The sequence below is a fragment of the Meles meles genome, chromosome X (assembly GCF_922984935.1).
Source record: "Meles meles chromosome X, mMelMel3.1 paternal haplotype, whole genome shotgun sequence".
NCBI classification, from domain to species: domain Eukaryota; kingdom Metazoa; phylum Chordata; class Mammalia; order Carnivora; family Mustelidae; genus Meles; species Meles meles.
In genome coordinates, this window is record NC_060087.1 from 46646391 (window position 1) to 46934748 (window position 288358).

At 39.6% G+C, this 288358-nt stretch overlaps 1 protein-coding gene across 11 annotated transcripts; it reads right to left on the minus strand.

Annotated features, from left to right (window-relative positions):
- Positions 1-46397: 46397 nt before the first annotated feature.
- HUWE1 (HECT, UBA and WWE domain containing E3 ubiquitin protein ligase 1) lies at positions 46398-216276 on the minus strand. 11 transcript variants are annotated; one of them, XM_045994667.1, is made up of 85 exons: positions 216168-216276; positions 215861-215968; positions 209979-210112; positions 184948-185016; positions 178763-178861; positions 177899-178105; positions 176538-176690; positions 152116-152178; positions 149969-150046; positions 148916-148963; positions 148766-148834; positions 148180-148279; positions 146532-146653; positions 145881-146031; positions 145618-145745; positions 144830-144970; positions 144516-144621; positions 142254-142388; positions 141637-141738; positions 141083-141163; positions 124703-124809; positions 124344-124521; positions 122874-122965; positions 122050-122261; positions 116122-116179; positions 114925-115101; positions 111361-111606; positions 109936-110069; positions 109079-109173; positions 99920-100111; positions 98349-98565; positions 97814-97936; positions 96634-96871; positions 96014-96244; positions 94390-94512; positions 93789-93884; positions 92943-93212; positions 91288-91440; positions 89632-89759; positions 89331-89412; positions 88357-88533; positions 87751-87910; positions 87104-87462; positions 85679-85874; positions 84070-84237; positions 82803-82948; positions 82316-82382; positions 81230-81444; positions 77623-77834; positions 76994-77176; positions 73895-74067; positions 73393-73541; positions 72564-72639; positions 71630-71728; positions 70910-71043; positions 70554-70722; positions 68990-69218; positions 68178-68356; positions 67807-67896; positions 67502-67656; positions 65942-65987; positions 64148-64435; positions 62785-63076; positions 62457-62587; positions 61730-61944; positions 61365-61653; positions 61132-61234; positions 59820-60366; positions 58354-58957; positions 57537-57658; positions 57273-57429; positions 55922-56054; positions 55419-55621; positions 54679-54806; positions 53258-53354; positions 52172-52327; positions 51459-51704; positions 51041-51158; positions 50248-50388; positions 49001-49288; positions 48780-48885; positions 48133-48250; positions 47661-47842; positions 47205-47395; positions 46398-46625 (listed from the first exon to the last, which is right to left on the minus strand). In XM_045994667.1, the coding sequence occupies exons 4-85, from the start codon at positions 184990-184992 to the stop codon at positions 46523-46525; spliced, it is 13320 nt and encodes a 4439-aa protein (XP_045850623.1). In that variant the 5' UTR covers positions 184993-185016; positions 209979-210112; positions 215861-215968; positions 216168-216276; the 3' UTR covers positions 46398-46522. The 11 variants fall into 11 exon arrangements, with proteins under 11 accessions (XP_045850623.1, XP_045850626.1, XP_045850633.1 ...); XM_045994670.1 differs by lacking the exon at positions 216168-216276 and having other exon boundaries at positions 215755-215865; XM_045994677.1 differs by lacking the exons at positions 215861-215968; positions 216168-216276 and adding an exon at positions 213521-213716 and having other exon boundaries at positions 62785-63040; positions 146532-146632.
- Between the last annotated feature and the right edge of the window lie 72082 nt (positions 216277-288358).

The window sequence follows — 288358 nt, forward strand, 5'->3', positions numbered from 1 at the left end:
TCAATAAAGCTGGAAAAGGGGTGCCTGGGTGACTCGGTTTCAGCTCAGATTGTGATCTCAGGGTCCGGAGATCCAGTCCTGTGTCAGCTCCCTGCTCTGTATGGAGTCTGCTTGAGTTTCTCTCCCCTCCATTTCTCCCCCTGCACTCATTCTCTCTCTCTCTCTCTCTCTCTCTCTCTCTCTCTCTCTCTCTCAAATGAACAAATAAACCTTTAAAAAAATAAAGCTGGAAAAAAATGTCTGAAGGAAAACCCACTCTCCCAGGCCCCACCAGAGTGTTGGATCCAACCCCCATCCTTCCCTTTCTTCTTCTTTTTCTCCTCTTCCTTCTTCCTTTTTGCTTTTTTTAAAGTTTGTAATAAAATTATCATAAAGTGAGCAACTCAGGGGCAATTAGTACCTGATATTGTATAGTCACTACCTCTATCTAGCTCCAAAACATTTCCTTCACCCCCAAAAGTAAATTCTGTACCCATTAAGCAGTTTCTCCCTTTTCCATCCCCTTACTACTCCCAGACTCTGATAACCACCCATCTGTGTTCTATCTCGATGGATTTACCTGTTCTAGATTTCTATACAGTATGTGACCTTTGTGTCAGGCTTCTTTCACATAATAAAAAGTTTTCAAGATTCATCCCCATTGTAGCATGTATCATGTACTTCATACCTTCTTATGACTGAATCATATTCCATTGTCTATTTGTACCACATTTTGTTTATCCATTTATCTGTTGATGGACATCTGGGCTGTTTCCACCTTTTGGCGATTGTCAATAGTAATGCCGTGAACGTGTGTGTACATCTATTTGTTGAGTACCAGTTTTCAGTCCTTTTTTGGGTGTCTACCTGGGAGTGAAATTGCTGGTATTGTGGTAATTCTGTTTAGCTTTTGAGGAACTTCCACATGGTTTCCACAGTGGTTGAACCATTTTTTATTTCTGTCAGCAGTGCACAAGGGTTCCAATTTCTCCACATCCTTGCCTACACTTATTTTGCTTGTTTGTATTATAGCCGTCCTAGTGGGGATTGTACCTCACTGTGGGTTTGACTTGTATTTCCCCAATGATGAATGCTGTTAAGGATCTTTTCATGTGCTTCCTGGCCATTTGTATACCTTTGGAGGAATATTTATTTAAGGTCTTTGCCCATTTTAACCAACTGAGCCACCCAGGCGTCCCTCTCTTTGCCCATTTAAAAAATCAGATTGTATTTGTTTTTGAGTTTTAAGAGTTCTTTACATCTTCTGAGTATATATTAGATATATGGTTAACAAATACTTTGCCCTGTTCTGTAGGTTGTCTTTTCATTGTCTTGATAATGTCCTTTGATGCACTCAGGGTTTTAATTTTGATGAAATACAATTTATCTATTTTGTCTTTTGTTTTCTGTACTTTTGGTGTCATACCTAACACTTCTTTGTCAAACCTGAGATCATAAAAATTTCTAGAGCCTCTTGGGGTGAGGCTTGACTCATGGCTCTTAGGACCTAGAAAAGCTCGACTTTGAGATGGACCTTGCTCTCCCTTATCTTCACTTTCTGACTCCTGCCTTACCCCAGCTCTGGGCCCCATGGGAGGAAGCCACTCTGCTGCCTGGGATCCTTGCCTGTATGCCCAACTGCCAACTGAACAAGACAACTCATGCCTGGGGACAACTTTCCACTGCCAAGATTTGGTTTGTGATCATCAATGCTGCTGCCTCTGGCTGAAGAACAGCTTCAGCGAATTGACCTAGATTTGGTTGAAGGTATTTGCCTGGTAACACCCAGGACTAGCGTGAAACTCAAATTTTCCCAAATTCTCAAGAGTTCAGCACATTGGTTTTTCAGTAAATTGGTTTTCATCAGTTTGGTTCTAAGAGACTTGATGGTTTGGTGAATTGCCCACTTCATCTATTCAGTTTTGTTTTGTTTTGTTTTTTAATTAAGTGTTGGGACACCTGGGTGACTCAGTCAGTTAAGTGTCTGCCTTCGGCTCAGGTCCCCATCTCAGGGTCCTGTGATGGAGCCTCTTGTTAGGCTCCCTGCTCAGCAGGGAGTCTGCTGCTGCTTCTCCCTCTGCACCACCCCCATGCTTGCGCATGCGTGCGCTCTCTCTCTCTCTCTCTCTCAAATAAATAAATAAAAATCTTTAAAAAAAATAAAAATAAGGACACTTGGGTGGATCAGTCAGTTAAGCATCCGACTTCGGCTCAGGTCATGATCCCAGGGCCCTGGGATCAAGTCCCACACTGGGCTCCTTGCAGGGAGCCTGCTTCTCCCTCTGCCTGCCACTCACTCTGCTCGTGCTCTCTCTCTGACAAATAAATAAATAAAGTCTTTAAAAAATAAAATTAGGGGCGCCTGGGTGGCTCAGTGGGTTAAGCCGCTGCCTTCGGCTCAGGTCATGATCTCAGGGTCCTGGGATCGAGCCCCGCATCGGGCTCTTTGCTCAGCGGGGAGCCTGCTTCCTCCTCTCTCTCTGCCTGCTTCTCTGCCTACTTGTGATCCCTGTCTGTCAAATAAATAAATAAAATCTTTAAAAAGAAATTAAAATAAAGTGTTATCTTTTGATAATAAAGAAGAAATAAGAATATAGACATGTATCGGGGCACCTGGTTGGCTCAGCTGGTTAAGTAACTGACTCTTGGTTTCCTCTTAGCTCATGATCTCAGGGTTTTGAGATTGAGTCCCTTGTTGGGCTCCATGGTCAGTGTGGAGTTTGCTTGAGATTCTCTCCCTCTCCCCTGCTCACATTCTGTCTCTCAAATAAATAAATAAAATCTTTTTTAAAAAGAAGGGAATATAGACATGTATCTGCTTATTTTTGCAAAGAAGAAACCCAGGAAGGGCAAACCATAAATGAATGCAATTGTTCATCCCAGAGCCAGGGTGGGCATCTGGGCACTCTGAGAGGCCCTCCATTTTGGCCATTTTCAGGGCCAGGGGGAAGGAGAGATTGCAGAGCGACCCTCCCTAGAGGGATTCTGGGCCTGCCCCCCACCCCAGGCCACCAGAGCTTTCTCAGCTGGACACTACCTCCATGTTGCTGATCTGAGCTGGCATGGTTACGGCACCAGCTCCCCAGGTGTGAGGTCCCTAGGAACCAAGGCTGGGTGCAGGGAGTGCATCCAGCATGGAACTGCCAGGTACAGGCTGGCCTGGTGCCCTGGACCTAACTGGTTCTGCGACTTCACCTTCATCCAGCTCTGTCTTGCCCTCTGTTAGGGCCATTAGCAGTGAGGCCCACAGTTGGGGACTGGGGGAGATTAGGGCCCACATCTAACACCAGGAGATCTTTTAATTCATCCAGTCAATTCCTTATTGAACACCTTTATGTTCTAAGTGCTGGGGAAACCATGGGGAACAAAATAGGCCTAAACCTTTGCCCCAGGGAAGCTGCCATTCTGGCAGAGACAGCAAACAGTAAACAAACAAGTCAGTACATTATGTCAGGTGGTGATGAATGCCCTGGAGGAAATGAAGCAGGGAGGGTACTTATCAGTGGTGATCAGAGAAGGCCTGAGGTGACCCATGAACTTAGACTGAAATGGTGACCTGAAGGAACCAGTTGTGCACTGATCTGGGGGAATGGGTATTCTAGGCACAGGGCAATGTAAAGGTTTTGAGTTGGAACTAAGCTTGGCTAGTGACTAGGATCCAGTAAGGGCAGAAATGCTTGGGGCTCAGGTTTTTGCCCAGGCAGGCACACATTCCAGCTTGGTTCAATCGGTAGCACAGAGGGAGAGGGAGAGGAGAAGCTCTCCTGAAGCCGGGCAGGTACAGATGGTGGTGGGAAGGGTCATGTGCATAGGAAGTAGGTATGGGTGTATGGCATTTCAGTGACTCTGCTGGGGATGGGGTCAGCATAGAATTAAGACTGAGGGTAAATCAGGATTAGAATGGGGGGGTCAGGTAGGGAATGTAGACAGGGAGGTGGAGTATTCCTAGACCCTTTGGGGGATACCTCACCTTCCTCACCCTTTCTTTTCTTCTTTCCTTCCCTGGGAGAAAGCCACCCCCTGCATCTGGGGAGAGCCTTGGGTACAGATGGCAGGTGCTTCTTACCCAGTGGATCCCCTGTCTCCTGTAGTAAGTCCTGAGGCTGCAAGATGGTGGCCTCGGCCTGTGAGAGTGGGACTGGAAAAAATTCTCGATCAGAGTCTTTTTGCTTTCTCTCTCCCTCTCTCCCTACCTCTCTTTTCAATCAGAGGCACAGACACACAGAAAGGGGACAGCACAGGCACAGCCCCTGAATCACCCAGAGACATCAACCTAGAGTGACCATGCATTACTCATACACAAACATACACACAGCATGAACACAAATATAAGCACACATACTCTGACATATAGCAACTGTAAAAACAGAGACACACGCAGACACAGTCACCCAGAGACACTGAGTATAGCAACTGTCAGTCACTCACAAAGAGACACAAGTCACATAGAGACGCACATGCCATGCATAGACACAACCCATGAACACAGACATGAGCAGAACCTACACAGGCTAATGTTAGCCTGTGTAGGTTCTGCTCATGTGGTGATACCAAACCCGCCCTGTACAGACAGTCACACAGGTACACACTCACAAACAAAGGTACTGAGAAACAGAGGAGCATGCAGACTGAGGTCATACATACTGAGCCAGCCATAGAAATTCTCTTAAAACACACTGTCAGACACGGGCACACAGAAGAGGACATCATCATGCATAACCAATCATATCCAGTGTGTTTCTTCCTGGGATATAGCAACCATCAGTGATTATTGCTTGGGTCCGTGATTTCATTAGGAGCTGGGCTGGAATGGATTAAATGAAGTAAGAGAGGGACACAGTTATGGAGCATAGAATTTATGGGTAAGTTGGGAAGTGAGGACATGAGAGAGGTATGGAACAGTGAAAAGTTAACAGATAGAGGCAATAAATTCAAGGTGCTAATGGGGTTGAAGGGTGTTATGGTTAATTTTATACGTCAGTTTGACTGGGCCACTGGTTGCTTCCTATTCCCATAACCTTATGCTCTGAAGGCCTAGAGGTCTTATTTCCAAAAGGCAGAATGCTTCCACCAGGAGACACAATAATGAGTCCATTGAATCAGAAGTTGAGTCTGCCACCTGGACACTTTGGACTTCTCATGCCTCTGAATCAACTGATAAATAAGGGAGTTACTGTGCTGGCTGGGATAACTGATCCTGACTACTTAGGGGAAATTGGACTGCTACTCCATGACAGAGATAAGGAAGACTATGTCTGCAATATAGAGATCTCTTAGGGCAGCTCTTAGTGTTACAGAGCCCTGATGATTAAGGTCAATGGAATAACTGCAACAACCCAAACCAGCTAGGACTACTAATGGCCCAGACCCTTCAGGAATGAAGGTTTGGGCCACCCCACCAGCAAAGGAGCACAACCAGCTGAGGTGCTTGCTGAGGGCAAGGGGAGGGAATATGGAATATGTAGGTGAAGAAGGCGATTATAAATACCAGCTACAAACATGGACTGAATTTCTGTGTCCCCTCAAAACACATATGTTGAAGTCTGTGAGATAGTAGAAAATATATACTGGTTTTTGTCCCTGGCTCCTGACACAGGCCTCCTGAAACCCTTGTAATTTCCTGGGTGATAGGAGGAGTGTCTTTATTTTTATTTTTTTTTTGTAAACATATAATGTATTTTTAGCCCCGGGGTACAGATCTGTGAATCGCCAGGTTTACATACTTCACAGCACTCACCATAGCACATTCCTTCCCCAGTGTCCATAACCCCACTCCCCTCTCCCCCCCCCAGCAACCCTCAGTTTGTTTTGTGAGATTAAGAGTCACTTATGGTTTGTCTCCCTCCCAATCCCATCTTGTTTCATTTATTCTTCTCCTACCCCCTTAACCCCCCCATGTTTCATCTCCACTTCCTCATATCAGGGAGATCATATGATAGTTGTCTTTCTCCAACAGACTTATTTCGCTAAGCATGATACCCTCTAGTTCCATCCACATTGTCACAAATGGCAAGAATGCATTTCTTTTGATGGCTGCATAGTATTCCATCGTGTATATATACCACATCTTCTTTATCCATTCATCTGTTGATGGACATCTAGGTTCTTTCCATAGTTTGGCTATTGTAGACATTGCTGCTATAAACATTCGGGTGCACGTGCCCCTTCAGATCACTACGTTTGTATCTTTAGGGTAAATACCCAGTAGTGCAATTGCTGGGTCATAGGGTAGTTCTATTTTCAACATTTTGAGTGTTTATCAACATTTTCCAGAGTGGTTGCACCAGCTTGCATTCCCACCAACAGTGTAGGAGGGTTCCCCTTTCTCCGCATCCTCACCAGCATCTGTCATTTCCTGACTTGTTAATTTTAGTCATTCTGACTGGTATGAGGTGATAGCTCATTGTGGTTTTGATTGTATTTCCCTGATGCCAAGTGATGTGGAGCACTTTTTCATGTGTCTGTTGGCCATCTGGATGTCTTCTTTGCAGAAATGTCTGTTCACTCTGCCCATTTCTTGATTGGATTATTTGTTCTTTGGGTGTTGAGTTTGCTAAGTTCTTTATAGATTTTGGACACTAGCCCTTTATCTGATATGTCGTTGCAAATATCTTCTCCCATTCTGTCAGTTGTCTTTCGGTTTTGTTAACTGTTTCCTTTGCTTTGCAAAAGCTTTTGATCTTGATGAAATCCCAATAGTTCATTTTTGCCCTTGTTTCCCTTGCCTTTGGCGATGTTCCCAGGAAGAAGTTGCTGCAGCTGAAGTCAAAGAGGTTGGTGCCTGTGTTCTCCTCAAGGATTTTGATGGATTCCTTTCTCACATTGAGGTCCTTCATCCCTTTTGAGTCTATTTTTGTGTGTGGTGTAAGGAAATGGTCCAGTTTCATTTTTCTGCATGTGGCTGTCCAATTTTCCCAGCACCATTTGTTGAAGAGGCTGTCTTTTTTCCATTGGACATTCTTTCCTGCTTTGTCGAAGATTAGTTGACCATAGAGTTGAGGGTCTATTTCTGGGCTCTCTATTCTATTCCATTGATCTATGTGTCTGTTTTTGTGCCAGTACCATGCTGTCTTGATGATGACAGCTTTGTAATAGAGCTTGAAGTCCGGAATTGTGATGCCACCAACTTTGGCTTTCTTTTTCAATATTCCTTTGGCCATTCGAGGTCTTTTCTGGTTCCATATAAATTTTAGGATTATTTGTTCCATTTCTTTGGAAAAATGGATGGTATTTTTTTATTTTATTGTTTATTTATTATTATTATTATTAATTTATTTTCAGTGTAACAGTATTCATTGTTTTTGCACCACACCCAGTGCTCCATGCAATATGTGCCCTCCCTATTACCCACCACCTGGTTCCCCAACCTCCCACTCCCCGCCCCTTCAAAACTCTCAGGTTGTTTTTCAGAGTCCATAGTCTCTCATGGTTCACCCCCCCCTTCCAATTTCCCTCAACTCCCTTCTCCTCTCCATCTCCCCATGTCCTCCATGTTCTTTGTTATGCTCCGCAAATAAGTGAAACCATATGATACTTGACTCTCTCTGCTTGACTTATTTCACTCAGCATAATCTCTTCCAGTCCTGTCCATGTTGCTACAAAAGTTGGGTATTCATCCTTTCTGATGGAGGCATAATACTCCATCGTGTATATGGACCACATCTTCCTTATCCATTAGTCCTTTGAAGGGCATCTTGGTTCTTTCCACAGTTTGGCGACCGTGGCCATTGCTGCAATAAACATTGGGGTACAGATGGTTCTTCTTTTCACTACATCTGTATCTTTGGGGTAAATACCCAGCAGTGCAATTGCAGGATCATAGGGAAGCTCTATTTTTAATTTCTTGAGGAATCTCCACACTGCCCTCCAAAGTGGTTGCACCAACACCAACAGTGTAAGAGGGTTCCCCTTTCTCCACATCCTCTCCAACACAAGTTGTTTCCTGTCTTGCTAATTTTGGCCATTCTAACTGGTGTAAGGTGATACCTCAATGTGGTTTTAATTTGAATCTCCCTGATGGCTAGTGATGATGAGCATTTTTTCATGTGTCTGATAGCCATTTGTATGTCTTCATTGGAGAAGTGTCTGTTCATATCTCCTGCCCCTTTTTTGATATGATTAAAAAATGGATGGTATTTTGATAGAGATTGCATTAAATGTGTAGATTGCTTTAGGTAGCATAGACATTTTCACAATATTTGTTCTTCCAATCCAGGAGCATGGAACATTTTTCCATTTCTTTGTTTCTTCCTCAATTTCTTTCATGAGTACTTTATAGTTTTCTGAGTATAGATTCTTAGCCTCTTTGATTAGGTTTATTCCTAGGTATCTTATAGTTTTGGGTGCAATTGTAAATGGGATTGACTCCTTAATTTCTCTTTCTTCTGTCTTGTTGTTGGTGTAGAGAAATGCAACTGATTTCTGTGCATTGATTTTATATCCTGACACTTTACTAAATTCCTGTACAAGTTCTAGCAGTTTTGGAGTGGAGTCTTTTGGGTTTTCCACATATAGTATCATATCATCTGCAGAGTGATAGTTTGACTTCTTCTTTGCCGATTTGGATGCCTTTAATTTCCTTTTGTTGTCTGATTGCTGAGGCTAGGACTTCTAGTACTATGTTGAATAGCAGTGGTGATAATGGACATCCCTGCCGTGTTCCTGACCTTAGCGGAAAAGCTTTCAGTTTTTCTCCATTGAGAATGATATTTGCAGTGGGTTTTTCATAGATGGCTTTGATAATATTGAGGTATGTGCCCTCTATCCCTACGCTTTGAAGAGTTTTGATGAGGAAGGGATGCTGTACTTTGTCAAATGCTTTTTCAGCATCTATTGAGAGTATCATATGGTTCTTGTTCTTTCTTTTATTAATGTGTACTATCACATTGATTGATTTGCGGATGTTGAACCAACCTTGCAGCCCTGGAATAAATCCCACTTGGTCGTGGTGAATAATTCTTTTAATGTACTGTTGAATCCTATTGACTAGTATTTTGGTGAGAATTTTCGCATCTGTGTTCATCAAGGATATTGGCCTGTAGTTTTGTTTTTTGGTGGGATCCTTGTCTGGTTTTGGGATCAAGGTGATGCTGGCCTCATAAAATGAGTTTGGAAGTTTTCCTTCCATTTCTATTTTTTGGAACAGTTTCAGGAGAATAGGAATTAGTTCTTCTTTAAATGTTTGGTAGAATTCCCCTGGGAAGCCGTCTGGCCCTGGGCTTTTGTTTGTTTGGAGATTTTTGATGACTATTTCAATCTCCTTACTGGTATGGGTCTGTTCAGGTTTTCTATTTCTTCCTGGTTCAGTTGTGGTAGTTTATATGTCTCTAGGAATGCATCCATTTCTTCCAGATTGTCAAATTTGTTGGTGTAGAGTTGCTCATAGTATGTTCTTATAATTGTCTGTATTTCTTTGGTGTTAGTTGTGATCTCTCCTCTTTCATTCATGATTTTATTTATTTGGGTCCTTTCTCTTTTCTTTTTGATAAGTCTGGCCAGGGGTTTATCAATCTTATTAATTCTTTCAAAGAACCAGCTCCTAGTTTCATTGATTTGTTCTATTTTTTTTTGTTTCTATTTCATTGATTTCTGCTCTGATCTTATGATTTCTCTTCTCCTGCTGGCTTTAGGTTTCTTTCTTGTTCTTTCTCCAGCTCCTTTAAGTGTAGGCTTAGGTTGTATACTTGAGACCATTCTTGTTTCTTGAGAAAGGCTTGTACTACTATATATTTTCCTCTCAGGACTGCCTTTGCTGTGTCCCACAGATTTTGAACCGTTGTGTTTTCATTATCATTTGTTTCCATGAATTTTTTCAATTCTTCTTTAATTTCCTGGTTGACCCAGAGGAGTGTCTTTTATTCCAGTGAAGTGACTGTGGGTGGGCTCCTGGATGGCTCCTGGATGAGGGCTGGTCACGAGAAAAGCCAAACCATGATTAGAAACTTGGAATTTTCAGCCCCACCCCTTCGTTCACTTGAGAAGGGAAAAGGGATGAAAATGGAGTTAATGACCAACTGTGCCTACATGATGAAGCCCCCATAAAATCCCCAAAGTACAAGGTCTGGAGAGCTTCTGGATTGATGGACAAGGTGTGGAAGTATTGAGAGAGCAGCATATCTGGAGAGGACATGGAAGGTCAGTGCCTCTTCCCACCTACATTGCTCTGCACATCTCATCCATCTGGTAAATATAAGTAAATATTTCCCTGAGTTCTCTGAGCTACTCTGGCAATTAATCAAACCCAAGGAGGGTGTCATTAGACTTTCACAGCTACATCCTATTGGTCAGAAATACAGATGACAACTTGGACTTGCAACTAGCATTTGAATGGGGGAGGGCCAGTCTTATAGGACTCAGCCCTTAACCTGTGGGATCTAACACTATCTGCAGGCAAATAGCAAAGTGTGTTAGAATTGAGTTTAATTGTAGGACATCCAGGTGATGTCACAGGAAGCTGTTGGGTGGTTGGAATGTGTATTTTGAATCCACCATTGATTTGGATTCTGAAATCACCAATATTCTGGGCAAGAGAGGCATTGGAGAGAGTCACAGTGGGCCAGGAAAAAGTCCTCAAAACCCAACGGGGAGTGCTGAAGGGCTTGGTAGATGACTGTAACAAAGATGCATAGAGGGCCATATAACCTGATGTTTGTGCCTCAGAGGAGCACTATGCCTCCTGAGTCACTGGTATGAGAGCTATGGGAGAGAATTCACTGCTTGAGAGAACTACAGTATTGTTTAGGAAGATTCAGGTTCCCATTGGTGCAAGAAGGTGAATTCAACCTTCATCGAGCAGGTTGAGGATGTAGGGATTCTGGTGATGACCAAATGTGAGTTGCAGAAGGCAATGTCTCAGATGGGTCAGAAAAGAAAGTTTGGGGACCTCTGTTTCAGCCATGGTAAAGTAACCGGGATTAAATTTACTCTCCTGCCTTAAACAACTGAAAAACCAGATAAGTTGTATGGAGCAATAGTCTCTAGACATTAGACAACAGGACACATGGGACCATGATCCCTAAGAGAAGATAAACAATGAGTGAACCATATGACTGCCTGGAGAGAATTTCCAGGTGTTGTGTGTGGCATGGTGGGGGGAACTCAAAGGAGTCTGGTGGTCTCTTTTAGTTTAGAAGACCTAGTAAGAGTTTGTGGAGATCACAACAGCTAGAATTCTCAGAACAAGGCTGAGTACTATGGAGAAGGAAGCTTCACAGAGAGAGAAAGCTCTGGAGATCTACAGAGGGTTCCCTTCAAGTCGTCAACCAAGTACTGATCAGCAAACATATGTGAGGAAACTTCCTGAGGCCAGGAAAAGTCCACTGAAAAGGATCAGGAGGAATAATCCTCAGAGGTGGTAGTTCATCACCACACCAGTCTGAGTGGAAAAACCTATGAGGCACTGAATAGAGAACTTAGAAGGGTATTGCCTCAGTAGCAGATTAGCTCTAGACTATCAAATTAGCTCTGAAATGAAGACCATTCAGGTCTAGCTTTAAAAACTTAAAAGCAAACCTCAAAAGGATCACATTGATTAACTGTGCCCCAGAACACCCCCCTACGATCCCCCACACAGTGTTTTAAGTACCCTCCCAAAAAAGTCAGCACTCAACAAAGTAAAATTTACAATGTCTGGCATCCAATAAAAGATTATCAGGCATGCAAAGAAGCCAGAAAATACAACCCCTAATGAGAAGAAAAATAATCCCTAAAAAATGACCCAGATGATAGAACCAATAGACAAATAACATTAAAACATCCATTATAAATACAATCCATATGTTCAAGAAGGTAGCAGAAAGCATGAACATGGCCAAAATACCACACCCAAGGAAGATCCTCCCCCAATCCCCAAAACTCAGAGCTGAGATCCGGTCCTTGTTGGAGAGAATATGGTTGTGGCTCATTGAGTGGTGGAAATTGCTCAAAATCTACTTTTTGGAACTTGCCAGAAATCCACCCTCTAGGATGCCAAAGAAAGCTGTTCATGGGGAGCTGTATCATCAGAGGCACACTGCCACAAAACTACCTGAGGGAAGGTGCCAGGGGATGTCGTTGGCCACTGGGCACTGCTGGCTGCTGTGCATTGCACGAACTGGAAAAAATGAGGAAGTTGTGAGTGCTTCAGAAGCCAGAAGCAAACTGCTGCTAACCCATCTGATGGTGGGTTTAAGATAGAAGCTGCTGGCCACTGGGTGCTTATGATCACCATGCACTGCAGGAGCCAGGCACTGGAGAATCTAGGGGTACCCTGGTGCTGGAGAAAGCTGTGTATCCTGCAGGAACCTGCTGAGTGGGCACAACAGAGTCAGGAAGCAGAACCATTTTCCTTCTTGCAATGTCTCCAGTGCCCTCTACTGGCAGAACTTCAGTGCTAGCTGGCAAAGGAAAAATACTTAAACAGGCCAGATCCATTTTCACAGAACAGGCCTAGAGTGAAATTGAAGCCAAGAGGAACAATCAGTAAGTGGCAATCAGGGATGGATTAACAGTCCACCCCTTTGACTACTCAGCTTACATGTGTACCCCTCTATACATATTTGAATTCTGATACAACAAAGCAATTTTATTTCTACCTATATATGGCTATCCTTCTCTTAAAGAGGAAGTTACCATTCTTTCCCCAAAATGAGACATACAGTCCCAAGGGTCACTGTATCCATTGTTGCCTATATTAATTATCCCTCAAATTTGGTCACAGTCCCACTGCTATTCTAATATTGGTAGACTAAATTGTAAGATTAACTTCCAACAACTATTTGTATGTAAAATAAAAATGGGAAGGAGAGAGAAAAAGAAAATAGCTAGCATATAGAGATAAACACATAAATATAACAAGCAAAAAGAAAATAGGCAAAGCTAAAATAGCACTCATTTCTATAACTGATCATGAAGCTGTAATTCCCATCTGTGGCTTTCCTCTTCTGCTATCAATTCCATATTTCCTCTGCCTTCTTCTAGCACCTCAGGTGATTTTTTTTAATCTGATGGAGTGACCCAAACTTTCATTTCTAAAGGGTCTGCATTCTCCATCATCCTGTCTATTGTGAGTTGCTTTACTTCTCCATGAACTTTTACTATTGGGCATGGTAGTACTAAGAGGCACCCCAGATAATCCTTTGAGTTGCAAGTATAGTCTTCCTTGCCTCCATTGTATAAGCAACCTGATTTCCCCTTGGTAATGAAAATCAATCATTCCAGCCAATGAATTAACTCTACCCCCCTCCATGTTTATTTGCCTGTAGTTTCACTGGCATAGGAGTCCAAAATATCTCAGCTTCCAATTCAGTAGAACTATTGTTGTGCCCCCTGGTAGAGGCTTCTTTCATTGGCAAAGAATCATCAAAATTTAGGAGACAGTGTCTCCAGCTTCATTAGGGTCTTCCCACATGTACGCATACCAATTTACAGAACCTTAGTCCTTTCCCATCAATGCCCTCTCTTTAACAGTAGACACCCTGCAAGGCTGCAATTTCAATTTGCATTGTAATTTGGCCAATTGCATGAGACTCTGCTGTTGATTTTCAGTAATCTCACCTCTCTGGCTACAGAAGATTAGGGTCTCTCTTAGGACACACCTAGATCTTAGGTCATTTATGTGGTGCTTGAGCTGGGAATTCAAATCTCTGAGCTCATCCTTTTCTTTCTCTACTTTGTTCAGCAACATTAGGAGCAACTGGTCAATACCATTGTATTTGTTTGTTCTCTAAAAATGTTTGAATGTATCATATACACTGTCACTGAGCTCTTTCTTATAAGAAGTTGATTAGAAGTATCCAATGGATATATTTTCTGTATCTCTATTGCCAGATCAGGCCATGTTCTATCAGTACTCTCTTTACACTGGAAATGGAGCCATTAACATCTTTAAATTTAATCAGATTAGAGAGCCAACTCCAGAAACTCCAGAACCAATTTAGAAAACCCATCCTTAACATTCTGTTCATCTAACTCCAGTCCTGGCACCAAAATAGGTATTAGTCAGTGTTCTTCAGAGAGAACCAATAAGATATTCTTATATACAAAGAGATTTATTACAAGGAGTTGGCTCATGAGATTACGGAGGGTGAGAAGTCCCAAGATCTGCAGCCAGCAGAGATGGTGTAGCATATAGTATACAGTAGTATACTGTATACTGGTGTAGTATATCGTATATAGTATATAGTAACAGTACATACTATAGAGAGTGAATGGTATAGTTCCAGTCCCAGTCCAAAGGCCTGAGAACCAGGAGAGCAAATGGTGTAGTTCAAGTCCGAGTCTGAGTCTGAGTCTGAGGCTGAGGCTGAAGCAGGAGAAGACTGATGTCCTGGTTTAAAGACTGCCAGTCAGGCAGAGGAAGAGTGAATTCTCTTTTACTTGGCCTTTTTGTTCTATTCAGGCCTTTAAAGGACTGGATGAAGCCCACTCACACTGGGGAGGCAATCTACTTTACTCAGTCTACCAAATCAAATCTTTTTTTAAAAAAGATTTTATTTATTTATTTTACAGACAGAGATCACAAGTAGGCAGAGAGGCAGGCGGAGGGGGGGAGGCAAGCTCCCCACTGAGCAGAGAGCCCGATGTGGGGCTCGATCCCAGGATCCTGGGATCATGACCTGAGCCGAAGGCAGAGGCTTTAATCCACTGAGCCACCCAGGTGCCCCTACCAATTCAAATCTTAATCTCATCCAGAAATACTTTCACAGGCACACCCAGAATAATATTTAGTCAAATATCTGGGCATACCATGCCTCAGTCAGGTTGACACATAAAATTAACCATCACAGAGACACAGATTTCCAAACTAGCAGAACTCAAAATTGCCATGATGGGAAGCAAAAATTCTGTGAGTGGGTTATTTGGTGTAATAGTGAGAGGTGCATTCCTACTCCTCCTCCTTGATTTCAGGACCCATTTATACTGTTTATGGGAGAAGATAGCAGCATATAATGGTCTCTGATTCAAAGTATATGCTCTATCCTATAAAACAGAATCTCACCTTTTCAGGGTGTTGTTTCTTAACTAGCATCATAACTGAGTCTTCAAAGCCATTCCACCTTTCAATTAGGCCAGCTGTTTCCAGATGAAGTGGTATGTGGTAAGACCAGTTAATTCCATAGCCATGAACATCTGGCCACACCTCCTTTGCTGTGAAATGAGTTTCTGGATCAGATGCAATGCAATGCAAAAAGAGTCCACTGATGGTGGTGTTGGCACAAGCATTATGGATGGGAAAGGGAAACCATATCTAGAAAATGTGTCTATTCCTATGCAGATGAATCTCTGTCCCCCTTCATAATGGAAGAGGTCCAATATAATCAACCTGCCATCAGTTTGGTCCCCACAAGGAACAGTGCCTTATCAGGGACTCGATTTTCATTTCTGTTTGGTGGCAGTTAGGCACTCAGAAACATCACTAGCTACACCATCCTCATTAAAGGAAAGTCCACATTGTTGAGCCCAGGCATAGTTTCCATCTCCACCTTTTTGTTCTGGGCTGCTATGGACTGAATTGTGTCCCTCAAAATTTATAGGTTGAAACCCTAACCTGCAGTTGTGATGGTATTCAGAGACGGAGCCTTTGGAAGGTGATTAGGTCATGAGGGTGGAACCCTCATATAGGATTAGTGTCCTTATAAAAAGAGACATGAAAGAACCTTCTCTCTCTGCTACGCGTGGACACAGCAAGAAGATGGCTGTGTGCAAGGCATGGAGAGAGATCTCAGCAGGAACGAAATCTGCCCACACTCAGATTTTGGAACTTCTCCAGCCCCCAGAAGTGTGAGAAATAAATTTCTGTTGTTTAAGCTACCCAGTCTATGATGTTTTGTTATTATAGCCTGAGAAGACAAGTACACAGGCCCATTGTTTCTTTTACCAAACAATGGAGTGGCTGGTAAAAGAAGTTGAATGATGTGCACAGAGCAAGTCTCTTCTGCAGTAAATGCCTTTTGGTGGGTATTCACATGGGATACACATATCCTCACTGTGTCCATTCAGATGTTCATCCACCTCTCTCATTCCTCAACTTCTTGGTCACTAATATTACAGTACTATTCATTCCAACTTCCTGATCACATGCATCAATGTAGATCCATACTTTTGGTTCTTTCTTGCTCCAGACACAGTAGACAATGAAATATATTGCTCTGTGTTCGGCTCACTAGAGAGGATTTTCCTTCACCACTGACATTCACAGTCACCTCTGAGTAGAGCTTTAATGTACATCTCCACTTTCAAATGGTATCAGCATATCATGCAGGCCCATATATAAACCAGGCTTGATTGAGTCTTGTCTTTTTCAGTCAACTCATCAACTCATCATAAGGAATGTCCTGTGATACCATAGACATGGATTGAAGGAGAGGAGGCAGTATTACAGGATTTGGTGTCAAAAGAGTCTGAGCCACTTGCTCATACAGGTTTTTTGGACCTTCCGGACTTGCTCAAGTTTGTTTGTTTGTTTGTTTGTTTGTTTTTTCGTGTGATAATAAATTGCTGCTATGCATGTCTAATCATATGACTATGTGGGTCAGACAAAACATCCACGTGGGAATCTCGGGATGTATGGCCACCTGATATCTAATAACCAGTTAGGTGTTTGGTCTATGCCAAGGTCCAGTAGTATGCCAGAAGCTGCTTCTCAAAAGGAGAATAGTTATCTGCAAAAGAGGGTACAGACTTGCTCTAAAATCCTAGCGGCTTACACTGTGATTCTCTCATTGGTGCTTGCCAGAACCTTTATACAGCATTCTTATTTGTCAAGTGCCAGTGGATCTGCTGGATCATAAGGTCCCAGCTGAAGAGTAGCTTGTACTGAAGTCTGAATATGCCTAGCTTTAGCTAGTTCTGCTCCTATTGGAAACTGGAAACCTTGTCGGTTCAAAGTCACACACTCAAATGTTGCTTCCAAAATCCAAAGAAGCCTACCAAGGTGTCTAACTCTGCTTGGGCTACTATCACAAAACATCACAGACTGCATGATTTCTTTTTTTTTTTAAATTTTATTTATTTGACAGAGAGAGAGATCACAAGTAGGCAGAGAGGCAGGCAGAGAGAGGAGGAAGCAGGCTCCCTGCGGAGCAGAGAGCCTGACGCGGGGCTCGATCCCAGGACCCTGAGATCATGACCCGAGCCAAAGGCAGCGGCTTAATCCACTGAGCCACCCAGGCGCCCCTGACTGCATGATTTCGAAACAACATTTATTTCTCACACTTCTGAAGCCTGGAAGTCCAAGATCACAGCACTGGCAGATCTGATGTGTGGTAAGAACCTCCTTCCCCACTGACAGCTCTCTTCTCCCTGTAACCTCACGTAGTAGAAGGTGGGATGGACCTCTGGTGGGGTCATTCTTAGCAACGCATCTAAGATACTTGATACTTCCTTTTCACCAGATCTAATCAGCCTTTCATCAATATTGAAGCCCAATGTGATGTTTTATTGAGTGTCAAGATGATCAGGATCTCTGCAGACTATACTATGGCAGAGACCAGGGGATTTGGTGTATCCCTGAGGCAACACTTTCAAGTTATTCTGTTGATCTTTTTTTCTTTAAGTAGCCTCTACTCCCAACCTGGGGTTTGAACTCACAACCTTGAGATCAAGAGTTACATGCTCTACCAACTGAGCCAGCCAGGTGCTCCCAAATTGTATTAGTGTTCTTGGCAGTTAAAGCAAATGGCATCTGGTAGTCCTCGAAATTTTTTAGAGAAAAGGCCATTAGCAAGGCCAATACCTGCATACCAATTTCCAGGAATTGTAGTGAATTGTCCCAGTAAATATACTGTATCTGGAACAGCATCTACAACTGGAATCACCACCTGACTGAATTCATGATAGTCTGCAGTCATTATCCAAGATTCAGCTGACTTCTGCATAGGCCATACTGGCAAGTTAAAGGGAAACATGGTAAGTATCACTCATTTTTTTTTTTTTTGTCTTTTATGGTGACACTAATCTCTGCATTCTCCTGGCGATGTATTATCATTGGTTACTAGCTTTGAAGCTAGAAGAAGTTCACTTTCACTTAGCCCCCTTCTTAACATAATGGCCCTCATTATTATCAGTAAACTGATGTGGGGATTGTGCCAGTTTCTAAGTATATTTATTCCAATAATAAACTTAGGAACTGGGGAAATGACCACAAGATGGGTTACTAGACCAACCGGGCTCAATGGGACTCAGATCTGAGGTAACATTTTAAAATTTGGCCACCACTTTGTAAAGCAAAAGTAGAGCCCCCACTTTGACTATTGGGCCACAGTGGCATTTTGGGTCCCCAGGAATTACTGTCAATTCAGAGCCAGTACTTAGGAATCCTCATAAAGTCTCAGTACTTCCTTTTCCTCAACGAGCACTCGCTCTATTTAAAGGGCCACAGGTCCCTTTGGGGAAGGCTTGGAGGAAGATTTGCAGTATGTTTTTGCAGCAATGATGCATGCTCCTTCCTCAAGGGAACTTGGCTTCCCCTTTAATCAAAGGTCTGTAGGTCTACAAATTGACCTCAGACTAGAAACAGCAAGAGGCTGACTCTCCACTATGATAACTTGAGTCAGATTTCTGGTTACTAGATCTAGAAATTTTCTTATCATATAGATTAGCAATATTGCAGTAGATTATTTATTTTATTTCATCCCTAGGGATGTCGTGATTAGTTTGCTTATACATTCATACTACCCTTTATGGTAGATGTTCCCACCTTGTCTTTTGCAGTTAAGTGTTGCCACTTGGCTTCAGCTTCTCTGGGAATCCATCATCCCCATTGAAAACAGGGAGCCTTTTGTTTCCCTTGCCTTTGGAGACGTGTCTTTTTTTTTTTTTTTAAAGATTTTATTTATTTATTTGACAGACAGAGAGATCACAAGTAGGCAGAGAGGCAGGCAGAGAGAGAGGAGGAAGCAGGCTCCCTGCAGAGCAGAGAGCCCGATGCGGGGCTTGATCCCATTACCCTGAGATCATGACCTGAGCCGAAGGCAGCGGCTTAATCCACGGAGCCACCCAGGTGCTCCCAAGGAGACGTGTCTTGAAAGAAGTTGCTGTGGTTGATGTCGAAGCGGTTACTGCCTATGTTCTCCTCTAGGATTTTGATGGATTCCTGCTTCACACTGAGGTCTTTCATCCAGTTAGAGTTGATCTTTGTGTATGGTGTAAGAGAATGGTCCAGTTTCATTCTTCTATATATAGTTGTCCAATTTTCCCAGCACCATTTATTGAAGAGACTGTCTTTCTTCCATTGGATATCCTCTTCTGCTTTGTTGAAGATTAGTCGACCATAGAGTTGAGAGTCCATATTTGGGCTCTTTATTCTGTTCCATTGGTCTATGTGTCTGGTTTTGTGCCAGTACCATGCTGTCTTGGAGATCACAACTTTGTAATACAGCTTGAAATCAGGCAATGTGATGCCCCAGCTTTGTTTTTCTTTTTCTACATTTCCTTGGTGATTCGGGGTCTTTTCTGGTTCCATACAAATTTTAGGATTGTTTATTTCAGCACTTTGAAAAATGCCATTGATATTTTGATCAGGATGGCATTAAAAGTATAGATTGCTCTGGGCAGCATAGACATTTTAATGATGTTTATTCTTCCAATCCATGAGCATGGAATGTTTTTCCATCATTTTTGTCTTCTGTTGATGGGTGTTAAGGAGGGCACAGATTGCATGGAGCACTGAGTGTTATACACAAACAATGAATCATGGAACACCACATCAAAAACTAATGATGTACTGTATGGTGACTAAGATAATACAATAAAAAAATGTGTTCAACCATTGTTTGATGAACAGTATGTTTCCTGGTAGAAGATACTCCAGAACAGACCCATGTCTTAACTCTTTTCTGTAAATGCTCATAGAGGGACAGTGTTTCACACAATAGATGTATTGCTGCAAACTTATATCTGTAAATAAAATTTGAATAGTATTTAGCAAAGAAAAAGAAAAGAAAACAGGGAGCCTGTCTTAGTGTGTTCAGGCAGCCCTAACAGAGTATAATAGACTGAGTGGTTTATAAAAAACAAATATTTACTTCTCTCAGTTCCAGAGACTGGGAAGTCCAAGATCGAGGCACTTGCAGATTTGGTGTCTGTTGAGACCTGCTTCCTCATTCATAGATGGCTGTCTTCTTACTGTGTCCTCACATAGTGGAAGGGGCAGAGCCTTTATCATAAGGGCACCGATTCCATCCTTGAGGGCTCCATCCTTGTGACCTAATCACCTCCCAAAGGCCCCACCTCCAAATACCATCACACTGGGGGTTAGGGTTCAACATATGAACTGGGGGGACACATTCAGGATATAGCATCTAGCCCTGGCCCCCCAAAACTCATGTCCTTCTCACATGCAAAATATACTCATTCCAGCCCAACAATCCCCAAAGTCTTGATTTGTTCCAGCATCATCTCTAAAATCTAAAATCTTTTTTTTAAAGATTTTACTTATCTATTTGCCAGAGAGAGGCACAGTGAGAGAGGGAACACAAGCAGGGGGACTAGGAGAGGGAAAGCAGGCTTCCCACTGAGCAGGGAGCCCAATGCAGGGCTTGATCCCAGGACCCTGGGATCATGACATGAGCTTAAGGCAGACACTTAATGACTGAGCCACACAGGCACCCCTAAAATCTAAAATCTTATCTAAGTATTATCTAAATCAGATATCAACCACGAGAGACTATGGACTCTGGGAAACAAACTGAGGGTTTCGAGGGGAAGGGATGGGGTGGCCGGGTGATGAGTTTTGAGGAGGGCACATGTTGTGATAAGCACTGGATGTTATATGCAACTAATGAATCATTGAACACTACATCAAAAGCTAATGATGTACTATATACTGGCTACCTGAACATAATTTTAAAAATAAGCTATGAGTGAGATTCAATATATGATTCATCCTAAGGCAAATTGCTCTCCAGCTGTGAACCCAACAAGTCATGTACTTTCAAATATAATGTCAGCACAGGCATAAGGCAGGCATTCCCATTCCAAAAGGGAGAAATTGGAGAGAAGGAAAAAGTGATAGGGCCCAGGCAAGTCCAAAACCCAAGGGGGCAAATTCCATTAGAACATAAGGCTCTTTGGCTGGACATTTTACCCCGCAGGTCCGCTGGGGTGGATGTCTCACCTTCCAGACACACTGGAGAGAGGCACGTGGTGGCAGGATTACTCCACAGTTTTGCTGTCATGGATTGGGCCCCTTAGGCTTTGGGTAGCTGGCCCCCAAGCAGTGTCCCCAGGGTTCTTTTACTCTGGCTCTATCATCAGAGAAGCAGGGCTGATGATCTCTGGATTGCCATCAGTGTCATTCTTCCCCTGAAGTCATACCTGGCCTGCAAAGGGAAACAACCACAGAGGTTCCAAGGTGCAGGTGCTCCTCTCATTTATGGATTTCTTAATGTCTTAATGTGAAGGAGGTGTCTTCTGAGCCTTTTCATGGAACATGGTTGGGGATTGTGTACAGGTCATACATTATAAATTCTGTCCAGCATCCCTATCATCCTAAGCTTTTGTATTCCTATTCCATATCGTGCCAGGGCATCTCTGGCATCTCAGCTTCATTAATGCAGGCCACAAATAAGTTCCAGTTTCAGTCAACAAAGAAAGCTCTTAGAGCCATTTTCAGCTACATGTACTGACACATTAAATCCAGAATTTCTAGTAAGTGTACCCATATCAATGAATTTTGCCCTCCTTCACCTAACACCCTTAGAATCTGCTTCTGCACAGATTTCCCAGGTTTCTGCCAATATATATTAGCAAAGTCTTACAATTCTTTTGGTATATAAGCTGTTTCTTCCTTGGTCATAGTGTGTACTTGTTCCCCTGGAACATGCTGAGATCTGACTTAAGTCACAGTTCTATCAGCAGTAGGGGGTGGTTATGTTTGGTATTGAGGAGAATAATCATCTGCTTTCAAGGCATTTGGGCCAGGTGAGTTTATTACAGTGTTTTCAAGAAGAGAAAGGCTAGACTCAGACACTGAGGGGCAAGGTACTTCCATTAGTAAGGGAGGATCAGAGTGACTTTGTAGTTTAAGACTGTCAATTTCATCTGGAGCCAAATTGATTATCCCATTTCAAGTTTGAGGATCCCATTCTTTTTTTTTTAATTTTTTAAAGATTTTATTTATTTATTTATTTATTTGACACACAGAGAGAGAGACCACAAGTAGGCAGAGAGGCAGGCAGAGAGAGGGGGAAGCAGGCTCCCCGCTGAGCAGAGAGCTGGATGTAGGCCTCGATCCCAGGACCCTGAGATCATGACCTGAGCTGAAGGCAGAGGCTTTAACCCACTGAGCCACCCAGGCGCCCTGAGGATCCCATTCTTTACCAGACTTTTACCAACTTTCACATGAGAAACTTGTCAAGACTGTGAATTCAACTGTCATTATAATTCAACAACCCATACGATTAAGTATTGTACTTGATTTTCAGCAACATTAGCCCTATAGCTACAATAAATAAGAACATCTTTTACGCATCATGAAAGCTCTCTGGTTCTTAGACTGTGGCTTGAGCTGAGAAATTAATAGACATAAGCTTGTCATTTTCTCTTTGTAAGTGTTCAGTACACTCAAAATAATCCATCTCACATCACAGTCTTTATAGCCATGATTATTGCCACAATGGTCAAGTGCAACAGCCTTTTAAGCTTCCAAGGACATGCTTCAGTTGGTATTTCAACACAGTCAACCATAGGTTGATTAATTGTGATGCCACCATATGCCATGGATTATAAGCATCCATTTCTCATTGGCAAGGACTGTGCTCAAGTGCAGGGGTGTGAACAAATCAAACCAAAAGTCTCATTTCTGTAGGTCTATTTCCTGGGACCACTCTTTTTTTGTTTTAAAGGTTTTATTTATTTATTTGACAGAGATCACAAGTAGGCAGAGAGGCAGGCAGAGAGAGGAAGGGAAGCAGGCTCCCTGCTGTGCAGAGAGCCCGATGTGGGGCTCGATCCCAGGACCCTGGGACCATGACCTGAGCTGAAGGCAGAGGTTTTAACCCACTGAGCCACCCAGGTGCCCCTCCTGGGACCACTCTTGGTGACAATTCTGTATCAGCCTGAGTCCTATCTGGAGAGAGGAATGACACAGTAATTTGAACAGAGAAGGTTAATATAAGGTATTACGTATGAGAGGGGAGTGGAATAATGAGAGGTTGGCTAGGAAGATGTAAAGAGAAATCCAAAGAACATAGAAATAACAGATATAAGAAGTAATCACTATCTCCAGGCTGAGATACAGATTTTGTTGGAGAAGCATGACCGTAGCTCATTGAATAGCAGAGAAATCACTGTGGTGCTACGCTGGTGGAACTTTCTGGAAATCTTTTCTCTGGAACTTGCCAGAAATCTGCCTGCTGTGGGATTCACTGAGCACTATTGACCTCTATGCTCTGAAGGAGCCAGGCCCTGGGGAGGCTGCAGGATCCAGAAGCACTCAGCTTGCCACCAAAGTGCCTGAGGGTGAGTGCTAGGTGGAGGGAAAAGCTACTAATCACCGGGTGCTACTGGCTGCCATGCACTGCAAGAACCAGGCCCTGGAAAAGTTGTGAGCACTGCAGGAGTCTGATACCAGAAAAAGCCATGCAGAAGGAGCCTGCCAAGCAAGCACACAGGAATCAGGAAGGAAGCCTCTTTTCCTCTTGCAGTATCTCTCCAGCTCCCTCTACTGAAAAAGCTTCAGTGCCAGCTGGCAAAGGAAAAATAGTTAAAATATGCTCCATTATCACAGAGCAGGCAGAAAGGGTGAATTTGAAGTTGAGAAGCAATAAATTGACAACCAGCATACCAGGGACCAAAGAAGAAATCATAATGAAAATTAGAAAGTATTTTGAATGGAATTGAAAGTATAATTTATCAAAATTTATAAGGGAATGCAGCAAAATCAGTGCTTAACAAGAAATTTATAGTGTTAAATGCTTATATTAAAAAAGAATGGGTCTCAAACCAATGACCCCAGCTTAAGAAATTATGATAAAAAGAGGAAAGTAAACTCAAAATAAGTAGAAGAAAGGAAATAACAAAGATAAGAGCAGGAATCACTGAAGCAGAAAACAGAAAAACAATAGAGAAAATCAAAGAAACCAATAGCTGGCTCTTTGGGAAGATCAATAAAACTGATAAAACTCTAGCCAGAATGAGGAGGGAAAAGAGAGAGAAGACCCAGATGATTAATAGCAGGAATAAGATATGGGAGAATGCTATAAATCCTACAGAAACTTACATAATAATAAAGGGATGTTATAAAGAGTTTTATGCCCACAAATTTGGCAATTTAGATAAAATCAACACATTCCTTAAACGATGCAAGCTATCAAACTCACTCCAAAAGAAATACAACCTGAATAACTATATATCTTTAAATAAATTTATTTCATAGTTAAAAACATTTCCGTAAGGAAAATTCAATGCCCCAATAGCTTCACTGGGCATTCCATTTGACCAAACAGGGAAGAAATAATAGCAATTGTACACAAACTTTCCAGGAGATAGAAGTGGCATGTATTAATTTTCTATTGTTACATACAAAACTACTATAAACTTAATGGCTTCAATCAATATTTATTTATTATTTCAGTTTCTGTAGGTCAGAAGTCCAGCATGACATGACTGGGCTCTCTGCTCAAGGTGTAACAAAGCTGTAATCAAGATGCTTGCCATGCTAAGTTCTTATCTGGAGGAACTTATCTGGGGAAAAACATTTCCAAGCTCATTCTTGTTGTTGGCAAAATTGAGTTCCTTGCAGTTGTGGGACTGAGGATCCCACTTTCTTGTGGGCAATCAGCTGAGGCTGCTTTTGTCTCCTAGAGGTCACCCTGTCTTTTGCCATGTGCCCCCCCACCCCGGTGTTTGAGCCACAGTGTATCAAATGCTTCTAGTGCTTTGGATTTTGGACAGCTACATTTTCAAAATCCCTTCACAATAGTAACTGGATTCATGTTTAATTAAGTAAGTAGGAGAAGGTATGTGTATAACAGGGGCTGAGAATCTTGGGGACCATCTTAGAATTCTACCTACCACAAGGAGGAAACACTTCTTAACATATCCCATGAGTTCAGCATTACTCTGACCCTGATATCTAAACCAGACAAAGAAATCTCAGCAAGTTATTTCATGGATATCAACAAACTGATTGTAAAATGCATAATGGAGAGGCAAAAGACCCAGAGTAGCCAACACAATATTGAAGGAGAACAGAGTAGGAAGGCTGATATAACCCAATTTCAAGACTTACTCTAAAACTACAATATTTAAGACAGTGTGGTATTGCCAAAAGTATAGACACTGATTAATGGAACAGAAGAGAGAGCTCAGAAATATACCCACATAAATATAGCCAACTGATTTTTTTAGCAGGAGGGGCAGAGGGAGAGAGAGAGAGAGAGAATCATAAGCAGGCTCCATGCCCAGCGTGTAGCCCAACATGAGGGTTGAACCCACAATCTTGAGAGCATGACCTGAGCTAAAGTCAAGAGTTGGACACTTACATGACTGAGCCACCCAGGCACCCCAAGTCAACTGATCTTTGACAAAGGAGCAAATGTAATACAATGGGACAAAGATAATCTTTTCAACAAGTGCTGCCACCTGTCAGGATAGCTACTATTAAAAAAAAAAAAAGGTGGGGGAAAACCTGTCTGGCTCAGTTGGTGCAGCATGCAACTCTTGGTTTCAGGGTCATGGGTTCAAGCCCCACATTGGGTGTAGAGATAACTTAAAAAACAAACAAACAAAAGTGTTGGTGAGGATATAGAGAAATTAGAACACTGGCACACTGGTGGTGGGAATGCAAAATGGTGCATCCACTATGGAAAACACTATTGGGAGTCCTCAAAAAATTCTAAAAATAGAATTATCATATGATCCAGCAATTCCACTTTTGGTTATATATAAAAAAAATTGAAGTCAGGATTTCAAATCAGATCTCAAAAGCACTCCTATGTTCATTGTAGCAATATTCACAATAGCCAAGATATGTAAATGACTAAACATCCATTAATTAATGAACAGATAAAGAAAATGTGGTATATACATATTTTGGACAACTATTTAACCTTTAAAAAGAAGGGAATTCTGCAGTATGAGACAATGTGGTTAAAACTTGATGACAAAACGTTAAGTGAGATAATTCAGTCACAGAAAGACAAATATTGCACGATTCCACCCATATGAAGTATCCAAAATAGTCAAATTCATAGAATCAAAGAATATGATGGTGGTTGTCAGGGGCTGGAGTAAGAGGGTAATGGGGAGTTACAAATCAATGGGCATAAAGCCTCAGTCAAATAAGATGAATAAACTCTAGAGAACTGCTGTACAATACTGTACCTATGTAGTCAACAATAATGCATTGTATATTTAAAAAGTTGTTAACAGGGTAGATCTCATGTAAGTGTTCGTATCTCTCTCTCTCTCTCTCTCACACACACACACACACACACACACACACACAAATGGTGCTGAAACAACTGGACACCCACATGCCAAAAAAAAAAATGAATCTAGACACCAACTTTGTGACCTTCACAAAAATTAATTCAGAATGGGTCACAGTCCCAAATGTAAAATGCAAAACTATAAAACTAGAAGATACCATAGGAGAAAATCAAGATGATCTTGGAATTGGCAATGACCTTTTAAATACAACACCAAAGGCATGATTGGTGAAAGAAAGAATTGATTAGCTGGACTTTGTTAAAATTTTAAAAATTCTGCTCTGTGAAAGATACTGTCAGGAGAATGAAAAGACCCACCACAAACTGAGAGAAAATATTTGAAAATGACATATTTGATTGGGAACTTTTATCCAAAATATATAAAGAATTCTTAAAACTCAATAGTAAGAAAATTAACATCCAATATAAATATGGGCCAAAAGTGACAATGGACAGATATATAGGTGGAAAATAAGCATATGAAAAGATGTTCCACATGCTGTGTCATTAGAGAAATGCAAATGTAAACAACAAGGAGATACTACTGCATATCTATCAGAATCACCAAAATTCAGAATGCTGACACCACTAAATGCTGATTAGGCTCTGGAGCAAAAGGAACTCTCATGCATTGCTGGTGGGGATGCCAAGTGGTACAGCCACTTTGGAAGATAGTTTGACAGTTTCTTATAAAACTAAACACATTTCTTACCATACCATCCATCAATCATGCTCCTTGGAATTTACCCAAAAGAATTTGAAAACTGTGTCCACACAAAAATCTGCACATGGATATTTATAGCAGCTTTATTTATAATTGCCAAAACTTGAAAGCAACCAAGATGTCCTTCAGTAGGTGAATGGATAAATAAACCATGGTGTATCCAGACAATGGAATATAATTCAGTGCTAAGTAGAAAGGAGTTATCAATTCATGAAAAGGAATGGAATAACCTTAAGTGAACCTGATTTGAAAAGGCTATATATTATATGGTTCCAACTATATGACAGTCTGGAAAAGGCAAAACTATGGAGACAGTAAAAAGATCACTGGTTGCCTGGGGTTGGGGGGACGGAGGAAGGGATGAAGAGGCAGAGCACAGAGGATTTTTAGGGTACTAAAACTACTCTTTATGATTTATGTAATGGATAAATGTCCTTACACATTTGTTCAAACCTATAGAATGTACAACACCACAAGTAAACTCTAAAGTAAACTATGGGCTTTGGGTGATTATGATGTGTTAATGTAGGTTCATCAGTTGTAACAAATGTACCACTCTGGTGCAAGATTTTGATAATGGGGGAGTGTATGTATGTGTAGGGGCAGGGGACATAGGGGAAGTATCTGTACCTTCTGCTCAATTTTACTATGAATCTAAAACTGCTGTAAAAATAAAGTCTTTGTAAAAACACAAAGATATGAGAAAAGCAAACTACAGATCAGATATCCCTCATAAACATAGATACACAAGTTTTAAACAAAATTTGAGAAAAATCCATTACAATATATAAAAAGGATAAAACATCATGACCAAGTGGGGTTTTATCCTAAGAATACAAGTGTTGGTTTAACACTTGAAAACCAATCAATGTAATTCATCATATTAATGGACTAATAAAGAAAAACCATATGATCACTCAATCAACACTAGTAAAACATTTGACAAGACCCAACATCCATTTGTGATTTTAAAAAAGAAAAAACAAAATATAATTTCTTTGAAAATTAGGAATTTGGGGGCTTCTTCAACCTGATAAAAAGCATCTACATAAAAACTACATCTAATTTCATTCTTTTTTTAATCTAATTTCATTCTTTTTTTAAATCTAATTTCATTCTTTTTTTTTACATGAGTTCTTTTTTAAAAGATTTTTATTTATTTGAGAGAGAGAGCAAAAGAGTGACAGAGTGGGAGGGAGAAGCAGACTCCCCAAGGAGCAGGGAGCTGAGGGGCTTGATCCCAGGACCCTGGGATCATGACCTGAGCTGAAGGCAGACGCTTAACCGAATGATCCACCCAGGGACCCCATCTAATTTCATCCTTAAAGGTAAAAGACAAAGGTGCCTGGGTGGCTCAGTTGGTTGGGTGTCCGACTCTTTATTTTAGTTCAGGTCATGGTCTCAGGGTCGTGAGATTGAGCGACTTGGGCTCTGCATTCATCGGGGGCTTAAGATTCTCTCTGTCCCTCTCTGCTCTCTTCTGTCTCAAGTAAATAAATCTTTTGAAAAAACCTGTTTTTATTTGCACACAACATGACTACCTATGTAGAAAATCCTATGGAATTTACAAAAAAAAAAAAACCCATACTAGAACTAATAAATAAGTTTAGCTAGATTGTAGGACACATCTTTAACAGAAAAAAATCAATTATATTTCTATATATCAATGAATAGTCAGCAACTGAAGTAAAAAACATAATACCACAAAAAGTGAAATATTGGGGGGTGGATTTAGCAAAATATTTGCAAGAGCTTTACACTGAAAAGACTAAATATCACGGAGAGAAATTAAAGAAGACCAACATAAATGGAGAGATATATCATGTTAATGGACTGAAATACTCAATATTGCTGTGATATCAGTTCTCATCAAATTAATCTATAGATGCAATGAAATCCTAATCAAAATACCAGGAAGGTTTTTTTCTGGAGTAGGGAGGGTAAAAATTGACAAGCTTATTATAAATTCATATGGAATGTTAAGTATCTAGAAAAGCCAAAATAATGTTATAAGAGGAGAACAAAGTTGGAGGGCCTAACACTACCTGATTTCAAGGCTTATCAGAAAACTACAGTAATCAAAACAGCATGGTATTGGAATCAAGATAGACAAATAGATCTCTGGAACAGAGTATAGAGTTTAGGAATAGAAGAAGTCTAAATGGCATAATGAAGGTGGATTACAACATGTATATCTAATCACCCACTGATTTAAATAGTCTTTGTTCCTTTCCTGCAATATATTTGTGCCCATGCAATTCTGTACATTGGCAAGTATGTCTGTAGTGTTAAAATGGTCAGTGTGGTCAGATCCTGGAGGTGGTGTTTGATTGAATGTAGGGGCTTTTGGCCAGTTTGTTTTTTTCATAACTGCATATGCAGTGTCTTGTGCAGTGCCTGTTATCTAGGAGGTGCCTAATTAATTTTTCGTAAACTAATGAAGCCCACGAGAGTCATACCTAGAGGCATGATCTCTAAAATGTTGGCAGAATCACAGCTGCGCACTCTTGAAGATACAGCCCCATTAAAAATATATTTATTTATATATAAATTTATTTATATATAAAATATATATTTAATGTAAATATATATTTTAAGATTCTCTCTGTCCCTCTCTGCTCTCTTCTGTCTCAAGTAAATAAATCTTTTTAGATTTATATATAGATAAATATATATTTAATGTAAATATATATTTTATATATTTATACTTATAAATATATATTATTTATATAAAATATATATTTTATTCATTTGGGGGAGAGAGAGGGAGAGGGAGAGGGAGAAGCAGACTCCCTGCTGAGCAGGGATCCTCATGCAGGGTTTGATCCCAGGATCCTGGGATCATGACCTGAGCCAAAGACAGAAGCTCAACTGAATGAGCCACCCAGGCTCCCTGAATGAACTGATGTTTAGCCAGTGCTTCCTATGGGCCAGGTGCTGTGCCAAGCCCCAGCTAAGTATTGCTTTATTTTATGCTCCACCAAATAGAAATGATTAGGATTTGTGTTTTGCAGATGAGGAAACTGAGAAAGAGGGAGGTTCGGTACTTTGTTCAAGGTTACCTAGCCAGTAAGTGCCAGAATTTGCACCCAGGCCAGTTTGTCTAATTTCAGAACCTATAGACCTGACTACTATGCAAGAGTCACACACAAGTCCAGAGAGACCCAGGGATACACACGGACAATTTTTGGCCATAGGAAAGCTAGTTCCAAACTCAGAGACAATCCCATGCAGTCATGTGTTCACACAGTTACACACACACACACACTCACACACATTCTCCCAGAAATACAGACACACTCAGTGATGGCCCCTCTTCCATGTCAAATATGGACATTCCCACTGTTAAAAAAAGGAAACCACAGGCCCAAAATGGAGTCACTTATGCTAGGCCAAGTCACCCAACTGGGGCTTAATCCCTAACCTAATTGTAGTTTCAACCTCCCCTCAGACATGTAGTCTTAACCAGCCAGTCAGGAATTTTCTGGTCAGCACCAATAAGATAATCTGTCACATAGGCCCTCTCTAACTTCAAGAGGAAAATGAGGTAATCCACTTAATAAGACCCCTTTTCCCACAAAGGATGTCACCTCACCCCAAATAATCCCTTTTATTCTTTATGACCTCCTTTTCCTGCTTTTAAAAACTTTCACTTTTCTGTAGCCTTCTGGAGCTCCTCTCTACTTGCTAGATGGGATGCTGCCTAATTCATGAATGGATTAATAAGGCCAATTAGATCTTTAAAATGTACCGGTTGAACTTTTATTTAACAGAAATGGTGGCAGAATCAGGATCCAAAGAGAACTTCTGACGACATTTGGGGACAATGAAAAACACACGTGTGGTGCCTGTGAACCCTTGAGTTCTCTGTGATTCTCCCTGTTTCCAAGGGCCATTGGTAAGTTTCTTTCAGTTCTGAGCCCCCCTTTCTTAGTGTTGAGCTCCCAATATTAATTGGCTTTCCACAGTTCCCTATTTTGATTGAAAAAACCTTAATCCTTTCCCTAATCCCCAGATTCCACTTTCGGAACTGTTGTTGATTACTGGGTTGAACTGCACAGGGTCTGGCTTAAAAACTAGACTAGGGTCCAGGATCGGACTGGGTCTAATTTAAGCTGAAAGGTCCGGAATGAGGCCTCAGGTCAGTAGAATTTTATTTTATTTAAAATTTTATTTAAAATAAAATTTATTTAAAATAAAATTTATTTTAAATAAATACAATTTATTTTAAATAAATAAAATTTATTTTAAATAAAGCCTAGGGGCACCTGGGTGGCTCGGTCAGTTAAGCGTCTGACTTCGGCTGAGCTCAGGGTCCTGTCGAGCCCCATGTCACGCTCTGGACTTGGCAGGAAGTCTGCTTCTCCCTCTGCCCCTACCTCCGCTTGTTTTTTTCTCTGATAAATAAAATCTTTTTAAAAAACAAACACAAATGTTGACGGGCATGGGTCAAACATTTAAAGACTGTTGGAGCACTTGCCACTCAAGAAAATTGCCAGAACAGGACAGAGTGACATTTGCCAACCTTAAGAAAACTTCTGTGCAGCAAGGTACCCTGTAAAACAGCCCACAATTCCCAATCCCATGGCGTGTCCCTCTTAGGTATTGGTTTGGTTCCGAGAAGCCCAAGGTCTAGCTAAAAGAAATAAGAACCTTTAAATTCAAAAAGTTGAGTGCTCCACCTTCAGGAATACCTGCTTAAGTCTAAAAATTATAATCCCTGAGGTTGCAAATAGATACCTAGTAAAAGGGCAAAATCTTCCTAAAAGCTCCCTAGAATTACAACAGCCATTATGGGGAATGTTCCAATTAGACAAGATTGTTCATTTATGATGTGCCCTTGAAGGCAAGTAATCCCAAATTAAACACAGAGAATGAGATACCTATTTTAATTGTAGGCAGAAGGTTCCAAAAGACTTTAAGATTCCAAAAGAGCTTCATTAAGAGATTCATCACAGAAGGCTAATGAAAAATTAAGGGCACAAGAGGATATGTAAAACAAAGCATGGTCAGACTGATGTGACCCCTTTCTGCTCCCCTCTGTCCTTCTTTACTTGAGCACTCACATTTTATTAATTCACTGTCTGAACTGCCTGTCCACTCTGTAGAGACTATTAAATACTTATCCTTTAAAATAAAACTACCTGAGGTTGCAGATGGACATCCTCAGTTATCTTTTACCTTGGTCAAAGACTGCACTAAGGACCATAGTTAAAGAATTTCCTAAACCTAGGGAGGAAACCCCAAAGTTTTTTGAAGAATATTTAGTCATTATTGGAGCCTGTGACTCCAGGCTGCCAGATCTCATCAGCTTGGACACACGTTGGCAGGACCTGGTAAAGCCCCAACATGGACGCAGGAAGCAAGATGGCAAAATCCCGAGGATGACGTTCAAGATCCTCGACCTTCAACATCTCAGGGACCAGAAGAAGCTTACAAAAAACACCTGAACCCTTACAAACCACTCCTAGGGTCTTCCTCACCCACACTGATTGGTCTATTATACAAACTTGCAAACAAAACAAAACAAAAAAACCCCAAGATGAATCTGTGGCAGACTCTAAATCCTGCTTAGAAGCCCTCCTTCTGCAGCATTTGGGGTTCTGTACAATAAATAAGGTCACCCAACCTGCTCTAGCTGCTCTATTTGTAAACGGATTATCTCCTGAAATTGGTGGATTGACAAAAAGATAGAAAACAGGATGGGAGGCCACTGGACTGATCGAATTCATGACCATAGCTGAGCATTCTGGAAGAACCCTGGAATGACACCACAAACAATAAGTTGCCAAGGTATTAGCCTTACAGTTACAACAGCTCCAAGGCCAGAGACCTAAAATAGCACCTGGGCCTTGCAAATGGCACCCTCCTAGGGGTTCAGCATCAACACACTGGCTCAAGGATTGATGTCTCAGCTGTAATCACCTGGGACGCTGGAAAAGAGATTGTCCTCAAAGGTTCTATGAAAAATTTTCTTGAAATGTTCTTGTATGTACCTCCCAAGGAGGGTCCCCATATGTGCTCCTCCCACAGTTGATGGGACATTGAGGGGTTCTCTGGTAAATTATTACCAGTAATCTTCTTATACAGCCAAGGGGGAACTAAAATTAAAAGTGGCGCCTGGGTGGCCCAGTGGGTTAAAGCCTCTGCCTTCTGCTTAGGTCATGATCTCAGGGTCCTGAGATCGAGTCCCACATCCGGCTCTCTGCTCAGCAGGAAGCCTGCTTCCTCCTCTCTCTGCCTCAGCCTCTCTGCCTACTTCCGATCTGTCTCTGTCAAAGAAATAAATAAAATCTTCAAAAAAAAAAAGTGATGTAAGATCTTGACAAATTCGAGTTGATACCAGAGCTATGCTTTCTTTTTTTCTTTTTCTTTTCTTTTCTTTTTTTTCCCCCAGAGCTACATTTTCTACCTTAAGCCGCACTGTCACAAGGACAAATCCCTTGGAGTAATAAGGAGGTTTCCATAGTGAGGGTATCTAATAAAATTCAGAGTTCATATTTCAACCAGTACAAATGACTCTGGGACCTTTCACTGAAAAAGATTCCTTTTTGGTATGATATACAGCCTTAGTCAACCTACTAGGTAGAGATCTAAGTTAAAAAGGCTAATACATTTTTGCCTCCAGTGGAGACATCACCTTGGAATTTCCTGACCAACTCCAACCTGATCTTTTATATTCCTTACAATCTGTCCTTGATGTAGAAGAGGAAGAAGTCTAACAAAAGTCCCCTAATTTAATCGAGGTACCCCCAAATCTGTGGGCTACTTCTAATACTGACACTGGGAGAATAGAAAGTGCAGAGCCTATAATAACTCAAATACAGGGGTGCCTGGGTGGCTCAATCAGTTAAGCATCTGCCTTCAGCTCAGGTCATGGTCCCAGGGTCTTGGGATTGAGTCTTGCATCAGGCTCCCTGCTCCACGGAGAGCCTGCTTCTCCCTCTCCCTCCGCCACTCCCCCTGCTTGTGCTTTCTCTCTCTCAAATAAATAAATGAAATCTTAAAAAAAAAAAAACTCAAATAGACAAAACTAAGCCTCTTCCTAAATCGCCTCAATATCCACTAAAGTCTGAGGCCAAACAAAGCTTTGCACCCACAGTATAAGACCTACTCACTCAGGGGCTAATCATTCCCTGTACCAGCCTCTGTAACACACCCACGGGGCGCTAAACCTAGTGGTTGGGGATGGTGATTTGTCCAGGATTTGAGAGCTATTAATAAGATAGTTATTCCCCAGCTTCATTCTTCTGCATGTGGCTTTCCAATTTTCCCAACACCGTTTGTTGAAGAGACTGTCTTTTTCCCTTCGGACATTCTTTCCTGCTTTGTCAAAGATTAGTTGACCATAGAGTTGAGCGTCCATTTCTGGGCTGTTCCATTCATCTATGTTTCTGTATTTGTGCCAGTATTTCCCAGTTTTCCCAACCTGAACACCTTTCTGTCATAAGTCCCACCAGACTCAAAAGCTCACTGCTGTAGACCTGCGTTCTTTTAGCAACCCTGTAGACCCCAAAAGCCACTATCTATTTGCCTTTACTTGGAAGAGTTGACAATATATGTGGACAGTTATGCCTTAAGGGCTCACTGAGGCTCCTTCTTATTTCTCCCCGGTGCTCCACCAGGATTTAAGGACCTTCCAATCCCCTAGGAAATTGAGCCTTTTACGATATGTAGATGATTTCTTGCTGTGCTCAATTACCAAAGAGACACCCATAAAAGATTGCATTTATTATGCTACAACAGTTAGCTGCAAAGGGACATAAAGTCTCTAAGGAAAAATGGCAATTGTCTTTAAATTCTGTTCATTACCTAGGTCATAATCTAAGCTCTGGGGGAACTCAGCTATTTCCAAAAAGAATTAAACTAACCTGGGGATTTCCTAAGCCTACAGGCAACAGCTTCATGGGTTTCTGGGCTTGACTGGCAATTACAGACTGTGGGCTCCTAATTTTTCTCTGTTAGCTTCTCCACTGTACGAACTTACGAACATTTCAGTCCCGGAGCCCGTTCCTTGGGAAGAGAAATGTGAGCAGGCCTTCAAAAGCCTAAAGTAAGTACAACAAGAACTGCCTGCCTTGGGGATACCTGACTACTCAAAAGTTTTCTCCTTATTTGTACAAGAAAGGGGTGGATAATCAAGCCCTGGGAATGCCCACGCAAGAACGTGGTAATGAACATATGCCTATTGCTTATTATAGCACATAACTTGGTTCACTTGCTTGTGCCTATTCCAGCAGTCTCTTTTTTGTTTCTTTCAAGATTTTTATTTAAATTCCAATTAGTTTACTATCCCAGTCTTAAGGCTATAGCCGCAGATGCAAAGTTAATAGAAGCCTCCGCAGATCTAACTCTAGAAAATAGTGTCTGTTTACAAACTCCTCATTGTGTCCAAAGTTTTCTTAACTCTGAATTGACTAAACCATCTTCTCTGCCAGCGGACAAACCTTCTGCTTTCACTACCTCATCTACAGCTTAAAACACCGAAACATCCTTAATCCTGCAACATTACCACCCCTGCACAATGAAGGTGAGCCCCATGGCGATGAGGAGGTAACATCCCATTTCACGACACTGCGCCCTGACTCATGAGGCACCCCTTTAACTCATCCTGTTTTAATCTTGTTTGTGACAGGTCATACTGTAGACATGAACAAGGCAATCTCCAGGCTGGTTATACTATTGCTATCCAATATGAACTACTCAAAATGGGAAGGCTTCCACAAGCGAAATCAGCCCAACGGGCAGAGCTCTGTGCCCTTGCCAGAGCTTGCCAGTCATCAGGACAAACTGTTAGTATTTGTACTGATGGCCAGAAATTTCCTTGGGGTTGTCCATGATTTGGGAATGCTATGGAAACAAAGGAGTTCTCTTATATCCTCTGGGACCCCAATCAAAAACAGATAGCAAGTAAATGAACTTCTTACTGATATTTGCTACTTTCTGAAATTGCTGTCGTTAAAATGGAGGCTCACACTAAAAGGACTGAACCTGAGTATCAGGGGAATGCCCTGGCTGACTCCCATGCAAAGGCAATTTCAGTCCATGCTGCTTCTGCCAGACTCTTACCAGGCGTGCCCTCCATGCCAGACTTTTTTTGTCATCCTGATTTCCTTACAACATGGCAGCAGTCAGAAGCAAAGAATTTAAGATGGGCAAACAATGGTTGTAAATGAAATGAACAGTCAGATCTATGGGAAACCCCAGATGGCTACATGGTTCTTCCTGGCTCCCTGGCAAACCCCATTTTTCAGTTTTTACATTCCTTCACCTACTGTGGTGCATTTGAGATGATTCAAATCATAAATAGACACCAGCGGGGAGATTTCTGTGAAATTGCAAAAACAGTTTACTACCAATGTCTGATTTGTCAGGTTCATAATCTTGGAAAAAGTATTTTTGTTCCCTTCCTCTGGACCCTTTGAACACCTGCAGCTGGATGTCATTCAACAGTCACTTAGTATGAGGTATCAATATGTTCTTGTTACTGTATGTATGTTTTCCAAATGGACTGAAGTGTTCCCTGGCCACAGGGCTGATATCCTCACAGTGGCAAAGAAACTGTTAAATGCACTTTCCACTTGGGTTATACTTTCCATGATCTCCAGTGATGGAGGTCCCCACTTTGTTGGGCCAACCATAAAGCTTTAACACAGAACCCCACAAACCTCTTGGAATTATCACTGTCCTATCGCCCTCAATCATCAGGCAAGGTCGGGAGAACTAATGAGATCCTCAAACTTAAAATCTCTAAACTTGCTGGAACTAGCAGACTCCCTTGGCCTTACGTATACCATCTTTGGTCTTGCTGACTCTTTGTAGCACCCCCTTTGGAAATCATAAACTCACTCCATATGAGCTAGTCACCAGTAGACCAATGTCTGTTGACACAAACCTTCTGCTGGTCCCTTAGCTCAAATGAGTATGATCAGCTACTGTAAGTTCTTAATGTCTTATGTTCAAGCCTATCAACAGGTTCAGGAAGCTTTCTCATATTCCAATTCAAAGGATCCTATTAGTCACAGTCTACAGCATTGTGACTGGGTAATCTGGAACTGTCATCAGACTAAGACCTCAGAGTAAGACAGCTGCTCAGCCTCACTGGAAAGGCCCTTACTAAGTGCTCCTGACCACTGGCACTGCTGCAGAACTAGAAGGCATTGAGCTTTGGGTACACATCTCACAGCTCCACCTGACAGCTAATCCTGGGCAGACACTGGAGGCCTCCAGTTCAAACGGACAAGAAAGAGAAGCAGCTGACATTGGGGTAGACTGCTCCTGCTCAAGATATCAAATCGAAAAATAAGGAAAAACAAGCAAACAAACAAGCAAAAAAAGAAAAATAAGAGAGAGAGAGACATCAGATCAAGACTTCATCCTTAAAACATGAAGCCCTTTCTCCTTTATTCCCTTTCCTTTCCTTTCCTTTATTCCCTTTCCTTTATTAGCATTGGCCTGGACACATAATGCCTTTCCCTGTATCTCCTAGGTCATTGCTAAGAGGAGGGAAGCCTTTCAGATTGCTGTATTTGTCATCCAACATAGCAATCTACCCATGATGTTAGAGACCCCCTCATCCTCCCTGTGACCAATTTCTCCTCCTAATGTCCCTTCAACTACAATCGACCGCTCTCCACCCTTAGAAGTCTCTTACTGAGCTCAGCTCTTATGGCCAGAACACCCAGTGCCTTGTTTTTACATCTCTCTAATTATAACTGTACATACCCAATTCAACAAAACTACCTACATAAATCTTAGTCCATTTGCACTCCCACAGTCCCATGATTATCTAGATCAGATCTGCCCCCTACTCAGTGAGATCTCCCCAGCAGTGCCCATCTTTGCTAAGCATTTAGAAGGACTATTTCAGGCTCAGGGATTCTGTTCCCATATGCCCTGAAAACCTGACTGACCACTGGCTTGAATGAATAAGTGCAGCAATCCCTGTGTATTAACAGGACCAACCTAATGGAATGGTCTGTGTCCTGACAGGGTTTGTCTTTGTCTGTTTCATTCTCTATAGGTCTGTGAATGCCTAGATGGCCCGCACATAACCTGGCAATGCTTTTTAGGTTATCTACAGGTGCTCCTAATTTTCCCCAAAGGAACTAAGACACCTCATTGGTCTCCCCTGTATTTACATCATTGAGTTAGAAAGGACTTCCCAGGAGCCTCTCATGACTCAGAATTCACTGAACCAGGGCCCCACTTCCCTGGCTAGGAATAAATGTAAATGAAGATATGATCACAAACCCCTCCTTAAGTCTTGAAGGTATTGCAAATTCTGTTGCTAAGACAATTGTCACCCCCGAAAGATCTGTAGACTCTCTGGCCAAAGTAGTTCTTAATAATAAGGATAGGCCTTGAATATCTTTTAGCTGAGTAAGGAGATGATTGTGCTATGGCCAACACCACCTGCTGAACTTGGATTAACACTTCTGGGGAAGTTGAAACAATTAACTAAGATTGCTGAGCAAGGCACTCAGCTTATATAGGAGACTCCTTCAGCAGGATCTTTTTTGACTTCTTTGATTTTGATTGGTTTGCAGCTTGGGGACCATCGCTCCAAAGTGCATTCCAAACACTGGAAATTATTCTGGTCATTATAATCACCATAATCTCCCTGTTGCATTGTATTCTTTCAAGAGCTGTAAATGTGTGTTAGTAGCTGCTCACCACCAAGCAAACGATCTCCCTAGGACTGGAGTGTCAGAAAAGGAACTAAGAGAATGAGCAACTTAAAGATTGTGACCCTGAAACCATGACTTGTGAATATCACAAAGGTTAAGACCTGTGGATACCACACAAAAAGAGCAAGAAAAATGGCGAGACCTTTAGAGTGGTAGCTGGGAGTAGTGCTAATGCCTTAAATTTTGATCACATCTCTAAATTAAGACAAGAGTCTGATCAAAAGGGGGGGAATTATTAAAAAGAAAATCACAGGGGCGCCTGGGTGGCTCAGTGGATTAAGCCGCTGCCTTCGGCTCAGGTCATGATCTCAGGGTCCTGGAATCGAGCCCCGCATCGGGCTCTCTGCTCCGCAGGAAGCCTGCTTCCTCCTCTCTCTCTGCCTCTCTCTCTGCCTGCCTCCCTGCCTACTTGTGATCTCTCTCTGTCAAATGAATAAATAAAATCTTTAAAAAAAAAAGAAAAAAAAAAAAAAGAAAATCACAGGTCCCACATGGGTCAGTTATGTGAGATCAAGTCTCCAAGCTTGGGTTTAATCCCAAACCTGATTGTAGTTTCAGCCTCCTCCAGACATGTACTCTTAACCAGCCAGTCAGGAATTTTCTGGTCAGCACTAATAAATTAATCTGTCACATTTGGGTCCTTCCTCTCTATCCGCAAGAGGAAAATGAGGTAATCCACTTAATAAGACCCCTTTTCCCACAAAGGATGTCACCTCACCCCAGATAATCCCTTTTTCTCTTTATGACCTTCTTGTCCTGATTTCAAAGAACCTTTCCCTTTCTGTAGCCCTTTAGAGCCCCCTTCTAATTGCAAGATGGGATGCTGTCCGATTCATGAATGGATTAATAAGGCCAATAAGATCTTTAAAATTTATTCAGTTAGTTTTCGTTATTTAACAACACAATCACCATAACTCAAGGCAGCAGATCCGGGCCACACGGCGTGACACAGTCACACACCCACTTCTGGAACCACAGACGCACAGACAACCCCCACAAACCCATTCGGTTATGCACAGTCAGCAATGCACATAGTCATCTGATCACTTGCAGTAGGACTGCACACAATCTCCCCCAAAGAGAACAATGCCTCCTGCCCTAGCTTGTCCAGTGACACAAACCCAGAGTCAAAACCACTGATTTTCCGGGAAGGGGAGCGGGGAGGCCGTTCTGGGGTGGGGCCTCAGGCTGAGCCGTTTCAGGGAGGCCCGGGGTTGCCGGGAAGAGCAAGCCCGGGCTCCACGTCCCGTTCTGCCATTGGCTGGAGACCCAGCGCGGGGGCGGGGCTTGCCCCCCAGCCTTCTCCCTCAGCGGCTGAGGAGCCAGTCGGCTTGGGGAGGGTGACCAACCCGGGGACGGTGCCCAACCTTTCTAGTTTGCCGGGGAGGTGGGACTTTCAGCACTAAAACCCGGGAAGTTCCCGACAAACCAAGAGGAGCTTGGCGAGGCTTCTCTGCAGTGGGCGTGCCAGGCGGGACTGGATGCCTCTAGCTCCTAAGGCTTGCGTCTGGGAGGGGAGGGAGCAGGGCGTGCCCACTAGAAATAGGATATTTATTTTCAGTTGTAGAAATACTCGCCCAGGGTGAAAAACAGACAAGGAAATCATCATCACCATCATCATCATCATCATCATCATCCAGAGGAGGCTCTGGCTCATCTTAGGCCCTCAGTCCCCCTTTCCCTTTAACAATGCTTTGTTTCACCCAAGCCTACAGTAAATCTATTAAGGACTCTTTTCAAAGTGCCCGCTGGTAACTTATGAACTGCCTGAAAAGAGGGCCTCGGCAGCCTCCTTAGGCTTCCTGGGACTCCCTGCTGGCCCCTCCCACCTACTCTTCACAAGCAGTAGAGAGGTCTGTGTCCCATCTCTTCTGTGCAATGCCCTTTGGTAGTTCCTACCTTACTCAGAGTAAAAGCCCGAGATCTGACTCCTGTTTATCTCTCTGACCTCAACAACCAAGGACGCTTCCCATCACCTACCTCTCTAGAACCACACTAGTCCTCCTTCTGGATGCCATGCGAATTCCCACTTTGGAGCCTTTACACTAGCTGTTCCTTCTGCCTGGGACACTATTCCTTAAGATCCTCTGATGGCTTATACCGTCACTTCTTCCAAGCCCATCTTCTAAGCTTAAATATGATCTTTTCAGAGAGGCCTTCCTTTGACCACCCCCAGTTAAAATAACCTCCCCTTCAAATCTCTTTTTCTGTGTATTCTTCTTCAGAAAAGAAAATATGTCACTCACTCCCTGACATATTTATTGTCTGCCTTCCCCCAGGAAAATGTCAGCTTCATGGTGGCAGGAATTTATGTCTGATGTGTTCACCCGTGCCTTCCTAGCCTGACACAGTACATGTTCAACAAATGTTCATTCAATGAACAAAGCCGGACGATATGAGTGTAATAAGGAGTGGTAGAGACTGTGGGACCTGTGAAAATATGTCCACCTCAGACCATTCATATTAACACACACCCACACACATCCTCATACATATACCAGGTTGTTGTCTGCAAGCCAAAGAGTTTGGGCTGCCAGTTTCCATCCATCTGAATTTATAAATAGTAAAAAGCATTAACAGGAATATAGGATTCAGGCCAGTTGGCACCTTACTGTGTATAGTTCCTCATAGTGTCAGTGTCCCAGCAACCAAAGATCAGGAGCATGAACCTGCCCTGAGTCGAGAAAGTTGGCAGTGAGGGGGAACACACAGCATGGGGGACTGTGGGGTATTGCAGTAAAAGAAAAGTTGTATCATAGGATTTGGGCTTGTTAAGTGATTTGGGGACAATTCAAAGTGAAGTTTTACTCTAGATTGAATACTATCAAGAAGTGGGGGTAATTTTATGACGGGGTATGCTAACACATCCTCCCTATAGCGAGAACAGATTAGAAAGAGGCTAAAGCTATAACTGGTTTAAAAAAAAAGCAGCCACTCATTAATCAGGATAGGGGATGTTCAGTTAATTTCTGTGGTTTAGACAGTGTCCTGATGTTTTGTCTGTGTTCAGACATGATTTTGAGGTGGTCTCAATTTTGTCTTAATCCACCACAGTTACAGAATGACCTTCTCTGATGTTGATATTCTGTGAAATTGCTTATGTTCAACAGAACACCAAAGCCTAACTGAATGCTAGGCTAACTCCCAGAAGTCAGCGTCTGCTTTTCTCTTTCTCGATAGACGTTACAAAACTACACATCAGAAAAGTGGTGCCAATTTCTCAGCAGTGGCTATTTCTTCACATTCTCTGATACCTGTGTTCACACACATGTGAACTTAAAATGTATATTTTAAGTTTTTATATTAATCCCAGTTAGTTGTATTAGTTTTAGGTGTTATATTAGTTATATTATATTTAGGTGTTATATTAATTTTAGGTGTACAGTATAGTGATTCAAAATTCCGTACATCACCTGGTTCTCATCACAAGTGCACTCCTTAATCCCCATCACCTGTTTAAACTATCCCCACACCTTCCCTCTGGTAACCATCATATATTTCAATTCGGTAAGTGGTTTCCACTGGGCTTTTTTTTTTTTAAAGATTTATTTATTTATTTGACAGAGATCACAAGTAGGCAGAGAGGCAGGCAGAGAGAGGGGGAAGCGGGATCCCCGTTGAGCAGAGACCCCGATGCGGGGCTCGATCCGAGGACCCTGAGACCATGACCTGAGCTGAAAGCAGAGACTTTAACCCACTGAGCCAGCCAGGCGCCCCTTCACTGGGCTTTAATGGATTTTTGATTATTACAGAGGTAATAATTATCACAGAGGTAAGCATTTTTATATACTTATTGTTCATTTATATTTCTTCTTTTGTGAATCATCTTTTCATATCCTTGCATGTTTTTCTGTTGGGGAGCTTGTTTCTTAGTGATTCATAAATTTAAAAAATATATATATTTAAAAAATATATGTATATACATATAAAGTATTAACCCATTGCCTGCTAGAGACATTTTTCCCCCTGGAATTGTCATTGTTTTTTAATTATGTTCACGGTGTTGCCAACATTTTAGTAGTCAAATGTATCATTATGATATATATTCCATTATGATGTCTGTGTAGATTTTAGCCTTAGGTTTTCTATATCCCAGATCAGTTATTATTTGCCCATATCTTCATTTTGTGTTTTAAAACATCAGTTCATGTTTTCACTCTTGAATTTATTTCGTGTGAAGTGCAGGGCAAAATTTATATTTATATTTTGTAAATTTAAAATTTTATAAATTCATGTTTTTTAACCCTCCCAATACTCAGGCAAGTTTCCTAACCTTAACATTGACAAAACTATTCTTTCCACAACTAACTCTTGGTGCCTCATTTTTTCTTTACAGACCACAACATGTTGAATATTCACCGCTAAGGCCATTCTGTCAGGTCTATTTCAACTCCCATCTTGTTTAGCATGTCAGTTTGTCCCCCACAGTCTCAAAGCCAGCTATACTTGCATTTTTATGCAAATGTACATCTCATTTATTTGTCTCTTTTATGCTTCTCATGAGTTTTGTCATTTTTCTTTCACGAGTCCTAAACACTCCTTCTTACAGCTATTCTTTGGTATTTTGTTACTGTTGTGAAGAGAATCTATTTCCTGTTCATTTTCTAACTGGTTATTGCTTGTATTTGAGAACACGTTTAATCTTGCTACCCCTGCCTGCTAAGTCTCTGTGTACCCATTGCCCCCGTAGTTTCCTAACACCCGCCTCCTTCCCTTCACACAGAGCCTTCTCAGTATTGTCAGTCCATGGTAAGTGCTCAATGGAATTTTGATTAGGGGTGATAATTGTTTCTCCAGCCTAGACAGACACATATCCTAAAGAACCATACATTCCAGTTTATTCAGTTTGCCCCTATGGCCCAGCATGATTATTAATAGTACCCTTTTTCTTAAATTTTCCAACTTTGGATGATGAATTACATGGTCACTCTAATAAGAAAAAAAGGACTATTTTAATAAGGAGGTAACCCATGGTAATCATTAACTCACAGACAGATCAGTGGAGGGAATTACTTGAGGGCAAAAAGAGACATGTTCAATCATGTCATGCAAGCAGCCTTCATGTAGAATTAGGCCTGTTATTGATTCCCTTGCTACCTACCTCAAATTCATTGTGAAATTTAGTAAGTCATGTATCTCAAAGATTTATAATGAAATGTCATGTTATAAAGTATCATAGTATACAGCATTATAAGAAACACCCATGTGTCTAGCACCACCCAACCTAAGAAATAAACATTACCAAGGTAGTTGAAGCTCTGTGTGGTTACTTCTTCCAAACTGCATCTGCTTGTCTCCCACAGCTTATCCTGAACATTGTGCAGTACTCTGTCATACTCATGCATGGATTTTCACTCTTCATACATATGGACAGTTTTTCATACGATTGGTACATACATGCTATATAGTACTGTTTTGTGACTTTTAAGCAGGTCTCATACTTATCTTTGAGATTATGCATGTTGATACACATTTTTACTGCTACACAGGATTCCATTGTAATATTTATTCACACTTGTTGGGACAATGTCTGCATGTTTTTTGTTTTTTTTTTTTCATTATAACCAGTCCTCTTGCTGGCCTGTTTTAAGTGCTAGTAACTTTTGGTTCTCTCTGGCTAGCAGTTTCTCCTCAGTAGTTGTACCTTATTTTCTGCTTTACTGAAGTGATTAGAACAGACATATGAGTGTCACTAGCAGTAATTGGCCACCTTATGCTTCCTGTGTGATGTTGGCTGTTGGTCTGAGCCAACCTTACCAAGCAAGGTAGTGTCTTTAAGTTACCAGTAATAATTGTTAGCAAATACCTTGCATCAATTGACAGGATTTTTCTTATTTGACTGACATTGAGGTGATTAATATTACACCATACACACATCCCAAAGGCAAGTCATGCTTAGACACGTTAAATATTTGTAGTATGCCACTGAATTAGATTCAGTTTTCTTCAGGGTTATTCCATCTGTGCTCCCAGCTTCCACACGCAACTCCTAAACCCTATGCCTCCCGAACTTCGTTAGAGGTTTGTTTTTTCGAGGAATCCATTCTTAAGCTTATCAATGCCACTGTATTTCTGCTTATTCATTTCAAAGCTCTGCTGGACTCCCAGCCTCATCTCAGGCCACCAACCTTTGCTCAAGCTGTACCATCAGCTGGACTCCTACTACCTTGATCTAGATTACCCTCCCCTCCTTAACTCCCAGCCAGGATTCAACTCATGAGTGCCTGACAATGGAAAGCCTTCCACAACCTTCCAGGTTAGGTCAAGGACTTCTGCTCTGGGAAGCTAGGGACACCTTCCCTCCATCTGTCACGGAACTACTCAGTTTCCTTCCCCCTTGACTAGAAATTCAATAGCAGGGACAGAGTTAGATCATCTGTTTTCTCAGTTTTCAGCAGAATGAGGCACAGGCAAGTGTGGATATTTTAAAAAAGGGAGAAAATGTCCAGCAGCCATTTGCATCAGGACCAAGGAGGGAAGGGGTTAGGTTAAGGAGAAAATCTTTACAAAACAGAGCCTCAGAAAATGAGAAAAAACACACAAAGCAAGCATCACTTGGGGTTATTTTTCTAACTAAACCTTTATTATTTTCTTTGAAAGCTGGAACCATCAAAGTCCTTGGATCAGCTTTAACTGCTGGATGGAGTTAAAAACCAAGAGACTACTGGGTGATCTGTGAACAGATTGGCAGATGACGAAACAAAACCAAAATGGATGGGAAGATTGTTCTGGAGAGCTAGTCCAATTACTTGATTGCTTACTGAAATTTGTTAGAAAACCTAAAACATTAAATGAAATAAATATTCTAAACTGAGCCCTACACTTGAGGCTGTTATAAAGGCTCATCAAATAGAATTGTCGGTTGGGTTGAGTTCTCAGAATGTTTCTTACAACTTGCTGGTTTGTTCCCCTTAAGCAAGGTGATGCTTTGTCCTTGGCTGCAAATTGTAACACCATCACTGCCCTCAAGTGCAGATCCCATTCTAAAAAACAGGCTCCCCTCAATTCCTGGCGGTTGCTGATCTCTCCTGACAATGGGGAAACCGACTTTGAAGAAGGAAGATGCAATAGTGGTGGTGGCAAAGATGGTTTTCTGGAGAGTCCATTTGCATCTTTTCTCTAGATGTCTAGCACGTGTTCAAGAGTTGTTTCTTTTAAATTTGAAAAAAACTCCGTTGTGAAAAGTGAGTTATGAAGAGTGCTCTTTATTTGAAACCTCCACAACACAGACGCCAATCTTGTCTTGCATTGAATCATTAGCTGTGCACATCAACACATTCCAAGCACAAATTAAGAAATGCAAACAGAACAAAAAAATATATATATATATAATTTTTCCCCTATCCAAAGGTTTCAAGTCTCAATGCAGCAAATCCTTCTGAACACAGAATCTGAGGAGCACACTGTTCAAACAGTTGGGACAAATAGGTCCCTGCAAAGGCTAGTGCCTTTTTAACACATGGGCTGGGGATCATGGACGGCATGGAACAGGGAGGAGGAGGTGAGGAAGAGGGAGAGAGGGAGAGAGAATGAGCAGGAGAGGGGGAATGGGTATGTGCTGGGGAAGATGGGGAAGCTGGGACACACACATGGTGAGTTGGTGGATTTCATTTATTGGTTTTTGACATTTTCTTTCTGGTTCTTTTTTGTTTTTCTTTCCCCCCAATTCCCAGGTCCAACAATGGTAGAAAAACCCCACAGTGGTGGGTGGGGCCTTATTAGGCCAGCCCAAAGCCTTCAGAGCACTCCTGGATGGCCAATAGTAGCATGTGGCGAAGCTTCTCAAAGCTCTCATACGCAGGTAGGTCCAGCTGATTAAAACTAGAGAAAGAAAAAATATCAGTTTGTGACAAAAGACAGCCAAATCCCTATGTTCCCATGGTGCTCACTGACCTCTCCTCCCTGATAGAAACTTCCTCTCTTGTAAACTTGAAATCTTGTCCTAGGCCTCTTGTCTTCCCTCCTCTAATCTGGCCCCACTACTGCCCCCATCAGGCTCCTAAAACATAAACCTGACCCTGTCCTTAAACACCATAGTCTCACTTATGGGTTAATGTGCAAGCTCCAAAGAGGCATTTGGGGTCACTGGTGATCCAACCTCTGCTAATCAACATCTTTAAGCATTCTGTTCCCTCCAACTCCTTGCTCCAGCTGAGCCCTGGAGTACACTGTGCTCTCATGTGGCAGTGCTCACCCACAATGTCTCCCCAGCCTCAATGTGAATCTGGGCTAGCTTCTTATCTCAAACGTCACCTTTTCCACAAAACTACCAAATTATGCACTACCCCAGGTCTAGCATAGCTGGGGCCAGATTGGGGTTCCTGCCCTTGGTTAGGGGTCTAGAAGCAACAAATAGGCAAGCTCAGTCTGAATGCTAAAAGAACAACCCCTTCCTCTTACCATGTGTGAGCTGAAGGCAGGCGATCTGTGGACCTGTCATCTCGATGGATCTGAAACTTCTGAATGCCATTCATGCCTTCAAGGGCAGCAAAGCCTTGCAAGGGCACCTTGGAAGTACCCGTGACAAACTGAAGGAACTTGGCACGGTCAGCTTGGTCGAAAGAACGCAATGCTCTCCAGAACCACTGGATCTGTGGGAAAGGACACAAGAAGCCAGTGTGAGGGGGGTGGAATCTTAAATCTTAGGCAAGTCCATTCTGTGAAATGGGCTTCAGTTCTTTCATTCCCTAAGATGGGCAAGAACAGCCTCTGAAAACACGTATTGGAAGGATGAAGAGTTAGGTATAAGTAAGTTGTCACCTATATCCCCTTGCCCCCTAACAGTGCTGAATTGTGTGGTGTCATACCAACTAGCACTGCTTAGGGACATGGGAAAGGATGCCAGCAGCAGCTCACCTGAATAGAGTTGGACTGGTACTTGTGGTATTCAGTGTTGGATTTCAAATCATCAATGTCAATTGTGGGCAGTCCTGATATGAGGAGCTCTAACTCCTGCTCAGTGAAGATAGAAATGAGGCGCTTTGGAATGATTTCATAGAAGCCTTCTAAGAAAGCTGCCAGCTGTTTACGGATGGCTCCTGGGGAGAGAACCAACAAGCCATGACGCGTCTAAACCCACCCAACTGTTAAGAGGTCAGAGATCCTCAGTCTGGCTCTACTGTAACTAGGATGCTGAATGGTTTGCCTGTTTCACCTAACACTGCTTCTGGCCCTTGAATGGAGGTGGATGAAGGGAAGTATTTTTTGGTCAGATGTTTGTAGACTCTTTGTGCCAGGCAGGGCAAGAGAAAAAATAGTATCTGTGAAATGACTAAGGCCTGACCTCTTCCATATGAACAATAAGGAGTCTAAGGGACATTTCCCCTACCTGTCATCCTCATCTGGCACACCAGGTGTACATATTCCTTCTTATTCTCTTCTGTTACCAAGATGTTGGCCCCATTGGGTTTGAGGTCACGAACTTCACAGACTCCAAACTCTTGGACCTAGAACACCCAAAATACCAATCATTCATGTCAGGCTTGGTCTAGGATGGGATTTTTATAGATACCTAGGATTACTTGAACTCTTTGACATGTCCTGGGCAGAAAGACGAAGCTAGGTCATAAAAAAGTGTCCTTTATCATGAGCGCATAACTTTGTAATAGGGAAAAGCCATGGTTAACATGCATTAACGACACAGCACGATCTTTACGAAAAACAATTTGGAGGAAGAGTAACCTTAAAAATTACTGTTTTTCACTTAAATCTGTTATAACGAACTACTTTTGGGAATGAAGAATACTGTACTGAACAGTTCTTTTTTTTAAAAAATAAAAAGGAAACTAGGAAACACCTTGGATTGTTTTACAAAATCCTGGTTTTTCTGTTTGTGATGTCTCATGCAAATACCCACTGCTCACTGCTAGATGGGGAATGGGGCGTGAGACTTTATCCAGTGCCAGTTCAAGGGTGGTCCCCCAGTGGGTTTCCTGGATAGATAGGATGTGCTGTGGTCAAGATTTCTTGACCTACCTCAGTGCTGAAGGTGAGGTCATAACCTAGTGTGGAGACATCATTTTCCAGCAGATAAACCAGGCCCTGGTAGAAGTGGTAATCTTCACTCTCCATATCTGTGTATCTAGAAAAATACAATTAAGAGTCATAGGTTAGGGTGGAGGAGAGGAAGTACAGGGGTGGGACACAAGAAAAGGACCTGGCAAGTGAGAATGTGGATCCTGTGCCACATTCCTCACCTGACAGACTTGCCCAAGATGTGTTTGTAGAAGGACCGAGTAAAATAGCACTCCAGGAGGCGGTTGTCATATACAGCTTTGGCCACAATGCGTCCAACAAACTTGAAGTAGCTGAGGTGGTTGGGGTTGCAGTGGGAAGATGGGTTGATGGTGTAGGTGACCCGATCACCGGGTGAGGTACGGAACAAGGCATACATAGGGTTAAACATCTCCCGAGAGATGATCATATACCACTCCCGCAGGAGCCCTCCAGCATCCTGCCCTTCTTCTCCTTCAAACACTATATACCTGCATAAGAGACCAGAAACAGATGTGCAGAAAGCCCAGCACAAATCCATTCATTTATGTAGCATGACCCGAGTGAGTGAGTGAGTGAGTGAAGCAGTGGCTGGGGAGTACAGGATCAGAGAACAGAGGTGAATGCAGAGTGCCAGGAAAGCCCAGAGGAAGGGTGGGGATCTGGGACAAAATATAGAAAAGATATCCTGAATTATCAATAAAAGCTTATCAATATTCCAGAAAACAGCAACAGGAAAGGTGCAGAGGCTTAAATGAGGGCCTCACTTAGGGAAAGCAGGGAGAGTTGTCGTCAAGTGGTGTCAGAGAGGCCTGAGCTCAGTCTGATGTCTGTAAGGATTTGGTGGTGGAGGAGCTGGGCCCAGTCTGTCTCAGAAGCCTGACTTCCTATGTGGTAACATGGATGGTGAGCCCATGCCGCGAGGGAGAGGAGGAATCAGGTTCCTGAGCTCAGGAGCATTAAACTACGCCAACAGGTCTATCATCTCACTGGCTTCCATGACATGTATCATTATTATAAACTGCTGATCTCCTCTAGGCAGCTTCAGAGTTACCAGTGAGTGATTACCAATTTGGTGAGGGGCCACTCATGCAAGTGTGGTCTCCCCCAAGCCTGGATAGCATTTGCTCAGCAGGCTTCCCATTTCTAGTATAATAGAAAACTCTCTGCGAAGTCATCAGGTCTATTTGGCATTTGTAAATGCCAAAGACTCTTCTCTCTGGGAATTGGTGGGTAGCTCAGCCCAAGGTCCAGCTAGCTAGTAGAAGGCCAGTCTCATGAGACCAGGCTGAGGTGAGAGGAGACAGCTCAGTGAGATTTTCTATACCAGGTTCCTATCTGGAATTCCTCTGGAGTTCCCCTGCACATCTGGCACTGGAGTAAGCCTTCACTACCACGTGGGAAGATCCTCCACCCTCCCATCCTGTCTTTTCTCATTCTTGGCTCTTACAATCGATTCTTCATTTCTTCAGGGGATTTCCGGTGCAGTTCACGATAGGAGTCTTCAAACACATGATCACGGCGGACATGCACGGCCATGTCTTCTTTCCGGAGTCCCTCATCCAAACGTTCCAGCTCTTGGCGAAAATATCTTGGGAGGTAGGGAAGGAAGGAATACAGGATTGGGTGTGGCAGACCAAGTTTCTGTTTGCTTGATTAGAATGAAGACCTATAATGATGCTTCTCCCATCTTCCAAACATCTCTTCCCCAGGGGAAGGTGAAAAGTACCCAGTAGTTGGGAGAGGTGGGTCATTCATTACCAACACCAAATTTTCCCATCTCTACTGCATAAAGTCCCACAGAAATTGTGTCACAGAGTATCTGCAACAAGCAGGTAGCACATGTAGGTGCCAGAAAAGAAGAGAAGGGTAAGGATGACGGGAGTGCTGTGGAGCCCCCGCTGCCCCTGAGCCCTGCTGTAAGTGTACTGTGGTTACCCACACCTCCTGTATGACCCCAAAGACTGGAATGGAACTTTAGAAGTCATGTGATTAAACAAAGGACTGCATTTCTCTGATGAAGAATGGAGACAGAAATGGAGAAGGCGAGGGAATATTTAGGTATGATGATGGTCAGTGGCATAGATGAACGTCCTCCCTCCTGCCTAGAACCATTCCAAGGGCTGCCACCAAGGGAAACTTCTTTTCCCTGAAAACACTCCTTCAGGAGGAATTTTGGCCCCTTTCTGGGAAGGGAGATACCATTTGAAAAGTTTCCATCCCACAGGCTCCAGGACACATACTTGCGCTTGACATCAAAGTCGAGGACACGAATGTAGTCTACCAGGACAGCAAAAGGCCCATCAGCAAGGTGGGTGGTGGACTGCCGTAGGATCTGGTTTAACACAGTGCGGTGAGTCTCTGAGGGGAGGAAGGACACCAAGAATCAGCGCATCTTGACTCCCAGAAGACTACATTACTGCCAACTAGACAGCAACTCTGTGTTTCAGGGAAAAAGACCATGCGGCATAAAAGGGCTTTCAAACTCAGGCCCTACATCACTAGCTTCATTCTCTCCCTCTCTCTCCTCCCCCCACCACACACTTATTCACACATGCACTCTCACCACCTCTCCCCTACGAAAACAGCTAAGAATAAAGTGTATGAAGTGACCCTGTAAAAAATGAAGCCTTCTTTTATGGGCCTAAGAGTTCCCTGTACCTGCAAAGCGAAGGAACTTCTGCGTGTCAGGGGGCAGGCTTGAGGAGATGTGCATAGACGAGGGCTCCCTGGAGAAGAATGGGTCAAGGGAGGAAGGAGTAGCTGGGGTTAGGGGGGCAGGGGAGAGTGGAGGCGGCTCGTCCTTGATGTGTGCCAGCTGGCTCTCACGGGTGTCTCTAACAGGAGGCTTGCTCTCCCGCTCTGTGGCATGGACCAGAAAGAAGGCCTCGACGGCAGGCTGTAACACTGGGGATAGGAATGATAGGGAAATGACATTTCACTTTAGAAACTTCAACATACAAACCTCTTTTTCTTCATAATCAAATTACAGAGGCACAATATAAGAAAAAATAATGAGAACTTATAGGAGAAATACAATGGTAGCAAAGAAAAATGAAGCCATAGAGGAAGTCTGAGCTTCCCTGAAACTTAAAAAAAAAAAAAAAAAGAAAAAAGAAAAAAAAGAAAAAAAGTCAACTAGTTACAAAGATTCCCCTGGTCTAAAAAGTGAAAAGATACAGCGATACAGCTACTAAGAGCAAATCTTTTTTCCGGATACTGAAGTGAGAGAAAAAACACCTCTCCTTTGAATTCTCATTACAGAGACATTGAGAGAGAGAGAGAGAATGAGGGGTGATATGGAAGGGAGAAAATTAAGCGGGCAGAAAGGGCCCGAGAGCAGATCAGCAGGTTGGGACCAGGCCACAACTCACCTAGCACCGCATGCTGGTCATGGGATTCCTCCAGTTCCTTTAAACATTCTCCCAGCATGTCCCACAGCTCATCCAAGCTCAGCTGCTCACTGAGCAGGGGTAACTCAGGTGGCCTCTCTTCCTTTTCCTTCTCCCCTTGTGGGGTTCCATCTGAGCCTACAGGCCACAGAAAGGAGAGACAGAAAGCTTTGAGGTTTTTCCTTCATTTAGCTTTTTCCCAGACCAAATGTGCATTTTCCCAGACCAAATGTGCAGGCCATTAATCCAGATATCCAATGCCCGATCAAACAGACTGGCCCACTGGTTACTAAGTAATACTGAGCAACATCTGAAAGCAAGCTCCAGTCCTACACTGGATGACATTTAAATTTAAATCAAATACAATTAATACAATAAAAACTTTGGTTCCACAGCTGCAGAAGCCACATTTTAAGTGCTCAACAGGCACATGTGGCCAGTGACTACTATAGACAGAGCTGTTATACTCACTGCCTCATTAGCTCTCAAACAATCTATGGATTATTAAATGATTTAATGAATTTCAAAAACGGATGTCCTGTGACAACCCTATCCCACAGAAATGTGTTAAGAGGGCATCGGAAAGTATTCTACGTACAAAGTTAATTAACTTTGAGAAATGCTGCTACTAATAGCACCCACCATGTGCCAGGTTCTGTTTTAAGTGCTATATATATGGGTGTGTGTTAACTTGTTCAATTTTAACTATGAACATCCCTATTTTAAACAAGGAAACTGAAGTTAAGAGAGGTTTGCTTCATGTCCCAGAGCTAGTAAATGGCAGAGCCACAACTCAAACATATGCTGTCTCCATGTCTAACATTATCACATCACAGTTTCTTTACTACAGGAATTATAGTGTATCCTATGAATCTCTAGAAAGGGTGCGGTGGTGACAGTTAGTGATCTTGGTTGGTAAATGCCTATTAACATTTACAAAAGCCAGCGTTCACTGGAACAAACTGGAAAACACTGAGCTTATGTATACAGAGAACAGGGGATGCAGTGGACATTCCATGAAGACTGGCTTTCTCTTCTGCTGTACTGGAAACAGGAAGTAGTACTGACCAATGGACTGAGTATCCTGAGCACTGGGAGATGGCTGGTCCACATCCATGGGTGACTCCTCCCTCCGGACAGAGGCCTCCGACTGGCTTGACTCCGACTGGATAAAAGGGAGACAAAGTCACATAAAAGGGTGCAACTCTGCTTTCCTCAGGGAGAGGCTAGAGGCTGGCTCTACCCATTCTCATACATCATAAGTTTGGAAAGCTTAGAAGATAAAGCTTCCTTTATCTGGTCAAAAAACTCTGTAGCTTTCTAGAACAAAAGAATGGCCTTCCCACCTCTTTTGCTCCTCCACCCTGAGCTAGCAAACTTTTCCAAAAAGCTCCCTGGATGCTTGCACTGCCTCCACTGTACTCCAGACCTATGTCCAGTTAGTTATGTCTAGTTAGACACCAGACCTGAAGACTTCTTCTGAGAACAGATTACATATATATACATATATATATGTATATATATATAAAAACTCAGGTGAGCACACTGTAGGTTTGGCTCTCTGTTTCTGTTTGCTCAGAAAAGGAGAAATAAGGGACAACCTTTGATGGGTGGGAGTATTCATAAAGCCAACATCTGTCCTCTTGGGTATGGGAAAGATGGTGCAGAAAATACTCCAGAATAATAGTTGTTTTCCCTTTCTACTGTGTTGGGAGTCACAGCCCTCAAATTCTACGATGTTCTCAGCATGCTCAATGAAATCATACTGTGTTAATAGTAGTAATATGCAAAGAAAAACCAGGCCTCAGGATACCTTTATTTCCCGGATCTTGGGAAGGTGACTTGCATGTTGCAAGGACAGGAAAACAATGAGAGTGCCACAGCATACAGACATGATGCTAGGCTTTTCCCATAGCCACTCTGTGCTGGGATCCCAACAATGAGTTGGCTATCTAGGAACCTGAAGGTTTCTTCCTAAAAGTGCCTAAGTGCCTAGGGGCCATGGTACCAAGAGAGTATGGATAACAGAAGCAGAGGCCAGGGTAGATGGACCAGCCATAGCCTAGAGGAGGCTGCATGGGATATATACCAAGCCTGGGGGCATTTCAAGGGCAGGATTCCTGATGTACTTGTATTATTCCATGAGACTGAAAAACCTTTATCCCACACCCCCTCAGAACCCTGAAAAACCTTTATCCCACACCCCCTCAGAACCCAGACACTAAGCATTATGCAGTTTGCAAAAGCGCCACTGTTGACTGGATAGCTGGGAGTGGGGTATGATGGCCAAGCTTTAAATCACATCAATCCAAAACAATGAACAAACAGTAGAGAAAACACCAACAGAAAGTAACCCTGTTGTCCAGAAGCATTCATACAGCAAACTTAATGCGAAAGCATACAAGGTAAGGGCAGTGAAACCCCACTGATAATGTGGTGGGGAAGGGGAGAGAGACAAATGAATGAGGGGCCACAGGCATCATGCTAACCGTTGCTGCTTGTTGCTGTCTCCGCGCCCTTTGACCCTCACGTACCATTTGTATAATGGCATCAGCCTCAGCCTCCAGCTGCCGAACAGCTGCCTGGATGCTGCTAGCTGAGCCTAAACCGGAAGAACCTGGGAGAAAGAAAAAAAAAAAAAAAGGCAAGATATAAAAAGTAGAAAAGAGGGAATGCCCAATATTCTCTTTCCCATCTCCTGGGCTGCCACAGGGCATCTTGCTGAAGTCTTTGAGCTTCAGCTCAGGCAGCTTCAGAGTGCTCTTCACCAGGCACTAAGAACTACCATTACAAGTAAGGGCAGGGGACATGGTGCTAGGCAGATGGATAGTGGCAGGTGGAGAGGGTTCTGTGGGACAGGAGGAAAAGAGGTAGGATTTGGCAGGCCACAGCTGAGGCAAAATGGCTGCAATGTTTTAGTCAGGAGTGATCAAAGAAGCAGAAAGGAGACACACTCAGTGCCTTAAATCTTGCTCAACAAAAGAGCTGCCCCCAGTTTCTTTGCCGGACTTCCACTCTCCCTTAATTCTCACTTGCCCTAATGAATTTCCTATGCAGACAGCTTGAGTGACATATAGAACGCAGCCATCAACAGCCTAGGAAAGGATCATCACTTCCTTTTTTGAAAAGGTTAAGCAGGATGGAAACATGACATTAAGTCCTGCCCTCCAGGGACTCTGAGTTTGCCACCACCAACCCTGCCCCTCAACTGGACACTCCAGTTTCATACCTAGCCTGCCTGTCTGCTTGGCTTTCTTGTTAGCTCGGCGTGTGTCGTCCCGGAGCTGGATGATGACCTGCAGTACCCTCAAGAAGAACTTCTGGGTAGACGTCTTGGATGTCAACATGGACATAGAAGGCAGCTGGAGCTCCCGGCCACCCAGAGGTCGCTTCTGAGATGCCACAATTACCACATTCTCAGCCATGTCAAACCTGGATGGTGTAGAGGTGGCTTGCGTATACTGACAGCATCAAAGCATAAACATCCAGAGCAAGCAGGGCTTTTTGGTGTCAACCAGAGGGTTAAAGAATCTCAGAAGGAAATCCCAGAAGTGGGAAAAAATAAGGTAAAGCATGTATAGGACGGATAAGAAAATCTGCCCAAAGAGGGGAAACAACAACAACAACAACAACAACAACAACAACAACACCAACACCAGGAAACCAGCAAGAGCCACCTTTTAGAATACCCCAGATTCCAGCCCCACAGCCAAATGGGTGGCAACCACCCACCTGCTCTGCATTTTGCCTTTTAGCTTGGTGGTCTGTGGCTGCTCCTCAGGCAGGCCATCAGGAGAGAGGGTCTCACACTGGGCTCGTCGCTGCTGTTCTAGGTTGTATTCCCGTAACTCAGCCAGAAGGGTACCTGGTCAGGCAGAGGAGCCAGCAAGTGTTCAGAGACTCCCCTAGTGAAGCAGCTGAAAGCCAAACTTTTCCAAGAAACCTGCCCAGGCTATCTTCTTTGCTCAGCTGCAGAGAATCTGGAGTGAACAGGAATTCTGCTATTCACCTTACTATGTATGTTCATGGATCAGCCATTCGGAGACTACCAACATACTCTGCCTCAGGAATCTGTTCAATCTACGCAAAATGCAGCTCAGTGCAGAGGGGAAAAAGTATCGGTTTCTGAGGTGATCTCAAGCAAATTGCTTAAACTCCTCTCCAAGTTCACTAATCTATCTTGATAACGAGACTAACACTGACTAACCTCACAAGGCAGTTTTGAATATTAGGAGATAATGGCAGTAGAGTAGGTGGGACACTGCCTGGCCCATGGGTATTGAATGGTAGGACTCAAGGAAAGTCAGAGACTGGCCAAATTCCTTCTAGAAGAACCTTATAGTTCTCATGTAACAAATACTCTGGGTCATACAGTTTAACCAATACCCATTATCACCTCAGCTCCAGGCACACTTGTGAGAAGGAGATAACTAAGTAGGTAGCTGAGATCTAGGGAGATCCATGATTGGGTTGGGGGTGGGAGAGAGCAAAAAGACTCTCTATGCTTAAAGAAAATCTGGCTTTACTCCTCAGTTCAATCGGTTTATCACCCTGGGTTTTAGTTTTCTTCTTGATTTAACACCAGGAAGGGAGACTGAAACTAGACAATTTACAAGTGTTTTTAGAACTTCTGTACCCTCACAACTGCACAAAGGCAGAGGATATCTACCACTTGGACTCTCAATTCTTGAGCCCAAGTGAAGTGCAGGTGTATCTCTGAGGTGGGAAGCTGCCTTAGCAGGCTCATCATAGGGCTCTTATAAGTACCCAGAATGGAGAAGCAAAAGAGCACTGCTGGTCCTACACGTACTCATTTTCCTTTACTAAGCACTGATTACAGCGCATGTGCCAGGCACTGGGAATGTAGCGAGAAGCCCAGCCCTGTTCTCCCTGAACAAATAAGTAGAGGGTAACAGATGACAACCCAGTATTATCAGTGCTGCAACAGAGGAGAGGACGGGGCTGTGCTACAGAAGCACAGAGGAGTTTGATTCAACCTGGAGATTCAGGGAAGGCTTCCATAAAGAGGTGACCCCTCAGTGGAAAGCTTCAGAAAGACAAGATGCCTTACTCCAGTTATTACCTATCTGTTTACAAAGAGTATAACCCAGATGGCGAGCTCCATTCAGTAGCAGCTTGAGAACAGTGTCCCGGGTCGCAGGGTCCCCCCGAGAGAGTTGCAGTAACACATTTGCTGCATCCTCTAGACCTTCTTCAGAACACGAGTGGGATGTCAACACCTGGGGGAAAGAAAAAGGGTAAGCCTCAACTTGAGTACCAAAACTTTATCTATTCCCATCCACCTTTTTTCCCTCAATCTTAGGAATTCAGAAGAGCTTGGACTCACCTCCACAGAGAGCTGTAGCTGGTTTTCAGTGAGGCCAGAGGATACGATCTTAAAGTCTGCACTGCTGCTGCCCCCATCACCCATCTTTGCTGGAGATTTGCTGACCTTAGTAGTTGTAGAAGCTTTGAGGAATCAGATGGAACACTGTAAGCCTCTAATAAAACTCACATGACAGAACCAAACAATCACTAAACTGTCCAGGGCTTCACTATGGTAAAGTAGTACAAATGAAAAACCACCCACCAAAGCCAAATCCAAATGACCTGGGATGTCAAAGACTCTCATGACTGTATCTTTTAAAGTGACAAAGAATCTCAAACATTACTCAATTGTTTCCCTACCATCAGAGTCTCCTCTTCAAAACTTTTTTTCCAGTAATTCTTAACTAGTCTGCTGTAGGGCTCATTCCTTTTACTTCCTAGGATAGCCTGGCTATTCTACCCTATTCACCCGGTATCCTGCTGGTTCTTAAACTTTTTCCTAAGACTGGTTCCCTCAACCAGGATGGAAAAGGCTGAGAGTTCTTTGAAGATAGGGACTTTCTCTCTCTCTCCTCCTTTTGGTGCTTAGCCTAGGGAAGCCACATTCAGTGAATGCCCGCTGGTCTTCAGGAGTGTCTGTGTGGGTGGGTGGATGAGTGTGGGGAAGAGAACGATGGAGAGAGAAAACTGGGACTAAGGAGGGCAAAAATGAACACATTTGGCTCTCGCAAACACAAACCAAGCTGACTGCTATCATTACGGAGGAATACCTGGATGGGGGAGTGGGTCAGGTGGGTGCCCATACCCCAAAGCTCCCAGCCTACATCCACACTTACTTGAAACAGTAGTGGTAGCAGTCGTGGGGGTAGTCACCGTGGTCGAAGCAGCTACGGCAATGGTGGATATAGCCGTGGCAGCAACCAGAGCTGGAGCAGAAGTGACAGGGGTGGTTGCAGCAGGGGGAGTGGGCGTGCTGGAGGCAGCAGTGGTAGTAGTGGTAGATGTGGTTGAGGTGGCAACAGTGGTGGAGGAAGCACTGCTGCCAGAATTAGCCTGTGTTTCCGACACTTTGTTTTCTGGGAGAGCGATTGAGATGAGAGAAAGGAGTCTGAGGAGTTTCTCAGTTAAGAGAGAGCTCCGGCGGATGACTGGGTGTGACAACATGTTCATGAGCTGCCCCAGTGGAGAGGCCTCGAGGCTATATGGGGAGGTTTCCCCCTCACCACCAGCGCTCACTGGCACTGACTTCACGGAGTTCTTGCCTTTCCGGCTGACATTCATGTTGTCCAGTTTTACCAGTAAGTCCCAGAAGTCTGTGCAAATGCCACTGCTGGTGGACTGTGAAGAGCATGGGCTGCAGGCCTGCTTACTGCCCCTCTCCCGATCGCTCTCACAGTTTGTTTCTTTGGTCCGCTGCTGTGTAAAGTGGCTGGGAAATACCTGCCAGCAAAAGAAGGACAGGCTTGGTCTAAGGGTCTACACAGAAAATACGTCTTCCTGACAAGGAAAGACAACTGGTTCCTAGACACACCATTCTTCTGAATAGCTTTGGTGACATGAGAGAAAGATCATATAGGAGTTCTATCTAACTGATGGTGAAGTGGCCTACAGAAACAAACAAGGGGTTTGTAGGGAGATGATTAGCTAACCTCTGAGCATCCGTCTCTGTACTTAAGAAATGGGGAGCACAATTATGCTCTATCAAAAAACTGCTGAGATTAAAGGAGATAATGTATTTTTGCATAGTGCCTGGTACAAGGTGGGCCCTCAAAAATGGCAGCAATGATTATTAAAAAGAAGACTGAACAGGGGCACCTGGGTGGCTCAGTTGGTTAAGTGACTGCCTTCGGCTGAGGTCATGATCCTAGGGTCCTGGGAGCGAGCCCCACATCAGCCTCCCTGCTCAGTGGGGCGTCTGCTTCTCCCTGTCCCCTCCCCCACTCGTTCTCTCTCTCTAATAAATAAAAACATCTTTTTTTAAAAAAGCAGGTTCTAGGTCCAGGTCCATCACTTACTAGCCACATGACAAAGCCATTAAAAATTTCTGTACCCTAGCTTCTTCATTTGTGGAATGGGGGTCATACAGACCACTGAGAGTTTTGATAACCAAATGCACAAAAATTATAAAAAGTGCAAGGAAGAACCCCACAAAATTATTTACTGGGTAACTCCCAGAAGCAATACGGGCCTCAGGATTAATAGTGCAGAAAGACCTGCTAGCTTTCTCAGAGTTCAGATTTCATCTAGGTTGTGGCTGTGACCCCTCTCTTCCAACCTGAAGGGTTGGGTTCAAGCTCCTCACCTTGGCCAACTGAATGAGTGTGTCCAGAACATGTCTGCAGACAACAGGAGCAGCCTGGGGGTGGATGTGGACGGTGGAGCCACTGCTTGCATGCTTCTCGGTGTGTTTGCGACCCCCTGAACGTTGGATCTGGAATATATTAGTCCTGCAGCCTAGAGCTGCATCCATGGATACTGAGAGCCAGGAAAGCTGGTTGGAACTCTTAGACTCCATCTTGTGTAGCAGGTCCAGGGGTCGGTTCTCATGGCTGCTTGACCCACAGCTTTTGCTTGACTTTTTGCCCTTCTCCTCACTTGAGGAGAGCTTCGGTGTTTCAATGCATAGCTCACTCTCACTGCTGCGCTGCAAAATGGAGAGCAGACTGCGGATGACCCAGTGGCGGGTCTGGGCATGGTAGCAGAGATTTCTCAGTACTCGGTGTAGACGGCTAGTATTAAGCTTTGGCTCATCCACGAAAAGCAGGACCAGGAGACAGGATAGGGCTTCATGGTCCAGGAGGAGCCGTCCTCGGAGGCGGAGGAGAGTGTCCACATTACTGCCAGAGGGCCTGGAACAGAGAGCATGGTTTCTAGGTAACACTTCAGCTAGAGCTCGGGGATTAGGTATAGGCCAAGGGAAGGGGAATGAGCTGCATATTCCCAAGGAGGCATAAGGGAAGACTGTCTAGTCTAAGTGTTCTTAACAGTAAGAAGAGCTGCCCTCTTGTGTATCTACTGGGTACCAAGTACTCTATAATTCATACCAGCTGGTATGGGGCCGCCATAAAGACCAAAGAACTGCCCATTTTTGAGATGATGAACAAGTGGCTCAAACAGGTTAAGTGACTTGCCCTACATCACAGTGCCCATATTATCAATTGGTGAAATCAGACTGCACTTAAGGTCTTAAAAAACAAACCAATAATGCTTATTTCCTACCTTCTCTAGCCTATCAGGGATTTGCCCGCCTCATTGGGACTGATCACTCCCTTTATAATTTGGCATGTTGGGTGCAGTCTGCTTCAGCCTGGGTAGTAATGAACTCTTCTTCTTCCACAGCCTAGATGTTACACGCTCTAGGCAAGTGGCTTTCCTTACTATAACCACAGCTAGCACCTGCTGCCAGTCTGCCTTACTTTGTGATTATGGTCTATGATAGCTACACCACCCCAAAACTGTGGCCTTCTGAAGGGGGAGTCCAAAGATCTGGCTCCCCTACTCATTCAAGGCAATATCCTAGAGAGATCATCCAGTCTTTCCACCTATAAATTAAGGAAGTTGGACTAGCAACAGAAATGAGAGGTGGTATGGCAATGTAAAAAAAAATAAGGTACCTGTTATGGCTGCTGCTACCCCCCATCTGGAAGGTGCCACCTCTCTGCACAGCAAGGCGAGTGTACTGGACTCCACGGTTGCCACTGAGGCGACTGGTGAAAGCTGGAAGGAAAGAAAAAGGAAACTGAAAGGGGAGGTGGTTGGTGAACTGGGTCCAATAACAGAAAAGGGGAACAACAGAGCCTCATGTGGCTAAACATTTCAGAGCCCTCCCACTTGCCTCCCTCTGTACCGGGGCTTCGGAGGATGGCAGAGAGTGCAGAGGTGCTGCTGTGGCCAAAGAGCCGCTCATGCATGAGTTGTCGCTGCCGGGCTTCCTGCTCTCGCCTTAGGGCTTGAGCCTCAGCAGCAATGTCAGGTGGCATCACAGCCAACACACTGTCCTCCATGTCCTCCAGGACACTACGGCGCAGGTCTGAGGGCAGGGTCTGGATGAAGGTCACAGGGTCCATGGGGGTGTCCGAACTGGCATTCTGTGCCAGTTCCCGTCGCTGCTGCTCAGCTCTCTGCTGTGCCAGCACCTACGGAGCAGAAGTAGTCAATGGGGGCATACCCATAGCTAGGCAGCCTAGCCCCACCAGCTCCCTGCTCACATACTTCCTCCTGGATGGCTGGAGGCAGGGCAGCCAGGAACTCAGGGCTCACTTCAGTCACACCAGGATTCCCCACCACTGCAGAAGCTGAGCTATTTGCTGAAGGGGCAGTCCGAGTTGGTGGACGGATACCCAGCTGGTTCTGCAGAACTTCCCGGCGGATGTCATCAGGCAGAGCAGCCAGAAAAGAGGGGTCCACACCTTCGGGTAGACTGATACCTGAGGGGAGGCACAAAATGTGAAGGGACTCCCATCTCTACCAACGCTTAAAATGTACTCGGAGTAAAGAGACCCATGGCCTTATTTAACCTCAATGCATGCAAAGGACAGAGGACACAAAGAGGGCCCATTCACCTTCCCTAGGCTCAGAAAAGCTCTTATTATGTGCCACAGTCTTCGTGTATGCTGTCACTTAATCTTTATCAAGACCCTACCACGTAGCTATTATCAACCCCCCTTAGTACTGATAAGGATCAGAGAAGTTAAGCAATGGTTCCAAGTTCTGAAGGTAGGTGACTACAGAGGGGTTAACCTGAGCTAAGATCTGTTTGACTCCAAAGCCTGGGCTCATCCCATCATGAAGCACCAGCACCCCCTTACTGCTGGTCCTCCTCCCGTAGGTATGCCACCTTCCATGTGGATGGAACCATTTAATTGGCAGGCATTTCCATACCACAGGCTCCTAGAAGCCTACATAACCCTAGGATGGCCTAAGCACACATGGAGCTCACCTGCAAGGGGATCTTCTTCTTCACTGCTTGTTGAAGGGAGTGGCTCTTCTAGGATTCCCCGGGAATCTGCTCCAGAAATGGCCACAGCAGAATCTCTGGTGGAAGAACTCTCAGAAGATGCAGGGGGAGAGCTAAAAAAAATAATTTTCAGGTTGTTCTTGGTATTAATGTTTCACCATTTATAAAATACCCCCATAATACCCCACTCTCATAGAAGCCAGGATGATTTCCCCAGTGCACCAAGCATGTGCAAGAGTTAGCAAGTATGCATGTGGCTTGAAATACCCACCAGCATATTCTGCTTTCCTCTTGCTCTCACAATGCTTACCTGTCCTCAGGGGGCTGGGTAGGTTCCCCTGACCCATCGCCCCTGCCTTGCACTTCTGTCACAACAGGTGGGGCATCCCCAGGAGTGGAGCTGCCTGCTGTGGGTTGCTCAGAACTGCCAGCTGCTGAGGTGTCACCCACAGCCTCCTCCAGGGTACAGGAAGCCAGGCTACTGGTGTCCATAGGAGAGCCTTCCAGCTGACTGCTGACAGCTGTCAGCGCATCAGAATCTTCAGCTCTCTCTGGGGAAAGAGAGGCTAGGAGGAAGTCACATGGAGAGGTTAGATCTCTGCCTAGAAGAGGGGGCCGAATTAAGATGCAGCCAGATTAGACTTCTCTACTGTCTTGCTGGCCTGACATTCCCCCTCAGTCTCATATGCTTTATAAAGCTCAGCTCAATTCCTCATGATGTTCCTGGTATGCCTGTGAAACACCTTTCCCTAGGCACCCCAGGTAAGGAAGGGAGTCTATCACTTTCAGATTCCATGCAGGCATCATTTGTACATGCATGCTGATTTTGTTTATCCAAAGAAGGGTCCTTGAAATAAAAAACTCCTATGCCTTAAGGTTTTTCCAGAGCCTATCACAGGCAGCATGGTGCAGAGCAGGAATAGCAAACAGGTTTCAATTTACCCTGTTGGAACACTGCTGTGAAGAATTTTGAGGCCCCACTGCAAACCAGTGGGAAACAGTGCCATGAGATAAATAGTGTTTGCCAGGATGGGAGAGATGTGTGTGTGTGGGGGGGTGGGATGGGTGGGGTGGGTGGGTGATGTGCTTGCCATCCCTAAAGGATGCTGAAGGAGAGCAAGCTTTAAAGTCATACAACAGATCTGGATTTTTCTCAGCTCAATCACTTATTAAATGGTCTTGGGCTAATAATCTCATGTGGGTTTCAGTTTATTCACGGAGATAATACTACCTACTTTGGAGGGTTTTGTTTTGGATGTTTATTTACAATCATTTAAAAGTAACTCCTACCCCCAATGTGGGGCTCAAACTCACAACCACAAGATCAAGAGTTGTTGCATGCTCTTCTGACTGAGCCAGTCGGGAGCCCCAGAAAGGTTGCTTTTAAAGAAGCAACAGGCTTGCCATGATAGCCCAGGAAAAGTGATCACCTCAATAAACTGTTTGCATTATCACCTGTATCATTTGACACTCAGATATATGATCACTTGAGTCCATAGAGAAGAAACCTCAACTTCAGCTAAGAAAGAAAATATGCAAGCTAAGATCCTACTCTCTGAGGACCCGAACTTCTACTATTTCTTTAAGGACAGTAAAAAACTCCAAAGATGTCCATTTTCCTTCCTGTTATTATCACCCTTCACCCCTCACCCAAACCTTGAAATTCTACTCACTTATAGTAGGAGCTGGGGACAACTCCATCTGAGTTGTTTCTGCTTCTCCACTTGGCCTTGTGGGACCCAATTCCTCTGACTCTACAGGCATCAATAGCTGTGTAGAGCTACCCCCTTCTCCAGCAGGGGACTGCAGCTCTTGAGCAATCTCTCCCAGGGCTGGTGTGGGTGGGAGTGTTTGTTGCTGTTGTGAAGGCTGCAGAGTGACAAGGGTATCCTTGGACTCAGATGTAGCTGCATCAGTTGAAGATGGGGTTGTTGGGTAGCTGTCAGGCATAGGAGTCCCATCTTTCTCGGAAAGAATAACAATGCAGGTGTTAAGGGACAATCAGCCAAGAAACCAGGGAGCCACTCAATCAGCACATGTGGCCTGACAAGTATCTCACCCAGTCAGTAATGTAGGAGTATCCTCCCACCTGCCCCCAAGTGTTCCTAGGAACAGCTTGTGGCTCATCTGGTATACCCAGGATGAGGGCTAAGGCACAGTGTTATCTTAGTCTCAAGAACTGAAGATCTGAATCTTTACAGATCCTAAGAATTAAATCTTTTCTATGCCCTGGGTGGAAGGGGAAAGAGTTCAAAGTCACTTTATGATGACACTTGCCTCACCCTAAATATCACCTATCCCCTTTGACCTCCCTTTCCTTAAGAGTCCTGATTATCCCAGGAACATCTGTATCTCTGATGGAGGCAACAGTGCCAAGACTAAGTGTGAATATGCCCACACCAGGGAAAGTAGTAAGTTGTATAGTTATCTTCTAATTGGGGCCTAAAATCCCTACCCCACAACAATACAACTTACTACCTCACCCCAGCATAAGCAGAATCCTCTAGCAAGGGCAGCAGACAAAAGGCCATTTTACCTGGTAACAGACCTTTTCAAAGACCTAGATTAAAGGCACCAGGACACCTACCACCCACTTTCACTGCTTAGAAAAAAAAACAAAACTGTGTAGGCTTTAGTATCTCATTTTGCAATTCAAATGCCAAAGGAGATAGAAGGCATAGGGAAGCAGAAGAAAGTTCTGAGGAAATAGGGGTGGGGGAGACATAATACCACCTGGACAAGTTATCAGAACCATGAAATAGCTGCTGACATTAAGATTAGAAGGAGGAATACAAAACATATAGTAGTAATACCAGTTAGCCCACAGATGCCAAAAACAGATTGCTCAGGATAACATCCCTAGACTTTTAGATTCCAAAGACTCACAACGTTTATATAAAAAGGAAAAAAACAGAAAGAGACTAACACAGGGTTACCAAAACCTAGGTTAGTTTAGCCAAATAAGAAAGAATCCCGTCAATAACACCTAATAAAAATATTTTGATACCAAAGAACTAGGAAGGGCATAATCTCCATAAAAACCAGTTCTTTAAATTGAATAAATTCAGCTTTCTGAAAAACTCATTAAACCCTCTTTATTTTGTTCATCTCCACAGAGGGCTGGCATTTGGGAACCACCACCATCAGAAAGTCTCGCAGCACCACACCACGGTGGTCACCAAAGGCAATAGGACACATGGCCTTGCTACACATGCCAGAATGCAGCACAGCATGATCAGAGAGAGACCCTGAACAGAGCACGTCGGAGGGGAAGTGTACCACCGTGGGAAAGACAGTAGACTGTATAGTTATCTCCAAGATGGGGTATGACCCTAAAACTATACAATCTACTACCTCATCCCACAGAGCACCAGTGTTCATCTTCAGCCCACTTGGGCCAGCTACTTGAAAGGGTCAAGAAAAAGAACCAACCAATTAGCAGGAACGTGAAAAAGGGGAAGAGTTACCTGAGAGGGTCTGTTCAGTGGAGTCATTTGTCTTAGATGCAGTACACTGGAAAGAGAGGGGACAGACCAATGTGGGACTTCCGCAAGCATGAAAGACAGTGGAAAATTGTAATAGCTACCCCTGCCCACATAAGCCACCTAGGAGTTCAAGAACCTGGATGAAAGCTGAGCATTTTAATGTGCAATATATCTCTAATACGTACTTGTGCTGAAAGATGGCTTGGGAACAAGGGGAAACAGCCCAGAGGCTGACTGAATAATGAGCTGGGCCGGGCACAGGACATGACCTAAATACAACCATGAGACCAGCAAGAATTCCTTAAAGTTACATCACTATGTATTTCCCTTCTGTAGGCTCGTTTTGTTCACTCCAGCTTTGATTGTTTTTAAAAATTTTATTCATTCATCTACTTGAGAACGGAGAGAGAGCGTGTGAGTGGGGATTGGGGAGGAAGGGGCACAGAAGTGGGAGGGAGAGGAACAAGCAGACTCCACCCTGAACCTTCCATCCTATGATCCTGAAACTAAGACCTGAGCCAAAACCAAGAGCTGGATGCTCAACTGACTGAGCCACCCAGGCACCCCAACTGTCCACTCCAGCTTTTAAAATCATATGTCAGGCTTGCTTATTTTCTATCCATTTGTTGTATCAAGTTTGTTGTCCTAAATGAACATTTTAAAAATCCTTAATCTGATATCCTAACTGCTGAGTGGGATATAATAGTCTTTCAGGTCTTTTAATTTCTTCTTATTTATATATATGTCATATATTTTAAAACCAGTATTATTCAACATTCCAGAAATTTCAAAATAGGTATTTTTTTTTAAAGATTTTATTTATTTGAGAGAGAGACAGTGAGAGAGAACATGAGAGGGGAGAAAGTCAGAGGGAGAAGCAGACTCTCCAAGGAGCGGGGAGCCCGATGCGGGACTCGATCCCAGGACTCTGGGATCATGACCTGAGCTGAAGGCAGTCGCTTAACCAACTGAGCCACCCAGGCGCCCCAGGTAGCTTCTTTCTAAATCAGTCATGCTAGAGATTTTGCAAATTGAAAATCAAGCCTCAGAAAATGACATGTGGTGCTGGGGTTTAGGGCGTGAGTATTTCCTGACTGAAGCCTAAGCCTAACTTATCCAAATGATGGAATGGGGTCATCTTGGTAAGTAGGATCTCCCCACACTTGCTTAGTCAATCCACTGAGTGAACTGCAACTGAGTCACCAAGAGCATGGGCATAATCGAAATCATTCTTCTTGTCTAGCTGCAGTCCCTGAAGGTAGAGACTACACAGTGTCACTGGTAAGTTAGGAGCCACTGTGGTTCTTGCTCCAGTTTTCCCCAGCAAGAGATACTGGAGAAAGTTTTCCCTCAGGGTTTGAAATTCTTTCCCCTAAAAAAAAACATGTGAATGTAGGGTGCATATGGAAGGAATCATTTCTCAGGTTCAATGTGAACATCTATTAGGATTCTTTAATCACTGGTGCTATGTATATGCCAAAACCATATGAAAGTAAAGGATGACAGAGCCAAAGATGAATCCTTCCGGCCCTTGAAAATCACCTGTGCACTCTGATCCCTGTTTTCCTTATCTTCTTTGCCTTTGTCAGTTATCTTTGTTTCTTCCTCAGCCAGTTGTTTTCTGCGTTTTTCCCGCCTCTCTTCCAGCTCCTCATCCCTCAGGAATTCCAGGTGATTGACAATGGGCACTTTAACAACTGGATCAAAGAAGCAAAGGTCAGAAGTTGCTCAGTGGAGGTAGCCAAGAGGCAGAGCTTGTAGCCAGACAATGAGGGCAACAATTCCCACACACTCATTCCCAGCTGTGGAAGGCTCACCTCTGCCCAGATAACCAAGCTATCACATACCTGAAACACAGTCATGCATGCTCTCAGCATCAAGAACTTTGCATTCCTCTGTCCAGCGGGTCAGGGCTGTGGGGATGCTGGATAGGGTCCCTGTAGGGGCAAAAGAGTGAGATTCCTGGCCTAGTCCTATGTCATCTGATTCCAAAATTGCCATATTTCTCTAACAGGACCCAAAGCCCATCACAACATTTGGCACATCATAAGTGTCCAGAGATAGTAAAGGTTTTGTTGACCTTGGCTAAATTATCAAGTGGTTCTGGATCCGGTAAAATGTGGTTACTTTAGGCAGGGCAGATATTGCTCTGCCTTCCCTCAGCAAGAAAAAGCAGAATGTGAAAAACTGTCCTCTTCCTTTCACCACACAAACTTGCCTGCTTGGCTGGTAGCTGTGCTCTGGTCATGGAAGAAGTCATCCAGCAGTTCATCATCAGATCTGGCAATGATGTGGACATCATCATTGCCTACCAGGAGGCGGGCTCGGCCACGGCTTTGTAGGGGAAGGCTGCTGCTCAGCTGAAGGATGTCGGCAGCAGCAGAAGGACCAAGCAACCTGTAGGGTGATGGTGGGGTACCACAGTCACTGTAATTCATAGGGGTCCTGCAATCTGTTACTGTGAGATCCTTTCTGTACCCTCTTGGAAATGCTTAGCACTATTATGGACCTGATCACATTAAGCATGAATCTTTTTTTTTTAAAGTTTTATTTAAGTAATCTCTACACCCAACATGGGGCTCTAACTCATGACCCCAAGATCAAGAACTGCCTGTTCCTCTGGGTGAGCCAGTCAGGTGCCCGACTAAGCATAAATCTTAAGTTACTTTTCTAACTACCAGTTTGCCAACTTTATTTGGGCTGAGGTTGGGTATTAGTTCCTGGAAGAGTGTATGTCATTGATAATGCCGTGCATCGCACCCTCTCTCTCTTGTGTACCCGCTGTAGCCTGTACATTGTACATATGTCCTTTTCTCTCACTCTGATGTTTCTTCCACTAAACTCTAAGACTGAGGGCAGAAATCTTGTCCTGTCTATATTTAACGTGTTAAGTGCTTGGCATATGAGATGCTTCATTGATTGCTGAATGTATGCATAGGAGGACACTTAAGCAAAAAGACTGTTACATAATTTATTACTCCCCAAAAAGCTGCGCATACAATCCTAAGAAATGGGACAAATGTAACTTACCTCTGGAGTATAAGAGGAGGGTTGGGCTGGCGATTCCCAGGGTAATGAACGTGAATGGTATGGCCTGTATTGGCCGTCAGCTGCCTGAGGGTCCTCTGACTGCGCCCGATGCCCTGGGTGAGGCGCGTTGTGGAAGAGCCACTGCCCAGCGTCAGAGAACTGTGGTCTGCATGGCGTACCATCAGTGGGTGAGTGGTAGGGATATTTCCTGGGGATGGGGGGATGTCTGCTGCAAGGACAATATGTAAAGGGGTCAGTGCCAAAAAAAATCTCTTCCATGGTTGTTCCAACAGAACCATGTCTCCTGGGCCTTACTTCCTCACACGGAAACCTGAGCTTTGTCCTTTCTCCCTCATTCCCACACCTCATTTATAATCACTGACACTACCATAGCTTATGCCACAATCTCTTATCTAGATATATCAACAGCCTCCTAAATAGTACCTTCTCCCAATCCATTCTTCACACTATAGCCACAGTGATGCTTCTAGGCCCCTGAGAAACATGCTACTCCCTTCACCTAGAGGACTCCTATCTCCCTTCTTCACTTGCTCTTTTGTTCTTGGCCCAGATGTCACTTCCTCTGATTCTACAGATTGGCTTAATAATCCTGTTCTCTGGGCTTTCTTACCATACTACAATGTAACGCCTCCTAACTTATAATTCCTAACAGACCATAAGCTCCTTTCATGGAAAAGGACTGCTTTATTTTCCACTGTTGTATCCTGAGTATCTAAGAAACAGTAGGCACTTCTCAAATATTTAATTTGCTAAATGAAGGGAGGTTCAACAAAAGGAAGACTGATGGAAATCACAAAAATGCAAAGAAAATCACAGAATAGAAGGCACCTTGAAAATTATGTAATACAACCCATTTTTTTTTTTTTAGAATTTTTCATTTACAGGTGACAAACTGAGGCTCAAAGAGGTAAGAGACTACTTGGCCAAGACAATAGACCAGAACAGTTCAGTATTTTCTGCTATATCATGCTTGTGATTTGGGGTTAAGACCTGTCTTCTTAGGACAGCTTGATTCTAAGAACTAGATGCTAAAAGCGAACTTTGCTGTTGATGGGGGAGAAGGGAAGAGATTCACTCTCTCCTCCGAAAAGATGCATCCTTGATGACCAGTGAATGTGCTCAAATATACTCCCCAATGCCAAGCTCAAAGATGTTCATCCAAACTCTCAAGATCCAGTGTTACAGACATAAGGATTATTGATTGCCCTGTCACTGTAGCATGCACATGGGTGCCTGATGCAGTCAGCCTTGGTCTCACTTAAAAAAAAAAATTTTTTTTCAAGCAAATCATCAAGTTGTCCAGGCTCTAAAATGGCTGCCTGTTTACTGAGGTGGAGAGAACAAAAGCAGCCTCTCACAATTCCTTCTTCTAAGTACACATTTATTCAGAGAGATGGATTCAGATATCCCTTGCCCCAGGAAGTCAGCATAGGAAAAGAAGTGCTGTATCAGATTGATAGCTGCTCTGGTTCACTGCTTGGCTTACCCTAGAGAAGGGTATACGAATCAAGAGGTAAAACCCAGCTGAGCCCCTGTATCTTACTAGCACTGGAGAACATGTTGTCAAACTCAATGATGAGATCATCCTCCCGGTCAAAGCGCTCAAATCGGACCAAGGGAGAAGCGTTCATATCAGGGTAATCCTCATCCAATTCCATTTCAGAGCCATCGTCGTCATCGTCTTCATCTCCCTCTTCACCTTCATCATCCTCCTTAAGGGGAAAATAGGAGATGGAGAATTGCTGGAGGTAAGGGTTTTCTGAAGTCTGGTGTCATGGCCACATTTGCACATGAGGGAGGGAGGCGCTGAGGCTAGCAACCCAGACTGTTGGTTTTCTCCAGCTCTGTGTTCCCATGGAAGAGGTTGTCTGAACCAGCCCAAACACAGTCCCCCCTCACCTGATCATCTTCCTCATCTTCCTCCTCCTCCTCCTCTTCATCCTGACTATCATCCTCATCCTCGTTACTGCCACTGCTGTCCTCTTCCTGAGTGTGCTCCTCCTCATCCTCAGGGTCCAGGATATTCATGGAATCTAAAACAAAGGGAGCACATTGGAGGACTATACTGAGTAGCTAGCAAACAGGCTACTGTGCAGGCCGGCAGACTGAGTGGGAAGGCGATGGGGTATCTGACTCTAGGAGAGGAAGAACCAGATCTGGGGTGATGTACAGACTTAGTGAGCCAGCCCTGATTTCCTGAGAGTGCCAATCAATGCATCAACACGTTGAGCAGGGTGGCTGAATGTGGAGGCTGGCTATAGGGTGGTACTTCAGGAGCCATGGTCTAGGACTTGGCCAAGTCTGCTGGTGCCCCTTTGCCTTTCCAGTCCTACTTTGCTACTGACTGCATCCTGTTGGTAAGAGGGATCTGGAGCGATGATAGCAGGTGGGTGAGAAGAAAGCGAACCAAGTAAGAAGTGACAAACTTTTGGGCAAGCAGTAGTAACATGTTATTTGAAAAACTGGCTGAGGATAAAGTGGATGGTGTATGTCAGCGCATGCAGACAGATGCTTCCTTATTCTGCACATGTGGGCAGCTGCCTCCAGGAAAACCCTAGTGTAGTGTCTGGCAGACGTGCAGGGCAAGAAGGGAGGCCTTTCTGGCCTCGGCACTCTCACCTTCTCGGTTGGCCTGCAAGGTGGAAGCTTGGCTGAGGTTGGAAGGAGCTTCATCCATCAGCACGTCCTCTTGTGATTCATCCTCTCCACTTCTGCTCACTGAAGGTTACAGAGCAGAGCCTTCACTGAACAACAGAGGACTTCCCTTTCCAGATTGGGTGCGCCTAAAGTAGCTATGTACACCCAGCAGATATCCATTTTTTTTTTTTTTTTTGGATGAGGGAGAAGACCTAGGTTCTCTGCTGTTGACTAGCTAGGTGAGCTTGGCCAGTCACTTTACCTGTCTGAGTCTCAGTTTCCTCATCTGTAAAATGGGATGATCACATCTGCCCTGCCAATCCCACTAACTGTGAAACCACAGAGATAATGGGTGTGAAAAAGTCTTGTCAAATTTAAAAATACAGGTCTACTTCCATTTATCCTTTGATTTCCTTTATCAGTAAAATAAAAACAAGTAACACATAGACCCTTGGAGCCAGGTGACAGTAGGGTACTTTTGCCATTTTCCCTTTGAGTTGTAAAAAGGGCCACCCTTAGGGAATGATCACTCTTTTTACGCTACTGAGACTCAGAGGCGGAAAGCCCCTGGATTTTGCTGAAGAACTGAAAGGAAAGCACTTTCTCACCCTACAGCCTCTAAAGCCTCCTCTAGGCTTCCATGAATAAACACTCTTGATGTGCCTCATGTATCATCTATACTGATGGCCACCCCCTCCACCTCCCCCACACAGGCAACGCTTCAGACCTGCCACCACAGGTCTGTAGATGGTTTGTGAATTTCTCATCTGTAAGACCATCAACATCAAGACAAGCAGCAATCTAGGCTGGCTATGAGCCCTTAGGCAGAGCTGAGCAAGCAGATGATGAGAAAAAGGGTCCTCCCAAGAGAGACTGAGGCAAAGGAAGAGGCTATACTCAGTTCTGGGGCTCTCACCTATAATTGTACTGTTCCCAGATCCGCCATCCCTCTCAAGCAACTCATCTATCAGGTCCTCCAGCTCATTCTCAACCTGGAGAGAAATAGAACATATATATGGATGCACACAAGTCTATCATTGCGCTAGCATGGAAACCCTAAAAAAAAGCCAGCAAAGGAGTATATATTTCTAGGATAACATGTGACAGAGCATGTTGCATAAACACCACACATTTGGTGCTAAGAGCACAGAAACTACCATGTGCTGCCAATTCACACTCAGACTGTCCTTCAAATGGATTCATCCCAGTTATCTCAGATCTGGTTAGTTGTTTTACTATCCAGAAATACATGCAGATCTCCTCAGAGCTAGCAGCTTAGGACTGTAGGCCCCATTTCTTACCACTGCTTCTAGCTCCAGAAATTACAATGCCTTCTTTAGGGTCTTTAGAAAATAGCTGGTTTGAATGCTCCAGTGAGACCAGGTGCTATAGGCACAACAGTGATGTTGAGGAGTTTCTATTAATGACCAGAGCCAAATAAATCAAATACCTTCGGCCCAAGAGGCTCAGGCCAGTTTTCTGCATCCACATTTCATCTGTGCTTAAGTTTTCCTCTTGGGATCTATTCTGTTTCATAGTACATGGATGGCATCCTGGCCCTGCCCCCACCCCTCATTTAATACTATTCAAAAACATTTACTGATCTACTACTAAGAGTATCATCTGTGTTCCTCTGCAAAACAGACAGCATTGAGGCAAAGATCTAAAGTACTCACCCACCCACACCGCTTGGGGGTTTGGTTCAGCGCCGCAATAGGGGTATGCTGGGTGATCTGCCTCCCTACCTGCATCTCTTGTGAACTGAGCACCTCAGGCTGCCCAGCAATCACCACTGAGTCGGTTTCAGCCTCCCCATCCATGATATCCCCATCTGCCACCTCTGTCTGAGTGACATCATGATCCTCCTCCTGCACTTCTGCTTCCCCAGGCTCGCCTGAAACAATCAACCAACCAGCAAAATAATCAAAGGGTGCCTATGTGCAGGGCACCAGAGGCAAGCATGAAGACAATAAGGTCCCTTCCCTGGGCAAGTTTGTAAGTTCTCAGAGAATAAATGAATGGGTGACAAAGGAAAAGACAAGGCTACGTGTGAGGAGAGCCAAATAAGGCTGCAATTTGAAGGAATTCTTTGTGGGGCGGATTCCCACACCACTATGACAGATCTCTGGAAGGCCAGCAAGTTCCCACGGAAACAACACCAAGCCAGAACAGTTGTGATGCAATGCACCCATAAAATAGCTATGCCCACCCAGCCAGCTCTTCAGTCCATTGGCTCTGATTCCCTACCTGGGTCCTGCTGGTTGCTATTGGAGTCCTGAGCAGCTCCTTGGGCATCCTGCTCAGACTTGCTCTTGCTAGAAGCACTCTTGCTGCCAAAAAGGCTACTGGGCTGGTTAACAATCCGGGAAAGTGTTTCCAAAGGCTTCAAAGCAGCATTGACTGTGTTGGCCATGTTTGGACTGAGATAAAGGAAGATATAGAGATGGACTTAGCACAGAAACCCACACTAAGGAGAAACCAAGGCTCATCAGAATAACAGCTGATTCCAGGGATGAGGCATGGAGGGTATGAGGGGAGTCTGGGACATCTTGTTGTGCCAGAGGCTTTAAAAAATTAATGGGGTCGGGCGCCTGGGTGGCCCAGTGGGTTAAGCCACTGCCTTCGGCTCAGGTCATGGTCTCAGTGTCCTGAGATCGAGTCCCGCATCGGGCTCTCTGCTCAGCAGGGAGCCTGCTTCCCTCTCTCTCTGCCTGCTTCTCTGTCTACTTGTGATCTCTCTCTGTCAAATAACTAAATAAAATCTTTAAAAAAAATTAATGGGGTCATCATTACCACAGGTCAAATTTGAAACACTGAAGTATCAACAATGATGGTAATGGCATTACATTAAATGTAAAAAGAATCTGCAGCCATAGGGATACAAACAGGCAGAAGGAAATCTTCACTATAAAAGAATGCCTGCTAATAAACAGGCATGATAAAGTCAGAAATCATCACTTTTCAGACAACAATGTAAGTGATCCAGGCAAAGATCACCAATAAATGCTAAAACTATGGAGTTAAAAATCCTCAGGGCATAGGATATTCATATAATCTTCATGTGAATTCAAAACATCACCCCACAGAAAACTTATTAAATACAAAGGGGAAAGCTAACCTTTAACTGTGATCAAACTTAGCATTACCAATAATGGACAAATTAGTATTATGTATCTCCTGGTGTGATGCACCAATAAAGGGCAAACATCACCTATATACTATTCATGCTGGAAAGTTTAACCTAAACCTGAATATAAGGAAGCAATTAGACAAATCCAGATTATTGAATATTCTACATTTGTCTTTCTGGATCCTTCAAAACAGTCAAATGTCCTAACAAGAGATACGGGATAATCAAATGCAATTAGTGATGGTCATTGGATCCTGGACAAAAACCACTCTCCCCTCAAGGTGTAATACTTGGAATAATTGGGGATATCTGAATATGAAATACATATCGAGTACTATTACATCAATGGTAAAATTTCTTAGATGTGATGATATTCTAGCCATGTAAAAGAATATTTATTTTTAGGAGAAACATGCTGAAGCATTCAGAGGTTAAACATCATGTTGTTTGCAATGAACTTCAAATGATTCAGCTTCTAAATGGGGGAACTCAAACAGGACAGAAATGATAACCACTGGTTAATCTAGATGAGATATACGGTGCTCATTACATTCCTGAGTTTGAAATTTTTAAATGTTTTAAGAAAACTGATGAGGGGCACCTGGGTGGCTCAGTGGGTTAGGCCTCTGCCTTCATCTCAGGTCGTGATCTCAGGGTCCTGGGACTGAGCCCCACATTGGGCTCTCTGCTTGGTGGGGAGCCTGCTTCCCCCTCTCTCTCTGCCTGCCTCTCTGCCTACTTGTGATCTCTGTCTGTCAAATAAATAAATAAAATCTTTAAAAAAAGCTGATGAATTTGTATCAAAAGGACAAAGAAGTCGGTCTGAGGAGGCCCCATGGGCCAAAGATATAATTAGAAAGAATGACTGCAGTGGTCCAAATAATTCAATTACTGATTTAAAAAAATCAGTGAAAACAGAAAATTGAAAGCCAGAGAAAAGTTGCATCTGGGATGGTGACTAAGTCTACTGATTACTCTAAAAGTTGGTGACTTAAAGGAAAAAAACCCAAAGTTTTTATCCTGCCTTTTCAGTAGGAACTATATTTCAGGGTAACCAGACCCACCCCCTTGAATAGGGCTTTGTCACACAAAAATGCCAGCTAACAGTGTAGAAGGAATGACAGAATTGAGAAAGTTATCACTGATAATCCCCAAAGAAATTAGGACAGGAGAGGATTAACAGTTACTGTTAAGATCATTCATTAGGTATATGGCTGACAGGAAACCAAACATTTATACAATGCCAAAATACTAACATAGATTACTTTATAGTAAGAAGGGGGAAAATATAACAGTACAATGACCATTATCACTCTAGTAGTCAGTTTTATCATGATTTTTGATAGTTCAAAGAGATGTGTCACCCCATGACAGAATATGAGATGTATATCACTTATGATATATCCTAACCAATAACTTTAAATTGCTCCATTAAGCTTCTAGCTCTAATTAGAAGTTTACAGAAAACAGAGAGTAAAGGAACTGCAGTGGACCAAATTCAGAAGGCAAGACATTCTGCAGGATGGCAGGCCTGACCATCTCAACAAGTTAGTGTCACTAATAGAAATAAAATGAAGATTAAAAAAATCAAGGTTCTTTGTTAGAATAACAGAGATTCAGAGGACATAACCAGAAGTAATGCAAAGTCTGTAACTAGATTCTGGTTTGCACAAATATGAATATGGATTTAGGCATTATATAAAAAGTATGAAAATTTACTTACACTGAAAGGTAAACATAGTAACTGAAAAAAACAAACAAAAAAACCCCCTAACCCAACCCAGGTTACACAACAACATATATAACATCATTTTAGTAAAAAACACATTTTGTATGTATGTAAAGAAAACCACTGAGAGATACGTGGCAGTGATATCTATTTTTGCTCATCTACAGTTCTCATGATACACATATATCTTACAATAATAGGTTATTTTTAATTAAGGGGGGAAGCTTGGGAAAAAAATTATTTATACACTCTAACACTTGAGTTTGCAGGAAATGAGAAAACTAAGGCCTAAAGAAAGGCAAAGTGTCTTGCTTTACCACGATACTAAGAACTCAGGTTCCCACCTATATCCAAATCTTTCCTATAACATTGGTGGCTCACTACTCATCTGACGAGGATACAGGAAATAAAAGCAAATGAAGAAACAAAAGCAGCATGACTAAAGAGAGAGCAAAAGCCTGCAGCTGGAGTTCAGGAATAACTTTACCTAGACAGGTCCAGGCTGTGAGGCACTCTTGCCAGGTCATTAACCAGTCCCTTCTTTAGGAAGAGTCGAATGATGTTGTTCATGCCATTGTGCTGGGTCTTGGCTGTGGCACTGCTGTAGAAGCTGGAGGTGGAGGGGCAGGACTCCATGATAGTACTGATGATACACATCACTGCCTGAAGCCTGGGAGAGAAGTGTGACACCTCTATCATATGAATACTGCCTGTTCTTTGGTGTCTTCACTAACTCACCTCAGGTAACCCTCCTGTGCCCTCAGTATTTCCTTGTGGAAGTAACATCGAGAAAGAGGTGAGAGCCCACTCCGAGTGGTAGCACTCTTAGTTTTCTTTACACATAATTTAAAAAGTGAGACTGAATAGCCTGTTGAACTTCAAGACCTCAGAAATATAATGAAAACATCCCTTTATTTTCTTCTCTAAGCTGTATCCTCCTCTAAATGTTATCAATACTCTAGGTATCTGGAAGCACTAGAACTATTTGAGAGGACCAGAGAATACACAGTGCCAGTGGGACCAGAACTCTTGTTCAAGTGCAAGGAATCCCATGGACAAGGAATGCAGTAAGGGGATGCTATTGGTTACTAGCACTACGTCAGGCATGGATTTTACCTGGCATGTTTCTCTGTACTCTCAGCCATAGCCAGTGCCCGTCCCAGGGCTGCTTTTACTTCATTCACAAGGGCCACTTGGGCATCTGTGCCACTCCCTGCAGCAGCCAGGCTTGCGAGGAATAGGCGGGCCAGGGCAGGTGTGTCCTTGTCTTCTGCATTCTGGGTATGTGGGAGGAGGTGGTCCAGAACAAAAGCTAGCACACTGCAGTCCTGAAAAGTCATTAACCATGACGTTTACTCACAAGCATAATTATGCCATATTATTTGCATATCAACAAGGTACACATACAGAGATTTGATCCTTCAAGTCATCCCATCAATTATCAGGTCACTTTATAGATGAGAAGACCAAGGGTTGAAGGTACATGCTAAGTGAGTAGCAAATCCAGATTTTATGCTTTTAAATCTCATTCATTTCTCATTGCACAGTTTAAGCACCTTTATTTACATATCACTTGGCATTTCTCAAACATTTTTACGTGTGATATTTGATAGAACGGTTCACAGTAAACCTATATTACAGTTAAGCCAAGTTCAGTATTTTCCCCGTCTGACAGATGGGTAATCTGAGGCCCAAAGAAACATGGCCTGCACAAAAAGCTTAGCCAATGGAAAGGATTCAAATCCTGATTCATAATTGAGTGCTACAATTCCTTCAGTATTCTATTAAATTGTAATATTTACCAATACCTACAATATGCTAAGGAATGTGGGCTAAAAAGAGGCAGGAGTTCAAACAGTAGTCACAGATATGGATATGCAAACATATTTAATGAAGAGTTACATAAAATAGCAAAAAAGGTCCAACAAGGGAAGGAAATTGAGACTTGTTCCTTCTAACAATCATTTCTGCCCTGGTAATTCCCTATATTAGAAAGGAACTTTAAAGTTCTGTTGTCATTCAAGCAGATTTTGGAGCAAAATACATCAATGATTTCAGAATTAGAAAGATGATGGTTGCACAACACTTAATACCAAATGCAACTCAACTATACATTTAAATGCTTAATTTTATGTAAAATTTGCCTCAATAAAAAAAAGCACTGAAGAATTCTAAAGTCTGGATAATTAAATAAGGTAGCCTAGTTAAGACGGAACTTATTAGAAATAAAAAATTCCCAGTAGTGAATAAAATACAAAAATGTGTAAATATGTTATGTGACATTATTACTAAAAATTGGGAAAAAAAAGCTTTGCAATTTGGGAAAGCAGTGTAATGCAGTAAAGAGACTTGGATTTGTAATCAGAGACCTGGGTTCCAATTCTAATCCTGCTAACTCTGCAGCTGACCTTGAGCAAGCTAACCTTTCTGAGCCTTCTCTACTTCTCTGTTAAGGGTGGCAATACCAATCACCTTCCAGTCCTGAGGGAAGGATGATCAATAGCATTTATAAAGCACCTAGGAGTACCCAGTACCACAAGGTCACGTGACATGTATTAAACACACACTTAATAAATTTACAAGTAAATGTCTTATTCTACCAGTAACTACAAACTGGCAGAATGATTAAAAACTTTCAAATAAAACACCTAATGTATGTCTAATACACATAAAATTCTTATATCCAGAATATGTGAAGAATTCAATAGAAAACAAGAATACAAGACTTGGGCGCATCACAGAAGAATATCCAAATGGCCAATAAAGACAAGTATATTTTAACCACAATGCAATACCACTACACAAATCCACTAGATCAGCTAAAATGAAAAATGAGAAAAATACCAAGTGTTGGCAAGGAGGTGAAACAACCTGAACTCCCATATGCTATGCTTGGTGATAATATAAACTGACACAACCACTCTGAAAACTTTTGGCACCATTTGCTAAAGCTAAAGAGACTAACAATTCTATTTCTAGGCATATACCACCTAACAGAAACACTTACACAGCATGATCCTTGAACAACATGGGTTTGAACTGTGTGGGTCCACTTACATGTTTTTTTTTTAATAAAGTATCATACTGTAAATATATTTTTCTTACAATTTTCTTAATAATATTTTCTTTTCTCTAATACATATAGCCATACAAAGTATGTGTTAATTAACTGTTTATGATATTGGGTAAGGCTTCTGGTCAACAGCAGGCTACCAGTAAAGTTTCTGAGGAGTCAAAAGTTATATGCAGATTTTCAACTGCACACATGGAGTGGGGGAAGGGTGTGTTGGCACCCTTAACACCCGAGTGTTGTTCAAGGGCCAACTGTGTATGTTCACCAAGACATGTATAAGAATGGACTATAGCAACACTACTTTTAATATCTCTAAATGGAAAACCACCCAATTGTCTCTCAGCACTGGAATGGGTAGATTGTGTTATATTCACACAAGGGGAACTCTATAGCAAATAAACTACAACCACACAGAAAAATCAATTTTGCAAACACATTAAACAAAAAAGAATCCAGACACAAAGGAGTATGTACTATAAGATTCCATTTATACAAAGTTGCAAAACTAACCTGTGGCAACAGAACTCAAGATAATGGTGACCTTATAGAAGCCTAAAGGGGAGGGGGAGATGTACAAAGGATGAAGGGGTAAGCTTTTATGGAATTTGTAACATTTTAATTTGGGTAATGGTCACCCAAGAAAAACCGATGAATTATTCAGGAACTATGTATCTTTGTATGTATTTTAAAAACTTGGATTAAAGCCAAAATAGCTTAAAAAATGGCAGCTGCTTTCTTATTCTTTGCCTGCAACATTAATGTCCCCATTCCACTCTCAAAACCTTATACTACTTACTAACCATAAAGTTACAATATGACAACCCAAAACAAGATCCACTTTATGAAAAAAAAATTCCCTGGGCACCCCTTTTACATATATGGGAACATGTATTAAACTAGGAATCTAGTTTCTTAGAGTACCCTCTCACTTGAAAAATAACTTAAAGATAATTCCATATCAGGACATATAAAACATGACTTCATTTTTTCTCCAAGCTCTGACAGACATTTAGACTTTCCTTATATTCCATATTACCAATACTATTAACCACATCAGGTGTCTTAGCACAGGTGCTGACCATGTCTGGAAGATAAAAACCCATATTCTTGTTTATTTGGCTTATTCTACAGTCCCCTAGACACCCTTATGCAGATAAACCAAAGATACCTTTCTCTTCAAACCTTTTGAATTCTACCTTTTCTCTTCAAACCATTTTCTTCTACTAACATAAAAAGGAATAGAAAACCATAAAACATCAAGTCCTTGATTTTGTTTTCTTCCAATTCTTGTCTAAAATATCTCTTCAACACACCTAATTTTTCCTGCAACTTCACCAAGATGCTGTATTACCTAGATTGCTATCTAGATCAGATTCTTAACTGGTCTGACTCCAAACCTTACCTTTTGTAGCTGCCACACTGCAGACCAAGTAGTTTTCTACAAAACAAGTAACAAATGGCACCAACTTACTCCCTGTAATGAGCCTGATTGTACCACATCACTAGAAAATATCTAACTTCTTCATTGTACCTTAAGAGGCCTCTGCCTTGCAACACTAGGCTAGCATGCATAGGTTCCTAGCAAAGAGTCTGACACATCTGTATCCAAATGATAACAGTATAAAGCCTTAGACATACTGGAAATATTACCTCTTTAATCAGCTCAGACTGGCCCACAGTGTAGCTGTAGTTGGCAATCAGGGTAGCAATACCAACATAGGACCTCACCAGCTCTGCCAGAAGACGAAGAATAGTGGAGGTGGGCATTAAAGGTTTGCTGCCTTTGCCTTTCTGCTTGCCTTCCTCAGAGGCCCGGTCCCCTTCTTTATCTTTCTTCCCATCCCGAGACTCCTCTGGAGTTGATGCTGTTGAGAGAGAGCCAAACTCTGGTTCAATTTCACACTGAAATACGGGCAAACATCAAGTCTTAAGTGCAGGGAGAATACTCCTCCTCCTCCACTTTAGGACAATGGTACAAACTGAAAGTCCCCCTCACAATGCAGCGCAAGGACAGATAGCTAAGATGATAGGTACAGCAGGGAGGCTATTCACATATCTTCTGTCAGTCCCCTTCTTTTGCACATAATTTTATGCTCCAGAAATATTGTATACTCCAAAGATGCCTTATACACCCTTTTACCTTTTCCTTCCTACATGTCTCCCTGGCACACATTTACTTATCTAGCTTAGCTCAAAAGCTGATCTCTATAAATGCTTTCCTGTCTCATCCAGGAATACTGAGATGCTATTATTAATCACATGCCCTCTATATTTTATCCCAGCAGTTATATCAAGTACAATGTCTCCTTGCTTAGATCTCCAAGATCTTCTCTATCCAAGGAGCAGCAGCTCTTGGAAGGCATCCTTAAAACTACTTCCACATGACACTGCTAGAAGGCAAGAATCCACCACATAAACCTTAGAGCTAGAATTGTGTCACTGGCATTAAAGCTCTATAAGCCAGCATGAAAGCCAACAAAAGAAATATATGGGGTGGTTTAAAGAGTAGCTCTAACGGATCGTACCATAGCAACCATTACTTGGTTATGTCAGTTTTATTAATTTTAACATATAGATACCTTTATTTACAGAACACTGAGCTCACCCTTGGGAAAAGTTCACTTAGATAAGTAAATGCGACAATTATGCCTATATTCCCATACCTCCTGCCCAAGACACCCAACCCAACTTCTTTGTCCTCTCTAGAAATAAGAACAAGAGAAAGTAAACCATTACCGTCTCCTTGGGATGTCCCAGATGTGGAAGTCTCAGTGGAGGCACCATCTGCAGCAAAGACCTGACTCTATGGAAGAAGAATATTCATGAGCCATTATTAATTTCAAAGATAATTATCCCTAAATGGTAGGATCCCTTCCCAGGATACTCATTGTAAATGCTACAGATTCTCTTGGCTATCTTTTAACCACCTTCACCTGCTATGTACTATAATCTGTGGGAAGCAATCATTATAAACAGTGACTGGGAGACTGGGGAGCAAGGACAGAGAAAAATGAGAATGAAAAATGAGTTTAAGGAAATGTTTCCAATCCAAACAGGGAAAAATCCCAGGGACACCCTAAATTTATCTTCAGTTTTAGGCAACAGATAATTGACAGGTATATCAAAATCAGTAACTTTGAAATTTCCCTAGCATAACCCTAAATATGGAGAATACACAGGTATTGGAAAGGGAAAAGGAAATAGGAGGTTGGAATTGACTTACATTAATGGAAAAACCTGACTGTGTATCAAAGTCACTGCTCTGACGAGTAAGTGACCGGTACTGCTGGTATACATCATCACCCATGTCTTGTAGGAGTTGGCCAACCTCTTGGGTCATACCCCCAGGTTTAGGGTCAGATTTCTCTGCTAGAAAAGCAAACAAAAACAAAACTCATCTGTAACTGTGCAATTCCAATGCCTATTTGGCAGCTTGGTCAATTTCACTCCAACTTACCATGACTATTTATATGGTGATATTGCCAGGCTTTCACTGAAGAGGAGAAATGTAGTATAACCAAAAGAGCATGGATGAAAGGCTCATTCTTTCACTAACTAGTTTTGTGACCACAGGCAATCTACTTGGTCTGCTCAACTTTCCTCAGCTGTCACTAAGCTTAAATGAACATAGCCAGTTATTATGCCTAATGTAACAGAGGTCAATAACTAGTTGCCCTGGCTATATAGCTAAATTATTTTCTGGGGTGGGGGAAGATATGAGGTGGAGTAAAGGTTCTATGGTTGTAGAAGAAACAAGGAGCTCTTTACAGATCAGAGTGCTGAATGGATGAAAAGCACCAAAGACTCAGATTTTCTTGACCTAGTAAAGACTATCTTCATCAATTTTTGGTAATTCTCTGAGACCTACCAAAGAAATATGTCCCAAATAAAATCCAGAAGGATATGACTGGAATGAAAGCTGAGGTTCCAAGTAATTCATTCATGACTTTCCCAGTACTTATAAGCAGCACCTTAGCTAGGAATAAAGGTGGATTAAGATGGTGCTCTCAAAGGTCAGGAAGCCTAACTACACCTTCTAATACTGATCCCAGTTTTTTGGGAGATAAAGATGTTTTTGTTTCTGAGAATGAAAATATTAGAGACTCCTTGGTATTTATTTTTCTGTCCACAAGATACTATCTCCTCTTTAATCTTTGTTTATTCTTTCCTCTGTATGGGATGGACTCGAATATGTCAGCATTCTCCTCATCTCCTCTTAAATGATAATTTAAGACTCACTTTAGAAACCACCTAAGAAACTTTCCTACAGGCCCCAACCCCCACTAAGTCAGGTGCCTTGCTCTAGGATTCACCACTACTTTGCCATCTGTTGTAACGTATGACCACTAGTTTTTTTCAGAAAAGGACTTCCTATGATTTATTCATCTTGCTTCCCAGTACATGAGCACACAGTGAGTGCTCATTAAGACTAAGTTGGTTGAAATATCCAGGCAAAGTGCCCAGACTTCTGAGGTACGGTAGCTACATACCTTCCTCTGGAGCATGATATGCAGCCAGGGCATTCAGCATATCATAGATCACCTCCTTGATAGTATCAGGAATGACAGGCAGAGGCGAGGGCTTCAAAGGGGTTGTCTTTACCAGCTGTACAGCATTAGGACCTTTAATTCTAAGATTCTCAAATTCATCATCTGAAGCTAAGCCAAAGTGAGACAGAAAAATCAGTCAATAGTGAACCAGTACCTACCCTTGGTTGGGGATAAAGACTCAGAAGGGGGTTTGTATAACCTGTAAGCTTGGGACAGGTGGCCACTTACAAACAACATTCAAGTAGCCTACTAGAAACTCTGGCTTTTACTTTCTCTAAATCCCACAGGATTTATTAGAGCAGTACCAAATAGTAAATAGAATATACACAAAAAAGAGTACGCCTTTTGCCTGGTGCCTGGATGGCTCAGTCGGTTAAGTGTCTGACTCTTCATTTTAGCTCAGGTCATGATCTCAGGGTCATGAGATTGAGCCTCACATAATCAGGCTCCATGTTCAGCTGGCAATATGCTTCTCTGCACCCCCCCGCCCCCACCATGCAAATGAACAAACAAATAAATCTTTAAAGAAAAAAAAAAAAGAATACAGTCTTTGTAATTGGGGAGACTTCATTCTGAAATCTAGTTCTGTTACAGGATAATGGCCAAATTACTTAAACAAACCTTAATTTTCCTATTTTTTTAATTCCTAAAATTTGAGGTTTAAATGAGATCACACATGAGAAATGCTCAGCACATAGAGCCAGGTACGTATCTGAGGCTCCCAAGATAAAAGAGTCCCCTTCCCAACCTACCTTTTATTTTAAAAAGAAAACCCACAACCCTACAGAAAAGTTTAAAGGTTAGAATAAATAACACCCATACTTTCATCTAGAATCAACATTTGTCTACCCATAAATATATTTACCTGCACTTAAGATTGGGGATATTTTCCTACATAACCACAATACCATCATAACACCCAAGACATTTAACAAAGAAATAATTATCTGACTATACATAGTCAGTATTCAAATTTCTCTCAATCTCTTTATTGGGTTCAGAATCACATCAAGGTTGGTAGTTCTTTCTAGTTTCCTTTTATCACCTAGGATAACCTTGCATTTTTTTCCCCTTTAGAACATTAATACTTTGAAGAGTCTAGGTTAGCTGCCTTATAGAATATCTCACAATTTGCATTTAGTTGTTTCCTTGTAATTAAATATAGGTTGAACATTTTGAGCAAGAACACACTGATACTGAGTACTCTCTACTGCATTAGGTGAGTCATCACATGTCTACCTGTCTGTCAATTACCACTCTCTCTGTAAACCATTCACAGTGTATAGAAGCTCTGTTGTCACACCAAGACAAATTCTTTGAAGGCAAGGACTAAATTGAATGAGACCTTGCTTTCTCTGGCAGGGATTACCACAGGGCAAGTAAGAAGCTACTGAAGTACCTCTGAATTGGCCCACATGACCAGTCAATGTCCCAACACTTGCCTACCAAAGAGGCTTTCCAAGTTACAGGTCTCTTCACAGAAAATCTCTGGGGTTATACTAGGCCATAGACTTCAATATCTCAAAGGCTAGGGGAAGGGAAAACTCACCAGTTCCTGACCCTCGAGGGGCTGGAAGGGCAATGCGGATACAGCAGTTGGCTACTTCTGTGAAAATGTCTGGATTGCGGCATGCAGCTGGCCCAAGGACACGAAGGATGTAGTTGATCTCCCGAGAACCAAGGCTGCCAGATACAACACCAGAGGTAGTACTACCAGCTCCACTTGTAGCTGCTGAGCGAACCACCTTGTGAAAAGAAGAAGAAACACTGCTGATAAGACCACTTTCCAAAAATACAATTGCATTCAAGGAAGAGTTACCAAGGATTAAAATACTGTCCAAACTCTGCCTCAAGACAGCAGATGACAGCTTTAGATTTTTGAGAAAAGATGCACTTGGTCTTTTAAGTCCCACTACTTCCTGATTATAAAAAAAGTTACAGTATTCAGCATATCCCAAAACTATCAATTATTACACCAGATGGCATGTGATCTTCATAGAAATTGGGAAATACATCTAGACCACTGATCATCCATATAAATTATAGCTCTCACATGTAAGTGCCAGCTCCTAGCCTTCCCAAATGCTGAATTTGAGATGTATACTCACACACCTGTGGAAGTATAAAGTGGTACCCCTTTTCTGGCAAGTTAAAAAATATTTATACATTTTGACCCGATTTCTAGGAATCCCTAAGAAAAACAAAGCTAAATGCAACAAAGCTATGCAAAAAAATGCATATTGCAGCACTACTTATAAATATGGTAATTGGTGTCCCAAGAGAAAAAAATGGAAGTCCACTAACATTCACATGATGACTGCTGACAAAGAATTAGGAGGAGGAAATAAGACATTTGTCTTCCCTACTCTTCTGCTTTCTTAATGTTGTTGTTAAAAATACTTTCATTTTTTCTAATTGTTTTGTCATTTCTTCAACTGTATACGTTTGCTAAAATGAACATATATGCCTCAGTTTTCTGATTGCACAATGGGTATCTGTAAGGAGCTTATTAAAATGTCTGGTATATCATAAGTATTCCCAAAACTTTACTACTTTTACAACCCCAGAATACAGTGTTTGGAAAATAGGTGAACACAAGAGAAATACTCCTATAATGTAATTAAGACACGAACTTGGCGGAAGGTATCCCATTCCTCATTAATAGTTTTTGGTTTGAAAGACCTGTATGTATTGCCAGAGAGAACTTCATAGGTAAGATTTATTAACTATAGTAAATTTAAGGATAGAAAATGTTATGTTCTACTTTTTAAAAAATGTCATCCAATGGGACAATCTACCATATCTAAGCAAGCACCAGATCACGTATTTGGTAAAGTTTGCCAGACAAAGCATAGTCTATGTATCTAACTATATATATACCTTATGAAGAACCAGAAATATATCTGTTCTGAGACCAAGGAGAACAAAGGTTTGATACAGAGTTAAAACAGCTTCTGCCACCACAAAGACTCACCTTTTCCATGGTATGACGGAGGGTGCAGGGGTCCTCAATGATGTGTCTTAAGAGAAGAGTGACCAGGGGAGTAAACCCATTGAAGCCTGAGCTCTGGGTCAAATTCAAGATCATGCGGGTACTCTTCAGCTCTGCAAACATCATGGCGTATTTGTGGTCTCGGGTGAGCCTCAGACAGAGGCGAAGGGTGGCATGCAAAGTGTCTGGGTCCACAGGGACTCCTAGCATGCTCACGCAGGCCCGGATTAGAACAGTCACCATATCCTCTGTCAGGCCTTGGATTAGGATCTCCCCAATTTTTGTTTCTTCCAGGCTTGTCTCCTTTTCAGTATTTGTACCTTCTAGGGCCAGAGGAGTATCTACAAATAAGAAAGTAAGAGTTCAGAGAGTTTAACTTGACATTTCCTCCTGCATATCTCCCTCAGAGCCAGGTAAAGCACCTGGGTCCTTATTAAGAGAAACATACAAAACACCAATTCCAAGACCAGATGAAGGGGCATATAAAAAGGACTGTTGATCTTCAAGTCATCAAGCAATCTGATGGATAAGAAAATCACTCATGACGAAGCTGGCCAAAATTTAAGCCATAAAGACATGCTAAGCTTTATATAACATATCCTGAAAGACTCAAAACTAAAAGTCCATACCACTGGCTTTATTTTCTTTACGTTTGATATCCATTTCTTTGCTTTCTTCCAGTGTCTTCTCTAGCTCCTGTCCATTGCTATTTTTCGAGTTTTTATTCAGCCGTGGTACTCTCAGGAGAGTCAACATCACAGGGCGCCGGTTCCCTGTTTCTTCATTAACCTAGAATTTCAAGGAGACAAAGAATATCTCTACAAAAAAAAAAAACTATAAGAGGGGTTTTGGAACTCCCAGGCAAAATCCTGTAATAGGAGGGAACCCTGGCAATTTTCCCATCCCTATCATTTATAGAGAAAGCCTAAGGTTCCCAGAAGGAAAGTAGCATAAATAAGGCCATATAACAAACTAGGAACTTTCCAACAGAGCAGATACCATCACTAACACTTAAAATCATTTCTGGATGGAACAGTATCAAACTGCCACAGACTGATTCATGGTCTCACTAATGACTTTAGGAAGACTCCATTCTCTGTAAATTACACCCAATTTAGTAGTGGTAACAGTGCTTCTTAGAACATGTGAGGACTGCTGGAAGAAGCAAGCCAAAAAGCACACCCAGTACCTTCCCCTCATTTCAGTAAAGTTTATAGCACTGAGTGAGCATGTACCTGAACCATTGTAGTGAACTGGACTGTGTATCTTCTTCGGCCTGCAGTGAAACGCACACTTGTCTCTCCAGATTTCCAGGCAGAATCAATTGTGCTGTTGTTGCTTGCACTGTAACTACACCAACGCCCAGAGCGGTCATCAAACCAGCGCCAATTGTTGTTGTTGGACTGTAGATACTAAATATAAGAACACAAAGTTTAACTGTATTTCCTACAAGGTTCATTGTTAGAAGAAATAGTAACTTCATCTGTTCACTACTAAAGCTAACCCAGGAAAAAGAAGTAACACCCAACATTTAATGAAATTTTGAGAGCCAAGAGAGAAATTTTTGTATGCATTAACCCTCAAGTTCCTAAGCCCCTTCAGTGGCACAAAACCCTCTATACCTTTGTCTTGCAATTCTCAGCTTTCCTTTTGTTTCCAATTGTTTTTCTACAAATAGGAAACATTTTGGATAGGCAGGAACAAAAATTTCTGTTTCTGAGAAGGCACTGAGATAACGTGACATATATAATTTTCATATAAAGATCCATGTGCCTTGGGGCATCTGGGTGGTTTAGTCGGTTAAGTGTCTGACTCTTGGTCTACTTAAGAGTCTCTCTCTGCCCCTCTCTCCTCCCTCTCTTAAAAAAAATAATAAATAATAAATAAAATCTCTCTCTCTTTTTTTTTAAGGAGCATTTGGCTTTTGAAGGAATTGCTGTATAAAAGCCACTCTCCCTTTCTTTGGAGATAGCACACTCCTTTAATATTTACTTCCAGAGTAGTTTTGGGCCCTTTTGCAAGCAGCCCCATAGAAAAATAATTCTAACTGACCATGCGGAAGAGAAATCTAGAATTACTCTGATTCCTCAAGAGATTTATATCTTAATCAGGGAGCTTTCTCCTAATTCTTTACCACTCTCCCATATTCTCTCCTGGTCTATTCTTGCCTTGAGAAGCTAAGTAGTTTTACCAACCATGTATTATATACCTTAGTCATTTGGGCTCTTCTTTTAGAGGAGATGGCTGTCTTTTCATAGAAATCTATCAGGAGCAACACTGGGGTGATCCACCTAAAAAAGAAATGATTTACTCTAGGAAAGTCAGAAACTTGCATAATATGGGAAAACTTATTTGATTTCATTAGGGACCTCAACTATTTTCAAACCACAGGAGTATTCAAGATTTGTCCTATACATGCCCTAGGAAAGTGCCTGATTCAGGCCCTTACACTTTAGGGCCCAAGTGTAAGGGGAACAGAAGTGAAATCAGGTGAAATAAAAGTCACTCACTTTGGGGTTTGGACCTCCTTTTGCTCCTTTGCAGCCTGTAGGCAGGGCTGAACGACTTCCAAGAGTTTGATTAGGACATTGAGGATGCCACTTGATTCAACCACCCAGGCACAAGGTAGCTTCAACTCCTAATTGACCAAAGAAAAAACATAAATCCCAACTTCTACTCAGTATTAAGGATTAGTGTAGTACAGGAAGAACATTAAGAGAACTGGATGAATTCAAATTCCACTTCCACCACCAACCAGCTGTGTGATCTGAGAGGAGTTACTTAAATTCTCTAGGCCTTCAGTGTCTAGACTCCCAGGGGTCACCGGAAATAATTATTTCTACCTCCAGTGTTAATTGTGGTGATTAAATGAAGTGTGTGTGTATGTTCGCTCACTCTCTCTAATGCCCAACACGGTGCCTGGTACATCAGCACATACTTAATACAGAAGCTGTTATTAATATCATTGATATCATTAAGGGCTGTCATCTAGGTTACACAGTCTTAATTATGTTGAAGTTAAAAAGCTTCTGTTACAGAGAACCTTTACATTCTTTCCAGGAAGATGGAATAATTAAATACAGCAATGATTAGTACAGATCCCCTATAGGGCCTACACTACAGTAGTTCCTTTATAGGGGGTGCACTAGAAGAAATTTAAATGTCCAACAACAGGCAATTATTTAAGTAAACTAGGGGACACCCAAAAGATGGAATGTATACATGGCTTAGGAAAACATTCATAATATAATACTGAGAATATATGATACAAAAGTTTCTAAACAGTCTAATTGTTTAAATGCACAGGAAAAGGACTAGAAGAAAATATAAGACCAGTCCTTTGATTTTTAAAAGGGAGGGGATTCTTAAGTGATTTCTCTCCATATTATGTTACTGGGGACCCCAACATTGAGTACTTTGCAATCTTTCCCCGAAGTATCCGTTCACAAGTGCCATAGTAAGAATCACAACTTCCATCATAAAGGAAAGTCAAGACTGTAGACACACAATATGACATATATTGGACTTAATCTCCTCAGCAGTTGTAAAGGATTTACTCAATTAAGTTTAGGCTTTACTATTAAACATGAGCTACAAATGAAGAGTCACTTGTTCAAGGTCAGTTGCCTCCTAATTCTTGTATTGGCTGGAAAAAGAACATGTCCTGGCCAAACCACTCTTTTGCCTAAAATAATCTGGTGACTGACCAGGTATGAGGAAGAATCAGATTTTTTCTGATGCCTTTTATCCAATTTCCACACCCGCTCCTACTCTTCGGCTGCCAGTTAGGTTTCTTCAGAGAGGCCCAAATTATTCCATAACTATACTATGATGGTCATTCTAAAAAACTTTTAACTACCGCTCCCCCAAATCCTCTATGACACAATTAATTAATATTTGTTCTGAGAAGCCTTTTCCTCATTATATCCAGAAGTGATGCATTAGCCCTCCTCCTGAACTCAGAGAAAATTCTTTATGTTATTTATGTGGCACAAAACATTGCATTTTGCACTTAATTACATGTCTTACAGCCATTCAGAAACTGTGGGCTCATGAAATGCAGAGATCATGCCTTATATTTCCACCATCTTCAAGGTCTCAAATGGTACATGTGTTATAATTCTTTAATGAATCACAGGAACCAAAAAAAAAAATCTAAATCTTACCTCAAAAAGCAGTGTTAAAAGCAAGATTCTAGTAGCCAAATTGGAGGCCTGGGGCAGGGTGGCCATCTGACTGATCCACTCTGACACAGTTTTTGTGTCACTTGTTGTCAGCGGAAGAGCAGCTTTGATCAATACATCAGCAGCTTCCCATACCTATAAAAGCACGTAAGTGGCCAAGTCAGGTAACTGTAGACAGAGTATAATAAGGTTTGTCAAAACACTCAACCTTGTAAAATACTCCCTCTTTCCCAACACATTTGCTGAAGGAGGGTGAGTAAATAGTAAAACATTTACTATATGGACTTAGTGTCTGTATCAAAAGATGTATGCTACGAAAGGAGCACCTCCAAAAGATGATTTTCTTAGGCTAGATTACAAGAAGCTAAGAAGTTAGTAAGTTAAAGGAAATTAATATTTAAAAAATTTCTAGGGAGAATAAATTTCTGATACACAGTCAACACCACAAAGCTTCTACCAACTTACACTTCCACCAGTAATCTTTTACTACATCTGTCCCAGAATTACCATTAAGAACAAAAATAAACCAGAATGTCAGAAATGCTGGTCTTCCTTTAGTTTGCACATTAAATTTCTTATAAATCTGACATAATTGCTCTTTTCTAAGTTTTAGTTTTCTTGAAATCATTTCTTTAAGATCTTTATATAAAGATAACTAAACCTGGGTCTTATTCTTACGTAGAAAAAAAGGTTTATCCAGTTTGCCTTTTACTTTTGTGATATTTCCATACACTAAAGTTATGCTTCCATACATCACACTTTGATTTTTTCCTCTGCTTCTTGACTTCAAAAAATATGTAAAAGATTTCAATGATTTAAAAACGTGAATTGTAGGGGCACCTGGGTGGCTCAGTCAGTTAAGCATCTGACTTGATTTGGGTCCTGAGACTGAGCCCTGTGTCGGGCTCTGTGCTCAGTGTGGGGTCTGCTTGAGATTCTCTATCTCCCCCTCTCCTTCTGCCTCTCCTCCTCATATGCTTTCTCTCTCTAAATAAACAAAAATCTTTAAAAAAAAACTCCCATGAATAGTAAAAAAAAAAAAAAAAGGTAGTAATGTATACAATTAGTGTATGTTAATTTCATAATGAGGAAAAGTTTAAAAAATAACAAATACCAGAAATACCAGGTCACAGCTATTCATTATGAGAACTTTTTTGTTGATGTGGTTGTTACATACGAGAGGGAAAATGAAACATTTATTCACTGTTAGTCCATGGGACCTAACTCCGCTCAAGAGTAAGAAACACTTGGGACATTTTAGATGAATTTCAGAAGAGATGCCTAGAAAAAGAGAGCCCTGTTTCTTCCTTTCAAAGACATTTTTTATGAAGTAGCTTATTCACTTTTTGCAAGGAACATTCAAGAAAGAGCGAGATTACCAAATCTAAAGAATTCAAAGAGAATATATCTGTACTGGATTAAAACAAACCAAAACAAACAATATACAAAAAAAGTTTCATTTAAAAAAATCAGTTTGATGATGGCAGAAAAACCACTTTACACACTTCAAAAAAAAAAACTTTTAAGCTATATTCAATTAAGCCAGCATGTACTACATCGTTAAGTTTTTGATATAGTGTTCAACGATTCATTAGTTGGATATAACACTTTCCTCTTCTGGCTCCTGGAGAACCTACCTGATTGACTACTTGCTTCAGAATCATGTCTCGATAGTCAGCTCCATTACGTTTGATTGCAGTCATGATCAGATCACAAACCCGGTACACTGTGTCCGGCAGCTCATCAAGAAGGTGAAAGCAACCTGGCAACATGGTATCTGTGAAAGCGTGGAGCTCATCTTGTTCCAATGGATCAGCATCCTGGAATTTCTCTAGACATTTAGCTTCTTCCTCTTCCTGCTTTTCCCGAGCTTTCCGTTCCTCCTCTTCCTTCCGACAAGCAACTTCCTGGAGGCAGGGAAGAAAGAATGATAGCATATGGGAGAGTTTAAGAAAAACAGGGAACACTCCAAGAATGCACTGCCCTACCATACTGAAGACCCACTACCTTTTCCTCAAGCAGGTGATACATTCTTCAGGGTGTGGTAATCATTCATGAGGGCAGCCTCAAAGGCTAAGGCAACACAAGAAAGCAGAGGACGAGGATGTTTCCAACCCTTAAAGTATTGCCAATCTATTTACAGCATCCTATATTGCAGCCTCCCACAAAATCATTTGGAGACACTGTCCTGCATTCTCTGCCAATATAGTAAACTAAAGTAACTGTGACCTAAGTACAGACAGCCAAAACTGGCCTAATGAACACTACCAAGTACATTTTGGGTCTCTTATTTGACAGTAAAGGTTAACAATTCATGGGCCTCGCTTAAAGCTTCAGGTCAATACAGTGTATCGTGATGGCAAAGTTGGGATGAATGAATATCCCCATGTCCTTCTTTAGATATTAATTCCTCCAATTATCTTTCCATAAAAATACTAAGATTAATGTGTCAGACCCTTTTGGATGTCATGTTTCCTAGTTACCTCAGGTGATTCCGCTCTTTGATCCATTGGGATATCCTGTCCCAGAGACATGGCAATTGCTCTCATCATCTGGTCCTCTTCAGACATACTCAGATCCTACAGAGCAACAACAGGAAATCCAGCAACAAAGCACATACCAACTTACAGGGAATCAGACATCCTGTGCTCAAGTTTTAGAGGAGAAGGTGCTCCGTATGTTGCTCTGTTAACAGTCAAACCCAACTAGGCTTATCTGGTCATTATAGTAACAGAGAGGGAAAATCACAATGAAGTTAAGCATAGGAAGGGGGTTTCAATGTGACCACTTATTCTGCAGCTCAGAAAAGGGAGTTTCTTCTATTGCTTTCTGACTGGGTAATTTAACAGTTCTTCTACAAAAAAAAAAAAGTCCAGTAATTTGCATGGCTGGGAGATAGGAAGCTTCTGCTCTGATTACATTCTAGAACCAAGAGTTATCACAAAATGAAAATATTGGCATGCAGAAGTCTGAAAATGAAAAGTAGTTTTCGAAGGGAAGGCCAATGATGGAAGTACAACAGAAGAAAAAACATATCAGCAGCCAAACCAATGCCTACAAAATTAGAGCCCCCAAGCAACTTACCCGAACGACTCCTCCCATGATTGGGGGAGGGTGGGTTAGAAGGTACTCTGTGGCCTGCTCCATGGTGCTGGTGTTCAACAGGGCCTCCATGGCATGTTCCCTTGTGAAGCCCATGTCCATGAGCTACAAAAAGAATGCAGGATCTCAGAAATGGCAGTAAAAGAGAAATCCAAATGCATTTTAAGAAGGCAGAAACCAGGCCCCTGGGTGGCTCAGTTGGTTAAGCGACTGCCATCAGCTCCGGTCATGGTCCCAGAGTCCCAGGATTGAGTCCTGCATCAGTCTCCCAGCTCCACGGGGAGTCTCCCTCTGACCTTCTCCCCTCTCACCCTCTCTTTCAATCTCTCTCTCAAATAAACAAACAAAACCTTCAAAAAAAAAAAAGGGGGAAGAAACCCTTTCAAGATGGAAAGAAGTTTTTCTAACTTAATATGAACTGAGAAATAAGCTCAAACAGGTGAATGAATAATCCTTTCCATCTGGTGCTTCCACAGTATTCAAACATTAGAGCTATACAATGGGGCAGGAAGCCAAGGTGATTTTCAATTCTGTCCTCTAAGAAAATGGAGCTAGATGGTTATTATAATTAATAGGATCACTGTAATCCAAAGACTGAGATTTACACGTAGAAGCAAAAATTGGGCCCCATTTTTCTGGAAAACAAACTGGAAACAGAACAAGAGCCTGAGAAACTGACCTAAGAATTTTATTACTAGGAAATAATTATAAGATGTACAGAAAGATCTGTACAAAAAGAAACTATACATGACAGTTTTACAAAATCAAATAAGAAAATTAACATCCAGTAATAAAATAACAAATTAGAAAAATATTTTTTTAATGATAGCACAATTCTATACTATATGTTAATTATGTAAAAATTAGGCATAAAACTAAGTGATGAAAAACTATCGTGTGTTGTTATAAATGACTTTTAAAATATTTTGTTGTATTTCCAGATTTTCTTAAAGGGAGCATTTATTGGTTATAATAAAAATGTGGCATGTATATGTAGAAGACATATTTGAAGACTACCCTAGATATAAAAAGAACATACATACACACGCATAAATTCCCAGGTTAAATGCTCTGTGAGACCGAAAGGTCAGGATCTTAAGTGCCTCCCCCACCTCCACTTCTAGATTCCGATTTTCAAAATGTGGTTTATATATTTATTCAAAAAAACTAGTAAGTTCTGTAGGTAAGGTTGCAGAGAGCTCTTGTTGGAGATACCCTTAATCCTTTCCTCTACAGAGAAATCAGAAAGTAGCTGAGGACAGTTCGCCTCCAAAGAACAAGATAGCCACAGCCTACTGAGTGGCTACTACACTATACTACTATAAAAGAGTTTTAATACTAAACAACATGCTTGGGAGGACACAAATCTTACACTGGTTAGGAGCACTGAAACCATACCTTGGCTTTTCAGGAGAAAAAAAAAAAAGCTAAGAGGGAACAAATTTAAAGCTATCTCCTGGCTAAGAGGACCAAGCACTTTGTGGCACGTAAATTAGAAAACCCACAACACACTTAGTGGCATGTGAACTTAGAACATACTTGTGGCTTTGTGGGTTTTCTATTGGCAGCAAAGTCTCAGCCCTGGAGTGGGAACCCAGGACCCTACCTGTTGCAGTTGCTGCTGGTTGACTTGAGGTTCCCGGCGGGAGCCACCTTCCTCTTGCCCTGTGTCCTCTTCTCCTCGAGATCCCTCCTTCTCTTTGCTCAGTCTCTCACGAATCACAGGTTCTCCTCGGAGAATGTGGCATAGGATGGCCAACATGGACTCAGCCATTCGCCCGCCATATACCTTTAGGGGTTTCCGGTTCCACAGGTTCTTGATGCAAGTAAAGGCTGCCTAGAAGTCATTTGAAAAGCTGTGTGAAGATCATTTTGTCTCAATTCAAAGCCAGTGGAGGAATAAATCTAAGACTTAGGGGACAGTCTTTCCACAAAAGGTCAATGCCAACAATAAAACCCTAGGTCAGTGCTGTGGAGGGCTAAAGCAGCACAGAGAAGGGGCATTTTAATCCAACCTGAAGTACCAATCTCAAGTTTACAGTTCAAATATTTACACTATAGGAAATTCTCCAGTGGTCTCTATCCCTTTCTGTAAGGCAGTCCTATCTGGGAGTAGGATCTAATGGTTCTCCAAGAATCAAGTTATTTCATTAAGGAGGACAAAAAAGGAGAGCTACCTAGTTAGCATGAGAAATCCCTCTTGGTTTCAGAATGCTCAATACTCACTTTCTGAGTCACCACAAGGAAGCGGAGGGCACTGAATTGTGGGAAGTTCTGGACACCTCCAGGCAATTTGGCAGGCAGTGAGTGTGGAGATTCAAGCACCGTGGTGGGATTCACCATCTTCTCCACTAGCATTAGCCAGGCATCTAGGAATTCTCCTGTGCCATCAGGTAAATCTGAATGTTCTAATCCCTCAGCAACAGGAACTTTGCCTCCCATTGATAGGGCCCAATTGAAAGTTCTAAAATTCAAATAACAGAGAATATGGAGATAAAATATTAGTACTTTAGATGGGGGGAGCATTCAGAAGGTTCCCAGTATCTATACTGCCACTACATATCTCTCCTCTTGCAGTTACAGCTGCTAATCTGTCCATCATTTATTAGCTTTATCTTTTTTGAGGGGAGGATTTATTCCAGATTTATTGGGGTATTACTGACATATAACAGATATAAGTTTAAGGTATACAATGTGATGATTTGATACACATATAGAATGCAAAATGATTACCACTTTTAGCTTTACTTTTTAAAGCCAAAAATGAATAAACAAGCAAAAAAACCCAAAGTGGCTGTTACCAGAGGGGAGCATAGTGGATAGGGGGATGGTTGAAATAGGTAAAGGGGATTAAGAGGTATAAACTTAGTTATAAAATAAACAAGTCATAGAAATGAAAATTATAGCATAGGGAATAGAGATAATAATATTGTAGTAACTTTATATGGTAAAAGATGTAACTACATGTATTGCGATGAGCACTGCATAATGTACAAAACTGTCAAATCACAATGTTGTACACCCGCAACAAGTTTAACACTGTATGTCAACTATACTTCAATGAAATAAGTGAAACTTTGCATAGAATCTTTAGACCAAGAGAAGCAGAAAAATTATCCATTGGAGAAACAATAGAAAAGGGTAAATCTATTAGAAAAATATGTATACCTGGCACTAAAAACCGGATGAAGAAAAGCAGAGACTCTTACAAACATCTCTAGGAAAGGCTGAATCCCACCCTCCAAGGAAGACTGAGACAAATATGGCTAGTTCCCAGAATGTGAAAGGTTACAACTCTTTATGTATCCTGTGGTCACAGGACAGGTGATTTAGAAAGTGGTGTGCTGCTAAGGCACAAAGACCAAACTCTGAGAAATGCTTCTCTGTGAAGCAACTTGATTCTTACTCAAAAAGAGCATTGTGGCCTCCAGAGCAGAGAAATTTCTGCAGCATGAGGTGGTAGGGATACTTCCTCTCATCGAACAGCATTGGGGATGTAAAACCAACTGAACAGATGAAGAATGTCAGCCTGAAAGGGGGAAAAAGCAAAATTTTAGCTTTCTCTGAGGGAGTCACAGAAGCGGTGGGAAATTCATATAGCTGCCTAGAGTAAAATTTAACATTGTACTGAAGTGACTGAGAGACTGACTGAAATTCAGGTGGGTGGCTGGCTAGTCTGGTTATTAAAACTTCTAAGGCAAAAAAGGTGACAGTCCTCACCTACTAAAAAATAAAAGGTTACTGAAATACACTTTGATCATAAATGCTTTAAAAATCTCTATACTCTAGACTACAAAGAACCAATATAAGTACATTAAACTGCGTGCAGGCTACACATCTAGAGTTAACAGGGAACCTTTCAAGTCCTCTAGTTCAGTGGCTCACTCTCCATTTAAGTACAAAAGGAACCAATTAGATTCTGTATCTCAAACGGAACTCACCTGAAGCGAGGAGTAGGTGTATATGGTGGAGGCTGCCAAGATAAGCCCTTTGTGAGGAGCTTAGTTAGGGCCGAGGCTGTGGACCGAGCAGCAGGTGTCGGTGCTGTGGTGGTGCTGGCAGCATGATGGCTCCTCCTCTGTCGGACAGGAGACCCCACACAAAGTTTAACAAGGAGTCCAAATAGTTCAGCGAGCGCTCGGCCTAATCTGGAGGATGCTGGAAACCAAAAGTCAGAATAAGGCATGAGAGTATGCTCAGAATGGTTTCATTATAACTAACCAACAACACCTGGGAAACACTTGGAATTATTTCTACATTTAATAATCCAAAAAGGAAGTTCCACAGAGAATAAACGCCTCTTTTAAAAGCAGGAGACAGAGAAGTATATTGGAACTTGATACATAACAAATGTGAAAGACAAATAAGAAACACACCGTTTAAAGAGGTACTGAGTTAAAATCACCTTTTCAGAAAAAGCAACAGATCAGTATGAACCAGTTAAGCAAATGATACATCTGCTGGGTTATAGAATCACTTAAAATACCCACAATACTTTAAAAATGCAAAACTGTTAACAGAATTATCATATGTATCTTCTGATCACAACATTAAATATATGATCCCCAAAGGAAAAAAAACACTAGGAAAAGCATAAAAATTTTATAAGTGGATTTCTTAACATTAATTAATTTATAGAGAGACTGGGTGAATGCACGAGTGGGAAGGGGCAGAAAGAGATAGAGAAGCCTGATGTAGGGATTGATCTTACAATTCGAGCTGAAATCAAGAGTCAGACCCTCAGTCAACTGAGCCACCCAGGTGCCCCACCAAAGGCCATTTTCTGCTTGCTTTGGGGCAGAGCTCCAGATTCTCAAGAGTTAGGTCTTCACCTTCCTCTACATTAAGGTGTCAGAAAGTGACAAATATTAAGGAACACACAAAACACGTTCTCCAAACACTGATATTACATTAAAGGGCAAAAGAAGACAAGGACAGATCAGTGAACATCCTTAATGCAGTCTTATATCATGTTAATGTCTCCACAGAGCTGCCAAAATGACATTATTAAAACATGAATCAGTCATGTCATGTCATTAATGAATAGAGAAAGGAAAAGCACACTGGGTGTAGTAGCCAAACAGGTAACAGGAAAGCAGGAGAGTTTAACACCACAGAAACCAAGAAGAGTATTTTGAGGTGATGGGCTGACTATCATGCTGCAGACAAGTGCAGACAAGTTAGAAGAGGACTGAAGAGTATCTAATGGACGTAGCAACAGGTCGCTGGTGAGTCATTTCAGTGGAATGGTAAGAGCAGGAATCATTTGTAGTAGTTGAAGAATGAGTAGCAAGGAAGGAATTTTAAAACATGACTTTCAGGAAGTAAGTCTCTTATCCCTGTATCCCTAGCAGTTAGTACAGAGCCTATCATAAGATACCACCTGAAAATGAGCCACCAACGTTTACAAGTTCCTTAAAGGAAACAACAGAGCCATACCAACTGAATTTGTCTCAAACTGGTTAAGGCTCTGAAAGCCAGAAAAGGGAGTAGAATGAGGAAAATCACTCACCTGACAATAAAGGCTTGATTTGTTTGATTCTGGCAGCCATAGCAGGTGTGATTTTAGATTTGCCTTTAGAGTCTGAAGCAGTAGGTTCATCTGTCTCCATGGGAGCCAGTGTGTCACCATCAAGCCCAATGCCTTCTAATAAGCCCTGGGTAGAAGCATCCATACTTGCAGCTGTTCCATCCTGCTCACCATCTGTAGACATAAGAGGCGAGCAATAAGACCATGTTGAGTCATCACTTACCTGGTTCCTTGTCCTGAACAGTCACAAGAAAGAGCTACATATGGTGCTTGTTACTCAATGTCCGTAACTTCCTAAATCTGAAAAGGAAAAATCAAGCCAAAATATAACTACTGATATGCTCCTTTCCTTTGAGACCTTTTAGGTAGCCAATACTAACATCTTCCAGCAAGAACATAAGAACTGTTTTAACCCAGGGCTACCTTGCAAAACTGTAGGCACTGTATGACATAGGGAGCACCATTCACATAGCCTACAGTGTGTGTGGTGTACCCTGCCCCCCCCCAATGCTGTCAAGGTGAATACCCTGTTAATATTTTATGACTTGTCAATAATAAACTCAAATTAAACATCACAGATGGCCACTGGAGAAATATATTTTATGACATTTAAGATTTCTGTATATGAACGTGAGATACATCTTTTTTTTTTGGTGGACATATGCAATGCTTTTATATCTAATAATCAGATTAGACAAACCTTTAATAAAACACACCACCAAGTTGTCTTTGTAATATTCTAAAAAAAACTATGTGGAAATGGAGTCATCTTTGTTAAATTAAATGTGTAAAAGAAACTGCTAGAAAAAATATATCCAGCTTGTTAGTTGAAGCAATTCTTTGACACCGAATCTAATTTTATTCATATTTCTTAGTAAATTATTTCTTTCCTTGATGCAAATTTGTTGCATTTTGACTAAATCTGAGGTTCTAATTTTTGGTTTGGTCCATTTTCTCCAAATTTACATGGGCCAAAGGTTTGTGTTTATTTTACTGATTCTCTCTCCTCTCCCATAATAACTAAATCCTTTCTCTGTTCCTTAAGCATTTCCCCTACGTTTAATAACCTAAGTACAATTTTTAAGCATATCCTATCAGTTTTTATACACAGAATTGTCTTGTTTCCTTAATAGTTTATTAAATTTATTTCTTCCCTGACATAGAATATAAGGGAAAAACTTTTTAGAAAAGTTTTTATTAATTTTAGGTTTGTTGCATTAGAGTCTGAAAATTGTGTACAGTTTTTGCTTACTGCAATTTCCGACTTTACTGTGATATAACATAAAAGCCATTTTCTAAAATACCACTGTACAGGGGTGCCTTGCTGGCTCAGCTGGAAGAGCATGTGATTGTTGAGTTTGAGCCCATGCTGGGGGTAGAAATTACTAAATATATGTGCTGCCGAAGTGAGCACTGGGGGTAGAAATTACTTAAATAAAAAAATACCCATTGTACAAAGAGGAACTTGGGAAGATGACAGAGTAGGAGGACCCTGAGCTCCCCCCGTCCTACATTTACAACTAGACAGCATACACATCCAAGTCATTAAACTGAAGAGCAATCTGAAGGCTGGCAGAACAAACTCCACAACTAAATACAGGGAAGCAACTGCATCTAAAAGTTTAGGAAGGTCAGAAAGGCAGAGGGAGGCTGCCCACTGAAGGGAGGGAGCTGGGTGCACAGCAAGGACAGAGAAATGGGTACTCGCACCAGGAAGCTCACATGGGGAGAGTAATCCCCATTACATCTGGCTTTAAAAACCAGAGTGGCTGAATTCTGGGAGTTTATAAAACCATTGGATCTTGGGAGTCTGGAGCTTTAAAAGTTGGAGGACTCAGCAATGTGCCAACTATCACTGGGTCACCACCCTTAAAGAGACAGCAGTCTGTATCAAGTAGTAACATAAAAACGAAGTTTACATCATGCTGAGGGCACCCAGGAGACAGATCTGTTCATACCGATTTAGGAGCATGTTGGAGGATTTCTCTGAAAAGGAGAGAGCTGGTGGGAGCCATTCCCCACCCCCACCTCAGCACTAACACAGAGCAACCTGCAGGAAGTGAGGCTGTACAGACAACCGCTACATAACTTGCTAGCAGTGCGCCACAGCCAACAGGTGTCCTGAGCACTCACCTACTCCGGGCAAATTCTGTTAAATTTGCACATACCCCACCTAGGCATCTCCCTAGCCACTTCATGCTTTGAGGAACCTGGCAGAGGACTAGTGGTCTAGTGCACAATTTCCTAACACTGCCTTCCAGCTTCCAAGTTCACTAGTGGACACCCCCTTCAAGAGCCAGCCTGCCTAGGTCCCACTAACACCACAGAGACCAAGTACAGCTCACAAAAGGTTGAGAGTGTCAGTGCAAATGGCTGCATGAACAGGAAAGTTAACTTAGACAAAACCCCAAGACAAAAGCACTACATACAGGATAATCTCCTGAAGTACCATGTTCTGGTGAACAGAGCACAATGTAGTCCAGGGCATTCTAGGACTGCTTCTTCATAAAGTCACTACTTTCAAGAGCAGAAGACACAGCTGACTTTCTTAACACAGAGAAATGGACACAGGGAGGCAGACAAAATAGAGAGAAATTTATCCCAAATGAAAGACTAGCATAAAGCCATGACCAAAAATCTAAGTGAAATGGCTATAAGTAACATGTCTGATAGAGAATTTAAGGCAATGATCATAAGGATATTCACTGGACTCGAGAAAAAAGTGGAAGGCACAAATAAGACCCCTGACAGGTAAGAAACAACATAGGAGACATAAAGCATTCAATAAATGCGGTAAGAAACATGCCTGATGGAACAAACAACAGTATGGAAGAAGCAGAGGAACGAACTAGTGACCTAGAAGACAAGAGCAATGGAAAATAATCAAGCTGAAAAAAAAAGAGAAAAGACTTGGGCAATATGAAAATAGATTTAGGGAACTCAGCAAGGCCATCAAACATAACATCTATACTACAGGAGTCCCAGAAGAGAGAGAGAGATAAAGGGGCAGAAAATTTATTTGAAGAAGTAATAGCTAGAAACTTCCTTAATGTGGGGAAGGAAACAGTCATTAAGATCCAGGAGGCACAGAGAACCCCCAACAAAATCAATAAAAGCAGATCAACATCAAGACACACTGTAATTAAAATTGCAGAATATGATAAAAGAAAAAATTTTAGAAGCAGCAAGATGAAGGTCATTAACTTACAAGGGAAAACCCAGAAGGCAAGCAGGAGATTTTTCAGCAGAAACTTGGCAAGCCAGAACGAAGTGGCATGATATATTCAAAGTGCTGAATGGGAAAAATCTGCAGCAGGAATACTTTATCCAGACAGGCTATCATTCAGTTTGAAAAAGAGATGAACAGTTTCCTAAACAAAAACTAAAGGAGTTCATGATCCCTAAACCAGCCCCCTGAAATATTAAAGAGGACTCTATGAATGGAAAGACCAAAAGTGATAGTATCAAGGAACTCGCCAAAAAAGGGATATAAAATATAGTAACACATACCTAAAATGTGGAGAGAAGAGAAGAATGCGTTCAAACTTAACCATCAACTTAATATAAACTGCTATATATAAAAGATGTTATATACAAATAGAATGGTAACCATATGTCAAAAACCACTAGTAAATATGCAAAGAATAAAGAGAAAGAAATCCAAATATATCACTAAAGAAAATCAGCAAACCCGAAAGACAAGAAAGAGATAAGAAAGGATCAGAGAAAATCTCCAGAATCAACCACAAAACAAGTAATAAAATGGCAATACCTACCTCCTACTTACCTATCTATCTATAATTATACATTAACTATAAATGTACTAAACACTCCAATCAAAAGATAGGGTGACAGAATGGATAAAACAGGAAGACCCATCTATATGCTGCCTATAAGAGACTCATTTTAGACCTAAAGACAAAGGCAAATGGAACGTGAGGGGATGGAGAAATATTTATCATGCAAATGGCTATCAAAGGAAAGCTGGAGTAGCAATACTTATATTGGACAAAACAGACTTTAAAGCAAAGACTGTAACAAGAGACAAACACAGACACTATATAGTAATAAAAGGGACAATTCAACAAGAAACTAACAATTGTAAATATGACATTTACATGTAAGAGCACTCAAATACACAGATAATTACAAAAATAAAGGAACTGATCAATGGTAATATAGTAAGTGGGGACTTTAAGACCCCACTTACATTAACAGTTCATCTAAACAGAAAATCAGCAAGGAAACAATGGCTTTGAATGAAACACTGAGTCTGATGGATTTAATGCATAGATTCTGAACATTCCATCCTAAAATGAAACAGAATACACATTCTTTTCAATTACATATGGAACAGTTTATAGAACAGATCACATATTAGTCCAGAAAACTAGCCTGAATAAATTCAAGAAGACTGAAGTCATACCATGTATATCTTTTCAGACCACAATGCTATTGACACTAGACGTCAACCACAGGATAAAATCTGGAAAGATCAAAAATATATGGAGGTTAAAGAACATGCTACTCAATAATGAGTAAGTCAACCAGGAAATCAAAGAAATAAAAAAGTACATGGGAACAAATGACAACACAATGGTCCAAAATCTTTGGGATGCAGCAAAAGTAGTTCTAAGAGGGAAGTATATAGCAATACAAGCCTACCTCAAGAGCAAGAGAAGTCTCAAACAACCTAACCTTACACCAAAAAGAGCTAGAAAATGAACAAACAAGACCTAAAACCAGCAGAAGGAAGGAACTAATAAAGACCAGAGTAGAAATTACTGATACATAACTAAAACAACAGTTCAATGATACCATGAGTTAGTTCTTTAATCCTCTCAGATTTGTTAAAAAAAAAGACTCAATATAAAATCACAAATGAGAGAAGAGAAATAAAACCAAGAAATACAAAAAATCATGAGAATGTTACGAAAAACTATATGCCAACAAACTGGACAACCCAGAAGAAGTGGATGAATTCCTAGAAACATATGAACTACCAAAACTGAAACAGAAGGAAACAGAAAATTTCTGATAACCAGCAAAGACACTGAGTAAGTAATCAAAAAACTCCCAACAAACAGAAGTCCAGGACTGGATGGTTCACAGTTGAATTCTACCAAACTTTTAAAGAAGAGTTAATACCTATTCTCCTTAAACTATTCTAAGATATAGAAAAAAGGGAAAACTTCCCAATTCATTCTATGAGGAGAGCATTACCCTGATTCCAAACTAGACAAAAACTCCACTAAAAAAGAGAACTACAGGCCAAAACCCTTGATGAATAGAGATGCAAAAATTGTCAACAAAATATTAGCAATCCAATTCAACAATACATTAAAAAAAATCATTTGCCAGGATCAAATGGGATTTACTCCTGGGCTGCAAGGGTGGTTCAAGATTCACAAATTCAGTCAGTGTGATACATCAGATCAATAAGAGAAGGTAAGAGCGTATGATCATTTTAATAGATGAAGAAAAAGCACTTGACAAGTACAATATCCATTCATGACAACCTTCAAGGGCACCTGTGTGGCTCAGTTGTTTAACTGTCCGACTCTTGATTTCATCTCAGGTAATGAATTCAGGTCCTGGGAACAAGCCCTGAATTGCGCTGCATGCTGGGGGAAGGGAGGTATGCTTGACGTTCTCTCCCTTTGCCCCACCCTGCAGCTCATGCACTCTCAAAATAAATAAATAAATAATTAAAAAAAAACCCTCAACAAAGTAGGCTTAGAGGGAACATACCTAAAGATAATAAAGGCCATTCCATATACGAGAAACAGAGCTAACATCATCCTTAATGGGGAAAAACTAAGGACTTTTCCTCCCCCTAAGGTAAGGAAGACGAGGATGTCTACTCTCACAACTTTTATTCATCATAATACTCTAAGTCCTAGCCACAGCAATAAGACAACAAAAAGAAATAAAAGGGCATCCAAATCAGTAAGGAAGAAGTAAAACTTTTACTATTTGCAGATGACATAATGCTATATACAGAAAACCCTATAGACTCCACTAAAAAATGCTGGAAATGAAAAAAAAATGCTGGAAATGATGTATGTATCAGTAAAGTCACAGGATACAAAATCAATGCACAGAAATCTGTGGCATTTCTATATACCAATAATGAAGCAGGAGAAAGAGAAATTAAGAAAACAATCCCATTTACAACTACACCAGAAATAACATACCTAGGAATAAACCTAACCGAAAAGGTGAGGGACCTGTACTCTCAAACCTATAAAAACACTGACGAAAGAAATTCAAGATGACACAAAGAAATGGAAAGACAGTCCATGCTCACAGACTGAAGAACAAATAACACTGAAATGTCTATACTACCCAAAACAGTCTACACATTTAATGCAATCCCTATCAAAACACCAACAGCATTTTTTTACAGAACCAGAACAAACAATTGTTAACATTTGTATAGAAACACAAAAAACCCTGAAGAGCCAAAGCAATCTTGAAAAAGAGAAACAAAGCTGGAGGCATCACAATTCCAGATTTCAAGTTATGTTACAAAACTGCGGTAATCAAAAAAGTATGGCAGTGGCACAAAAATCAGACACACAGATCAGTGGAACAGAGAAAGTCCCGAATTAAACACACAACTATATGGTCAGTTAATCTTTGACAAAGCAGGAAAGAATATCCAATGGGAAAAATGCTTTAACAAATGCTAATGGGAAAACTAGACAGCAACATGGAATGAAACCGGACCATTTTCTTACACCATACACAAAAATAAATTCGAAATGGATTAAAGACCTAAATGTGAGACCTGAATATATAAAAATCCTAGAACAGAACACAGGCAGTAACCTCTATGACATTAGCCATAGCAACTTTTTTCCTAGACAGATCTCTGAAGGCAAGGAAAACAAAATAAAAATTGAACTATTGGGACTATATCAAAATAAAAAGCTTCTGCACAGTGAAGGAAATAATCAACAAAACTGAAAGGCAACCTACAGAATGGGTGAAGGTATTTGCAAATGACATGTCTGATAAAGGGTTAATATCCAAAAAAATACAACTCAAAAACACATAATCCAACTACAAAATGGGCAGAAGACACTTCTCCAAAGAAGATATACAGATGGCCAAAAGATATAAGCAAAGATGTTTATCTTTATTTACCATCAAAGAAATGCAAATCAAAACAAATATACAAATAATAAACAAAAGGTGTTGTTGAGGATATGCAGAAAAAGGAACACTCAAGCACTGTTGGTGGGAACACAAACTGGTACAGCCAACTGTGGGGAACAGTATGGAGGTTCCTCAGAAAGTTAAAAAGATATGGACTGATAAATGGATAAAGAAGTGGTAGCACATACATACAATGGAATATCATTCAACCATTAAAAAGAATGAAATGTCATTTTCAAGGACATTGACAGACCTAGAGAGTATAATGCTATGCAAAGTAAGTCAGAGAAAGACAAACACCATGTGATTTTACTCCTATGTGGAATTTAAGAAACAGAACAAACAAGCAGAAGGGGAAAAAGAGAGAGTGATAAACCAAGAAAAAATTCTTAATTATACAGAAAAAAACTGTATATTATTTTTACCAGAGGGAAGGGGGTCAGGGATATGTTATATATATAAGTAATTGGGATTAAGGAGTGCATTTGTCCTTATGAATACTGGATGACGTATGGAACTGTTGAATCACTTTATTGTTCAACTGAAACTAATTAACACTGTATGTTAACTAACTGGAATTTTTTTAAAAAACCTTAAAAAAAACAAAAGAAAATAAAAATTCAGAAAAATATATTAAATATGTAATCAGAAAAAGCAGCACTGTCCAACAGAAATATGTGATCCACTTACATAATTTTAAACTTTCTGGTAGCCATATTAAAAAGTGAAAACAGGTAATTTTTAACATACTGCTTAACACAATATAGTTGAATTTTTATTTCAAGACATAATCATAAATAAAAATCACTGAGTTTTTACATTTTTATACTCATGATTTTTAAAAAAACAAGAATCTATGAAATACAGTACATCTCAATTCAGACGTTAAATTTTCATAAAAACTGACCTACATTTATTTCATACAATTTAGTTGGAAAAAAAACACATTCACAGACAAAAGTTGTTCTAAACATTCTTAAAAGCCTTCTAACAACTGTACAGAATAGTAGTAGTTATATTTATATAAAAATTAAGAATTTAGTTTTTTCCATCCAATCTATCACCCTCCTCTTAACTATATCTTTAACAACCCTATTTCCAAATAAAGTCACATTTTGAGGTGCTGAGGGAGGAGGTTAGTGCTTCAACACAGTATTGTTTTGTGTGGTGGGGAGACACACATACAAGTCAACCCATTATATCCTTCCCTTACAAGAGGAAATAAACAAACAAAAAAAGCATCTGGGAAGACAGAAAAGGAAAGGAGGAGGAGGGAGGGAGAGCAACAGAAGAAGAAAAAAAAAATCCAATTTTTTAAGTTATACTGCCACATTACAAGTGTTCAACAGTCCACATGTGGCTAGTGGCTACCATATTGAACAGCGTGGTTCTAAAGTGTTCCACAGCTACTTAAAACAATCATTTGCCATTTTTAACAGCGAAATTAAACTTCTGAAAAATAAGCATACAAAAATTAGGGTCCCGCCGTAACTTTCAATACAGTAATTTCTAGGATTTAATCTTTCATTTGCATAAAACTATATAAAAATATACTCATATTTCAAAATAGTACATTAGAAAACAATAGGGAATGGTTAATTCACAGACCCTTTACATGGCACTTAATGTTAAGTAAACTAAACTAAAGTAAATAAAATACTATCTCTAAGATAATCACAACTATGCTAATAAAATATATCCCTAGGAGAAAAGATTAGGTATATAGTTCCAAAATACTGTTTATTTGTGGTACAAATGTTAACTGATTCTTTTTACTGCAACTTTTAATTTTTACCATTGTATATACACATTTTACAGAGAAACTGACTGAAAACAATTTAATTTTAAAATAAAAATAAAAGGAAAAAATTGAGGACTAAAGACAATACAGCTAACTTAGTTTCACAATAGACCTATAAAGACATAGAGACAAAACTAAGAGAATTAACGCTAAGATTTTTAGTTTCTTGGAGTTACCTGATCTTTTTCCGCCCTGGGTCGTACCTGCCTTCTCATCCTTTGGAACCAGTTTCTGCATGTCTGCCTGGCCAAATTCACACCCAGATGGTAAGCTGCAATAAGACAAACCATGAGTAAAAAGAACCCTGATAGCTCATTTCTTAAGTTCTGCTTGGTCCCTCATCTGCTTGGCTGACAGGTAAGTGAACCTAACAAAACATGTACAATGATCAAATTTCTGAGGTAGTACTCAACAAGATTTCCAACCCAACTTTAGATTTGGCTAACAAATTTTAAATACCTATCATGCTGACACAGAATAATTAGGATATAAGGTCAAAGATGTAGAAAATGACCCATCTGTAAGCATGTCCCTAGGCTAGTAAATGGGAAGGACGATACTGTGGAGTGAATGTTTGTGTCCCCTCAATATTCATTTGTTGAAATCCTAATGACCAATGTGATAGTATTAGTAGGTAAGGCCTTTGGGCCTTACCTTTGAGGGCAGAACCTTCATGAATGGGACTACTGCCTCATAAAAGATGCTCCAGAAACATTCCTAGTCCCTTCCACTATGTGAGGATACAATGCAAAGTCTGCAACCCAGAAAAGGACCCTCACCCAACCACGCTAGCAACATAGTCTCAGACTTCCAGCTTCCAAAACTATGAGTAATAAATTTCTGTTTATAAGGATCTAGTCTGTGGTACTTTGTGACAGCAGCCTGTGGATGGATTAAGATAGACAAGGAACCCTCTGAACTCTTTACTAACAGCCTTCTGCTCTCGACCAAAGCAATCCTCCAGGATCACTGAACTTAGTTTCTCTATTAAGAAAGACAACAGAGATAATAAAGAGATGACCCCTCCCCTTACCTGTTTGGCGTACACAGGGAGAGAAGGACAGTGCTTTCCCACACCAGGGAACAGTATAACTGGCTCAGCTTGCTCAGAACACTCAGACCCAACTGAGAGCCCCACTGGTTTACGGAGATGGAACGAATTTCACTCTGCAAACAAAGTAAACAGAAGCTATCTTTGGGATGCCTTCTGTAACATTTACAGTCTGTATCTAACATCCCTTCTCAATTTCTTCCATTGCTTTTTGTAAATCAAAAGGCAATGATCATAGGCAACTCTTATTTTAAAGAAACAGTTTTGCAGATTCAATGACAGCTTTCTAATTCTGTTAGGTTGTGTTGTGGGACTTGCTATTTCCCTCTTACTTCTTAACTTCAATTAATATTTGGATTTACCTAATTCCTTGAAGTAAACATTTCACCTTAATTTTATTTAATAAAAAGTCATAAAACTCAATCCCAAACCTTTGTTACATAATTATTTCCTCAATAGTTTATATCCATTTTCAATTGATTTGATACAAAGAATATACTCCTGCTCAACAGCATAAAACAAGGGTGCTAAAACATTACATCATTAATCTTTAGAATCGATTACTTGAGAACTAAAAGTTGAGCACACACAAACCACCCCCTCCTTTCTGGAACCACAGGAGGAACCTCACATGGATTACAGGCATAGAGTTTGATATTCAGTTAATCTTTACTAATCTCTCTCTTAATTACCATTGACTTAAATGTGCTATGGTCAATTTTCCTTCTTGCCATCCCATTATCAGGCCTACATGCATTTGTACAAAGATTAGGAAGTAGTAAGGCCAGATGAGCACCCAATTGAAGCTTGTCCACTAAAAAGGTGACTATAAATCCTAGTTGGCCTATGTGGCTGCTAAGATCTATTAAGGCCTGTTATTTTTTTTAAAAAGATTTTATTTGCTTATTTGAGAGAGTGAGTGAGAGAGAACAGAGGGAGAGTGTGAGAGAGAGAAGTAGACTTCTCTGATGTGGGGCTCGATCCCAGGACCCTGACATCACGACTTGAGCCGAAGGCAGGTGCTTAACCGACTGAGTCACCCAGATGCCCCATTAATGCCTATTATTTATAGTAACTTAATAAAACATGAACAATGATCAAATTCCCGAGATAGCACTCAACAAAGTTTCCAACTCAACTCTCGCTCTCAAGAAAGTCTAATTCACAGAACAAATTATATTTATATGGTCACCCAAATTCTAATAAAAAAAAAAAACCAAAAAACAAAAACAAGGGAAAATAAACTAGACGTCATTTTAAAGCATAAACCTGCATCCCCCACCAAAAAAAAAAAAAAAATCTGTTCTTTTAGTAGCTAGCCCAGGTAGAACTGTTTCTAAGCACAGTAAGATGTCTAGTATGTACTTCGCTGGCTTTAAACTAGCTTGTTCATCCCCCAATTCTCACCTGTCCAACTCTGCAAGTATGAACAAACATCATGATGTAGGCATGGGCAGCAGTGAGCGCATGGAGTAGAGGTGTGGCCTGAGCTGAGAGGGTAGCATCAGCAACATTGCCAGCACAAGCCAGTTCTCGCAACAACACTGAGCCTCCAGGAGATTCAATTGGGCGGTGTAAGGGCTCCAAGGATGAAAGGATGGAGTCCAACTGAAGGAGACCCTCTTGAAGGACTTTGGGTTCATGGGACAGTGTCTGAAACAAGAATAATAATTAATTAAAGTATTAATATACAATGAACTTCATATACACCATGTCTTTAATAGTCACAACGGAAGAAATAGAAGACAAGTGTCACAAATTTTGAACCTGGCCATGGTATCCCACCTGGTGAACGGCAAAATATGAATACAGGTATGACATACCTCAATGCCTCCTTTTAGAGCAACACTTTACTTCTCTCAAATGAGAGGCTTTTCAAATGTGGTAAGTCAATCATATTTAAAAGTCTGTGATGGCCAAACTGAAATACTATTATAGCAATGACTCTATACTGTAAGATTAATTATAAATTTTGCTCAACAAGGAGCAATATTAGGCAAGTTTTCAAAGTATGGAAGTGAACCAGTATTACTACTGTTTTTTTTTTCTTCCTAAAATAAAAAGAGGTGATTCTAGAATAGGAATGAGATAGGTAATTTCCTTTTTTATGAGACAACTCAAGGATTATAGGACATGGCCCTTGTAATTGCTTTTCAAATCTGCCGAAAAATCTCACAGTAAAATACTATCACTTGCCATTCAAAGATAGGATAACTTATGTGCCTTTACTGTGGCTTTAGATAAATCCATGAGTTCTCATATAGTGTCTCAGAGGTAGGATAATGATGGAGCACAGCCTCTTTTCCTCTTATAAACAGCTTAATACTTAAAAAACTTAATATTGCAAAGAGTAAAGCAAAATAAAACATTACAGATATGTCACAACTGCGGACTTTACAAGTCCAAACGCAACTGGATTACTGATTTTTACCAGAAATTTCTTATCACTGCACAATCCAGCTAATGAAGGAGCTTCACAGATTTAATGCAATCCCTATAAAATCATCAATGGCTGGGGAGGGCAGAAATAGAAATATCTCTCTTAAAATTTGTAGAATAACCTCAAGGGACCCCAAATAGATATAACTGCCTTGAAAAAGAACAAAGTTGGAGGTCTCACACTTCCTGATTTCCAAGCTTATCACAAAGATACAATAATAAAAAAAATGTGGTACTGGCATAAAGAAAGACATCAGGATCAACAGAATAAAATAAAGCCCCCAAATAAACCCTCACATCTATGGTCAAAATATTTTTAACAAGGGTGTCAAAACACAAGTGCAGCAGGGAAAGCACAATCTTTTCAACAAATGGTGTTGGGAAAACTGGATATACACATGCAAAAGAATGAAGCTGGACCTTACCTTACATCATATAAAAACAATTATTCCAAACAGATCAAAGACCTAAATATAAGAGTCAAAACTATAAAAGCATGTAGAAGAAGCCATAGGGTAAAAGCTGCAGGACCTTGGATTTGGGAGTAACTTCTTAGATTTGACACCAAAAGCACAGCAACAGCAATAAAAAAAGATAAAATGGGGGCGCCTGGGTGGCTCAGTGGATTAAGCCGCTGCCTTTGGCTCAGGTCATGATCTCAGGGTCCTGGGATCGAGCCCCACATCCGGCTCTCTGCTCCGCAGGGAGCCTGCTTCCTTCTCTCTCTCTCTCTGCCTACTTGTGATCTCTCTCTCTGTGTCAAATAAATAAATAATCTTAAAAAAAAAAAAGATAAAATGGACTTCATCAGAACTAAAACCTTTTGTTCATCAAAGGGCACTATTAACAGAGATAAAGACAAACCAGAGAATAGAGGAAAATATCGCAAATCATGTATCTGATACAAAGAATTAATATCCAAAATATAGAAAGGACCCCATTACTCAACAAAAAACAAACCCTACTAAAAATGGGCAAAGGGCTTGAACAGACATCTCTCCAAAGATACACGAATAGCCAGTAAGCACATAAAAAGATGCTCAACATCATCAATCATTAGAAGATGCAAACGGAGACCATGTGATCTCAATTCACACCTATTAGGTTGGCTACCATCAACAACAACAAAAAAAAAGAAAAAGAAAAAGAAAGTAAGTGTTGGGGAGGATGCAGAGAAATTGGAACCGTTGTACACTGCTGGTTGGAATGATGTGAAATGATGGAGCTGCTATGGAAAACAGTATGGTGGTTCCCTGAAAAATTAAAAATAGCTACCATATAATCCAGCAATCCTACTTCTGAGTATACAACTAAGAGAACTGAAAGGAGTCTTGGGTATGATCATACTTTTATATGGAATCTAAATAAGTCAAATACATAGGACCAGAGAACAGAAAGATGGTTGCCAGGGGCTGGGGGGAAATGCGGAGATGTTGGTCAAAGGGCAAACCTTCAGTTATGAGTAAATTGTGGGGATATAATATATACCTTGGTGTCTATAGTTAATAATATATTGTATACTTGACATCTGCTGACAGTAGATCCTTAAGTGCTTTTACTGTACATACACACACACACAGTAGTCTTGAAGAAGTATTTTCACACCTGTGTTCATAAGCAGCACTATTCAAAAATAATCAAGAGGTGGAAGCAACCCAATGGTCTATCAGTGAATGAATGGATAAACAAAATGTGGTTTATACATACAACAGCATCATAAAAAGGAAGGAAATTCTGACATATGCTACAACATGGGTGAATCTTTAAGACATTATGCTAAGCAAAATAAGCCAATCACAGAAAGACAAATACCTTATGAATTACATTTACATGAGGTACCTGGAATAGTCAAATTCAGAGACAGAAAATAGAACAATGTTTACCAGGGGCTGAGAGTGAGAGAGGAGTGTGGAGTTGTTGTTTATGAGTACAGAATTTCAGTTTTGCAAGGTGAAAAACTTTTGGAGATCAGTTGTACAACAATGTATATGTACTTAAGACTACTGAACTATACACCTAAAAAATGGTTAAAAAGGTAAACATCCTATGATGTGTATTTTACCACTACTTAAAGTAAATAAAGCACTTAATTTTTTGGCAAAATTTGAGCAATAACCTACAGGTCACTTATGGTTAAAATGCATGACTATCAAGCTTGAAAAAGGAAAAAAGCTATATGACTAAACAATACCAGATTGTGTTAAAAAAGCATCCATGAGAAAGGATGACACAATAGTAATAAACCCAGTTCCAAAACTTTCTTCATCTACCATCTCCTCCAATAAACTAAAATATTGGAACTATATATCAAACCTAAGAACAATGAACAGATACTTTAACTTTTCAATGAGAAATAATGTGACACGCTACTTATTAGTCACAAAATTCACTTGACTGACTTGTAATACATAACCACAAATTTCTTATTTTTTAGCTGAAAGTAAAGGGAGACCAAAGTAAAAACAAGTATACAGAAGTATTACAGAATTGATTTCTAAAAACAAATGAAGATATTTGGCCAGAAGCTCTTACCAATATGGATTTGCAGACACCTGCAACAGCCTGACAGGCCGCAGATGTGGGAAAGTCAATGGGCAGATTGGGAAGGCCCAAAATGGTAACCAAAGGCAAGAGTCCTTTCTGATTCACAAACTCCTGGCAGTGGTCATCTGTTGTATTGTTGCTCAGAATAGATTCCACAAATTTCATCTAGGTAATGAAAATTAAAAAAAAACTAAGTTAGAGTCTGACATCTGGAACTAAAAGGTAAGCCTGGAGTAAGGACAGGGGTTGCCTTGCAGTCATAAAATCAGTACTTTCTAGAATAGCAAAACCTCAAATAAATAGGGAGAGATAAGCTATGGACCCTAAACATCCAAAAAACAAAAACAAAACCACCAAAAAATACCATACAGGAATAATTACTTCTTCCCAATCTACCTTTTTGGCCACACCTAAAGTCATGTAATTTGAGAGGATAAATGATTTGCTCAGGGCCACACCCATGAATTAGTGGCAAAATTAGATCTGATCTTTTAATGTGCTTCTTACATGATAGTGTGTTGTCTCTCCCCGTAAATAAAAATGGATACTTTTTCCTCAATGTGTTCATAATGCAAATGAAAACCAGAACTCTAGAAGAGTGACTTGGACCAATCAAAGCATTTTTTTAAGGGAAGAAAGTAAAATGTGGGCAAGAAACACACAGGCACAAGAGGAACCATCTCTGGAAGTCTTGGAAGTGCTTAGTGGGCTAGAACAATTGCTAAGTGGGCCCTTACAGGGAAACAATTCTGGGAAAATTTAAACTCTTCCCTTTTCTCCTGTGAAACACATGGTTAAGTTGAAAGAAATGGTCATACTACTATTTTTTTAATATAAAGGAGAAGTTAACAGGAAAAATATCAAGTAATGGGTAAAATTTATGTTGGACACATTCAAAGAACATAATACTGGATTGTCCTAACAAAGCCCACTCTCCTGTTTGAATTCCAATGGCAAATAGTAACAATGAACAAAAAACTAGGAGTATTTAAAAGAAGGACGAGTGTTGTCCAATTGCTGGCAAACCAGTCTTACAGAACAAGGTTTGCACATCTTTTCCCACTGATCCACACTTTAAGGGCCCCAATGAAAATAAATGTGGAAATCACTAGACTATTTGGTAATCCCACACATTTTCCAGAAAAACACACACCTTTACGCGGTTTACCCTACCATGAATCTTACCACATTAAGGATGTAATCCATGAGGGGAATAGGAATACGTTCCTCTGTACCAACAACCCTGTTAAGGGAGAAAAGAGTGAGTTACACAAATTCACAATACCAGTGCAAGAGAACAAAGTGAGGAAAGGAAATAGCATGAAATTCTAGGTCCTTTCTTTTTCTTTTCTTTTTTTTAAAAATTTATTTATTTCTAGGTCCTTTCTTTAAGTCAGACTTCTAGTCTTCAGTATAGTATAGGAAAAAAAAAAAGAGCTGAAATCAATTCTGAAACTAGCTTTTCTAGCCTGACTAGGTTGAGAGCACAAAAGGAAAAACCAAGTCTTCACAAACTCAGCATATGCACATATCTCAAAAGAAACTATCTTAGGCAAACTATCATGGGAGGAATTCATCAATATGAAAATACCAAAAAAAAAACACCCCAGTTTGATTAAGACTATTGAAACATTTGCTTGAAGACAAGAGCTAGACAAAGAAACAAATACAATAAACATCTTACCATGTTCTTGCATCAGGTTTAAAGTTATAATGGAGAGCAAGAAATGGAATTTAATTTTGTTCAAAATTCCATGCTTAGACTGACAAACCATTCAGAACAAGTTAATCAAAGATGAAGCCAACACCCAAGGCCTCCTTTCTTAGCAATTTATATTTGTATCACAACAGTTCCTGAACTATCCAAAAACTGTGATCAGGTCATTTGCTTCGGATACTTCAATGCTGCAGTTAATGCCACAGCTGCAGAAAATGCAGCACTTAGCTCAATCTTGGCTTTTGCAAGAAATAAACAGAGAGAAAATCCACAAAAATATATTAAAATGAAACAAAATCTACCTCAAGGTAAACCCTAGAAAGGGACAAAACCTGAGTCTAATAGGGAGCATTCTGGATACAGGCCCTTGAAGACATTTGGGGGGAAGAGGCAGAAATAAAAGGGAGAAGTAGGGGAAGAGAGAAAGCAAGAGAATTTGTAAGAAGTTAACAGTCCTAGTCCTTGAGCAAGACAAGATGTAAATACAGATTTGTCAGGCATGAGGACACTGACAGCAAAATGGAGACTAGACCTAGTGGAGAGGCATCGGAAATGGTTTCAGTGATGAAATATCCAGAGCTAGGGTTTGGCAAGGATATTGTGAACACTCTCAATGAAGAATTTAGGGAAGAACTCTGTATAATACAAAGGCAGGACCTATAAGCCACGAGTGGGATGATTCCATGGCAAGACTGCAACCTTTCCTTGACCGTAAAGCTCCTTCTCAGAACCACTGCAGCATTCCCTGCCACTTGTATCAATCATCTACCCCAGCTTCATTGCACCTTCTGGAAAAGAACCAATAAATCCATCTCTATAGCTAAGGAGTACAGGTGTGGCTCTAGCCCAAATTAAATACTTGTCCCTTTGTAGAAACCGAAGGTAATGGCAAAGAGCCAAAGTAGTATCATGAAATGGGACCAAGGTACTTCCTTCATTTGCTTAGGGAAATAGAAGTTAGGGAAAATAAAAGAAAACATATCAACACAGAGGTTCTTAATCCAAATCTAGGAACGAATTTGTTCAATAATCACTTTTTTCATTATCCTCATCTTTTGGCCTCCAGGCTCAGAACATCATATAGGAACAGTACATATGATAAACTCTCCCTAGTAGAAATCCCTCTATCAACTGGTTTTAAGAAGAATTTTAATCTTAACCTCATATGAAACTTTGACCCAGAGCATCTATGAACAGTTAAGTCTGCATTCCTACAATGAATAAAACAATTTACCTTAACTGTCAAATTAAAAACTTCCTGTCTCCCCTTTGAATAAAGCACACATATTCCCAAACTCAATTTTACATGTGTATTTATGGTATTGGAGCCCTTAATCAGGAGTACAGAAAAGGGACGCCTGGGTGGCTCAGTCGGTTAAACTGCTGCCTTTGGCTCAGGTCATGATCCCAGCGTCCTCAGATGGAGTCCTGCATCAGGCTCCTTGCTCAGTGGAGAGCCTGCTTCTCTCTCTGCCTCTGCCTGCTTGTGCGCTCTCTCGCTCTCACAAATAAATAAATAAATAAATAAAATCTTAAAAAAAAAGCACAGGAGATAAATTCCAATTGTGTGTCATATACAGTGTATAGGACAACAGGTCTCAGGGAATTTTTAGGGTGTGGGTGGGGTGAATCATCTCTTTCTTCCAGCTCTTTAGGAGACACAGCTGCCTTTGGCAAAGAAGTCCTCCCAGTGAGCTACAATTAAGGAAACAACTGCTTTTCTAATTGGCTGCCTTTAAAGCCCAGACACTTGCTATTCAAGTTCCAGAGACCACATGGATTTATATGTCTCATTTCTTTCAAGTTGTTCAAGATAGGCAGTTAAGTTAGGCAAAGTAAATGGAATCCACTGCAAAATAAACCATGGTACCTTAACTAAAAGCCCTGGTTACTCATTGGCAAGTACATTCATCCCCAGCAGTTATCAGTTTTACTGACATGAAAACAGTTTAGAAGGCAGAAGAAAGAGGCCAAAACACAAGTATTTAGAATTACTTGTCTTTGGATGTAGAGCAAAATGTCATGTATTTCGGGTAGACTGTAGTGCCTCAATTTCCTTATTCCAGACTGAGCACAAAAACCACATGTCTCAAGATCAAATACAAACAGCATTTTCAAATACAAGCTGCTGATTTTAGAAAAAATAGAGAAAAATATTGTTTTATCCTGGAAAAACCTAGAAACTCAAAAACCCATCCACAGAAGTGGATTCATTCAATGAAACACTACTCAGCAACGAAAAGAAACCGAGAGATGCAACAATGAGATTCCTTTCTCATGAATCTCAAAAACACGCTGAACAACAGAAGCCAGATATAAGAAAGCCAGATACGAGAAAGTACATACCATCAGGTATGATACACATATGAGACTCCATCTCCTGTATTTATAGAATATTCTGGAATATGCAAATTTATTCAACGATGATTAAAATAAGTAGGGGCACCTGGCTGGCACAATAAGTTAAGTGTCCGACTCTTGGTTTTGGCTCAGGTTGTGATTTCAGGGTTGAGATGGAGCCCCATAGTTGGGCTCCACATTCAGTGGGGAATGTACTTGAGGATTCTCTCCCTCTGCCCATGCCCTGGCAACGTGCGCTCTCTCTAAAATAAATAAATCTTCAAAAACAAAAGTAGCTGCCCCACTTTAGGATAGAGAAATAGGAATCTTAAGACCTGTGCAGTTTACAGAAATTAAACCTTAATAAAAAAACACAGGAAAAATTTACTCATGTGTTTATTTAAGGCACTGGACAACAGATGAGGACATGTGAGACTGGAATTTGTTTGAGAGTCCCACTGAAGAATTTTGCGTTGGGGTGAGTTGGGGGATATAAACAAGACTTTTGGAGAGAGGGGATGGCACACACTATAAATTTTTCTAAGCCTCTTCCTATACTGGCAGAAAGTACATAGTAACTCCCGCCATAACAACTACCTGGGATAAGGAGATAAAAGAACTCCCTTTAATATATTGTGGCTTTCGAGATGAAGGTTGAGTTTAGTCAGCTTCTTACTTTTCCTTCCAGCCTTAATAATCCACAGGGTGACCCAACTGAGGCTTCTGAAGGTAGCAGAACTCTTAGATATGTTATGTGAATGAGGTAGTGATGAACACCCAGACCACGCAGAGTATAGGAAAACATCAATACCATGGAATAGCAATTTACTAGAGTCCTCTGTAGCTTTAGAAGCTACATATGACTAACACTATGGTAGACTATTAATGCTGTGCGTGCCTGTATTTTTACTATCTCTTCTCATTCATGTTTCATTAGGACCCACCTCTCTTGGTGTTTAAAATTCAGGAAATCCTTCATCTAATGCTCTAGAGTCATTCCATCAAAGCACCGAATGAACATTTACAGGCCAATTATCTGCTATATACAAAGTAATTAGGATACATTGTAAAATGAGACATTGTCCCTTCCCTGGAGGAGCACACAGATTAATGGGAGAAACCATTAGAATATATGAATAATTCCAACTAAACTTTGGGAAGAACACAAAAGACTGACTTCCCATTCAGAGGTAAAAGGAAAAGCTCCTTTAAGAATGTGGCATTTGAACCGGCTTTGCAGGAATTTAGTAGATAGAAAAGAAGGAGATAAGATAATTTAGGGTTGGGGGGGACAACAGAACACAGTGACACATATCCTAAGAAAAGCATGGAGTGAAAAAATACAAGGGTATGAGAAAACATCAATTTACTATGACAGCTTAAAATGTGGGCATGTTAGATCTAAGGTATCTGTAAGATATTCTGGTAGAGAAAAAGTTCTATGCAGATAAACACTCACAACCTCACTCAAAACCACCCTCCCACTCCTCAAGTTTAAGAAATCCTTCCCTTGTCTTGTAGTCAGGAAAGGAAACCATATCCTAGCAGGGTGGCTGACAAGGGTGTGACAAGTAAGGACAGATTCTGGCTCCTCTGCATATAAAATCTTGTTTTCTCAGGTGTCTTCCCAAAGAGAATGTTTTAATCAAAATTAGAAGATGCTGCTAGAATGAAGGTAGAGTTGCCATCTCAGACAAGGGTAAGACACATTTGCCCAACAAACTTAGTAGTTAATACATCTCCTCCAAAAAACAAAACAAACCCCCAAAACACCAAAACCCAAACAAACCTCAAACCTCATACCAACAGGCTCATCACTTCCTAGAGCTCCAACGGGGCACACCAGTTTCGTTGTCCAGAACTTTCCTCCTTCTGGGTATTCTGCCATAATTTTCTCTTAAGTTCCAAACTGTCCTTCAAGAGCAGCCCAAACCCATTCATATCCATACCTAAAACATTCCCTGTTTTTCTCAGAACTAGTTATCTATAAACCAGATAACTAATTAATTAACATTTAATTATTAAATTATTAATAACATTTAATTATTAAATGGATAAATGCATGACAGCTCAGAGGTATCACACCCTCTTCTGGCATGAATGTGATTAAGAGTTACAGCTATGGGGGCGCCTGCTTCCCTTCCTCTCTCTCTGCCTGCCTCTCTGCCTACTTGTGATCTCTGTCTGTCAAATAAATTAAAAAAAAAAAGTTACAGGGGCGCCTAGGTATCTCAGTGGGTTAAAGCCTCTGCCTTTGGCTCAGGTCATGATCCCAAGGTCCTGGGATCAAGCCCCACATTGGGCTCTGCTCAGCAGTGAGCCTGCTTCCCCCCCTCTCTCTGCTTGCATCTCTGCCTGCTTGTGATCTCTGTCTGACAAATTAATTAATTAATTAATTAAAAAAAAAGTTACAGCTACAAGTTAAATTTCATCCCTTGCACGTGACAATATAAGCTCAAAGAGCCTGGTAGATTATGCACCACCAGTCAGCAAGCAGTCTTTAAGCCCATCCCCATCTCACCATCCAGGTAGTCAATTTTTATGTAAAACAAAACTTGAATAAATAGAAGTAAGAAGGAAAATCTACCCTGCCTGATTATAATAATATCGTATATTCCAAAGACTTATGATTTATCTAGAATAAACAGATAGTAATCAAACAAAAGCAAAGACCAACCAGCAACAAATCCCTGTAATTTTTAAGGACTTAGGAGACAGGCTTCAAAAGTACAATGTTTCATTATGTGCTCACTTATGCAAACAATCAAGCAATGATGCAAATACCAAATCAACAATGGGGGAAAAGTCCTCTGAGAAAAACCCACAAACTTGATATAGTAGATTCAATTCCATGAACAAATTTTAAAGAAAGACACCTTGCTAAGGCAACCAATACAATTAATTATGAAAGCATAAATGATGCACAATGGTCAAGGAGAAAAAACTAGACTCTTAGGGCTGGAAGAACCTTATAATGAACCAATTCCCTCATGTTACGGATGAAAATGACATGCCTAAGATCACAAGGCTAGGGAACCTGTCTTGTGAATACTTACTGCTGATTAGGCTCTGTTTCATTCTGTTGGGTAGAATTAAAGCTCTGCATGGCCTGTACTTCTTCTTCCTCCTCATCTTCACTAGAGGCCTCTTCTGCAGCATGATTAGACCTTGGAGGAGGAGCAGTTGCAGTCCCATCAGCCTTCTGGATTGATGGCTTCTGACAGATGTATTTAGGGTCTCTTCCAAGATTACAGATTTCTTCAAGTAACTGAAAGACACAGGAAATAGGATTATTTATTAGTAAATAAGAAATGGGGGACAACTTACACTTTTGGAGCATTTTCTACGTGTTATACACAGAAGTGCCAAAACATTTTATATGCGTGTATATATGTATGTATGGATAATATATCACTTACGGAATATAGACATCAATCCTATTTTCCAAACAGGGGAACTGAAGTTCTGAAGTTAAATAACTTGTTAACACAGATGTTAAGTGACTGAATGACTAAACTGATTCCCTGTCCTAATTCACAAGAACTAGGAACTCATACACTATACAGGCAACTGGCAGGGATACTAACTGTGAAAAAAATATCAAGAAACAAAGATTAGAAAAAGTAACATGCTTTTACAAACAGAAGTTAAATCCTGGCAACTTGTTAATATCCTATAGAAGAAAGCAATACTTAAGTGACTTTTGGGGGAGGGTCTGGGACAAAGGACCAACCCAAGGACACGGAGAAAATAAGGCAGACATAATCCTCTTCTAGGCCTAGCCCAAGAATCTAAATGACCTCCAGTAGGCCAAGTTTTTTTCTTAAAAATCCCCTTAACTACTCTCTCATGCCCATGGTCAGTCTAAATCACTTCCTACCTTGATGATCGCCGTTGTTGCATCTGTTTTGAGGGTGGGCTGATGTCTCATGAGCTCATCAACGGCACTCCCCAGGTTAGATGCAGTATCCCCTTAAAGCAAAAAATGAACTGTTAGAAAGACTGAAAAAATAGAATTTGAGCTATCTTCTTTGCCAATGAGGAGGAAAGAAGAAACTGAACTGGTGGTTGTTGATTTTCTAATGCCATATTTTCTCAAATGAATTCACACCAACTTCTGAAAGTAAATCATTGGGGAGGAAGAAGAAAACCCTATCAGTCTACTGAGCATATTTAAAAATGACCACGTACATTACATCCTGCCCTCGCAATCTCTACTACCAAGGTCTGAATGAACTAGCAAAGAGAAAGAGAGAAAAGAAAGAAGCATAAAACCATTAATCCTCGGCTGCCCCAAGAGAGAATGACAATGGCAGCTTGAAGGACAAAGTACACTTATAAAAACTGGATTCTTTCTAGAGCCCTACCTTCTCACTATTCCTCAATAATATGGTCTCAAATACACTGGGAAGGAGATCTATTCATTTGTGACTTGTGGAACTTGGATTAGAATAGAAGACTACTAAGATCAACACCTCAGGACTTTGTATCTCCTGTTGCTAGACTAGACAGTGGATCTGGAAATACACTGCCCCTAATACCCGTCTCTCACTAGCACCATGACAGTAGATCTAACAATGAACTTTGATAGTCTGAGGAACACCACCTCTTATTTGCACATCCAAAGGTCACTGGAAGAAGCCCTCAGCCTCTCTCAAGTTCCAGCCACTGAGGCGTCAAAGTGGCACAGAATGATGACAGGTGGAAATTTCCCAAGGACACCCTTTCCCCCTGGTGCCAGACGCCAAGCCCTAGGTGACCTTGCCCAAGATCTCCACTGGATAATTCCTGCTCCTCCGGGTAATCCCACTGAGGTAGCAGTGCAGTGTAGGTCCTGCCTCCTGGTAGTCCACCTGGGAATCCAGGGCTGCCCCTCCCGCCCTAACCCAAGAAGAAGGGGGCAGCCTCTGTGAGTCACTCCACCATTCAGCTTCTGGCCTGCCCAAATGCTACAGCCAACTGGAACATGAGGGCATGGTCTGGAGGTATCTCCTGAAGATCTGGACCATTTGGTGGCCTAGGAAGGGAAAGGTTTTCCCAACACTTGTACAAATTTGGATTAAAACTTTGAACTTCTGAACACACACACACACACACACACAGAGAATTGCTGAGAAACATGAAAATATGAGCAGAACATAAGGGTGAAGTATTCTTTTCTACCTGCAATACAATGTATATAGTGATATAGTAATAACTATACTGATAATTACCATTAAGCTTAGCACACCTAGCCAGAGAAATGTGAGGTCAAAAAAGGGTTTTATTCTCAAACTGGTGGCTCGATAATCACCTAAAATCTTAGCACAACAGCAAACCAATTATTGTAAGATAAATCCTGGTGACTTACCAAGAGGATCAGAACTCCTCCTCCTTCTCATGGCTGGGAGGTAATCTGGAGACAAAAGTACTTTGAAAAGACGTTCAAAAGGCTGACACTGCACAAATGACTGAAGACCTCGGGCATTCAAGCAGAGTGCACTGAATACATTTGGGAGGGAGCCAAGGACTTCACGGGTAGCAGGAACCTAGAGAGAAGATCAAGTGAATTTGAAGACCTTTAAAAGCATTCAGGTGTAGATGCCATGAACCTCTGACCAGGCTATTGAACAGAGAGATAATAGGGGAGGGGTATATTGTGGGAAGGTGCATATCATGGGTAAGGGTATGCAAAGAGCATTCTTTACAGAGAAACAGTAAAGGACTCACATCTTTGATAAGCAGTGCATGAAGCATGACATCTGTTAATCCATTGTCCTGGAGTGAGGAGAGAAGTGATGGTTCTTGAAATACAAACACAGTCACCACTTCAGTAGCTAAAAAAGATGAGAAATAGGAAAAACTCAGATATTCTTCACAGGTATTAACAACAAAACTCCAAAGGCTTAAAAAAACATACCCAATGTACAACAATTTAAATACTTGTACTTACTCTGAAATGAAAGCTCCTAATACTGCTCCATCAGAAGATCACTATTAAGAATTAGGTGACAAACCTTCAAGATTTTTATGGGCAATGTATAGGTATAATGATAATTAAGAATACCATACTGAACACTGAAAAATATACCAAGAAATTTCAGGTGCTTTCCTCACATAAAAAAAGGGTAACTATGTGAGATGATTTGTTAATTAGCTTGATTATAGAAATCATTTCACTACATATACTAGATCATGTTCTACATCTTAAGCATATATAATTCAAGAAATATATATAAATGAAAAAAATATTAAGATTTTTAGGAGCATATTTTTACACCACTGAGGTTACACAGCTATATAACCTGTTTCTTTTAAATTACAATATACACCATATATTCTCCTTTTTCTTTCCATGTCACTACACTACAGTTCATTCAAATGAATGGCTGCATACCACTCCACTAAATACATGAACCACCGTGGTTCCAGACTGCAATTATGAGAACTAATGAATCTAAAAATACAACCTTCGTTTAAAATGCAGGGAAAATATCTAAGATGGGGGGTGGTTTCCTGGATTGACGTAAACAACTGATAGAATGGACAAAATGTCTTCTCAAAAGCCTTTTAACAATTTTAAAATACCATTAGCAATGTTAAGAGTTTTTAGGTATGTAATCCGCCCAACTATTGACAATATTGTATTTAACATGGGCTGTATAGATGGTTATCAGTGCTCAAGAGAAAATTAATGCATTCATTAAAGGGAACCAAAAGTGAAGCTAGAAATAGAAAAAATAGCATTTAGTGAACTGCAAGCCAATAGGATGAATAAAACCTGTAACTAACCCTCTGAAAAGACTAAAAAAGCTTACAAGCTTATGGGAAATCTAAGAAAAGCAGGCAATATATCAGCAGCGAAAAAAGGAGATCTGACCAGATTCAGAACAAATAAAATTCTTTTACAAACTGTATTCTAACAAGTGAAATGTAATGCTTTTGTAAGAAAATGTCATAAAAAAACTGACTCTCAAGAAGTGATAGGAAAGCAGCCTAGTCTATTAACCACAAGAATTTTTAAAATAAAAATACCAAGTAACAGGCACCAACCCAACAGTTTCATTATTTTTAAAAAAGATTTTTTTTCATTTGTCAGATAAAGAAAGAGTGTGCATACAAGCAGGTTGGGGGGAGAGGCAGGCAGAGGGAGAAGCAGCCTCTCTGCTGAACAAGGAGCCAGATGTTGGACTCAATCCCAGGACCCTGGGATCACAACATTAGCTGAAGGCAGACGCTTAACAGACTGAACCACCCAGGTGTCCCTACAGTAACAATTTTAGATGTGAGATTATTAAACCTTCTAGGAGTAATTAAGACAAGGCTTCCCAACTCATTGTACAAGATTTAAAAATTTTGATTTTAAAACCAGACAAAGGGGTGCATCTACTCCAAATGTCACTGAAATGGGCAAATATATGACAATTACTGGGGACCAACAGTTGTTAATGGTCTTTGGGACTTCTGATGGACTACAAGCTTATGGAAACAGTTAAGTCCTTTTTTGGGTTCCTACTGTTATATAATAAAATCTTCTACAGACTTTTTCTTAAAACAAATGTCTAAATTACAAGAAGTTACTAAAATTGAGTATTCATAAACTAAAATTAGTGTTCTACTAGAGGTTACTAAGACATCAAATCTGTTATTTTACCATGGTCTTAACTATAACGCTATGTCATAATGCTACTGTGCAATGGGACAGTTTAAACCCTCTTTTAAAATTAACAGATGACCAAATATTAGAATTTTTTAAAAAGGAAACACAAAAACCAACTGGCTCCATGTGGAACCTAGCAACTGACTCCTAAGTTAACTCTTAAAAAAATTAATGATAGGGGGGCGCCTGGGTGGCTCAGTGGGTTAAGCTGCTGCCTTCGGCTCAGGTCATGAATTCAGGGTCCTGGGATCGAGTCCCACATCGGGCTCTCTGCTCAGCAGGGAGCCTGCTTCCCTCTCTCTCTGTCTTTGCCTGCCTCTCTGCCTACTTGTGGTCTCTCTCTCTGTCAAATAAATAAATCTTTAAAAAAAAAATTAATGATAGGGAGGAGTCAAGATGGCGGAGTAGTAGTAGGCTGAGATGAGATCAGGTAGCAGATTAGCTAGAGTGTTTATCAAACTACTCCAAACACCTACAAATCCAACAGGAGATCGAAGAGAAGAAGAACAGCAATTCTAGAAACAGACACTTTCTGAAAGGTATGACCTGCGGAGAAGTGAATCCAAAGCGACAGGAAGATAGACCGTGGCAGGGAGGGCTGGCTCCCGGCAAGCAGCAGAGCAACAGGGCACAAAATCAGAACTTTTAAAAGTCAGTTCCACTGAGGGACATCCCTCCAGAGGCTAAGCCAGTTGAAGCCCACGTGGGGACAATGTGGTCTCAGGTCCCATGGGGTCACAGAAAGATTGGGGTTGTCTGAGTGTTGCAGAGCTCGCAGGTATTAGAGTGGGGAAGCCGGCTATAGAGATGGAGCCGAGGAGTGAGCTCTCAAATTGGAGTTACCTTAAACTTTGATCCGTGGCACAGTCAAGACACTGTTCTTTGAGCAGGGACCGCACAAGATCTGGGAAGACCCCACCTGGAAGAGCTCAGGGATCTGCTGAGTCTGGAGATTCCAGGTGGGGCTGTGTGCCAGACACAGAGATGCTTGGTCACAGGCTGGGGGCCAGGGAGACGGGAGTGATTGAGTGCTTTTCTCTGAGGGCACACTGAGGAATGGTGTCCCGAGTTCTTGGCTCCTCAGGGCTAGTGACTGGGAGGCCGCCATTTTCATTACCGTCCTCCGGAACTCTACAGAAAGTTTTCAGGGAACAAAAGCTCCCGAAAGTGAACCCAAGTGGATTACATAGCCTGGCCAATGGTAAGGGTGGTGCAATTCCGCCTCAGTCAAAGACACCTGAGAATCACTTCAACAGACCCCTCCTCCAGAAGATCATAAGGAATCCAGCCAAGACCAAGTTCACTTACCAAGGAGAACAGCAGAATTCCAGAGGAGGAGAAAGCAAAGCATGGAATTCATGGATTTTTTCCCATGAATCTTTAGCCTTGCAAAGTTAGTTAATTTTTTTTACATTTATTTTTTTCTTATGCTAAAATTTTGTTAACTTTTACTCTTTCCTCTTTTAACGTTTCTTAACTAGTTCATTTTAACAACACCTTTCACAAAAAAATATTTTTGAACCTTCATTATTATATTTTATACTTCATTGTATCTAACTTTATTTTTTGTGTATACACAGATTTTGTTCTTCTAAAAAAACTGGGGATACAACTTCTACTGTATTAAAATATACCCTAAATCTAGCACAGGGCTTTGTTCCAGTCTCCAGACTAAGCAAATTCTCTTCACTTTCTTTTTCTTTATTCTCCCAACCAATTTATCTTATCAACTCCTTCTTAAGAAATTTTTTAAAAAAATTTTCATCTTTATAGTCATATTTCCATCCATCGTGTTTACCCTTATTGTGTGTATATATATATTTTTTTCATTCTTCAAAATTTAAGGAGGTAGTTTCTTCTAAGAGACCAAAATACTCCCCAAATTAAGTGGGTGACTCTGTTCTATTCACAAGTCTAATATATATATTTTCTCTTTTTAATTTTTTCTTTATTTTTTTTTTCTCTGAACTTCTTTTTACCCCTTTTCTTCCCCCATGATTTGGGGTCTCTTCTGATTTGATTAAAGCACATTTTCCTGGGGTCTTTGCCACCCTCTTAGTATTTTATTTGCTCCATTACATATTCTTATCCGGATAAAATGACAAGGCGGAAAAACTCACCACAAAAAAAGAACAAGAGGCAGTACCGAAGGCTAAGGACCTAATCAATATGGACATTGGTAATATGTCAGATCTAGAGTTCAGAATGACGATTCTCAAGGTGCTAGCTGGGCTCAAAAAAGGCATGGAAGATATTAGAGAAATCCTGTCTGGAGAAATAAAAGCCCTTTCTGGACAAATGAAAGCACTAAAATCTAACCAAGTTGAAATCAAAAAAGCTATTAACGAGGTGCAAAAAAAAATGGAGGCTCTTACTGCTAGGAGGCAGAAGAGAGAATTAGTGATATATAGTGATACGTAATATATATACACATTATATATATTAATAACGTATATGTATATATATTATATATATTAGTGATATATAAGAACAAATGACAGAATAAAGAAGCTGAGCAAAAGGGAGACAACTACTGGATCACGAGGGGTGAATTCAAGAGATAACTGTTAACATAAGACGAAACAACATTAGAATAACTGGGATTCTGAGGAAGAAGAGAGAGAGAAGGGAGCAGAAGGTATATTGGAGAGAATTATTGGAGAGAATGTCCCTAATATGGCAAAGGGAAAAAGCATCAAAATCCAGGAGGTGCAGAGAGCCCCCCCCCTAAAATCAATAAGAATAGGTGCACACCCCATCATCTTGGAGTAAAATTTACAAGTCTTAGCGACAAAGAGAAAATACTGAAAGCAGCCCAGGACAAGAAGTCTGTAACATACAATGGTAAAAATACTAGACTGGCAGCAGACTTATCCAGAGACCTGGCAGGCCAGGAAGAGCTGGCATGATATATTCAGAGCACTAAACGAGAAAAACATGCAGCCAAGAATACTCTATCCAGCTAGGCTATCATTGAAAATAGAAGGAGAGATAAAAAGCTTCCAGGACAAACAAAAACTGAAAGAATTTGCAAACACCAAACCAGCTCTACAGGAAATATTGAAAGGGGTCCTCTAAGCAAAGAGAGAGCCTACAAGTAGTAGACCAGAAAGGAACAGAGACAATATACAGAACAGTCACCTTATAGGCAAAACAATGGCACTAAATTCATATCTCTCAATACTTACCCTGAATGTAAATGGGCTAAATGCCCCAATCAAAAGACACAGGGTATCAGAATGGATAAAAAAACAAAACCCATCAGTATGTTGCCTACAAGAAACTCATTTTAGACCCAAAGACACCTCTAGATTTAAAGTGAGGGGGTAGAAAACAATTTACCATGCTAAAGGGCATCAGAAGAAAGCTGGGGTGGCAATCCTTATATCAGATCAATTAGATTTTAAGCCAAAGACTATAATAAGAGATGAGGAAGGACACTATATCATACTCAAAGGGTCTGACCAACAAGAAGATCTAACAGTTTTAAATATCTATGCCCCTAACATGGGAGGAGCCAACTGTATAAAATTAATAACAAAATCAAAGAAACACATTTACAATAATACAATAATAGTAGGGGACTTTAACAACCCCTTTAGTGAAATGGACAGATCATCCAAGCAAAAGATCAACAAAGAAATAAAGGCCTTAAATGACACACTGGACCAGATGGGCATCACAGATATATTCAGAACATTCCATTCCAAAGCAGCAGAATACACGTTCTTCTCTAGTGCACATGGAACATTCTCCAGAATAGATCACATCCTGGGTTATAGATCAGGTCTCAACCGGTATCAAAAGATTGGGATCATTCTCTGCATATTTTCAGACCACAATGCTCTGAAGCTAGAACTCAATCACAAGAGGAAAGTTGGAAAGAACCCAAATACATGAAGACTAAGGAGCATCCTACTAAAGAATGAATGGGGTCAACCAGAAAATTAAAGAAGAATTGAAAAAATTCATGGAAACAAATGATAATGAAACAATGAACGATGTTTCAAAATCTGTGGGACGCAGCAAAGGCAGTCCTGAGAGGAAATTAGATAGCAATACAAGCCTTTCTCAAGAAACAAGAAAGGTCTCAAATACACAACCTAACCCTACACCTAAAGGAGCTAGAGAAAGAACAACAAAGAAAGCCTAAACCCAGCAGGAGAAGAGAAATAATAAAGATCAGAGCAGAAATCAATGAAATAGAAACCAAAAACAATAGAACAAATCAATGAAACTAGGAGCTGGTTCTTTGAAAGAATTAGTAAGATTGATAACCCCCTGGCCAGACTTATCAAAAAGAAAAGAGAAAGGACCCAAATAAATAAAATCATGAATGAAAGAGAAGAGACCACAAACACCACGAAAGAAATACAAACAATTATAAGAACATATTATGAACAACTATATACTGGCAAATCTGACAATCTGGAAGAAATGGATACATTCCTAGAGACATATAAACTACCACAGCTGAACCAGGAAGAAATAGAAAATCTGAAGAAACCCATAACCAGTAAGGAGATTGAAGCCATCCTCAAAAGTCTCTCAACAAACAGGAGCCCAGGGCCAGACAGCTTCCCAGGGGAATTCTACCAAACATTTAAAGTAGAATTAATTCCTATTCTCCTGAAACTGTTCCAAAAAATAGAAATGGAAGGAAAACTTCCAAACTCATTTTATGAGGCCAGCATTACCTTGATCCCAAAACCAGACAAAGGTCCCACCAAAAAAGAGAATTACAGACCAATATCCTTGATGAACACAGATGTGAAAATTCTCACCAAAATACTAGCCAATAGGATCCAACAGTACATTAAAAGAATTACTCACCACGACCAATTAGGATTTAGTCCAGGGTTGGAAGATTGTTCAACATCCGCAAATCAATCAATGTGAAACATTAATAAAAGAACGAACAAGAACCATATGATACTCTCAATAGATGCTGAAAAAGCATTTGACAAAGTACAGCATCCTTTCTTGATCAAAACTCTTTAAAGTGTAGCAACAGAGAGTACACATCTCAGTATCATCAAAACCATCTATGAAAAACCCACCGTGAATATCATTCTCAATGGAGAAAAACTGAGAGATTTCCACTAAGGTCAGGAACATGGCAGGGATGTCCATTATCACCACTGCTATTCAACACAGTACTAGAAGACCTAGCCTCAGCAATCAGACAACAAAAAGAAATTAAAGGCATCCGAATTGGCAAGGAAGAAGTCAAACTACCACTCTTCGCAGATGATATGATACTGTATGTGGAAAACCCAAAAGACTCCACTCCAAAACTGCTAGAACTTGTGCAGGAATTCAGTAATGTGTCAGGATATAAAATCAATGCACAGAAATCAGTTGCATTTCTATACATCAACAAGAGAGAAGAAAGAGAAATTAAGGAGTCAATCCCATTTATAACTGTACCCAAACCCATAAGATACCTAGGAATAAACCTAACCAAAGAGGCAAAGAATCTATACTCAGAATACTATAAGTACTCAAGAAAGAAACTGAGGAAGACACAAAGAAATGGAAAAATGTTCCATGCTCATGGATTGGAAGAACAAATATTGTGAAAATGTCTATGCTACCTAAAGCAATCTACATGTTTAATGCAATCCCTATCAAAATCCCATCCATTTTTTTTTCAAAGAAATGGAACAAATAATCCTCAAATTTATATGGAACCAGAAAAGACCTTGAATAGCCAGAGGAATATTGGAAAAGAAAGCCAAAGTTGGTGGCATCACAATTCTGGACTTCAAGCTCTATTAGAAAGCTGTCATCATCAAGACAGTATGCTACTGGCATAAAAACAGACACAAAGACCAATGGAACAGAATAGAGAGCCCACAAATAGACCCTCAACTCTACAGTCAACTAATCTTCCACAAAGCAGGAAAGAATGTCTAATGGAAAAAAGGCAGCCTCTTCAACAAATGGTGCTGGGAAAATTGGACGGACACATGCAGAAAAATGAAACTGGACCATTTCCTTATGCCACACATGAAAAAAGACTCAAATGGATGAAGGACCTCAATGTGAGAAAGGAATCCATCAAAATCTTTGAGGAGAACACAGGCAGCAACCTCTTTGACCTCAGCTGCAGCAACGTCTTCCTAGGAATATCGCCAAAGGCAAGGGAAGCAAGGGCAAAAATGAACTATTGGGACTTCATCAAAATCAAAAGCTTTTGCACAGCAAAGGAAACAGTCAACAAAACCAAAACACAACTGAGAGAATGGAAGAAGATATTTGCAAATGACTTATCAGATAAAGGGCTAGTATCTAACCTGTATAAAGATCTTATCAAACTCAACACCCAAAGAGCAATAATCCAATCAAGAAATCGGCAGAAGACATGAACAGACATTCCTGCAAAGAAGACATCCAGATGGCCCACAGACACATAAAGAAGTGCTCCACATCACTCGGAATCAGGGAAATACAAATCAAAACCACAATAAGATACCACCTCACACCAGTCAGAATGGCTAAAATTAACAAGTCAGGAAATGACAGATGCTGGCGAGGATGGGGAGAAAGGGGAGCCCTCCTACACTGTTGGTGGGAATGCAAGCTGGTGCAACCAGTTTGGAAAATAGCATGGAGGTTCCTCAAAAAGTTGAACGTAGAGCTACCATATGACCCAGCAATTGCACTACTGGGTATTTACCCTAAATAAATGTAGTGATCCAAAGGGGCACATGCACCCGAATGTTTATAGCAGCAATGTCCACAATAGCCAAACTATGGAGAGAACCCAGATGTCCATCAACAGATGAATGGATAAAGAAGATGTGGTGTATATATATACAATGCAATACTATGCAGCCATCAAAAGAAATGAAATTTCGACACTTGTGATTACATGGATGAAAATACGGGGTATTATGGTTAGCGAAATAAGTCAATCAATTATCATATGATCTCCCTGATATGAGGAAGTTGAGAGGCAACATGGGGGGGTTTGGGGGCAGGAAAAGAATAAAAGAAACAAGATGGGATTAGGAGGGAGACAAACCGTAAGAGACTCTCGCAAAGCAAAGTGAGGGTTGCCAGGCAGAGGGGAGTAGGGAGAAGGTGGTGGGATATGGACACTGGGGAAGGTATGTGCTATGGTGAGTGCTGTGAAGTGTGTAAACCTGGCGATTCACAGACCTGTATTCCTGGGGCTAATAATACATTATATGTTAATTAAAAAATAAGAAATTGTTTTTAAAAAGTTAATGATAAAAATCACATTCTAGAACCTACAAAATCCATAAAACAGCAATAATGTGTTAAGCCAAAAGGTCCCTTAAGAATAAGGAAATAGTTAGAAATTTATAAAGTTTGTAAAAACTGTTTAAAATTTGATAATGCCATAGGCATCTTGAAAGGTTATACAGAGAAATTCTTTCAGATAGTGACATGAAATTAACATGGCAGGCGTATTAGCTATACAGGAGGATTTCTGAGAGAATATAGAAGTTAAAAGGAACTAAAGGAATTTTCCTCAAGTAAGAAAAATTATCAGATTTTTAAAAAGGCCTAACCAAGTGCTATGAGAGAATACTAAAAAGAACGAGAACTAGGTATGTCCTGGTGAAATTTGTAAATTCCTAGAGTAAAGAGAAAATGAAGTTACCTACAAAAGAACAAGAACCAGTTTAACATCGTGGTTACTGCATAACATTAGAAGACAATAGAGAAATGTCCACAAAATTCTGAAAGAAAAGTATAACACTTTAAAAACTACCCAAGATGTACTCCAACTAAAACATGAATCAAAAAAGGAAAGTCAAAAAAGGACAAAAAAAAGTGATGAGAAAGGGGTGACATAAAGGCAGGTTGAAGACCTTATGTTGTTCCAGTCTGGCAGAAGACAGAGTAAGAAAATTTTTAAGTTTAGATGTCAATAAAATATAAATAACCATTACCAAAAAGGGAGTAAGAAAACTAATGTAAGATTCAGAATATGAAAAAAAATTAACATAAGACACAAGACTTTAGTAGAAAGAAAACACTGATCACAAAAAATACATCGACATAGAAAATTCTTCCTTTTAAGATAAAAAAAGCACAATATTTTAATAAATCATTCTGCTGAAAACAACTAAAAGCTGGATTAAACACCTGATCTATCTTCTTAAATGTGAAGGGCAGACAAAGTAAACTATAGTTAAAGGTCCAAAATAAGTGAAAATGTAGACTCACAGCCTCCGGGACATTGGGGTACAGATGGCCCTTCTTTTCACTACATCTGTATCTTTGGGGTAAATACCCAGCAGTGCAATTGCAGGGTCATAGGGAAGCTCTATTCTTAATTTCTTCAGGAATCTCCACATTGTTCTCCAAAGTGGCTGCACTAACTTGCATTCCCACCAACAGTGTAAGAGGGTTCCCCTTTCTCCACATCCTCTCCAACACAACGGATGAATGGATAAAGAAGATGTGGTACATATACACAATGGAGTATTATTATGCCTCCATCAGAAAGGATGAATACCCAACTTTTGTAGCAACATGGACGGGACTGGAAGAGAGTATGCTGAGCGAAATAAGTCAAGCAGAGAGAGTCAAGTATCATATGGTCTCACTTATTTCTGGAGCATAACAAAGAACATGGAGGACATGGGGAGATGGAGAGGAGAGGGAGTTGAGGGAAACTGGAAGGGGAGATGAACCATGAGAGACTATGGACTCTGAAAAACAACCAGAGGGTTTTGAAGGGGTGGGGGTGGGGGGTGGGAGGTTGAGAAACCAGGTGGTGGGTAATAGGGAGGGCACGTACTGCATGGAGCACTGGGTGTGATGCCAAAACAATGAACACTGTTATGCTGTAAATGAACAAATTAAAAAAAATTAAAAAAAAAAAAAAAAAAAGACAGGGACACAGTGAATAGGAAATCCAGTAGAAAGGGAGTCCATTTATTACAGAAGGCAGTAACACTATTCACATGTGATGGAACCTGCTGGAAAGTTGGTGCTTTCCAAACCATGATTAAGTCACTCCTGATAAAAGATGGGTCAAGAGTCAGTCCAACTAGAGAGCAGACCACAGTCATTCTGGCACTGGAGGACACCGCAATAAAGGTATGACCACTGTTCATATTTTTATAGATTCCCGGATGGTAGCTAACTGGGTAGCTTTAGTGGGTCTTAGGTCGATGGACTCACAACTTACCACATTCAGTATCATGCTGTATTAGGCTTCCTACATTGGGAATATATTGCTGCTCAGATATCATGTATTGCAATTAAAGTCTGATGTCTCAACTCATACCAAGGCGGCCACACAGGAAACTCATTTTTATGCCATAGCTGACTAATTTGTTCACACTTCTCAAATAAGCTCAGATATTACTCCCTGACTGAGCTCAGTAAGACCTCCAGTGACTGCAGTCTCCAGACCCTTAAACCTGGGCTCAGTGCCATAGCATCCAGTGCTACTGGCTGTGGCCCAAACTCTAGCATACCAGTGTGATCTTTGCACTCTGTCTTCCATTAGCATCATGGTCAATGGGAATCCATACAAAGGAGTGAACACGCCCTCTCTGAATGGCAAATTGATTTTACTGAGCCACTGCCCCAATCTGCTGGTATAAGGTACTATTCCCTCACAAAGATTTAATGTTATACAAACAAGTTCTTGGTTTATCCTTCCTGCCATGCTACTGCCGGCAGTTAATATAGGTCTCACTAAATGTTAGTCCCCTATTTTAGCTTCCAAATAACGCTGACTCTCATGGGGGTACACATTTTATTCATTCAGTCTGGGCACTGGCAATAAAAACAAGGCATCATCTGGAACTTTTGATTTGTCTTATCATCTGCAGACAGCAGACCTAACACAAAAACATAATAGCCTACTTAAGGGCATGTTCTTAAATTTAAAAAAATGGACAATGGTTTCCTAAATGCGTCTCTCTTTTAACCACCTTATCTTAGTTATCCTGAACTCTCAACCTTCTAAGTCACATACATGCCATCCTAACAGAATATAACGAGGACCTTCCTATTCTTCTAGTCATGAAACGAATGCCTGCCATGTATGAATCTGTAATACCCAAAAGAGTTTCTTCTCACTTAAAGACACTGCCCACTTTTTGTACTTGGTGCAACCTATGCTAGATTGGTACCTCCATTTAGAGTGGGTTACAGAATGGGATCCACTGAAAATTGAGGTTCTTTGCCTTTTCAGACTATTCTGTACGCCACAAAGGTGGTTTCTGCTAAAGTCTTTTCCCAATATAATAGTTTTTTTTTTCCATTTTATTTATTTTTTCAGCGTAACAGTATTCATTCTTTTTGCACAACACCCAGTGCTCCATGCAAAACGTGCCCTCCCCATTACCCACCACCTGTTCCCCCAACCTTCCACCCCTGACCCTTCAAAACCCTCAGGTTGTTTTTCAGAGTCCATAGTCTCTTATGGTTCGCCTCCCCTCCCCAATGTCCATAGCCCCCTCCCCCTCTCCCAATCCCACCTCCCCCCAGCAACCCCCAGTTTGTTTTGTGAGATTAAGAGTCATTTATGGTTTGTCTCCCTCCCAATCCCATCTTGTAAAGGTTCACTAACTGGAGTTACCTCTTTGTAAGAAATGGAAGTCTTGCCTATTCCCACACCTACAATTTTATGCTTCTTCTAAAAAGGAAAGGAAGATCTTAAATTAGTTCCCAGTACTAACATTCTTAAATATGGATGCTAGCTCTGGATCCACCCTATTACAGCCCTCATTACAGAGCTAATGAATGGGAAGCCACTACAGGATCTGGGATAACAATGCCTGTGACTTCCATAAATAAATGGATACTTCCATCATGCCAAGCCTATAGATCTTAACAGGTCTGAAAATATTATGGAACACTCTGGTTCTGGTTGGCCTAGCAATGCCAGATTTGGCTCATGGCCTGCATCTGGGAGTGTACCATTGCAACTCAGTGCCAAACTCCTTGGACTCCTTTATGTCCATGCTGTGACCTCAACTGTTTGGGGATATTCAATCAGTCCATAGTTCCCTGTAAGAAATTACTCTGCAACTCCTAGAGACAAAGGAATATTGAAAATCACTTCTGTAATTATTTCTCAAATGTATGAAATCTTCCATCAAAGTTTTGGGGTTAGGTCAGGACTCCCACAAGCCCAGTATCCTAGAGGATGATGTTAGCACAATCGGTGGTCCTAGCCTCCGTGGTAACAGCCCCAAATGTTTAACTGCCCCTGTAATGGGTGGCCACATCACTCATCACAATTCCAATGGCCCCATCAGCTGACTTTCCTTAATCTGACAGTCTCACACTTCACTTTCCATTATTCCACCATCATTGCACCAACACTGCCCATCTTCCTCAACCTGAAAGACAGTATTTATATAATGGTAACAGAGAATGTCACCTGAGCACTAAAACTCTAGCAATGTTAGCAGGTGCCCAAGTTCAGGCAATTAGTTATACAAACAACTCTTGTCCTCTGGAAGGTCTTCAACATTAATACATACTATCTGTCACCCCCCGATTAAGCAGTCCGTAACAACCATCATGGTGTTGGCATCAGCTAATCTAGGAATAGAGTACAAGCTCAGGGAACTATGGACTTAAACAGAAGTCAGAGAAGAAAAGGTAGCTGGGGAACTTAGAAAGGAATACAGTTCGGTATAAAAATGGGGTAGAAGAGTCAGAGGTTGAATTTGGGAAGAGTCAGAATCCTTATTTGGTTCGTTTTAGCACAGAATTGTTGTAGCAGGACAGCACGAACTCACCAGATGTTTCCTTACTGACTTCTTCATGCCCTTCCTAGCCTTCCCCACCAATCCAGAGTCTAGACAATGATGCCCTTCTTGTTGAGACTATTTTGCCCTCGCATGTCTGCCCTGATATAATTTGGCCACCAGAAACTCCACTGTCCAGCCCCCTTGGGCTACTGGATCTCCTAGGACACAATTCCTATTCAGCAAGGTCATACACTCTACTCCACCAACTGCTCCCTTCTAGTCCATACACCCAGACCTGTGTCCTATGGGTATTTAGTATCCAGGTACCCTAGATCAAACCAGAATGTCTAGCTGGTTGATCAAGTCTTGCCACAAAAGGGAGCACTGGGCCATCTTTTTATCTTTTATACTGGGCTACATTACCATCTTTGGTATAATGGGCACAAGATTAGGTGTTTTTAATTCTGTGACATAGACGCATCTTACAGAGGCTACCCAAACAATGGCACAACTCCTAGCAAATCATATAAACCAAAGAGCTCAAGCCTTAGAAGCCCTTAATGAGGGGCAAAGCAGTCTAGCTGCTATAATTAGTAAAAAGATTGGGGGTGCCTGAGTGGCTCAGTTGGTTAAGCGTCCAACTCTTGGTTTCGGCTCAGGTCATGATCTTGGGAGCCATGGGATCAAGCCTTGCATTGGGCTCCACACCCAGTGCAGAGTCAGCTTTAGATTTGTTCCCCCTTCCCTCCCCATTCCAGCTCGCACTTGAGCAAGAGTGTGTATGCTCTCTCTCTCTAAAATAAATAAACTCTTAAAACAGATCAGTATTAAACTACTGTCACTTTAAGGTAGCGTTTGTGCCTTAGGGGACTTCCTGCTGCAGGTGGGTTAAAAATACAAGTAAGGTATCCAGAAGAGTTAAAATAAAAGAACAAGGGGCGCCTGGGTGGCTCAGTGGATTAAAGCCTCTGCCTTCGGCTCAGGTCATAATCCCAGGGGGGCTCTCTGCTCAGCAGGGAGCCTGCTTCCTCCTCTCTCTCTGCCTGCTTCTCTGCCTACTTGTGATCTCTGTCAAATAAATAAATAAAATCTTAAATAACAACAACAAAATAAATAGCCGACTACATTAAAAAAATGTGCCAGGAGATTCTCAGACCCCCATTAATTTCTTTTCCTGGCTGTCTCCTTCTGGCTAGGGTGAAAGGCTCTACACTATCATTTATGGATCTATAATAATTATTGTTGGCCTAACTGAGTTGGCTTTGCAAATTTGGTCCCGCTCAAATACAAGTTATTTACAGGAAACCAGAAAGGTTATTATGCTAATTTAAATAGCAGGGATAAAGTACAAGACTCTAGAGAAGAATTCTGACCTCCACTATGTTTTCTTTAGTGCTCTAGGTCTCATTTCTGGCTTCCTGTGTCATTCTGAAGGTTTACCTGCTCCCTGCCTCCACCCCATAAGCATACATGTCCTCTTGCTGCCTCCTTTAAACTTTCCCTTTGTAAGATGCCTGTGTACTTGCTTTTCTCTGTTTTGGGGCTTTCTCCCAGAGAGAGAGCCATCCTTCTTCCCTGCACCGTAACTTGGGACTTCTCCACCTGTATAAGAATCTTTGATTTTACTAAAGAACTGCTTCCATGAGTTCTGCCATATGAACCTAACCTTGGGAGGGTGTCTCTCCATGTCAAGATGGAGTTGCTATAGTATAAGGGAATACTTCCTTACCCTGATAAAGAGGAACAAAACCTTCTGCTAACCTCAGATTTAATGGTGAAATACTAAATGCTTTCCCCTAAGTTCAGGAATAAAGCGAAAAGGCCCATTCTCACCACTTCTATTTGGTGTTGTATTGGAAATCTTTGCCAATGCAGTAAGACATAAAAAGCAAATTGATGATTAAAAAAAAGAATTACTTGAAGATGAGAAACCTATATAGAGTATCTTAGGAAATTAACAAAGCAATTATGAACTACTAAGTGAATTTAGCAAGGTCACAGGATACAAACTTAAAATATAAAACCCCAAATTTATTTTAGCAAGGGACCAAGTACCTAAATTGTAGTAGCCAGAACTACTACCTCCAGATACCCCAAAGTATTAAAAAACATATGCTACTGGTACAAGGAGGTTTTGTCTGTTTCTACACTTCCCACTACATTCCTTTAGTTTTAAGGAGAATTCTAGAAACTGACGTATCTCACTGTCCTGAATATGTATGGTACCCAATAAATGAAAAAAAAAAATGAAGTTTTAAGAACAGCAACACACTGCCAAAATAAAATTGCACAGGCATTTTTACAAATAATTACAAAGGAACCACAGCTTCCCAAACTGCATTTTCTACAGTGAGAAACTATTTTCTATACTATAGTTTATGGGGGGTCTGCCATTCAATTCTAAGAATGGAAACCATTCTAATTGAATTTTCCAGACCAAGATGAGGGACTAACTATTGAATTAAGACATGCTTCTTTTCATATTTGCAATGTTAAGTAGAGCATAAATGTACAATATTACTTATCACAAATGATTTATAATATACTTCTTATAGAAAGTATATTTGATATTCAAAAAATGGATTATTTGAAACTGAATTCTGACCTTTCTCTATTTCATCATCAACTAGAAAGATACATAACACAGTGGACAAATGTGGACAGTAAAATCCTATATAAGGATATAAAATACAGAGAACTCTCCCAGGTTATTCCAGCTTGGTATAACCAACTATCAATACCACTTACCGAGGAGGAAGAGTGATGGGCCATAGTATTCTGCATTACTGATGATGTGCTTCAGGGAGGTAGGGAGAGAACCATCCATCACTAAGAGAAGAGAAAAGAAAAGTGAACATCAAAGAGAATATGATCAGCCCAGAAGTAGTTTCATAGGTAGAGATGATGGAACAATGTATTATATATACCACCACTGTGGTAAACATCCTGTGTTGATTCCAGTCTAATGGTTTCTACTTATCTCCTCCTATTTTATTATTTATTCCTTGTCCATGAAATAGCCTCTTAACAATGGGTCAAAGAACAAAAGAATACAGACACAGACAAAGTGGAGTAGGCTGGAAGTGAGCAGAGTCAAAAGCTGAAAAAGGAAAAAAATAGGTGAATCATTATGAAAATAGTTAGAGAATCCTGAGGTCTAGGAAAAGTGACACTAAAAGACTAAAAGCATGGCATGCCTTTTCTTAAGCCTGTCTTATAAAACAAGAGTAGCATCAGTATCCAAAGAACTAATCTTTGGAGACAGTCAAACATCCTTCAACAAAGAATCTAAAATCAAATACCATGTCGTATGCCATCTGAGAAAGCTGGGTCTTGAATGGCCTTCTTGAGGAAATTCAACATGGATTTGAGAAGTGCTGCTCTTTGTGGAATACACTGAACCCCTGGCAAGAGAGAAAGATGGAGGATTATACTGAGTTCACCACCAGACCACAATGAGCAGGCACATAAAACAAATTTTTAAGAGAAGCATATACGCTATATCAATACCAACAGACATTCGAAACAAGATCTCTGGATGTTGGGAAGAGTACTTACTTACTAAGCTTTAAAAATGGGGAAAATAAATCACCAAGGGCTACACAAAACTAATACTAAAAGAAAAAGACTAAAGTAAAAGTGCAAGTAAAAAGATTAACTCTGGGATCCTCAGTTTCTGTTTTCGATATTATCTGCTGACATGGGTGCTTTGATAAAATCAACATGTAAACAGTTGGAAAACGATGAAATGCTAGGAAATAAATGTTAATATGAGAAAATGGATACCAGAATGGCAAAGTAACATGCATAGTCCTAAGAAGCAAACCTCCAAATGCATCACTAAAGCTGTTCTCAAAGTACCTCCTTGACTAGTTTAGTAATTCATTGTGAAAGACTGTGTGTCTACTTGTCTACCCACCAGGACGGGGGCCAGGGCCAGAGCCAGAGGAGATGCTAGTGCTGCTGCTAGAACTTGATGCCCTTAATTCAACATCTAGCCGGTGCTCCACAGAGATGGATGAGCCTGGACTACTTTCCATAGTCACATCTGTAACTAAAGTAAAAGTTATGATAAAGAAACTTGTTAGAATAAAAGCACCGCCAAAAGAATGAAAAATTTTTTCCCATTAAGGTGAGATAAATGATAAAAAAATGGTGACAGATGATATGGAAACTCAAAATAAAAATGTAAGCTTTCCACAAACAGAAAAGTATTTAACAGCACTAGTTATTTAAGAAATGCAAGTTAAAAACAATCCTTCAAAAGAAATCCCCTTCAATGTTTCTCACCCACCAAATGTGGGAGGAGAAACAATGGTAAGTAAAACATGCAATTTTACACACTATTGGTGGGTAGCAGACTATGGCTAAAGCTTTTTCTAATTTTAATGACGTACAAAATACATAATTACTTTTTATAATTTATAAAATATAATGTAGTTCCTACAATATTAAACCACTGTTTACACTGGAAATACTTTCTTCCAACCTTTTTATACATACACAAACATACATACTTGTGCCTACCTATATAAAGGCAGCACAAACTCATAGTTTTGTAACCCTTTTATAGAATATAAAGTTTCCTCTACAAATACATCAGAATCACCAGGATTAGTTATTAAAAATGTGGATTTCCTGGGATGCCTGAGTGGCTCAGTTGTTTAAGAGTCCAACTCTTGTTTTCAGCTCAGGTCACGATCTTCAGAATTATGGGGTCATGCCCCAAGTAGGGCTCTACACTCTGCAGGGAGCCTGCTTGAGATTCTCTCTCTCCCTCTCCTGTCCCCACCCACCAACTTATACATACTCTAAATAAATAAAATCCTCAAAAAATTTTTTTAAAGTGTGGATCTTCCTGGTCTTCACTTGTACACTTCTGAATCAAACACTGCAGATGAGGTCTATAACTTTTTTAAAATTTTATTTGAGAGAGAGACCATGAGTGCACAAGGGGGTGGGGGGGAGGGAGAGAGAATCTCAAGCAGACTCCACAAAGAGCACAGAACCTGATGTGGGCCTCAATCTCAGGATCCTGAAATCATGACCTGAACTGAAATTAAGAGCTGGACACTTAACCAACTGAGCCACCCAGGTGTCCCTGAGATCTACATCTTCAGCAAGCACTTTAATTTATTCTTATGCATATTCAAGTTTGACAACACCTGATTTATAATAAATAATGAGGCTTTTAAATAGTCTCCTATTTAGTAGATGTCACATTTCAATCAACACTCTGGGATCTCGCCCATTAGCTCAAATGCCAGCTTGCCCACAATAAACCAGAGACACAAACTGGGTAAAGGAGTTTCTAGGGGCAACAATGCATGTAAATAACTGTGTTCAGGAAAGACAACAGAGAAAAAGGAACTATGGGTACTGAGTGTTAAGAATGAAACCATTATAAATTCTAGTACCTTTATCATAAGCATGATAACAGATTCATGTAATGACATCCTGGGTCATCAAGATAAGAATCTGAATTCTAAGAAAGCTGTTTTGGGGAATGGTTTTTGCTTTTATTACTATTATCATGAATTATGCATGGGGGGCAGGGAGACTGTTAAAAAAAAGAAGAACACACATGATGATGCACCCAAAGATTAAGAATATCTGGTTATCTAGCTTTTTGACTTTATGATTTAAAATATATTCCCTATTCAACAACTTCTTCACCTCTCCTCTTCCTTCTCAAAATAGCCTGATAGTTTCCATTTTAGAGTCTACATTCTCCTTATCTTTCTCAAACACATTATTTAAACACCTACGATATATCAGGCACTGCTGAAGATAGAGCAGTGAACAAAACAGTACCCTGATCTCATGGAGCTTACATTTTAGTGGGATAGGAAGATAATGAGCCAATACTTAGAAAACAGCTATTAAGTCTTGAAATAAAACAGATTAACATCCCATAGAGTGACTGTAGCGCTCTACTACAGCTCTACCATCTGTTTCACTTTCCACTGCTATTCCCAACAACTTGTGCCTCCTCCTTTTATAATTATCCTCATGAAAAATATACAAATTACTTATGTAGAAAAATACTGTTTTGTTGCTGAAAATAGACACTCAAGTCACTTGTGCACTTTGGAATTTATGAGGAGGAAGAATGAAAATTGGGGCTGGATGATAAGAAAATGCCAAGCACAAAAATACTGACTTAGTAACTGTTAATTACCATCCATATCAGTTTCCATTTCTTCTCCTTCTTGTGTAGTACTGGGTCTCTGGATCTTTGGCTTGATCACAAATGGACATTCTTTCCGACACAAATCTACTTCATGCTACAATCAAGGGAAAAGTAGTAAGAAAATCCTACATATATACCAGGAGTTAAAAATAATTATAATGAAAGAATGTCACAGGCAGATTATAAAACTGGTTTCTAAAAACAGAAACGGGCTAAGATGGCTCTTTAGCGTTATTAGGATACTTCCTAGGTTCATCTCTTACTGGCTATGTCTATGCCAAGTACTCCTTGTATAATAATACCTCAAGTCGATAAATGAAGATAGAAAGTCCACTATGGGATTGAAAAGCTGCCATGTCCAGGTTGGTGATGAGGTCAACCACTCTAACAGCTCTGGTAACAAATGTTATCTGGTCTTGTTCATCGCCAAGAAACTTTATAACCTATTGAGGGGAGAAAAAAAAGACAAAGCCAATCAAAAGAAGAGACACAAAACTGTTAATAATATATTCTTTTTGAAACATGCAGTTTAGGGTCTCAAGGAGGCAAGTACTGTGTGAGAGAAAAAAAATAGATGTTTGTCAAATGATAGCTCTATTACTTCTGGGACTCAACCTCCTGAGATAATGGGGACATAAAATTACTTTTCAGGTTTAAATAAAATATTCAGGGAGAAAAAAAGCTGGTGTCCAGTGCCAAGCACAAAGTAAAACCAATGTACCTTAATAGCACAATTTACAAAGTACCTTTACATATTTTTTCTTTGGGGTAACAGCCTAAGGTCATGGTAAGATATGGCTAGTCTTGACTAGTACCTGGAGAGAGTACCTGGAGCCTCCTGACTCTCAGACCATGCTACACTATGATCAATTCTTAATAATTAAGCTGCGCTTAAAAGTTGTTAATGAGATAGATGACTAGGATACCAAACTAGAAAAATTAATAGTAACATTTTCTGGGTAAGCTTCTTTATGCTATTTGCTCTCACTGTTAACCATTCCAAACCTGTAACTCTACACCTGCTCTTAGTTGATTTCCCCACAGATGTATTTTTAACCCCCCCCCAAAAACAAACAAAAAAACAAGGCACCTTCAATAAGGCTTCCATCATTCCACAGGAGACCAAAGCTTCACCACCAGCATCGTAGCTAGCCAGATGGTATAAAAAAGAGAAGAGAGCAGTGGCAAACTGGTGAGGGTATGGATCCATGGAAGGATCTACATGGGAAGTTGGGAGAGACAGAAAAAAAGCAAGCTCAAAATTTGATTTTAAGAGGGCAAGATGTTAAACAAAGACTGATAAAAGCAAGGGCGAAGTTCCTGCTAGCTAAAATAATAATCATCAAAACTTACCAATCATGGCTTGGATACAGTTCCGCACAAGTACAGGCAAAAATCCATGGTAAGAGGCAGTTCCAGTACAGTCAATAATACTGCTAAGTTTGGGAGTTCTCTCCAAATGGACAATTGATGTTAATGTTCGTAAAGAAGCAGCTTTAATCTCCTACGAAAACAGAAGGTAAACATGTGATATATTAAATAAGTTGATGACTGGGGGCACCTGGGTGGCTCAGTTAGGTAAGCATCCAACTCTTGATTTCCACTCGGGGCATGATCTCATGGCTGTGAGATTGAGTCCTGTGCTCAGTACAGAGCCAGGTTGAGATCCTCTCCCTCTGCCCCTTCCCTCACGCACTCTAAAATAAATAAATAAAATAAATCTTAAAAAAAAAAAAAAAAGGTAGATGATTGAACCATGTTGCTAATATCCAGAACTCAAAATTAAGGTCATTCTACCGATAATGGTTTGGGGTAGATGGAGCTCTGTTGAGAATAACACTGAAAATCCAGCCCTTAACTCTGTAGCTAAATAACCAAAGAGGAAGACGTAAAAGAATTAAACTCCCCTCTTGGAGCTCATTCTAAACCCCTGGGAGAAACTGAAAGGAAAATAAAACAAAATACACAGGAGCCTGACATACACATTAGAATATTAATACTTACCATAAGCTGCTTATCTGTTATCTGAAGGACATCTACCAACTCCTCTATCAACCCATTATATAAGATACTATTTGCTGACTCCTGCAAGGCATTGGAATACACTGCAAAAGGAGAAATAAACACTTTAGGCAAGAAGGCAGTGGTCAAGCCACTGCCCAATGACAAACCTTTGGCACCTACTGATTCTGGGAAAAGATTCCCTTTCAACCAACACTGGAGGGCAGAATCACTGAATTTTGGAAGACTGATCAAATAGGGTGATAAGCCTTAAATGTCCTCCAAATTGATAGATTCTCCTATTATTAGTACTGGTAGTCATGAGCAAGGATTTTTGGGAATGGAAGTATGAAGAGAAAGTGAAGAGCTAATTTTTTATAGTATCACTATTTGATAGAGTAACTATTATGCCTTCCTATAGTCTTCACATGAAGACTAGTCTCTTCATGTGATACTTCTGTTTTTCATTGGAAACACTTATACAGGCTGTAAAGAACAGAATTCTGGACTACTGTAGACTAAGTCAGAAACTTGTAAATGACACTGTGGAGTAAAAGTTGAGAATGTGTATAATCCACTTTCAATGAATCCCACACAGACTTAATAGTAGACATAGTCTCCTGAAGTGCAACTAATGGATTTGAGCACATTCATTTAGTTGAACAAACATGTATCCATTAATGTGCCAGAAGTTATGCAAGGTGTGAGTACAAAAAGAAGAGTATGAATTTCACTTCAAGAACTCATGGTTTAGGGGCGCCTGGGTGGCTCAGTGGTTTAAGCTGTTGCCTTCAGCTCAGGTCATGATCTCAGGGTCCTGGGATCGAGTCCCGCATCGGGCTCTCTGCTTGGCAGGGAGCCTGCTTCCTCCTCTCTCTCTCTCTCTGCCTGCCTCTCTCCCTACTTGTGATCTCTATCTGTCAAATGAATAAATAAATAAAATCTTAAAAAAAAAAAAAAAAAAGAACTCATGGTTTAAAAGAGGAGAAAAACAAGTAATAATACAACGAAAGCTGGTAATATTAACAGCAGCTACCATTTCATACCTTCTAAGTGCCTAGCCTGTGCTAGGTGCTTTATAGGTTTTCATTTAATCCTTGTATCAGTCTATAAGGTAAGTGCTATCCCAATATTAAATGAAGAAACAGGCCAAAAGCATAAACATGTAGCACTAATCATCTGCAGATTCTGGATGAGAGCCCAGGACTGATTCCAAAACCAATGTCCTTTCCATTCTACCACTCTGAAGTAAAAGTAAAATGCACAGTATTGACTTCTTAATTAGTATCTTCTAACTTCAAAATTGTACTACTGATAGGACAGAAGAGGAAGATGAAATGGCAAAAGGATGAATAGGGGCTAGGAGAGAGGACTACCTGATTATCTATCTAAAAGAAAAAGGGCCAAAATCAAGACTAAACCCAAGCAATATATCTGTTAAGTATTATACTGTTTTCTAATACAACATTAATAAGCTCAAGAATGATGAATATAGTGAACATTAGAAATGCAGGCAATTTTATAAATTAATTTGCCACCTAGATAACTACAATTAAGCCTCACAGCAATAAAGACATAGATGAAGCTCAAAGGAAATCATGTCTAAATTGCCTAATCAGGGCCCATTATTTATAGTGTTATAGTCTCTTACCTAGTATAGATATTGCATGCAGCCTGGCTTGAACAGCCTGCAATCGTTTCCTGTGATTAGAAAAGCCATGGGCCAGCCGTATGTGTGTAAATAACAGCATCTGTAGGAATAGAAGACCTAAATTAGGAAACCAATGAAAACGGAGAATATACTTTCTAAGGGCTAAATCTTACCTACTGGGGTATTTGGTAAAACCGTATAGTGATAGTTCTTGGCAACAAGCTGAAGACATTAGGCAAGGGTTCTGATTGTTGTTAATCAAATCAAATATTTTATGACCATGAGAAAGACCAGAAAAAACGCAACTAAATGTTTTCTCCTTCATATGTAAAGTGTTGAGATACTAACACTTCATTTTGCATGATGAGTAAAGCAGCTTATGTCTTTCTCAATTCTCATAAAAACCTAACTAGGAAGTTAGCCGGTGTTGGCCTCATAAAAAATGAGGAAACTAAGGCTCAGAGGCGAATTTACCCATGATCTGACTCCTTCCTTTCTGATATGCTATTTCCCAGCCCAAAAAGTACCATTAATCTACATGGACGACAATCCACATCCTTTAGATAAATATTAGGACCTATCATACCTGCTTGTCCTTAGGAATGCTGTACATTTTGGTAAGCGATTCCATGATTTCAGAAGGGCTTTCTGAAATCTACATTAGAAAAAAATTGGTTAGGAACAAAAAGTAAACTGCATGTTAGGAAACTGGCCAACAGTCAAAGATTCCTCTTACCTTGTCAAGTTGCTCTATGTGAATATAATGTAGTGTGTTACTAGTTGTCTGAAATTAAAAAGAGTTGTCAGAAGTCAGTGTTAATACCTTAGCTTCCCTTTCCATAAGGCTAAAAGAGAGCTGTCTGAATACGAAGATGTCACCCTAGGCTGAAGCCTAACTGAATGCTCTTAAAATTAAGGTAACTTTAGAGTCCCCCAAAATACCCATTTTATATACAGAATATTCTCAAAAAAGCTTCTTTGAAGACAACAGTATCAAAATATAATGCACACAGTCAGACACAATATTCTTCCTTATCCCTTTTAAAAGTTTTATTTTTTAATTGAAGTATAATTAACATACACTGTTGTATTTGTTTCAAGTGTACAGTATAATGATTCAGCACTTCCACACATTACTCAATGCTCATCATGGTGTTACTTTTAATCCCCTTTATTATTTAACCCCACCCACCCACCTCCACTCCAGCAACCACCAGTCTGTTCTCGGTATTGTCTGTTTTGTCTCTTTTCTCTTCCTTATCCCTTCTTTAAACCTAATTTAATTCCCACAGCCTCTGTATTCATAGCAAAGACCAAATCCGTGAAAATGGCTTCCACTCTAGATACGCACTACAGCTGTTTTCAGGGTGCCATTAATCTAGAAATTATGCTATAGGTAGAAAAAAATTTATTCATTAAGCTACTTATAAACAAAACTGAATTTTAGTACCTCCTCAAAGAATATGGAATGACTAGATAATTGAAGCAGGACCTTGTAAGCAATAAACAGACTTCTTACAAACTGGCTAAGTAGAGAAAAATGCACAAGTCATGGCAATGCCTCACAGGGCAGTCGTGTCTTTCAGCAGCTCCAACATAAGTAAGATCCAAACTTATCTGAGCTGGGCATACAATAAACAGTTATTTCTGAGAAGGTACTAGGTATGTTTAATTCGGGAGGGCAGCAATGAAGCTCAAAACCATCCCCTCATTTAACTGAGGAGTCCCAGAAGTCAACTCCAGTTACAGTACATCATAGACTCTATCAGAACAAGTCAATGAGACTCACCCTTTTCTCGATTTTGACCTCAGCCCCAGGGTCTGCATAGAATTCAAAGTGTAGTGTAGTTGCACTGGGTGGGTATTTCTGTGTATAAAGCATATGAAAGAATCAGACCGTCTTCTCCTCAAATCTTCCTCCAAAGTCCTAACCATCTGTCCAACTCATTGTAGCAGCAGAATGAGCACTGTAGTCAGCAGCTACAGTGCCTTCACCCCTCGTCTTAGCAGAGCTCAAATATCTTGTAACAAAATCAGGAGGATGGTGCCCAGAGCTCCAAAAGCCTTCACGTTTCTACTTATAAGTTATCAGCTGCCCTTTCTTCCAAGAGATTAATTCTGACTGTGGCTATTCTCAAAAAGGAAAAGGAGAGGCAAGTCTGCCAAGCAATAATGAATAAGAATCTAAGAAAGGATGGAGAACAAATACAAGGGTCTAAGTACCAACTTGGGAATGGAAAAGAACATTTTTATGGAAACTTTAGTGTACATAATCACCTTTGGAAATATTTTTTCAAACTATGCTTCATTAGTGTACCTTTTTAATTCTTTAAATACCCTTTCATACCATTCTACACCACTTCCCATGGTCTCAAAATACTTTTCTGCACAGGTGAATATCAAGTCAATATAAACCAGACCCTGACAAAAATCCACTTTAACTCTGAAAAGCAAAAACAAAATTAAGATGACAACAGCATGCCCATTAAAATGAATCCTTAAAAGAAATCAGTAGCAGTGGTTGCCTCTGAAAATGGAGAATTATTGTATAATTATATTATTAATTATATATAAATTTTTTAAATTGAAAGAACTATAGTATGCAATCATTTTAAAATTGCATGTATATATATGTATTTTTAAAAACATGCATATGTATTACTTCCTTTTAAAGTACACATATTTTTCAAAGTCTCACTGATACACCAAATATCAGTAAATAAAAGGATGTGTGATTTCTTAACACAGACTGGGCCTCAGACAGACATCATACAAAGAATACAGTGTTATCACACTGTTTTGAGAAAGGGTAAAGAACAAGCTTCATATACAAAAGAAGGCTCAGAATTAACCAACTTTAAGATGAAAGTTATTTTCTCTTAGAATTCTAAGCTGAATACTCTTTAAGATTTATGTAGCATTATTAAACAGACAACACTAATCTCCGTATTACCCAATATTCATTCATATAATGCATACTAAAGAAAGTATACCAACTAAGGCAGGAAAGTAATTTGTTTTAATTTGTAGTTTTCTTTGACCAGAAAAAAACCCATTTTCCCAGGGGGGAAAAGCTTGCTAAGATAAATTCACTAAATTTCACTGCAGCTATTTGTCCTGTACATGACAAACTGACAAAAATAGCAAAACCTACTGGAAAATATAATTGCTTCTTGGCACAGAACTGTTTTTTAACAAATCCAATTGTGGGGCACCTGGGTGGCTCAGTAGGTTAAGCCTCTGCCTTCGGCTCAGGTCCTGGGATCGAGCCCCACATTGGGCTCCCTGCACAGCCAGGAGCCTGCTTCCTCCTCTCTCTCTCTGCCTGCCTCTGTGCCTACCTGTGATCTCTCTCTCTGTCAAGTAAGTTAAAAATAAAAATAATTTAACAAATCCAATTGTGCCCTGTGGTTCCAAAACAACCTATCAAAGCAGAAGGGAGGATGGCCTAACCTTTTATCCAAAGCATGGATGAAAGGTATGAGAAGGACAGAACATGAAGAGTAAACATGTAAAACACACAGAACACTTTAAGTTCTCAATAACCTTCATGGCAGGACTATTCCCCAAGCATCCATTCTTAAAAACCATGCTATACTGCCCAGAGTTCCTACAGTTCCAGTAAGAGAATGCAAACGAATACACTTTCTGGGATTTTCAACGCTTTCAAACCTATTCACCAAATACAGCTTCCTACTCAAGAGCTGGGTATGAACATACACGGTGTTTCTGAGATTCTTCCTACTGTCAGCACACTGAGGGCTCAAGCATTTTTAGATGAGGTGTGTTACACCTCAATTGAGCTCAGGTTCCTCAAAGGTCCTGATTTCAAGTGGCAACTTAATATACCATATATTTGAGCCTTACCATAAAGTAAGGCTCAAAAAGAGACGACACATAACTGCCAAAAGACACCAATACCCCAGAATTACTTACCATCATATGCAAGTCTCTACAACATTCTGCAAGTCCAAAGCCATTCTCCTTTCCACCCCAACTCTTAAAAAAGGAAAAAGACAGTGTTAAAATAGTGCTTAAAGTAGCCCTGTGTATAAAATATTTAAGAGTATGCGGCTGCCTGGAATACGGTGTTGAGAAGACATCCACTGTGAAGGTCCAACAAACAGAGGGAGCAAACAGAAGCAAGGACTTAAGACTCAAGGCAAGATGGTCTGCCTAAAGGTGATTTCTCCAATGAGATCAATTTCACTGTTCTGTAAGGATGCTACTGGGAAGAACATAAGCAAGTATTGCACTGTAAATGCCTGTTGTCATACTTGCTGACAGGTCAGTTTTATCCCATCAGGCCTTCAGTACTCTATTATGCTTTCCATGCTCTCAGCTTGTATTACCTTCCTCACTACAGTGAGGAATCACATGCTCTACAATCCCATTTTTTTTAAAGATTTTATTTCTTTGACACACAGAGAGAGAGAGAGAGAGATCACAAGTAGACAGAGAGGCAAACAGAGAGAGAGGAGGAAGCAGGCTCCCTGCTGAGGAGAGAAGCCGACACGGGGCTCGATCCCAAGACCCTAAGATCATGACCTGAGCTGGAGGCAGAGGCTTAACCCACTGAGCCACCCAGGTGCCCCATACAGTCCCATTTTTAAACATGAACCAAGTTGCAGAAGACTCTATTGTTTACTCCTACTATGCTCTGCCACCACAAAATTGATGTCTTAAAATCTCATCAACTGACTAGTGACTAGACTAGACTAGTGATTAGACACAAAAATTGAGTCTAAAAACTCGTCAATACTAGCCTCTAAGGTAATGGGGGGAATGACTAAATTGTGCACTATTAACTGGCCTTCAAACCCAAACCTCCAGCCATATATTCCTGCTTAATAAACTCGCTTGCATTTTCAACAGTGCTTGAGATATCAAACATTTTTGCTTGATTTGGAATGTTCCCAAGGGTGGGGTAAACATTTGTTGAAAACATTAAATAGCAAATGCATTAATCCCTGCTTCATGGGACAAGGCAAACAATTGCGTTAAACAACAGACAAACTGAAAAGCTTGAGCGGAAAGGCTAGGGTGTGAGATGCTTCCCAGAATAAGGGCTTGGAAAAGTTTCACAGACTCCTGGGAATCTAGGAGGCCACATGTATGCCCAAGGTTAAGCACATTCTCAGGAAAGAACTGAGAAGGCCCCAAGTTCTACATGCCTGGGTGGTCATCAGGCTCTGTGCAAGTCACAAGTGAAGGCTAAGGCAGAGTTTGTAAACATCCTGGTTAAGCAGTGAAGATACGAGTATTGCCACTGAAGATACCAACATATACACAGAACCTACCTGTGCAAAGACTGGGGTGGGGGAAAGGAAGTTATGTATTTTTTTTTGTTGTTCAGGAGTTTAAGGCAAATCACTAGCTGACTACTAATCAAAGAGCACAGATTCTGATGATCACATAATTATGAAATCAGGTCAGGAAAAGTCTAAAGAAACAACAACAAACCATAACAACAAACCGTGGTGAAGGGTGAGAATTTGATTTCCAAAGTTGCCACATTATAATATTAAAAATGTCCACCATTCAACAAAAAAACCTATGAGGTATACAAAGAAACAAGACTATGAAACACACAAAGGAAAAAGAAACTACAGCAACATGAGCATGAACAATGATGTCAGCATTATGGCCAAATAAGACATATCTCACTGCTCCTATACAATTGGCATCCACCCATGAACAAAGGTGCCTTTGTTGGAGTTGGGCAACGCAAGGATGGGGGTGGTGGAGAGTCTCACCCAATTGCCTACTGGGTAACAGACTTAAAGACCTTGGTCCCAGCTACATAACCTACAGTGGCCTATGAACCAGCTACTGCACTGTGAGGAGCCCCAGGAGAACATGGTCTTAAAGAAACACCCATGGATGAAGGTATGATTTGTGGGATTATGACTGAATGCCTCTAAGTCAGGATCCTGCCCAGATGGAATAATAATACGGCAGGGTCATGGGGCCTCAGCTGGCCTCAGACAGCCAGTCTCCCACCGTCCCTGCCACCTGTTGGGACCAGGGTCCAGTGCTTATAGCTGCTCATCCCGGGAAATGGGATACGGCCAGAAAGAGGGCTGCCCCCTTGCCTGTCACACAACGCACATTTGTGGGAACCTGGAGCTAAACCATTCATAGATGACCTGCTTCTGGGTTGGGAGAGCAGAATCCTCATGTGATCTATTGAAAGTCAACCCTGAAACAAGGGTTTGTAAAAACTAACAAAACAAATAAACAAATGATCCCCCATGGATGATAAAGTTCAAAGGACAAAAATATTAAAAAATAGTAAGAGCTAAAATAATTTATTAATGAATATACAATTTGAGAAGAGGTAAACTGAACATTAAAAACATAAAATGAGGGGCGCCTGGGTGGCTCAGTGGGTTAAGCCGCTGCCTTCAGCTCAGGTCATGATCTCGGGGTCCTGGGATCGAGTCCCACATCGGGCTCTCTGCTCAGCGGAGAGCCTGCTTCCCTTCCTCTCTCTCTGCCTGCCTCTCTTGTGATTTCTCTCTGTCAAATAAATAAATCTTTAAAAAAAAAAAAAACATAAAATGAGGTTGGGGGAAGTAAAAGGGTAGAATATCTGTGTGCGATCAAAGTTGTTATCAGCTTAAAAAAGACTTATCTATGTTTTATGTAAAGCTCACGGTAACCATAAAATAAAAACCTAGATTAGATAGAAAAAAGATAAACAAAAAGGAATCAAAGCATACTACTATGGGAAACCATCAATTCACAAAGAAAGGCAGGGAGAGAGGAATAAAGGACAGGAAAATACAGAACAGCCAGAAAACAATAAGATGGCATTACTAAGTCCTTGCCTATCAATAATTACTCTAAATGCAGATGTATTGACTTTCTAATTAAAAGGCATGGAATGGCTGGATGGATTAAAAAAACAAGACCAAATCAAGAAATGGGCAGAAGACATGAATGAAGAGACATTTCTCCAAAGACGACATCCAAAAGACACATGGAAAAAGTACTCAACATCACCTGGCATCAGGGGAATACAAATCAAAACCATAATGAGAAACCACCTCATATCAGTCAGAATGGCTAAAATTAACAAATCAGGAAAACGACAGATCTTGGCAAGGATGTGGAGAAAGGGAACCCTTCTAGCTGGTGCAGCCACTCTGGAAAACAGTATGGAGTTTCCTCCAAAAGTTGAAAATAAAGCTATCCTACAACCCAGCAATTGCAACTACTGGATATTTACCCCAAAGATACAAATGTAGTGATCTGAAGGGTCACCTGCACCCCAATGTTTATACCATCAATGTTGCTAAACTATGGAAAGAGCCCAGATGTCCATTGACAGATGAATGGATAAAGATGTGGTATATAAATACACACACACACACACACACACACACACACACACACACACACACACAAATGGAATATTATGCAGCCATCAAAAAACGAAATCTTGCCATTTGCAACAACATGGATGAACTAGAGGGTATTATACTAAGTGAAATAAGTCAGTCAGAAAGACAACTATCATATGATCTCACTGACATGTGGAATTTAAGAAACAAGGCAGAGGATCAGAGGGGAAGAGAGAAAAAAATGAAACAAGACAAACGCAGAGAGGGAGACAAAGCATAAGGGCTCTTATGGAGGTTGCTGGAGTAGAGAGGGGCTGCTGGAGTAGAGAGGGGTGGAGGGTTGGGGTAACTGGGTGATGGACACTGGGGAGGGTATCTGTTGTAAAGAGCACTGGATATAAGACTGATGAATTACAGACTGGTACCCCCGAAACAAATAATACATATGTTAGTTAATTGAATTTAAATAAAATTTAAACAAACAAAGTCTCAGCAGCTTACAAGGGACTCACTTTACGGATACATGTAGACTCAAAATGAAGGAATGGAAAAGATATTCTATGCAACAGAAACGGAAGGAGAGCATGGGTAGCTGTACTTGTATCAAACTACTTTTACTTAAAACCTATAATAAGAGACAAAGAAGGTCATTATATAATGATGAAGGGGTTAATTCAAAGAGTATATAGCAATTGAAAATTATATAAACACAATACTGGAGCACCTAAATACATTAAAAGCAAATACTAACAGACCTGAAGGGAGAAACAGATTAATAATAGATAATGACAGGGGATGTCAATACTCTACTTTTTTCACCAATGGATAAACTGTCCCAACAGAATATAAGGAAATGTTCAATTTAAACTATATCTTTTTTAAAAAGTTTTTATTTAAATTCCAGTTAATATAGTGTGATATTAGTTTCAGGTGTACAATATAATGATTCAACACTTTCATTCAACAGCCAGTCAGTGCTCATCGCAAGTGTACTCCTTAATCCCTATCACCTATTTAACCCAACCCCCCAACATCTACACCCTGGAACCATCAGTTTGTTCTCTATAGGTAAGAGTGTGTTTCTTGGTTTGCCTATCTTTTCCCTTTGCTTGTTTTGTTTCTTAAATTCCACAAATGACTGAAATGATATGGTATTTGTCTTTCTCTGACTTATTTCACTTAGCATAATACTTTCTAGAAAGCTCCATCCATATTATTGCAAATGGCAACCTACAGGAATATACAGAACATTTCACTGAACAGCAGAATACACACTCTTCTCAACTGCACATAGAACATTCTCCCACAGAGATTACATAGTAAATTACAAAATAAGTCTTAGCAAATTTAAGAGACTGAAATTATACCAAGTATCTTTCCTAACCACAATGGTATAAAACTAGAAATCAATTAACAGGAGAAATACTGGAAAATTCACAATATGTAGAAACTAAACAATACACTTGTGAAGAACCAATGACTCAAAAAAAAGAAATCAAAAGGGAATTTTAAAAATATCACGACAAAAGACAATGGAAACCTATCAAAACTTATGGGATGCACCAAAAGTAGAACTAAGACAGAAGTTTATAGGGATAAATGACTATAGTAAAAAACAAGAAAGATCTCAAATACACAACCTAACTTTATAACTCAAGGATACAAAAGAACAAACGAATCCTGAAGTTAGTAGAAGGCAGGGAAATAACAATGATCACAGCGGAAATAAATGAAATAAAGACCCCCCAAAAAAACCAGAAAAAAAAAAAAAAAAAAAACAAAACCCAAGGGTTTTTTTGAAAAGATAAATGAAATAGATGAAATTTTACATAGACTAAGAAAGAGTGAAAACATAAATCAGAAATGAGGAGATATTACAAACGATACCACATAGATAGAAAAGATTAAGATAGAAAGGATAAGTGAAATTATTTCACTTGTAAGTGGAATTTAAGAAACAAAATCAGCAAAGGGAAAAAAAGGAGAGACACACAAACCAAGAAAGTCTTCATTACAGAAAACAAATTGATGGTTACTGGTTGGGAGGTGGGAAGAGAGATGGGTGAAATAGGTGGTGGGGTGTAAGAGTACACTTACGATGAGCACTGAGTAATGTAAAGAGTTGTTGAATCACTATACTGTATTCTTGAAACTAATAAAACACTGTATGTTAACTGTAGTGGAATTAGAATTTAAAAACTTAGTAAAAAAAGAAACTATATATGAACAAATTGCCAACATACTGCATGACCTGTAAGAATTGGAAAATTTCTTAGAAACAGAACTTACCAATAGTGGATAATGAAGAAATAGAAAATCAGAAGAAACTGATAATGAGTAAAGAAGATTAAATCAGTAATCAAAACATACCCAATACAGAAAAGCCTAGGACCAGATGGTTTTTCTGGTATATATTCACCAAACATTTAAAGAATTAACACCAATCCTTCTCAATTTCTTACCAAAAAATTGAAGAGGCCAGACTTCCAAACTCATTTTAAGAGGCCAAAATTACCTTAATAGCAAAGCCAGATAAGGACACTACAGGAAAACAGGCTATCATCCCTGATAAATGAAGACACATCTTCATTTGACTGTCATCAAAATACTAGCAAATCAAACTGAAACAGTACATTAAAATGATCATATACAATTATCAAGTGGGATTAATCCTTGGGATTTAATGACTGTTTATCATATACATGCCAATAAATGTGATATACTACATTAAGAGAATAAAAGACAAAAATCCACAATGTCAATAGATGCTGAAAAAAAAATGACAAAAAGTCAATATTCTTTCATAATAAAAAAAACTCAAAAACGAGGTACAGAAGGAACACAGCGCAACATTTTAATAAAGGCCATATGTGACAAGTCCACAGCTAACATACTCAAATGGTAAGAAGATGAAAGCTCTCCCTCTAAGATCCTGAACACGACAAGGGTGCCCACTCTTAACACTCCTATTCAATTATAGTACTAGAAGTCTTAGCCAGAACAATTAGGTAAGAAAAGAAATAAAAGGCATCCATTTCAGAAAACAAGTAAAACTGTCTCCATTTACAAGTGATATCTTATTCATTAAAAAACCCTTAAAAACCACACAAAAAAAACCCCTGTTAGAATAAATTCAGCAAAGTTGCAGGATATAGAATCAATGTACAGAAATCAGCCACATTTCTATACATTAACAATAAACTATATGAAAAAGAAATTTCTAAGAAAACAATTCCTGGGCGCCTGAGTGGCTCAGCTGGTTAAACATCCAGCTCTTTAATTTCAGCTCAAGTCATGATCTCAGGGTTGTGAGACTGAGCCCCAGGGTGGGCTCTGTGCTGGGTGTGTAGCCTGCTTGGGATTCTTGGATTTCTCTTCTTCTCCCTCTGCCCATCCCTGCCCTACTCCTGCTCACTCTCTCCCCACCCCGCAAAAAAAGTTAAAAAGGAAAACAATCCCATTTATAGCAGCACCAGAAACAGCAATAAATTTAACCAAGGTGAAAGACCTGTACATTGAAAACTGTAGAACACTGATGAAAGAAATTAAAGACACAAATGGAAAGATATCCTGTGTTCATGAATCACAAGAATGTTAAAATGTCCAAAGAATCCAAGGGCCATCTACAGATTCATGTAATTGCTATTTAAAATCCAATGACTTTTTTTTCAGAGAAATAGAAAAAAATCCTCAAATTTACATGGAACCACAAAAGACCCTAAATAGCTAACACAGTCTTGAGAAGGAACAGCAAAGCTAGCGGTATCACGCGTCCTGATTTCAAACATTACAAAACTAGAGCAATAAAACAGTATGGTATTGACATAAACACAGACAAATACACCAAAAGAACAGAAACGAGAGCCCAGAAATAAACCCCAGGGATCCAAGAATAATCAATGGGGGAAAGCACAGACTTTGCTAAATGGTGCTGGGAAAACTGGAAAACAAAATACAGAAAAATGAAAATGTACTCCTTTCTTTTTACCCCTCAAAAAAATAAACCTGAAATGGATTAAAAACTTCAACATGAGACTTGAAACTGTAAAACTACTAGAAGAAAACAGTAAAAGCTCCCGGACACTGGTCTTGGCAATTACTTTTCTTGGATACCATTAGTACAAGCACCAAAGGCAAAAAACAAGGGAGAAAACATTTAAAAGAATTCATTACAACTCAGCAATACACAAAAAAATGATTTGAAAAAGGGCAGAGGAGTTAAGTACACATTTTCTCAAAGAAGACCTACAAATGGCCAACAGGTATATGAAATAGTGTTCAGTATCACTATTCATCAGGGAAATGCAAATCATAACCACAATAAGATACTGCCTCATACTTGTTAGAATCTAGACTATTATCAAAAAGACAAGAGATAACAAGTATTGGTTAAGATCTGGAGAAAAGGAGACCCTTTTGTACTGTTGGTGGGGATGTAAATTGGTATAGCTACTATGGAAAATGCTATCCTCAAAAAATTGAAAATAGAACTACTATACGACCCAGCAATCCCAATTCTGGGTATATATCCAAAGGGAATGATATCAGGACATCAAAGAGATATCTGTCCTCTCCTATTAACTGGAACATTATTCACACTAGACAATGTATGGTGACAAACTAAGTGTTCATCTATGGATGAATGGATAAAGAATATGATACACACACAGAGGAATATTATTCTGTCAAGTCAGATACAGAAAGACAATTACTGTATCATATAACTTATGTGGAATTTAAAAAGCTGAACTCACAGAAACAGAATGGTGGCTGCCTGGGGCTAGGGCCTGGGGAAAATGGAAACATGTTGGTCAAAGGGTACAAACTTCCAGTTTTATGGTAAGACCTAGGAATCCAATGTATAGCATGGTGACTATAGTTAACAATACTGTATTTATCAGTTGCTCAGAGTAAATATTAAATGTTCTCCCCACAAAAAAGGAATGATAACTATGTGAGGTGATAATCCTAGTATGGTAATCACTTTGTAATATTCAAGTGTATCAAATCAACATGCTGTAAACCTTAAATTTACACATTATAGATCAATTATATTTCAATAAAGCTAGTAAAAAACAAAAACTGTTCCTAAATCTAGATACTCGACTTAATAGGCAAAGATCAGTAATTTTAGATATGCAAAGGACTAAAGGAAATCATACACAAAGAACTAAAGGAAGCCATGAGAATATTTCATCAAATATCAACAAAGAGGTTATAAAAAAGGAAGCAAACAAATTACAGCATTGTAAAGGACAGTAACAAAAATGAAAATATTCACTTTTTGAGTGTTTCACCAGCAGATGTAAGCAGGAAGAGGTATGAATCAACTAACCTAATTAAATACATAGAACATCAGGTGGTAGGTAATATGTGCTATAAAGAAAAATAAAAGCAAAGAGGGTGACAAAGAGTACACAGGGTGTTCCAATTTTAAAACAGGATATTAGGAAAGACCTTGTAGAGATAGTGGTAAAGATGAAGGAGCAAGCCATAGAGAGAACTGGGAACATAGCTGTGTAGAGGTCCTGCAGGAAGAGTATACCTAGCACTGTCCAGGAAAGGAAAGGGGCCAGGTACATGGAATAGACTGAGCCTGGGGGAAACAAATGGGAGAAGTCAGAAGTCTGATACTGTACACATTACAACTGAGGTATCTATTATATATCCAGTAAAGATTTTTGAGTCAGCAATTATACAAGAAAGCCAAGGGTGGATCCCTGAGCCACTCAGAGGCTGAGCACAGGAGGAGGTACTCGCCAAGACACACAGAAGGGCAGTTCTGGAAACTCAGGACGACCAGGAGGTGGTTTTGAAGCCAAGACTACCGCCTAATCTTTAAGACTTTCTTTACATTTTCTATTTTCCTACAAAGTACTAAAACAAACTTACTATTTTTTAAATCTTTAAGTTAACACATTTATTAATTTTTAATTCCAGTACAGTTAACATACAGTATTAACTTACTTTCAGGTATACAATACAGTGATTCAACAATTCCATGTATTATTCTGTTCTCATCAAGAAGTATACTCTTTTAAAAAAAATCTTATTTATTTTTGACAGAGATCACAACTAGGCAGGGGAGGGGGAGCAGACTCCCTGCTGAGCAGAGAGCCAGATGTGGGCTGGATTCCAGGACCCTGAGATCATGACCTGAGCTGAAGGCAGAGGCTTTAACCCACTGAGCCACACAGGTGCTCCCAAGAAGTGTACTCTTAATCCCCTTCACCTATTTCACCCACCTCCCCTCAGGCTACCAGCTGTTTGGTTTTTGGTTTGTCTTTTCCCCTTTGTTCATTTGTTTCTTAAATTCCACGTGAGTGAAATCAAATGGCATTTGTCTTTCTCTAACTTATTTTGCTTAGCATTATATTCTCTAGCTCCATCCATGTTGTTACAAATGGCAAGATTTCATTTTTTTTATGGCGGAATATTCTTCCACTGTTTATCCATTCATCCATGGGACATGTGCTGCTTCCACAGTTTGGCTACTGTAAATAATGCTGCAATTAACGTAAGAGTGCATATATCCTCTTGAATTAGTGTTTTGTATTCTTTGGGTAAATACCCATTTATGTGATTACTGGATCATATGGTAGTTCTATTTTAAAAATTACATTTTCAAAGAAATATTTAATGCTGTGGGAAAATACCATGGGTTATGTGGAGGGAAAAGCAGGATATGGAACACAATGCTATTGTTTATTTTTCTGTACATGATGGTGACTGAGGACTGTTATTTCTTCTTTAAAATTTTATGTACTTTCTTACTTTCAACACTAAACATGCATTACTTTCGTAAAAATTCTGAGACAAGTATATTTGCAAATAAATACTGGAAGGTTAAAAATATCAATAAATTTGAAGCTAGGTTAACTGACATTACCCAGTTGGAAGAGCAGAAAGAAGGAGTATCAAAAGTAAGTCGAAGAGATATATGGGACTACATCAAGTATACCAATGTATGCATAATGAGAGTCCCAGAAAGAGGGGAGAAAGGGGAACAGAGAAATTATTTATGGAAATAATTGCTAAAGTCATCTCAAATTTCACCAGACATATCTACAAATCCAATTCAGCGGAACCTTGAAGTAGCAAGAGCAAAAGAAACTGTCATGTCCAAGTGATCCTCAGTAAGAACAATAGTTGATTTTTTTTTTCATCAGAAACCATGGAGGTCAGAGTACATGGAGGAAGAGATATTCCAAGTGCTAGAAGAAGAGAACTGCCAAACAAAAATTCTGGATCTGACACAATTATCCTTCAAAAATGTAGGAGAAATTAAGAATTCCAGATAAAAGCTGAGGGAACTTGTTGCTGGTACACATGATTCAAGAAATGCTAATTGGAGTCCTTCAGGTTGAAATGAAAGGGCACAAGACAGTAACCGACTCCATGTGAAGAAATAAAAACACCAGTAATTAACTACATAGGTAAATTATAAAAGTCAGTATTAACATATTTTTAATTTTATAACCCCTCGTTTTCTGTGTTTAAAAAGACAACTATGGACTCTGAAAAACAACCTGAGGGTTTTGAAGGGGCGGGGGTGGGAGGTTGGGGGAACCAGGTGGTGGGTAATAGGGAGGGCACGTATTGCATGGAGCACTGGGTGTTGTGCAAAAACAATGAATACTGTTACGCTGAAAAAAAATAAATAAATTAATTAATACCACACGGTGACATATCAAAAAAAAAAAGACAACTATATAAAACAGTAATTATAAATCTATGCTGATGGGCACACAATGTATGAAGACGTAATTTGTGGCAACACAAAATGGGGGAACAGAACTATACAGGACCAAAATTTTTGTGTACTATTAAAACTAAGTATTAATTCAAACTAACTCTTCATTACTCAAGTGTTAGTCTAATCCAAAGGGAAAATGTTTATAACTAGACAAAAAAACAAGGAAATAGAGGACTTGAACATTAAATCAACTAGACCTAACAGATAAATGTATGTAACAATCCATCCAACAGGATATCCATTCTTTTTTTTTTTAAGATTTTATTTATTTATTTGACAGACAGAAATCACAAGTAGGTAGAGAGAGGAGGAAGCAGGCTCCCTGCCAAGCAGAGAGCCCGATGCAGGACTCGATCCCAGAACCCTGGGATCATGACCTGAGTAGAAGGCAGAGGCTTTAACCCACTGAGCCACCCAGGTGCCCCTACATTCTTCTAAAGTACATATAAAACATTCTCCCAGATAGACCACATATTAGGCAACAAAACAAACTTTAAGAAATTAAAAAAGAATAAAATCATACAAAGTTATTGTCTCTAAGTCAGAAATCCTAAGCAGAAGGAAATCTAAAAAATTCACAAATATGTAAAAATTAAACAACACATTCCTAACAACCAATGGGTAAAAGAAGAAATCACAAGGGAAATTAGAAAATTCCCCAAGATGAATGAAAATAATATGACATACTAAAACTTATAGGATTTGCTGAAAGCAGTGCTTACAGGGAAATTCACAGCTGTAATTGCCTACCTTTAAAAAAAAGAAAGATCTAAAATCAGTAACCTAACTTTCTATGTTAAGGAACTAGAGAAAAAAGAGCAGACCAGACCCAAAGCAAACAAAAAGAAGGAAATGGCAAAAATTATAGCAGAGATAAATGAAACAGAAATCAAGTGAACCAATTTTGGTTCTTTGAAAAAAAAAATCAACAGAAATAGACATGCTTTTAGACTGACCAAAAAAAATTTATGTTCTTGGGGCGCCTGGGTGGCTCAGTGGGTTGGGCCGCTGCCTTCGGCTCAGGTCATGATCTCGGGGTCCTGGGATCGAGTCCCGCATCGGGCTCTCTGCTCAGCGGAGAGCCTGCTTCCCTTCCTCTCTCTCTGCCTGCCTCTCTTGTGATTTCTCTCTGTCAAATAAATAAATAAAATCTTTAAAAAAAAAAATTTATGTTCTTGCTTTCTCTTGCTCTTTTTCAAATATACATCATATAGATAGGAGGAACCAGTGAAAAGGGAAACATTTAAGGCAGCTGGCTATTATGTTCATCTTCAACAGTCAGAGTAAGATACTCAATTTTTTATCTTTATCTCAAAATTGAGTTTAGGTATAAAATTGAGAAAATGATGCTTATAGATTCTTTCTGATGATTACATGAGGTAAGAACGTATAAATTACAAGGTCCAACACTCATTAAGAACTTGATAAAGGCATCTGTTACCAAATATTGATGCATTAAAGATAGTCATTGTGGCATTATTTACAACAGAAAAATACTGAAAATTTACCCAAACAATGAGAAATGTTCTGTTAATGGAGATAATCATATGCTGGTGTAAGTTGAGAGTACTTAAAATATTCACTTACAGAAGGTATAAAACCATTTTTATATCTACTTCTTCTCTGATGGTATTGGTTTCATTCCCCAAATGACTGCCCGCCCGAAACAACTGACAACATGTAGTTATACTTTCTTTGAATGCTTTTAGCTTCATGCTTTCAACACTCAACTTTGTAATACATCTTAATTTTACTTTGAGGCAGAATCTACCTTAATTGCCCCACAAAGAGTTAGCCAGTTGTTACAATATTATTTATTGAATAGCTACTTTTTCTGTTAGTGCGAAACGTTGTCATTATTATAAATTCAAGTCCTATGTGTTGGATCTGTTTGTGTAAATATTCAACTGAATTCCACTGTTACCACCATGCTACCTTAACTCCTACAGCTTTACTTAAAAAGTTTAATACCCAATAAGAAAAATACTTTGTCATTACATTTTCTACTTTTTTGGCTATTCCCAGGACTTCTAGTGAAAAAAACATGTAATTTGCTGATAATGAGGATTTGGTGCCACACAGAAAAGACAGAGAGAATGAGACCCAGGATCAAACCAAAGATCTGAATTTGCAAGGCAGAATGTACACCTTCACATTGTTCCTTTTGTTTCTTCGGTTGTCACAACTAATTCTTTTAGCATACTTATACGTGTCACCACAAAATCTTTTGTAATCTGATAAAAATAGAGCACCAATGACTAGAAAGTTGTGCTAGGCTGGAATCCTTAAAAAACCATGTGCTAAACCAAACCTAATTCATGAAGGTCTGTGACCCAGTGACATTTATATTACACACGAAGAAACATTTCTTACAAAATTATGTAAAGTTAATAGCGGAAAACACCAATGCTAATACATTAAAGTTATAAAATTATATATACCATGTGTTCAGCTATGTAAAGAAATACGCATAAAACAAAGATTAAGAAAATCTACCAAAATGCTAAGAATAGCACATGGTCATGATAAATTATCTTTTGTACATTTCTAAATTTTTAAAAATACTGAGCACATATTTTTATTATGGGGAAAAGTTTCTTTTGCAGCCAGCAAGGTAAATCTACAGAATGTTTGAGATTCTAGGGTATTTATTGGACTACTCAGAACTAGTTCTTTGTCCTTTTTATTATGCACATATATCTGCTTTTTCAACTATGTGAGCTTTATAAAGAAAAGAACATGTTTTGTATTACATCCAGCAGAGGGTTGGTTATATACCTCTTAAATGGTATCAACTGGAAGGTTTGGGTGTGGATTCAAGAGTCAGTCTCAGGCTGACACACCTGAATTTTTATTCCAAACCATGCTATATAACAACTCCTACCACAGTAACAACAAATAATCATTTCATAGTTCATCGGAGCCTAAGAGCCCACAGGCTATTCCCAAAACTAATGTGATTTCTGAATCTTATTATGCTCACTTACCCTGTAGTGTTACCCTGATTCTAGCAATTAAGCAGCAACTAAGCAGACACCCAATAAATAACTATTTTACCAACCATGCCATAGAGGTATATTTGACACCATCTCACTAGATGGGATTTGCTAAAGAGTAAGTATTCAGACATTAGGAAAAAGGCTTGATGTTCTTTGAGATGAGGCTTTAAGAATTCAGTAAGATTTTGTAACTTTACACAATAGGATAGACTAGACCAGGGTTTTCAAAGTGTGGTCCCTGGACCAGTAGTCTTAGTCTCACCTAGAAATTCGTAAACAATGGACATTATCGGGGTGCCTGGGTGGCTCAGTTGGTTAAATGTCTGTCTTCAGCTCAGATCATGATCTTGGGGTCCTGGGATGGAGCCCCACGTCAGGCTCCCTGCTCACCGAGCGTCTGCTTCTCCCTCTCCCTGCCACCCCCCTGCCACACGTGTTCATTCGCTCTAACAAATAAATAAAATTAAAAAAAAACAACAACAATGCACATTACCAGGCCTTGTTCCGGGCCTACTGAATCGTAAACAGGAGGGAGAGACCAATAATAAAATTACTTGATACAAGCTCAAGTTTGAGAACCAGTGTACTAGACCTTCACAAAACCAACTGGCTCAAAACAGATGAGTGGTCTCGAGATAGAGCCCTACACGTGACTCCCTGCTTAGCTGGAAGCATGCTTCTCTCCCTCCCTCTGCCCCTCCCCTCTTTGTGCTCTCTCAAATAAATACAATCTTTAAAAATAAAAAACATTTTAAAAGATTTTATTTATTTGACAGAGAGAGAGAGAGAGAGAAAGCACAAGCAGGGGAGCGGCATGTAGAGGGAAAGGGAGAAGCAGGCTCTCCCACTGAGCAGGGAACTGGATGCGAGGCTTGATCCTAGGACCCTGGGATCATGACCTGAGCCAAAGGCAGCCACTTAACTGACTGAACCACCCAGAAACCCCAAATAAATAAAGTCTTTTAAAAAAACTTATCAAACTCAACACCCAAAGAACAAAAAAATCTAGTCAAGAAATGGACAGAAGACATGAACAGACATTTCTCCAAAGAAGACATACATATAGCTAACAGACACATAATAAAGTGCTCAGTATCACCTGGCATTAGGGAAATACAAATCAAAACCTTACACCTGTCAGAATGGCTCAAATGAACAAATAAGGAAATAGATGTTGGCAAGGATGTGGAGAAAGGGGAACCCTCTTATACTGTTGGTGGCAATGCAAACTGGTGCAGCCACTCTGGAAAACAGTACGGAGGTTCCTCAATAAGTTGAAAATAGAGCTACCCTATGACCCAGCAATTGCACTAGTAAGGTATTTACCCAAAGAACACAAATGCTGTAATCTGAAGGGGTACCTGCACCCCAATGTTTATAGTAGCAATGTCTACAATAGCCGAACTATGGAAAGAGCCCAAATGTCCATCAACAGATGAATGGATAAAGAAGATGTAGTATATATGTGTGTGTATATATATACATATATATAATGAAATATTACTTAGCCATAAAAAAGAACAAAATCTTGCTATTTGCAAGATGCCGATGAATTAGACGGCATTATGCTAAGTGAAATAAGTCAGTCACAGAAAGACAATCACCTTATGATTTCACTCACATGTGGAAAGGAAGGAAAAATAAAGTAAGATAAAAAGGGAGGGAGGCAAACCATAAGAGACTCTTAACAACAGGAAACAAACTGAGGGTTGCTGGGGGGGGAGGTCAGTGGGAGGATGGGGTAATTGGGTGATTGCATTAGGCACCTGAAGTAATAAGCACTGGGTATTATATGTAACTGATGAATCACTAAATTTTACCCCTGAAACTAATAATACACTATATGTTAACTAAATTGAATTTAAATAAATTTAAAACAACAACAACTTCTTCGAGAACTTTCTCTATATTTGCAGTTAACTAACCACTATTCATATTCACAACTGGCCCACATCACTGGGTTAAGGGAGTCACCAAAAAACTATCATGAGAAAAGATACCACATACAAAGTCATTTTTTCATAAAGATCAAAACATGATGTTCAACATTTCGTCTGGAAGCCGTTTACCATCGTTTGAACCCTTTTTGAAAACAGTATGTACATAAACACAATAAACAAAAAGAACACAAAGATTTGGGAGAAAATACTTTTAACAGAGACAAAGGGCTAATACCTCCAACAGAACTTTTGTAGAAAAACACTAACCCAAGAGAAAAATGGGCAAATGAACAGATAATCCCACAAGAGCAAATTCTAACAGCCAAACATGAAAAGATGCTCAAATTCACTACTCACTGGGTAAGGGCCAATTAAAGTAACATGGAGATTACTGGGATTCTTACAAAGAATCAAAATCATCAGTAAGTAAAGACATATATAAAATTGCTTAATGTAGCAATCATTGTTCATAATAGGAAAAAACAGAATATGCATTAATAGGGAAATACCTGAATAAATTATGGAACATTCAAACTATGGAATATTAGGTAGCCATTAAAAGAGAGACATAGTTATACCAGTGATTTAGTGAATTTTTAACAAACCATTAAATAAGAAAACTGAGATGCAAAATTATCCTGCCTTTATAATTCAAAGACAAAAATATGCTAAACATTGTCAATATAATATGAAGATAAAAATACATATGGGGGCGCCTGGGTGGCTCAGTGGTTTAGGCCACTGCCTTCGGCTCAGGTCATGATCTCAGGGTCCTGGGATCGAGTCCCGCATCGGGCTCTCTGCTCGGCAGGGAGCCTGCTTCCCTCTCACTCTTTCTGCTTGCCTCTCTGCCTACTTGTGATCTCTCTCTGTCAAATAAATAAATAAAATCTTTAAAAAAAAAAAAAAAAAAAAAAAGTGGGCATATGGTCAAATTAAAAAAAATACATATGTATTTTCATATGTACAAGGATACATTTTAGGTTTTAGGAAGATGACACAAGAGAAAAACACACTACACCAAAAAAACTGTGTGCCAATATGTATTTATGCAAAATAATGTATATATAGTTTTAAAAGAAAGTAAATATAAAAGATACTTATTTAATGTGCTGACAACCATCTCCAATGATAGTGTCCATTTATTATGTACTTTCAACGTGCTCAGCATTAAACCTAGGAATTTTATTTATGACCTCATTTAAGTTTATACCTCAAAACTATGAGGCAGATACCATAATCCCCAATTTACAGATATATAGAGATTAATTTGATCTGTTGACAGAACTAGGTCCTTCTAAACCCAACTTCTTAACCACATGCAAGTGAATACATGTAGCTGTTGTATAGGGCATTGATAACAGAAAGAATTCAGATTCAGGAAGCAGTCTAAAAAATGAAAAGACACAGGGGCGCCTGGGTTGGTCAGAGGGTTAAAAGCTCTGCCTTTGGCTCGGGTCATGATCCCAGGGTCCTGGGATCGAGCCCCTGTCGGGCTCTCTGCTCGGCAGGGAGCCTGCTTCCCTTCCTCTCTCTCTGGCTGCCTCTGATCTCTGTCAAATAAATGAATAAAATCTCTAAAAAAAAAAAAAAAAGAAAAGAAAAGAAAAGACACAAACCAAAATGTCTGTCAAAGACCACTGTTAGAAGAACTGTCACATTTCAAAAGAAGATGTAGGGGAAAGCAACCCGTGTCAACAACTTACATTTTTGAGAAAAAATAACAGCAGTTTGAGTAATAGTAGCTACCATTACTGAACACCTAGCATATTATATCTTATCCCTCGAAAACATTAAGATGCTCTTATTTGTAATAACAAAGCCATCGAGCACATAATATAGTAACAAAAGCTACACCCATCAAGATTCTAAATTGTCTGGGACTCAAAAGTTAACCTTCCATCTATAGTCTTTACGTTAGCACAATTCAGCGGAAAAAGGGAACACATCTATCATATGGTAAAAGGAGCCCAAAACACAACAGAACATACAGCAGTCCCGCCTTATCTGAAGTTTTACTTTCTATGGTTTCAGTTACCCACAGCAGTCTGAAAGATGATCCTCCTGATATACCATCAGATGGTCAACAGCAAACCTAGGCTGTATCATGATCACTACATCACAATGTCTAGTCATTCACCTCACTTCATCACATAGGCATTTTATCATATCGTAAGGTGAAGAGTGAATGCAGTACAGTATTTTCAGAGAAACCATATTCATGTAACTCTTGTTATAGTATATTTTTATAACTGTTCAATTAGTTATTATTATTAATCTCTTACTGTGACTCATTTACAGACTAAACTTTATCATAAGTATGTATAGGAAAAAACATAGTAGGGGCACCCGGGTGGCTCAGTGAGTTAAAGCTTCTGCCTTCGGCTCAGGTCAAGATCTCAGAGTCCCGGCATCAAGCCCTGCATCGGGCTCTCTGCTCAGCGGGGAGCCTGCTTCCTCCTCTCTCTCTGCCTACTTGTGATCTCTGTCAAATAAATAAATAAAATCTTAAAAAAATAGTATATACGGGGTTCAGTACTATTTCTGGTTTCAGGCATCCACTGGGGGTCCTGGAATGTATCCCCTGTGGATAGGGTAGGGGGAGACTACTGTAACAGCAATCATTTAAGCAATCCTTCCTGGTGATAGAATGATCCAAGGGAAGAAAAGAACAAGATAACCCCAAACTACCCAAAAACTACAGCAAAAAAATTCCACATTTTGCATATGTGTGCCATGTAAAAGTATAGTACGCATCTTAACTTTTACTTTCTAAATGGTCAGAACAGTTAAATATAGTAGTAAGTATTAGTTTTAGAGATAATCAGCCTCCAAGTGGGGTGCTATGATCTGACAAAATATTAATTCTGATAGGTGCTGTTATGGCTCTACACAAAACACTAAATTAACTAGAGTACTTTTCTTCCATCTATAAACGTAAAGCTTGTTCTGAAATCTGAAAAACATTCAATATGGTACATCCCCAGAAAGGGTATGGCTCGTATAAGCAGACAGATCAGGTTTCAAACCCCAAATCACTGTCTGATTATGGGAATTAGAAGCAGATCACTTCAGCTTCCTTAACTTCATACTCTTCACCTGTAAAATGAGGGTAAGAATTCATACTCCCAGAGTATTAAGAGGATTACATATAGTAGGCATTAAATCAGGTAACAACTATAGCACAAACAATGGAATGTTACAGTCATTAAAGATCTATCTACAAAGTTATTATAAATTCTCACATTTAATTATAAAATGTATAGTATATTATAGCTATAAAACATTTAAAGCACAGAATATAAAAAGTGAAACTGACCCATCATCTTTTCCCCCAATTCAATTCCCTATTTAAGCTTACAATTAAGATATATAACTCTTTCTTCACTTTATTAATATAGTTTTACTTTCGGACTTTAAAAAAAACATAAATGGGGATCTTCAAGTAACTTTTCTTGCTAAGAGATCCTTTCATTGAGGAGCTCTATTAGGGTCATATATAGGCTCATGCCTTGTTAAATATGTTTCAAAATTTTTTTTCCAAACAATGGTGCAGTGAGAACACCTAAGCATAATTTTTGTGCACATCTGAATAATGTTCCTAACATAATTTCCTTAAAATAGAACTAATGGATGAAATAAAATGTATGCATTTTAAAATTAAAGGTGTGGCCAAATAACCTTACAAAAGGGCATTTTTACACCAACAGTTTGTAAGTACCTAAGTACCCGTTTCCCCACAACCTAGCCAATTGTAGATAATGCTGGCAATCTAATGGTAAAAAATGATCTCACATAATGTACATTTCCCCCATTATTACTAGTGTACTCTTTTCTTGACCAAGTTTAAAAATGATTTCATATTCCTTTATGAATTATCTGTCCATATACTTCGCATGTTTTTCTACTGGGTTATTTACATTTTTAATGATTTATAAAAGCTGTTTACATAATGTGTTACTCCTTTGTTGTACACAAATACTTTTTCCCAGTTTAAGAAGTCATCTGCCCTTTACTTCTAACTATTTTATCATACAGAAGTCTATTTTCACATAAAATCTGTCAATTTTTAAAATGGCCTATAGGTTTCCTGACCTAGGAAATCCTTCCTCATGAAAGATGTTAAAGAGTTGCCTATATTTACTTCTAAATAGGTTTGTAGGATTTATGTGAATAGTGTAAAGAAATGATCTAAACACATTCTTCTCTTGAATTGTCCCACTTTTCTTTATAAACAACATGGGGCTTACTAATTTATTCTGCAGCCATATTTGTCTGTTCCTATACCAATTAAAAAACTTAAAACATTTTGAATAATGCAGCCTTGCTTGCAATCACTTTTTGCTCCCACCAGTTATCTGTATGTGTACCAAATCAGGTGTTTATCTCTAAACTCATTTATGTCAGTTGTATACAAGGAAGTTAAAACACTACACAGAACAATGATTTAAACTGAAGAGGAAACTATTTGTATTAAAACTATTCTGAATATTTGGCAAAAGCTAAAAGGTAAGATTTTTTAAAGTGTCAAATTAGGGAAAAGAGATTCAGGGGTAAATTATAAAAATTTCTAATTCTGCATTCAGGTTCCATTACAAAGAAGTCTTTACACTGTTGTTGCTCTACTTTAAAGAAATCAGAGATGATCGTTGTAATTTATTTAAGTAAGAGAACAGACCATTTCTCACTCAAAGTAGTGTCTGTGGCCTTACATTAGAAGGAGGAAAAGGAATTGCCATTTGTGTTTCAGTTTTTAAAAAATGGTATGCACTGGGGCACCTAAGTAGCTAGTCAGTTAAGCCTCAGGCTCTTGATTTTGGCTCAGATCATCATATTGGTATCATGGGATTAACCCCCCCTGCACTATGCTCAGTCTAGAGTCCATTTGACATTCTCTCTCCTTCTGCCCCCTTCACAATCCCCTCCTCTGCTCACTCTCCTCTCTAAAAGTAAAATCTTTTTAAAAAAGTGGTATGTATTAATGACATTTTTAAAAAAGATCTGCTTTAACATTTTAATAATAACTAACCTAACTACTGCCCCTAATCTGATCAAAGAGAGCTTCTTCTATACTGCATCTTCCCATGCAAAAAATAGTATCTGTCTCTGCTCGCAAATTTAGATCATCTTTTAAATTTGTAGATAAAGGTTTAGCTGATTAAGTTTATTTTCTTTTACTTATTTATGTAAACCATCTGTCTGATTATTGCCCATTCACATTCCTTTCTCCTTGTCAAAGACAACACTTTTCACTTTTGATATCTATAATTTTTTTCAAAACTTTACATTGCTGTGTGTGTACATTTTTAAGTTTCAGAAATGGTACTGACCAATAAACATTTTTAACCACCCCCCAGCATTATTTTTAAAAGCTACTGATGTTGCTACATGTATTTTCCCAGATGTTACCTTAAGGAATAATGTGATACCATCTTTGGGATATATACCCAGGAATAAGAGTCAAGGGTTCCTATAGCCTCACATGCCTGCTAACACTTAACCAATACACAGTTTTCTAATTTCTATTAATGACAGTTTTATAAGCTGTTTATACATAGTTTTATAGTTTAAAAAAGTTTTATAGTTTTATAAACTAATAAGTTTTGTAAATATTTCTGTAATTACTAATGAGTTTCAACACTGAATTATCTATCCATAGCCTTTGTTTATCCTTGTTAATTTGGAGGTGTCCCTTAAATATACTACACTAACACAGTCCCTTGACAATTCTTTAAAAAAACTGCTAATTTATTTTCGGTGGGGAGGGGGAGGAACAGAGGGAGAGAGACACTCATGCAGATTCCGAGCCTGAGTGCAGAGCCTGCGATCATGACCTGATCCCATGACCCTGGATCATGACCTGAACCAAACCCAAGAGTCAGATACTCAACTGAATGTGCCACTGCAGCACCCCCCCACTTGATAGTTTTAGAACATGGCTAAACACTTTCGATCTATCACTCACTACTCTATTAAATTTTATCTTTGGCAGTGCTGCTAAATGTTGTACACAGGCCAGCTGATATTGCACCAATTGTTTGAATGTGGTATTGGTCCATGACAAAATGAGTTTGTACCAGAAATGTTAGTCAACCATATCAGTAAGTACACTGCTTATTTCAACTAATGTTTTTCTTGTTCAAAGAAGCAATATGCTGATTTACATTCCAATTTAAGTGCCAGTAGGGAGTTGTTTTTCACTAAAAGGGTAATCTTCATTTTGTATTATCAAATTCAAATTTCTACAGTTAAGATTTATGCTTTAAGAGTTCCTTCCCTACTAGTAAATCACACTATAACCTTCTACATTACCTTCTCCTTAAATGTAAGGCTTTATCCAGTATGGCTTATTTTAATGCACTTGTTGATACCATGAATGGGGTCTTTTTTTCTAATCATCTTATTGGTTATTACCAATATATGGAAGAAATATTTGTTTCTGTATAGTGATTATTTACTGGCTACCTCACTATAATTTTATTAGTTCTGATAATTTTATACCACCTCCCCAGAAAACCAAAAGCCTCAATCCTATCACCTTCAAATAGTAACAAGTTTTCTTTCTTCTTTTTTTTTTAACGACTTTGACAGAGAACACGCACAAGCAGGGGGAGAGGCAGAGGGAGAAAGCAGCTCCCTGATGAGTAGGGATCCCAATACCATAGAATCATGACCTGAGCCAAAGGCAGGGCGTAACTGACTGAGCCACCCAGGGCCCCAAGTTTTCTCTTTTACTATGTATCCTTCATTTCCTTCTTTTCTCTTGTGTTTGTTAGGACCTCTACTATAAATTTAAGTGGCAAAAAGTAATAGCATTTTTATGTGACTCTCAACTCAACGGCGATGCTTCAGTTCTTCCATTATGACTTTGGGTAGATGATTTATATATATAAAGTTTGTCTTCCTAGCTTTCTAAGAGTCTGTATTAGTTTTAATTAATACGCTGAATTTTATCAAATGCTTTTGAAGCATCTATTGAAATATGGCTTCTTTCTCCTCTGTTACATGGGGAGCCAATATTGAACTGCCTTAACATTTTTTAATAACATGAGAAAATTATGTTAAGAAAACAGGCTGCACATATGTATATACATATTTGCAAATACAAGAAGAAAATTTGCTCAAATTTGGAAGGAAGCTCCATCTTGATGAATTAAAAGTGATTAATATTCTCATTTTTTCATATGTCCTAGAATTTTCATAATACATGTCACATATCATATCATTCAAAAATGGTTTTTAAGGAGGGGTGCCTGGGTGGTACAGTCTAACTCTTGGTTTCAGCTCAGGTCATGACCTCAGGGTCATGAGACTGAGCCCTGCGTTGGGCTCACACTCAGCATGGAGTCTGCTTAAGACTCACTCTTCCTCTGTTTCTGCCCCTCCACCCCCAACCCCGACTCTGTCTCCCTCTCTAAAACAAATAAATAAATCTTTAAAAAAAAAAAGATTTTTAAGGAATCATGTACCTAAAAATAGCCTGAAACTTAAGTTATTTATGAGGTAATCACTAATTGGCTTTTAAGAAGTCAGACTTAACCAATTTTTTAACAAGATTTTATGTATTTGACAGAAAGAGAGAGAGCACAAGCAGGGAGTGGTAGGCAGAGGAAAGGGAGAAGAAAGAGCATGATACAGGGCTTGATCCCAGGACCCTGGGATCATGACCTGAACTGAAGGCAGTCACTTAACTGACTGAGCCACGCAGGTGCCCCTCAATTTTCTTCTAAGAAAGCTTTCTAGCAAAGCTTTCTACCTCTCTCAAACCGTAAGTACATATGATCAATTTGTCTCTAACACTAGACAATAGTTTGGTTAGTTGAACTTTTATATGAGAGGGTGGTTTTCTTTTGCCTTCAATTCTAATTACTACCATCACAAACCAATTACTGAGCACAGCAATAAGTAACCTACATTTCATTTTATTCTGAAACCATTTTTAAGGTAGATAAACTAAATTCTATGAGAAAACTGGTATCAGAGCTAGTAAGCAGGGACAAGACTCAAACCCAGATTGTACCATACTTCCTTCCTAAGTAGAATCTGATTATGAACTAACTTTCTAGAAAAGCTGTTGCCATTTTTGAACAAACAGTGATTCTGCTTTTTGAGTAGGAATTCAATTGCTTTGTAACAAATGAAAATACTTCTTAGGTTTTGGGGGTTACTTAGCTCGGGGGGCCCCCATAATTCTATTCAATTAGGCCAATCAACTTAGGGATTACTATCCATTTTGACAATATAAAAAACATCTGTGGAAATGAACTATATGGTCCAATTTCTGTGTCCTTCCAACTCTTTACCCGTGACTCACCTCTGCTAAGTGTTGCAGCCGGGTTAGCAGTGGGGTTCTCTTGTCAGATCCAAGGCGTGTGATATAGTTTGATCTTTTGCTAAATACATACAGAAGATTAAGGACTGCCAGCACCACTTGCATATCAGAGGAAGCCAATAAAGTTGTCAAATGCTACAGGGAACAAAAAGGGCAAGTTCATGGTATCGGGCACACTAGGCCTTGAAAACTTAAAATGCCTATGTAGTAATAGATTTGTTTATATATACAAAGCTATCACGAAGTTTAACAGTATAAAAAAACCACTTACAAATATTTGAGCACCTACAACATGCAAAGTCCATGCTTGTCCATACGCAGCTTATAATCTGGCAGGAAGCCAGAGAGTCCAACAAAATAAAAAAAAAAGTGGGCAACAGCTCAAAATTGCACAGGTATCCCCATAGGGGATTACAAAAGAGACAAAAGTGATATTTTAATATATAGTGGAACTCAAGAACATTAATTCTCTAAGTAGACTATAAGTACTGTGAAAGAAAGATAATTTTATTGTTCTTCTGTATCCTTTGAGACAAATATAAAACTGGAACTAATTAAAATGCAGGGTCCTCCATATAGAAGCTAAAGATATCAACAACAGCTAGTGGCATTTGTGACTGTTACAGTATAGTGTTTGTAACAGTAACCTAAGAGTGACTACTTAGATTTTTTTTTAAATAAAAACAAGGTTCATCAATATATTGAAGCATTTGGTCAGTATTAAAATCATGATGTCATTTAGAGGGCAAAAAACTTAGGTATTTCTGGTTGCTGATAATCCTGAAGGCTATGGATTTCCTTCCGCAATTAATCTATTTTTATCTTTAACAGACTGCTTATCTGTTCCTCACTTAAAACTGTGGATGCTATACTTTAGTTCAGTTATTCCACTCTTCCCAAGCCATTTCCTTTCAATTCTCACCCTATTTCTTTACCAAAGACTTGGGGAAATTAACACTAACAACAGGGCACTTAGGCAATGAGTAATGTATCAAGGAAATCAAACTATTTCTAATAGTTTAAGTGATTTGGGGCTGCTCTAATAACCTGGAACAAAGATCAATTTTTTTGGAAATTCCCAAGAATACGTCAATACATGTATTACATTCTCACTAATATCTTGAATCTGGAAAGGCAGAGTGAAGGTGACAGTAAAGAACCTTCCCAACAACCTGTGAAGGGTATGTATAGCCAAGAAACATCACCATTGTCTTTGACACTGAAAACCCTAGACCTCCATAATGAAAAGGAAAGAAGCAATTATCAGAAAGAAATAGCAATTTATCTCTGGACATGAACAATTCTACTTGAGAAGAGACCACACAGGCTTGAACCTCTCCTACCTCTATGGAACTGTACAGATGCCGGGAAAAGCTGTACTCAATGAGCAAGGCTGTGAAGTTCAACACAGCCAAGAGAAGCATTTTCAGTTGTTCTCTTTCCGGCCTATCACATACGAGCATCCATGACATATTCTCCACTGTTTGTCCAGCATCTGCCAGGATTCCATCAAAGCGGTCCAACAGATCCACCCAGTGGTATAACTCACACTGGAGAAAGGAAGAGAAAGAGGAACATCAAAGAATAAAGTACTAAGTACTGTGTGGGTGCTTTACTACAATGGATTGCTGAGCGTGGCACCTAGACAAGTTCATTTCCTACCTCTGCTTCTCTTTAAACCCCCCCACCAGTACAGAAACCCATATGAGAAATATCATACTCTGAGGCATATAAACCCGAGTTCATTATTACACCCATCAAAGTACACATGTACTAACACCAGTAGACACCTTAACTAGGTCTTCAGAGAGAATTTTGGCTATATTCTGAGGTCTACAAACACAATAACTCTCCCTGCCAGAACCCATTTTATCAGAAGTGTTCATTTTTAGAGTTCTCTAAAGAAGACTCTTTTAACTACCTCAAACTTATATTGTCAATCAAACTAAAGGAATTCTGTGGTTGAAATTCTTTATCATTACCTGTGTAAACATTCTTCATCCTCAGCTAGCAAAATTTTCTTTCACAATTTCCTTGGTGTTCACAAGCTAAAAGCTACTGGTCTAGAGCTGTACTAGACATACAGAAGATAATTAAGTAACTGATGAATGATGCTACCTCATTGTGGCTTCTCTTCCCATACAGAGAATACAAAAACATGTAATAGTCCAGGGAGCCCTGTCTTTTGGGAGCATGGGTTCACATACCTTCCCAATGTTCCATGTTTTGATCTGCTGCAGTTCCAAGAGGAGTTGCTCATCATTACAAACTTTGAGTTTGTCTATTAAGGCTCTGCAGTCTGCAGGCTGAGGAAAACAGGTATTCATAAAGAGTGTTTTGGAGGATGAGGGATACACAAAAACAAAGAATAAGAAAAGGAATCTTTAGGCCAACACACTTAGCAATTTAACTTTTGAAAGAATATACAACATTAGAAAATGGGAAATTTGCCAATCACTTGGGATTAAAGGGAAATATAATAAAACAATCCATCTGTGCATTTTTAACTTGGATAAACTTGTACATGTAGACAATCTACTTGGAAGGGTACAGACAACAGAAATAAAGGAAATGAGCTAGACACCAATAAAAACAAAATGAAGAATCTGTACCACAGTTGAAAGTTAACTAGAATGCTTGATAAGAAATGTTGAATCGGGAACACTGAAAAGCCCTACTGAATTCACAGTTAAAGGTGAAGATTAACACTGGTTGTATTTTTCTGCAACACTGAACCCTCTAACTGTAAGAGGCAAAGACCTTCTAACTTTGTAAAACTGGGACTTCATCCTTATGGGATTCCCATTGCCATACATTCCTGCTCTCCTTTTACTGATGAAAGGGTCTGTTTTTCCGGTAACAAGGTGTGGACTGAAAGTTAATAGTAAAGTTTCTGAAAGTGGAGGAGAAAGAAGGCTAGGGACTGGGACAGAGAAGTTGTCTATTAATGGATGGCAACTGGAAATGATTACACTTGCTTTTTTTCTCTGTAAAGCAATATGGTATCCTGGAAACAGGCCTAGATTTGCAACCAAACAAAACTGAGTTCAGTTATTAGCTTCATGTTTAATAAGCTGTTTGATCATGAGCTAGTCCAATCTCTCAACCAGTTTTCTTACCAGGAAAAGAGACCTAATAATTACCTTGGTAATGTGAGAATCAAATGTTTGCCACCTACTAAAGCACTTACTTCATATAACAGGGGCTTAAATACTGAGAAACAGCATATTACTACAAAGAGTATGAACTTTGGAATTAGATAGTTGGTAAGCTACCTCTTTGAATCTTAGTATCCTCTTCTGCAAAATGAACTAACACCACCTATTTATCCAGCAATATTGTTGTGAGATATAAACTAGAGGTATTTTCAGTATCCAACAAAGAACAGGGAAAAACAGGGGTTTAAAGGTTTTCTTTAAGCTAAGTCCCAAACCTTTTCTTCCCTCTGAGGAAGCATTATTAAGAGCTACCTCACATTTCTGTGGTAATTAAATTGCATGTAAAATCCTTGGCATAAAATCCTTCCATAACCAGGCCTGTAGTTTTTTCTTCTCTCCTTGAAGTCATATAGATGGAGGGAGAAGTGATGGAGCAAGAGAAATGTAACATGGGAGTCTATACCACCTACTCATGTAGTTCCCTTGTGCCTTTTGGATCTACTCAGGCTTAGTATCAAATATACCACTTCAATATCTAATGGAATGCAGTTATGCAGATCCAATTTTTTGATTCTGTGAGTTAGATTATACCCAATTCATGACGAACATTTGAATCCTATTATCACTTGGTATCTCATAATCAGGCATTCAGTCTTTATCAAGTTTCAGTTGTAAGCCAGAAGTTGCTTTTCTGAATGTTAGAATAGTTGTTGGCAGACAATAGCCTTGCCAAAATTCTAGGAATCTCAGCTACACTTCTCCTATCATAGCTTGCCAGAGGCATCTTTGGCTGACACCAAAGTCAGACATCTTACTCTACTAGGTCAAAATGTCCACATAGTAGGGCAGCTTATATCATGACCTGAACCTTCTGAGCCTTTTCTAGATCCAGACTTCACTTTAGAGGTTATCCAGTAAATAATCAAAAGAGCAAGTCCAAATTTGATGTATGTTGGCTCCAAAATCCAAAGAGGCACCTCATATGTTGTTCCTCTGTATCATGGTATATGATACAAGGTATAGTAATTCATCTCTCACTTTAGAAGGGAAATCTTCCCAGACCTCTGGACCCCTAGAAACTTTCCTGATGTAGAAGACCCTCATGCTTCAAAGGGAAATCGGTCTCTGTCACACATATGCCTAAGGCATGTAAGGTACTTGTGTTTTCTGCTCACAAGATTCAGTCAGCATCAATTTAATATAGCAGCATGATGTTCTGTTTTATCAGCAGTATCAAGGTCCCTCTGGATCTTATAGTTTCCAGAATGCACCAGGGACAAAAGTCTATTTTTACCATCTTGTTCCTGCTAAATAAATGCAAACTGATTGTTATTTTCCTTCTCCTGGTAATGCAAAAGAAAGCACTTGCCAGTTCAATGGATGCATACTGATTGCCAAGGTTCCATTGATTTGTTCCAGTAAAGATATCATATCTAGGGGAAAACTCTTTTGCACAGTTGCTGATATACAAAGTGATCAATAAATGTCTTTCATGTGTAGTCAATATGGAAAACTGTGGAGATTCCTCAAAAAATTTAAAAACATAACTACCACATGATCCAGCAATTACACTTCTGGGTATTTAACCCAAGAAAAGAAAACAATAATTTGAAAGGATATATGCACCCCCATTGTCACTGTAACATTATTTACAACAGCCAAGATACAGAAATAGCCTAAATCCATGGACAGATGAATGGATAAAGACTGAGTATACATATACAGTGAAATACTATTCATCCATAAAAAAGAATGAATTCTAGCTATTTGTGACAACATGGATGGACCTTGAGGGCATTATGCTAAATGAAATAAGTTAGAAAAAGACAAACATCATATAATCTCAACTTCTACACAGGATTTAAAAAAACAAAAAACAAGTTAAGACTCAAGCTCATACATACAGAAAACAGACTTGACTGCCATAGATGGATAGGTGGGAAAATAGGTAAAGGGAGTCAAAAAGTTAAAAAAAATTTTTTCTAATGTTCTTCTTAAAAATAGTATCTAGTATTAACCACAGTACAGGAAACTGGGTATGCAGCTCAAGGAAAGTAGGCATCTTCAAGCCTTAAAAATGTATAGGGTGGGAGGGGGGCGCCTGGGTGGCTTAGTTGGTTAAGTGTCTGCCTTCTGCTCAGGTCATGAGTCTGCTTCTTCCTCTCCCTCTGTACTCACTCTCTCTCCCTCTCACTCTAGCTCTCTCTAGTAAATAAATAAAATCTGTAAGAAAAAAATATATAGGCAGTGATCTAAAAATTCCAATTCCAGGTCTTTAAGTAATTTGCTAGGAGCTATCAAATGTTTTGAGCCAGGAATATGTGTATAGGTGTGACCCCAAGAACAAATCTGTAAGAATCCACTAGGTAAAAGAAGAAAAAATTTAATTTGCATTTCCCTGATTATCTACAAGGTTAAATTATTCTGGAAGTTTACTGAATTTGTTCTTTTCTGAAATGACTTATGTCCACTTTGTCACTGGGATATTCATCTCTCCTACTGATATAGCTACTAAAGATATCAACTACAGTTCACTGCTGAATGACATGGGGGTTAGGGGTGCGGACTACCTCCCATGCAGTAGAAAACCCAAATAGAACTTTTGACTCCCTAAAACCTTAACTACTAACAGCCTACTGTTGACTTTCAGAAGCCATACTGGTAACACAAACACTCAACATGTATTTTTTATGGTATGTTTATTATATACTGTATTCTTATAATAAACTAGAAAAGAAAATGTTACGATTTTTAGGAAAAGCATAAGAAATATATATTTACAATACTGTATTTATTGAAAAATATCCATATAGAAGTAGAACTTTGCAGTTCAAACCCATATTGTTCGAGGGTCAACTGTGTATTAGGTTATTATAAATATTTTCCATAGCTTGTCATGTGCCTTTTTACTTTGGATATACTACTTAATGCTTCCGTTATTTTTTTCCCTTTCTTTTAATGCTTGAAAGGGCCAACCCAACCAAAAACCCAGAAAATATTCATTTATATTTCACCTGTAATTTATTTCTTTTAAAAATATTTGACTTTTGAGTTATCTAGAATTTCTTTCATTATACTAGTCATGAACAATTTTCCTGACACGGTTTCTAGACTAATATTGTCCTTCCCTATCAACCAATAATTCCTGGAATTATCATATGTTAAGTTCTTATGCACATGCACACTAACATCCTTTCCTAGGTTATCTTCTTACACCAATGCCACTGCTTTATTTTTTTTTAAAAAGATTGTATTTATCTGACAGAGAGCGAGCGAGTGAGCACAAGCAGGAGGAGCAGGAAAGGGAGAAGCAGGTTCCCCACTGAGCAGGGAGCCTGATGCTGGGCTTGATCCCAAGACCCTGGAATCATGACTGGAGCCAAAGGCAGACACTTAACCAAAAAAACCACCAGGTGCCTTGATGCCAGTGTTTTAATTTGTGTAGTTTCTTTTTTTTTTTTTAAGATTTTATTTATTTATTTGACAGAAAGAGAGATCACAAGTAGGAAGAGAGGCAGGCAGAGAGAGAGAGATCACAAGTAGTAAGCAGAGAGGCAGGCAGAGAGAGAGAGAGAGAGAGAGAGATCATAAGTAGTAAGCAGAAAGGCAGGCAGGCTCCTTGCCGAGCAGAGAGCCTGATGCAGGGCTTGATCCCAGGACCCTGAGGTCATGACCCGAACTGAAGGCAGAGGCTTAACCCACTGCGCCACCCAGGCACCCCTTAATTTGTGTAGTTTCTTTTTTTTTTTTTAAAGATTTTATTTATTTATTTGACAGAGAGAGAGATCACAAGTAGGCAGAGAGGCACGCAGAGAGAGAGGAGGAAGCAGGCTCCCTGCGGAGCAGAGAGCCCGATGCGGGGCTCGATTCCAGGACCCTGAGATCATGACCTGAGCCGAAGGCAGCGGCTTAATCCACTGAGCCACCCAGGCGCCCCAATTTGTGTAGTTTCTTAAGGCAAGTTTTCTTTTTGCTCTTTAGTTTCAAAATAATTTGAGTATATAACTGTCAAAAATTCAAGATGCCGAAACACATTAAAAACTTAATCAAAAGGTAAGTATCAGCAATAGATATGAAAGTGAACATGATATATACAGCACTCAATAAGAAACAACCTGAATATTCCAATGTCAAATACAAAATGACCAGCATGAAGAGACAACCAATATAAGGCCAATAAATTTGAAAATATATGTAATTAAAGCATGAAAATTAAAACCATGAAATATTTTCTCCCACTTATTAACAAAAATCCAAAAGATAATCTGTATTGTTGATTAGGATATGGGAAGATAGCATTTCTCACGTTCATTATAATGCTTAACCAAAAAAAAGGGGGCAGGAGAATGTCCATGCAATTATCTTTTAAAAAGACTAGAATATAGCAAAATGTTAATAGTGATAGCCATGGTGATACTTGCCAGGTTGTTACAGTTATTAAAAACCAAGTGGCCTATATTTAGAAAATGAACTAATTATGTGCCAGATACTTTGCTAAGCATCTGCCTCACATCAAGAAGAGAAAAATTATCAACTAAGTTTTACAGCTGTGAAAACCAGGCCACAAAAATCTAGTGATTTTAACTCATGTCTAATTTCAAAGCTCATGCTCCTTGAACTACAGCATAATGGGATCTATAGGAGTCTTAAAGCAATACTTTCTTAATCTCAAAATGCAGTTTAAGCCAGCTGACAGAATACTGGACTAAAAGCTGGGATGGATTTCTACTGCTGACACAGGATCAACTGACATGGTCATCCAATACACAGGTTAATACAGGTTAAGCTGAACTGTATGATTAAGAATCCATAATTTTAAAAAAGCTACAACACCAGCCTCACAAGAAATCTACTTAAGAAAGGTGTTACGACTTTAATTTTCATGAAAATAAAATTGAAAAAGACCCCACAAGTACAGAGAGAATCTGAATCCACATCTGCTCTTTCCATTATACCATACTGCCTTCCCATGCACAGGACAGCAGCCAGGGAGCCTACTCTATGTACATAAAGCTACAAACACTTTAGTGCTCATTTCCAATGGTGACTAGCCTATTCACTTTTTTAATCAAAGGAAGTTCAAAAGTAAACATGACTGTTTCAAGACACGTTGCTGTTTTATTGCACTTTGTATATATAAGTGATGACGTATTTTGAAGATCACTATAGTTGAACTGACTGCTAGGACTTTTTTCTGAAATGAAAAAAAATAGAGCATACTTCTGGATACTTACAGCCTCAGTAGGTGTCTTTTTCAGTTTAGTCCTGTCTACTTTCATGTTTTCGATTTTCCGTTTTATGACCTGAAAAGAAATTCCCCAAGAAAGTGAGAACTTAAGGTAGCAATCTTGAACACTACATGATTGACATAACAAGACAGAATGAAGAACATGCAAAATGCTTAAAGCAAAAACTCTGGAGTAATGATGCCATGCCAACTCAGAGGCACAGCTATGAGGTAGGGAAGAAAAAGGAATCTCTCCAGACAAAATTGACCCACATCCATATGTTGCATAAGACTGTAATCAATTTAAGCCAAAATTAAAACACTTTTCTTAAAACCTCTCAAACTCGTAATTGAAAATAAAAGATCACACTGTTTTTAACACACCTCAGGATGGAAAAAATTCACCATATCCTTGCAGTTTTCTGGAAAATTTAGCAATTCCACTTCTGGGAATTTATCCAAAGAAAATCATAAGGATGTACACAAATATTTAACCACAGGAATCTATACTATATGACCATATGTAATAGTGAAAAATTGGAAAGGACAAAACGTCCAAAAAAGGATTGGTTTAAAATGAAATATTACACAACTGTTAGAAACAGTGCACACAATTATATAACAAAAAGATGTTCATGGTGAAATAAAAAGGTTATAAAACAAACAGTATAAAGCTATGTCTAAACTGCTTAGAAGGGGTATGCATCAAAATGTTAACTCACTGCTAACCAAAATGATTATGTATACCCACCTCTGTATCTTTTACTGTTTTAACCAATAAAAATGTATTAGTTGTGTTATAAGGACAAAGGCAACACAACACCTTTATTTTTAAATTAGAAAATGAGGTATAAGACTCCCACTAGAAATGTTCTAAGCAGAGAACACAATCATTTTTACTAAAGCCATTTAATTTAGAAGGCACAAAAGTGGGCAACCCACAGTATAAACCTACATGATCCTTCATGGCAGACAGGTCCCTCAAGATGCTCTGACAAGGGACAGGAAGAAATACAGGTTTCTCCCATTAGCAACTAGGACACACGGACAGAAGTAGAGGTGAACTGAAAGCTATTTACACACTAAGGATTCTCCTACTAATAATGTATTTGCTACACAGCAGTAACTGAATGGCAGTGTATTATAACGGCTGTCGTAAGATAAAGCTGACCAAGCACAAGTATAAATTTCAGGTGGCTTTTGGCCTAGATTAGTCCAACATACTCAGTATTGTGGAAATAAAGTATATTTGCCTACATGGTTGGCATCTATTTAACCAATGGGCACTTAGGAAGAACTGGGGAAACATCCAGAGTATATTCTAAAATGCTTTTGGAGAGATAAAAAAATGTTTTCCCTCTATGGTTCACATGTTAGGATATGAGATTCCATTTTAAAAATTACCTCTTCATATAAAAGAAAAATGAACAAAACGCCTGCTGCCTATAACTTCCAAATATCTAGAACAAGACCAATGGTATTCTGGCAACAATCTGATTCATTTAGTGGAAACACTAAGTGAGCTACTTGTATTCAGTTTTGGCTTTTTCCTCACAAAACTCACACTCACACATTACCTAGAACAAGCAGCTATCACACTACTGTGGCTGTAGTCATTTGCTGGGAGGCTTTGAGACTACCTCTACTGCAAGAAGTAGCAGCCAGGCCCAACACCATATACCCCAAATCACTGAATGCCTTCCTTCCAAAATTAGGAACAAGGTAAGGATGTCCATTTCCACCACTTTCATTCAACAAAGTGCTGGAAGTTCTAGCCACTTTAATAAGGTAAGAAAACAAAATAACAGGTATACAGATCAGAAAGGAAAAACAAAACTCCCTATTTGCAGATGACAAAGGATTATCTAGTGGAAAATCCCCCAAATGTACCCCAAAAAAACCCTCCCAGAACTAAAAAATGATCTCAGTAAAGTTTCAGGATCCAAGATAAATATACACAAATCAATCCATTTCCATATACTGGCAATGAACACATAAACTCCAAACTTTAAAAGTACACCACCACTCACAACTGCTAAAACAAAACTTGAAATACTTAGTTATGTATAAATCTAACAAAGTACAGGACTTATATGTTCAAAACTACAAAATGATTAAAAAAATCAAAGCTAAATATATGAAGAGATAAACTATGCTCACAGATTAAGAGGACTCAACACAGCGAAGAAGTCAATTCCCCTCAAAATTAATATGCAGGTTTAATGCAGATCCTGTCCAAAGCCCAGCAAGAATTTTCCTGTAAATAGATTTTTCTAAAATGTATACGGGGTACCTGGGTGGCACAGTCAATTCAGTGTCTGACTCTTGGCTTCAGCTCAGGTTTTGATCTCAGGGTCGTGGGATCAAGCCCTGCATCAGGCTCCACACTCACAGAGTCTTCTTAAGACTCTCTCTCCCTCTGCCCCTCCCACTAAAATAAATAAATCTTCAAAATGTATATGGAAAGACAGAGGAACTACAATAGCTAAAATAATTCTGAAAGAGAGGGAGGAATCACTCTATCCAATTTCATGACCTACATATATAATTTCTCTATATGTAATCAAGACAGTCCACGTAGTATTGGCGGTGGGATAGACACATATATGAATCAGAATAGAGACTCAAGAAACAGACTCCTACAAATATGCCAGACTGATTTTTTTCTTTTCTTTCTTTTTTTTTTTTTAGAGAGAGCAAGCACAGGGGGAGAAAGAAAGAATCTTAAAAAGGCTCCATGCCCAGCACAGAGCCCAAACATGGGGCTCAATCTCAAGACCCTGAGACTGTGACCTGAACCAAAATCAAGAGTCAGGCTCTTAGCCAAGTGAGCCACCCAAGCACCCCTACTCAAATGATTTTTGACAAAGTTGAAAAAGCAATTCAAACAATAGTTTCATCAACAAATGGTGCCAGAGAAATAGATCTCTTTAGGCAAAAGATGGACTTTGGCCTAAGAAAGCCTCATAATTTATAAAAAAATTAATTCAGAATGAATCATGTGAGAATGTGGAGAAAAATGAACCCCTGTACACTGCTGGAGTGAATGTAAATTGGTGCAGCCAATATGGGAAAACACTATGGTGATTCCTCAAAATACTTAAAATATGATCCAGCAATTCCATTTCTGGGTATTTAGCAAAAGGAAATGAAAACACTAAGTTGAAAAGATCTATGCATCCCCAGGTTTACTGCATTATTTACAACAGCCAAAATATGGAAGCAATCTAATTATCCATTGATGGAGGAGTGGACACACACACACAGAGGAGTATTAGCCGTAAGAAAAAAGGAAATCTTGCCATTTGGCACAAATGGCTGGACCTTGAGGGCATTATGCTAAGTGAAGTAAGTCAGAGGAAGACAAATACTGTATGGTCACACATACAGAGTCTCAATAAACAAAAAAAACAAACAAGTCCCAAAACACTGAACTCACGGAACAGATTGGTAGATGCCAGAGGTAGGTAGGGGTGAGTGAAATGCCTAAAGGTGGTCAAAAGGTACAAACTTTTAGTTATAGAACAAATAGGTTATGGGGATATAATGCACAGCATGGAGACTATAATTAATATTGTATTATATATTTGAAAATTGCCAAGAGAGTGACCTTTGAAGTTTCCATCTTAAGAAAAAATTCTAACTAGACTTACTATAATCATTTCACAATAGATACAGTATCAAATCACTGTTGTACACCTGAAAACATTATGTCACGTTATCTCAAGTTAAAAAAAGGATCACAGACTTAAATGTAAAAGTATAAAACTCACTGAAAGAAAATATCTGCAAGCTATATATAGTATCTAGAATATATAAAGAACCTCAGTATTCAACAATAAAAAACCAAACTATCCTCTAAAACAAGAGCACTGATTAACTTGCATTAATAAACAACTCCAACTCTTTTACTGACTTAAAGTGTAGATGAGGTACTGGCAAATCTTCACACATGTCTCACTTTAAATACAGCTGTTTTTACTTGGAAAATTCTGTACCAGTCAAGGGTCTGGGTTGAGGACAACAGACTCTGACCAAAGTAGAAAAGTGATTTACTGGAAGGATAACAGCTTGGGGAATCAATAGGAAGGCTTACAGATCCACATTCAGAAAACAGAAGGAACCAAGGAATCTATGCTGCCTTGAACTACAGCCAAGAAACTCCCACAGCTTAGTTGGGGGTGCCTCTACTGCCAACACCAGACTCTAGATGCCTGGAAGGTACTGTTGGTGGCAGAATGATTTCTGAATGGTCTCAGGTTATTTGCATCAGTGGCTCTAGACACAAAAAGTCCCAAGTGTGAGCACCTAATCCGTCAAGTGTAGGTCCTAAGCCCAAGGCCTAGCTGTCAAGGTTCAAGGAGAGCAAGTACATTTGGCTTTTTCCGTTTCCAGTGTTTGGAGGACTCCAAACTTTTCATAAACAGACTGAGATGACAGGCACCCAATTAAATAACCAAGCCAAAATAAATGAATGAACACACGCGTTCCCCAAACAAGTGCAATGTTAACCTGGTTTCTATAATTTTGTTGCAAGAAACATCTATAGTTTAAAAAAGGTTATTACTGTCCATGAGACATCAATTAAGAAAATTTAAAAGTTTTTTTTGTTCCTAGTTAGTCTCTTTCTAAGCTGGTTTCGCAGTGGGAAGGAAGGAATTTTTTGAGCACTCACTACAAGCCAGACAATGAGTTTGTGTTTCCTAAAGTATTTTAGAGAATTCTGCTCCATGAAGACAAGGTTCCAGCAATTTGGGAAATGTTAAAAACGGAATTTGTCTTCCTTTAGGATAGTCATGTAGCTGACTGACATTACTAACAGCTCCAAGAAATCTTGGGTAAAGGAAACTTATTATGGCACAAAACCATTTTTTTCCAAGTGTTATTTACTAAAAGCCCACCCCTTTAAGTATCCCAAAGAACAAACTTTGAGACATGCTGCCCAAAGGGCTTCATATTAGTCTTTCATACAATCCTCACCACTCAAGCCAAGTTTTGTCCCCATTTACAGATAGAAAACTGAGGCTCAGAGAAATTAAGTACTTTATGCCTAGCTAGTAAATGCCGGCACCAAGATCTAAATCCAGGCCTTTTTGGCTCCCAGTCCATGCTTTCATAACATGCTTTTTACTTTATTTACTAGTTTTATTATAATAAATCCCTGTAGATGAAAATATAGACTTGTGACAGACTCTTCTACACTGTTGGATCCTATGTTCAAAAAATTATTGCAAAAGAGAAAGCTGGGGCACAAGGTAAGAAGCTGAGATATCGTCAAATCATACTAATGATCAGAACAGTAACCAGGGAATGAGTTCTACCTAATGTTTAGAAGTTAAATGGGTAAAAATCCCATTATATAAAAAAGCCTCTAACAAAAAGAAGATAGTTCTAGACAAATCCCTGGAAATGGCCTACTGCCTTTGTTGGGTCAGACCAGAACTCTAAGCACCAAACAATCTTTACATGTAGTAAAGATTTCTTCCTAAACCTAGGTTAAAAAAATCAGCTTTAAGGAAATTAATGAATTACTATGAACCACCATCCATAGATATACATTAATTAAATACTTCTATTTAACCACTTTTTTTCCCTTCCTCCTTTTCCCCAAACTTCCTTTACCTTTGAGGTTTGAATCTGGGTTTTGTAGGGTTTAAACAAGACAAGTGTGTTCACTTAAAATATATTAAGGGGAAGTTGCTCTTGAAAGGGTAGCTCACTCTGCAGTAATCACCTTCAGTTGATCAAATTTAGAATGACTTTCAATACTGAATCAGCTTAAGGGCAGAAGACACCTGCAGTTCCCAAATCTGGCTCAACAGAAGTTGAGTGTAGCCGCTGGCTAGCCTTACAATTCCAAGTATGGTTGAAGGATCAGCAGCACTGACATCACCTGGGAATTACTAAAAATGCAGAATTTCAGGCCCACCCAGACCTGAGGAATCAATCTGTATTTTAATGAGATCTTCAGGTGATTATCTTAAGTCTGAGAAGCACCAATTCAGAATACAGGCTCAAAATAAGGAAACCCAGGTTAGGATTCCTGCTATATCATTTAGTCACTGTATGAGCATGGACAAACCAGCCTCTGTGTCCTCCTGTTTCCTCAACTGTGAAATAGGGATAACTGATCTCCCCACTTCCACATTTACTTTCATCCAATCCATTCTCCAGAGAGCAGCAAAAGTAATCTTCTTAAAACATAAATCAGCTCATGTTACTTCCTTGCTTAAAACCTTTCAACAGATTTCCTAGAACTCTATCCAAACTCTAATCATGACTCACAGGGGCCTGGCATGATTTAGCTACTGGAACTCTCTCCAATCTCCTCTCTGCACAACTACTTTAGTCTTTCCCTTTGCTTTCTAGAATGCTCTAAGTTCCTTCTGTCCTCTAGACCTTTACAAGTGCTATTCCCACTGGAATGCTTCTAGTTCACACTCCTATTTCTTCCCATAGCTAGTTCCATTTGAGGACTGACTTTAAGACCCCAAGTGGCTTCCCAAGGTAACTCACCTAAAGCTAGTCTTATTTTTCTATTACACTACCCTGCTTGTTTCTCTCCTAGCCAGTATCAATGTAACTAGTTTGATTTTCTACAGTATTAAGCTCTCAGCATCTACCACATGATACAGGTAGGCAAATATTTGCAGGATGAAGTTCATGAAAGAAGTATCAACTGAGAATAAAAATCTGTGATTGTGAGCATATAGACAGTATTTGAAGCCACTGGTCTGAAGATGATGACTTACAAAGGAAGGAAGGAAAGAGACCCAGAACTAAGTTCCCACTTGATCTAACATTTAAAGGTAAGAAAAAGGAGGAGAGCCCAGAAAAGGAGAGCTTGGTGATGTAGAAGTAAAACTAGTTCATCATGGTATCATGAAAGACAAAAGATGGTAAGACTGATCAATTGTGCCCAATGTTAAGATGAGTTATGTCCAGAAAAATGTACACTGAAATTGGGAATAGAGATAATTTGACCACCAACAGTTTCAGTGGGGTGAGGGAAGGGAAGCCATGGAGTCAGGGAATCAATGGAAAATGAGGCAATACAGATGGCATGTGTAGAAAACTCTTCTGAAAATGACTGTAGATACAAGCAGAGAATTACAGGGTCATTGAAAGGTAGAGGGGAAGAGGAGATAACAGAAAGAAAATCCCTAAGAAAGCTGAGGGTAGGGGATCCTTTAACCTCTATTCCACCTTAATATAATGAACACTCATGTGGGTTTTTTTTTTTTTTTAAGATTTATTTATTTACCTGACAGAGATCACAAGTACACAGAGGGGCAGGCTGTGGGGGAGGGGGGTGTGTGGGGGAGAAGCAGGCCCCCCGCTGAGCAGAGAGCCCGATGTGGGACTCGATCCCAGGACCTCGAGATCAGGACCCGAGCCGAAGTCAGAGGCTCAACCCACTGAGCCACCCAGGTGCCCCTGTGGGTTCTGAAAGCACAAATACTAACCAGAATTAGGACAATCCTCTCCCTAATCTCTTAAAACTTGACTGAGTGTCCTTCTGTATGTGCTTACATTGCACCCTGTACCTATCACTTCCCTGACAATTAATGAGAAAATGCTTGCCACAGGGTGAGGAAGTTTAAAACAAGCATACACACAAAACCCCACAAACCTGGGAAGGGAAAAAATATACATTATCAGTGGTTGCCTCTAGGTGGCAGGATAACACAGTTTTAATTTATGCTTCATGCTTTTCAGGTTCTTTGAAACTTCCTATAATCATACATCCATTTATGAGAATTTTCCTTTTGTACAATTTTTCTTAAGGTAGAAAAGAGTGACCCCTAATCCAAAATTAAGAACGCATCATCTAAACAAATACCTTGTAGTAGTGACTGCTAAGTGCTCTTGGGGCTTCTTTTCTACACCTTCTGCTGTTTAATCCTGAAGTTTAGCACACAGCACGAACTCAGTATTTACTGATTATTGGTAGGTTAAGAAATGCTGCAAACACATATGGGAGTGCGGGTGAATCAAAGTCAGCCTAAAATTCTCACTGAAATCATGGAAAAGCAATTTGGCCGTTTTTAACCCACTGAGCCACCCAGGTGCCCCAATTTGGCTGTTTTTACATAAAAAGGTTTTCAGAGCACACTAAACCCCAAAATGCCACAAGGCAAAAAGCCTCTGCCTCTATGAAGTCTCTGAGAGAAAATTCAGGTGAGAACTACCCAGACCATCCATTATCTCAGGAAGCAGCAAACAATCTTAAAACCTACTCTGCTATATACTATTTGATTACAGAGACACACACATCATATTAACTGATTTCTTAAAGGGAACACATTTCCATCCAGCCTAGTTTCTGATTGTTCACATTAATATCAATCCAACAAATATTCAGAGAACCCATTTGTCATTATAATAACAACGGCTAATATTTACTTACCACCTAATTATGCATTATCTCTAATCCTTGAAGATGAAGACTGTTTCCAGCTTACTAAGTCCAAGAGTAGCCACATACCCAGTAAGTGGTAAACCTGGACAAAACCAAATTTGCTCCATGATGCCACAGTACACAAAATGTCTATAAGCACAGTCTACCCTGCCTCCCCCTCCTACAGACACCAATATCCTTATCCTTGAGCCATATAAAATATGACCTTGAGGACAGCTGACCTAGATTTTATTGGGCACTGACAGTAAAATGCAATAATAAAGCAACCCCCCAAAACCAGCCATTATTCACCCAAGACAAATCTGGGAATTATCTGCAGAATTACCTTGATAGAGCCTTCTTCAAAATCTGTGAACACTATATCTGAGGTAAGTGTGTATCCTTGCTCTCCTTGCTCTGCAGTATATTCAAAGAAAATCTCTTACACGGATACCAAGGAGGAGGAATCTGAAACCTCTAACACTGACTCTGGAGGTAAGAAAGATGTGTAAGAACACATCCCCTAGGGGCACCTGGGTGGCTCAGTGGGCTAAGCCTCTTCCTTCCGCCCAGGTCATGATCTCAGGGTCCTGGGATGGAGCCCTGCATCAGGCTCTCTGCTCAGCAGGGAGCCTGCTTCCCCCCCCTCTCTGCCCGCCTCTCTGCCTACTTGTGATCTCTCTGTCAAATAAATAAATAAAATTAAAAAAAAAAAAAAAAAAAAAAAAAAGAACACATCCCCTAGATACGCTCTACCTACAGCCCTGGGAAGGTGCAAATCCAGGAGTTACCCTTTAGGTCATTACTCCGAATTACTTAAGAGAGAAACTGGCATCAGAAGAATCAGGCAACAAAATAGGACTCACCAAAGTCGTAGATCAGTTTTGCCAGTAGAAAGGAAAGGGCAGCATGCCAAGTAGCCCGTTCTTAGCATTCCGAACAACAACAAAAAAACAAGCAGCAATGTCTACATGAAAATTATGCAAATTAAGGAGAAGGGGAAGAGATTCCTTGTCTACACATTTTCAACTGGTGCTCTGGAATAATCCTCATCTACCCTCATAGACTGATCTGTCTCCCATCTCCTTCCTTCCTTGTGGCTGGATTTGGTGCAAAAGATCAACTGTAACAATGGTTATTCCCTATGTCATCACATCCAATTTCAAAGATGCAATTGCCTTTTCAGTCTCGCCCACCTCTAACAGAAAATGAAGACACCAGCCTTTAAACTAATAGTCTTTATTCAAACTAATGTCAAGAACTTAACCACAGAAAAGCCTACCACTTTCTTTTTTTTTTTTTTAATTTTTTTTTTTTTTTAGATTTATTTATTTGACAGAGATTACAAGTAGGCAGAGAGGCAGGCAGAGAGAGAGAGAGGAGGAAGCAGGCTCCCAGCCAAGCAGAGAGCCCGATGCGGGGCTCGATCCCAGGACCCTGGGATCATGACCTGAGCTGAAGGCAGAGGCTTTAACCCACTGAGCCACCCAGGCGCCCCAGCCTACCACTTTCTAATAGGTGAACTTCACCCGGAAGGGCCACAGGCAACATTTAGTGAGTTCAGGAAAAACATATTTGCCAGAAAAATCAACCTACTTAAAAATTACCTTCAAAATAATTTACTTAAAAATTAAATCCAGAGTTCTCAACCCTGACTGTGCAAAGTCACCTGAGCCTTATTTCAAAAACTAAAAATGTGGGACGCCTGGGTGGCTCAGTTGGTTAAGCGGCTGCCTTCGGCTCAGGTCATGATTCCAGCGTCCTGGGATCCAGTCCCATATCGGGCTCCTTGCTCAGCAGGGAGCCTGCTTCTCCCTCTGCCTCTGCCTGCCTCTCTGCCTACTTGTGATCTCTCTCTCTCTCTAACAAATAAATAAATAAAATCTTTAAAAAAAAAAATGGAACAACCATATAACCTGCAATCCCACTTTAAAAAAAAAAACAAAAAACTAAAAATGTCTGGTTATACAAAATTTCTGACTTAGTAAATATGAGGTGGGAACTTTTTTTTCCCAAACTGTATAGGTGATATAGCTGCACAGCCAGGCTTGAGAGCCACTTTATTAGATATTAATTATCCTTTGCCTATTTGTGACTCACTGAGGAATTTTAAGAGACTGGGGGAGAGGGGGTGCCTGGGTGGCTCAGTCGGTTAAGCGGCTACCTTCGGATCAGGTCATGATCCCAGCAGGGTCCTAGGATCAAGCCCCGGGGGGCCTGCTTCTCCCTCTCCCTCTGCCTGCTGCTCTCCCCACTTGTGCACGTGTGTCATCAAATAAATGAAATCTTAAAAATGAGAACGGGGATAGAATGGGTATAAATAAAGCAAGAATAGCCATGTGTCGATAACTGTTGAGGCTAGGTATCAGGTACACTGGGGTTCCATTATACTATCCTCTAACTTTTATATAGGTTTGAAAATATCATAAATTAAAATATTTCAAATTAAGACTTTATCCTGCCAGATCCCTCCATTCCATCCTTCACATTACTACCAGAACAATTTCCCTCAATCTCAAAATCTACCTATATTATCAAGTGCAACTTACCTAATCCAGCATCCAAGACCTCTAGGACCTGGTACCTGCTCACCTCTCTTACCAGGGCCACAGCATTACATAATATTCCCCTTGGCTCCCCACATACTTTAACCACGTAGGCTTTTTACAGTTCTCCTAACACTCAAGACTTCAAATACTTTGACTCAGATTGCCCTTTCTGCTAAAATGGCTGCTCTCTGCATATCCCCTGGAGCTCAGCTTAAATGTCACCTCAATGAGGCCTTTTCAGATATCCTCTCCCTCAGAGAAAAATCCATCACTCCCTCCTTTGTGCCCCCTCCAACTGTGTCTTGCATATACCCTCAATCAACACACTTCTTTATTTACCTGTCAGTCTCAACACTAGGGTGAGTTCTGCATAAGTGGGACTGTGTCTATTTATCTTTGCATTCCTGTCACCAGCACAGGAACTGTCACTTAGTAGATTAATCAATCAATGACTATCCAGTAAACGTTCAAGGAAGCTTAAAAATCCAAGTCACAGACTCTTGGTGAAATTTCCAACTGACAAAACCAATTTATAAAATTCATTCAATCTGCATTTTTCCAATCAACATATAGGTATGGACACACTATATGCAGGGCATTGCGAAGGGTGCTATGAGATAGCCAGGTATTCAGAAAAGTAAGTTAGAGGAAAAAAAGGAAAACTAGAAGCAATGATAGTATAAAAGCAATGAAAAGTCAGTACACAAAACACATCAAATTACAGTACACAATCAAATTACAACTTCCTAGTGGCCTAAGCAAAGCTGCAAACAAGAGATCAACAAAATACATAAAATAAATCCTTATAGAACACCAAACATAATCCTCCTGCTTTTAAAATTTTGGATTTTTAGAGATTCAAGTTGCATGAAACAGAGTACACTGTTAGCAAAACTGAAACAATTAGTCCAGTTTCACTTTTTGGGCACAGTGCTTTAGTCTAGAAAAATATATACATAGCAATTTGGACATCCTTTTAAAGCATGTGAAGAAATCTTTATGGATTTCTTGTCCTATGCTGAGGGATTTCCATAAAAATTCTGAAGTTCTACGGAAAATTTTTGCGTATGTTGGAATGCGCATGGAATTTTTCTGAAAAATTTTTCTGAAAAGACAGTTGATAGCTTTCAGTGGCTTCTTAAAGTGATCATGACCTGCAACAGTAGGAACCATCACCCCACAGAAAGATTTCCAAGACTGCTTAGTACTTAGTGACTACAATGTTTTCACTTTCACTTATGAAACACAGGCATATGGTATTTCCCCTAAAGTCACATGATAGGCTACTGTCAAATATAATAAAGATAGTACAGGAAACCAAAGAAACAGAATTCCAACACTTTTGCATTATTCAGCTACAATTATCTCATATCCCTGGGTTTAAGAAGAAATACGCAGCATCTCTCAAGATTAAACCTCTGTATAAGAGAGAATTCTGTATTCTTGGATAAAATCCTGTATATATATATATAATATATATGTCCATATCCTGAAGAAAGGCAGAAAAGGCCCAAACCTTCTATAAAAAGCCAGATTAAGTGTATTTCTAAATAAAAACTAGTTTCTTTTAAAAAGATTTTATTTATTTATTTGACAGAGAGAGACACAGCAAGAATGGGAACACAAGCAGGGGGAATGGGAGAGGAGGTAGTAGGCTTCCCACCAAGCGGGGAGCCCGATGCAGGGCTCGATCCCAGGACCTTAGGATCACGACCTGAGCTGAAGGCTTAACGACTGAGCCACCCAGGTGCCCTAAAAGTTAGGTTTTAATGCCTTAAAATAGTCTAACGAAAGATATATCTGTATGGGGAGAAGATAACAGACCTTAGTAATGTATTTACTTGCACTGTATATTGTGGATAATTTATTTTAAAGACAGAGATTGAGGAATACAACTGGAAGAAAGTCAAAATGAAGTAGAGGACAAGTTACCATGCCTCACTGAGTCAGTAACCTCCATAAAATAAACAACACAGTCCACCTCAAGGGACTGTGTCTGGCAATGAGTAAGCTGTATTATTATTTGTTCCATTTCTTTTAGCTCCAGATTAATCTAAGGGCAGCATTCTTATGCCGGATATTATACACACACACATCCCAAAAGCAAACAAGAGCTGGTCTTTTCAAACTTTCTACATGTTATCTGCATATGAAAGAACATAAAGCATGTATTGAAACTGTTAGCTTTAAGTAATGACATGAACCAAAAAGTCAAACTCAACTTGGATGATGAGACTGGGAAGTTCTGGATCTCCTTCTCAAGTAAGTTATAGTTCTCCAAAGGTTAAACAGGCCACTAAATACTGTCTGGGCCATACAACTTAAGAATCAGAGATTTTAAGTGTATCTGAGCTATTCTGAGCTGGTACAAATGAATCTGGAATGCAGAGACACCAAGATTCTTCTACATGATTTAAATAACAGTAGTAATTACGGCAATTATCAACGTGGCAGAAAATTCCTTTCAACATGAAATAATAACTCCAACTTCACAGGTTTATTATGAGGCTAAAATTAATTCATTGACAAGAAAACTTTAAAACAATGCTTTTAGAAAAAAAGTATGTCCCAACGTACAGACAAAACTGGCTCTGTAAACTTAATGGCACCACACACACACAGCCTGGCACATACTCATTTCCAATGTTCTTTAAATAAACTAAACAATGTGAACAATCTGCTGCTTTAAAACATTTATATCTATAACATGAAAGATGTTTGCTGAAAATGAAAGAACAGTATGCACAGGTACTCTAGTTCCCTGCCACCAACTAACTTTGTGACCTTAGGACAATCTGAGCTTCAAACATGTAAAATGAAAATAAAAGAACTAACATCTCTCAAAGCACTGTCTCTAACACTCTGCCTTCAGTTCAAGACAAATGTTAAGCATTAAACGTGAACAACTGGAATTATTCTCAAAAACTAAAGACCAAAAAGTAACCAAGTCTGTTTTCTATTTGGCACAAATTCCAACTTTTGTTTTAACAAACTACATTTTCCAAACAATTCACTTTTAAGCTGATCTTATGTTTAACAAGAAAATAGTCTTTCCCAAAACTGGGAAAACTGGACAAAAATAAAAGCACACACCTACTTCACACCATTACTTAAACATAAAAAGCTAAACTATAAAAGTATTTGAAAATAACGCAGATAAATATTCTTGTAATCTTGTTAAAGAAAAGATCTTCCAAGAAAGATACACAACCTAGAAACCATAAGGAAAGAAAAAGGAAGATTTGGCTACACAAAAATTCCAAACCATAAACACAGAAAATATTTTTAAAAGGATACAGAAAGAGTTGGTATTTCTAATATACAAACAACTCCCAAAACTCAGTAAGACAAATAATCTGATTGAAAACCAAGTAAAAGACCACAAACTTGCAATTGGCAGAAGATACTAACATTTGCTCACCCTCTCTAATAATACAAAAATTCCAATCAAAGCAAGGAGATGCTATTTCTCATTCATCAAACTGGTTAAAATTGAAAAGATTATCTTGTATTGGCAAGACAGGGCACTGACAGACACTGCTGGTGTGAATGGCAATTCAATATAGCCTTTCTGGAGGTCGCTTTAGCAGTATCCATCAAAATTTTAAATGGTACCACCCTTTGACCCAGAAAGAACTCTAAGGATCAACAAATAGGGAATGATTAAATTATAGGAGATCCATGCTTTGAAATGCAATGCACCATTAAAAAGAATAGAGCTGAGCTGTTTTAACATATAAAAATATACATAGGACATGAATGGAGAATCACAGTATGTAAATGCTAAAAGATATAGAAGAATATATACAAACTGTCAACAGATTTTTGAAATATGGTATGAATAAAACAAGACTATCATTTAGGGAGGGGGGAGACTAATTTTTAACTAAACTGTTTATTTTGTTTGAATCTTTGTTTTTAACAGGAAACACTTCCGTAATTTAAAACAACTGAAAAGGGATATATAGATGGGCTCAGGGGGAAAAAAAGATGGGTTTATAAAACAACACTTTAATTTGAAAGTTTTATGAACAGAAAATTCAGTCCTAGCTATAGGCTTATAGCATCCATAAACATGTACAAAAACACATGGCCAAATTGAAATGTCCCATGAAAGAGCTCAAAATTGACCCCATGTTGAAAAGTAACAGCCATAGTCAAAATGGCAAAGAAACTGAGCTTTTTGGAGGGACTTCTCATTTACCTTTCTACTCCCCTAAAATTTCCCCATTTTGGGGGGTAACTTTCTTATTCTGTGCTTCTATGGGTGACATCTGCTGGCACATTTAGAAACAGATTACAGTACAGCATACTGAAAATATTGGACTAGGTTAACGTGGATTCAATGCCCAACTCTAACACTAACCAGCAACCTTTGTTATCTTGCACAAATCATTTCCCCTAATCCAGGCCTATAAAGTAAAAGGAGTTTGATACGGGAATATCAAATACAGACTCTTACTCAGCTCTTCTGTTGGACATGGAGAAGAGTGCCATTTTAAAGCCACTGGTCATTTGTTTTGCTAGAGGTAGAGATTTGAATTAACAATGCAGGCAGTCTGACTTTACTTTTAAAAAGCAAAAATCTATGTAAGATCTATGTAAAAGGTTGTCTTCAAGTGATATCTACATCCCTCCAGATTATACTCTTACGGATGGTCTTGCCAAGACAGCCAAGGAAATATGAGTAGCAGGGAAATGGAGCCCCAGATTAGGTCAAAAGATTACAAGGCACCATAGGTTGGAGGAGTCAAGCCAGCCCCTACAAAATACAGCAGTAGATATAGATGTAAGGAGAGAGCCACCTATAGCAATGATACTGGATCCGTCCAGGTTTAAGCTCTCCTCTAACACTAATGTATCAAGGCTTACCCTGAGGTGCTATCATACTTTAAGTCAACATGGATTATACAGTAAACTCACCATGGTGAATAATGAAGGATAGTCCTTATAAAGGGCAATTTGATAATAAGTATCCAAAGCCTTTTGTATTTTTGCATTCCAGTTCTAGAAATTTCTTAAGGAAGTAAACATAATGTCACAAAGGCGTCTCACTCAGATGTTCTTAAGCTTCTTTCCTTTATTCAATACTTACTTACCAAATGGCCTACTATGTGCTAGGAAGCATTCTTTAAAGATCATGGAAAACTAGGACTTACAGGTCCGAAAATAGGAACCTGGTTAATAATTGATAGATCATGTACATCACAGAAAATAATACAGCCATGAGAAGTATTATATTGTCATATTACATTATGACAGGGAACAGAGATCAATAAAGTGGTAACAACAAATTTAAAAATACCATTTTTATATTGGTTTGGAGAAACAGCTTTAAAAAAAAGACAATTTAGGGACAACTGAGGAAATATGACTACGGATTAGCTATTTAGATATTAAGGTAAAGAACAATTTTCCTAGGTGTGATCAACAGTTATTGCAGATACTGTAGGTCCTTATTAAGACACGCAGGCCAAAGGACTTAAGGATGAAATGTCACTTTTTTTTAAGGATGAAATGTCACTGTTACTTCATATGCTTCAGAAAAATTAAATACATATATGTACACATAAATCAAATATGGCAAATTTTAACTATTGTTGGATATAGCCAGTGATATACAGATGCTCAATGTGCTATTCTTTCAGCATTTTTATGTTTGAAAATTTTCACAATAAAAAGTTGGAGGGAAGGTTATGAATTATATTTTTAGAGAGTAAAGTTTTGGGGAGATCAAGTATGCTTATGCTACATAGGCATAAAGAAAAGCCTTGGGGGGCACCTGGGTGGCTCAGTGGGTTAAGCCTCTGCCTTCGGCTCAGGTCATGATCTCAGGGTCCTGGGATCGAGCCCCGCATGGGGCTCTCTGCTCTGTGGGGAGCCTGCTTCCTCCTCTCTCTCTGCCTGCCTCCCTGGCTACTTGTGATCTCTCTCTGTCAAATAAATAAATAAAATCTTAAAAAAATGCATTAAAAAAAAAAAAAAGAAAAGCCTTGGAAGAATATATTGTGTATCAGCATACTAACAGTATTTATCTGAATGACAGGAGATTTCTGTGCTTATTTGTGTATGTTTTCAACAATAAACCATATATACTGCTATAATCCTGAGAAACACTACTTAAAAATAAAGTCAGGAAAACATTTTCAAACAAGAACTACAATAAAATGAACAAATGACTAAAGGCCCACTCCCAAAGCATTCTTATTAAATGATTTTACAAACTAAATAAGTATGTAAACAATTCCACACAAGTAATAAACTGCTGTGTGAACATCACGGTTTTTAAATTTCTACTTACATGAGTAATTTATACCATTCTCACAATATAAAAATTCAAGCAATTCAAGATAAAGATCACAGTGGGAAGGGGAATACCGAGTTAAAGTACTTAAGAATTTCCCCTCATATCATACCCCCCTACTAAAAGATTGGAGGCAAAAATAAATGTTAAAATTATCAGTTCATGAGGAGAGGGGAATAGGCTAAGGGTTTTGTTTTATTATTCTCGGTATTCTTCAGTGTATTTTAAGTTTCTCAGAAAAAGAAATGCAATTACAGAAAAAGCAAAAGTTCCCCTTGACCACTCCTTCCAAAAAATCAGTTTACCCTAGTTTTTAATATATAAATAGCAACATATAGTACATACTATCTTACAGCTTGCCAAATACCTTCACATAAATAGCTGTATTAAACCACTTGTGGACACTATTCTGAGACCATACTCTTCCCTGTATTTTTGCCATAACCTGTTATTACCTAATTATTTTTTGCCAATCTAAGGGTTAAAAAAATATCTCATTTTAATTTGCATTTCTAGTATTTAGTTTGAGTATCTTTTCTTGTTACCAGACAGTTTTAGTTCCTATTCTGGGAAAAGCCTGTCCTTAATTTTCTACTGCTTTTATTTTTAAAATGTTACTCTTATCATTAAGACAGGAACACACCAACCAAAATGTCAATGATGACTGAATATTTTTGTGGGAGTAAGAATCTTTTCCCAAAATAAGAACACATTTTCTAGTTTTTCCTAAATTAATTCAGTAACAGAAACTAGAAAATTATAAAAGTGGGTGAAAAAAAGCCTTTCAGATGCAAGTAGTACTTTCAGGATACCCTACTGTAGGAGCACGTAACACCCTTGAGGAACTCATAAAATCCAGCTTAAAGAAATAAAGCACAAGTCTTGTTAAGAAATTAAATACTGGTTGAGACTACTGATTCATTTGGGATACATTAACTAACTTCATTTTTATAAAGCATTTTATAAAGCATTTTTTGAGATCATGATGTACTTTTCATGTATCTTGTTTAAGCCCAACAAAATTCTGGATTACACTCTCTGAAGCCCTCCTATAAATTGCTATTGCACATTTTGTTCACTCCTCCTCATTGTACTAATCCCTTTGACTATGATTTACAAGTCTCCCTCCCCTAGTAGACCATGCTAACCTCCACTCCCTAGTTGCTTATCTTTGAATTTCCAGTATCTGGCATTATTGAGTATGTCCTCAAATATTTGTTGAGAGAATGAGTTATCGTCACCTTCATTTAAAGGATGAGGAAACTAGTTCAGTGATGAAATAATTTGCCCCAATAACATAGCTATTAAGTATTTATTTTATGTAAATTACAATGGTCATAACTTTGTAGTATACTGTATAATTTAAACATTTTAAGTAATGTATCATCTCACTTTAATGCTCACAGCAACTTATGAAGTAGGCTTTTTGATTACCATTTCATAGGTGAGAATGACATATGAGGCACACACAAATCCTAGTTTATAAGAAGTTCAGATGTCTCTTTACATACTTTATAAATCACTAATTGGGTACAGGACCCTCTATCTATATGTAGCAAACATCTTGGGGAATGATGATGGGGGAGGGAGAGGATGAAAGGACTGAAAATCAGTTTATAGGTTCATCTGAAGACCATAAACCGATATTGTAGTGTCAACCACATGTGCCACTTTGAAATCCGACCTTGGCCCAAAGGTTTTTCTTGATATTACCCTCTATTCATAGAAGACAACTGCAGGCTTTCACACAGATCAGCAATCTCAAAGGCTGGGGATACAGAGCTAAGGAGAGCTTTGAAAAACAACAGACAGGTTATATCACACATGGACAAAGCAGGTGGAAAAGTGACAATATAAAGGAAAATGCTAAGGAACTTTAAACATTATCTCAGTCCTTAAACGGACTCTGAGTTTCTCAAGTGAAGAAACCAACTCTCATTCATTTTATGTCCCTAGCTCCTTGAACTTAAGAACACTCAGTAAATGGTTACTGAACTAAAAAGAGCTTAAGATGTGAGGGGAAAAGACATATTAATTTTTTAAAAATGGCTTTAGAATTTATTGAGCACTTACTATGTGCCATGTGCTATACTTCTGATAATATATAAAATGTTAAAAGGGATAATATTTACCTCTTTTCTAATCTGCTAGATACGGTGCTACTCAAGTATATTAACAGTGGTGATACTGATGACTATTAGGAAGACTCATTATGGGTTAAGGTTACTAAGGTTACAGCAGAACCTTGAACAGAACAAAGTTGAACAGTAGGGGGCTATGTAAATGTAAGGAGATCAAGGCAACCAATGTATTACACATCACCACAGAAGTAGATACGACCCTTTAGAGGGTATGAACGTGACTCCTAATGCTTGGCAAAGTGAAAAACTACTCTGGTGGAACACCCACTTATCTCGGGCCAGACAAAGTCCACCCCAAAATGAACAAAGTATAAACCCCTTTCTTCCCCACCACTGATGATCCCAACACAGAGCTGAAGGGTCCAGATAGGCTTTGCTAACTGGCCATCATCTCATCACCGTGACTGCCCATCTCTGAGCTGTTGAAGGGGTTAGGTGAAATAGTTTGTTAAAGAAATGACCATTTGCTGACCACATAGAGTGTACTAACAACCTAAATTCCCCCACTTAACCCCAATAACCCCACAAATAAAGCATTTTCCCCAGATGAGACAACGGATAGGTTAACTTGCCCAATGTGACAGAACTATTAAGTGGCCAGAAAAAAAATTAAAAATTCAGCATTTATCCTACCCTTCTTATACAAACTATATCACTGAGTAACCTTATAAAATTATTCCACCTAATACATTAAAACAAAATGACAGAGCTAGAACATCACCATTTTGATATTTCCAATAAACTAATCCATCTAAGCTTTAGGCAGAAATGGCTGTTAATATAAAAAAAAATACAAGATGTCATTACAACTTAATGAATAAACACACCACTGCCAATTCTTGCCAAAGGACATGAACCTGAATTTATAAAAGCCTCTGGATCCACTGTAAATTTACAGGAAATACAGAGGACAGACGAACATGTAATAACTGTACTAAGTATGCGATAAGCAAATTCAGTCTGTGGGAAACTCCACAGGTCAAACGGCCTAAGTTATTCAACAGATATAGTATAAAAAGAAAGAAAGGGAAGTTACAGGTATTTAAAATACATCAAGTTTTAAAAAGTAGACAAAGCAAATTATACTGTTCAGAGGTGCACACTTGGATGATAAAACCAGAACAATACAAGAGATTACTATAAAGTCAGAAGAGTAGACACTTTCTGGAGAGGGAAGATGCTGTGACTGGGATGAGCACATGGAAAGACTTATGGTTTAACAGGAAAAGTCCTATTTCTTGAGTTGGGTAATGGTAACAAAAGTGTTTGCCTTAATTTATTAAACTGTAAACTTGTTTATGGGTGGTTTCCCCTCTGTATTCTATTTGTTACAATAAAAAGGAAAACACTATATTCACATTAAAGCTGCTTATGTATGATAGGATTCTATTTGTATGAGATGCCCAGACTAGGCAAATCATAGAAATATAAAGTAATTAGTGGTTGCCAAAGGCTGGGGTGGTTGGGAGAGAGAAGGGGAGTCACTATTAATGGGTACTGGGTTTCCTTTAGGGGTGATGAAAATGTTTTTAAAATGATGTGGTAATGGCTGTACAACTGGGAACACATCAAAGATCACTGCATGCTTCAAGTGGGCAAATCGTATGGCATTGGAGTATCTCAATAAAACTGTTTTTAAAAGTCTAAGACACTCCTGTTAGGCCAAGACTCATGTTTAAAATAATGCCTGGGGTGGAGCCCAAGAATTTGCACTACTGACAAGTTCCCAGATGCTGCTGCTGCTGTCGATCTGGGGACCACATTTTGAGAACCAATGCAACAAGGGATTTCAAAACTGCTTATATCTCAAAGCAGTACTAAACAGCACTGGAAAGTGCTCAGGGTCTGAGAAAACAGTCCAGGGGGAAAAAAAAAAGTTAACACTCTGCAAAGCATTGTTCTATTCCAACTGATTCCCTGACCATCAACACCTGCATCTCCTAGGAACTTGCTGGAAATGCAAATTCTCAGGCCCCTCCCAGACCTACAGGATAGGAAGCTCTGGGGTTGGAGTTTAGCAATCTGTTTGAGCAAGCCCTCTAGGTGATTCTGACATTCCCAAAAGTTTCAGAGCTACTGTTCTAAGCACTTTATATGCGTTAACTCAGCTAAACTCCAAAACCCTATGAAGTAGGTAATACTATTAGCATTTTACAGATTAAGAACTGTGGCACAGAGGTTAAATAACTTGTGCAAGATGACAAATGGTAAAAAATGAAGTCAGAACTTGAACCTAGAGTCTGGTTCCAGAGCCCATGTTCTTAATCACTATGCTGAAAGATCTTTCCACCCATAAGAACTCAACTGGCAGAATGCAATAATGAAGAATTAGTGGAAGAAAAAATTGCAAAGACCAGGAGAAATATGTCTCACTAAAAACACAGGCAAATAATCACAGCAAATAATGTTGTCATTAAAAAAGCAATCTTCCATGGGCGCCTGGGTGGCTCAGTGGGTTAAAGCCTCTGCCTTCGGCTCAGGTCATGATCCCAGAATCCTGGGATAGAGCCCCACATCAAGCTCTCTGCTCGGCAGGGAGCCTGCCTCTCTGCCTGCTTGTGATCTCTGTCAAATAAATAAATAAAATCTTAAAAAAAAAAAAGCAATCTTCCAAAAGCATTCCAAAACATAAGCAGTCATCAAATACAATATATCCCAGTATTTCCAGAGCCATTATCTCAGATATCTAATTATAAGGATTTAAAATCTGGATTATGCTAAAGATGGCACATAAATTCACGGCAGTTATGTTCACATTTACCAGTCTTTAAAACCTAAATGATTATACTACAAGGTCATTCCAGAATAATTTGAATCTCCCTACTCCTAGTCCCTTTTAGTCACTGTACAGTCAGAATCTAGGGGTTGAAAAAGAACTTTCACATTCCTCCAGTCCAATCAGCAATCCAGGCTGAATGATCTACAATACTGATCTTCACATAATATTCATTAAGAACCTAAAACAAATCCCAACTTTCTATAAAATCACATCCTGGGATCAATCCATGTCACCACTGTAATTTTTAAAGCCAAATGATTAAAAACTTTTTAAGGGCACTAAAATGTGAAAATGTTCAATATTAACAGCCAAAACAAAACCTACAGTTGTTTTAGTCACAGAGAGCCACTCTTTCACACTATCTGAAAACATTTCTATAACCAGAAGACCAAGCTGGTTAACAAGTACATCAAGTTTTAGCAACTCAACCCCTATGACACATCAAATGAGAGCGCTTCCAAAGAATCTTCTGAGCTGAATTATCCCTGACATTAACATATAAACATCTGGTAACCAGTCATTGAGGAATCAAGTCAGAGAACAATACAGCAAAACACCCAGAGCCCAAGCACTTGGGACTATCAACCTTATAGATAGTGAGACCACTGTAAAGCAGCCTAATATGGTTACGGCTACACGGCAAATTTTAACAATTTAACAGCAGGAAAGGTAACCCGGAATGTGAAGGGCAAACATTTTCAAAGCAACCAAGTTTGGTATTTCAATAATACTTTGAACCCATGGCTGAAAACACAACAAAAGAGAAAAAACCAACAGCATTTCCATTATAAACTTGTAGCTGTTAAGAACCCTGGAAACAATTCAAATATTGAAACGCCTACTGCATAAAACTCTGTTCCAAAAATCTAATTATCCCAGATTCAAAACTCTGGATTAAAAGGTGTAAGTGACCTTGTTCAAACTTCTAATAACTACAGAAAACTGAAGACAGGAGTAAATATCTAACCATGATATCCAACACACTCAAAATTTTTTTGTTAAATGAATGGACTTCACTGGAATTCCCAAGAAATCACTTCTTTAAACAGTCACTTTTCAACTAGCGATCTGATTTCTCCATTAATGAATAAAGAACTGAAAAGCCTGAACTCATGGTCCATAGCACTGGTGATTCAAAATCATATTTTTATCTAAATACCTCGAAAACTTTCATTCATGATCTCTACCCTCTCTGCCCTTCAACTTGGAATCACTCTCATTTTAAAGGTAGGCTCAAGTGGCCTTGCTCTGCCCATATTTGTGTTTATGTCCAACTTCCATCCCAGGTTTTGACTATGGAAGGGACATACAGTAGATCCCAAGATAAACAATTCTACACCTGGAAAGAAACAAACAGTTTAAAGGACTTTGTGCTGTCGATCACCATTTCCAAAAGAAATAAAATGAAAACTAACAACAGAAAAACTATGGTTGCATATTAATAGCTGAAAATCAGGATGCAAGCAGAAGCTCTCAAAAACTGGTTAGTAGTAGTGCCATTTCAAAAACTATTATTATAGCCAAAGAACTCATCACTAAGGCTTAACAACTTAGAAGTTATGGGTCAGAGCAGCTGAGATACCAACATCAAAAGAATAAAAAGCAACATTGTAAGAGAGTATAAAAATAACTAAACCACCTAAGGAAATTGAAACCATGAAAAATCCCAAAGGCACACTTAGGTCATTATCTAGGAAACATTAGCTTCTTCCATAAGGAGGCCTACTTTTCATGTGGAGCAGTAAGCAGGGCCAAGACATGGAACCAAGGTCAGGTATCAATTAAATCAGACTCTGCCACAGAAAAGGGAATCCATGACTAGTTATTTTGGGATAGTGCCTAGGCCAGCAGTATCAACTCCAACTAGGATACAGGAGATTACTGCTTTTGTTCCATTATAATGGGGGTCCTCCAAGGTCTTTAACTTACTAAGAACGTGTTAGATACCACTGCTGGGATATAATCACCAAATGTGAGGGAAGCTGCACAACAATTTCTTCAAAAAATCAGAAGAAAAAATGGTAGAGAGCCTGCAGATTAAAATAGATTTAAGAAATATACATCTCCAGGGCACCTGGGTGACTCAGTGGGTTAAAGCCTCTGCCTTCAGCTCGGGTCATGATCCCAGGGTCCTGGGATCGAGCCCCACATTGGGCTCTCTGCTCAGCGGGGAGCCTGCTTTCCCCTCCTTCTCTCTGCCTGCCTCTCTGCCTACTTGTGAGCTCTGTCTGTTAAATAAATAAATAAAAATATTAAAAAAAAGAAATATACATCTCCACCTTTGTGATAAATGGGTTTTCTTTGGACCCTAATTCAAACTAAAATATGAACTTTAGCTTCATATTTGATATCTTCAAAAATCACTGTTAATTTTTTGAGTTGTGATAATGGTTTTTGAGGTTATGTTAAAGTAGCCCTTCTTTTTCAGGCATATAAATATTTTGCAAGTAAAAATATGACAGCAGGGGTTTATTTCAAAATAATATATGGGGACAGTAGGTAGAAATACAGATGAAGCAGAATGGCTACAAGCTGGTAACTGTTAAAACTGGTGATGGATACACAGGGGGATCATTATACTATCTGATTTCTGTATGTTTGATTTTTTCATAACTCTTTGATAAAGAATTGATTAGACATAATATCTTACAACTTTATTTTTTGAATGGAGCTTTAAGTGATTTAAAAATCACATACAGACGGACTTCATTTAAACAATAACAAGAGAAGCAGCCAATGCCACATCAGATCCAAACAATGAAAGAAACCAAAGTAGCTCAGTTACAGAATGGAAATATATACCCCCCCACCTCCATTCCATGAAGTAAAATACAAATTCTACCCAAAGATCTACAAAAACTAACCTAAAATCACAGCCAATCATACTCATCCTGGTGGGAAATCCCAAACTTCTCCAACAGCTTCCTAAACCTTCTGACAAGTTGGTCTGCTAGTTCCTCTGGAGTACTAACCCACTCAGGTCAGACTACTGGAGGGCCTACAAAAAAAAAAAGGGTGGGGAGAAAGAGATACACATTTATTAGGGTATAGGGGAGTTAACCATTCTATCAATGTTCAAACATGATCACAGTTATTACTTAAGCAATAGCCCACACATACCAATTTTTATTTTTAAGGACCTGCTTTAAGCAGTAACAAGAGTTCAGAACCAACAGCCAACACCCCTGAAAACTCAACTCAGTCCTCAACCCAAATGAATGATAGGGGATAGTAATTACAATTTTATATCCTCACTATAACCTGATACTAAGGCAATGTTAAACTTATTATTTTCTTGTGGAAAAAAATCTGCACTCATAAAAACTACTTTTCACCTTCACACATGCTTTTTGGGCATACTGGGAGACAACCGATAAACACCTGGGAAACTCAGGTTGAACTTTGCCACTGAAGCTTAGACAAAGCTTTTGACTGCTATTGCCACTCCTTCCTCTCTCTCTCTCCTTAGAGATCTACTAGAATAAATTAAACCTTTTAGGTCACACCTAGATTATCATTTCCAGATTTATTCTAGTCCTGAATGACAAGAAACAAATTAGGGTTTAGTTAATTACTGATTCATTGCTTGACCCACTGTAAAAAACTCCAAGGCAGTATCTCAAAACAGAAAGTGATCTCCTGTCCTCCAATGAAAAAGGGAATATTCTATTACCTCCAAAGCACTTTAAATTGAACAAAGCAAACCTTAATGCTCAAAACTAGTGTCTACATAGTTAATTACCAGATGGTTTCCCATGGTAGATCTTTAATCCTACATAAACTTTTCACCATCATATTCCTGTTTCAAGCCCCATCACCTGGCCAAGGTAATAGTAATAAAGTGTTCAGTTTAATATTGGTCTAATCAAAATATTAACAGTAAGAAAAACTACCTCCAAACTGAATACACTCACTTCTATTTAAAAAGAATGCTGGAAAATATAAAATGGCAAAACACAGCAGGAGGTAAGACATTAAAGAACTGGTAGTAATTCACTATGGGAAATAAGCTTGGTATTCCAAACAACTTTCCTAAGTTCTCTCAGATAGGAATTACCCTGTGCAGGTATAGCCAAATAGCAGATCCCCACACTGATCCGAGGAACCAAAGAAAGGAAGCAGGGGAAAAGCAGTATGAACACTTGAAAACTAGCTGGCAGAAGTTCCCTTGATTACTGTGCAGTCAAATGCTCTACCCCTGAGCTATACCCCACCTTGATTACTGTGCAGTCAAATGCTCTACCCCTGAGCTATACCCCCCCATTACCGTGAAAAGCATATCAACAAATTTCATTTTTGAGTGAACAGAACCAACTCTTTTTGAAGCAGTGGAAAGAGGGAGTAGGCAAGGGATGAGGCATCCCTTCTAAAAGGGAGAACACCTGGGTGTGGTTCTTGACAGGAACCTTATGGCCAGTGGTTATTTCAAGCTAGTGACTTTGCACTGAAATTCCTAGACTAGTAGATTAAGACAGGTGGAAATCACAATCAAACACCAAGAACCACTGGATATAAATAATTTGGCCCATGAGTAGGAAAAAACTACAAAACTGACAGGGCTGGCCTAGAAATATACTGAAAATGTACAATTAGAGGAATAAGAAATCTTATTCTTTTCCAGATCATAAAACTACCATATGACACGGATCAGTCTTCCAACCTATTCTTACACCTAGAAAAAGTAACCACAATTTATTGTGTGCCTACCATAAGCTGGGCACTTTACAAATTGTCAAATTCTAGTAACTGTAAGCGCTATCTATTATACAGATGAAAAAACAGAATCTGAAAATTTGCCCAAAGTCACAAAGTTCAATGTGAACACAAAGCACACAGTTATTTCCACCATACCATACCACCATACCCTTGAATGGAGAATGTTGAGGTCTCCTCAATCTACTCAACACTGGGGTTAACAGAAAACAATGCAGACATGCAACCTACAAAGTAAACAAATGATAGGGAATGATCTATGTAATGGGGGAAGAGAAAAAAGTAGAACAGGGCAATGATTGAGGGTCAGAAGATAATCAAAGCTATTTCATTTTCTAGCACATGGAGGAGGGGAAATGTAGTGGAGCCTGACAGGAGGGTATCTTCTCTCTAGCGGATTCAACTCTTGAAAAAAGAACACGGGGGTGAGAAGGTAATTAAATGAGACACATGTTAAGAGATGGTTAGTAGCAAAGACAGAGGTCCACAGACCTAGAGGACTCAAGAACTCAGAGCAAGGCAGGGAAAAGGGGAGGTTCCCGAGCTTGCAAAGAGGGATGGCAGGGGACAGAGGACACAAAGTTGGTTTACTGGAGGATTATCTTTTACAGACTTTCTTTACTTTTTTTTTTTTTTGAGGAGGGTTGTTATGAGGAAGGGAAGGCTAAGAGCCCCCAGAACAAGAGGTCTGCAATCATCCAGCCACCAACCCATTCATTGTTCCATCTAAGAGTGGTCGAGCAGTCTGCAAAGTTGCAGAAATCTGTCCTGTACTCGAATCAGGGTCATACAAGCATGAAGACCCGAGGAAATGGAAGGCTACCATATAATTGCATCCACAAAGATGGAGTAAATGCACGGAACGTGAAAGGCTCTACTCAAGTCTTGCGTCAAGGGGACCAATAGAAGAGGGAGACAGTCTCGGTTAAGGGGCTTGGACTAAGCTCTTCCTTAGTAGGACTGGGGAGGGGGTGACAGGGAAAAGCTTTGTCTCCCCTTATTAAATACGAACATTAAATATCCATGTGGATGAGGTCAGAATTAGGGAGGAAAGGGGAGGAGTACGTCAGAGACACCGAAGCTTGACCCCTAAATCTTAGTTAAAAGACCAAAGCAGTTGGAAAACTGGAGTCCACCTCAACTCAAGAAAAATTAGGAGATTCATTTGGGCCGCGGAAGGGGCGGAGAACAGAGGCAGGCCTGAAAAAAAGGTAGTAGGGAGAGAGCCAGTCGTCATTGATTGGTCCCCTTTCCCCCACCGCCCAATCTAACCCCCGGCCCCACTCTCTCACTCCTGGACTCCCGCCCCCCACCCTTCCCAACCCGCCCACTGCGGTGGCAACAACGGAGGCGTTGACCGATTGGTGGGGCAAAGGCGGGCCCACACGCGACCGAGGCCCGGGAAATGGTGTCGCCTCGCACAGAGACGGCGTGGTCTTTGCCTCAGGTTCGGCTTACCAGCACCTCGGTGTTTCGCCAACAGTCACCTCCTTAACGTCGGGTGCTTGGGAAGCGTCACAAACGCGGATACCCAACACCTCAGTCTCCGGTCCTGGCCGGACAGACATCAGCTTCCGCCGCCATCTTAACAGCAGGCGGACCGACCCTAGTCACTGCCCCCCCCACCCCAAGCTACCTCCGCCACCTCCAACGGATCCCACGAGGACGTAACCCCGCTCGCGCGAGAACTCACCGGCTAAGAACAGCACGAGCCGAAGACGCTACTGCCGCCTTCGCGGCTGCTGCAGTCCGTAGCTAAACCTCGGCCGCCTCCGCGCGATCCCGCGAGAACCTCTTACCGGACGGGAAAAGCTTGAGCCCAGCCCTTCCCAGACCCCTCCTCCCACCAAAGCCGAAGTCGCTACGGATGCGCTCTCACCCTACGCGAAGCGAAAAGCAAATGACGCACAACCTCACGAAGCACTGAGGGGCGGAGCCAATCTGCCGCCACCGGCTCCCGCATGCGCCGAGACAACTATCGCGATATTACGTTTTAGTTTCTGCGAGACCTTCGAATTCACCGCAGGATGCCGCCCGCGCCTCGCCTTTAGGAAACACGAGATCTCGCGAGACCTAGTGCACGCTCCTAAAAAGGAGAGAGGCGGGGTTTCAATGAAAATGACTGGGAGTTTTTCGGGGGAAGGGAGGAACCTCCCGTCCTGCAGGGATCTCGCCTACCACGAGGTTTCCGACCCACTGCGGAGCTGGCTGCCAAACCTCGCGATGACACAGCTCAGCGCCAAATCTCGGCCATGTCCTGAAAACTGCCTCCGCCCCCGATCTAAGGTGTCTAGAGCCTAGTGCTTGAGGAAAATTTAAAAAGTCAACCTGTTTATTCTCACGCTTCTGGGCAGAGCTGTACCAATTAGCCAAACTCCATTCTGGAAGAGGAGCAATGGGTCCCCCATTGTTACCTGCCTCCAGTAATCACATATTATCCTGGACTAACACATAAAAGACGTTCAGTCTCACAAAAAGCTCGCAAATGCAAATGAAAACAATGACATAACATTTTTGGCCCATTAGATCGGGGAAAATTTTTTTTAAGACATAATATCCTGACTCTTTCCCTCGCCGCACTGCAGGCTAACCTGAATCCATCTTAACGTAACGAAAGGCTCACATCGTTAGTTCTAGCACTAAAGCCACTAATTTTTAACTCTGGACGCTTTACCTTGGCATACCCAAAAGATCATAAAGTGGTTTTCGCCAAACAAAGGAGTCTGCCCTCAAAGGAAAATTCAGGCTGGTGGGGGGGGGGGTGCGTGCTTGCAGTTTTTAATATGGCAGTTTTTCCACGTCTAGCCAACAATGTTTCTCCAATAAATCTTGGATCCAATCTGGCTCCATTTGTGGGCTTTTCTATTCTAATGCATTGTTCTGTCCATTCTCATTTAAATATTGTTCCTTTGGAGTACATTTTAATAGATGGTAGTACAAATACCCTCATCTTATCTTTTAAAATATTTTCTCGGTTATTCTTAGCCATCTTTTTTTCTAGATGAACTTTAGAATCGCATTAAGTTCCAAAAACTTGGCATATTTATTGACATTCCATCAGTTGTATAAATCGGCATAGGAAAAATGGGCATCACTACAAAATTGAGCCTTCTTATCAAGAAGCATGGTATCCCTTCTCCGTGTATGCAAACATTCTTTTATTATATATCTCAATAAAGTTTTGTAGTTTACTTCTAGGGTTTTTTTTTTTTTTCATTTTTCTTGCTACTGCGAATGGGGTTATTATATTAAATTTTTGAAATGCTTATCGCTTATAGATATTTGATATTTGCCTACTTTTGTAATCCGACAAATAAAAAATATGTTCAATTTCACTGGTAATCAGAAAAAGGCAAATGAAAACAATGACATACCATTTTTTGCGCTTCAAATTGGCCCAAATTACAAAGATTAATAATTATTCATGTTGGCACAACTGTGGAAAAATGGGCAATGTTGCACAACATTGGAGAGTGTAAAACAGTATAGCCTTTTGCAAAGGCAATTTGGACAAATCTATCAAAATTCCAAATGCATATACACTTTGAGTAGCGATTACTCTTCTAAGAATTTCTCCTACGGAAATACTCATACATGTGCATGAAACGTATATATACAAACCCATTCATTATAGCATTGCTTGTAATAGCCCCCTCCCCCCCTTCAAAGGGAAACAAGCTAATGTACATCAATCGGGAAATGGTTAAATAAACTGTAGTACAATCGTACAATGCAGCTGTTTACAAATGAGATAAATTTAGATTCCCTGATATAGGAAGATCTACAAGGCATATTAAGTTTTTAAAAAGCAATTAGTCGAAATGAATGTCTGTGCGTATGTGTGTGCGTGTAGTACCATTTAGATACCAAAACATACATATACAACACCTAGTAGTTACCCGCGAAGCCTGCCTGCTGGCCCCTCACCTTCCCCCTCCTCTGAGGCCGCCTTCCGAGAGCCTGTGAGAGAAACGCCGAAGGCCCGGCCTCTACTCCCTCTCTAGGGCCACTTGGCCACGACTAATGCCGGTACCTCGCATCCCCACTGTCAGCACTGTCAGCCGCTCTCCCGCCGCGCTGCCTGCCGCTGCCCGGCTGCCCCTGAAGATGCAGCTAGCTTTCTGCTGGCGCCGGCCGAGGCCTGGGGGAGGGGAGAGAAGGCGGGGTTGAGGGAGGGTTGGGGCAGGCCGCCGGGCCCCTTCACCAGCCTCTCGGGCTGGCTCCCCAAGGCCGCCACCTCCGCCACCCCGCGCAGGGTCCCGTGGGAACAACCCTCCGCAAGGAGCAGAGAACGGCCTCGCGAGCAGAGCGCGCCCCCCAACCCGGGGGAAGACGCTCACCTCGGTGGCAGTAGCTCCGCGGGGCCCGCAGAAGCGTGCCGGGTCCGCGGCCCTGCTTCAGCCCTGCTTCAGCCCTGCTCCCCTCGCTCGCCCTCCGCGGAAAACCTACCCCTCCGGCTCTCCCCACACCCGATCTGAGGCTCCACCCCCTCGCTTAAGAAGCCCCGCCCTTGCCTCTCCGGAAGGCACTCCCTCCGCGGTGGAGCAGAGTCCCCTTTAGGGGACTGCGCCTGAGCTCTTCGCGGTCCAACCAGCCCAACGGTAGAGGATAGTAGGGTCGCTAAGAAATTGGATTTGATTCGTGGCACTATGGGAGCCACTGAAGGGTGACGTGATTTGATTTGATTTACGTTCGTTTAAAAATTAATCTCTCCAGCTGCCTTGTGAAGAATGGGGGGCAAGAGGGCAAGCAGGGTCACGGTGCAGAGGGCTGGAGACGGCGGGGACGCCCACTACAGTGAATCCACCCCGGCAAACCCTTAGAACACTTACTCCAGGCACATAGTAAGCTCTCAGTAAACATTCTTTTTATTGTTCTCCTTGGTATTATTTGGGGTGGTAGTGCGATTGGCAGTTTATAGAGGATTTGCACCTGTGCATGCATAGGAATAAAAAGAATTTTGTAGGAGATACCCCTATTAACCATGCTTCATCTGGGTTGCAGAATGAGGTTAGAGGATGAGAGGAGAGGGGAGCTTTGAATTCCAACTTTCAGTAAGATTTGAGGTTGTTTTTTTTTTTTTCCAGAAAAGCATGTATTAACTTAGTATTTTTAAGTATATACACAAAAGCATTGTCCAAAATACTCTTGAGACGTAGAAGAAATAAAAAGTGAATTTCCAGTTTTAATTTTAACATTACAGAACAGTGGTTCATGCCCCGAAATGAGTATCTGATGAATGGATCCACTGCCCGCCAAATATATATTTACACAAAAATTTTTTGTATGAGCTCGGCTTTATGGAGGCCCCTTTTGAGAGAGATTGATCCATATTTTTACAGTGCTATTTTTAATGGGTGACTGTTACTCTATTAATGTTAATTATTTAACCAAGACTCCTGTTTAAGACTTTTTTTTATTAAAATACAGACATGAACTTTGATGTAATTATATATATGCATATTTTTAAGATGTCTCTCAAGAAATTTGTAGAAATGGAAAAGATAGGGTCAAAATGTCACTCCTCCCAAAAAACTACATGACAGGTTTTCCATAACAGTTATAATAATATTCAGTCCCATCAGAAATATATAAAAATTCCTGCTTATTTGGATATTGTAATATCTTCACCAATAGTGCTATTACAGTCTTCAAAAAACTTTTTAGGGACACCTGGGTGGCTCAGTTGATTAAGGGTCTGCCTTCTGCTCCGGCCATGATCCCAGGGCGCTGGGATCCTGTCCTGCATCAGGCTCCCTGCTAAGCCAGGAGCCTGCTTCTCCCTCTGCCTGCTCTGCCTGCTGCTCCCCCTGCTTGTGCTCTCTCTCTGACAAATAAATAAAATCTTTAAAAAAAAACTTTTTAATTTAGTAAACCCTTTGACTCTAATTCTAACCTCTCACAGCATCTGCATTAGTTCTAATAATCTCTTGGCTCTATACCTAGTCCTAACCCCTACATTTCTACTGTTAATTCCTAGGCCCCATGAAGTCTAGTTTTTCATACAATCCCACATACCCCACAATCTTCATTATAATTTCAATCTGTAGGAGTCTTCAGTTTACTTGCCAATTCCACTCCTTTTATAGTCTTAATTCCAACCAACATCCCCCTACAAACACACATATGTGCGCACGCGGGCGTGCGCATGCACACACACACACACACACACACACACACTTCTATTTCTTATTGTAGAATATTCAGAAAATATATGAAAGCATAAAGAAAATACCAAAAGATAAAAAACCTGTAATCCCACCACTTAGAAACATTAATAATGCCTTTTATAATGCATCATATATGTATTTATCGTTTTAAACAAAAATCTTATCTCACCTCGTAAATATTTGCCATGTAATTAAATATTTGTCTATAACATTTTATTTTATTTTATAACATCATATTAATGGCAACATGACACATTGCTTTCTTTAACATGTAATTCGCTTTGTTTTTCTTCTTTTTTCATTTTAAAAAGGTTTTCCTAATTACACACAAATGAGTACATTTTTTTTAAATGAGTACATTTTTGCAAAAACACTACAGATGCATTTAAAGTTCCTCTTACATTCACACACTCATAGAGAAATACATAGCATTTTGTGTTGTTTACTTTTTAAAGATATAAAGGGCATCCTATTTTATGTACTGTTCTGTTAATTACTTTATTCTCTTTCCATGCTTGACGATCTTTCCATGTCAGTATCTATAAATCTATGTCATTTGTTTTATGTACTGTATAGTATTCCACTGAGTATATTATCGTTAACTCTTGCTATAGCCACCTGTTGACAAATATATATTGTTTTCAATCTTTTACTATTAAAATGTTCTTTTTTCTTACTATTAACAGTGCTGCAGTGAAAAATCCTTGTACATTTTTGTGCATACGCTAAAATATTTCTGTAAGACAAATATGGAAAAATGAAATAGGTAGCTCAAAGAAAGAAATGTCAATATTTAATGCCAAACTGTCTTGTAGAATGATTCAGTTTATACCTTCACCAGCAGTGAATAAGAATAACCATCTCCCTTGGGGCGCCTGGGTGTCTCAGTGGGTTAAAGCCTCTGCCTTTGGCTCAGGTCATGATACTGGGGTCCTGGAATTGAGCCCCGTATTGTATCGGGCTCTCTGCTCCCCAGAGAGCCTGCTTCCTCCTTTTTCTCTGCCTGCCTCTCTGCCTACTTGTGATCTCTGTCAAATAAATAAATAAAATCTTAAAAAAAAAAGAGAATAGCCATCTTCCTAAATTTTATACACACAATCAATTGTTTTTTAAAATTTCTTATTTAAATTCAATTTATGTAACATATAGTGTATTACTAGTTTCAGGGGTAGAATTTGGTGATTCATCACCCAGTGCTCATTACATCAAGTGCCCTCCTTAATGGCCATCACCCAATTACCTCAGTCCCTCACCTCCCTCTCCTTCAGCAACACTCAGTCTGTTTCCTTTTTTTAAAAAGAATTTATTTATTTGACAGAGAGAGAGAGCAGAAGCAGGGGGAGCAGCAGAGGGAGAGGGAGACACAGGCCCCCCACTGAGCAAGGAGTCCATGCAGGAATCAATCTCAGGAACCCAGGATCATGACCCAAGCCAAAGGCACATGCTTAATCGACTGAGCCACCCAGACACCCCTCAGTTTGTTTCTAATAGTTGAAAGTCTCCTCTGGTTTGCCTCCCTCTCTGTTTTTGTCTTATTTTATTTTTCCTTCCCCCCCCACACACAGACACACACACATAGAGGAAGATTACTCAGCCACAAAAAGAGTGAAATCTTGCCATTTGCAATGACATGGATGGAACTAGAGGGCATTACGCTGAGTGAAATAAGTCAGTTGGAGAAAGATAAATGCCATATGATTTCACTCATATGTGGAATTTAAGAAACAAAACAGATTAACAGATTAATTGTTTGAATAGATTGCCAATGTGATGGGTGAAAAATGTCTCATCGTTTGCATTTCCGTGATTGTTAGTGAGGTTAAGGGACAGTTTCATATGTTTGTTGGTTATTGCTTGTGTTTTTTTGTGACTTGCCTGTTCATATCTTTTATCTGTTTTTGCATTAGCTTGTTTGGCTTCTTCTTATTGAATTATGTAGTCTGGATATAAGTCTTCGTTACATGTGTAGGAGATGTTTTGCAGACTTCTGTTTATTTTTAAATTTTGCTCATGGGGTATAGATTGTTTTAAATGTTGATGTATTCAGATTTACCAATTATTTCTTTTATGGCTTTTGCATTTTGAATTTGTGTAAGAAGGCCTTTCTACTCCAAGATTAGGAATATTGTTCTGCATTTCCTCGTGATATTTTAGAATTGTTTATATTTGGCTCTTTAATTTTCTGGAATTTTTTTGTAAACATTTTTCTAAGTTGTTAAATATCCTTACAATATTATACTTAATAGATGACTATTATTCCCTTGTAATACCAATTACTTATTAGTATTTTTCACTAGGACTTAAACATTTATTCAACAGATCATTCTTTCCCTGTAACAAAAATGAAATTCCTAAGTATGTATATGGGTTTGGACATAAATCATCAGTTCAATAGTCCTAAAATCCATACCAGCATCAATAACACATATTTTTATAAACACTTGAGCTTTAAATTATTATTTCATATCTGCTAGGGTAAGCTCTTCTCTCTTTTTTTCCCACAAATCTCTTGACTATTCCTGTGCATTTTCTTTCCCAGATGAATTTGAAAATTAGCTTGTAAAGTTCTATAAGAATTTCTAATGGGATTTTGCTTGCATAAGTTTATTTCATGAAGTGGGTGTAGGATATTATATTCGACAAACCAGTCTTCTATTGCTGTATAATCATGTCGTTTCTTTCTTTCTTTTTTTCTTATGTTCAGTTAACCACTATATAGTACATTGATCACCAAGACAGCATGGTATTGGCACAAAAACAAACGCATAAATCAGTGAAACAAAATAGAGACTCCAGAAATGGACCCTCAACTCTATGGTCAACTAATCTTTCACAAATCAGGAAAAAGTCATGTTGTTTCTAATTGTCCACTGTTATAAGCAGTTCTGTAAAGGATATTCAGAAAAAATCTTTGCTCACCACTATGATTATCCAACTGCAATAAATTTCAACAAGACAAAGCACATCCACATTTTAGGAGCCCACTGTACTTTAGGAAAGATTTTACCAATTTACACTTCCTTTGGGAGTATGGGTGAGTCATTTTTCTATTCATGACCAGGTCATTAAAGGGTTTTGAACCTTTGAAAATTTGATAGGCCACATATCTTATTGTTTAATGGATGTAAAGTATTTCGTATTTTTTTAAAAGATTTTATCTATTTATTTGCACATTTATTTATCTATTTATAGCACAAGCAGAGGGAGCAGAAGGCAGAGGGAGAAGCAGGCTCCTTGCTGAGCAAGGAGCTCCACACAGGACTCGATCCCAGTACTCTGGGATCATGACCTGAGCTGAAGGCAGCCGCTTAACCAACTGAGCCACCCAGACACCCCAAGTATTTTGTATTTTCTATTTTTCCACAACAGATCACAAATTAAGCAGTTTAAAACAATACCTTATTGTCTCACAGTTCTGTATGTCAGAAGTCTTGGTGGGTTTAACTGAGTTCTTGCTTAGGTCTGTACAATGCCAAAATCAAGGTGTCCCCAGACTTGGCTTCTATCTGGAGGCTCTGGGGAAGAATCCATTTCCATACTCATTTAAACTATTGTCAGGATTTAGTTCCTTGCTATATCGTAGAAATGAAATCTCCATGCTCCCAGCTTCTAGAGGTCACCCACACTTTCTTCTCCTTCCTTAACCCTTTCCATCTTCAAGCCTGCAGTTGCAGGCTGAATCCTTCTTTTGCTTAGAATCTCTCTGTCTTTCTCTTCTGCCACTAACCTGAGAAAACTCCCTGCTTTTAAAAGGTTTATGTGATTAGATTAAGGCCATTGGGATAATCCAGAATCATCTGCCTATTTTAAAGCGTATTTTAATCTGCAAAATCCCTTTTGCCAGGTAATATAACATAATCATAGGTATGATTACATTCACAGTCTGGAAATTAGGGTGGGAAATCTGGGGAAGGGGGCTTTTTGGATTTGGCCTACCATAGATTTACTTTCCCTTTTTCAAACAACTAGATGAATCATTCTGGTTGTAAAAGATTCAAATATCACAGAAGTATTGAACATGGAGCAAAATATGAAAGACACCTTTCACACATTTCTTCTATCACCTCTATTTGGAAGTAGCCCTTTAATATTTGGGGGGTATAATAGGATAACTTTTTTTTATTTGTTTATTTACAGCATAACAGTGTTCATTGTTTTGGCATCACACCCAGTGCTCCATGCAGTATGTGCCCTCCCTATTACCCACTACCTGGTTCCTCAACCTCCCACCCCCCCCACCCCCCTGCCGCCCCTTCATAACCCTCTGGTTGTTTTTCAGAGTCCATAGTCTCTCATGGTTCATCTCCCCTTCCAGTTTCCCTCAACTCCCTCTCCTCTCCATCTCCCCATGTCCTCCGTGTTCTTTGTTATGCTCCACAAATAAGTGAGACCATATGATACTTGACTCTGCTTGACTTATTTCGCTCAGCATAATCTCTTCCAGTCCCGTCCATGTTGCTACAAAAGTTGGGTATTCATCCTTTCTGATGGAGGCATAATACTCCATTGTGTATATGGACCACATCTTCCTTATCCATTCATCCGTTGAAGGGCATCTTGGTTCTTTCCACAGTTTGGCGACCGTAGCCATTGCTGCAATAAACATTGGGGTACAGATGGCCCTTCTTTTCACTACATCTGTATCTTTGGGGTAAATACCCAGCAGTGCAATGGCAGGGTCACAGGGAAGTTCTATTCTTAATTTCTTCAGGAATCTCCACACTGTTCTTCAAAGTGGCTGCACTAACTTGCATTTCCACCAACAGTGTAAGAGGGTTCCCCTTTCTCCACATCCTCTCCAACACACGTTGTTTCCTGTCTTGCTAATTTTGTCCATTCTAACTGGTGTCAGGTGGTATCTCAATGTTGTTTTAATTTGAATCTAGGATAACTTTTTTAACTGGTCACCCTGCTTAATTTCCTTATCAGTTCTAATGGTTTTTACTTTCACTCTCTTTGGTTTTCTAGGTAGATCATGATATCATGACTTCCCCCCTATATAATATTCATAATTCCTATATGCATTTACTTGACATATTACATTTTACTAAATTTCTAGAAAAATGTTAACTATAGCAGTAACAGCAGGCATCTTTGTTGTTTTTTCTGGTTTTAATGAAACTTCTAATAGAATGTTCCTCAAACTGATGTTCTGGGTGATAATAGATTTTTATCTATTTTATTATGAACATTTTCAAACATACAGAGAAGTTGAAAGAATTTTACAGTAAATACCTGCATATCCATAACATAGATGTTACCATTGATGTTTTAATACATTTGCTTTATCTTCTATCAACCCATCAATCAAATAGTCTTATTTTTTGATGCATTTCTTTCTTTCTCTTTTAACTATACTATAGAGGTTTCTCTGTTTTGTTGATATTTTTGAAGAACCAACTCTTGGATTTATTTTCCTATTCTACCATTTTACCCCCTCTCTGCATATAATTATTTTCAGCTTTTGTACTTATTAACATATTCTTCTAGTTCTCTAAAGTTTATTTTGCTGCTTTCTGTGTAATTGTTTACATGATATGTGTGGTTTATTCATTTTCAGTCTTTCTTATTTATTTCTAAAAGCATTTAATATTATATTTTTTCTGTATTTGACCTTAATGTACAGTGCTTTCATTCTCATTAATTTCTAGTCTATAATTTTGGTTTTGATTTGTTCTCTGACCATGAGTTATTTAGAAGTGTTACTTGATTTTTGAAGTGACTCAACTTTTTTTTCCCTGTTTTTGTGGTTAGAAGTTAGTAGCAAGTTAGTTGTATTGCACTGTGGTCCAATAATGTGATTTTTATGGTTTCTACTATTGGAAATGTATGTGTTTTCTTTTATGACTCAGTATATGAACATTTTTTGCAAGGATTGCATAGGTTTTGTTTAAAAATACACATTAGGGGCGCCTGGGTGGCTCAGTGGGTTAAAGCCTCTGCCTTCGGCTCAGGTCATGATCCCAGGGTTCTGGGATCGAGCCCCACATCGGGGCTGTCTGCTCAGCGGGGAGCCTGCTTCCTCCTCTCTCTGCCTGCCTCTCTGCTCACTTGTGATCTCTGTCAAATAGATAAATAAAAAATCTAAAAAAAAATACACATTATAAGATATAACTTATTTGCTTTTCTATTTTCATATATTTTAATGTAATATTGTTTGGTATGCATATTTATGATAGAGGTTATTCTTGGTAGATAGTTTCCTTTATCAATATCTCTCTTTACCCCATTTAAAACTTTTTGCCTCATACTCGCTTCGGCAGCACATATACTAAAACTTTTTGCCTTGAATACTAATATTTCTAATGTTTGAGCTCTCACCCCATATATATATATATATATATATAAAACTCTATTTGAATAATTTATAAATTTGTCTGACATACTGTAACCACAAAAAAAGATATGTCTATATCTATTATCTATATCTATATATCTATATCTCTATATAGATATAGATATATCTTTATTTTTTTGTGGTTACAGTATGTCAGACAAATTTATAAATTATTCAAATAGAGTTAACAACTCTTAGTATGGTATATATTCTTCCAGATTGCTTTCTATCTATACACTGATACATATGTGTATTACAACATAGGTTCTTTTTAACCATAAAAAGTGGAAGAATTATGCTATATATGTTTTATAACTTGCTTTATTGACGTAATGTATTTTACGAAATGTATTTTAAGTCTTTATTTGAATTCCAGATAGTTAACATACAGTGTAATATTAGTTTCAGATGTACAATTTAGTTATTCGTATTCCATAGAACACCCACTACTCATCACAAGTGCACTCCTTAATCCCATCATCTATTTAACCCATCCCCCCACCCACCTCCCCTCTGTTTCACTGTTAGTGGGAATGCAAACTGGTATAGGCACTCTGGAAAACAGCATGGATTTTCCTCAAAAATTTAAAAACAGAACTACCCTACTATCCAGCAATTGCACTACTAGGTAGTTAAATAAAGAATACAAAATTACTAATTCAAAGGGATACATGCACCCCAATGTTTATAGCAGCATTATCAACAAAAAAACAAATTATGGAAAAAGCCTAAATGTTCATCAACTGATGAATGACTTAATGTATTCTTGACATTCTTTCTTTGTCCGTGTATATACATCTACCTTATTCTTTTAAACTAATTCTAGAGCTGGCATTTATACAAAGTGCCTGGCCCATCACTATCTTCCTTCTTAATTTAAATATCACTTCAGAGAAGCCTTCCCTGATGCCCCCTCGCCAAACTGGATCAGGACACCCTGTAATACACTTTCATGATACTCAGCTATTTTCCTCCCTAGGTACCCAAGACAACTGTACAGTTGTGTGATTAATGGCTGTTCCTTCTCCCTGCCCTCCTATACTCCACATATACCCTATACTAAACAGTAAACTTCTTGAGAGCAGGGACCATGTCTTTTTTGTTTTATTTGTACCTCAGTACCTAGTGTCGTGTCTGGCAATTTTATCTTTTTCAATAAATATTTTTTGAAAGACTGAATGAATAAAAAAACCCTATGAGGCAAGTATTATGATTATGACCCTTTTAGTCATCCTATATGAAATCCCTTGAGGATCCTCAGAAGTAAATGGATGAGATAACAATCAATTATGGGTTTCTTAATATGTCAATACTTAAAGATATGACTTATTTTTTAATTAGTAGCAAGGGATGGGTACTTCTTTGGATTGTTGCTGAGTTTTCATTATTATAGATTACTAAAATGAACATCCTTATAAATAGCTTTGCACATGTATGTACACCTTTAAGACAAATGCCTGAAAAATGGAGTTGCTGCAGTGGGTATGCACATGTTACAATTGGACAGACATTGCCAAATATCCCTCCAAAAGAGATTATACACATTTAGATTCCTAGTACCAGAGCATGAGAATATCTCCCCCCCATACTCTTGCCAAAGCTGTGTACTTCCCCTCATTTTATCTTTGCTAATTTGGTACAAAGTGATATGTCATTGCTTTCATTTTCATATTTTTTGACATTTTGGTGAAATCAAGCACTTTTTTTAAACTTTTTTTTATTTGTTTATTTTCAGCGTAACAGTATTCATTGTTTTTGCACCACACCCAGTGCTCCATGCAATATGTGCCCTTTCTATTACCCACCACCTGCTTCCCAAACCTCCCACCCCCCGCCCCTTCAAAACCCTCAGGTTGTTTTTCAGAGTACATAGTCTCTCATGGTTCATCTCCCCTTCCAATTTCCCACAACTCCCTTCTCCTCTCCATCTCCCCATGTCCTCCATGTTATTTGTTATGCTCCACAAATAAGTGAAACCATATGATACTTGACTCTCTCTGCTTGACTTATTTCACTCAGCATAATCTCTTCCAGTCCCGTCCATGTTGCTACAAAAGTTGGGTATTCATCCTTTCTGATGGAGGCATAATACTCCATCGTGTATATGGACCACATCTTCCTTATCCATTCCTCCGTTGAAGGGCATCACCTTTTAATTTGTTTCTTAGACATCTGAATTCTTTTTTCGAATATGTAGCCTGTTTGTGTTGCTTGTCCAGGTTTTCATTGAATTTGGCATTTTCTTATTGATTTGGAATAGTTCTATTTATGTTGTGGATAATAACACTTTGGCTTCCTGTCACAAATATTTTCCTTGGTTTGTTATTTGTCTTCTACCCTTGTAAATTTCTTAGAATTTACACATTTAAAATATTTTATACAATCAAATTACTGATTATTTCATTTATAATAGTTGGCTTATGTGCTGTACTTGGAAAAGCTTTCCCTACCTCAAGATTTTAAAACTCATAGGGTATCTGGATGTCTCAGTTGGTCAAGCGTCTGCCTGTGGCTTAGGTCATGATCCCAGGGTTCTGGGATCAAACCCCGCATCGGGCTCCCTGCTCAGTGGAGAGCCTGCTTCTCCCTCTCCTTCTGCCTGCCACTCTGCCTACTTGTGCTCTCTATGTCTCTGTCAAATAAATAAATGAAATCTTTTTAAAAAGACTATAAAACTATGTTTTTTAGCACCTCTGTGGTTTTAATTTTTGCCTTTAAATACGTGTCCAATATGGGTTTTATTTTGATGTACAATATAAATATAGGTTTCCAACTTTAATTTTTCCCAATAGCTACCCAGTTATTTCTATATAATTATTGAATAGTCAATATTTTACTCATTCGTTTGAAATCATACTAATCTCCTGGATATTTTGGATTCCATTTCCAGAATCTTCTGTTCCAATGGGTAATGATTAAGAGTGCAAGCTTTGGAGCCAGGCTACCTGGGTTTGTACCCTGCTCTGCCATTTATAGCTTGTACATCTGTGAAATGGGAATAATAGTATCCATGTCATAGGTTGTGATTACAAAAGTTTGTTTATGTACAATAATTGGAACAGTCCCTGGCACATAAGAAGTACTAGTATTTTTAAGACAGGAAACAACGTGTGTTGGAGAGGATGTGGAGAAAGGGGAACCCTCTTCCACTGTTGGTGCAGCCACTTTGGAGAAAAGTGTGGAGATTCCTCAAGAAATTAAAAATAGAGCCTCCCTATGACCCTGCAATTGCACTGCTGGGTATTTACCCCAAAGACACAGAAGTAGTGAAAAGAAGGGCCATCTATACCCCAATGTTTATAGCAGCAATGGCCATGGTCGCCAAACTGTGGAAAGAACCAAGATGCCCTTCAACGGACGAATGGATAAGGGAGATGTGGTCCATATACACTATGGAGTATTATGCCTCCATCAGAAAGGATGAATACCCAACTTTTGTAGCAACATGGACGGGACTGGAAGAGATTATGCTGAGCGAAATAAGTCAAGCAGAGAGAGTCAAGTATCATATGGTTTCACTTATTTATGGAGCATAACAAATAACATGGAGGACATGGGGAGATGGAGAGGAGAAGGGAGTTGAGGGAAATTGGAAGGGGAGGTGAACCATGAGAGACTATGGACTCTGAAAAACAATCTGAGGGTTTTGAAGGGGCGGGGGTGGGAGGTTGGGGAAGCCAGGTGGTGGGTATTAAGGAGGGCACATATTGCCCTCCTCAAGCACTGGGTGTGGTGCAAGAACAATGAATTCTGTTATGCTGAAAAGAAATAAAAAAAATTGAATAAACTTTTGACCCTCAAAAAAAGTACTAGTATTTATTATTGTAGATTTTTATTATTGTTTTACCATTTTCATAGCTATATGATTGCATCATCTGCATGTAATATTTTGGTCACCTTGTTGTAGAATAACTTCTAAGCAACTTGAGTAAGAATAATTTGCAGGTGACCTATAACAACGCTATTTATCCTTATATTTCACCTGAATTAGGCAGCTCAACTCTAAGCAGTTAGGGAGGGAGAGGAGAAAAAAGGAGAGGGGATGAATAAAACCAACTCTATTCAGAGATGACAACCCCAAATAACACACACACATGCACACACACACCTGGAACTAATAAATGAATTTTTGTAGAATACAAGGTCAACACACAGAAATCAGTCACATTTCTACATAGTAGTGATAAACAATACTATTTATAATAGCTTCAGAAAATGAAATACTTGGGGGGAATCTAACAAAACATGTGAAGGATCTGTACACTTAAGTTTATAAAATTATGATGAAAGAAATTTCCAAAGGCCTAAATAACTGGACAAACATACCATGTTTATGGACTGGAACACTCAAAATATTAAAGATGTCAGTTCTCCTTAAATTAATCTATAGATTTAGTGAATCTCCTATCAAAATCTCAGCAAGATTTTTTGTAAATACAGATGTGTTGAGTCTAAAATTCATACAGAAAGGCAAACGAAGTAGAATACCCAAAATGATTTTGAAAAGATTAATAAGGTTGGAGGAGTCACACAACCTGATTTTAAGCCTTACTATATAGGCACAGTAATCAAGATACTGTGGTATTGGTGAAGGGATAAACATATAGACAAATGCAACATAATAGATAATGCAGAAACAGACCCACACAAATATGGTCAATTGATTTGTGACAAAGATACAAAGAATTCAATGGGAAAATGACAGTCTTTTCAGCAAATGATATTAGAACAACTGGATATCAATATATAAAAATGAATTTTGATTAACAGTTCACACTTAATACAAAAATTGACTCAAAATGGATCACAGATCTAAATGTAAATCATAAAAGAATAAGATTTTTCAAGGAAAATATAAGGAAACATCTGGAACTTTCTTAGATTGCTGGTGAGAATGCAAAATGTTATAGCCACCCTGGAAAACAGGCAGCTTCTTATAAAGTTAAATATATACTTACCATATGACCCAGCAATCCCAAGCCTAGGTACTTGTCCTGGAGAAATAAAAACCTATGTTCATACAAAATCTGTACATAAATGCTTTAAAAGTGTACTACATATAATCACCAAAACTTGGAAAGCACCCAAATATCCTTTAAGGGATGAATGGATAAATAAGCTGTGATATGGCCATCCAATGGACTACTACTCTGCAGTGAAAAGGAATGAATATGAAACAACTTGGATGAATCTCAGAACCATTGCGCTGAATGAAAGAAGATGATTTCGAAATGTTATGTACTGTTTGCTTCCATTTATATGACATTTTTGGAAGTACAAAAATATAGTGATTGAGAACAGATCAATGGTTAGGAGTGGGGAGAGGGTGTGAGGTCAAAGCAATAGCACGATGGAGTTTCTATGGGATGATGAAACTATTTTGTATCCTTACTATGGTGGTGGTTATATGAATTTCTGCATTTGTTAAAATTCATGGAACTATACACATATAAAAAATCAAATTTACTGTGTGTTAATTTAAAATTAAAATACAAAAAATGATGCTAATTTTATTTATTTTTTTAAAGATTTTATTTATTTATTTGACAGACAGAGATCACGAGTAGGCAGAGAGGCAGGCAGAGAGAGAGAGGAGGAAGCAGGCTGTCCGCAGAGCAGAGAGCCGGATGTGGGGCTCGATCCCAGAACCCTGGGATCACGGCCTGAGCTGAAGGCAGAGGCTTTAACCCACTGAGCCACCCAGGCGCCCCTGATGCTAATTTTAGAATGATACCTGCTATGGGGCGCCTGGGTGGCTCAGTGGGTTAAAGCCTCTGCCTTCAGCTCAGGCCGTGATCCCAGGGTTCTGGGATCGAGCCCCACATCGGGCTCTCTGCTCTGCGGACAGCCTGCTTCCTCCTCTCTCTCTCTCTGCCTGCCTCTCTGCCTACTCGTGATCTCTGTCTGTCAAATAAATAAATAAAATCTTTAAAAAAAAATTTTAAGAATGATACCTGCTATGTCTGGTGGGTCAGTAGACAACTATAACTTCATTTAACCATTTTTTATCCTTATAATTTCTTCTGGGAATTCTAAGGTCACCGTAAAATATCCTAAATACAGATAGGCCTCTGTACCCAAGCGGTTAACCCTGTTATGTCCTTCAAGGTGCATCAGTTAGAATTCTTTCAGTTGCAATTAACAACAAAACAACACATAGTGGATCAACTAATTAAGGCCATTTTATTATCTCCCAGACATAGAAGGATTCAAGAGTAGGTAATTCATCAGCTTAGCAACATCATTAAGAATGCAGTGTCCCTCCATCCTGTTCCACTATCCTCAGCCTGTTGGTCCTTCACTTTATGACCCCAAGATTGCTGCAGCTACTCAGGCATCACATGGTCATACACTAACATCAAGAGGCTAGAAAAAAGATCATAACTGTCTTTTGTCCCTTACTAAGACCAAAATTTCCCAGGTGTCCCCAGTAGACATCTCCTCTTACCTTAATGGCCAGAAATCATGTTTCTTGTCCACGCCCAAACCAATCATTTGGCAAGATAAATAGAATTATCATGATTAGTCAGGTCAGACCAATGCTACTCATAGTTTGGTTCCTGGGCTGGTGCTGGTCTACAAAATGTTGGTTATTAGTCTAGGACAAACTAAGTGCAGAAATTGAGATTACACATGTAGAAACTTTTATAACAAGTTGACTGAGTAATTTGATGTCTTTTGAATATAATAAAAATTGGGGGTTGGCATTTTGTAGGTCTTCATTTGAGATCCCAACTCCCATGAAGTCCAGGATTGTCCTACACTTGATCTTAGCCAAAAGGCCAAGAAGCGGTCAGGATTGTATTAGGGAGGAAGAAACTGAAGGATTGCAGTTGGGTAGGGTACCAACAATGTCGGCCAAGAAAAAAAAATGGTGGGAATGGTAGCACTCCTAAAATCCCTGGAAAATTCCAAAGTATGTAGCAATACCAGCCTACCTCAAGAAGCAAGAACAATCTCAAATAAATAACCTAACCTAACACCTAAAGGAGCTAGAAGATGAAGCTTAAAGTCAACAAAGGGTGAATAATAAAGATTAGAACAGAAATAAATGATATAGATACTAAAAAACAAAGCAAAACAAAACAAACAACCCAAAGGAACAGATCAATGAAACCAAGATCTGGTTCTTTGAAAAAATTAGTAAAGTTGATAAGACCCTAGCCAGACTTATCTAAAAAGAAAAAAAAAAGAGAGAAAGGACCCAAATAAATAAAATCATGAATGAGAGAGGAGAAATAACAACACCATAGAAATATAAACAATAATAAGAGAATACTATGAAAAACTATATGCCAACAAATCGGACAACCTGGGAGAAATGGATAAACTCCCAGAAACATATAAACTACCAAAACTGATACAGGAAGAAATACAAACTGGAACAGACAAATAACCAGCAAAGAAGTTGAATCAGTAATCAAATCTCCCAAAAAACAAAAGTCCAGGGCCAGATGGCCTCACAGGGGAATTCTACCAAACTTTTAAAGAAGAGTTAATACCTATTCTCAAACTATTCCAAAATATAGAAAAGGAAGGAAAAATTCCGAACCCATTCTATGAGGCCAGCATTACCCTGATTCCAAAACTGGACAAAGACTCTACTAAAAAAAGAGAACGACAGGCCAATATCCCTGATGAACATAGATGTAAAAATTCTCAGTAAAATACTAGCAAATTGAATCCAACAGTACATTAAAAGAATCATTCACCACAATCAAGTGAGACTTATATCTGGGCTACAGGGGTGGTTCAGTATTTGCAAATCAATCAACATGATACACCACATTAATAAGAGAAAAGATAAGAACAATAGGATCCTCTCAATAGATGTAGAAAAAACATTTGACAAAGTATGACATCCAGTCATGATAAAAGCCCTCAACAAAGTAGGTTTAGAGGGAACACACCTCAACATAATAAAGGCCATACATGAAAAACCCACAGCTAATATCATTCACAATGGTAAAAACTGAGAGCTTTTCCTCTATGGTCAGGAACAAGACAGGGATGTTCGCTCCCACCATGCTTATTTAACATGGGACTGGAAGTCCTAGCCACAGCAGTCAGACAACCAAAGAAAAGGCATCCAAATCAGTAAGGAAGAAGAGAAACTTTCACTATTTGCAGATGACATGATACTCTATTCAGAATATCCAAAGGACTCCACCAAAAAATTGTGAGGACTGATACATGAATTCAGTAAAGTACAGGAGACAAAATCAGCATACAGAAATCTGTTGCATTTCTATACACCAATAATGAAGCAACAGAGAGAGAAATTAAGGAATCAGTCTGATTTACAATTGCACAAAAAAAAACACAAGATACATAGGAATAAACCTAACCAAAGAGGTAAAAGATTTGTACTTTGAAAGGTATAAAACACTGATGAAAGAAATTGAAGATGACACAAGGAAATGGAAAGACATTTCATGCTCATGGATTGGAAGAACAAATATTTTTAAAATGTCTATACTCCCCAAAGCAATCTACACATTTAATGTGTATCATTAACCTATCAAAATACAAACCTATCAAAATACAAACAGCATTTTTCACAGAGCTAGAACAAAACAATCCTAAAATTGTTTTTGTGGTGTATGGAGCCACAAAAGACCCCAAATTGCCAAATCAATCTTCAAAAGGAAAAGCAAAGGGGCGCCTGGGTGGCTCAGCGGGTTAAAGCCTCTGCCTTCAGCTCAGGTCATGATCTCAGGGTCCTGGGATCGAGCCCCGCATCGGGCTCTCTGCTTGGCGGGGAGCCTGCTTCCTCCTCTCTCTCTCTCTGCCTGCCTCTCTGCCTGCTTGTGGTCTCTATCTGTCAAATAAATGAATCTTTAAAAAAAAAAAAAAGAAAAAGAAAAGCAAAGCAGGAGGCATCCCTATTCTGGACTTTAAGTTATATTGCAAAACTGTAGTGATCAAGGGGTGCCTGGGTGGCTCAGTTGGTTGGGCGACTGCCTTCGGGTCATGATCCTGAAGTCTCCGGATTGAGTCCTGCGTTGGGCTCCCTGCTGGGCGGGCTTCTCCCTCTGACCTCTTCTTTCATGCTCTCTCTCATTCTCTCTCTCAAATAAATGAATAAATAAAATCTTTAAAAAAAAACTTGTTGCAACATGGACGGGACTGGAAGTGATTATGCTGAGCGAAATAAGTCAAGCAGAGAGAGTCAAGTATCATATGGTTTCACTTATTTGTGGAGCATAACAAAGAACATGGAGGACATTGGGAGATGGAGAGGAGAAGGAAGTTGAGGGAAATTGGAAGGGGAGGCGAACCATAAGAGACTATGGACTCTGAAAAACAACCTGAGGGTTTTGAAGGGGCAGGGGTAGGAGGTTGGGGGAACCAGGTGGTGGGTAATAGGGAGGGCACGTATTGCATGGAGCACTGGGTGTTGTGCAAAAACAATGAATACTGTTATGCTGAAAAAAATAAATAAATAAATTAAAAAAAAAACCCAGACACATAGACCAGTGGAACAGAGTGGAGAGAGAAAAAAAAAAACCTGTAGTGATCAAGACTGATGGCACTGGCACAAAAGTAGACACTTAGATCAATAGAATAGAAAAGAATGAAGAAATGAGCCCACAACTATATGGCCAATAAATTATAAACAAAACAGAAAGGAATATGCAATGGGAAAAAAATCTCTTCCACAAATGGTGTTGGGAAAACTCGACAACAACTTTCAAACGAATGAAATCCACTTTCTTACACCAAAATAGATTAAACACCTAAATCTGAAGCAGGAATTAAGTAAAATGCTAGAAGAGAACACAGGCAGTAACCTCTTTGACATCAGGCATAGAAGCTTCTTCCTAGATATTAGATATGTCTCTGGGGGCAAGGGAAAGAAAAGCAAAAACAAACTATTGGGACTACATCAAAATAGAGTTTCTGCACGGTGAGGGAAACAATCAAGAAAACTAAAAAGCATGGGGCGCCTGGGTGGCTCAGTCAGTTAAGCGTCTGCCTTGGGCTCAGATCATGATCCCGGGATCCTGGGATCGAGCCCTGCATCGGAGGAAGCAGGAAGCCTGCTTCTCCCTCTCCCACTCTCCCTACTTGGGTTTCGTCTTTCGCTGTCTCTCTCTCTGTCAAATAAATAAAATCTTAAAAAAAAAAAAACTAAGAAGCTACCTACAGAATGGGGGCAGATATTTGCAAATGACGTATCTGATAAAGGGTTAGTATCCAAAATATATAAGGGACTTATACAACTCAACACCCAAAAAACAAATAATCCAGTTAAAAAATGGGCAGAAGACACAAATAGACATTTTCCCAGAGAAGACCCACAGATGACCAACAGACACATGAAAAGATGTTCAACATCACTCATCATCAAGGAAACACAAATCAAAACTACAATGAGATACCCCCTCATACCAAACAGAATGGCTAAAATTAACAATACAAAAAACAGCAGGTTTTGGCGAGGATGTAGATAAAGGGGAATGCTCTTACACTGCTGGTGGGAATGCAACTGGTGCAGCCACTTTGGAAAACAGTATGGAGGCTCCAAAAAGTTAAAAGTAGAACTACCCTATGATCCAGCGATTGCTCTACTATATATTTACCCAAAGGATACAAAAATACTGATTTGAAGGGATATATGCACCCTGATGTTTAGAGCAGCATTATCAACAATAACCAAATTATGGAAAGAGTCCAAATGTCCATTGACTAATGGATGGATATAGAAGATGTAATATATAAAAATATATATAAAATATTTTATATGTATAATATTTTATATATATTAACTATATGTATATGTATAATAGAATATTACTCAGCCATAAAAAGAATAAAATATTGCCATTTGCAATCACATGGATGAAGTTAGAGAGTATATACGCTAAGTGAAATAAGTCAGAAAGACAAATACCATGTGATTTCACTCAAATGTGGAATTTGAGAAACAAAACAAACAAATATAAGGGGCACAAAAGAGAAGAAAACCAAGAAACAGACACTCAACTATAGAGAACTAATGATTACTAGAGGGAACATGGTTTGGGGGGGGGGTGGATAAAACAGGTGATGGGGATTAAGGAGGGCAGTTGTGATGAGCACCGGGTGTTGTATGAAGTGTTGAATCACTAAATTGTACACCTGAAACTAACATTACACTGTACGTTAACTAAATGGAATTTAAATCAAAACTCGAGGGAAAAAAACCCTGGAAAATTCCAGACAATAACATAATTTGGGTTCACTACTGTGGAATAGGCTCTTTTCTTGGCTTCACCTGTACAATCACCTGCAGTGCTACCACTCCCAGTGGGTCAAGTCTCAAGTAGTCAGGTGGAGTTGCACTTCTCTTGAGAAGCCACACCTCAAAACCTGTTTCCTAGCTGGCCCGACATTACCTGTATTTTTTTCAGATACCAGATACTCCTCCTTAGGAGGTTATAATTGACCTACATCTGCCATTCTTGCTCACAACTACAAAAACAAAAGAGCAAAAAAATCCACTAGACCTGCCGAATGAGACACATCCGGTCAACTGGCCGCCGTGACTGACTCTGTAGCCTGTGACAGAGCCTTTCAAACTTTTTTGAGCTCAATTTAACAGAGCAAGGAACAGATTTGACATCACAATTCAGTACATGCATGCAAACACACAGACATCTGAAACTACTGTTTCACAAAATGGTATTTACTCTGTGCTGTGCACTCTACTGTTTTAAAAATTGTTTTCATTTTTTTCATTAAAAAGTGCTGATCTTTTCCCACTAAATTAATTGGGTAGCCTACCAATGACTTATAACCTGCAGTTTGGAAAGAAGTGCCCTTAAGGATAGAGACGTGATGGTTCTTAATTCCAGAGGCTTTTTTAAAGTTTTTTTTTTTTTATTTGACAGACAGAGATCACAAGTAGTCAGACAGGCAGAGAGAGAGGGGGAAGCAGGCTCTCCACAGAGAGCCTGATGTGGGGCTCGATCTGATGCGGGGCTCGATCCCAGGACCCTGGGATCATGACCTGAGCTGAGGGCAGAGGCTTTAACCCACTGAGCCACCCAGGCGCCCCAATTCCAGAGGCTTTTAGAGTGGCCACCAGTAGCTATATGTGGGGTGTTGTGGCTCCCTCCGTATCTACTACCAATGCTTGAGCCCTAACTAAGGACAATGCTTCAGCAACCTTATCTTTTTCCTCATAAGCTTCTCTGACCTCAGAGCTCTGGGCTCCTAAATCAGCTGCCTTAGCAGTGAGAAGGCCAGAGGCCCTCCAGGCTGTTCATGGAGACGGAGTTGCCCTAGCAACACTTGGCTGTAATTGACTCCCGCTGTCACCTGCTCCAGCCTAGACTGCTTCTCCACACTGCGGGCTCTGGCCCCCTTTTCTCCTGCCTTTCATAACAATTTCTCCATCCTCATTACATAGACAGATGTATTCTCATCCCTCCCCCTCCTAATGGATGGTCAGATTCTTGGCACACACCACCCTGGCACTCTTCACACTGCCAAATACTCTGACATGATTAAACACTCCCGGAGATGGGTGATTTGCATTTTTTTTTTCCAGATCATAAACAACCGCTAATGCTGGTCAATTTAAATCAGAGATCACAAACCCAAATGTACACAGGGGCTAGGCAGGTCATGCAAAAGCCTAGCTGGGCACTGCTTCCCTTCCTAAAAGAAGGAGTGGCTACTCTGTCCATCTGATTTTGCCATACAGAAATGCACATTCACGTGGCTGGAATCTTTCAACTTTTCCGGAGAGCCATAAAATCTGTTTTTATTGGTATGGACTCTAACAATTTTTATATGCTGACAAGTAATTTTAAAAATATCTTTTTAAATTCTTATGGGTCAAATCAAGCACATCTGTGGACTGGATCTATTCAGCTGGCTACCATTTTGCAACCTCTGTTTTAAGCTCTTTTAGCCTCTGTCTTGCATTTGGATTTGATGTCTTCTGCCATCTGGGGCAAAAAAAAAATCCAAAACAAAACCAAAAACAAACAAACAAAAATCCACGAATAACTGGGCTTAAATTAGGTCAAACTTTCTCTCCCTCCCATATGGGAGGCAAGACTCTTAAGGGATGTTCATGGAGTAAAACCAGTACGTTCCAGTGTTTCCACTGGACACTGTAGCACTCATTTCTTCATATTACTGCACTCTGGTTTGTTCCAGTCATGGAGAGAATTTTTGCATCTGTGTTCATCAAGGATATTGGTCTGTAGTTCTCTTTTTTGGTGGGATCCTTGTCTGGTTTTGGGATCAAGGTGATGCTGGCCTCATAAAATGAGTTTAGGAGTTTTCCTTCCATTTCTATTTTTTGGAACAGTTTCAGGAGAATAGGAATTAGTTCTTCTTTAAATGTTTGGTAGAATTCCCCCGGGAAGCCATCTGGCCCTGGGCTTTTGTTTGTTTGGAGATTTTTGATGACTGTTTCAATCTCTTTACTGGTTATGGGCCTGCTCAGGTTTTCTATTTCTTCCTGGTTCAGTTGTGGTAGTTTATATGTCTCTAGGAATGCATCCATTTCTTCCAGATTGTCCAATTTGTTGGCGTAGAGTTGCTCATAGTATGTTCTTATAATTGTCTGTATTTCTTTGGTGTTAGTTGTGATCTCTCCTCTTTCATTCATGATTTTATTTATTTGGGTCCTTTCTCTTTTCTTTTTGATGAGTCTGGCCAGGGGTTTATCAATCTTATTGATTCTTTCAAAGAACCAGCTCCTAGTTTCATTGATTTTTTCTATTGTTTTTTTGGTTTCTATTTCATTGATTTCTGCTCTGATCTTTATGATTTCTCTTCTCCTGCTGGGTCATGGAGTGATATGTAAGGCCAGCCACTGGAATGAGCACTGGCCTTGTGGGGAAGCAGCCTTCTCTTGGTTCTTCCCCTTTCACCATATTTATTAATTACATGATGTTTCCCTTTCTAGTATTCCCATCTGTACATGAACTGGAAATTTCTGCCCTTTTGGAAGTGTTGGGAAGAGAGCTTTCTAGTCTCCACTGTGTGCCACCCTACCTCTTTCACTTACCACCTTCTCCCCACAGTGACTGGTTGGTGAGACTCCAAAATTTAATTGAGGGTTTATTGCTTAGCCCCTGCTGAGCCCCTGCCCTTCATATGGGCAAGCCCCACTAAGGCCAGCTTAGCAGGGTTAAGATTCTGCTGTACAGACCCATCTATTCCCTTAGGAATGTGCGAAAATCCAGGTTTGAGATTAAATTCTCCAAACTAGTCTTATCAACAATAAATCTTAATTTTCAGATCCTTCTTTGATTCCTGTGTCTATTTCTTAATTAGTTTGGAATCCTAGGGAGAGAGTGATGTGATTGCAGGACCTTTAGAGAGACCCATGGTGTATGGGTGGAGAAACCTTGAGAAACAAATATAATGACTGGCATTTGAGATCTAGAATAACACTTGAGGGAGGCAGTTTTCTTTGTGGGAGTGTGGTGGCCAGTATGCCCTGGTGTTGCAACCGGTTTTCTTTCTTTCTTTCTTATTTCTCTCTTTCTTTTTTCCTGTCTTTCTTTCTCTTTTTCTTTCTCTCTCTCTTCCTTCCTGCCTCCCTCCCTCTCTCCCTCTTTCTCTTTTTTTTTCTTTCTTTCTTTCTCCCATAAGGGCAGCCCTGGAAAGCGCTGGCCATGTGCATCATTGACTTTGGGAGTTTGTAACAGTTTACATTATGATTGGTGTCTGCAGGCATGCAACGCTTTTAATAGCGCAGGCCCCAGAGGTTTTTGACCTTACAGCTGTGGCTGGTGTCTAAAAGCAGGTGGAACCAAGTGGACCCTAGTAAGAACAGACTGTGTTTGCTTTTGTGGCTGAGACAGGGATTACAGTTTCAGAAAAAGAATATTTTGGTCTTGGTTAGGTTTGTCTTTTTTTTTTTTTTTAAGATTTTTTATTTATTTATTTGACAGACAGAGATCACAAGTAGGCAGAGAGGCAGACAGAGAGAGAGAGGGAGCAGGGTAGAAGCAGGCTCCTCGCTAAGCAGAGAGCCCTATGCGGGACTCGATCCCAGGACCCTGGGATCATGACCTGAGCCGAAGGCAGCGGCTTAACACACTGAGCCACCCAGGCGCCCAAGATTATGTATTTTATATTTAGTAGGCTGTATTCTATCAATTCTGTCCGTCTACCTTGATTTGAATTGCATCTTGTTACAGAGGCAAGGAAAAAACTCTGGAGGAGCTGCCTTCTTGAATTTTTGTGGCACATTCACAGATTCTTAGACTCATTCCACACCGCCCCCCACAGCACCACCACCACCTCCGCATGGTGTCAGGTTGGCACTGAACTTATTAATTACATGAACCATGATTATAACTTTAGATATTAAAGACTCAGACTCTTGGCTTTACCTAGGAAGGCAGGTGATTTTTTTTTATCAAGGTACACATAGAGAAATGGGAGTCTTCATCATATATAGGATATAGCATCTTCTTGTTTAGAAGTGAAGAAACAAGTCTTTTTTTAAAATTAAATTTAATTTTTTTTCAGTATTCCAGAATTCATTGTTTATGCACCACACCCAGTGCTCTATGCAAGTCTCAAAATTATTAAAGTTCCAAAGACTAAGCAAAAAAACTTTAAAGACCATATTTTCTAAGAAAAGGGTTTGCTCACAAAATCAAAGAGGTATTGGATTTCTTTCAAAATAATGCTTTATACTAATTCATGTGTGAGTGATATGACATGATTTCTAAGATTTCTTCAAAATATTCAAGAAAAAAGTATGAAAGGTGAATTAAAATTGACAAAGTGTTAATAATTCTTGAAGTTGAATGATTCCTTGTACTATTCATGGGGTGCATTATAGTATCTTTCTAATTTTGGGTATGTTTGAAATGTCCCATAATAAAGCACTAGAAAAACAAAAACAAGCTTTGGTCTTACTGTCAGAACAAGAATAGTAAGAGAGTTAAAGAAAAAAATCCAAGATGTTATGCTATTTAAGCTGGAGAAAAAGAGGAATTGTCTTAGGAAAATGTGATCTTAAGAAAACTGGATAGCGAGCTAAACTGAGATGAAAGGGAAAAGACTGTATCAAAATAAATAAATAAATAAAATTTTCATCTTACTAAAAAAAATACAAAAAAAGAAATGTAAAGAAAAGAAGATATACTCAGAACTAAAATTCTTAAAGATGTAACTAGATACAGATGTAGTGGAAAGAAGGGCCATCTGTACCCCAGTGTTCATAGCAGCAATGGTCACAATCACCAAACTGTGGAAGGAGCCAAGATACCCTTCAACAGATGAATGGATAAAGAAGATATGATCCATATATACAATGGAATATTATGTCTCCATCAGCAAGGATGAATACCCAACTTTTGTGTCAGCATGGACAGGACTGGAGGAGATTATGCTGAGTGAAATAAGTCAAGCAGGGAGAGTCAGTTATCATATGGTTTCACTTACCTGTGAAGCACAAGGAATAACATGGAGGACATTAGGAGAAGGAAAGGAAAAATGAATTGGGGTAAATCAGAGGGGGAGATGAAGCATTAGAGTCTGTGGACTCTGAGAAACAAACTGAGGGCTTTGGAGGGGAGGAGGGTGGGGGTTTGGGTGATCTTGGTGGGTATTATGGAGGGCACATATTGCATGGAGCACTGGGTGTAGTGCACAAACAATGAATCTTGGAACACTAAAAAAAAATAAAATAAAATTTTAAAAAAGATATAACTAGAAAACAGGGAGATACTTTAATTGTTACTAGGTCAAAGATTTTTCCCGAGTTCCAGAAGACCAAAGAGAGAGAGGCAGAGAAGAAAAACACGCTGGAATTACTCTACCAGCAAGAGTCCAGATCTACAATGCTAAGGGAAGTATTTGCATATAAAGGTGTTCTCTGAAAGCTTATCTTAAAGACCTCAGCTTAATAGGCAAAATGCCCCCTCCCTAAGATATTTACACTGCAATCCCTAGAAATTGTGAATTTGATGTATTACATGACAAGGGGAAATTTGCAGACATAATTAAGGGTACAGATTTTAAGATAGGGAGTTTATCTGGGATTTTCCAGGTAGACCCATTCTGATAGCATGAGCCCTTAAAATGAGAGAACCTACTCCTGCTGGCAGCAAGAAAGATATGGCAGAAGGAGAAGTCAGAGGAATTCTAAATGTAAGCTGTAAGGACAGAAACAGGCCTTTAAAAACTAAGGGCCACTCCTATCTGAGTGCCAACAAGGAAACTAGGTCCTCAGGTCTATTAGTGGAAAGAACTAGATTTTGACAACAACCTGAATGAGGTAGGAAGCAGATTACTTCCAGAGTCTCCCAGTAAGAGCCCAGCTGGCTGATACCTTGACTCTGGCCTTGTGAAATCCTGAGCAGAGAAACCAGTTGAGCCAATCTGGACTGCCGATCTACAGAAGAGTGAGATAATCAATTTGTGATATTAAGCCTTGAAGTTTGTGGTAATTTGTTACAACAGCAGTAGGAAAGTACTATAAATTATAATATTAAGTGGGTCTAAAAATTTGGACAGATTTATGAAAGGGAGACTAAGAAGATCATTGTAAAATACTTCAAGCACTTTAGATGAGGTTCAAGGCAATGCAGTTATGGATGGGGAAGCAGGTATGACATGTCCTTGTGGGCACAAGCTTAAAACACGTAGGGTTAAGACTCCTAGAGAAAGAAACCAGGAAGATGAGATATACAACAGAGAAATCAGGCAAGAAAATAATGAATTAAGGATTTGATGGAATTGATATTGATTTTAATGGGAGAATAACTTCTGGTGGAATTATCCAATTCTGGAAGGTGAAGGTAGGTAAGAATTGCTGAACTGTGGATGCTTTTGCCAGAGCCAGAATTTCTCCCTCTCCCAGTTTTATTGAGATATAATGGACATATAACATCTTATTAGTTTAAGGTGTACATCATAATAATTTGATGTATGTATATATTGTAAAATGATTGCCACATTGGGTTTAGTTAACCACAATTTCTTGAGTGCATGTCTTTCACTATGATGAACCTCACAAAATACAGAGGAGTTTGTTAGGAAAACAAGTGACTGGGTCTGAAAACAAAATTAAAGTAAAAAGAAGGAACACACTGTGACCCAAAAAGTAGTAACTAATGCATCCAACACTACTAATTGTCCTTCAATATCTGTTCTCACCTTCTTTCAAGGTAATTATCTTTTTAGGTATGTTCATACCTGCCCAGCTAGAGATTGCATTTCCTATTCTCCATTGCAGCTAGGTGTGGCTAAATATTAGCCAATGTGATGTGACTGGAAATGATGTGTACAACTTTTGCATAGATCCTTTAAGGTGAGAGCTTTTCCTTTCTTCATCCTACTGGCTAAAATGTGCCCATTTTGTACCATATGGACAGGAGCACCATTCTGCTTGATGAGGAGGAGACTGAGTCTCTGAATAACCTTATAGAACAGCTACCACACTAGTCCTGGACTGCTTTCTTCTGGTCTGTTTACATTCAAGGGAAATACATTTCTGTTTTATTTAAGACTTTGTCAGTTTGGGTGTCTGTTACAAGAAGCTGAATCCATCTCTCTCTTTTTTTTAATTTGTTTATTTACAGCATAACAGTGTTCATTGTTTTGGCATCACACCCAGTGCTCCATGCAGTACGTGCCCTCCCTATTACCCACCACCTGGTTCCTCAACCTCCCCCCCCCTTCAAAACCCTCCGGCTGTTTTTCAGAGTCCATAGTCTCTCATGGTTCATCTCCCCCTCCAGTTTCCCTCAACTCCCTCTCCTCTCCATCTCCCCATATCCTCCATGTTATTTGTTATGCTCCACAAATAAGTGAATCCATATCTTAACTAATACAGCCACATACACTTTAGAGAAGGAAATAATAACCAACTTAAGAAGCAGATTAAAATATGAAAAATTTAGCTGAGCTTCTGGATCAAGATGGGGACTTGGGCACTTGCTAAAACCTGCCCTCAGCCCTGTTTCAGATACCTAGAAGTCTAGTGTAAAATGTTCCCAGTTTCCTATTGTGAAAAATCTCAAAAGTGTAGAAAAGTTCAAATTAGTGCAATGAATATCATTATGCCCACCACTCAGTTTCAACTGTTAACATTTTGCCATATTTGCTGTATCTATCATTGTGTGTCTAATTTTTTGAATCATCTGAAAGTGAGTTGACTTACATCATTCCTAAAAACTTCAATGTGCATCTTGAAAGAACATTCTCCTCCCTAATTCCAAAACCTTTATCACATCTAAGGAAATTAGCAATAATTTTCTCACAATAATAGTGTAATATAATCTAGTAATATCAAAGCCATATTAAGCTTTTCTTAGTTGGGGTGCCTGGGTGGCTCAGTGGGTTAAGCCTCTGCCTTCAGCTCAGGTCATGGTCTCAGAGTCCTGGGATCAAGCCCCACATCGGACTCTCTGCTCAGCGGGGAGCCTGCTTCCCCCTCTCTCTCTGTCTGCCTCTCTGTCTCCTTGTGACCTCTTTCCCTCTGTCAAATAAACAAATAAAATCTTTAAAAAAATAAGATTTCCCTAGTTGTCCCCAAAATGTCCTTCCATAACTGGAATACTTTATTTCTTAAAAACAGACAAAAAAACTCCTATTTATGCACTAAACATAATTGAATGGATATTCACTTACATTGCTATTTCTTATTCAAACTCTACCAAAATTACAATTAAGGAATATAAAAGAAGTAAACCAGAAAGACAGTAGTAAATAAGAGATCCACAAAATTTTTAAAGATGGAAAGCTGCTGAAAAATTGTAACTGACTAAGCAAAGATGAGAAAGTTGAAATCTAAGTGGTTATATAAATAAAGACAAAATGAAACAAACACATATACAGGGAAATGTTTATAAAATTTACCACTTCACAGGGCGCCTGGGTGGCTCAGTGGGTTAAAGCCTCTGCCTTTGGCTCAGGTCATGATCCCAGGGTCCTGGGATGAGCCCTGCATCAGGCTCTCTGCTCAGTGGGGATCCTGCTTCCCCCCATCCCCACCTGCCTCTCTGCCTACCTGTGATCTCTCTCTCTGTTAAATGAATAAATAAAATATTTTTAAAAAATTCACCACTTCACGTGTGTGGGAAGAAAAAGTAAATATATTATCATTTCACCATAACATCTACTTATACTTACTTGTGTAAGAAAGATACTGTATTGGTTTTACAACTTAAAACACTTCAAATTTATTATTTGAGTGATTTGTCCCCCATATTTACAGCAAGAATTGGGCCATATAGGGTTACTTCTAGTACAATTTATATTTGTGTATTATCTTATATTTGTGAATTCTTTAAGGCATCATACCTTTTGATTTTATCTAGACCCAACTGTATCCATTTAGCTTTCATTATCATTTCCTTTTGGATTCTCCAATTGTCACTATAGCAGCTCTCCTTAGATGATGACCATATTGTTGTTTTTAATGATATCCTGCTACCTCTCAGTGAGTCCTTGATTTCTGACAATAGCAAGAGATCATGGGATCATCTTGAATTCTCCTTCACTAAATAAGGAGTCAAGGAGACTTGAATCCTTTTAATGGAAAGCAGTTTTCAACTTCAGATCTGGATTATTGTTGGAGCAGAGTATACTGCTTCTCATTGCTATTGAATTCATGGATAATAACGCCAGGGAAGAAGCTAATTAAAACATAGAGCATCTAAAAGAATAACATAAGAAGATAAGAGTAAGGCATGTGCTCAAGCAGATTATTCCAGTTCCATAAAATTATTAGCTGGTTTCATGAGATCTTATTAGTATATTTAACCTATTTTCTCTAACCCTGCTATATTATTCCAAATGCTGCTATAAAAACAGTGAATTAAAGTTACATTTCCTCCTAAATTTAGCAATCTCCATAACTTTGAACTTTCTGACTCTTTTATCAAGCACCCAGAAAATGGTTCTGAAATATTCAGGGCTGCATGATCTGATGTGTCAGTATCATTCGGTCACTTCTTGATTGTAGGAGAAAAAGAAAGCCTCTCTCCAAATGAACACTAAATAAAGCACAAGTATAAAGAGACACAGTGTCTCAAGAAATCTCATATTATTGGTTGGCAAGGACAATGAGGTATCCCAGAAACATAACTGGCTGTTGGGGTTTATTTGAAACTGTTCTTTAGCTTCCCATTGGGGAATTTTTTTTATCCTTTATTGCAAATATCTTAATATAGTTTTCATAGCTTTTTTAAAAACCAGGATCCAGTCAAGTTTCAGGCATTGCATGTTATGTCTCTTTTAGTTTGCTTGAATTTGAAACAGTAGTCCTGCATTTTTATAAACTATTTTTAAAGTTAAAAAAAATGAGCAGTGTCCCTGAGACAGTTGGTTAAACCCCAAACTCTTGATTTCAGCTCAGGTCATGGTCTCAGGGTTGTGAGATATAGTCCCACATAGGACTCTGTACTCCTTGGGGAGTCTGCTTAAGATTCTTTCCCTCTCCCTTTTCCCCTCCCCCCACTTTCTCTCTCAATTAAATAAACCTAAAAAAAGTTTAAAAAATGGATGGCTGACATCAGGGAGATTCAAATTAAAACTACATTGAGATATCACCTTACACCAGTTAGAATGGCCAAAATTAGCAAGACAGGAAACAACGTGTGTTGGAGAGGTTGTGGAGAAAGGGGAACCCTCTTAGACTGTTGGCGGGAATGCAAGTTGGTGCAGCCACTTTGGAGAACAGTGTGGAGATTCCTCAAGAAATTAAAAATAGAGCTTCCCTATGACCCTGCCATTGTACTGCTGGGTATCTACCCCAAAGATACAGATGTAGTGAAAAGAAGAGCCATCTGTACCCCAATGTTTATTGCAGCAATGGCCACGGTCGCCAAACTGTGGAAAGAACCAAGATGCCCTTCAACGGACGAATGGATAAGGAAGATATGGTCCATATACACTATGGAGTATTATGCCTCCATCAGAAAGGATGAATACCCAACTTTTGTAGCAACATGGACGGGACTAAAAGAGATTATGCTGAGTGAAATAAGTCAAGCAGAGAGAGTCAAGTATCATATGGTTTCACTTATTTGTGGAGCATAACAAATAACATGGAGGACATGGGGAGATGGAGAGGAGAGGGAGTTGAGGGAAACTGGAAGGGGAGATGAACCATGAGAGACTATGGACTCTGAAAAACAACCTGAGGGTTTTGAAGGGGCGGGGGGTGGGAGGTTGTGGAACCAGGTGGTGGGTAATAGGGAGGGCACATATTGCAAGGAACACTGGGTGTGGTGCAAAAACAATGAATACTCTTATGCTGAAAATAAAAAAAAAATGGATCGCTGACATTGAAAACTAACAAAAAAGGAGTTTTACTGAGGTCAGAAACAGAGATAGGCCTGTCTAAACACAGGAGTCTTTAAAAGTGGAGGAAGAGTAGGTCTGAGAGATTCAGTGTGAGAAGGACTTGACCCGTATAGGTGACTTTGAAGGTGGAGGAGGGCCACAAATCAAGGAAGGTAGTCAGCTTCAGTTTGTAGCAGGCAAGAAAATGAGGACCTTTATTCAACAACTGCAAAAAACTGAATTCTGCCAACAGCTCAGATGAGATCCTCAGGAGCCTCCAGACAGGGGCAGGCCTGGTGACACTTGATTATCGCCAGTGAGACCCACGTGGGATGTCTGACCTCCATTACTGTAAGAGAATACATGTGTGTTTAAAGCCATTAAGTTTGTGGAAATTTGTTTCCACAGCAATAGAAAATTCCTGCAGCAAGATTCTGAACCATGCTCAGAGCCATGCTTACTGCATGTAACCGCTCACAGTGTGGAGGCTGGGTCACCACACAAAGCCCATCCTTAGGGAAATGCGGGATGCCAAGAGCATTGTGTTCATAATGGGAATTAAGTGGTTTCCAATAGAGTGGAGGTTGAGGAAAGGAGCCACAAAGATGACCTAAGGACTGGAGTGCTACCGCAAAAAATCTTTCAACTTTTCAAGAAGACAAGATTGTCTCAAACGCCACTCTCTGAGAGAGGTTAACAGCAACCATGCAGGGAACTCCACCCTCCCCCACAGGGTAAACTGAGTGCCATCATTAATCTCTTGATAAATCCCTGTAGAGTTTAAAGTGAGAGGTTGTAAACCCTACGCGACTTGCACAATTTAAGTTGCCTCCTGTTGAGACTGAACGCAAGATGATTTCCTCTTTCTCTCACGTTTTCTATGGTTACCCTTCTTTCCTCCAGATAACACTGTCTCTGATATACATACTACTGTGCTTTCTGACAGTGATACGGTCTAGACTGTATTATGTACTACTTACCAGCAACATAATTTTTCTTGGGACAATTGCTTCAGTGGCTGAGTTTTACTTGTGACTAAGAATTTTTAAAATAACATTTTATTAGTATAGAACCAGTCCAGATGCATTGTAGAAAACGAGACTATATAGATAATCGGAAATATAATACATAATTAAATAAGTAAAATTTCCACTACCCAGAAATCACTACTGTAAGACCCTAGTGCATTCCTTTTAGGATCTCTCCTCTCTCTCTCTCTCTCTCTCTCTCTCTCTCTGTATGTCTATATGTGCTTCTATTTTATCACCAGACTGAGATCTCACTAAATATACTGTTCTATTAGCCCATTTTTTCAGTCATCAATTTCTGTCTTACTATGTCAGTAAAATTTCAACTGACCTAACACCCAGATCTTATTTATATGTCCCCAAATGACTTAAAAATGTCCCTTGCAGTTGCTTCATCCAAAGCAGTATCCAATCCAGACCATGCATTACATCTTGTTTTTATGTCCTGTAAGTCTCTTTTAATCTATCACAGACCATTTTTAGTAAAACTGATATACTGAGGATACCAGGCCAATTGTTCTGCAGAATATTCCACTTACTGGGTTTGTCTGGTTGCTTCTTTTATGTTATTTTCTTCTAAAGTTTGCACATGTGGCATTGGTGCTGGGACAATCTTATGTGTCTAATTTCTTAAAACTCTTATGCAGTGGGACAAATGAGAGTCTTGAATTTGGATTAATTCTTTCTTGGGGGTCCTTAGTGAACTTCACTTATTCCAGTGGACAACTGCCCAGGTTGTAGTTGCCAAAGCAATCTCTGTTTTCTTCACACCTCTAGCTGAGTGAGCAGAAACAGTAATTGGGAAGGAAATAACAAAAAAGGATGAGGTCTTGCATTTGCAGCAACATGGATAGACCAACAGCGTATTATGTTAAGATAAAGACAAATAGCATGAGTTCACTTATATGTGTTATCTAAAAAACTAAACAAACAGCCTCTTAAATATAAAGAAACTGTTGATTGCCTGAGGGGAATTGGGTGGGAGGATGGGTAAAATAGAAAAATAAAAAGATTTTTAAAATGGCAAAAAAAAAAAAAAATTTAGACTTAAATTTCTTTGGAATTTTGAAATTTATTTCTGCCCAAGAATTTCAGAAGATGAGAAATTTTACATTGTTCCTCAGAGTCCACAGTCTCTCATGGTTTGTCTCCCCCTCTGACTGCCCCCCTTCGTTTTCCCCTTCCTTCTCCTAAGGGTTTTAGAGGGGAGGGGGTTGAGGGCATGGATTGGCTCTCTGATGGGTATTAAGGAGGGTACATATTGCATGGAGCGCTGGGTGTTATACGCAAACAATGAATCATGGAACACTACAGCAAAAACTAGTGACGACGTACTATATGGTGACTAACAACATAATAAAATTAATAATAAAGAAAGGAATAATGTAAAAAAATTCACACTGTTCAGATTTTGGATATTTATATGTTATTTGGGGCATTTTAGTACTATCATTTGGGCTGGACATATAACTTCTGGTGAACTGTTTTAGACAATGTGACTAGGCATAATTTGGTATGGAAAACGCAAACAGGGACAGACTTTATGGCTTAGGGTGTAGCAGGGAATTTGGAATTAATTTGGTTAATGTCCTATTCTTATCCACTTCGGAGCATTCTGGAAACAAAGCAGAAGTGCACAACATTGGTCCTAAGAGAAACGTGATTTGTTTTGGGAGAACGGTGTTGTGAAGATAGAAACTGGACTGCTCTGTTGAACTCTTGATGCAGGCAGCCACAATCCCAAAGGACAATGAGTTTGTTTATTAAACCCAACAGGTTAAGATAAAAAGGTTGAGGAGTATTAGAGGAATCATGATCTCCTTTATTATAGGCTGAATTGTGTTCCCCAGTCCCATTTCATATAAAAGCCTAACCTCTAGTACCTCAGAATATGAATATATTTAGAGATAGAGCTTTTAAAAAGGAAATTAAATTAAAATGAGGCCGTTAGGATTGACTCTAATCCAATCTAACTGGTGTCCTTATAAATTGAGGAGATTAAGATGCACAAAGAGATACCGGGAGTGCAGGACACAGAGGAATTACCTGGGATAGAGGCAGCAAGAGGGTGTCTACATGCAAGCCAAGAAGAGAACCCAGGGGAAACTAACCTTGCTGGCACCTTGATCTTGAACTTCTAGCCTCTAGAATTGTGAGAATGAAGATTTCTGCTGTGTAAGCCACTTAGTTTGAGGTATTTTATTATGGTGGCCTAAGCAGACTAATACGTGCCTTTTCCCATGTTCCTGCTAGTCCATGAAATAGAAAGTTGCCCCTTTCAAAAGTATAGATGTCACCTGAGGTGTTCTTAAAAAATAGCACTGACGTTCAGTCCCGCACCCCAGAGATTCTTATCTAACTGGTCTGGGTGGTGGCCTGGGTCTCAAGTGATTCTAAATTACTTCCAAGGTTGAGAGCTACTGGGATAGGAGGTCAACCAGTAGTTGTGTGGCCCAGCTCCCGAAGATGATTGAGACCAGGGCTTCTCACCAACTAAGTAGCAGAATGGTGGGAATCCAGCCACCCCACAAAACTTTCAGGGAAATTTGGTCTTATTACTGGGAAGTTGGGCCCTATGGGCTGTTCAGAGCGAATTGCTTTCTCAGTGTTAGGTGATCCTACTAAGCTTTTCATTATGTATATACGCGTTAGTTTTAGACCCTACTTTTTAGGGTCTAGGAATAAATAGTGCTATATCAAGAGGAAAGGGGAACAGATTCTTTCAGCTTCCAGCAAGAGTCTGAAAGAAAGCCACACCCAGTTCCCTCCTCACAAATTTGAATTCCCGGCCCTGAAGTGTGTGGTTATTCACAAAGTTTAGAATTTCCTATTTGAGGTGGCTAATTTAAGTGTGAACTGACAGTCACATCATGCTTTTAGATTAGTCGGAGACACTGTCCTCCACTGTGGTCATGTGTCTGTCTGCTGTGCCACTGCACAGCCTCAATTTACACATGGAATGTTCCAACACCCTTCATCTTTAAAGAAAAAAAATTAAATTTATTTTTAATTTACATATAATAAAAATTTATTATTGGTGTACAGTTCTATGATTTTAGACAGAGCCTAGAATCATAACCACCACTACAATCAAGCTACAGAGCAGTTCTATCATTCCCCCAAATTCCCTTACCAGCTCTTATGTTCTTGACAGGCAGAAACCCTCCATCATTCCCTCAAGACCCAGATGCTTAGTGTTTATGGATAGTTTTGGCGCAACACCTAATGAGGCAGCTTTTGACCCGCCTGAAGTGGGCACAGCAGGTGGAGGTAAATGGGAAAGGTGGATCCTGGCAGTCATGACAGGGGGGATGGCGCCATTTTCTTCCCAGACAGACTGACATGGCTGAAAATCAAATTTCCAGAAAAGCGTTCCAGCCCTGTTTTGATCAGGTTTTAGGACATTGTTAGTGCCTTATCATTTAGGGCTGGATTCTACCCTAGAGCTTAGAAAGGGAACCAATTGCTTACTAGATTTCAAATGTACCAATATAAACTTTGAAAACCTTCCTGCCAACACACACTGGAGAAGCAGGCTCAATACCAGGCAGTTATTGCATCATCTCAAAAGAAGCATTCTTATAGTCAATTACACTCATTGCGTTTCAATATTTAGTTCCTGTCAAAGCACATTTTAAATCCCCATTTCAAAATAATGTGTTCACAGAGATCAGGTCTATTATACAAAAGATGTCATGAAACTGTTTCAAGAGGCATTTTAGTCTTTTGACAGGACAGAATCTCTTTAAAAGGGGCTTTCCAGCATTGCTAAGAGCATATGTGCTCACTGATACTAAACTAGATACTGTGGGACAATAGTGGGTAGCCTTACTGTTTCTAATTTTGGTATCTATAACAAAATGGAAATCTATGAAGAATCCCCTTCAACTCTCTCTGGGGACAAAGAGAGCCTTTTGGGACTTCTTGGAACTAGGACAAATTCCTGAAGGAAATACAGCTGTGTAACAGTCCAGATCCTTGATTGCAAGCAACAGAATTAGATTCCAGATGATTTAGGTAGAAAAAGAATTCATTAAAAGGATATTGGGCAGCTCCCAGAATGAGCAGGCAGGCTGGAGAAGCAGGTTTGCAGGCAGGAACAATACTCAAGCCACGCTGCAGAACTGGTCTGGTGAGGAGCCCACTGCAGCACCTCTGAGTACTCCACTCTGTAGCTTTCACCACTGTTTCCCTGCAGGGAGCTCTGTCTTGCTGAGAATGCTAGTGCTGCCTGAGAGAGAAAGAGACTCAGTCTCCAAGTCTCTAATTCCTACCAAAGTCTAGGGTGACTGGTCTAGGTTATGTGCCAACACCCTAGCTGCAAGGGAGAGTAGATGTGGCTTTCTTAAGTCTATGGAGGAAGGCAGGCTCTGCCTCCTTCCAAGAATCATAAGATGGGGAAGTCCCTAACCAGAGGAAGTGGGTTCAAATGTACACGCAAAAAGAGTAGCAAAAGGCCCAGCACAGGCTGACGGTTGGGGGCTGCCTGGTGTCATGTGGCACCAAGTTAGTCATTGCTACCTCATTTGGGAGTAGAGTAGAGGAAGACAGACTGGGCTGACCCTGAGCTGAGGAAAGTGATTAAAAAAGAAACAAGGGTTCTATTTCCCTCAGGGCCTTAATATTTTGCTTCAAGATTGGAGGGAATGAGAACTACCTAATGGTTGGTGTTAGGGACGGTACCAGGAGTTTCAGTGCTGATATACAAGGCAGAGAAAGCAATTTGTGTTGTTCTTAGAAGATAACTTCCTTGTAGAGAGACCCTGGCATGATAACTTGGGTGATCTGGGAGCAAGTGGGTGGTGATGGTGGGTGAAGGGAGAGAATTTAAAATGCTTTTCTCAGCAAGTCATTGCCTTTGATCCCTTGATGGGATGCACCTGAACACACATGGGGACAAAATTAGGCAGCAGAGTACATTTTCTGACTGCAGTCATTTGGTTCCAAAGATAAGAAATCTATGTATAACAACTTTAGGGAGTTTTTGCTCTGAAAAATAAAAAAATTCTCAGAAATGATAAGGCCCTGAGTCCTATTGTGAAACTTGGGGTTGCCCTGTGAGCCATCACTAGACAGCTACTTCCTAACATGTGGAAAGGTAACTTGAGTCCCTCTACTGTGTTCAAAGTGTAGTCAGAAAATGGGTCAAGACCAGATAAAGTGATCTACCAAATGAAGTTATTGCTTATAAAGGAATTGGTTAGAAAACCTACCTCCATATACCCCAGTGTAGGCAGGGGAAAATCTCTCTGTATCCAGAACAGAAAGCAGGAACTAATCTTTTTAGGGATTCAACTTTGTCTGAAATTGAGGGAAACAGAATCTGAAATATCAGAATGAGAGAGCTGGGTGGTGAATTTGACTGGGGAGATGGAGACAGCCACCTATCAGGCTGTCCACCCACCTACACCTCTGGGGAATCCTGTGCAGCACCCAACTAATCTATATGTGGGTCATCTGGAGGTAAGTGGGTAAAAAGCAGACAGTGCTAGTTGTTTGCCTGAATTCATTTCTCCCCCTTGTTCCTTGCTGACACAGTCCTGAAGTGGTCATGTCCTTAGGGAAGGAATCTTACCCAAGTCCTCTGTTGTGGTGGTGGCGAAATCCTCAATAGTCAAAGTCAATTGAGGGTTTTGGAGGGGAGGGGGTTGGGGGGTTGGGTGGGTATTAAGGAGGGCACATATTGCATGGAACACTGGGTGTGGTGCATAAACAGTGAATCTTAGAACACTGAAGAAAAATAAAATAAAAAAGAAAAAAATAGTCAAAATGATTGGCTCATTCTCCTTGTCAGTAATTGGGTTAGGTATGGACATGTAACCTAGGATCTGAGGAGATCATGTCCTAGGATCTGAGGGAAAGTCTGCTGGGAGGTTTTGGGAAACGGTTTTCCTCAGTAATAAAAGGAGATATATAGAAGGAAACTCCTCTTTTCTTAACAGGATGTTTCTGTGCATGCAATGCTGGAACTGCAACAGCCATCTTGCAACCAGGAAGAAAGATCTGCTGTCAGTAGAGGAAGACAGAAAGAGGAATGGAAGACCCTGTGCCTTTGATGATGTTATTTGATTACTAACTCAATCAACTCAAACCACCAGACAGGAATTTTTGCATCAGTTTTAGAAAATAACATATTCCTTTTTCTCTTGGAGAGGGCTGTGGGATGGGGAGTGAATTTTCCTTGTGGAGACACAAAGACTTTTATGGGCAGCATAGCGTAGTAGGTAGTGTGAGCTCAAATTGTGACACACACACACACACACACACACACACACACACGCACATTGTGGCAAGAAGTCCTTCCCGGGGGCAAACTGAGACCTTGAAAAAATGAAAACATTTACCTATCCTTTAAAGTAATAGAGACCATAAATAATAAAAACCCTATACCAAAAAAAAAAAAAGAAAAAAGAAAAAAAGAAAAGAAAAGAAAAGAAAAGAAAAATGAAGTAATAGAGATTGGCCACTGGGTGTAGTTACATAGCTTGAGGAGGGCTTGAGAAGACATTGTCAATGGATGAGGGGTATGAGAAACGCTGATTTGGACCAGGGTACCAAACCCAGAACCATGGCCAGGGCCTAAGTCTCAAGGGTATCCATCCTATGAATGGAAACACCACCTTGTGCTAGCCATCTGCATGATAGAACAGTTGCTCTACCTATATAACCCAGGATCTAACCTTCTCACTGCTCTCTTGTGACATAAATGGAACAAGATTCTGTCTGTGCCTCAAGACCCTATATCACAATCATCTAGCCAATGTGTGAAGACCCTTAGCTCTAGCACATGAAAGGATGGTTTCAGATCACCCTGGACATCTATTGTACTATGTTGAAGAGGAACTCCTATCATCTATACTATACTTTGAGACAAGGAATGCGACATGCGAGTACATCACTAGCAAGGGACAGAGGGCACAGACACTGTTACACCCATGACAACTGAAATAATATGCTTGGGTACCAACTTTACTACAAAAACTGTGGTAACATGGCTACCAGAATTATATAGCTGGACTTTACTATAATTGTTGCATTTAGAATATGGCCAAAAAAATTTAAAAAAAATTTTAATTTCAATTCCATTTAGTTAACATATAGTGTATTATTATTTTCATGGGTAGAATTTGGTGATTCATCAGTTGCATATAAGACCCAGGGCTCATTACATTAAGTGCCCTCCTTAATGCTCATCACCCAGTTACTTCATCCCCCCCTACTTCTCCTCTAGCAACCCTCAGTTTGTTTTCTAGAGTTAAAAGTGTCTTATGGTTTGCGTCCCTCTCTGTTTTTATCTTATTTTATTTGTCCTTTCCTTCCCTTGTATTCATCTGTTTGGTTTCTTAAATTCCACATATGAGTGAAATCATAAAGTTTTTTTTTAACTTTCTCTGGCTTATTTCACTTAGCATAATACCCTCTAGTTTCATTCACGGCATTACAAATGGCAAGATTTCATTCTTTTTGATAGCTGAGTAATATTCCATTGTATATATGCACCATTTCTTTTTTATCCATTCATCTGTTGATGGACATCTGGGCTTTTTCCATATTTTGGCCATTGTGGACATTGCTGCTATAAACATTGGGGTCCATGTGCCCCTTCCAATCACTATGTTTGTATCCTTTATGTAAATACCTAGTAATGCAATTGCTGGGTTGTAGTGTAGTTCTGTTTAACTTTTTGAGGAACCTCCATACTGTTTTCCAGAGCAGCTGCTCCAGTTTGCATTGCCACCAACAGCATAAGAGGGTTCCCCTTTCTCTGCATCCTTGCCAGTATCTGTTATTTCCCGAGCTATTTAAAAAATAAGGTATTTTAGGGGCGCCTGGGTGGCTCAGTGGTTTAAGCCACTGCCTTCGGCTCAGGTCATGATCTCAGGGTCCTGGGATCGAGTCCCGCATTGGGCTCTCTGCTCGGCAGGGAGCCTGCTTCCCTCTCACTCTCTCTGCCTGCCTCTCTGCCTACTTGTGATCTCTTTCTGTCAAATAAATAAATAAAATCTTAAAAAAAATAAGGTATTTTATGAAGAACTTCTGGACAATTGAGGGTATACATTTGAACCCCCCTTTAGGCCATGGACCCTAGTTTGAGAAACTATTAGGACAGTCTCAGAATGGATTATCAACATTAGAATAAATAATATTGAAACCCAAATTAAATTTTCCTTTGTATAAAATCAGGATGACAATTCAAGTCTTCATCCAATGTTTTTTTAACTACAGTATACCTAAGACCCACTTAGAATTGTTGGTAAAATGTAGATTTCTAGGCCATAATTCCAGTGTTTATGATTCAGTAGTTCAGAGATGAGACCCGGGAGCCTGTATTTTATTTTATTAAAAAAATAGTTTATTTATTTATTTATTTGACAGAGAGAGAGAGAGAGAGAGAGACAGTGAGAGAGGGAACATAAGCAAGGGGAGTGGGAAAGGGAGAAGCAGACCTCCCGCTGAGAAGGGAGACTGATGTGGGGCTCGATCCCAGGACCTGGGATCATGACATGAGCCAAAGGCAGGCGCTTAATGACTGAGTCACCCAGGTGCTCCAAGAGCCTGCATTTTAAGCAGGTGATTCTGATTCAGGTGGACCACAGATCATACTTTCAGAAACACTGAATCTGCCAACAAGAAGTGCACCATTAAAGTGATATATCCCCAAGAAGAGGAATTCTTCCCCCAAACCATCTTCTATGGGACAAAGGGGGGACAATAGGCCAGGGTAATTCTCCCAAGATAGACTCAGAGGTGGTTACAGATAGATTGATTGATCAAGGAATGTACTCTACTAGCAAGGAATGGAATCCTTGTTACCCTAGCGGAGTCTGGACTTTGTACAGGTAGTGACTGTTGTGTGCTGTTTCCTTTTCTCTGTTCTAAATACTAGTTTTAATTTAACTACTTACTTTTTCTTCTACCATTGTGTAGTTAGGTAAATCAAAGGTTGGCTGAATGTATCATTTAGACATAGATTTCCTAACTATGATCATTGCTATCAGTTAAAAATTTTAGTTAAAAGCAATAGAAAACCCATCTAAACTCATGTAAGCAAATAAAGATTTTTAAAGAGTTTTATTGGTATCTAATTAATATTTAATAAACTGCACATATTTAAAGTGCACAATTTGATACATTTACAGGCCAACAAAACCATCACCACAGTCAGTACAATGAATAGACCCATCACCACGAAAATTTCCTTATACCCCTTTGTAATCACTCCTACCTACTCTGGCCCCTCTGTCCCTAGCAACCACACTTCTGCTTTTTGTCACTATAGATTTGTCACTTTCTCTCTTTTTAAGTAAATTAATAAACTTTATTTTTAGAGCAGTTTTTAGTATACACAAAAATTGTGTAGAAAATTCAGTTTTCATCTACTTCCTCAACTCCACATCCCCATTCTCCCTTATTATTAACATTTTGCATTAGTGTAGCACATTTGTTACAATTGATGAACTGGTATTGATAACATTATTATTAACTAAAATTCTAGTTTAAATTAGGGTCATTCTTTGTGTTGTGTAGTTCTCTTGATTTTGACAAATGTGTAATGTCATCCACCAATACGGTATCATACAGAATGGTTTCACTGCCCTAAGGATCCCCTGCTTTCTACCTATTCATCCCTGCCTTCCTCTCCCCAACACTTGGCAACTACTGATCTTTTTACTGTTCTCTCCATAGTTTTGCTTTTTTTGTGGTTGTCATCATACATTCTGTATTCTGTAGACTGGCTTATTTCACTCAGCAGTGTGAATTTAAGATTTCTCCCTGACCTTTTGTGGCTTGATTAGCTTTCACTTTCTAGACCTTTATATGAATGGAATAATGCAGTATGTAGTCTTTTTTGTCTGGCTTCTTTCACTCAGTGCACTTTATTTCAAGACATCCATGCTCTTGTATCAGTAGTTCATTCATTTTTACTGTGGAGTAGAATTACATGACATGGATGTACCACAATTAATTTATTCATTTACCTGTTGATGGACTTTTGAATTGTTTCTAGTTAGTTACTATTAAAAATAAAGTGGCTAAGAAGACATCCAAATGGCTAAGAGACACCTGAAAAGATGCTTAACATCGCTCATCATCAGGGAAATACAAAACAAAACCATGATGAGATACCACCTCACATCTGTCAGAATGGCTAAAATTAACACAGGAAATAACAGATATTGGCAAGGATTCAGAGAAAAGGGAACCCTCATGCACTGTTGGTGGAAAAACAAACTGGTGCAGCCACTCTGGAAAACAGTATGGAAGTTCCTCAAAAAGTTAAAAATAGAACTACCCTACGACCCAGCAATTGCACTGCTAAGTATTTACCCAAAGGATACAAAAATACAGATTCAAAGGGGGTACATGTACCCTGACATTTATAGCAGCATTATGAACAATACCCAAACATGAACTGATGAATGGATAAAGAAGATGTGACATATATATATTCTACTATATATATCTATATAGATATATATCTATAGATATCTATAGATATCTATATCTTACTCAGCAATCAAAAAAATAATGAAATCTTGCCATTTGCAACAATGTGGAACTAGAGCATATTATGCTAAGTGAAATAAGTCAGTCAGAGAAAGTTAAATACCTTATGATTTCACTCTTATGTGGAATCTGAGAAACCAAACAGATGAATATAAGGGAAGGAAAGGAAAAATAAGATAAAAACAGAGAGGGAGGCAAACTATAAGACACTCTGAACTACAGGAATAAACCTAGGGTTGCTGGAGGAGAGGTAAGTGGGGGGAAGGGTTAAATGGGTAATGGGCATTACAGAGGGCACATGTGATGAGCACTGAGTGTTATATGTAGGTGATGAATCACTAAATTCTACTCCTGAAATGAATATTACACTTTATGTTTTTTTTGTTTTTGTTTTTTTTTTCCATTTTATTTATTTTTTCAGCGTAACAGTATTCATTCTTTTTGCACAACACCCAGTGCTCCATGCAAAACGTGCCCTCCCCATTACCCACCACCTGTTCCCCCAACCTCCCACCCCTGACCCTTCAAAACCCTCAGGTTGTTTTTCAGAGTCCATAGTCTCTTATGGTTCGCCTCCCCTCCCCAATGTCCATAGCCCGCTCCCCCTCTCCCAATTCCACCTCCCCCCAGCAACCCCCAGTTTGTTTTGTGAGATTAAGAGTCATTTATGGTTTGTCTCCCTCCCAATCCCATCTTGTTTCATTTATTCTTCATGTTAACTAACTGGAATTTAAACAAAAGTTTGGAAAAAAATAAAATGGCTATGAACATTCTTGTACAAGTCTCTGTGTGAAAATACCTTCATCTTTTTCTTGGGTAAATTCCTAGGAGAAGAATGATTAAATCAAATGGCACATGTATATTTAACTTTTCAAGGAACTTCCAAACTGCTTCCTAAAGTTGCTGTACAATTTTACAATCTTCCAGCACTGTGAGAGCGTTCCAGTTTCTCAACATATTCCACAATTGGTTTGGAAAGTCTTTTAATTTTGTTCATTCTAATAAGACAGTAGTGATACCTCATTGTAGTTTTAATTTGCATTTCCCTAAGGACTAATGATCTTAAGTATCTTGTTATTTGCTTATTGGCATCCATATACCTTCTGTGGTGAAGTGTCTGGTCAAATACTTTGCCCGTTTTTTATTGTAATTGGATTCTTTTTCTTTTTATTGAGTTTCAAGAGCTCTTTATATTTTGAATTCAAGTCCTTTGCCAAATATATGATTTTCAAATATTTGCTCCCATTCTATGACCATGTTTTCATTTTCTTAATAGTTTCTTTCACTTACAACAGGCAGAGAATCAGGGCAAGCCACTACACTAAAGGAAAAATTGAGTCAGAGAAAATAAGAGGGCATAAGCAACACACATAGGATACTCTCCTAAAGGGCCTGTTTCTGGTGAACAGGGGACATTTCACTGCAGGGATCTCCGGGACCTCTTCTTCATAAAATTACTACTTTCAAGAGTAGAAGACACAGCTGACTTCTTAACACAGAAACAGACACAAAGAGACAGACAAAATGAGGAGACAGAGAAATTTATCTGAATAAAAGAACATGACAAAGCCAAGGCCACAGCCAGAGATCTAAGTGAAACAGATATAAGTAACATGTCTAATAGAGAATTTAAAGCAATGACCATAAGGATACTTACTGAACTTGGGAAAAAAGTAGAAGGCATGAGTAAGACCCTTACACAAAGATAAAGAATAATATAGCAGACATGAAGGGCTCAATAAATGAAGTGAGAAACACAATTGATGGAATGAACAGCTAGGATGGAAGAAGCAGAGGAATGAATTAGTCACCTAGAAGATAGAGTAATGGAAAGTAATCAAGCTGGACAAAAGAGAGAAAAGAATTATGCAAAAGAATAGACTTAGAGAATTTAATAACTCCATCAAATATAATGAGATTCATATTATAGGAATTGCAAAAGAAGAAGATAGAGAAAGGACATCAGAAAATTTATTTGCAAAATAATAGCTGAAAACTTCCTTATTCTGGAGAAGGAAACAGATGTCCAGATCAGGAAATATAGAGAACCCCTAACAGAATCAACAAAGGCAGACCAACAACACCAAGGCATACTGCAATTAAATTTGCAAAATATAGTGATAAAGAAAAAAATTTTAAAGCAGCAAGACAAAAGAAGTCATTAACTGGGCACCTGGGTGGCTCGGTTGGTTAAGCAACTGCCTTTGGCTCAGGTCATGATCCTGGAGTGCCAGGATCAAGTCCCACATCGGGCTCCCAGCTCCACAGAGAGTCTGCTTCTCCCTCTGACTTTCTCCCCTCTCATGCTCTTTCTCACTGTCTGTCTCTCAAATAAATAAATACAATCTTTTAAAAAATAAAAAAAGAAGTCATTAACTGATAAGGGAAAAGACATAAGGCTAGAAGGAGATTTTTCAACAGTAACTTTGCAAGCCAGAAAGGAGTGGCATGATTTATTCAAAGTGCCGAATGGAAAAATCTGTAGCCAAGAATACTCTACACAGCAAGGCTATCATTCAGAATAGAAGGAGAGATAAAGATTTCCCCAGACAAACAAAAACTAAAAGAGTTCATGACCACTCAACCAGCCCTGTAAGAAATATTATAAGGGACTCTTTGAGTGGAAAGGAGAGGACAAAAGTGATGGTAAGGGGTAAGAAACATAAAAACAGTAGAAATGAATTTTTACTGTAAAAAAATCAATCAGTCGAGGAAATGACAAAAAAATGATATAAAATATAATTACATATACCTAAAATGTGGGGAGGGGAGAAGAAAAGAATGGGTTCAAACTTAAATGACCATCAACTTAATATAGACTGCTATATGTGGAGGAGGTTATATAAAAGTCTAATGGCAGCTATATATCAAAAGCCACTAGCAAATACGCAAAGAATAAATGGAAAGAAATCCAAATATATCACTAAAGAAAATCAGCAAAATATGAGAGAGAGAAAGACAAAAGAAGATCAGAGAAAAGCTTCAGGGTCAACCACAAAACAAGTAACAAAATGGCAATAAGTACATATCTATCAATGATTACTTTGAAGGTAAATGGACTAAAAGCTCCCAGCAAAAGGCATAAGGTGACAGAACGGATTTAAAAAAATCCATCTCTATGGACATTGGGGAGGGGAGGCGAACCATAAGAGACTATGGACTCTGAAAAACAACCTGAGGGTTTTGAAGGGTCAGGGGTGGGAGGTTGGGGGAACAGGTGGTGGGTGATGGGGAGGGCACGTTTTGCATGGAGCACTGGGTGTTGTGCAAAAAGAATGAATACTGTTACGCTGAAAAAATAAATAAAAAGGGAAAAAAAAATATAAAAAAAAAATCCATCTCTATGCTGCCTACAAGAGACTCATTTTTTTTTGACATTTTCTTAATTAATTTTTTTTTCAGCATGACAGTATTCATTGTTTTTGCACAACACCCAGTGCTCCATGCAAAACGTGCCCTCCCTATCACCCACCACCTGTTCCCCCAACCTCCCACCCCTGACCCTTCAAAACCCTCAGGTTGTTTTTCAGAGTCCATAGTCCAAGAGACTCATTTTAAATCTAAAGACACCTGCAGATTGAAAGTGAGAAGGTGGAGAAATATCTATCATGCAAGTGGATTTCAAAAGAAAGCTGGGGTAGCAAGACTTTTATTGGACAAAAGAGACTTTAGAACAAGGCTGTAGCAAGAGACAAAGAAGGACACAATGCAATAATAAAGGGGACAATCCAACGGGAAGCTATAACAATTTAAATATTTATGCACCCAACATAAGAGCACCCAAATACCTTACACAGTTAAAAACAAGCATTAAGGAACTAATCAATTAAAACACAAAGATAGGGGATTTTAACACCTCACTTACATCAATGCACAGTTCATCTAAACAGAACATCAACAAGGAAACAATGGCTTTGAATGACACATTGGAATAGATGGATTTTACAGATATATTTAGAACATTCCATCCTAAAAGATCAGAATACATTCTTTTCAAGTGCAAATGAACTATTTTCTAGAATAGATCACATATTAACCCACAAAACAAACCTCAACAACTTCATGAATTTTGAAATCAAATGACACATATTTTCTGACCACAATGCTATAAAACTAGAAGTAAACCACAAGAAAAAATCTAGAAAGGCCAAACATATATGGATGCTAAATAACATGCTACTAAAGAATGAATGGGCCAATCATGAGATCAAAGAAATTAAAAAAAAGAATATGGAAACAAATCAAAATGAAAACAGTACTTCAAAACCTCTGTGATGCAGCAAAAGCCTTTCCAAGAGGGAAGTTTATAGCAATATAGGCGTACCTCAAAAAGCAAGAAAAATCTCAAATTAACAACCCAACTTTGCACCTAAAGGAACTAAAAAAAGAACAATAAACAAAAAACCTGAAACCAGCAGGGAGGACATAATAAAGATTAGAGCAATTTTCCCAGCACCATTTATTGAAGAGGCTGTCTTTTTTCCATTGGACATTCTTTCCTGCTTTGTCGAAGATTAGTTGACCATAGAGTTGAGGGTCGATTTCTGGGCTATGGACTCTGAAAAACAACCTGAGGGTTTTGAAGGGTCAGGGGTGGGAGGTTGGGGCAACCTGAGGGTTTTGAAGGGTCAGGGGTGGGAGGTTGGGGGAACAGGTGGTGGGTAATGGAGAGGGCACGTTTTGCATGGAGCACTGGGTGTTGTGCAAAAAGAATGAATACTGTTACGCTGAAAAAATAAATAAAATGAGAAAAAAAAAAAAAAAAAAAAAAAAAAAAAGATTAGAGCAGAAATAAATGATACAGAGACTAAAAAAACAATGGAACAGATAAATGAAACCAGAAGCTGTTTCTTTGAAAAAAAAAAAAAAAGTTGTGCTACTTTACTGAATTCATTTGTCATTTCTAGTACTTTTTTGGGTTTTCTATATAGAGTATCATGTCATCTGCAAATAGTGAATGTTTGACTTCTTCCTTACTGATTTGGATGCCTTTATTTCTCTGTGCTGTCTGATTGCTGAGGCTAGAACTTCTAGTAATATTTTAAATAACCGTGGTGAGAGTGGATGTGCCTCTGTTGTTCCTGACTATAGAGGAAAAGCTTTCAGTTTTTCCCCATTGAGGATGATATTAGCTGTGGGTTTTTCATATATGGCTTTTATTATGTTGAGGCATGTTTCCTGTAAACCTACTTTGCTGATGGCTTTTATCATGATTGCATGTTGTACTTTGTCAAATGCTTTTTCTGCATCTATTGAGAAGATCATATGGTTCTTATCTTTTATTAATGTGGTGTATCATGTTGATTGATTTGCAAATATTGAACCACCCTTGCAGCCCAGGAATAAATCCTACTTGTGCATAGTGAATGATTGTTTTATTATATTGTCGGATTTGATTTGCTAGATTTTATTGAGAATTTTTCCATCTATGTTCTCTCTTTTAGTGGAGTCTTTGGTTTTGGAATCAGGGTAATGCTGCCCTTATGAATTTGGAAGTGAATGAATTTGGAAGTTTTCCTTCCAGTTCTACTTTTGCAACAGCATGAGAAGAATAGGTATTAGTTCTTCTTTAAATGGTAGAATAGCGTTGGGGCAACCTGAGGGTTTTGAAGGGTCAGGGGTGGGAGGTTGGGGGAACAGGTGGTGGGTAATGGGGAGGGCACGTTTTGCATGGAGCACTGGGTGTTGTGCAAAAAGAATGAATACTGTTACGCTGAAAAAATAAATAAAATGGGAAAAAAAGAAATGGTAGAATAGCTCTGTGAAACAATCTGGCTCTGGACTTTTGTTTGTTGGGAGATTTTTGATTACCAATTCAATTTCTTTGCTAGTTATTGGTCTGTTCAGGATTTTTATGTCTTCCTGTTTGAATCTTGGTATTTTATATGTTTCTAGGAATTTATCCATTTCATCCAGATTGCCCAATTTGTTGACATCTAATTGCTCATAGTATTCTCTTATGATTGTATTTTTGTGCGGTTGTTTGCTATTTCTCCTCTATCATTTGTGATAAACCTTCAGGCAGATATTTTTTTTAAATATTTTATTTGTCAGAGAGAGAGAGAGAACAAACATGGGGAGTGGCATGCAGAGGGAGAAGCAGTCTCCCCACTGAGCAGGGGCCCAATGCCAGGCTTGATCCCAGAACCCTGGGATCATGACTTGAGCTGAAGGCAGACATTGAATGGAAAACCACCCAGGCACCCCTCTAGGCAAATATATTAAGAAAAAAAGAGAAAGGACTCATAAATAAAATGACAAATGAGAGGTGAGAAATGACAACCAACACCACAGAAATACCAAAAATCATAAGATAATATTATGAAAAACTATATGCCAATGAATTGGACAACATAAAAGAAATATATAAATTTTTAGAAACATAAACTACAAAACTGGAAACAGGATGAAATAAACAACTTGAACAGGCTGATAACCAGCAAGGAAATTGTGTGAATAATCAAAAAACACCCAATAAACCAAAGTCCAGGACCGGAGGGCTTCATAGGCAAATTCTACCAAAATTTTTAAAAGAAGAGTTAATACATATTCTTAACAACTGAGCCACTCAGGTGCCCCTAGTTAATATCTATTCTTAAACAATTCTAAAATATAGAAAAGAGGGAACACTTCCAAAATCATTCTATGATGCCAGCCTTATCCTGATTCCAAAGGCAGAAAAAGACTCCACTAAAAATTAGAACTACAGGAGCGCCTGGGTGGCTCAGTGGGTTAAAGCCTCTGCCTTCAGCTCAGGTCACGATCCCAGGGTCCAGGGATTACAGTAATTCAGTAATTCAGTAATGTGGCAGAGTACAAAATCAATGTATAGAAATCAGTTCCTTTCTTATACACTAACAATGAAAATATAGAAAGGAAAATTAGAGAATCGATTCCATTTACTATAGCACCAAGAACTATAAGTATCTTGGAAGAAACCTAACCAAAGAGGTAAAGGATCTGTACTCAAGGAACTACAGAACACTCATGAAAGAAATTGAAGAAGACATAAAAAGATGGAAAAGCATCCCATGCTCATGGATTAGAAGATAAGCATTGTTAAAATGTCCATACTGCCTAGAGTGATCTATACTTTCAATGCCTTCCCAATCAAAATTCCACCGACATTTTTCAAAGTGCTGGAACAAACAATCTTAAACTTTGTATGGAACCAGAAAAGACCCTGAATTGCTAAGGAAATGTTGAAAAAGAAAAACAAAACTGGGGACATCACGTTGCCTGATTTCAAGCTTTACTACAAAGCTGTGATCATCAAGACAGCATGGTACTGGCACAAAAACGGACACATAGACCAGTGGAGCAGAGTAGAGACCCTAGATATGGGCCCACAACTCTATGGTCAAATAATCTTTGACAAAGCAGGAAAAAATATACAGTGGAAAAAAGACAGCCTCTTTAATAAATGGTGCTGAGAAAATTGGACAGCTAGGTATAGAAGAATGAAACTTAACCATTCTCTTACACTATACACAAAGATGAACTTAAAATGGATGAAAGACCTCAGTGTGAGGCAGGAATCTATCAAAATCCTAGAGGGGAACATAGGCAGTAACATCTTCAACATTGGCCATAGCAGCTTCTTTCAAGACATGTCTCCAAAGGCAATGGAAACAAAAGTGAAAATGAACTTTTGGAAATTCATCCAGATCAAAAGCTTTTGCCAGCAAAGGAAACAGTCAACAAAACAAAGAGGCAACCTATGGAATGGGAGAAGATATTTGCAAATGACAGTACAGACAAAGGGCTGATATCCATGATCTATAAGGAACTCTTCAAACTCAACAGCCAAAAAATAGATAATCACATCAAAAAAGGGCATAAGGCAGGAACAGACACTTCTCCAAAGAAGACATTAAAAAATGGCTAACAGACACAGGAAAAAACGTTCATCATCATTAGCCATCAGGGAGATGCAAATCAAAACCACATTGAGATACCACCTACACCAGTCAGAATGGCCAAAATTAATAAGACAGGAAACAACAAGTTTTGGAGAGGAGAGGATGTGGAGAAAGGGGAACCCTCTCATACTGTTCGTGGGAATGCAAGTTGGCGCAGCCACTTTAGAAAACAGTGTGGAGATTCCCTAAGAAATTAAAAATAGAGCTGCCCTATGATCCTGCAATTGCACTGCTGGGTATTTACCCCAAAGATACAGATGTAGTGAAAAGAAGGGCCAGGTTCATAACAGCAATGGCCACAGTCATCAAAATGTGGAAAGAGCCAAGATGCTCTTCAACAGATGAATGGATAAAGAAGATATGGTCCATATATACAATGAAATGTTATGTCTCCATTAGAAAGGATGAATACCCACTTTTTGTATCAACATGGACAAGACTGGAGGACATTATGCTGAGTGAAATAAGTCAAGCAGAAAGAGTCATTTATCATATTATCATATGATTTCACTTACTTGTGGAGCATAAGGAATAACACAGAGGACATTAGAAGAAAGAAAGGAAAAATGAATTGGGATAAATTGAAGGGGGAGATGAAGCATGAGAGACTGTGGACTCTGAGAAACAAACAGGGTTTTGGAGGGGAGGCAGGCAGGGGTTTGGGTGAGCCTGGTGGTGGGTATTAAGGAGGGCATGTATTGCATAGAGCACTGGGTGTGGCGCATAAACAATGAATCTTGGAACACTGAAAAAATATAAACATATAATGTGTTTTTATCCCCAGGGGTACAGGTCTGTGAATCGCCAGGTTTACACACTTCACAGCACTCACGATAGCACATACCCTCCCCAATGTCCATAACCCCCCTCCCCCTCTCCCAACCCCACCTCCCCCCAGCAACCCCCAGTTTCTTTTGTGAGATTAAGAGTCATTTATGGTTTGTCTCCCTCCCAATCCCATCTTGTTTCATTTCTTCTTCTCCTATCCCCTTAACCCCCCATGTTGCATCTCCACGTCCTCCTATCAGGGAGATCATGATAGTTGTCTTTCTCTGATTGACTTATTTCACTAAGCATGATACCCTCTAGTTCCATCCACGTCGTCGCAAATGGCAAGATTTCATTTCTTTTGATGGCTGCATAGTATTCCATTGTGTATATATACCACTTCTTCTTTATCCATTCATCTGTTGATGGACATCTAGGTTCTTTCCATAGTTTGGCTATTGTAGACATTGCTGCTATAAACATTTGGGTGCACGTGCCCCTTTGGATCATTACATATGTATCTTTAGGGTAAATACCCAGTAGTGCAATTGCTGGGTCATAGGGTAGTTCTATTTTCAACATTTTGAGGAACCTCCATGCTGTTTTCCAGAGTGGTTGCACCAGCGTGCATTCCCACCAACAGTGGAGGAGGGTTCCCCTTTCTCCGCATCCTCGCCAGCATCGGTCATTTACTGACTTGTGAATTTTAGCCATTCTGACTGGTGTGAGGTGATCTCATTGTGGTTTTGATTTGTATTTCCCTGATGCCGAGTGACGTGGAGCACTTTTTCATGTGTCTGTTGGCCATCTGGATGTCGTCTTTGCATAATTTCTTTTTGTTGTCTGATTGCTGAGGCTAGGACTTCTAGTACTATGTTGAATAGCAGTGGTGATAATGGACATCCCTGCCGTGTTCCTGACCTTAGCGGAAAAGCTCTCAGTTTTTCTCCGTTGAGAATGATATTTGCGGTGGGTTTTTCATAGATGGCCTTGATAATATTGAGGTATGTGCCCTCTATCCCTACACTTTGAAGAGTTTTGATCAGGAAGGGATGCTGTACTTTGTCAAATGCTTTTTCAGCATCTATTGAGAGTATCATATGGTTCTTGTTCTTTCTTTTATTAATGTGTTCTATCACATTGATTGATTTGCGGATGTTGAACCAACCCTGCAGCCCTGGAATAAATCCCACTTGATCGTGGTGAATAATCCTTTTAATGTACTGTTGAATCCTATTGGCTAGTATTTTGGTGAGAATTTTTGCATCTGTGTTCATCAAGGATATTGGTCTGTAGTTCTCTTTTTTGGTGGGATCCTTGTCTGGTTTTGGGATCAAGGTGATGCTGGCCTCATAAAATGAGTTTGGAAGTTTTCCTTCCATTTCTATTTTTTTGGAACAGTTTCAGGAGAATAGGAATTAGTTCTTCTTTAAATGTTTGGTAGAATTCCCCTGGGAAGCCATCTGGCCCTGGGTTTTGTTTGTTTGGAGATTTTCGATGACTGTTTCAATCTCCTTACTGGTTATGGGCCTGTTCGGGTTTTCTATTTCTTCCTGGTTCAGTTGTGTTAGTTTATATGTCTCTAGGAATGCATCCATTTCTTCCAGATTGTCAATTTTGTTGGCATAGAGTTGCTCATAGTATGTTCTTATAATTGTCTGTATTTCTTTGGTGTTAGTTGTGATCTCTCCTCTTTCATTCATGATTTTATTTATTTGGGTCCTTTCTCTTTTCTTTTTGATGAGTCTGGCCAGGGGTTTATCAATCTTATTGATTCTTTCAAAGAACCAGCTCCTAGTTTCACTGATTTTTTCTATTGTTTTTTTTTGGTTTCTAGTTCATTGATTTGGAACACTGAAAAAGTAAAATAAAAAAATAAATTAAGTAAACGTCTAGAACAGCTGAACTATGGAAAGAGCCCAGATGTCAATGGACAGATGAATGGATAACGAAAAGCTGGTATATATCATATATGGACAACAAAGGAATATTACATGGCCATCAAAAAATGAAATCTTGCCATTTGCAAGGACATGAATGGATCTTGAGGGTATTATGTTATGTGAAATAAGTCAATCAGAGAAAGACAATTACAGGATTTCACTGATATGTAGTATTTAAGAAAGAAGACAGAGGATCATAGGAGAAGAGAGGAAAAAATGGAACAAGATGAAACCAAAGAGGGAGGGAGACAAACCATAAGAGACTCTTAATCTCAGGAAACATACTGAGGGTTGCTGGACAGGAGGGAGGTGCCGTAATGGGAAGGATGTGTTAGACACTGGGGAGGGTATGTGTTGTGGTGAGCTCTGTGTGTTGTCTAAGACTGATGAATCACAGATCTGTACCACTGAAACAAATAATACATTATATGTTAATAATAAAAAATAAAATTTTAAAAATAAATAAAATAAGTAAATAAATCTTAAAAAATTAAAGAAAAAGAAAATCCCACCTCTAACATCATCCTAAATGGGGAAAAACTCTCAGTTTTCCCCCTAAGGTCACAAACGAGATCCAGATGTCTACTCTCGCCACTTTTATTCAACATAGTACTGGAAATCCTAGCCACAGCAATCATACAATAACAAGAAATAAAAGACATCCAAATCAGTAAAGAAGGAGTAAAATTTCCACTATTTGTAGATGATATGATACTATATTAAAAACCTGAAAAATTCCACCAAAAAACTGCTAGAACTGATACATGAATTCAGTACAGTTACTGGTTACAAAATCAATATACAGAAATCTGTTCTGTTTCTATACATCAATAATGAACCATCAGAAAGAGAAATTAAGAATCCCATTTACAACTGCATCAAAAATAATACAATTCCATCCTTACCTTTTTTTCTAAAGTTTTTTCCGACTCCTCTAGTTTCTAGTTAAGGATTTTATAGAAATATTCAGATATTATTTATTTTATATTTAAATTTTATATGAAATAAAGTTATTAAATCTTTGAAAAAAATAATACAATCCCTAGGACTAAACCTAACCAAAGAGGTGAAAAACTTGTACTCTGAAAACTATAAAACACTAATGAAACAAATTGCCAATGACACAAAGAAGTGGAAAGACATTCAATGTTCACAGCTTGGAAGAACAAATATTGTTAAAACGTCTATATTTCCCAAAGCAATCTACACATTTAATATAAAACCTATCAAAATGCAAACAGCATTTTTCACAGAGCTAGAACAAGCCTAAACTTTGTATGGAACCACAAAAGACCCCGAATAGCCAAAGCGATCTTCAAAAAGAAAAGCCAAGCTAGGGTCATCACAATTCTGAACTTCAAGTTCTATTACAAAGTTGTAGTAATCAAAATATAATGGTACGGGTTCAAAAGTAAACACATAGATCAATGGAACTGAATAGAAAACCCAGAAATGAACCCACAACTGTAGGGTCAATAAATCTTTGACAAAGCAGGAAAGAATATTCAGTGGAAAAAAGACCACCTCTTCAACAAATTGTATTGGGAAAACTGGACAATGATTCCACTACTTTTTTTTTTAAAATTTATTTATTTTTATTTGTTTATTTACAGCATACCAGTGTTCATTGTTTTGGCATCACACCCAGTGCTCCATGCAATACGTGCCCTCCCCATTACCCACCACCTGGTCCCTCAACCTCCCAACCCCCCCACCCCCCCGCCGCCCCTTCATAACCCTCTAGTTGTTTTTCAGAGTCCATAGTCTCTCATGGTTCATCTCCCCTTCCAGTTTCCCTCAACTCCCTCTCCTCTCCATCTCCCCATGTCCTCCATGTTATTTGTTATGCTCCACAAATAAGTGAGACCATATGATACTTGACTCTCTCTGCTTGACTTATTTCGCTCAGCATAATTTCTTCCAGTCCAATTCCACTACTTTTTAAAAAAAGATATTATTTATTTATTTATTTGACACACACACACACACACACACACACACACACAGAGGGAGAGTGAGTGAGAGAGACCACAAGTAGGCAGAGAGGCAGGCAGAGGGAGAGGTGGAAGCAGACTCCCTGCTGAGCAGAGAGCCCGATGTGGGGCTCGATCCCGGGACCCTGGGATCATGACCTGAGCTGAAGTCAGAGGCTTAACCCACTGAGCCACCCAGATGCCCCTCCACCACTTTCTTATGCCATACACAAAAATAAATTCAAAATGGATTAAAAATCTAAATGTGAGACTTGAAACCATAAAAATACCAAAGAAGAACACACACAATAACTTCTCTGATATTGGCTGTAGCAAATTCTTTTGAGACATGTTTCCTGAGGCATGGGAAACAAAAGCAAAAATAAACTATTGGGACTACATCAAAATAAAGAGTTTCTGCACAGTGAAGAAAACAATCAACAAAACTAAAATGCAATCTATGGGATGGGAGAAGATATTTGCACATGACAGGGGTTAGTATCCAAAATATATAAAGAACTGACACAACACCCCCAAAACAAATAATCCAGTTATAAAATGGGAAGAAGTCTTGAACAGACATTTCTCCAAGGTCGCACAGATGGCCAAGAGGCAGATGAAAAGATGCTCAACATCACTTTTCATTAGGGAAATGCAAATCAAAACTGCAAGGTGATATCCCATCACACCTGTCAGAATGGTAAAATCAACAACACAGGAAGAAACAGGCAGTGGGGAGAATGCAGAAAAAAGGAACACTCATGCACACAGTTGGTGGGAATGCAAGTTGAAGCAGTCACTGTGGAAAACAGTATGGAGTTTTCTCAAAATGTTAAAAATAGAACTATCTTATGATCCAGCACATGCATTACTTGTTATTTACCCAAAGAATACAAGAACACTATTTCAAAGGGATACATACACCTCTATTTTTATAGCAGCATTATTTACAATAGCCAAGATATGGAAGGAGCCCAAGTGTCCAGTGATTGAAGAATGGATAAAGAAGATGGGGTATGTATATTGGAATATTACACAGCCACGAGCAAGTATGAAATCGTGCTATTTGCAAGGGTATGCATGGAGCTAGAGAGTATTATCTTAAATGAAATAAGTCAGAGAAAGACAAACACTATATGATTTCGCTAATATATGGCATTGAAGAAACAAATAATCCAAGGGGGAAAATGAGAGAGACAGAGAGACACTGTGGACTCTGAGAAACAAACTGAGGGTTTTGGAGGGGAGGGGTGTGGGGGGTTTTGAAGGCCTGGTGGTGGGTATTAGGGAGGGCACATATTGCATGGAGCACTGGGTGTGGTGCATAAACAATCTTGGAACACTGAAAAAATAAAATACAATTTAAAAAAAGAAATAAAAAAATAAAGAGATCAAAAGATCAAAAGAAGAATAATGTTTTGTGGCATGTGAAAATCATATGAAATTTAAATTCAATCTCCAAAGAATGTTCAGTTTCAACTTGGAGATGTAGAGAGCTAGAAAGATGTCACTCCTGCCCTCATAAGAAAAAAGCTGGAAAGCCTATGTATTAATGACTTTTCAAGACTCCTTCAGAGAACTGAGGTCTCAAACTGAATGTCCTAGAGATGGGTGCCTGCAGGGAAACACAGAACCTGTGCATTTCCTTTCCTGGAGCAGACACTGCTTGATGTCATATAAACCAGTAAGAACAGTAAAGTAGAAATTTTGATGAACTGCTGGAGGCAATTGCTGGAATGTGAACTAGCATGAGAGTATAGGTCTCCTGGGAGTGACAAGGGCATTCTTTTTTTTAATATTTTTTATTTTTTTTATAAACATATAATGTATTTTTATCCCCAGGGGTACAGGTCTGTGAATCGCCAGGTTTACACACTTCACAGCACTCACCATAACACATACCCTCCCCAATGTCCATAACCCCATCCCCCTTTCCCAACCCCCCTCCCCTCAGCAACCCTCAGTTTGCTTTGTGAGATTAAGAGTCACTTATGGTGACAAGGGCATTCTTGCTGTATTTTCCTCCAGGAATCTCTCCACCCCAGGCTCTAACAATAGAATGGGGGAGAATATAAAGAAAGTGCTCTCACTGGCTCTCTCTCTCTCTTTCTCTCTGGTGCTGGCTGTGAGAGGGGAACAGCAGCCACTTCAAAATCTGAAATCCACCCAGGCTCCTTCCACTATCTCCTTTATGGAACAAACAGCTTAATCTGCAATGGGAAGGGATCCTATGGAAGACCTTGATAGGGGAATCACAACTGAAATTTTTAAGGGTTTGAAATTAATCTGTGCCCCTTTCACCAAGCACTGAGCTCCTCTTGAGTAGCACATCTTGGTTTGCTCTGGTGGAGACTGAATAACTGACCTTGGGAATACAACATCCTTAGGTATACAACCTAAGCTGCTTGTCATTAATTTTTTTATGATCTACCAAGTGATAAAATTGGTGTCCTCACAGATATTTTATAATGAAAGGGAAGTAAATTCAAGACTGCACTCAAAAAATTCCTGGAGGCCCAAGTAGGTTGCATGAATAGGTGTCTTACATGGTCTGGATCCCATACCTAAAGGATAATGAAGAATTACCTATGGCCAGATTATAAAGGAATTAAAAAAACCCTATTTTTCCTAGTTTACAGATTGTTCCACAATCTGTAATTTACTGTTGCCAGCTAGAAGTAGATTGCTACAGTGTTATAGTTTCACTCATGGACAGCTTTGAAGGACAGTGGTGAAGGGACATCTTATCAGTGGGCAGAACTTTAAGTAATAAAACTGGTTGTTCCCTTTTCCATGAAAGAGAAACAGTCAGAGGTTTGGATCTACACCAAATGATAGGCAATTTCTAATGGTTTGGTTGGAGGATCTGAAACTAGAAAAGAACATGTTTGGAGGTATAATAGCATAGAGATCTAAGGAAGATTCACACACAGAGAACTCTCAAAATTGTCCCAGATTTTGAGACGTTTTTATAGTTCTAGAATATTCATCATAGCTCTCAACTACAGAAGCAGCTCTCAATAATCAGGTGAACAAAATGAACCATCCTATTAACATCAGTCATCCTCCTTTCCCAGACACTGCAGGGCTTGCTAAATGGACTCATGAACAAAAATCCAACTTTCTTCTCCTAAGTCTGAATTGGTCTTTGCTGAATGACCATGTTGTTAATGCTGATTGCTTGTCATGAGCTTCTAATGAAGGATTATGGCTTGAGAGGACAAACCAGCTACACAGTGGCATGTTGATTACACTAGACCCCTTCTCTCATTGAACAGGCAGTGATCTGTTGTCTCTGTAATGTCTAATTATTCTGTAAACAGATTTACCTTCTTTGTTCACCATACTTCTACAATTTTCACTATCCATGGGTTTATCGAATGCCTCATCCACCATTATGATATCTACATAGAACACTGTTCTGACCAAGAAACTCGTCCTACAGAAGAAAAAGTCAGGCAAGGAACTGATGTTCAGAGCTCACCATTTTCCCCATCACCTAAAACTGACTAGCTTTAGAGGATGGGGAGGACAATTGTATCTCAGCTGGGAGGCAGCACCTTATTAACATGGAGTGCCATTCTACAGTAACTGATAAACATATGATGCTTTTATCTCATAGCCAGAACACATGGATCAAGGAACCAAGGGATGAAAAGAGGAGTGATCTTTCTTACTATTACACTTAATGCATCATTTGTAAAAATGTTGCTTCCTGTCTCTGTGATTCTGAACTCTATCAGTTTAGAAGTTTTTATTTTTTATATATTTATTTTATTTTTTTATTTTAAAGATTTTATTTATTTGACAGAGAGAAATCACAAGAGAGCCAGGCAGAGAGAGAGGAAGGGAAGCAGGCTCTCCGCTGGGCAGAGAGCCTGATGCGGAACTCAATCCCAGGACCCTGAGATCATGACCTGAGCCGAAGGCAGCGGCTTAACCCACTGAGCCACCCAGGTGCCCCAGTTTAGAAGTTTTTAAAACTGAAGAGAGGAATTCTTCCTCTGAAGTATATTTGAAAACAGCCACCTTGTCATTTCAAGATTCTCATGCTGCTGGAGAGATGGGCCAGAAAAAGGGAGGGAATTACTGATTAGGCTGAAATGGCCAACTCTATCAAGGGGAAATAGGGTTCCTACAGTCCAATGGGACAAGGGTGAGTATGGATGGCCCTCCTTGGTGTATCTTCTGGGGCACATTCTGCTACTACTATGTTCAGAAGTAAAAGCTAGTGGAAAACTAAAGCAACTCCATATAGGCAGGCCTACCAACAGCTCAAAATGTAGAATGGGTAATGGGGAAGGGAAGTCATAAATACCAAACACAGCCTCCTGACCAGTTGTAGAAATGAATATTTACACTTTAATTTAAATATTTTACTTCATTTGTTGCACATACATGTGTCTATATTTATATATGTTTAAATTTTTTTTCATTTACTCTCCTCCATTGCTCTATGTAGAAGTGATGGATGTGATGGTGAACATTATCATTTAGTCCATAGGTTACAGAACATTAGGATCAGGGTGAAGTGGAGAAGGAAAGTCATCCTGCAGAGATCCTGGACTTGAATCTGGGTGTAGCAACTAATGAAACCTCTTTTGACTCTCTAGGGGAATGGGGTGAGTGTGTTTCAGTTGTACATGGAATAGGTACATTATATAAGGGGGCATTTTTGAAATTACAAGTATAGAAGGTGGCTATTGGGCAGATGAGGAATGGCCTGTGGTGGACAGCTATTGTTTCTTGTCTGCACAGTATACTTCTTTTAGTAATAACTCCTTTTTTCCTGTGGAGAGCTATTCTATCCCAATAAATACATACACTTTAAAAAAATTTTTTTTATTTGTTTATTTTCAGCATAACAGTGTTCATTGTTTTTGCACCACACCCAGTGCTCTATGTAGTACGTGCCCTCCCTATTACCCACCACCTGGTTCCTCAACCTCCCACCCCCCCCACCCCTTCAAAACCCTCTGGTTGTTTTTCAGAGTCCATAGTCTCTCATGGTTCATCTCCCATTCCAGTTTCCCTCAACTCCCTCTCCTCTCCATCTCCCCATGTCCTCCGTGTTCTTTGTTATGCTCCACAAATAAGTGAGACCATATGATACTTGACTCTCTCTGCTTGACTTATTTCGCTCAGCATAATCTCTTCCAGTCCAGTCCATGTTGCTACAAAAGTTGGGTATTCATCCTTTCTGATGGAGGCATAATACTCCATTGTTAAATACATACACTTTTGACTAAACTACACATTAAGTCTTATTTCCCATGGTGAAGGCCAGAACATATGACTTAATTTAGGCCAGTAAGCCTCTCTCAGAAACTTTGAAACTTGAGTGTAATCACAAAAATAGGAAAAAATTACTGTAGGAGCAGATTCATCTCAACAATTGCATCCTGTCCATTAGAACTGATTTCCTAGATTCTAAAAGTTGTCCTGGTTCTTGTCCTTTCTGAAGTTCAGTTGTTCAGCTTTTCTTTGATTCTGTGAGTTATTTCATTCTTCTTCCAGTAAATTCCCTTTTTTCTTTTGTTAAAGTAAATCAGGCTTGGTTCCTTGCAGTCAAGGGACTCTAACCATTACTCCATTATATAATGCTGAATGAAAAAGATAAGTCACAAAGCAGTATGAAGGGGAATAGATCAAGATGGAGAATTAAGCACATGCTCCAGCATCTTGCTCCTGCTCTAAATATTTGGAAATGACATAAATGATATATTTCTAAAAGAAACAAATATGGTGCTTGAAAACTGAAAGATGTCCCCCCAGGAGAGCTAGTATTATGAGGAATCTGTGAAAGAGAGAAGGCAAATGTGATTGGAAAAACATGGAGGACATTAGAAAGAAAGGAAAAGTGAAGGGGGGCGGGAATCGGAGGTGGAGATGAAATATGAGAGACTGTGAACTCTGAGAAACAAACTGGTGATTTTAGAGGGGAAGGGGATGGGGTGATGGGTGAGCCTGGTGGTGGGCATTAAGGAAGGCACGTATTGCATGGAGTACTGGGTGTTATACGTAAACAATGAGTCGAAACACTACATCAAAAACTAATGATGTATTGTACAATAACTAACATAACATAATAAAAAAAGGAAAAACAAAGGAAATGAAATCCTTGAACCACACAAACAGGCAAAAAATGCTACAAAAGCTAGAGACGTCTTGGAGAAGGGGATGTTCCAAGTTTAGAGATAATAGAAACATTAGAAGAAGAGAGTCAAGGGTGATTGCTTAAAGGATGAAACAAAGGCATCTTTGTGAATAGAAGTCCTTGGGTGCAGAGTCAAGGTGGTACCCAGGCAGCTGAAGCCTCCTGGAAGGCAAGGAATTTTCCTATCCCCAGAAGACTACCTAGGAGAACACTCTGTCCATTCGCATTTTGACTATACCCTGACTCCAACCCCCCCGGCACTGAGTGCAGGCTTTGGTCAACACAATGTAGCACTCATGCAAGGTTAAGAGAAAATTTCAAAACAGCATATAGTATTATTCTATTGATTTGATCATTGTGAAAAAGAAAAAGAAAACCTCAGCAAACCTATTTGTGGAGATTATATATACATTTTATATGCATAACAAAGTGTCTGAAAGAATACACAGGAACCTATTAATAATGGTTACTCCTATTAAAGAAGAATTGAAAAAAATTCATGGAAACAAATGATAATGAAAACACAACGATTCAAAATCTGTGGGACACAGCAAAGGCAGTCCTGAGAGGAAAATAGATAGTGGTACAAGCCTTTCTCAAGAAACAAGAAAGGTCTCAAGTACACAACCTAACCCTACATGTAAAGGAGCTGGAGAAAGAACAAGAAAGAAACCCTAAACCCAGCAGAAGAAGAGAAATCATAAAGATCAGAAAAGAAATCAATGAAATAGAAACAAAAAAAAAACAATAGAACAAATCAATGAAACTAGGAGCTGGTTCTTTGAAAGAATCAATAAGATTGATAAACCCCTGGCCAGACTCATCAAAAAGAAAAGAGAAAGGACCCAAATAAATAAAATCATGAATGAAAGAGGAGAGATCACAACTAACACCAAAGAAATACAGACAATTATAAGAACATACTATGAGCAACTCTATGCCAACAAAATTGACAATCTGGAAGAAATGGATGCATTCCTAGAGACATATAAACTACCACAACTGAACCAGGAAGAAATAGAAAACCCGAACAGGCCCATAACCAGTAAGGAGATTGAAACAGTCATCGAAAATCTCCAAACAAACAAAAGCCCAGGGCCAGATGGCTTCCCAGGGGAATTCTACCAAACATTTAAAGAAGAACTAATTCCTATTCTCCTGAAACTGTTCCAAAAAAATAGAAATGGAAGGAAAACTTCCAAACTCATTTTATGAGGTCAGCATCACCTTGATCCCAAAACCAGACAAGGATCCCACCAAAAAAGAGAACTACAGACCAATATCCTTGATGAACACAGATGCAAAAATTCTCACCAAAATACTAGCCAATAGGATTCAACAGTACATTAAAAGGATTATTCACCACGATCAAGTGGGATTTATTCCAGGGCTGCAGGGTTGGTTCAACATCCGCAAATCAATCAATGTGATAGAACACATTAATAAAAGAAAGAACAAGAACCATATGATACTCTCAATAGATGCTGAAAAAGCATTTGACAAAGTACAGCATCCCTTCCTGATCAAAACTCTTCAAAGTGTAGGGATAGAGGGCACATACCTCAATATTATCAAAGCCATCTATGAAAAACCCACCGCAAATATCATTCTCAATGGAGAAAAACTGAAAGCTTTTCCGCTAAGGTCAGGAACACGGCAGGGATGTCCATTATCACCACTGCTATTCAACATAGTACTAGAAGTCCTAGCCTCAGCAATCAAACAACAAAAAGAAATTAAAGGCATCCAAATCGGCAAAGAAGAAGTCAAACTATCACTCTTCACAGATGATATGATACTATATGTGGAAAACCCAAAAGACTCCACTCCAAAACTGCTAGAACTTGTACAGGAATTCAGTAAAGTGTCAGGATATAAAATCAATGCACAGAAATCAGTTGCATTTCTGTACAACAACAACAGGACAGAAGAAAGAGAAACTAAGGAGTCAATCCCATTTACAATTGCACCCAAAACTATAAGATACCTAGGAATAAACCTAACCAAAGAGGCTAAGAATCTATATGCAGAAAACTATAGAGTACTCATGAAAGAAATTGAGGAAGACACAAAGAAATGGAAAAATGTTCCATGCTCCTGGATTAAAAGAACAAATATTGTGAAAATGTCTATGCTACCTAAAGCAATCTACACATTTAATGCAATCCCTATCAAAATCCCATCCATTTTTTTCAAAGAAATGGAACAAATAATCCTCAAATTTATATGGAACCAGAAAAGACCTCGAATAGCCAAAGGAATATTGAAAAAGAAAGTCAAAGTTGGTGGCATCACAATTCCGGACTTCAAGCTCTATTACAAAGCTGTCATCATCAAGACAGCATGGTACTGGCACAAAAACAGATACATAGATCAATGGAACAGAATAGAGAGCCCAGAAATCGACCCTCAACTCTATGGTCAACTAATCTTCGACAAAGCAGGAAAGAATGTCCAATGGAAAAAAGACAGCCTCTTCAACAAATGGTGTTGGGAAAATTGGACAGCCACATGCAGAAAAATGAAATTGGACCACTTCCTTACACCACACATGAAAATAGACACAAAATGGATGAAGGACCTCAATGTGAGAAAGGAATCCATCAAAATCCTTGAGAAGAATGCAGGCAGCAACCTCTTCGACCTCAGCCGCAGCAACATCTTCCTAGGAACATCGGCAAAGGCAAGGGAAGCAAGGGCAAAAACGAACTATTGGGATTTCATCAAGATCAAAAGCTTTTGCACAGCAAAGGAAACAATTAACAAAACCAAAAGACAACTGACAGAATGGGAGAAGATATTTGCAAACGACATATCAGATAAAGGACTAGAATCCAAAATCTATAAGGAACTTAGCAAACTCAACACCCAAAGAACAAACAATCCAATCAAGAAATGGGCAGAGGACATGAACAGACATTTCTGCAAAGAAGACATCCAGATGGCCAACAGACACATGAAAAAGTGCTCCACGTCACTCGGCATCAGGGAAATACAAATCAACACCACAATGAGATATCACCTCACACCAGTCAGAATGGCTAAAATTAACAAGTCAGGAAATGACAGATGCTGGCGAGGATGCGGAGAAAGGGGAGCCCTCCTACACTGTTGGTGGGAATGCAAGCTAGTGCAACCACTCTGGAAAACAGCATGGAGTTTCCTCAAAATGTTGAAAATAGAACTACCCTATGACCCAGCAATTGCACTACTGGGTATTTACCCTAAAGATTCAAACGCAGTGATCTGAAGGGGCATGTGTACGCGAATGTTTATAGCAGCAATGTCTACAATAGCCAAACTATGGAAAGAACCTAGATGTCCATCAACAGATGAATGGATAAAGAAGAAGTGGTATATATACACAATGGAATACTATGCAGCCATCAAAAGAAATGAAATCTTGCCATTTGCGACAACGTGGATGGAACTAGAGGGTATCATGCTTAGTGAAATAAGTCAATCGGAGAAAGACAACTATCATATGATCTCCCTGATAGGAGGACGTGGAGATGCAACATGGGGGGTTAGGGGGATAGGAGAAGAATAAATGAAACAAGATGGGATTGGGAGGGAGACAAACCATAAATGACTCTTAATCTCACAAAACAAACTGGGGGTTGCTGGGGGGAGGTGGGGTTGGGAGAGGGGGAGGGGGTTATGGACATTGGGGAGGGTATTTGCTAACGTGAGTGCTGTGAAGTGTGTAAACCTGGCGATTCACAGACCTGTACCCCTGGGGATAAAAGTACATTATATGTTTATTAAAAAAATTTTTTTTTGGAAGGGGAGGCGAACCATAAGAGACTATGAACTCTGGAAAACAACCTGAGGGTTTTGAAGGGTCAGGGGTGGGAGGTTGGGGGAACAGGTGGTGGGTAATGGGGAGGGCACGTTTTGCATGGAGCACTGGGTGTTGTGCAAAAACAATGAATACTGTTACACTGAAAAAATAAATAAAATGGGGAAAAAAAAAGTTGGGTATTCATCCTTTCTGATGGAGGCATAATACTCCATAGTTTATATGGACCACATCTTCCTTATCCATTCGTCTGTTGAAGGGCATCTTGGTTCTTTCCACAGTTTGGCGACTGTGGCCATTGCTGCTATGAACTTTGGAGTACAGATGTCCCTTCTTTTCACTACATCTGTATCTTTGGGGTAAATACCCAGTAGTGCAATTGCATAGTAATAAAATAGGGTAGCCCTATTTTTAATTTCTTTTTTAATTTCTAATTTAATTTTTAATTTTTTAATTCCTTTTTTAATTTCTTTTTTTTTAGATTTTATTTATTTATTTGACACAGAGAGTGAGAGAACAAGCAGGCAGAGCAGCAGAGGGAGAGGGAGAGGCAGGCTCCCCACCGAGCAGAGAGCCTGACATGGGGCTCGATCCCAGGACTCTGGGATCATGACCTGAGCTGAAGACAGTTCCTTAACTGACTGAGCCACCCAGGGGCTCCCCTCTTTTTAATTTCTTAAGGAATCTCCACATTGTTCTCCAAATCGGCTGCACCAACTTGCATTCCCACCAACAGTGTAAGAGGGTTCCCTTTTCTCCACATCCTCTCCAACACACGTTGTTTCCTGTCTTGCTAATTTTGGCCATTCTAACTGGTGTGAGGTGGTATCTCGATGTGGTTTTAATTTGAATCATCCTGATGGCTAGTGATGATGAGCATTTTTTTCATGTGTCTGTTAGCCATTTGTATGTCTTCTTTGGAGAAGTGTCTGTTCATGTCTTCTGCCCATTTTTTGATGTGATTATCTATTTTTTGAGTGTTGAGCTTGAGGAGTTCTTCATAGATCTTGGATATCAGTTCTTTGTCTGTAGTGTCATTTGCGAATATCTGCTCCCATTCTGTGGGTGACCTCTCTGGTTTGTGACTGTTTCCTTTGCTGTGCAAAAGCTTTTGATCTTGATGAAGTCACAAAAGTTCACTTTCACTTTTGTTTCCATTGCTTTTGGAGACATGTCTTGAAAGAAGTTGTTGTGGCCAATGTCGAAGACGTTACTGCCTATGTTCCCCTCTAGGATTTTTTTTCAATTTATTTATTTTTTTCAGCGTAACAGTATTCATTGTTTTTGCACAACACCCAGTGCTCCATGCAATACATGCCATCCCTATTACCCACCACCTGGTTCCCCCAACCTCCCACCCCCGCTCCTTCAAAACCCTCAGGTTGTTTTTAAGAGTCCATAGTCTCTTATTGTTTGCCTCCCCTTCCAATTTTTTTTTATAAACATATAATGTGTTTTTATCCCCGGGGGGTACAGGTCTGTGGATAGATTCCCGCCTCACGTTGAAGTCTTTCATCCATTTTAAGTTCGTCATTGTGTATGGTATAAGAGAATGGTTAAGTTTCATTCTTCTATACATAGCTGTCCAACTTTCTCAGCACCATTTATTGAAGAGGCTGTCTTTTTCCACTGTATATTTTTTTCCTGCTTTGTCAAAGATTATTTGACCATAGAGTTGTGGGCCCATATCTGGGGTCTCTACTCTGCTCCACTGGTCTATGCGTTTTTGTGCCAGTACCATGCTGTCTTGATGATCGCAGCTTTGTAGTAAAGCTTGAAATCAGGCAACGTGATGTCCCCAGTTTTGTTTTTCTTTTTCAACATTTCCTTAGCAATTCGGGGTCTTTTCTGGTTCCATACAAAGTTTAGGATTGTTTGTTCCAGCACTTTGAAAAATGTCGGTGGAATTTTGATTGGGATGGCATTGAAGGTATAGATCACTCTAGGCAGTATGGACATTTTAACAATGTTTATTCTTCTGATCCATGAGCATGGAATGGTCTTCCATCTTTTTGTGTCTTCATCAATTTCTTTCATGAGTGTTCTGTAGTTCCTTGAGTACAGATCCTTTACCTCTTTGGTTAGGTTTATTCCCAGGTATCTTATGTTTCTTGGTGCTAAAGTAAGTGAAAACGATTTTCTAATTTCCCTTTCTATATTTTCATTGTTAGTGTATAAGAAAGCAACTGCTTTCTATACATTGATTTTGTACTCTGCCACATTACTGAATTACTGTATGAGTTCTGGTCATTTGGGGGTGGAGTCTTTTGGGTTTTCCATATAAAGTATCATGTCATCTGCTAAGAGAGAGAGTTTGACTTCTTCTTTGCCAATTTGAATACTTTCAAATTGAATACTTTTCTTTCTTTCATTCATCTCTCTGAATCCATTCCATTCTCCTGCTTCTTTCTGCAAATCAGATTCTTCCTCTGTCTTAGAGACACACTGCTCCACCAGAATTTGAACTTGCAGGTTTACAATATGGTGATTCCTACCATGACTCTAAATAACCTTTTGATTCAAGTGTCCAGAGCTATCTCCCTCACCAGTCTCTCAGCGTCCCATTTCCAGTTCTGTGAATAAATGGACTTGCTCCGTATGGGCATATCTAACTAGCGCTGGTCCATAGAGCCATGGGCTGGTATTTGGGGACATTTTCCATGTTCTGTGTGCAAGGAAGCTTTTCTACAAAGCAGGATTGGGCATGGAGGAAATAAATGTGTTTACCTTCTGAGTCTCTGAATATCTGGGAGAGTGTCTTTTTTTTCTGCCTTCATACAAGTGATAGTTTGGTGAACTATAGAGTTCTTGTGTCACAACTTCGGTTTCCCCTAAAACTCTATATAGTTAATGCTCTATTGTCTTCTCACACTTTATGGTGTGTATATGTGCTGCTGAATGAGCACTCACATTTTATGGTGGATGAGAAATATGATAGTGACCTGATTTTTTTCCCTTTGTGCTTAACCTGCTCTTTTCTTTCTAGATTTTCACAGGATTTCATTCCTTCCTCATGATATTCTTTCATGTTGATTTTCTTTTGACTCATTATCATCATCTTTTTAATTTTTAGGTTATAAAAGAATTTCTTTAGCCTTTGTCTCAATAACTGACTTTTTGCTGCAATATCCAAAGTACTGTTCACTATCACTATTGTGCTTTCAAATTCAGCAATCAGGTTTTCATCTGAAATTAAGCTTGGATTACTCCCTCTTCAGAAATGGAATGTCCTCTCAAATCTCTCTGAGAATACTAATCTGTAGTTTTCTAAAGTTATCACCTATTTATTACATTGAGTCTATTTCAAAGGTAAACATTTCCTCTGAATGGTCTTCTCCCTTAAATTTTTGAATCTTTTCATAAGCTCATTACTTATCTTTGACTGCTAATTTTGAAGAGGGGGAGTACGTTTGTCTATTACTGACATTTGAGACAGATTTTCTCTGAGATCTATTTCTAGTTTGAAAATAATGATTCTTTATCCATTCGTCTGTTGAAGGGCATCTTGGCTCTTTCACAGTTTGGGAGCGCTGGATGTGGTGTATAAACAAAGAGGAAACATAAACAAAGAGGAAAAGTGAAAGCTTATATTTTCTGTAGTTTTATTTTGCTGTATTGGGGGAATTCAACTGGGACATGAACAGTATGAAATGAACTACCAAAAGGTCAGGGAAGTTAAATATTTTGTCAAATGGTTAGTTTTTTTCCCTAGCTATTCTTTTGGCCAGCACTATGGTGTATAGTGCCCAATGTATCTCTTAACTTGGATTTTCTCCCTAGAGAGACCTTTTAGTCTACTCTTAGGCTCCTGCTGTCTGAGATTTAGAGCTCTTATATTGGGTCCTAAATCTAATTGCCCATGGAAAATATGCCCATAGTGCAAGGAATGTTCCTCATGTGCCCATGACAATTGTGATTATCATTGCGATAATTGCAGAAGGGGCATAACACCCTTTCTCTAACTGGTTCAACTACCTTTATAAGAATCTTGCTATGGTAATGCCTCCCACTTTCCTTACCATCTACAGCAAATGAAGGCTGGGGTCAGACTTCAGCCAGTTGGTCCACATGTGAGATGCTGAAACAGTTATCAGTCCCTTAGTTTTCTCCCTGGTGTCAGTCTTGTGGCCTGCTTCTGTTTGCACTCTCAGCTGCTGACTTTGGACATTTCCAAAACTCTTCTGGGGGGTGGGGATGGATAACTGTCTTACTTCTTACATAAGCCCCTACCTTGATGAGTTAAATTGTAGGTTACTCACCGCTTTTATCTGACTATCTTGTAGATGTTTTTCTGTTCTACTTGCTGTTCACTTATAAAGAGTTTTTCTTATCTTTTTTTTATCTTATCTTTATCTTAGGTTGTTTCAGTTGGGTTAAACACATGTGCTGAAATAATTATTTTTTATGCATTTTGAAGTGCTTAGGGATGAAGTGTATTGATGTCTCTAACACTTGTAAGTGCATCAAAAAGTAATATGAGTGTGAACCATAAGAGACTATGGACTCTGAAAAACAACCTGAGGGTTTTGAAGGGGTGGGGGTGGGAGGTTGGGGGAACCAGGTGGTGGGTAATAGGGAGGGCACATATTGCATGGAGCACTGGGTGTTGTGCAAAAACAATGAATACTGTTACGCTGAAAAAATAAAAAAAAAAAGTAATATGAGTTGCTAAGCATGTGACAAAACAAATTTAGCTAAATATTATTTATAGAATCTAGATGGTGGATATATGAGTGTTCATTGTACCATTTTCATAATTTTTCTGTACACTTGAAAAAACGACAATAAATGTTGAAGAATCATTATTTTCATTTTATTTATTTATTACATTTATTTTTTCATTTTTGTTTTTTTAAAATTTATTTTATTTTTTCAGTGTTCCAAGATTCATTGTTTATGCACCACATCCAGTGCTCCCAAACTGTGAAAGAGCCAAGATGCCCTTCAACAGACGAATGGATAAAGAATCATTATTTTCAAACTAGAAATAGATAGATAGATAGATTGATTGATTTATATTTTTTATTGACATATAATGTATTATTTGCTTCAGAGCTACAGGTCTGTGAATCATCAGTCTTACACAATTCACAGCACTCACTATAGCACATACCCTCCCCAATGCCCATAACCGAGCCACCCATCTCTCCCCCACCACTCCCCAGCAACCCTCAGTTTATTTAGAAATTGATATTTAAACTAACTTTGCTTCATTGTTTAGAGATCATCTTCAAGTAATTTTCACAAGGTACTGGTGATAAATATTTTCTCAGTCTATGATTCTCTTTTGCCTTCTGAAGGACTTTTCTTCTTGTGTTATGCACTCTCCTGCAGAATAGTATTTTTCTTTCAACTAGATTATTGATATACTCTAGTTTTTCTAACCCCAAAGTCCTCTTAACCAGGTAATTTTCCATATTAGAGCTTATTCCACCTGGCTTGTTCACAGATACATCCCCAGAGCCTAGGTAATATCTACCCTGTATTAGTCATTCAGCAACTGTTTGCAGAGTAAATGAATGAATATTTCTGTTCTCCTTCAAAGCCACTCTTCTCAAACTTATTGTCTATACTCTTTATGGCTACTACTTCTTCACTTCCCTTTACTCATCAACCCATTCAAATTTGTCTTCCAACCTCATAATTCAACTGAAATATGTCAATATGACAAGTAGACCATGTTGCCAAATCCAGTAGCCACCTTGCTAACTTCTAATTCTTGCTTTCATCAGGATTTTGGACAATTTACCACTCCTTCATTTTTGAAGTGTTTTCCTTTCTCAGCTTCTATGACACCAGAGTCACAGAAGATTTTTAAGTATGCCCCGTACATCTCTGGCCTCCTCTTTTCATACTTCTCTTATGATTTACTCTGCCTCTACATATTGGAACTCCTCAGGACATGTTCCTGGCCCTCTTCCCTTTCCTCATGTTCTCCCTAAGTGATTTTGTCTAGTCCCCAAATTTTAATATGAAGATTCCCAATTTAAACTCTCTAGCCTAGACCACTCCTCCAGGCTCTAGATTTATATATTCAACTGATCACATGACCGTTCTGCTAGGATGTTGCACAGATATTTCATATTTAACATGTTCAGAACAAAAATGCTGCATCCTTTCCTCTCCCCTTGAAAATCAGCTCTACCTCAGTCTCCCCCATCTCTGAAAATTCCAGATATTGAATGGTTTCTGCTAGATTCCTTACTTTTACTCATTCCCCATTCCAAATGGGAATAGTAATAGCAAGTTTCAGTAATAAGTTCACCTAATTCTCTTTCCAACATATATCTCTGATCTGTCTGTAACTGATTCCATTGCTATCACTTTAGTCCAAGCTACCATCTCTGTCCTGAACAATGTAACAATTTCCTAGTAGGTATCCATGCTCTATCTTTGCCTCCATATAAACCAAGCTTTACAGAGCAACCAGAATAAACATTTAAAACTAATTTCTGGGCTCCCAGTTTTCCCAGGTGGAATAATCCCATTCTTCCTAGGTCTTGTCTCATAGAACTAATAAGCTCTGGACATACACGACAAACAAGCATATGAAGACTCTGAAAGTGGAAGGAAGATAAACTGCCTAGGGACATTGGGACTTGAGGAAAAACACAGCAGTGAATTCCCTTAGTTTCCTTAGTGCCTCTCCTATATCCTGATTGGATAGAGTGCTGCAGAAGCCTCCAACCCTGAACTGCTTTAAGAAAAGTTTTGAGAGAAGGACCAGAAAAGTAGTGGCCTAAGAGCAGAAAATGTTTTGGCTTTTGTAATCCACCTAGTCCCCTCAGGGGTCTTCATATATCAAAAAACAGGAAAGAAAAATTTCTTTGCATTTCTATCAGGAAGGGAAATCTCTCCAAGAAGCCTCAGATCAGACTTCTCAGGTGCCATTGGCCAGATATGGGTCACATACCTACTACTTAGTTGTGAAGGAGGCTGAGAAAGTGAATGTTTAGTTCTCTGGGTTTTTGTGATGAGAGGGCATCTCTGTCAGCAAATAAAGGGGCTTATGATGATTTGGAGTGGGAAACCAACAGTACTTGTCACATCTCCTAAATTAGGTTCTCACACAGTATTCTAAACCATGGCACTCTGTTTTCTTTATGGAAACGATCTCAGTTTTAAAGTATTTTTTCAGTTATTGAAGAGACTGTCTTTTTTCCATTGGATATTTTTTCCTGATTTGTCAAAGATTAGTAATCGGAGGGGGAGATGAACCATGAGAGACTGTGGACTCTGAGAAACAAACTGAGGGTTTTGGAGGGGAGGGAGGTGGGGGGATGGATGAGCTTGGTGGTGAGTATTAAGGAGGGCACGTATTGCATGGAGCAGTGGGTGCAGTACATAAACAATGAATATTGGAACACTGAAAAAATTAAAATGAAATGAAATAAAATAAAATAAAATAAAAAGATTAGTTGACCTAGAGTTGAGGGTCAATTTTTGGAATCTCTATTCTGTTCTATTGGTCTATGGGTCTGTTTTTGTGTCAATACCATGCTGTCTTGGTGATCACAGCTTTGAATTATAGCTTGAAGTCAGGCAATGTGATGCTTCCAGCTTTGTTTTTCTTTTTCATCCTTCCTTTGGCGATTTGGGGTCTTTTCTGGTTCCATGCAAATTTTAGGATTTTTTGTTCCAGCTCTTTTAAAAATGCCA

Excerpts from the sequence above, each read along its gene's own strand:
- HUWE1 (XM_045994667.1), bottom strand. The coding sequence starts at position 184,992 with ATGAAAGTAGACAGGACTAAACTGAAAAAGACACCTACTGAGGCT. Across the intron at positions 97,937-98,348 it reads ACACCTACTCCTCGCTTCAG|GCTGACATTCTTCATCTGTT; the intron begins GTGAGTTCCGTT and ends TCCCCCTTTCAG. Across the intron at positions 68,357-68,989 it reads CCTCCTCTTATACTCCAGAG|GTTGCTTGGTCCTTCTGCTG; the intron begins GTAAGTTACATT and ends ATCACCCTACAG.